This window comes from Eutrigla gurnardus (genome assembly GCF_963514095.1).
Source record: "Eutrigla gurnardus genome assembly, chromosome: 17".
Taxonomy (NCBI): domain Eukaryota; kingdom Metazoa; phylum Chordata; class Actinopteri; order Perciformes; family Triglidae; genus Eutrigla; species Eutrigla gurnardus.
Window position 1 is genome coordinate 17,673,270 of NC_139928.1, and position 284,051 is coordinate 17,957,320.

The window sequence follows — 284,051 nt, forward strand, 5'->3', positions numbered from 1 at the left end:
CCATGGCTCAGAAAAGCAGCGCTCTAAGATTATTCGCAGGTCTGACCTCAGATCACCTGACCTGTGGGCCGACGTCAGCTGTTCTCACACGTCAACCTCAAATCAATCCTTCCTGAAAATGAAAACATCATATAATAAACCCACGAGACAGTTCATTCATCTTTGACCCAGAGGACACACACACACACACACACACACACACGGGGTGAACAGTGTCCACTAGGGGGAGACACTCCATCACACAGACGCTCTCGGATCAGACTTCCACCTGCTGTTGTTTCGGTGTGTGGACACCAGGGGGCAGCAGTGTGCACACCGGCAGCTTTTTTTTTTCTTTTTCTCTAATTCGCTTTGGCTCAATCCTTTAAATGTCAGACATGCACGTATATCCCCTAAACATATCTATAGCATGGTGTAACGTACTGTGAGGAGATACACTGTTTTTTTCCCATCAGCTGCTGTTTTCCTTTTTTCTGTTCACCATCCATGACCTTACATGAAAGATCAAAAGGTGACCTTTCTCTTCACTGTAGTGCATCGCTACACAAATGCATCCAATTCACACATGTCCCTGTGTGTTACACAGCTTTAACCAACTTTAACCTACTGTTGAAATCAGGATGTAAACCAACAACATTCAGACTTCAGTCAAGAAAGTGCAGCAGAACACAGACTTGTATGTAAGAATCATTTCCAGGGTTGACCGTGAAGACAATTTTTTTTGGGTTGTTTTTATGCGCTAAATTATTCCTGATCTGAGATCAGGAAATGGGATGATTAACACGGGAAAAAAATAATTATATCCGTTTTTATCCTTCAGACTTTCTTCTAATCTTTGCTTTATTTTTTTGGCAACAAATAGGAAATCTAACTTTTTTGTTGATCTTAGTAATACATGGCTTTGTTTGAAGGGGTCACAAATTAAAGCCTTTTAAGGGCAGTCCTCTTTTTCCTCCTCTTTCCCCTTTACAGACTCTTTTTAGAGAAAGAAAGAACAGAATCCAGAATAAATATCTGTGACATCTCCCTCACATTGTGACGCTGCCCCTCTGTGAACCACTTTTAATTCCCCTCAAGTTTTGTTAAAGTTGGGGAAAGCTTCCTCTTCCTCACCGCCTGACGGTATATAACATTTATAGTGTGTACCAGATCGTTCCAGCTCTTCACTGAAGCCATAACGTCGACTCTGAGAGGAAACTTTCAGCGTGTTATATTTGATATATTTGGAAACTTTGGGTTGTTGTTGAGAATTTGAAATATAGCTGACTAAAAAACAACATTTACCCGAAAAACAGTGTGTTTTGAACTTACATTTCACCAGGTGAGCACTGATTGTTAATATAATATAGAAGTTAATGTGATTACTTCCTTTTAAACGACTAACATTGACAGCTTTAATGTTGAACAACAAAATAACTGGCTGGTTTTGACCCAGTTTGGATGAATAAAACCAAGAATAATATATGTATAATAACTATAACCCATCAGGTTAACGTGTCTCCTCATTTCTACCTTCATTATCAGCCCAACTAAACGCCCTTTGCCTGAATTCACCCCATCTCCGCCCTGCAATCTTTGCTTTTTGGCACAATCGCGTCTGTGTAAAGCTTTAATTCCTCCCGCTGTCAGATTCACGGTTTCATCCTCCTGTCCTCTTCAGACTCAGACTCCTCGGGACACATTCGGAGGTCTGCGGTCTTGTGTTTGGATGCCCTTGACATGAAAAAGTTCGGGACACCCTGCTGAAAGCCCCGGCTCTGGCTGTTGTGCGCAGCTTTTTGAGCACAGATATACATATATACCCTATCATGCTCTCCCTCTCCCCCGTCTTGCCTCTGCCTGATGTAGTGTGACAGTGTGTTCGCCCGCAGCACTCTGCTGGCGTGGAAACAATCAGCTTTGACAGAAAGGGGGTCGGCGGTGGGGAGGGGAGAGGGGAGGTAGAGGAGTAGGGAGGGATGAAGGCAGCGGGGAGGGGATGGAGGGGGGAGGAGGGGGGAGGAGGGGGGAGGCTGCGGCCCCGAGGCCTGTGTATGATGAACTGGATAGAAAGACCTGTCGTCAGAGGAGAAACAACACAACAAATAGATAGATAGATAGATAGATAGATAGATAGATAGATAGATAGATAGATAGATAGATAGATAGATAGATAGATAGATAGATAGATAGATAGATAGATAGATAGATAGATAGATAGATAGATAGATAGATAGATAGATAGATAGACGACAGCTGAAAATGATCAAAATTTAATATAATGTCAAAAATGTTTCTGAAAAAAAGGCTGTAGTGCATTTAAAATCAACAAACTTTCTTTAAATGAACTATAACCGCCTGACATCAGTCACTCCCATTTAATTAAAAGCCAATTTAAGGTTAAAGGCATTTTAATCTTTGAGCGAAAATGAAAATTGTGTGTTTATGATGGTCTGCTTAATGTTTTGTCTTTTTTTATTAATGTCAAAAAACAAATAAAACTCACACTAGTTAATTAAATTGATTTAAAAAGGGCAGGCATTTTATTGCTGGACATGCTGGTGTTTTAATGCATATAAATAGTATTTTCTTTAATGATGTGATTTTTGGTAAATGTTGCTTCTGTGTTCGTTTGAATACGATAATAATAATAATAAAGTTGGTATTGTGGCTAAAACTCTCCCCAAAAAGACAGTTTGATCTTGAGAGACCAGAAAAAAAAATGTGTTGAGCATAATTCAAAGAGAAAGGAGACGGTTCCCATATGAATTACACTGAAGGGAAATGTAACCGTTTAATTATTATTTTGTATCAGTTCATCGTCCCTGTAGAGTCCACTTATTGAATTTAAATAACGTACAGTCAAAGAAAATGGAATTGTTCTCGTGCTCTCAATTGGTTGAAATTTAAAAACTGAGCACTTAACACGGTCAAAACTTTAATTGACACAAAAAAGGGGACAAAAACGGGTCAAATCCTCATTGAAAATGGTGAAATTTCTACCAACCATAACATCTAATAATGTGTTGTAACAACCTGTTGACTGAAACAGAGAAGCGCCGCTCTGAAGGCCTCGCTGACCTCGGTGTCAGTCACACACTTGACTCTCTTCATTCAAAGCAATCAGGTCCATTATAGGGGGCCCCTTTCAACGCAGCATCCAGTCACTGTTTGATTCCAGGACTCCAGTGTGTGTGTGTGTGTGTGTGTGTGTGTGTGTGTGTGTGTGTGTGTGTGTGTGTGTGTGTGTGTGTGTGTGTGCGTGTGTGTGCTGATGGTTCAGCTGCCTCGTCTGCTTTAACCAGCTAATAAATATGAAAACAGCAGGTTAAAACTTTTTTATTTGTGCCGTGCCTGAAAGGATTATACCCTTCTATAGAGTCCCGTGAAGAATTCCCCAGACCTCATAATGCCCAATGTTGTCCCATAAAACCGTGTTGGACAAAAGACGGAGAAAGGGGGCTTTTTCACGCATAAGGGGTTTTCTCAAGAGCACATTGAGGGGAGCCCCGGCCCCCGGACCCGCCCATAGATTATCTGGCTGTCGGTGAAAGCGCGGCTGGGAGCGGCAGGTGCGTGTGCCAGGCATGGGGGGTCGCGGGGTGGGATGGGGGGGGGGCCTCGGTGACCATGCAGAGGGTGGTGCTATAACTATGGAGAATGCTACCGCAGCTGCCGGCAGGAATGTTTGCAGATTGTCACTTCCATTTAACTTGCTCTTTTTCTTTTCTCTCCCCTGCCCCACCCCCGCTCCCCCCCCCCCCACCCAGACCGACACATGGAGATGGAGCTGGTCCCCCCCCCCCCCCCCCCCCCCAACCCTCCCACCTCTCAAGCCGAGTAGATAGGACTAAACGGTGACACCCTGTCCACAAAAGCGACAAGCGGGGCCGGGTCGACACCGCCTCGGCACCGTGAAATCCCGGATTAAACTGATAAGCAGCGAGGATTTTTTTTTTTTTTTTAGGTTTTTATGGGGCCGAGTGAATGCCAAGTAACTCATAAGGCAGGGTTAACACACTCTTTAACTCCGTCTCACTACGGTCCCCAGAGGCGTCTTTCATACAGGTTATTGGATTTCAGGTTTTTGAAGCGCTCACATCAACATATGGCGGCCTTAAGTGAAGCTGAAGCTGTTTAATAATGCAACTCATGAATTTATCTCCGCAACTATGCCACAAATTAATCAAATAACACGAAGAATTGCCAATTATCTACGCTTTTGTCGTTCCTCTTATGGAAGAATCACCTCTTATCTTAATTTTCATGCATTGGGAATGAAAATGTGTAGCAGAGTTATCTATAGGAGATGCACGGTGATGACCCGGCTGAGTCTTTGCCTGGAAATGGCCTCTTTGCACCGTACCTTGGTCTCTAATCTCTGTCGTCCAAACTGTGTCCCCTTTTTCCAAACTGTGGCCTAAGGCGACGTGTGGGTCCGCAACATAATCCCCCTCAAAAACTCCGCGCTCCCCCGTTATTCCACTGGGGTTTGGCAAAAGTGCAGCACGACGCGGCTTTTTCACACCATCTTCTCTCAAAAAAGGATTAATGTTGCCACCATTATGAATAATGAGAATGAATAACAAACAGCCGTCTGTTTATCCCCAACGATTAAATAAAGGAAAGAGTGTCCTTGTGCTTTTTTTTTTTTTAAACACTCTTCAGGGTGTTTGTGGAGCTGACAGAATGGGATGAAATCGGTGAGTTAAGTCACCATCTGATGCTTTAAGCCAAAGTATTGGCACTGAATTCATCTCTTAATTAATGTCTAAACAGAGAAATTGAGCTTCTTTATGTTTTTTTTATGCAAAGAAGGCAACAAAAGATTAGATTTATTCCACACAAAAAAATACAAATAATGGTGAGGTCATTCTGTTTATTTTTTTTTATGATTGATTTAGGTTTTGTGAATTTGGACAATTAAATGTGACTACTTTTAGCATGCAGTTTTGATTAATTCATAATGCTTTCAAACACTATTTAAACCTTTAAACCCTTTTCCAACACATGGATTAAAACTCAAACAGGTATGTAGCATCATGACAACGATCATTGCTCTAAGCAGAAAAGATTCATGGTAAATGTGAGTAAATCAACATATAAAGGTGAGAAACTAAAGATATTCTTGGTCGTAGCACAACAAAGCTACTGTAGGAACAATTTATGAGACGATGGATTTCGGAGCAACATTGCTTTTTACAAAAAAATGGAATATATGGAAAATCTTTGGTCATAAAGAAGCGATTAAAAACTCAGTTTGGCCCCAAATGTTGACAAAAGTATCTTCTTTGTTTCACAGCCTTAACATTTCTCTCCTTGTTCAGGGTTTTTTCAACGTTGATCAACTCCACAGCTGCCAAAATGGACAATTCACCCAGCAACAAGAGTGGCCTCGTGGGATAATGTCCGTGAACACCGTTCCTCTGAGTGACTAATGTGACCAAATCAACCTTAAAATCAAACAAGAAATAGAAACATGTTTGGTCCAAAGTGTTGACATAATGTCCCTTTGGCATCTTGTTTAAATGTCTTGATTTGTATCATTCGTATTTCCCAACATGCACCAGCCGAAACTCATACAGTAGAGAGTCTAAGAGTCGACCAAACCCACGTCTCCTTAAAGCATCATGACCATAACGTGTCTCCTCCTCACATCTCCTTTTTAAAGCTCAGCATCTCCCGGACTCCTTATTCACAGCTGCCAGAACGGACAATGCAGCCGGCGAACGAGGATATGAAAATGAAATATGAAACAGTGGTGTGATAAACTGGTAGATAATCATCTTTTCATTAAACTTTCATCCCCAGTGACTTTAATATTCAAGAGCCCAATTACAGAGCTCTCTCTCTCTCTCTCCCTCGCTCCCTCTCTCGCTTTTCTTAACAAGAGCAGTCAGGGGAGAGAGAGGAAGAGAGAGAGAGAGGGAGAGAGAGAGAGGAGGGTGAGTGGCTTAAGGGGTGAGTGAGAGCATCATTATGAGGCGGTCACACGTGGGGGGAGAGAAAGATGACCCGTCGTCCGTCATGGAGGACAGGGAGCGGCAGGCCTGACGCCAGGCCTGTCCAAATACACGGGGGTTAAGGGGAAGAGGATCCGGAGCCGCGGAGAGACAGACAGGCGGGCGGACAGACAGATGTGCAGCCACGCAGGTCTGACGGACGGATGGAGGGATGCTGGGAGACAGAAGACAAGAGACGGGAGGCAGACAGACGAGCTGAGAGCGCTATAGATTTTCCAGGCAGATAGTGGAAAGATGTGTGCATCCTGATGAGTGCCACAAACAGGGCGCATGACTCTCTCTCTTGTCTGCCTGTTTCTCTGTGTGTGTGTGTGTGTGTGTGTGTGTGTGTGTGTGTGTGTGTGTGTGTGTGTGTGTGTGTGTGTGTGTGTGTGTGTGTAAGTGTGTGTGTAAGTGTGTGTGTCAGTGTGTAAGTGTGTGTCAGTGTATTAGCAGTCAGAGCACTGAAGCCCACGGGCGATTCCTGTGTGTGCTTGCGATAAAGGGAAAAAAGGGAGGAAGTATAACGTGGGGGAAGCGGGGCGTGGAGGAGGGGGTGAGAGGAGAGATGAGGAAGTTGGTTTGGGGGGTGGGGGGGGTGGAGAGGGGGGAGGTAGGGGGGTGAGAGGGGGGGTAGTATATGCAGAGAGTGAGAAAGAGAAAGAGAAAGAGAGAGGGAGAGGGAAAAAAAGGAGAGGAAAGAGCATCCAGCAGAGCAGGGAGCTTCCTCTGTGCTGTCAAAGCCTCTGGATCGTGTCCCCATTGGTCTCTCTCTCTCTCTCTCACACACACACACACACACACACACACACACACACACACACACACACACACACACGTTCCCTCACCCAATTGCTCCCTTCTCCCTCCAACCAACCCCTCTCTCCTCCCTCCCTCTCATGAAAAGAGTGTCTTGGCAGGGTAATTAAGAATGGCCTCTAAACACAGGAGAATGGCAAGAACGCTCCAGATGAAAGTAAATGATTAAAATAATTACAGGCTGAGAGCTGACGAGCCGGAGTGTGGGGTGGCCGCCGGACATTTGTCGGTAATTAGATAATTAATCTGAATGCAAATGATGAGCCCTAACGAAGCAGTCAAGCTGAACCAGCGACAACTGCCGTGAGTGAAATGTGGGGAGAGAGAGAGGGAGAGAAGGAAAAAAAACACAAACCACATGAATATGAGTGTAAAATATCCAAACTCCCTTAAAAAATCAGCATGAACAGACTCAAAAGCAGAAGCAGCAGCAGCATTGTAAATCAATAACTGTTTCTGGCAGCTCAAAAAAAAAAAAACACTCCTCCTCTCTGTTTGCAACTTCCAGTCATAGTGACAAGAAGACATGAATACCTTGTTAAAAATATACAAAAAGGTAAGGCACCATGTGTTGTGCTCTGCTAAAATAAAAAAAAAAGAGAAAAGGTTAAAAGATGTCTCCTCTCCCAGGGAGCTGAAATGCCAAATGAACATGAAATGGCACCTGAGGAAGCAAACAGAGCGGCTCTGCACACCCCGAGATGCGTGAGCAAATTGTGGATTTACTCGCTCGCTGCTACACATTCATTATCCCTCTATGTCTCTCTGCCTCGCAAATACTATCAGCCCTGTGTACGTGCACTCGGCAGATGTAAATAACCGACTTCATCGTTTATTCAGAGATGCTTTTTTGTCTCCACGGTTGATATAACAGGTGAAGATACATACCTGTCAGCATCCTCTGCACCGACCGTGGATGACTTCTTTTTTAAGAATTTAAATAAAGATATTCGGTTTATTTATTCCTCCGAAAGTTAAATCGCAGTGACAGCTGTAGCAGCTCTCTCTGCTGTTAAAACAGAAAGTATTATATACTAATAACACGACGACTAACTTGACACCAGACAGCTGTGAAAATCCCCAAATTTAATCTATTGGTTGGAGATGGAAGATCAATTCTGTTGCCAGCAGAGCTCTGTTTTTTACAGTTGTATTACAGATATCAGAACTTTTTTTTTAACTTACTTAAATTTAAAAAAGAAGGCAAACAATAACTTTTTCCAGGGTAAATTTAAACAGTGGCAACCTTATATTAGAGAATACAGAATGGGAAAATCCTAGCATTTGCTACTTTTACAATAAAACCAAAGCAGCAGAGGTATAGACATATTTTGGTGAGAACCCTCCCAAAGGTTTGAGGTTCAATACTCAGTTAAAGAAATGCAAAAATAGACTAAATCAATACTGTTTGGATGACAATTTAACATTAAGAAAGACTAGAAATCAGATAAAAGCCTCAAAAAGGCTGCGATGATGACTGTATTCGTTAGAACCCCCCCATCCCCCTCTCCTCCTCGTTAGTACAAATTATGCAACACATCCACTTACACCTTTAAGAGACTCTAGAGGAAAGCGTTTTACCTGTCCACCACTCTCATTAAACCCAGACAGATCGCCTTGCTCACTCCTTCAGCCTGCCTCGTCACAATCACTGGAGACCGGTGTATGAGGATGTGTTGTTAGTCAGCACGCTTGGCTCGCACCATGTTGGGTCCCCGTGCAGGTTCACATGAAACCAGATCTCAGCTGATCACATCCAGCAGTCCCGTTTTACAGCCCAGAATAGGTTTGGATGATTATATGAGCAGATTGTTTCATGGCGTTAACTGTTGTGTGTCATGGCTTCAGCTCGGTTATTACGAGATTTTTGCTTAAATATTACAATGATTGGTATTGAGGTCAGATTTAGAGGATTTTATCTAATAATAATTTAAAAAAAAACATTATTACAAAGGGTGCGTGGAAAACTTTGTTTGGACTAAAACTATCACTGAAAATATTGATAAAATCTCAAAATATACTTTTTTTCCTGCAAAGTAGACAGGATTGTGACTGAATGACCATCTGTCTTCAGGCAATTATTGGTTGAATATTTATTCATATTTACATGCAAAAACAAGGTTGTTTTTATGTTTAATACAGCAGAGATGTACCAAAAAAATAATGGTCCAAGAACAATGACAGGTGACATTTTATACTGAAATGATATGCCAATTAAATGTGGATGCCAAACATTATTAAAGACCTCTGAATTGTGGTGTTTCTGTGACTTTCCAGTGATCCAAATAGACATACACACCAATTCAGTCTACTCATTGTTTCTCCTGACTTATAGAAAATGTTCCTTTGTAACTCTCAGATCATACTACTGCAAATAATGTTTCAAAATGTACAAACAACAGCTTCCGCTTGTGAGAACGATCCATATTAAACTGTTAAAATATTCCCCTTTCTATGCATAATGTACCCACTGAACCAGTTTGGGACTGAAAAGTCAATTTAAAAACTTACAAAATACACTTTGGTTTTCCAAGTTGGACTTTTTAACCTGACAAATATATGTAATCACAGTAAACAAAACCTGTATGTTTCCATAATAACCAAAACAAAGAACATGCTTCTGGTTATATAGGCAACTTGTCATTATGTACTGATCATTGGAGCACAAACTAATGTCCTAAACAACAACATTAAGAGCCAAAAATAAAAAATGTACAAAATCTAGAGCAGGAAATATACAAAAAACGTGTATGAAGCACGCAGATGAGTGTCCAGCATGTAAGAACAAAACTTAACACGCTGTCAAAGAGTCTTTCTGTCACATTATTTACTCCACAAACAACTGAAAGTCTTCTGCCTCCTCAAACTCCGCGTTCATCTGGGCAGCCAGGGCGTCCAGCTCCGTGCTGCCGATCTGCTGGACCTTCTTCCTCCTGGTCCTCTTCTCCTTCACCACGGTCACCCCGGGGATGTGTGGGTCCTGCGCGGGGAAAGCCGAACCACTTCTCAGGTCTTCCGCCTCGAGCAGCGACGTGAATGAGTTCAGAGCACACAACGAAGAGACCTCCAGACCCGTCTTGGATCGCTCGACTCTGCGGGTCACCTCGGGGGTTTTCAGCTGCCCGAAGCCGAACATGTTCTCCCGGGAGTCGGGGCTGTTGAAGGACTTCTCGCTGAGCCTGCTGTAGGAGCGGCGGACTTTATTCGACCACACCGCGTCCTCCGGGTCCACTGGCGGCTGCTGGGGCTGAGAAGGGGCCGGTGGTGTGGAGGGGAGGATCGGTGAGAGCACAGCGGCCTCCTTCTTCTTCTTCTTGGCCGAGGAGGAGCCCCTACGGCCCGGGACAGGACCCGGGGTGGAGATCTTCGGGTTCTTCTGCTGGCCGCCCACTGACGCCGACCTTTTCGGCGTGTTCTCCTTGTTGTGCTCCGTGGGCGCGACCGTTTTCCTGGGTGCTATTTTCCTCACAGTGATGGAGCGTTTAACACCAACCGAGGGCAGCGCCATTTTGTTGTCAGTTTTAACATTAGCCAGAGGAGAAGCCCACCGCGGCGACCGTCTTCTCTGTGAGCCGTTGAGATTACTGAAGTCCGACATCTTGTTTTGCGGCGTCTCTTCGTTAATACCGATCATTTTCCCCGTTAAAATAACCGAATATCCTGGGATTTATTGGACAATGTGTCGCGTAGTAGCGCCACACGGGTGACAACAGCAGCCCGTTCAAATCTCAAATTGCCCGCCCATGTCTCGTAGACATGACGACACGCCGTTTTCCCCGATGACGACAACACTCTGCGCCCGTCTATCGCAAACTTTTGCTGTGTAATCTGCACAGCCCGGCTCCAAGAGACGTGTGCTATCTCCGATTTTCGTAGAAATATCTCGGCTCATATCAGTCATACAGCATGGAATATTTAATTGGGATACAGGGACCCGACTTCGTCCTCGTCGCCGCTGATAATGTCGCAGCCAACAGCATCATTCAGATGAAACACGGTATGACAACGCGTTAGCTTAGCTTTAGCCACTGAGCCGGTTGGGTTAGCTAAACGTGCTAACAACACCTGCTTTTTATAGTTATGGTTCGTCAAACCCAACGTGTTACTTATAAATAGTGCTTAAATAGTGTCTGTCATTGTGGTGTATTGATGTGTAACGTGCATAGTATCACAATGTACCCTCATATTCGTAATGTCACTAGGGCTAGCAAAGCTAACGGTAATGTCAGCTACATGTTAGCTTTAAATTAAAGTCGCTGATTCATCCAGTTTTTCAACGTTTGGTTACTTTACTAACTATTGACAAAAGTGTGTGTGCGGAATAACGTTCACGTTCTGCTCTGAGTTAGCTAAATTGTCTGTTTTATAAAATAAAACTAAAGTTAGCAAGGTTAGCATGAGCTGGCTAAACAGACTCCTGGGAGTGAAAGTGAAAGAGATTACTGATTTAACGTCGCTAGCCGTGACAGTCAGGGAATGGTCACTGACGTAATTTACGCACACAATGACGAAAAGTTCTTCCTTGTTTTTTCAGACTACGACAAGATGTTCAAACTGAGTGAGAAGATCTTGCTGCTGTGTGTTGGAGAAGCTGGTGACACAGCGCAGTTTGCAGAGTACATCCAGAAAAACGTTCAGCTCTACAAGATGAGGAACGGTAAGGATCTTTTTAGGATGATCGACGATCCAGTTCAATTCCAAAATGTGCACTTATTGACAATGATGTCTTATTGTAAGGCAAACTGTATAATATGAAGATGCACACACTTATATCTTTCTTTTTTTTAGGTTATGAACTCAGTCCTTCAGCAGCAGCAAACTTCACACGAAAGAATCTCGCAGACTACCTTCGAAGCAGGGTAACTATAATAACACACAAATTCTTTTACATCACAATCAACACAGTCTATAACAGAATGGACCAGTGTTCCATGCCAGCAAACTTAAAACCCTCCAGTTGTTTGTGTTCACACAAACTGTATTTGGCTTTCTTGCTTTGGGGACCCTACACTAATATTATCTTATTTTAACTTTTGTTATTTCACACTTCCTTTAAAAATATGTCCACTTTTTTTTCCTATTTGTTTTAAATAATCTTTTCTCTCGGCATTGGACTAAATATGTTTTTGTTTTTACCTTCGGCCTGTTAAACAGCCATCAGTTTCCCATAAAGCAGTGAAATGTTTCCTCCTGCCCTGGAAAGATTTGGACTGTTTTAGTGAACGGTTTAGAATTAAAGCATTGTAATTAAGAAGTGAGAACGAGTAGCTCAGAATTCCCACTTGCCAAAATAGCTGTTAAATAGAGGGAGAGCACTATTCTGATGAAACATGTAAACTTAGCCAAATTTAATTCATCTTAAAGTCGAGCTGAAATGAAAAATGCACTTTTTAACCCTTTTAGACCACATCCCCGGTCATATTGTTCACCTGTTGAAGAATATGTGCCAAGAAACATTATATCAAAATCCAATATTTTTTTCTTCCTTAAAAAAAAAATATGATGCATGCTTACATCAGCTAATACCAAGCTATATTATGACATCCATGCATAAGCCAATCTGTAACTTCAGCTCTGCACAGAGCTAGAGGCGGTCATGAGCTAATCCTTTCAACCATCAAATCACATTCCTCCCAACGTAATGTCCCGCTTGCCTATCCTAGATACTCCTGAAATGTCGTTTCAGCTCGACTTTAACTAAAACTAGCGGATGTGTGAAATTGTAAAATTCTCTTGAATATAAGACTACACATTGTTATCAACGGAAGCCACAAATGTAATTTCAACTTGCCCCATCTGCTGCATTTTGTGTTGCCACATATTCTTACGCCTGCTTTAATGCTTCTAGTGTCCATTTGTTTTCCCTGCATGTTTAAACAAACCCTTAAAACCACTGAAGAGACTTGAAACACCTGTATATTCGTATATTTCCACAAAACGGTAGCGAATGAATCCCCTGTGACAGTGGTCATCCTCTGAATTAGGCATTGCGGCGTAATGAGTGGACGTGCCTTTAAATATTAATTTGTATTTTAACTTAATTACATTCCTCTGTTAGCATTAACAATCTCATTTAGCTATAGGGAAAGAGTGATAGAATCACCAATTAATTCCTATAAATTAAAGTAATACTCGCTTTAAATGGTGGGGACGGTAACCATATGTGGTAGGTTTACTCATCCACATCAGAAATGTTTTAATTTTTGCTTGACATTATTACTATTTTATATATATTTATAATACAAATAATGTTATTTGGCATAAACAGAGAAGTAAAGCACAATAGAGGCTTCGCTCGTCTTGATGACGTGACACTGCTGTGATGTAGATGTTCTAGTGGGAATTAACTCCCAGTTGCAGTTACACCGATGTTTGTGTGCTTATCAGCTTGAGCCATCTGAACTGAACCAGCAGATGCATTTTGACAGAGCCGACTACATTTGTCAGCTTGTTGTGAGTGGTGACGGAGGTTTCCCCCCCTTTGAGAATTTGTCACAACACCTGAGCCTGCGGCACCATCTCCCACCCCGACTGCACGGTTGCTCTGGGTATCTTGTCAAAATACCACAGGTTTGACCTTCAACACTTCAATAGCGAAATCTGGCCCCAAAAAAAGCGTGTAAAGGTGGAGAATATTCCCTCATTCCTTAACGCAAGCACGGCTTTACAACCAGCTAATTTATTTGTCTGCATGTTTGCGAGCTGGCTTGTTTATTTATGCCAAACACGTCTTGAAAAGCGCAGTGCTTTTTGAAATTATTCTGTGTGTCCTTAAGGCCTTGCAGAGACCCGAGAGCCCCGCAGAAGCAAAATAGACTTTTCTAGCAGGCAGTACAGTGGAAGGCACACAAGCAAGAACTTGATTTATGTGCATATAAACTGTAAAACAAGCATGGTGACTTACTCTCTGAATTAAGTTCTTGTTAAGGTATTTTTTTTTATTAAACTGTGCTTACTCTAGTTTTTAAAGGTCAGCGAAGTTTCACTTACACTCAAATGCAAGACAGAGCGTTTGGAACATATTCAATATGTAGCAATCATTGTGTGTCAGTTTGGTAACTTAGTTTAGGGGCAAAGTCAATTTTTATTTATACAGCCTAAACAAAAGTTTTGACTTGAACAAAATTGCCAAACAGCTGATTTAAAACAGGAAATATCTGATCAAAGTGTAAGTAAACGCATGTAGGAATCTGACCAACTTCAGATGCTTGACACTTTTCAGAACTCCATTCTCAAAAAGTAATTAAGTTTGGTACCAAGCCCTAATAATACACGTCATGCAGACTCTCTGCCCCGCCACCCCCAAATCTGAGCATCTGCAGAATAAGCACATGCCATTGTGTGCTTTTAAAAGCATTAAGGATACAGAGAGCAACTATTTTTATTATCATCTGACAATATTTTTCTGTATTAATCAAGTGTTTGGTTGAGAAAACGGTGAAACAGTTGCTTATCATAATTTCCCACCATCCAAGGTAACTTCCAAAGACATTCAGTTTGTCACATAGGACTGAAAAAGGAGTAAATCCTCACATTTGAGAAGCTTAAAACAGATCGTGTTTAACATCATTGCTTAAATATAACTTCAAAATAGTTTCCTGCTAATTTTCTCTTGACTAACTAAACAACCAACGGACTAATTGATTGTTGACCTTGGTGGCATACGTGGTTTTACACGTAGGAACGCACTTCTGCTTCTTGGATCCGCGCCGCGTGTCCCTTGCACTAATTTGTTAAGAGTAGTGCAGCCGCTGCCTGTCACAATAGCAGAAGGGTGAAAATAATTACAAAAAACAATTAGTGTGGCAGAGAAGGGAATGTGGGACACATCGAACGGGGGATAGGGCTAGAGCAGGAGGAGGAGGAGGAGGAGGTGTGGCGGTCCCAGGGGGAAACAACCAGGCCCAGTAGACAACACACCAGAGTGTGAGAACGAGTAGGAGTCAACAACACAGCACATAGATACCAGACACACAGGAGGGACCTATAGGAGCGGGATCGTTTTTATTCTGTCAAGGTTGTGCATGTTGCGGAGGATAACATTTATATTCATGTCTTGCCATAAGCTGGGAGTGTATCGTTATTTTTCGTGCCTCACGGTGATGAATTTGGTTTTATGAGTGCAGGATTTACTAATGGTGCGTTCTCAGGAGTGCTCAGAAACTGAAGCAATAGCAGTTTTCTCCTCTGCATCCCACACCTTCCTCCAGCTATGCTCTTCTCACATTCATCAACCTCCAGAGTACATGGACATTTGCAAATTATGTTGTATAAACAGGTTTTTTTTTTTTTTTAATGCTACCCTCCCCTAGAACATCTTGAGTATGTAGAATATGTAATGCGTGTTGTCCGTTTGAAAGTCTTGAATCGTTTAATATCAAGTAGAAGTAACGTTTCTTTCACAAACACAGGAGATCGAACCTGACATGTTTTTGTGTCTTTATTTGGGCTGATAATGATCTCTTTGAATTGTCTCAAAGTGTGAGCCTTACTCAATCAATTAGTACAATTGATTTATCACAACTGGTTCATTATTGATCAATCTACATTCGAATGTACATTAATAGACGAATCGTTTTTTAACATGGCCATTAAAATTTCACAAAGCCCAAGGCAACTTTTAAAAAGTTTTTGTTGTGTTTGAACCCATCTCATACGCCAGAAATATTAAATTAACAGCATGAGGTCCTCACATTTCAAAATATGGCTTCAAAAAATTGTGAATTAATAGCTATAAATTGTAAAGACTAATCCTTTAATCTCTACACGACTTGCACGTATTTTACTGAACACTTCTACTGCCTTTTCACATAAAATTAAATCAGATATTTTAGTAACGCAGTATGCTATGACAACAAAGAAAGAAAAAAAAAATGATAACAGATAAGCGATTGTGAAGTTGTTAGGTTTCACAGCTCTTGGAAGCAAAACATTTCCAACAGCATATACCAAGTATAAACAGATGAAACCATTTAATCTGGTGAAACAGAGGTGAACGGGTCGTCCTTCAACCTCAAGGTAGGCGGTTCGATCCCCGGCTCTCACTGTCCGCATGTCGAGGTGTCCTTGAGTGAGATACTGAACCCCCAAGTTGCTCCTCGGGCGCTTTACAGCAACTCACTGCTCCTGATGCCTTGGACGGGTTACATGCAGGTCACGTTTAATGTGTGTACCCGTATGTATGTATATATGCCGAATGCTTTAAAATTTAAAATTTAGATGACTAAATCTCCATTTATTGTTTATAGATGTAGGAAGATGATAAAGGCCTCTAGTCCAAGACTATGCTCAGTTGTTGTCTGGGGAACCGCATGCATATGTTAGAATGTATTTTAATTAATCTGATTAAATCACAGCAGATTCAAGTGTAGCCCAGACAGACAGAAAGGAAAGATAATGATCTGCTTTTGTATGTCAAATCTTTGATTTGGTACCATCCTTAAATCGTCTTATGACCAATCCCCGCCCCCCAAAAAATCATCCAGACCCTGGTTGAAGGCCTGAGGTTAAAAACCACTGGCTGATAAATCAATCAGTGGTATATTGTTAATTCTGCTGGCCTTATTCCTGCAGGATAAATTTCAGATGAGTCCTTTAGTCTGATAGACGTCGTACCCCCGGTGGCTGCAGACCTCCGGGAGGTGTAGTTAGCTAAAGTCAGCAGAGCGCATCGGCTCGGAGTGAGCGAAACCCCCGTCCGTTCACATACGACCATGTGCTCACTGGACTCGCTGTCCAGAAAAAACAACTGCGCTAACCTCTGGAGTAGTGCATTCACTCAAGCTTTAGAGAGGAGACAAAGAAGGGGGGGAAAGCATAATCACCTGAGGCCTCGACTCTGCTGCACGCATATCAGTAATGATACGCATGAAATTCACCACAGAGCAAAACAACAACTGCAAAGTTTTAGGGACATAGAAACTCAGCATCTGCTCTGCCTCTGTTTGTTTTAGCTTCTCGTCTGTAATATTTGCAAAAAAACAAATGCGTGGAATACAAATACAGGTTAAGTTGGCATCGAAGTGACAGGTGTAGTTAGGTGCAGGAGACGCGAGGTTAAATAGATACAGCACAACTCAGGGGAGGCAGATGGTTTATAAATATCATATTTGATTTTGTTTTGGAGATTATGTGGAAGCGTAAAAGCCTTCCAGTCATCAGTTGTTGGATATATGTAGATGTTTGCTCTGCAGTGTGCTGGAGAAGTCACGTTTATGTCTGTGTTAAGTTGGAGCTGTTTGTTTTTTAGTTTTCGATAAGGTTGCAGCAACAGTTAGCCTCTGTGCGGTGGTGATATACAGCTGGCCCCATATGGGTTTGTAAAATATTTTGTAGCACGGGCACACAATGGGTACAAATAATTACTGGCGCCATATTGCACGCGGCTCCCCTGCTCCTGCACAGATGAACAATTAATACAGCAGATTGAGGAGAAATGCCAATAAAGAGAACATGCCCCGGGGCAGGGGTGCAAAAAAAAAGGGGGAGAGGAGAGAGGGAGGAAGGAAGGGGGGAGTGTTGGAACGTGCACGAAGAGAGTTTGGGATGATTTTTAGCAGCCCGACCTTAATTTATATCACAACTAAAGCTGTTTTCCCTCCAAATCTCTGCCTTAAAGGTTATACTTTTTAATTTTCTTGTAGAGAAATGAAAAGAGTGATGCCACTCATGTCTGTCAGACTAAATATGAAGCCACAGCTAAAAGCCACTTAGCTTAGCACAAACACTGGAATCAGGGGGAAACTGCTAGCCTGGCTCTGTGCATTAATGAAACCTGCCTACCACCACCGATTTAATCGTTTGGCCGGAAATTAATCAGCAATTGTTTTGATTATTAATCTGATTGATGGCGACAGATTCTTAAATATGAGAATTTATTGGGTTTTTTTTACTCTTAAAATAATAGTACATTGAATACTTGTGTTTTGGACAGATTTTCGTACAAAATAAGACATTTAATATCACTCTTTGAGGTGTAAAAAAATGTTATGACATTCTTCACAGTTTTCTCATAGTGAAAATGATTGTCGTACTTGATTGGTTTAATCCATTTAAAAAGCTACATGTTGCGGTTTTACAGGGGGTTTGTGTTCCAGATCATCTCTTGGCCACTATTTCTAATCTTCGGACACCGATAGACCAGTTTCCCCGTTTCCAGAATTAAAAGTTAAGCAGCCGTTGGCTCCGGCTAAGTTTCTTTTAAATCTAACTCTTGGTAAGAATGCAATTAAATGTATTTTCCATAATGTCAAACTGTTCCATCGGGGAATAACACCCCAAAAAACAGTTGGAGCGGGTTCGTGTCTGCTGAAAGCGATGGCAGCGACGCACAGGTGAAGCTTTTGTTTGGTGGAACAACGGTGGCCTTGTTTGGCTGAGAGCATACGACGCAGCAGGGGAGGGCTGAAACATATGATGTGTATTGTTTGCATGTGAACATGGGTGTGAGTTCAGGTGGCTGGGTTAACAAGGTGCCTCCTTCCCTCCGAGGTGACATGGGAAGGTTATTTTGATGCCAAGTCCATATTATTGTTACATTGTAACCAGCGAGACAGGTGTGTGTGTGTGTGTGTGGAGGGGGTGATGCCACAGGGGCGTTCGCAAGCTCACGGAGGAGTTAAAACACACACACACACACACTAAGATATGCATCCTGAGATTCACGCCTGTTGTGCACAAACACACTTTCTCACGTGTGTGTGTGTGCGTGCGTTCAAAGCCATCGTTAACACAGACTAAAGCGTACTCCACAGGGAGCATAACGATCATCATTGCCCTTGTGGCACACACGGCGCTAACGCACAAGTCACAGAAATAAGCAGGTTGGCTCAGAGATAAATTGAAATGAGAGGGCAGGTGTGCAGATCACAACTCGCCTGGCGTCGTATGAATCACGTTTGCCTCACCGCACGACGGTGCCGGCGCGATATAATATTTTTCTTGTTGCGTTTTCTTGTTCTTGCAATTTGTTTGTCGCGAAAAAAAACACTGCACTGCTTCTACCCCCGTCAAGAATTTAGGCCAAAAGTTGTTTTGAAATCCTCCCCCCCCAACCCCACCTAAAAAATGTCTAGCTTTAAAGGGATTTTTAAAAATAAGGAACAGTAGCTTGCAACAACGAAGAGAGAAAATTAGTGTTTTGGAGGACGAGAAGGGGGAAGAGGCTGGAAGCGTAAAAGATGTAATTTAAAAAGAGAAGAGGGGGGAGGGGGAGGAAGAGCCAAGAGAAACGACTTTAGAAGTTTTTAATGAGCCCTGGCGTTACTCCAGGGCACAGGGTGAAGGCGGGGGGGAGGGAGGGAGGTAGAGAAGGGATGAAGAGGGAGGGAACAACCGGGGTGCTGACTCCCAGCAGATGTCACACTGCGGATGACACCCTGATTCCCCCTCACACACACACACACACACACTCACCTCTTCTGTCCTGTGACGCCCTTTCACCTTTCCTCTCCCTCCCAGCTTCCTCTCCCGTGATCGCTCTCTCTCTCTCTCTCTCTGTTTCTCTCTCTCTCTCTCTCTCTCTCTCTCTCTCTCTCTCTGTTTCTCTCTCTCTCTCTCTCTCTCTCTCTCTCTCTCTCTCTCTCTCTCTCTCTTTCTGTTTCTGCTTCGATAGAACGTCAAAGTCAATAATTAGCTAATAATCACAACCGATACAGTCAGTGATGTCATTGTAGCCGTCCATATGCTGATTGTAACATTGGCAGCCCTAATTGGAGAGAAGTAAGCCGTTAAAGGGCGGGTCCATTATTTATGTATTTATTTATTAAGGTTTTTGTATCATTCTGTAGCTTCCCAGTGGGGTTCCTTATGTATCCATATCAGAATATTCACATTTTCGTACAAGTACGCATGTTTTAGACTCGGTCGGCAATTTTTTTTTGCAAAATTTCTGGAGCAACTTTGCAACAGTAGTGATGAATTCATTAGTCGATCTCAAAGATCTGCTATTAAACCTCCACTCTCACCCTCCCTCCCTTTTGTCTCCAGACTCCCTATCATGTGAACCTGCTGCTGGCGGGCTACGATGACACGGACGGACCCGGGCTTTACTACATGGACTACCTGTCTTCTCTGGCCAAGGCCCCCTTCGCTGCCCACGGCTACGGAGCCTTCCTCACTCTCTCCATCCTTGACCAGCACTACAGACCAGGTCAGTGCTGAGAAATGCCCTCTTGCGTGTGTTTTTTTTTTTTTTTAGCCCCGTGAAGCTGACGGGAAAGACACGAGAGAGAAATAAAGAATATGATGAAAGGTCATGGAGATGATTCACACTTTGCTCATAACACAGACCTATGGCACTGCAAGGCCTAAATATAATAATTTCACCTAATGGCAAATGATTAGTGTAGTTTGAATGTTCCATGGCAGCTTGTAGTGAAAATATTCCCGATAAATCTGACAAACTAGAATCAACTGTCAGAAATATACTTGTTATTCTTCTTGGTCCCCAGTTTCTCCGCTTAATTTTTCAGTTTGTTTTCCTCTTTCCTCCAAATGTATGTATCCGTCATTCCCCCTTCAGCCTTCTCAGTTTCTTCTGGTTCTTTTTGTTGGTTCTAGATCTGACCCAGGATGAGGCTGTGGAGCTGTTGAAGAAGTGCATCCAGGAAGTGAGTTAAAGAAGTTTCACTCATTCTGTTGTTTTTAATTGTTTATTATGTTGCTCGGCCCCAGTGTACCCTCGGGAACTTTCGACAATACACTCTGATTTGGTTCACAAAGGATGTACTTTTATTACTGGGAATACACATCAAATGCGAGGTGCCCGTTCTCTCTGCACTGACCTTCGATCCGACCTTAGTTTGGCCGCGAGGAGCTGAGGGGATGACTGTCGGTCTTCACCACGCTGAAATTTACTGGAACAGAAATAGTTGTTCACGTCGGCTCCACGGGAAGAACTCATCATTGTTTTAATCTCTTTTTAAAGTGAAACCAGTGAGCTTATAAACACACTGCCAGCTTTGATCAATCAGTACAGATGCTCTTACCCAGTTAACTACATATAAACAGCAGGAGATTTGTGTGATTTTTAAACAGCTGTTTGAGGAGATTACGCTTCACTAAGCACAGCAACTAAAAAATAGACTTGTGTCCTGTGGAGTCTCACGGTCATTGTGGATTGATGCATTTGATAAAAGAGAAGCGTATCCGCTTAGAGAGTCAGGTGATTGACGGGCGTCAAAAAACGATTTCTATGCTTCTCGGCCATCAGCCGAATCCCACATAACTTTTCATCGCTTATTTTTTTATTTGTCTGCTTTTTCGTGCCTCCATCTTAACATTTCTTGTCTGTATTCTCTTCCCTCCAGTTGAACAAACGCTTCATCCTGAACCTCCCCTCCTTCACCGTCCGTGTGATTGACAAGGAGGGCATCCATGACCTGGAGACGCTCACCTCCGGCACAAAGTGACCCCTCACTGCTTAACTACCAACCCTCACGCCCTCGTTTCTTTCCTGCTTTTTTTTTTTTTTTTTACCGTTGACCTCCTTGCTCTTTCTGTTCCAATAAAAAGTGACACACAGTTGAGATACAAGCTCTCTGTCCCTGTGGTGCTTTCTCATTGCTCTCTAGTCTACTCATCTGCACATAGAAAGAGAACAGCCTTCTGGCTGTGTACTTTTGCACTTGTACTCAGTGAGTGTGCGTGTGGGTAATGTACACTTGCTCATGCTTTTACACGTGTAATAAAACACGCATGCACATGGTGTAACTTTGAGATGGGAAAAGTAGTTCTTATAGAAACTGTGTTCCCCGAATGATCCACCTACCTACAAAATCGTGTTTAGTTTAAATGGACGAATTCTTTTATTAATTATTATCCGTTTTCAAGCAGTACGAAGCAAAAGAAGGCATACATTATGAAACCCTGTAAGGGGAATTCAAGCTGTGTGATTCATCTATTTAATTTAGCATTTGACTCAGTAGATGCCAGCTACTCTGAATTCAAACCAAGGCAGTTGTTCTTCACTTTAACAATGAACCCTGAAGTTAATCATTACATCCGTCAATTCAAACACCTGAAAATATGGTCTGAAATACATTAGCATTGAGCTGTCACAGCAACTCTGTCAGTAAATTAACAAAAATAAACTGCACAAAGGCATCAACTGCAGAACCGTGAATCTGGTTACACATTACAGGTGTTCTGATAGTCAGTGATTGCAGGTTATTCAGGTTTTTATATCATCAATACATGCTTGGATTTTAACTAACTGAACAGTTTCTTCAGGCTTGATTGATAGATATAATTGAGTATCATCTGCGTGACAATGAATATATAAGTTAAAAAAATAATTGGTCCAAGCACAGAACCTTGTGGAACACCGTGACTAACGTCAGTGCGCATGGAGGATTTTTCATTAACGTGCTCAACGGAGATTGATTGTATGAATAGAAGTTAAACCTGCTTAATGCGGTTCCTTCGATGCCAATTACGTTTTCCAGTCTTCGTATTAGGATGTCGTGGTTAATGGTGTTGAACGTAGCACTAAGATCTAGCAGGACAAGTACAGGAACCAATCCTTTCTCACAAGCAATTAAGGTAATGTCTCTGCTATGATGCAATCGTGACTGAGAAAGTCTTACAGCTTATTGGCGACTACTTTCTCAAGGATCTTAGAGAGAAAAGGAAGATTTGATATTGGTCTCAAACCCCTGCATTAAGAGTAGGCTTTTAAAGAAGAGGTTTAATTACAGCTACTTTAAAGGACTGTGGCATATAGCCTGTTAATAGAGAAACATTGATCCGATCTAATAAGGACGTGCTTACTAATGGTAAAATTTAGTTGGTATAGGGTCAAATATATATGTATCAGGGTGCAATTGTGTCAAAAATAAAGCAAATCTTTAATGTATATGTTGTTTAATTGTCCTGGTGGGTGTGAACATGAAATAATACAAAAGAAAGCATTTGGATTCCTCCACACTTTCTCCACTACGATGACTGAAAATGCCACGTTTTCATTCAAGACCATTGTCAGCCATCAAATTCACAACGCTTTATTTCAAATGTATTTGTTACCGTAGTTGGTTTTGAGAGGTTTGCAGAAGGATCAACGTCAATGGCGTTAAAAAATAAATACAATTTAAAAAACGGGAGCTGCTGAAATAGATGGATTTTGACTGTATACAGGGAGTGTCACAGTAAACGAGCATGCTTTTTATACAGCTGTAAATGGGAAAAACCAGGCCAAGTTAGTAACATCACAGCTGAACGTGTGTGTGTGTGTGTGTGTGTGAGAGAGAGAGAGACAGCCCCTGTGTACAAGAGTGTGTGTGTGTGTGGCTCTATCATCGTCTCCACCACAGACAGGTGATTAATAAACATTAAACAATCCCTCCTCTCTCAAACACACCGGAATCTGACGGGAAGAGCAGCATATGTTTGCCTGGAGGCACAGAGAGAGATGGAGAGCGGCCCCGCTGAGTGTCAGATACAGGGAGAGAATAGGAGGAGGGGGGGGGGGAGTTAGGTTACAGAGTGGGAGATGAAGGGATGGTGGGGGAGGAGGGGGGTGACACAGGAGGGTAATGAGATGGGAGGAGAGAGAAAGGGAGATATAGGCAGGTAGAAATGTACGAGCAGACGACACGTGTACGTGTTCGGTCCCTGGAAAGCAGTAATTGCGTTGAGTATCTCATCCCGGTTAAATAAAGTGAAGGACTGAGCCGCCGAGGTGAGAGGTGGTTGATGGGAGAAATGTGGAACAGATGGGTTGAGGGAGGGGGGGGGAGCGGGTGGCTTGTTTGGGCGCTGGGGGTCGCACCGCTGCCTCCGCTCTCTCCCAGGTACAGCGTTCAGGGCTGCAGCTGTGATGCCGCCGTCTCCCCGGGCCCCTGCCGGAGTGCAAAGAGGGGCCCTGACTTTTTTTTTTTTTTTTTTTTTTTTTTCAGTGTTTGAGTGGCCCCTTGGGGTGCGCACGGAAAATTTGTCCTCAGCATATGATACGTGTATGGCCACTAATTTAGCCTCTTGTGTTGGCAAGCTTCAGCCCTGCTGCCACAATTAGACAATTCATTGCTGAGTTGATTAACAGAAATCATTAATCAAGTTTAGTCTACAGCAAAAATCCGTGAGGCTGTATTTTTAGGCTTTGTGCTAAATGCTAACATCAGCATGCTAGTATGCTAACAACGGCAATAACGTACTCATAATTAGCAGGTTAACCGTCTTAGTTTAGCATGTTAGCATGCTAACATTTGTACAGCTGAGTTTTTGGAGATTTTTGTAAAGTTTGAACTGAAGATGAAAAGTTACTGCAATTAATTCCACATATACTACATTTAATGGCAATCTGTTCAAAACTGATGGAGACATTTCTCCCAGCTATCAGAATGTGATTTGAAAAGGGATGATGAGGGTACATCATCAGGGGGAGCATGAATATCTTTTCTTTGCTTTTAGACGATGTTGAGAAATTTCACTGGATAGGTCAAAGTGTTGACCTGCTGATGCTAGAAGGAAAGTGAGAGGATTACCGAAGTCAGTAGGAATCATCCTCTGGGGAACATGAATGTCTTATGGTTCATGTAGTAGTTGTTGGTTGCCATCCCTGAAAATAAAATGACAAACATTTACTGGTTTTACCTGTTTTTTTTTCTGTTTAAAATTAAATTAAATGTATGTTTTGGTTTTGGACTGTTGGTCAGATAACACAATTGCATTCTGGGAATGATTTCAGTATTTCCCGACATTTTATAGACAAAGCATTAACTTAAAAAAAATCGAGACATCAATCAATAGCGGAATTAAGTGATAGTTGCAGCCCTGCCTATGACCTTCCTGTTGAAACCACAATAGACTTTTGCCTACAGGGATCAATAAAAAATATCATTATTGTGACAAATGGAAAGAGGAAGCATTTACAATAAAGGCACAATAAAAGCCCATCGTCACCCCTGGATTTAAGAGTAAGTTGAAGTGGGCGGTTGCATTTAAAGGTACCTGAAGGCACCATTACTTTTTATTGTTCCGCGATCCCAGATGAGAAGATAAAAACACAGTCATGAAACTAAACCGATCAGACCTTAATTCTTTAATAATATATTACATTTATGCCGTAATACAATAATAATAATAATAATAACGGTAATAACATTAAGAATAAACATACACAGAAAGTACAAAATGATTTGTGTTTTTTTTTCCTTAAGTTACCAACACATAGTACTTCAAAATAAAATAAAAACCAAATCTCCTTTAGCTGCCTTTGACTCCTCCTCACCCCGCTGTTAGAGAACTCAATTTCCCATGACCACCCACTAAGAACTACATATGGAAGCTGTGTCCAATCAGGTGGAGTTTAAAAGTCTCCCAAAAGTTCAAGAGGAGCAAAGAGCAGGTTGTTGTCTCAGATATGGCTTTACGACACTTCCCAGATGAGTTCAGTCCGCCCCCCAAAAAAGAAATAGTACAAGTGTATTTGTGTGTGTGAGAGAGACTGATGAAGCCAGGGGTTTCTAGAACACAGATAAAGGTGACATGGTTTTCAAAATAAAAAAGGAGGAGGGGTAAATACAGCCATATGTAGGAACTCATCCCGTTTGTAGACTCCATCATGACACAAACCAGCTACTGAGAAGAGAGGTCCATGCGTCATGTTGAGTGAGGTGGTTGTGGACACACATTACAGTACAGATATCATCGTGACCCCCGCCCTCCTGGCTTCGAGAGGGGCCGCGGAGGTTATTCTGGGAGGTAAAAGTCTCAGTTTGTGTCCTGAGGGCGAAGGTAAAGACGCAGAGGGGCACCGTTCAGTTTTTTTCCTTCCCTCTTTTTCCTCTTCCTCTCAGCCTCTCCGTCCGTCCGTCCTTCAACGCATCGTCACTGTCCTCCCCTCTTATTTGCGGTGCTTCATCTCCTTGTCGTGGTGGCTCTTCCCTCCGCCCTCTCCTTTGTCCAGCATTTTGACCGCCTCCATCAGGTAGCTCTGGAAGGCGGAGAGCGCGGCGCAGATGGCGGGAGTGCCGAAGCCGTGGGTGAGCAGGCTGAAGTGGGTGAGGCTTCCCTGGACGCCGGGCTCCAGGCAGGGGGTGGGTCGACTGCCGCCCAGCGGAGAGCGGTCCTGGGACATCATGTCCACAAACTCCTTACAGATCTCCCTGAGAAGAAGAAAGACACAGTTAGTCTGATACAAACTACATTCAGATTCAGATGAATTATTGTTTGACAGCTCTGAGCTTTTAAATCCTTTCCTGATCCCAACCCCACAGTTTTGGGCCTTTTACCTTGATTACAATAACCTTAATTCTATACCAAAATGTAGTTGTTATAATTGTATTAGCATTTGGGATGGATCTGTTAGTACTAGTACTGTTAGTATTAGTACTGTTAGTACCATCATTCAGCATCCTCGTGTGTGCGTAGGATAGTATGCGTTTTTTAATTACCACGTCACCTCCTGAGTGCCTGAGGACCACGTAACCATGGTAACCCCTTGCTGACCTCATCTTCTACTTAGAGTGAAGTGTTGCAGAGATGCACGCCATTTTCTCTTATGAATCGTCATCGCCGTATTGCATTGTGGGACATTGATGCCAGCCATAGTGCCCAGTGATACTCTACTATTCCACTCCTTAATGGGGTTAAAGCTCCAGCAACTCTGGATCCTACACTTCCCATAATGCAGCTTAATAGCAACTTAGGTCAGACCCTATACTGGTGAACTCTAATGTCTTTCAAATAGAGTTATACAGCCATAGAGGCTGGAATGACTCAGGTGATGTGACATGTGACGGTAAAATCAGTGTGTGCTCTTTTAAAAGGTGCACCGGGAGGTGATGAGGCACTCACTTGGTGGCGAGCAGCATGCTGCGCCGTGTTGGGAGCTGGTCCGGCTCGCTCTGCCTGCACAGATACTCCGCTGTGGCTCTGGCTGGAAACTCTGTCTCACACACATAACCGAAGTCCCTCGCCAGATGGACGGCCTCACCTGGAGGAGGGGGGGGGAGGAGGAGGAGGAGGAGGAGGAGGAGGAGGAGGAGGAGGGAGGAGAGTGAGTCCAGATAAACTGAGTCTAACTAGAACAAAAAGGGAAAGTCTCCTTCATCCATCCACCTAAAAGGTCAGTGCTTCAGTTTAGTTTTCACGTCAGATGATTAACCAGAGACGTGCTTTCAAGCGATACACATTTTTAAAAGACTGCTGCGACGGCTCGGGTCGGGTCGGGTCGAGAGGAAAAAAAACAAAAAAAACTCTGCAGCCATTTTTCTCACTTTCACAACTCAAACAGTTCAGTGCTCTTTGGCTTTGTGTGGCAGCTTTTTCAAATGACACCATCCACGCATGCAGCCACCCGTGCCGTGACTTGTTTATTCACGTCTGCTCATGCGAGGAGATTTCTATGTGCATATGTGTCTCTATCTGTCAGGATGTATGCAGGTCACTGTATGTGTGTGTATTAATGTGTGTGTGTGTGTTTTTATCCTTACCCTCCACTAGAGACGTTAGCAGAGTGACGTTGGCTGCCTTGCGTCGCCCGGCGGGCAGGTTGAGACCAATCTTCTCCAGACGCTCTCTCAGACAGCGGCCACCATTCTTTGACTTCGCCCTGAGGGGGGGCAGGGAGACAGAGAGAGCAGTTTTTAGGAGATGGTCCGTGTGTGTGTGTGTGTGTGTGTGTGTGTGTGTGTGTGTGTGTGTGTGTGTGTGTGTGCGTTTATGTAAGTGAATGTGAAGCTTAAATCCCCCTACAGTATGTTCCCTGTCAACACTGATAGTGTCTTGCATTTTGTTCCTTTGCATATTCTCACCCCTTCCTTTCCTCTTAAATACCTTTGTTCATATCAGTATTTATACTAGTGTTAAAGGACATTTAAATATGTATTTATTTTTACTGAGATATTAGCAGTGACAGGATGTTTAGATATGTTCTGCATTAATTGGAGTTAAAAAAACAGACATTAATCAAAGAAAATTGTACTTTGATTTTCAAATGTAAAAGCACTCAGAGTGTTATATTGTTATATATATATGGCTACTGATGTAATTTAACTACTTTATATACGGTTTGGTGATTTATCTATAATAATGCAGTGTTTTTGTTTGTTAAATCATGATTTTTAAAGTAAATTGAGTAAAAAACGACAATAAATGTTTCACTAAAATCCGGTTAAACAGATAAAAAACAGATAAACAGGTAAAAAGTGAAATAGAAAATACTTCAAGTACTTCAAATTGAAGTGATGTGTTATCAGTGGGGTCGCTGTGTCTCTTTGCTGAGGAGGGTTTTTCGATATTTACTACCCTTTAGATCTTTTAATTATGTTCTCTTAAAGAATTTCTGCCTGAAACCGGAATCATAAAGTTGTTCTCTCGCTCCGAGGCTGTGGTTCATTAAACCACATTGCCTCTCTTGTGATTTAGTCCCATGACCCATTTTGGGTCCTCAGCTCTGGCCCTATAGTGAAGTTAAAGCGCTCTTACTCTGAAAAGCTTCAGGAAAGCAGTTGACAGCAAATAACTTTCACACCGAGAGGTCAGAGGTCTACAAACTACAGCAACAACATATTAAACTATTTTTTAATTAGTAAAATTGTGGTTTTGTCTCATCACAGATACCTTTTACAGTGTGAATATCTCCCATTTTCCCTCTTATATGATGATTTCTTCCTTTACTGTCGTGATCACGCTGTAGATTAACTTCTGGTTTTGCAAGATTGTTAAATAAAAGGCATTAAATATTTAAATTTGAGATCCAGACATATGTTCAGCCAGCTTTCATAAGAGATAACGAAGTATGCTAGATGGTGCTGATTGCATGTTTCATAGTGACAGATTTTCTCTCCTCACTGTTGCTTTGTAACATTTTTAGGCGTTTAACGAGGTGAAACATCTCAGTATGAATGGAATAATTCATTTAAGGTGTATGTTTGTCTTTCAGTGTCGTCTTAAAGGAATTCCCCGTCTCCCTCTCACCTGCGGAGGACGCCGCCCAGCAGAGAGGCGTTGAGGCACTCGGGCGGGGAGAGGCGTCGCTGCACCTCCCCGACCGTCACCTTGTACTTGGAGGTGGAGCTGAGCAGCGAGAGGCGACCCGGGACCGAACAGAAGACCTCGGCCGGGTTGGACACGGATCCCACGCCCAGACCGTCCTTCCCGAGGGACAGGACGGACAGGGACGACCCGTTCAGCTTGGACGGGATGGGAACTGAAGGGAAATGAGAACATTCAGGTTTATTTGCATACAATGCAACAACAAAAAAAGTTTACAGCAACAAAAAACTGGATGCAAAGGGGTGAATAAAGATCACCCATGTAAGACATATGTCTCCGCCAGCGACAGCAGTGTTGTGTGAATGATCCTGATGAATGTATTCAGTGTAATGTTCTCCCCCGCGTCGACAGCTCTAAATCTGGAGCGCCGCTTGTGGACTCTGCTGTTTAAACGGCACGCGGTTACATTTTAACTGTACATTCTCAAATAGCTTGGATTCACACCTCCAACGGCTCCATTCTCACTTTCCTGCACGGCGGTAAACGGTGAAAAAGAGGGGAGGGTTGTTCACCATCTTTGTCGTGTCATCTTTTAAGGAGTTAATTGGTGTTGATGAAATTATCTCTGGAGTCTTAAATCCTAAAATCCACTGAATCTGCAGCTGTGTGGGCAGAAACCCTCCGAATTGAGGGGATTGAAAGGAGTCAGCCCCCCTTTGTGTGTTGGAGCGTGTGATCCACTTCTATACGCCATTCTCTCTCGCAGGGATACAAAGATAAAGTAGAGCTCAACCCCTTGTGGCGGATGCGTCTGGTTTGATGAGCCCGGGGTTTGACATTCCCATGTCTGGAAGTTCTGCCTCCACCTCAGGACAACGGAGGTGAACGCTTTTTTGTTTGTGGTGCTCACAAAATGGACAAATTACATCTTTTTTTATTCATAAAAAAGCTTTCTAACAATCCACAATTTGAGGAAATAGCTCTAATAATGATGGATTTGATAGAAATGTGTTTCTGTGAGCACCAAAATAATAAAAACCACCCCATTGACTTGCATTGTTCTGGTGTGGAGGCAAAACATCTGGATAACCTGGACATCAAAGGGCCAAAGATGGGAAATAATTTCATGTTTTATGATTCGACAGCAGAGTAAATACTGGAATCAAATCATTCCAAACATGTTTGCTTTGTGTTTTTTTTTATCTTTTCATTCGGGAGAACCAGCTGAAAAATGAATGAAGCCAATAAAGGTGTTTCTTCAGAGTGCAACACGTTTCTGTTGTCTCTCCAGTCCTGAGGGATCTGAGGGCCTCTCTCTCTCTTTCTCTCTCTGTCTTTTTTTTTTAAAACGACTGTATATTATCTGTACTACTGTGCAGTGGGACGCCGACTCTCCCTCTGTGGGTGGTGGGTGGCCTCTCTCTACGACGCCCTGCTGTGCAGCGCAGACTTTAAAAATAAAATCTGAAAATCCTCTCATTCACAAGCAGGCGATCATCCAGCCGGCGAGGCCACAGAGCAGCAGAGCTCTCTCTCTCTCTTTGTCGTCTCCCTGCCCCTCCCTCCCTCCCTCTCTCTCTTATCATCTTCTGACTCTTTCTTGTGCCTCCCACTCTTCATCTTCCTATACCCTGTCTCGTTCCTCTCGTCTCCCTATTGGATTTTCTTATTCATGAGGGCTTTAGGTTTGCTATCTGCTCTATAAGTGCTTGCCGGGGAAAGACTCTCGCTGTGGTAATTGATCAATTCGAAAGCGTTTGGCAAACAAGTAGAATCGCTGTCACTTCATCAAATCGCTGCTCGGGTTCGCAAGCGGTTTGAATGGAGCTGGAAGTTCACAGCCTCCTCCTCCTCCTCCTCCTCCTCCTCTTCTTCGGGGACTTGATTTTGGAGAATTAAATGCTGGTTTTTGCTGGGAGACGTCATGGCACGGGGGGGGATTTTTACATTATGAGGCCAGAATATATTGAAAATGTGGAATCTACAGGGGATTTCATTGAAGACACAAAGCGTCCACTTTGTTTAATTTTGGATTTGCTGCCTGTCATTTTATCTCCACCTTGTTTCAGAGCAAACCTCCCTCCCTCTCTGCTGCAGTACTACACACCCAAACAGGCCCGTCTATCACGTCAGGCTCTCTCTTTATTTTGTCTGAAGATATATATATATATATATTTTACAGTATCACGCTCCACCAGCAACAAATCCAACTTGAGTTTTCTAATCGTGCCCCTGTGTCTCCTTGCAACTCAGAGTCGGTAATATTAGAGTGATCACACTCTGCAAATTTCCCCACAACTCCTCTTTTTTTTATCATGTTCCCCTCCCTTTTCTTCCTTGCCCCACTTCTCCTCTTCACTCTAATCCCTCTCTCTCCCTCTCTCTCTCTCTCTCTCTCTCTCTCTCTCTCTCTCTCTCTCTCTCTCTCTCTCTCTCTCTCTCTCTCTCTCTCTCTCATATGACCATGAACAGTTCATTAAGAATGTGTGCCTTTGGGGTGAAGTCTGCAGCTGAGTATTAGAGGACTTCTTGACTTCAAATGAAATAGCAAAACAGAATTATTTATAGTGTGTGTGTTTGTGTGTGTGTGTGTGTGTGTGTGTGTGTGTGTGTGTGTGTGTGTGTGTGTGTGTGTGTGTGTGTGTGTGAGACTGGTGTTGGAGTGCCCCTAAACACAAAATCCCCTTCAGCATGTATAGCACAATTATATAGGTGCACACTTAGACACAAATGTGCACATACACACTCAATCTTTCTCTTCTCTCTGTCACACTCTCTCTCTCTCTCTCTCTCTCTCTCTCTCTCTCTCTCTCTCTCTCTCTCTCTCTCTCTCTCTCTCTCTCTCACACACACACACACACACATACACAGAGCTCTCTCCACCTCTTACCTTTTTTAATGACAGAGTGGTCGAGGATGCCCAGGGCTGATCCTTCCTCCATTCCCTGTGTCAGACAGACAGACAGTCACTATCATTTATCCACCGGCCTCACATCCAAACACACACACACACACACACACACACACACACACACACACACACACACACACACACACACACACACACACACACACACACACACACACAGCCTTTCTCTCTCAGGCCAAAGCAAGATGGACGGTCCAGGTTTCTCCCCCCACACATATGAACAACTATCCGTATCAGAGCAAATAACAACAATCTGTTACTCTCATCCGATTTAATTTCTTCGTGCAGAATTGATGGTGATGATGGAAGTTATGACAGATTATTTAAACAGTCCACTCGTAAATTCTGCACAGCTTGATACAGAATTACTTGAATGTTTTCAATTTGTAGAATCACATGAATGTTCATTTAAAAAAATGCTATTAATGAGTTAAATGTTTGGCTAATAAATCAGAAAAGTTGCTTTTAATTTTTCACGAGTGCAAATCTACTTATTGACTAAAAAATACAATTAAATGAAAGGAATGCTGTCATCATTTACACTGTTTAAAATAAGGAAGGAGCAGTTTATTTTTTGCGCACAATTGTAGTATTTCCAATATGTAAAGATCACAACATTTTTTTTTACTTTTGTTTTTCACTGCAGCCATATTTATTTAAAAAAGCCGTTTGATTCAATAATATTAATAATAATAAAAAACCGAGGTTGGAAGAATAAAATGAAAGTCCTCGCAGATTATTTGATCTTTCTATTCAGTGAGGATGGAATTGTCTTGATTCTCGGATGTCTCCTTTGTGGTGAATTTATAAGAGGATTCAAACGCGAAGGATATAATCCATTAATCAAATAAAGGTCCTTGTCAAGTGGGAGCGTTTAACAGTAACATGCCCGGGTTGACTCCTTGCCTGCGTGGCGCTCCTCTCAAACGTTTCTTCTCTATTAATGACCGTGCTCATCAATTGGTCTCGGTGTGTGTGCGTGCGTGTGTGTGTGTGTGTTTTTTCTGCGGGGAGGCAACAAACAGCGTCTGCAGCTGCACCTGCTGCAGGGAAGCTGACTGCTCAATAAACCATAGCAACTATTCTTCTCCCCCCAAAAAACCTGCAGGAGGCAAGAGGCTGCAGAAGCACTTTGTCTTTGTGCGAGACGTCGACTGCGTGAATGAGACGTGCAACTGTCAGCCGGATAAAACCAAACTAAACACAAACGTGAAGCTAAATAGACCAAAAACATTCATATAGTCAATATAAATTTGATCACCTCTACTGTATATATATAATATGAAAATGTCATAATGAAATACGGCTATTGAGATCAACTTTACCGTAAAATGTATGATAGACTCGAAACACAACTCTGCCTCAAAAATAAAAAAATAATAATTTTAGAAAGAAAAAACTATTCAATAGTTAATTTAAAATCTAATACATTATTATTTTTTATTTGTGAACAAATTTAAAGAGACAATATAATTATTTTTTTTGCATAAATCGTTGCAGAATGTATATTTCAGACCTGACATCTCACTCCAAGCGTTTCATTTTTTAGTCCGTTTTATTTCTCATTTTCATTCCACTCATCAAAAACTGCTCGTGTGAATTTTTGTGCGAAATTCAGAGAAAAGAAGCAAAAAGGCCCCTAGGAGTTTTTGTTGTTGTTGTTGTTTTTGTTTTAAAGAATAAGATAAATAAGAATAAAAGGTTAAACATTCAAAATGAATGAAAATGATGATTAATATGTGGTGGTCTTTAATTAAAAGTGTTTACTTAAAAATCAATTTGATTAATGTGAGCTATTCACGATTTGTTTTGTTTTGAAAGAAACGGAAGATAAATTGCCTTAAGGCTCCCTTTAATTATGGGGGATATTTTTTTCCTCACTTTCCCCAGTATATCAAGTTATTATAACGGTATTGTAGTAGAGAAAAATAAAGCATCAAAGTGCCCCACATATTTAGCTCATATTTGTGCGCATTGATTAGAGACTTTTACGCACAGATTAGGGATTTTACGCACGATGGAAAGCCAAAAGTGTTGAAATGAAATAGTCACCTGAAGATCGTCGAGGCCGTGATGTCCCATGTGCATCCCGAGAGGACCGTCCCCGAGGGCGGCGGCGCCTTCACCCAGACCGTGCAGCAGCCGGGGGACAGCTGCATACTCCCGCCGGTGGTCGAGGCTCAGAGCCCGGTGCGACTGTGAAAGGAGTCCCCCGTCGTCGGAGCGCGACCTCTGCGAGTGCCACGCCACTTGCTGGTGCTGATGGATGGAGTTGATGGAGGTGTAGGGGTCTGACAGGTGTGAATATGAGTCCTGGCTCTGGGAGTACGGCAGGGAGGACTGGGGGTAAGGGGGAGGGAAGTACGGCGGCTGGAAGTCAGAGGCCGGAGTGTGGCAGAGCGGGGGAGCCGAGGAGTAGGCGGCCTGGTTCAGGGAGGAGAGCTGGGAGAGGCGGCCGCTCGGCGAGGAGCCGCTTAGTCCGTCTGCGCGGTCCTGCAGGAAATCACAAAAGTTTGCTTCATGGCAGCAGCGGCAGTGGCAAAGGTATTATTACATCAAATGTCTCCAAAAGTTATGAAATTTATTTATTTTAATAACTTAATATAAATATAAGGACTGATCCAATGCGACAGAAAAGCACTTTAACACAGAAATGAATGTGTTTTCCAGTCTGAGGTGATGCGCGGTGGCAGAAGGAGCCTTTGGCGTCGTCGGTGTCAGAAAGGTCACGGCCACCAAGACGCGGCGGCATAGGACAGGTAAAGCACAGCGCTGCTCCGGGAGGGGGGGGAGGGAGGGGAGGAGGGACTCCCGTCTGTAAACAATCTGTCACCGTGTCAACAAAAACCCCTCTGACCCCCCAACACCGAACAGCAAAGAGGTTGGAACGGGATTCCAGTCTGACTTAGTCCACTAGCCTACATATCCGCTCACACTCATCCTGGTCAGATTCGATTTTTCTTCATTTTTTTTTTTTTAAAGCTGGGTCAGAGAAGATCAATGCTGTTGTGCAACAATGTCCATTATGTGTCAGGGCAGAGAGGCCCCTTAAAAGCGGACACATATGTGACACACGCCGTGCGCGCTCCTTCTATTTAGATTTCTGTACTAAATAAACGTTTTAACGCTCCGCGGGAGAGATGGACTACACATGTCCCGGCATGTCACAGCTTTTTTTTACTGTCAGTCGGTCTCACTTGCTGTGACACCGCGCAGACAAAGAGCGGACAGATGCGCGGAGACGGCGCTAAACTCCGCGTCACAACGGCTCACCGGGGAGAACGGACACTCGGACTCTTCTCCCGGAGAGACACCCGATCAGAAAATGGATTTAACCATCCTCACGGGCCTTTTACACTCCGCTGGCTCACGCGTCATAATTAAGTCTTTATCTGGACTCACATTTATCTGAAATTGCTTGTTTTAAGTGATGATAAAACATCACGTCCTTCCACACACAAATTTCCTCAAATTGATTTAATCAGCAGTCAATAAAAGCTTTAAAATTAAAATGCTTCCATCAAACTCACCATAGCCGAATAGGTGTGGATTAACATCTGGGCCACTCTGGGTTTCCCCCCAAATGTTAATATTCAACAGGATGCGCGGGGCTTCCAACGACTGGAAGATGTCACCAAAATGCTCCCGAGATGTAAATCCAGGCAGCTCTCACCGGTCCATTCAACTCAAAACGCGTTATTTTACTTTTCCTCCCGTGTCTTTGCGCTCCACGGAGCTCTTTACGCACAGATGAAGCGCTGCTGTCAGATACGCACACGCGCGCACAACACACACAGAGAGTCCTACAGGCTTCTCCATTGAGCGCACTACTTATAGGTTTTGTGCGCGCACCCGGCAGAATGAGGGGAGGGGTCGACAGGGTCCACTTCTCTTAAAGAGATATTTTCATTCAATTAGCCCTCCGTTAATTCAAACGCACGCGCCGCACTTTTACATGTATTGTTTGTTTGTTTTTTAAATGCCACCGAATCATATTTAGGATTTTACGCACCAGAACTATAAAACATAATTTCGTACGTTTGTTTAAGGAGAATCTTAACAAAATCAAGTTAAAGGAAGAAAATCACATTCTGACATTTTCAGCTAAATTCAGACGCTTTTACGCACGAGTATCCGGGGCCCTCAAGTCAGAAATCCTGGATCTTATATTCAATAAAGCAATTTCCTTCAAACATTTTCACACGTTACATAACCGACAAGTGCATTTTTTTTTCTGTTTTTCCTTATAAACCAAACCAAAAGGGCCTCCACGTGCAGCCGTTTGGCACAACGGTAATGGACTTCTAGACTTAAAGCAGCCGAACGATCGGATGAGAGAAAAACAACTCGCTGAGGTGTTTCTTTTACCTGCAGAAGGTCAGTCTTGGTTCGGGATTTCCAGAGCATGGTGGTGGCTCTCAGTGTGGCTGTCACGCTGCAGCTGAGGGGTTAATGTGACGCGGCGGATGGAGAGGAGACGGGCTGAAGGTACAGAGAGGAGTGAGTTAGTTTGAGAGATGATGCAGGAGTTTGTATGGATGGATGTTGGGGAGGAGGAGGGGGGGAGGAGGGGGTTCGCGGGTACAAAGGAAAAGAGGGCGGGAGGTGACAGGAGTCGTGGAGGGGAGGGGGGACTGAAAACTTTCTTTCCACGCTGTGTGTAATGGATACGAGATGATGGATGATGGAGAGGTGAATTATCAAAAGGCTTCCATCCAAACACCATCACGTTTTTATTCAAGTTAAAATGTATCTAAATATTTGCAGAACAATACATATGAACTAAACTTCAATATTGTTGTCATTGCTTTTAAACGAGATCACTATATTAATAATTTAAATGTCATACTGGACCATTTGCTTTGCTTTTTTGGTTCCTTTATCATCCATTTCCCTTTAACATTCCACTGAATAAAATTACCTGACATTTCCTAAAGTTGAACCAGGAAACAGAATTAGGGAGGGGGGGGGGGGGGTCTCTTTACATTCACACCTCTGTGCAAATATCCAGACATACAGATGGAGGCAGAGCGTGAAGAACTTCAAGGCACATTAGAGCCAAGCAAGTCTAAGTGCGCCATCTTGTGGTGGTTCATATAAAAGAAGTGTATCATAAAAGAACAGTTGTGCACCTTTAGAGAAGCATGCTGAGAAGTCCGGGTTTGTAGGATTTAAACACGTTGTCTTCAGGCCGGAGGAGCAGACTTCTTACTTGGATCCAGTCAGACATTATTGTCAATGACTCAGCTTATCTGAGACTTACACATAAAAAATAATAAATACTGCAAACAGTTATTCTTTCTTCTCAATACATCTGGACTTCTTCTGAATCAGTTTGTTGGTATGAGATGTGAAAAAAAAAACTTGATGCATGCATCGAAAAGTTGTTCATTGCTCAAAAAAAAGATGTATGAAAAGTAGGTTTTCTAACAAAATAGTTCTTTATTAAAGGCATCAACATTTCACAATGGACATGTAGGAAACCGTCTTTTCAGAGACCAGCTGTCTCAACATTTGCATGACATGACACTGAAAATATGTTCAGAAAGTTGAGCGCTCTCTTTTCAATGCAAGCTTATTTGAAAAGCAGCACCATTTTTCCCTGCTGTATAGTTCGGGGCAGCAGGGGGCGCTCCCGGTTACCCCGAACTTTACCGCAACTTTATCCATATCAGATTGGTGAAATATACACACAAGTTTGGTTTCATAACGGCCCTACTTTATTTTTAAATATACTCCATGTTGGTTTCACTTCACTCCCACCGACTTCTTCAGCTTCCTCATGCACATCAAAGCTCCTTTATTTTTTCTCATCATGTCTCCGATCTCCACCTTACACGCCGGGCACTGCTCCGCCATGGCGCACAGGGCTTCCTCTAGCGCCTCCTGTGTGTGCTGGTCAGGTAGTGCGCTACACTGACCCAGCATGGCGAGTGTGTGTTTGAGCCAACCTTCCTCCCTGACCAGGCTGGCGATCCAGGACTGAGAGCGGACGCAGCCCCCCAGAGCCTGCAGACACAACCTCCAGAGCTCCGCCGCCTCGTCCCAACTCTCCTCCCAGCCGAGGCTCACCTTCACCGGACCGGGGCTGGAGCCGGGGTCCAGGGCGCCGCGGAGGAACCGGAGAGCTGCGGAGAAGAGCCGCTTTTGGCCGGCTTCAACCGAGCCTGGAAAATAAAAACAAATGTGTGTCAACACTAGAGTCTTATATATGTGATTTTTCTGCCGTGAAAAAGGCTTCTTTGCAAGCACAGGAACTAGAACATGTGTTCGAAAACAAAATTCTTAGTAGCCTTAAAATGTATTTGTAATTATATCACTGGACACAACTGGAAAACAAACAACAATTTTCACCTGAAGGAGCCGCTTTGAGTCTGCCCATCATCAGGCCCAGCGTGCAGTAATTTGCTGCGAGGACCAGCAGGTGGGGTTTATGCACCAAAACTGGAAGTGCTTCACTCAGAAGGGCCTCCAGTGTTCTGAAACAGGGGTCCTTCCTGGAGAGCAGAAAAAAGACGTTTACATTCACACCTTCATAAACTGTTACGGCCGGATGGATGTAAACAAAACAACTCAAATGTTACCTGACTCTCTCTGGCTCGGTGACGGTGAAGTTGAGGAGGGCCGAGCAGGCGGTCTCCATGCTGGGATCTCTGGCTGACGCCACGCCACTTTTCCCCTTGAGGGAAGTCCAGCACTGAGACAGAAAGTCCACCAGCAGAGCCGGGGTGTCGAGGGTGAGCAGCACCTTCCTGGGACCCTCCTCTGCCGACAGGTGGCACAGAGCTGGGAGGAGATACCTGGAGAGACGGAGGAGGATGTAAGGGAAGTCTGATAACTGCAGAATCTATGGAATGAACGACTGATTCCCTCTGCCATGTACTGTCATGTTTACCTCAGAGCTTCTCTGCCCGTCCACGGCCCCTTCCCTTCTCTGACGGACATCTCGGCCATCCAGCCGGAGAGGCCCTGCTCTGGACTCTCACCCTGCATGTGGCTCCGGGCGTAGCCGATAAGGAACGGCAACAGTCCGGTCACTTCCTCCTTCAGGCAGGAAGTCTCCTCTGCCAGCCATGAGCACAGAGCGCGGAATGTGGCGAAAATAAAAGGGTCACCATAGCGACTTGGATCCACCTACGAAAACAGGAAGAGAGTGTTTTGGATAAGTGATAAATTCAGTTTCCTATTGAGCAGGGCAAACAAAATCAGTGCAGTGAAATGCCGTCCTCTCACCTGCTGCAGGTGGTACATCAGAGCGGAGAAGGCCTCCTCCAGCACCCCGAGGACCTGCCTGCTCTGCTGCAGACTGATTGAAGGGATGGAGCTCTGAGGGGGACCGGTGGTCTGGGACACTCCCAGGCAGCAGGCCTGCTCGATGGCAGCCTCCATGATTCGGTAACAGCCTGCGGACAAAAAGACCAGGTTTGAAGTAACGAAGGAGGTTAATCATTAGAAAAATGTTTACTGTAGAAACATAAACTCCCAGATAATTAAAATCAATAAGCACGTTACCTGTAAGTGTGTGCTGCAGCTCTGGGCTCAGTTCGTTACCAGGCGGTTCCTCCAAACCCATTCTGACTTCCACGCAGGCCCGGTTCACCAGTAAGCAGCAGAACTTTGTCGGCCCCGCCAGCTCCCACCCATGCAAGTCCAGGAGACAAGCACAGAGGACCAGGATGGGCCCGAGCTGTCTCGGCGTCAACTTGGCCTGCAACATGGGTCTCAATGGCCCCCATAAACGGGCCACGACTCCCTTTAGCTCCTCGCTCTCTGCGGACACTCCGAGTGGGGGGAGAAACTGCACCAACACGGAGCACATATCCAGCTGGGTGTGGTCTTTGGCATTGCAGAAGTCTATGGAGAGCCTAACCAACAGAGTGAGGAGCTCTGCATGATGTTTACTCCACGCTTTGTCTTTGGTTTTCCCTGAGATGAGGCAACCAAGCAGGGCGAGTCCCCTCTCGTGGGTTAGAGTCTGGTTTTGTTCCACTGCCCGGCACAGAGCAGGAATGGCACCCCTGCTCAGCAGCTGGTCGGCACCTCTGGGTAAGGCACACACGGCCGTGAGGACCTGGTAACAGTCAGCAGCCATGGCTTTGTCTAGCTTGGAGGAGGGGGAGGTTTCCTGCTGATTTTCCACATTTGCACGATCGCTTTCTGTGTCTGAACTCTCCGCCGACTCGACTTTACAATCTGGATTCCGTCCCAGCGCTCCATCTCGGTTCTGTTCCTGGGCTTCGGGTTTCAGCGGGTTCGCGGGACCGTTTGCCAAAATGCCCAGCAGCAGCGGGACGGTGGACAGCAGCTGGGGGTGGCAGGCCATCTCCGGGTCTGTGCTCAGGGCAGACAACAGAGCCGTGCCCAGCGAAAGGAGTTCCTGCGGGGGGAGGCCGGAGCTCTCGCACCCTTTGACCGCCGTCACCAAAAGGCGAGCCGGAAGGTTCAGGCCGACGGCCTCGAAGATGCGCCTCAAGGTGGGTTTGTCCAGCTGGTTTGCTGGGCACAAGCGAGTTACCTGAAAACAGAAAACACCCACCTGTCAGTGATCAAGTATTTGGTCTCCATACATACATTCCAGAGTTCCTACCAGTCCCCAGCCATTTTTGTAGTCTTTAGCTGCATTTGTGCAAATATCGAGAAGGTATCCTACGCAGATATGTTAGATGCCAGTGTGTTGGCATTCGTTGGTATTCGTTATATCAATGCTAGGGATGAATGAAATAGTGACTACAGTGTATTCGTATTTCAGCAGAGAGAGACACACTTACCAGCAGAAGAGCAGCCAATGTGTGGCTGTCATTTTGAGCCTGCTTGAGTGCTTGGAGACATTTCTCCAACACCTCTCTCTGGCCATCAGTCAAACCAGCTTCTCCATCTCCATCCGAGCCTCCTCCGCCTTCTTCTCCTCCTCCATGCTCCTCTTTTACAGGAGGCTGGCAGCTCACAACGGCGAGCCCGTCAGCCATTATGACCTTAGCAACTGTGTAACCAAGAGAGGAATAAAAAAAAGGTAAGCAAAGTAATACAAAGTCAAACTGAAAATGGCTTTCCCTTAGCTCCAAACCGTTGATGGCGACAAGAGCAGTCTAATATAATGATCCCCGGTTGATTCGCTGAATCATTATAACGGTTGGAAACAATTGTACGGTTAGATTTGAAGTTGTAAACGTTTATAAAATAACTTACTTCGTTGACAGCCCTGCTACGCGCGGCAAACGCTCGTGAGCACTATCCGGAAGTAAATTGTCAAAACAGAGGTTCAAGAAACCAATCAAAACGGTCCAAGAATGCCAGAGAACCAATCACGGGGAGGATAGCTGGAAGGCGGAGACGCCATTTTGGGTCCGCGTTGCAAGAGGAGCGAAGCCGCGTTCTTTATTTAAGGTCACAGAAGACATTTTTAAACATATTTATTTTATGTTTTAGCAGTTTATTTATCAGGAAAATCACCGGGTTAACGGTTTTTGTCGTGTGTGAACGTGTTCGCCATTGACAGCTGCTCGTTCACAGACAGAGCTCGCCGGCAGGTGGCGCGCGACGGAAGCAGTTGGATTAACGTCAAGCGCCTTCAGATTAAGATGCAGCAGCTCGGGCAAAACTAGCAACGGGGAAGGTGTGTGTGTAATATAATTCGGCTTTCCTAATTATATTCACTGCATATTCCTTCGCGGAACTATCGTTGACTTGAAACACTGCGCCTCTATCGACGTTAAACCCTCCAACGGCTGTCTTTTATTTCGAAAATCCTTCAATCGGAAGTGTTATTCATTTAACGCTCACACTGGGGGTTGACAGTGGGATACACGGGCACATCAGCTGTACATGCGAGAGGAACACTGACCTAATTAATTGTACACAGGACGACGACGACACAGCACACACCGCGGGGAAGTGAAAGCCCCTTTTTCACCGTGACCGTGAGTCCGCGTCTACTTTCTCTGTCTGTCATGGTGTCGTGCCAGTTGTTGCCGTATAAAAACGCTCAGAGGGGAATCCGTGTTCTTACACGGTGTGTATCGATAAGAGATGCCGTCAGCTGTTAGTCTCAAGGTGCCTTAAACCGAGGTTATCCCGGATTATACAGGTGAAATACCTTTTATGGTGTACGCTCTCACACGTCGGTGTTGGTCGTTGAAACGAAACGACTGCGAGCAACGAAGTGTCATATTATTGACTCAAGCGTGTCTCGTTTGTAATTGTGTGGACTACGCATGTAGTTCTCCGATTTTATTACATTATCTGACATCTAGAGATATATATTTTTTTTATTATCCCGACTAATCCCCCGACTGTTGTTTCTGGGCTTGTAAAAATACATAATGCAACGAGCCCACCATTTTGGATGAAAAGTCTCAGAGATGTTATCTCAGCAGTGAGGTTTACTCACGCATGTCTCCTGACTGACAGACCTCCATCCATGCAGTCAATCAGGCACTTGTTTGCCCTTTTAATCAGTCAGTTAGTGCCCCACTCTGCAAGAATCAATCATTCTTATAGAGTAGAGCTTAAATAACAATTATTGGCATATTGTGATTTTTTTCTTTGTGTTATATTGTACACGTTTTAGATCCGCAGGGCCTGAAAAAATATTATTTATTTAAAAAAAGAAAACTGTTTTGTCCCATTGAGGCTTTAACAAGTAGATGTGTGGTTGCAATGAATTGTTTTTATGTTGTTTATTGGTCCGGAAATCAATATGTTGTCAGTTTATGTTGTTCTTGCTTGCAGCATGATAAATCAGACTCATGAAATAAACAATAATAATAATAATAAACAATGAATTAGAGAAACTCACATACAATAGCAAAAAAATAAGTGATGGAAACAACAAAAAGGAACGGGTAAAACAAAAATAATTTAAAAAGCAGTATTGCCAACAGTTCATACTGTTATTGCTGATCCTGCAAGTCAAAATAAATACAGTGAATCAGAAAAAGAGACTCGAATGAATAAGATTATTCTGCAAAAAACGCCTTAACTAAGGGGAAAATCTATAAGAAGTATATTGTAAGGTTAACCTACTGGCTAAATGTGTCTTTTAACCTCCTATCAGTATTATCATTATTATTGTTGTATTATATATGGGGTCCATCTGGGAGAGGAATAAAGACAACTTAATTTCCCTTCCCTGCAGCAGCCAGAAGACAGTGTGCGTGGACTTGGAGTTATTACAGAGAAAGCTCCCCCAACCTGTCAGCCCAGGAGAGCCGGCCAACACGGAGCTAACAAGCGTGCTATTGACTGCCGCGGCTCAGAGAGAGGAAGAGGAGGGAGCACCAGCCAAGGAGAGGGATAGAATATAAGAGGGTTGTTGGTCACAGAGATCATTGTTTTTCTTCTCAAGGGAAAAGCAGCTATTGAAATGTCTACAATGGCTGAGCCGTCATCAGCCCAGGTGACCAAGTGCACCTGAGCATTGCTGGCGCTGCACACACACTCGGCTCACCACTTGCTGCGCAGTAAAAAGAAGAAGAAGCAAGTCTACAGTGTTGTTGATATAGAAGGCAAAACATCACCAAACCCCTCACATTTTTACCCCCTGGATTATTTTTACCTGGAGCTTTTTTTCTGATTTGGAGGCAAGAAAAGTGCAGGAGGACTAATGACCGTTTTCTGGATTTGGGATCTACTGAGCTGTTGATTATTACACACAAGGAGACTGCTGGGGATCCAGCATCCATGTGCTGGAATGCAGATTCGCATATGGAGGCCGACCGTACAGGTTTGTGTCAACAGTGTGTGAGAGCTTGTGATCTGTGCCCGCTGAGTCCTTTTTAAAACAGCATCTTTATAAACTAAATGCTAGCAACATTCTAGTTTTAATAGATATGATACAGCTGTAACGGATGTGTGTTTTAAACAAAAATGATCTGGAAATAATCATCTTCGCTGTTTCTTGAATTCTTGACTACAAAGGAGGAAAAGTATTGCCATCTGCACGTCCTTAAATCCTGAATAATAGAGATGGAGTAATATTATTTGCAACCGTATGGATGCATAGTGTCTAGCTAACATCTACAGACTGTCTGCACAGCAGATGCTTGTGAAAGCTGCGTGATTCATTGCTGTGTTGCCCCATGGTATTCTCCTGGTGGGACGTTGTGGTGGAAGAGGCTCGCTCACATCTTGAACAAAGTGTCCCAGGACTTGAACCTCCCCCTTTTTTTTAGCCCTTTCTGCTGGAATAACTTGCATGATAGTTTGGGAGGGGGGAAAAGTAGTGTATGGCTCTTTTAGTCCGACCAACTCCATGCATTCCTCACCAAATCATAAGTCTGCCTTCCTGAAGAGATACTTTAAAAGAATAGCATTTTTTTCTTCTTATATGCAGAAGAACATAATGTTGACAGGAGTGCTTTACAACAACCTTGCACCTCTTTTTGTGTGTGACTCATTCAGCAAGGTAATTATTCTCCAGCATGACTTCATTATCACCACCCGTTACTTTGAAATGAGAAGCTTCCTCATCACACTTCCTGGGGGGAAAGGACCTTAAGCGTTCGGAAGTTACCTCAGGGGTTTTGTGACGGCCTGCAACTCTTTCTTGAGCATAATTTAACATATGTTACATTCTCTTCAGTGCAGATGACGTAACCTTGCATGCTGTGATGACACTTATTTCCCTGTAAATGAAGGGGGTTCACATTCAACACATGTCTCCTGCGTTGTGGTATTTTTTAACCCAGAGTGACGTAGAAGTGCTCTAAGAACTCACAGAATAGCACAGAGGACCAGTGAGGGATGCTATTGTGTGATAAACAGCTGTGTAGAGTAATGGTTGTGATGTTTGCACAAGAGCTTAGGAGAGAGGTTGTTTAGATTTTTGCATACAGCAATTCTTCAAAGTGTCGTATGCCCACATATTAACCACTACTCACTTTTGGTTATGAACATATAAAACCACATGGCGAGGACAGAGATTGCACAGTTAGGAAGTTAAGATTTTTGCATAACGTGTTGAGATATGCCTTTGGCTGAGACAGAGGCACTCTGCACCTGTCATAGAAGTATGTAAATTTATGTCTCACTTTCATTTCCTAAAACACGTCCACATCCGTTTTGCTAATAGTTAAATGGAGGGAGAACACAGGATTTTCATGTTATAGAGAAAAAACCTGAATAGTTCTTATCAGGTTGGGTAATATGGCTGAAATATGGCTGGAAGCTCTTCTCACGTGTAAAACAAAAACTATTTATAACTAATTTTGTTCATTTGTTATAATCTTTTATATGGAATCTATTTGGACAATATGATTTAGTAAAATTATCTCAATCCAATTCCAATAAAAGTCAACATACAGTTATGAGTCATCGCTCGGCCTCATGTGGCATAGTTTGTTCATGCTGATGTGAATGATGGTGATTTAATGAGCCACTTGTTAACTAATTTTCTCACTTTTTTCCTCACACCCTGCGGTGTAGTGTTTGAGCAGCTGAGCTTGTGAAGGCCCCCGGAGGCGGCCATGTTGGATCTCTTCCTCGGAGATCTGGTGTTGACCCGTCTTCACCCGTCACCTCACAGCACCTGGCTGCCGACCTAACTCCCCGTCTCCCCGTCTTTCTCTTCGTCGCCTGGTTCTGCATGGTAAATATAAGGCTGCAGCCGATTAGCTTAGCTTAGCATAACGACAGGAAACAGGGGGGAAAGACTAGCCTGGTTCTGTCCAAAGCTAGCAAAATCCAACTACCAGCACTTCTAAAGATTATTAATTAACAAGATAGATTCTGTTACCTTTGATTACACTTTGTGGAATGTTAAGTAATTTGCTGCTATAGAGGGAATATTAAAGGACACTAACTTCATGATGTTTCCTTTTTCTAGGTCCTTGGTTCCTGTGTAAAATGTCCTATGCACACCACAAGCTGCTCACCTGGAGCTTACCGCACCTCCTCCTCCTCCCGCTGACCTACCTCTTGCTGCTGGCGTGTCCCACAGGTAAAACCAACCGCCACCTACAAACGCAACTGGCAAAGCCACATTTGTTGACTGAGAACTGATAAGAGAACTGGAAACATCTGTGCCTCATCCCAGCGCTCATCCGCACAGCAAATACACACACCTTTGATTACTCAGGGTGGGTCTTCATCCTTCTAAGACGCTTCAGATATTTGGTGGGTGTTTACTGTCCTTCTGACCTGAAGGGGGAGAGACGGAGGCCTGTTGCCCCCCCCCTGCTGTGTGGGTATGATGCCACTCCGCTCAGTGGGTTACAATGGGAAACGGCACAATAGGGGCTCTGTGTGTGTGGACATTGTGTGTGTGTGTTGATGGGTGGGGGACAGAAGAAGACTGGACAAGGGATGGGATTACTAATCAAAAGGCCTAAGGGTCCTTTCTCAAACAAACTATAGTGCTTGTGTGTGTGTGTGTGTGTGTGTGTGTGTGTGTGTGTGTGTGTGTGTGTGTGTGTGTGTGTGTGTGTGTGTGTGTGGTGTGTGGTGTGTGGTGTGTGGTGTGTGGTGTGTGGTGTGTGGTGTGTGGTGTGTGCGGTGCGTGTGGTGCGTGTGCGTGTGTGTGGTGTGTGTGTGTGCGTGTCAAGACCTGTGTTTTTCCAGACACTGATGTCCCGTAAAGTCAACCACTTGTTGCCATGGTAGCAATGGTTACGGGTCCAGCGCTGTCTGAGGCCGTCTGAGTGTGTTTTTCAGTTTTCACTTTTGCTTTTTCGAGGCCACCGTTAACGTTGGCGGCCTTGCCATCAGCAGAACAATCTCTCAACTGACTAACCTTGCACTCGGCTCAACCGCATCTTAAAAGAAACCGAGAAATAGTGTTGCTGCCTGTGTTTACAGAACACCAGCGTCACAAATGCTTTATATATATATATATGTAGAGGTTGAAATCACAACACAGTTGCTCAGAGAATGATGGAAGAAGGCCTGTTATTGACTGACGTCTTTAAGAACGCTGTAAACAGATGCACCAGTGTCTCCTCTGTTGTAGTTTGGACAAAGACCTACTTTAGAAGCGGCGTCTGGGACAACACAAATAGGATTTAGAGTCAGGATTATCATTTTAAAGAATGTTTTCAGGGTCTATTGGATTGTATTTGATGGAACCACCTTCTGATGTGTTCAGAGGCAGCTACTTATAAATGACACAAGGGATCAAGACTAATATTTGCAGTATATGATTGTCAAGTTTTTCTTATGTATGCGTGTACAAACTATAGATGTGATCTACCTCTTTGTGTCGAACCATTCAGAGCTGCCAGACCGAAATAAATCGAGTTCCTTTTCATGGTGACGGCAGTTTTCTAAATTCACTCTGCAGTTTTCCCTCATTATTCACGGCTCGTTGGGCTTCTGCGTGGACTTTCATTTACGTAACGGTGAAATATAACCTCCCGTTTCTCCCTGTTGTCGCTTTAACAGCCTGTGCTGTTGAATTGTACCCGACTCCACAATGACTTTCTTGTGTGGGACGGTCGTTGGTTTGTAAAAGCTTTGAATGAGAGTCGTTTTTATCACCCAGTGCAATGCTCTTGGAGAGTAACACGCACACGGGGGCAGCTAACTGTGCCAGCTCACTGCACTGCTGATATGAGCCTGATATGGCCTGGCTCAGAGGGTGGAGCTGTGTGTGTGCTGCGTACTGTGCTTTGGGTTTTAATCAGCGTCTTGTTTTGTCAGGGAAAACCCTCACTTCCTCTCCCTGCTGATGACTTGGCTGACTGCTCTCGCTGCGGCTGCATGTCCGCCTTTCTGAGAAAAATGTTCAGTCAGAGCCTAATCTGTGAAAAGTCTCACTGTGGGTTTCACTTTGCCCCGTTGCCTTCGACAATGCCAAGAGGACCAAACAATGCCCTGATTGATGCAAACAAGGGAAATCCTGAAAAGCCTGGGAAGCGCGGGTCCATTTGATCAAACCACATGCTCCTTCTGGAATGTCTCTCCCAGGAAACCAGTTCATAACCTTTAGCTGTTATCCTCCATTTAACCTGTATTTCATGACCCACTTCCATCCGTTCCATTTATCTATGATTATTGCAAAAGGTATCGCTCTCTCACAGTTGTAGTTCTGAACATCGGTGATTGTTTGTCCAGGTACGTCAGCAAATCTCTGTCGGGTGAGCGGCGGGGTGCTGTGGATCCACTGGAGCAGCGCCATCGGCCTGGGTTGGCACTCGCTGGCCAAAGGGAGCGGCGGGGCGACGTGTTGGGAGTCCTGCTGCTTGAATCCCAGCTGCGATGCCGTGTGGAGCCGCGGCAGTCAATGTGTGCTCCTCAGCTGCACGCGGAACACGGGCTGCCCCGTCATCTCCCTGCCCCAGCCCCACAAGGAGTCCCTCGGCGTCCTCCAGCTGCTCTCAAAGGTAGACACTGATCATTTATTCAGAAGTATTGACGAGAACGTGAGTGTATTGTTCCAGATTTGAAGCTAAGGATGCACAGAGTCGACACTCTATTAAACGCAGTCAGTGTCGTCATAAAAAATCAGGGTTTCTGCTTTCTATTACCTGCATTAAGTCACAGTGAGCTACCATTTCTTTGTTTTTTGTAATGAGATGCACCAAAATTTACATTTTGGTAAAAACAAAGCACTGGAATTGGATTGAGGATTTCAATCGAGGTGTGTGTTAATTTAGCAATTAATAAAACCTTCTTTCTGTCTGTTACTTTACTTTTAAGAGTCCCGTCGTCACAACAAGACGTAGGAGAGCTCGGCAAGCAGGAAGCCACACACTGCACCCAGGACACCTAACCAGCACGGTAACATCACACAGTACTTTCTTAGGAACTGTTAATGAGTCAGTCTTCTGTGGCAGCGCTGAAATGTCAGCCAATATTCCTCCTCTTTCAACGTCATTCTATCTTAAATACTTCCCACCCTCACTCTTGCAATCACATTCAGCAGATATGAGTGTAATGGTTGAATCCAGGCGTTTGCAAATACATTAACCTGGAAATATGAATAATATATGCTCTTTGCTATTCTGAGTTCGCCCTTCAAACCTGCGATCCTTACCTGTTCTTACAGGATAGCTCCAAGCTGGAAACGGCTCACCCAAGTCCAGCAGCACCCAGCACCGTCGCCCTTCTTCAAACACCCCAAAAGAACCATAGCCAGTCAGCCAACGGGAGTGCAGACGTCGCTCCGGCTCCACCGCAGCAGAACGCAACGGACGCCGTCGACGCTGCCTCGTCTTCCAATACCAGTGATGTCATCTCACCGACGACGACTGCGGCGGCAATCATCACAACTCCAACACAGGCCGGTGAGGAAGCTCTCCCGTCTGCAGCAGCATGATAATCACCTATTTTGAGCTTGTTCAGTAATACGTCTTGTCTTCATGTATTAATTATGAACTACTGAATAATGTAGTATCACTGTGGTTTTGAAGCCTTACAGGAAGATTTTCACACAAACCCTCAGGTCCTCTCCTTATTAATATTGGCTCAATACATCTTTGTCCTTTTTCTTCCCCCCCCACACTCCAAATGTGTAAAAAGATCCTTCTGTGCCGTCGCTTCAGCTGATGTTTGTTATAGTGAGAGTGTTCTTTGCCCACTCATTTTATGGCAGACTGCACAGATGTTATTTTTCCAGATGAAAGCAACACGTGCCGTGTGTTGAGAAGCCGAATGGGTGCAAAGCATTAGGAATGTGCTGAGACACGCTTGTCTACTCCAAACGGGAATAACTCGTACGATCTGTATTGCCACCTGAACGTGATCCTAGTATGACAGCAGACAGTTCAAATAAATGTATTGACATTTGATGTTCCAACGATACTGTTAGAATGGGAAACAATAACCAGATGAGCTTGTGTAAATGGAGGAGCTTAGAACCCGTGATCCTGAAGCGTCTCGCATTCACGGTTTGTTTGAAAGGGAAACCAATTGAAATATCACATGACATATCAGTTTAGCAGTCATGTGGAGGAGTACAGTTCTAATATTAACCCTGACTACGCAATTAGGGTTATTTTTTCTTCTTATTTTGTCGGTTAGGGCTTGGATACTGGAACATTTTCATTGGAAAGTCTTACAAATAAGGCTGTGGAATGGATGCCATCCTGTTGCTGTTTACAAGGCCGGGTGTAATGAATAAAAACTTGCATTATGTAAATTAGTAGGGTCTACAAATTTGGGATAATTCCAGCCAAACAATCCCCCTCATCCACTTACTCCCCATTCCGATAATAACAATAATTTCATTTTAATCATTTCATTTGCAAACTGACACCAGGCTGTGTGACCATACGCCGCTCTCTGACCAGTTCCCTGTCTCTCGGTTGTATTTTTGGCAGCATCTCTGACCCTTTGTTGTTTTCCACGACAGTGAGGGAGCTGGTGGTGTCGGCAGGAGAGAGTGTGGAGGTCACGTTGCCCAGCAACGAGGTCGAACTCAATGCCTACGTGGTGTCAACGCCCCCACAAGGTAAAACCATGGAAAAATGGGGTAAACTATGGGAAGTTTGTTACCTGACTATTGCAAACTGTTGTTTAATCATGGTCAGTACTGCAAATTGATCCTGAGAAATGAATGGGAACCCTGTGGTTGTATTCTGATCGTCGGCAGAGAATTTAAAATCCAGAATGGGAAACGGGAAGATTATACAGCTCAGAAGAAGGATGCACGTCATCATGTTGTTAATCCCTTGATCCCTCTTCGACATGCTCCGATGTTCCCGAAAAAATCTCATCTGGAAATGATCCGTATCTGATTGGATTTGAATTAAAAGCATGAGCAGTTGTGTTTAATGTTGCCACTCCTTTACAGGGACAAACTATGCATTTGACTGGCGTCTGATAACTCATCCCAAAGACTACAGCGGGGAGATGGAAGGGAAGCACAGCACGACACTTAAACTCAGCAAGGTACAGACAGACATGAAGCACAGCTGGAGCTCCATGCATTGTGTAAACGTAGACCGTCTCAAAAAAGAGCTCTTCCTCTTCCTGCTTGCCTAACTCCCCCATTTTCTCTCTCTCCCTCCCCCTCTGTCAGCTGACTGTGGGCCTTTATGAGTTTGAGGTGACGGTGGACGGGGAGGGAGCTCACGGAGAAGGTTACGTCAATGTCACAGTCAAGCCAGGTAAAATCTCATTCTCATATACTTGTCTTCCCTGTCTGTCTGCCTGCTGCCTCAGCCACAAACCGCTGACGCACGGCTCCAGTACAGTGAATTAATTTCTTGTTTTCCACCTGACAGAGCCGCGGGTAAACAAGCATCCTGTTGCCGTAGTTTCCCCAAAGTACCAGGAGATCTCCTTGCCAACCAGCTCTACGGTCATCGACGGCAGCCGTGAGTGTCCCACATGGAGCACAAAAAACATATTGTACACCAGCGTTCTATTAAAAGTATTTAACTGCCCTCCTCCTCCCTTTTCTCTTTGTGAACAGAAAGCACAGACGATGACAAGGTGGTGGTGTGGCACTGGGAAGAGGTCAAAGGTCCCCTGAGGGAGGAGAAGGTCTCTGCCGACACCCCCGTCCTCACCCTCACCGGCCTGGTGCCTGGGAACTACACATTCAGGTGCAGATGGTCTTCAGGCCTGACTTTGTTTGTAACGTCCAGAGGTCCAAAGGTCCCACATTTATTTTTAGATCCCTGTTCAAAACGTCCCACTCACGTTTTTAGTCAGATAAATAAATCTAAATGATTGCTAATGTTGTCATGATCTGGAATACTGGGCCCCTTTCTCTTTATATGTCTGTCATAAGTATAGTTATAATTATTACTATATGTAAATCAAAATTCAGATTTTATATCTAAGTCAAAGTGTGTATTCAACCTGGTGCATGTCCTTTCTCAGTTTGACAGTGACGGACTCAGACGGAGCCACAAACTCGACACAGGCCACCCTCTTGGTCAACAAAGCCAAGGACTACCGGCCTGTGGCCAACGCCGGCCCCAACCAGGTCAGAGGTGTTTTCTATCGCCCTGGTTCTTTAATGCATACAGTTAAAATGTAGTCGTATTAACCAGTAGCTGGTCTTTCCTCTTACTTCGTCCAGGTCATCCAGTTGCCACGCAACGCCATCACTCTGTACGGCAACCAAAGCACCGACGACCACGATTCCTTGTCGTACGAGTGGTCCCTCAGCCCTGAGAGCAAAGACAAGGTGGTGGAGATGCAGGTGAGCACCGTCGGTATCATTCATCCTCATGTTTCAGAGACTAGTGGCCAACAGTGACACCGTTCTGTGCTCTTTCAGGGCGTACGGACACCCATCTTGCAACTGTCCGCAATGCAGGAGGGAGACTACACCTTCCAGCTGACTGTGACGGACTCGGCTGGACAGCAGGAAACCGCGCAGGTCACCGTCATCGTGCAGCCAGGTAAACGGCTGGATTAAGAACAGTTCTTTACAACTGTGTGTCTTTTCTTACTTAAATAGTCATTGAGTTATTTGTTAAGCCTATTTATTCAGCCGTGTGCACTTACGCAGCACTTAAAAACAGACTGGAATTAAACTGCTTATCTCCTCATTTCCTCCCACTCTGTACTCAATATGCCCCGCCATGTCACTCCTTGTTTGCTCTCTGCCACGCATACACATGAAGTGTGAAGAGCATACTATAAAAACAGCTCATCATTTATTGCCCATCTTTGGCCCATACGATGTGTGAAGCTGATGCCGCTACTTCAGCTGCTGTAAGGCAATTCTATTAGCCTAACCTTTGGTTAACAGCATTTTGCCTCGGTGAAGTGGAGGTTTATGTGGAAATCATGTGCACGTTTGACCTGATAAGCACCTGGTGTAAACTGGAGACTGCAAACACACACTCTTGTTGAGTTTGAACAGGAGCTGTTATGTGAATAAACCTGCAAGGTCAGACTGGAAACTTCATAAATAGCAGTGTGTTGTGGGTCAGAGACACTTTGACCTTTATGTTCTGTATCAGGTTGGCCTATAATTTATGTTGAAATGGGTTTTTTGAGGGATGTTATTTGTTAGTAATTGTTTTTTTCTGGGTATTATTCATTAAGAAGATTGTTTCATTCAAGTCTTTTCTTTCACATATTAGATAGAAATATTGATGGAGGCTTTTAAGGGTCATTGCTGGTTCAAATAAATAAAACAGAGGAGGGGCGATAAAAAGAAAAATGAGAGAGAAACGTAGATATTCTCTGAGATTAAAGGAGTTTATTTCTAGAAAAAAAAAAGCACTATCAAGGATCCATATCCTTGGATAAACCTCACAACAGCACAGACTGACTTTAGAATCTCAGAGAATATTCACTGTCTCTTCTCTAATGGCAGAGAATATTCAGAATATTTTATATATATATATATATATATAGTTATTCTATATATATATATATATATATATATATATATATATATAATATATATAGTTTTTTTTCTTATAAATCCAAATATTTCTCCCCTCCCCCGGCTCCAAATTATTATTATTATTTTTAGCCTACAATGAACCCCAATATGCTGTCAAACCATTGAATTGTTGGACATTGATCTGATTTGGATAAAAGGAGGAGAGATGATGCATATAGATCTGATTAAAGTGCAGGATTTTCTCGTTTGAAAGGGCTTTAATGCTGCACTATTGTTGAAGGCTTGTAATGCTTTGTTCGGTTGTTTTGCTCTTGGCTGGAATGCAATTTGGTTTTCATATAATCTCAGAGGACAACCAGACACTTTAATCTCACTTACTGCTGTATATTCCATGGGTTGTACGATGGAGATGTGCTTTTAGTTTAATCTCTCTGTCCATCTTCCAGAAAACAATAAGCCACCAATAGCGGATGCAGGACCGGAGAAAGAGCTGACGCTGCCTGTCGATCGGACCACACTGGACGGCAGTAAGAGCCGCGATGACCAGAAGATAGCCACCTACCACTGGATACAAACCAAGTGAGCAGAACAAAGGCTTAAGTAGGCTGCAGACTTGATGTAATAACTAACACACTGTCCGATAAAAGCTTGATTGGCAAATCACAGTTTCATTTAAATGTACAAAAAGTGACTGATTTGTTCCGTCTGTCCCTCCGTCAGGGGGCCCGATGGCGTGAAGATTGAGAATGCGGACGGCGCCGTTGCCACGGTGACGGGTCTCGAGGTCGGCACGTACGAGTTCACCCTGACCGTAACTGATGAGAGGAAGCTGCAGAGTATCGACACCGTGACGGTCATCGTCAGAGAAGGTCAGTTGGGAACACACACCTGTATATATTTATTCTAATGCACACTCACTGACAATACAAAGCATTGTGACAGCAGCAATAAGGACAGTTATGCATTATATTCTTCATAATCACATTGTTGTGTCTGAGTTCTTGCCTGTTTTTGTTTTTTTTTCCCACCAGAAGTGGACCAGCCACCACTGGCTCGTGTTGTGTCGAGTCCAGCCATCGTTCTGCCCGTCAGGACCGCCACTCTGGACGGATCACACACCACCGATGACAAAGGTGGCGTCAGCTACCTGTGGGCCAGAGATGATAGCAGCCCTGCTGCCGGGGTGAGGCTGGCCTTTGACTGAAAATTACAAGCGATTGTTGTTTGCTCTGATCTACTTTACACTTTATAGTGGACGGAATATAAAATGAAAGAAAATATTCTAACATGGTGTTTTTGTTTTTTTCTTCAATTAGGATGTACTCAACAACTCTGACCACCAGGCGGTGCTGTTTCTGGGAAACTTAGTGGAGGGGAAATACACCTTCACCCTGACTGTAACAGACAGTAAGGGGCAGACCAGCAGGGACAAGGGCACAGTGGAGGTCAAACCAGGTGAAACTGTTGTTTCATTACTATTGCTTATCATCATTATTACTTATTACATAAACATTATATATTGTCATGTGTGCTTTATCCACCGCCACAGACTGAACATTTCCTCCGAAGGTTCATTTTTATCAATTTTTATCACGTAAATCATATTAGGATGAGTTTATTTTTGCATTTAAACAAGTCCATGCATGCAAGTGTTTTCCACGCAGTAAGAGACGACCAACAGCAGAAGGTTGAGCGGGTCAGCGTGCAGCATACGGTGCAGAGACACGAACGCAGCCAGAAACTAATCCGTCTCTTTCTGCTCTGGCCTCCCTCCCAGACTGTCAGATGGCTCCTGCAATCAGTGTCATGTTTTTCTCCCTTTTTCTTTCTCGTCTCCTCCGTGCTTTAATCTCCTGTCTCGCCTTCCTTTTTCTGTCTCTCTCTGTCTATCAGACATATGGGAGCGTGACCTCGTGGAGCTGGTGCTGGAGGTCACCGTGTCCCAGGTGACCCACCGTCAGCGCGACATGCTGCTGCGCCAGGTCGGGGTCTTACTGGGCGTGATCGACACCGACATCATTGTGCGAGAGATCAGTGCGTTTAATGAGCACAGGTGAGTCGTATTGCACTTTGTTTAGCTTTATTTCTGGTCCGGAAATAGATCTGCTGTATGTTTTACTCACTCATAGTTTTTTTAATATAACCACAACTTGATTTTTCAAAACCTGATAATGAAGCGCATCACCATTTAAAGGCTGGAATGATAAGTAAGCATTTTCCCCTTCTGCCTCCCTCCTCAGCACTCGGTTGGTCTTCCTGGTGTCGGGTAGTCCAGGGCGCCCTCCTCTGTCAGGCCACAGCATTGCACTAAGTCTACGCAACAAACTGCGCAAACAGAAGAATGACTTTCTCATCTTTAAGGCCCGACGAGTGGATACAGTCAGTGAGTATCTGACAAAGATATATTTTTAAGAGACACACAGCAAGTGGTACTTTTGTTGGGCATGAATTTAAGATTGGATTATACAGTACATTTGTTTACAACACAGGTTTTGCAGTTAGAATCATGTAATATTTGTCTTTTTAGAATTCATTTGCACAATTAAATGTTAACTTTGAGCCAGATGCCACAGGCAGATCATAGGAACAGAGGTGCTTTGACTTTTTGACCTCTATGACCCAAGATCAGATATTGGTCAGATAATGACAGGTATTGATAGGCCTCAAGGGTCAAATCTCTAAGATTTATGTCTTGTTGTCTGTAAGTTATGTCTTATACCAGTTGAATATTCTTCCTTTGCCTCCGTGAGGAAACTTGTACTCTGTCGTCTTCTTCAATGCAACTGGTTTATGTTCTATGACATGCACGTGCTCCTGTAAGATAATTGTTCGCTGGGGGATATTACGGTTCTAGTTTCATCGCTCTTCATCGCTCTTCTTCCTCAGTCTGCCAGCTGAACTGCTCGAGTCACGGCGACTGTGACTCGTTCACGCGGCGTTGTGTCTGCCACCCTTTCTGGATGGAGAACTTCATCAGAGCTCAGTTTGGAGACGCAGAGAGCAACTGTGGTGAGATGAATCTTAAATCGGGTATTATAGTCGGTTCAAGCAGCAAATGTTATGTGGAGATTTTTATGGCTTTAATGTCCCTGCATATTAATGTTCAGAATGTTTCATTTTTTAACTTCATTTTAATAATATATTTTTCTTTTGTGTCTCAAATATTTTGTTTTCAGAGTGGAGCGTCCTCTATGTGACGATAGCATCCTTCATGATTGTGGTTGCTATAGCAACAGTTGTCTGGGGGATGGTGTGTTGCTGCAAAAGGTGATTATTACTAAATGTCTTTTAGACAACATACAGTATTTGTATAATGTCTGCTGAACTCTTGAGACTGTTTTTACTCACTTCCTGTAACACACTTATTATTTAAAAAAGAAATTAAGTACAAATATTGATTAATTTAAAAAAAAAAAATAAATGTAGAGGGAAAGGGGTGAAGAAGGACTTCAATGCTTGTTGTTGATGTGATTTGGGGATTTTTTAAATTTTTGTTTTGTATATTAAGTAGATTACTTACTGGTATGTGTATAAACTTTAAGGCTGGGTTGCACCAACAAAGAAGTAATTATTATTAAACAAAATTAATTCATACAGTAACTTTAAATCATGTTGCAGCACTTTAAAACCAGCTTAATAAAAATATTTAATTAAACCTAGATTTAATTGATTCTGTTGCACCAAAACTTTGAACTAGAACTTAAAGGGTATTAACCTTAAACGTTTAAAGCGACTGTGAATAACAAAGTTAAGGAGCAGAATAAACCCAACTACGGATGCTAAGATGCTGCTGCTGCTGAATTTCTCTCAAGATACCGGCTCAGGAAGGAAACTGTTCTGGAGCTGAACAGGAAGATTAGACCAACAGGCTCTTTTTTTTAAATTAACTCTACTTTAATTTTGTTTTAAACTTATATTTACAAACAGAGATTAGTTTTATTTGTGCAACAGAGCGCTGCTCAATTTTTAAACCTGGATTTACTAATTTTAATCCGAGTTTTGCTAAACTCTGAGTAAAACTAATCTTAGATTGAATTAATCCCTAACGGTTCAACCCAGCTCTTTAAAGAAAGAGCTAAGACCTTAAAAGTGTTTACTTCTGCCTTCTCCTTTTTGAACATGTGATATTTATGTTGTTTTATTTTGAAAGGTTACTATTCATTTTATTGTTATTCTAGTTTATCTGATCTTTGATCTCTGATTTGGTGTGTTTTTCCTCCTGAAAGGCGTAAGAGTAAAGTGCGCCGAAGTAAAAGCAGGTATAAAATGCTGGAAGCTGATGAGCAAGATAGTCTGGAGCTACAACCACCCAGAGCTGGTAAGTAACACACAAACACACATCACCACTGATGTAGCTCACCGTTTTAGTAATCTACCAGCTTCTGTTTTCATGGCATCAGTAAGTTGCAGTGATGTGTATTTCGTAGTAAGTACTTTAAATACAGGCCTTATATTGTACTTAGTTCAGGTTTGACATCCTACCATTTCTATCCTCCTCCTCCTCCACTACCTGCCTCCCACCAGCCCGCATGAAGCCGGTGCCCGCTCCCACCTCCTCCGCCCTGATGCACTCAGACTCTGACCTGGACAGTGACGAGGGGCACGGCGGGGTCCCATGGACGGAGCAGGAGCGCGGGCATCTCCTGCGGCCCCCGAACGGCTCCCTGAGGAACGGCCAGGGTCCGGTCAGGGGCAAAAAGCAAAGAGAAGAGCTGCTATAGCAAGAGAGGTGGGGGGGGAGCTCGCCGCCGCCCTCACACGCCTCATCCAGCCGCCGCACCCCCACCGTTCCTCACGCTTCCGGTTTCTCTCTTGTTGTTGTTCAACACGGAAACCTCACACCTCTCATCCACGAAGACGGACCGTGTGATGCCTGGACGAAGGAAGGGAAAGAGAGGAGAATCATGTTGTCCCACTGTAACAGGAAAAAAAACACCACTGTACTGAAATTCCCCTGCTCCCACACTGAGCCACTATGGAGGTAAAACAAGTACTGTGTTGCTGAGAGATAAGGGGTGAGCGCTGTGTTTCGAATGGTGTAAAAATATGACATAGACCCCTGTTATTTAAAACAGAGACATAAAGAATGTACTGTCACCTGTTTTACTGAAGGCCTGAGTGACACTTGACTTTCTGGATCAAAAAAAAAATGCTTCAATGACACGAAAACCAGCCACTTGACCCGCTCACAGCTTGCCTCTTGTAGACACGCATGTACGCACACAAAGACTTCCTAACCACACTGTTCCAGGACCTGATGCTACCAAACTGCCATGTCAAAGCCAATGGAGGATGTTTGTTCGTGGCCAACATGGTGACTCGTCGGAAAAAGAAAGATACAACCAAAACAAGAGCCACCAACAGCAATGAACCCTCCTCCAAATACTAAAAAAAACATGCATGACGAGTGCCAGATTGCGGTTCTGGTACAATTTGATATCGGAATGATCGCCTGCATGTTTGTGTTGGTTGTATGTGTGGATTTATTCTGGCTGCTGCGTCAAAACATGTTGTCTTCAGAGCAGTTTGTGTGTTTTTATTCCTGTTGTTAACCAACAGAAGGGTCTCAAAACAAAACAAAAGCCACTCCGTGCTTTTATTCTGAAGGTTTCTGTGTGAATGAAGCCGCTGGGACAAACACTGGAATACACAACGTTTATGATTTTGGATTTTTTTTATGACATATGGGACTGCTCACTCACCTCAATATTAATTAACGTAACGAATGCTTGAACCATGAAGACCACTTAGGTTTTTTTTGTATCTTCTTTTTTTAAATTTGTTTTATTTTGAAAGCAAAAAACCTTAAGGCTGTGATTAGATGTCGATGCACTTTGATTTCATGTCCGTCAGCTTCGTCTTATTTTTTGTTTTGTTGGTTGAAAAGGGAGATCTGTGATGGTTAAAGTCGTAACGATTCAGCCATAATTTAAAATGCGTTGTGTCCAGAATGACCTGAAACTGTGTTAAAAACAAATTATGACTGACTTCCCACAAATAAGATCAGAGAAGAAGGTTAATCTAAGGGGGGGGGGACAGGACACAAAGGAAGAAGATCTGTCTATTGCTTCTGTACATCACTGGTGGTGACGGCTGTTTCTGCACTGAGCGAAAACTTTAACCAAATGGCTCTTTCCTTGCATGTGAAACTGGCCTGCAGGTCCACATATTGAGTCACTTGTTTTCCTGTCGATTGTTAAAAGGTGTACGATTGATTCACTTCATTATGTACTCTGTGAAATAAGCAATCATTTAGATTTATTTGCAAGAAAACTGTCTATTTTGTACTGTAGTCATATCATGTGATTGCACTAGTTTGGTGCACAACAGGGGAAGGAGATAACAAGAAAAGAAAAGGTTTGCTGAATTTAGCTGGTTTTCTTTTGCCAACGTGTGTGAGGCAAACTCAAACCACCAAGTGCACCCAAGTGCCAACTCTCTAAAATGTCATCACTTTTAAAATAATGACATATTCTCCTCCTCCTCCTCCCTTTTTTTTTGCACATTATAGGAAATGGCTTTTGGAGTAATTGCCAATGTTTTACGCTGATTCCAAGTTTATTCTATACCTATTTGACAACACAAAATTCAGCTGAAAGATTCCACTGTGAAGGCACACGGAGAAAAATGGGGGGATGAGCTGTTAAAACGAAGGGAGTTTAATTTAAGATGTTTTATGTACGCTTTAAGTGAAGGTTTACCATCTTCTTTCCTTCTGTGTGACCGGACCTGATGCAACTGGATAATCTGTAAATTCAAATAAATTCTTTCAGTTTGTTCCTGAGTTTTTGGACAGAACAAATGGTTTCTTCCTTCTTGGGCTCTGGGATCTGACATTTTTAAACAAATAAACAATTTACTTGATTAATAGCAGAATTAATTTACAGTCTACTTGATTATAATAACAGTTTAGTGCAGAATAAATGTATTGCTTGCAGATTTGCACTATTAAATGCCTATTTTCATGTGAAACTGAGTGTTTAAACACTACATGCATGTAAAAATGTACTGAAACTACTCAGTGTTCCTCACAACTGAGTCCAGGACAGCCCAGCAAACATGTTCAAACATGACAGTTAACAAGAGGCATGCAACACTGAGATTATGCAAACTGTACATGTATATTATGTACAGTATACATGTGCAGTGGATACAGTATCTGTGTGTGTTTTATCTTTTAGAGGATTTTCTTTAAAGGAAAATGAACACTAAAATGACAAATGTCTGCTGCTTAGCATTTATACAAGGAGGAAGGAAAGTAGTAGTTTCTTCTTTCTTCTTCTCCCCATATACAGCTGCTGTCTGCCTCTCACACTCCTTATATGGGAAAGGAATTATTTGCGCGAGCAAAGGGCGGAAACGCGGCGCGGTGACAGCTGGGTAAAATTCACCGACATACAGGAAGAAAAGCGACGAAGCCCTGTCGTCTAGCTCTGCAAGCTCTGCAACACCTCCGCGGCGAAATAAAGGACCGAATCACTGCTTGACCCGTTTAGCAGGTAAGCGACGCGCAGTGTGAGGGTTTTTTGTTGCGCATTTAACGGTTCAAAGCGAGGCTAGACAACGGCGCGGCGCCGCTTCCTTCTTGGCGCTGCATCGAATCACTCAGAAAACACTTATTGAAATCGGTGTGATGCTAACACACCCGGTTAGCCGAGGCTGCTACGCTAGCCGGTAAATCTGACGGTTTAACGTTGACTTGCGCACACATTTATCTACGTGTTTTCAACCTCCAGTCAACTTATATCGCTGCTAAGAGAGACGTTGGCTCGCTGAAACGTGGAAACGTGTGTTTTTTATGCAGACGAGGCAACATTAGCTAACACAGGGAGGGGTGTGTGAGCAAAAAAAAGAGAAAAAAATCCAGGAAATGCCGAAACAACACAGTAGGCACTCCGCGGCAGAGGGACGGAGTGTTTAAATAGAAATAACAGACATACGTCTATCTATCTATGTAAATAACTTACTGTTTTTGTCTTACATTAACGTTTTATCGAGGTGGAAACGTTAGCTAGCTTTCTCGTTGTCGCCCCTGGTGTTGTGACACATTTTGTAAGCCCCGCAGACTGCTTCCTCATCGTTGAAGAAACCTTCTAGAACAATGTGTCGTTATTAAGGGGGGACGTATGTTGAATAACAGCTGTAAAAAAAAACCCTCATGTTTTAATCTAGGCTTTATCTGTAGCTAGGTAACGGGTTTGTCGGATAAGGGGGGGGGGGGCTACACTTGCTGGGGACACGGTATTCCGCACAACACCCACTGGGCTCTTGCTAGCTCGCTAACTTTAGCCGAGCTAACCATCTGATTGAAAACCCCTGTGATCGCATTAACATCAGCGGCTTTGAACTTGATTTTTATGGCCCTGAGCCCACCGAAAGAGGGCCGTTTAGGGAGGTTAGCGCTCACCGTCTTTGCTTTGGCCTACTTCTCTGCGACAAAGGATAGACGATGTATGTGAATTGGGTTTTTTTTTTAGCCTGCACCTCTCACAGAAAAGGCTACACACTCCCTTCTTTTATGTCTGAACGTCTGGCCTAGGCAGAGAAACCCTCACACAGGCCTAACCTACTTCCTGCCCCTGCATGCTGCTGGTGCTTTATATGGGACATTCTGCCATATCTGCAGGGTTTGACATGTTGGAGGAAGATCAACAAGAGCTATAATGTTGAATAAGTGAATGAAAATGCATCTTCGGGCTCTTGATGTCCTGAGAGGATACATTCACTCTTTTTTCTGCCCCTTTTATTTAAAATAAGGCTTACTAATTTCCTGCAGCTCTGGGAACTGTAATTTATAGCAAACGTGACTTAAAACTGGAGTAACTGGTAACAGATTATTAACAAGATGAGTTTTCTCACCAGATGTTTACTTTTTTTTTAACTATATAGGCCCATTTTGTCACGTTCGTCCTCCTCTGAAGTTGCTGTTAAGACACAGTTGTGCCTTTTTATGGTGCTTGAATCTAAGGGAAATGTTATGAAAGGCATGGTTCCCTCGCCTGAGTCATTGCTTAATCTGCCTTCGCGTCTCTGTCTCTGGAAAGTTGTTTCTACTTTCTTGACAGTGGAGTTTCCTCGGTGGTCAGCACTTTGCTTGAACATATGCAGTCATGTTACTCTAGTGCACTTTAAAAAAAAATGTGTTCCAGTATAGAAACTGATGGAGCCAAACCGGATAAGGTTTGTTAGTATCATTATAAACAGTTCAACATCACATCTGCAATACTTTTAAAGCATCTCAAACATCTCAATGCCTGTTTTTACTTGCACATAGCCTACACCTTTTAGGGGCAACTCCCTTCCTGTATGTTTGTGAGTCAGCTCTCAGCTGACACCAGGAAATATAACCCTGGTACCTGCAGGTATACCGTAAAAGCAGTGGTCGCCCTGAACATGAAGGCATTTAGGTCAAGGGTAGTAATGTCGTGTGTCCTCCCTATGATCTAATTTTATCTCCATGCGTCGTGGAGAAATTAATGTACAACTATGTCTGAGTGAATGAGGCAGAAAAAGGGGAAGTTGAGACCTTTTGAAATGGGACTTCTGCTGTAAAAGAAGTAATTTGTTGGACATCATGAGTGATTTTGTCCTTCAGTTTTAAATGTGACGGAGCACCTCTCATGCAGTAGGTACAATGTGTTGATATGACTTCACTTAGCAGCCTTAGGACGGCATAATCTATAACCTGCCTCACCCAGTGATGTTTTAAGGCTCCATTATACTGCTTGCAACAACAACATGATTAATATTGGCTGGCATCATTAGAACATTTGAGTCATATGATAACTTGATGCTCGTTTGCAACCTGCCATAAATATAAAATGGAGCACAAACTTGAATGAAGCCCTACTTTCCTCTATTATTATCCAATTAATTCATACATATGTTACAAACTCCTTTCCCTCCTATATTAAAATGGCATTCAAATGTGCATTCATCCATCAAAGCCAAAAATGTCATGGTCATTAGATATCTAAAGATTTAGTTCAGTCGCTCGCTGTGTCGTGAAAGTGACACTTGATGTATCTCATTAGTGAGAGTGGTCGGCGTGCGTCTATTCACCGTCCGCCAGGTTAAATACGTGAGGCACTCTCAGTCACACAGGTGAAGGCAGCGTCGGGTTACAGACGTCTTATGTAATGTTAGCTTTTCTCATTAGGGGCGTGTGTAACACAAGGATTATGCTACACTTGGATTGAAGTTGGTTAATCATGTACCTAACGGGGTAAATCAGGATAATCAGTTGGACGTTGGCACATACCGGTAGTCCTACCGTCTTGTTTGTCACAATGAGGGCCATCGTTTTTTCCCGCTCTATAAGTTTAGACCGTTGCTGCTGGCTTTTAAAGTTTTAAATTGTTCTATTGTAAAAGCATTTGCAAATGGCATAGCTGGAATAACAGGCGAGGTCCGATCGCTGCAGAGCTAAGTGACTTGTACTGAGCTACATACCGTAGCAAGTCCTGACCTGCTTCCCAACACACTCTTCTTTTTCGTTACTCAACCACTTTAAAGGTGGAATTCAGTGACTCTCGGTACACAACCAAAATGTCTTTCTTAGCATTTTAGCCTGTCAGTGTAGAAAGTGCTGATTAGAGTACTAATAGTACTAATATTTTTAGTTATTTCTGCAAAAATTGGCACACATTCCCTGGTTCCTGCATCTCAAATTAAGGATTTGCTGTTTAGTTATTCATGATGGTAAAAGGAATATTGGATTTTAGACCAGTGGGGGAACAAAACAAGACGATATACGAGATCACCTTGGATGTAGCAAATGTATAAAAGACTATTTTCTAAAAATTAGACGATACTATAAGTTTAATTGATAAATCGAGACAATAATCAGCAAGTCAATCGATAAGGAAATTGTTGCTGTAATAACTTTGTCGCATCAGAGTAAGCAAAGAATGTAAACTGTAACGCTGTGATGCAAATCGACAGAGAAAAAGCTCAGATGTCTTAGCAGTGCAGTGTTCTGTCACATCTAAATATTTATCTGGGACAGCCTGACATCTGATTGCAGTGAGTTACTCATGCTTCCACCAAGCCTCTTAGGACTAAATCAACCAAAGGAAAACATTTCCCCAGGATGCAGAGCACAGCCGCTTGTTATCTGACCAACGTAGATACTGAAGCTCAGTTTTAATTGCGGTAATTACCTTCACTTTGTGTCCCACGAGTAATTCAATCCCCAATTAGAATACTTCCAGAGAAAGTACCACAGTGTGTTTATGATTACAATATGAACTGTGGAACAAACACAAAACAGGATGAGGTTTTGAAGTGAAGAAGCTTCTGGAGTTGCAGATAACAATGCAGCTATTGCACAAAAAACGGCTTTATGGTGTGACAATTTCTCCGATCTCTCCTTCACAGTTATGGCTGAGTTGGCGAGTCTGGTGCAGCGGCTGGAAGTGGCGGTGGGTCGCCTGGAGTCCATGTCGGGAGCTGGAAGCAGCGGTGGAGAATCTGCTGGTGGAGGTAAATGATCAAGTATCATTGGATTAGTTCCACCTAATTACTCCTAGATGAAGTTATTTTAAGTGTTGATGGAGCAGCTACAGTTTTAGAATAGCCATTTGATTAGCCGGCATATCTGGGACTTGCTGGGGAGATGGACTTCTGGACTGACCTCCAAAGGCTGCTGCCCGGTCCCAGATAATCAGAGAAGGATGGATAGACGGACTCCTCATCAATTAGTTTAACAAGACCACTGCTTCTTTTGCACATAAATAATTTTTATATTGGTCCTGCTGTGTTGACTGCAGGTCACTTTAATCGCCTTGTCTTTCTTCTCTGTAGCTGTATCGGCGTACGTGACGGCCTTTGACGGGATCATCAGCGGTCCCTTGGCTGAGTACTTGTCCCTCAGCAAGAAGATCGGGGGCGACGTCCAGAAACATGTATGTGACAGTTTAGATCTGAAAGTCCTTAACATGCAACTTGATTCGATCACAAGTGGGCAGATCTAACTAAACAAAAAAAAAAGGCGAAATCATGCAGAGACCCCAGTATGATAGTTTCATTTCTGTTAAGACATTGCTCTCTTCTCTTCTAGGCAGACATGATGACGAAGGCTTTCTCCAGTCAGAGACAACTCCTCGTAACTGCCTCCTCCTCCCAGAAGCCCTCTGATGTGAGTTAAACACACTTCCTCATGATGTCTTTCAACACTGCAACACTCTTTTGTCTGTCACGGTGTTTCTCCTCGTTTCCTGCCCCATTGTATTTATTATGTTTATGTTACTGCATAATTTAAAATCTGCTGACTTACTGGTTAATATCCCAGCTTTATTTATGCAAAGAGTTAACAATGCATGTAGTGTCTTGTAGAACGTCAGGCGGTGTCATGCTTTAATCATGTTTTCCACAAAGATCTGTATTTATATTACAACTTTAAATTCAGCTTTAGCCGATGTGCAATGCTGAATATGCAAGAACCTGAATAATTGTCATAGTTGAGTTTTCTCTTTTTTTAACTGAAACTTTGTTGTCCGTTTCCTGTCCAGGCAGTCTTGACCACTCTCCTGCAGCCGGTGTCCACTGTGATCCAGCAGGTGCAGGCCTTCCGCGAGCAGAACCGCCGCTCGCCACAGTTCAACCACCTTTCTGCTGTCAGCGAGAGCGTGCCCGCCCTCGGATGGGTTGCCATGGTGAGAGCTAGGATGGGAGTGGTTAACAGGAAGGGAAGCTTTTTGGAGACTGTTGTTTGTGTGTTACAGAGAGTGACTCTCTGTGTGTATGTGTGTGTGTGTGTGGGGGGGGGGGGGGTGGTGGCAGATAAATGAGTGTAAATGGCCGGAAACAAGCAGCTCTTTGATTCTGTCATCACTGTCTGGTGAGCGACAGTTTCTTGGCGGACACACGGCTGCCAGCAACAGAGCTTCACTGTTACGGTTTAAACGATTAACTCTTTGTTTCTTGTTTTTCATTCTTGTGAATAATACAACAGTTCTCAAATACACATAATGGATGCATTCATTCTTTGTTCGCTCTTACATATTGGATATCTCCTCACACTCTTGGCAAACTGTGAACTGAATTTATTCAAAGCTACTCATCTCACTCTGAAGAAAGCAAAGAAGTGTTTCATTTTAATGTAATCTCATTTTAGACGAATGCATTTTATGTTTACCTTTTTTTTTTTTCTGTCTTTGTGTCTCAGGCTCCTAAACCATGCCCGTATGTTAAAGAGATGCAGGATGCCGCCACGTTCTACACCAACCGTGTGCTCAAGGACTTCAAGGAAAAGTAAGTAACGATTCATTATATTCCAGCAGTAAAGCTGTACACGTTCGATTGAAATTTTACCCAACAATCTAGTGGGCCTCCTTTTTTTTATTTTATTTTATTTTTTTATTTGTTCTTGTGGGTTTTTTTTTAATTGCATCATTTGTTTTTGAAATGTTGCAATGTCTCGATAACTAAAAGGATGAACTTATGCCCCCAAGTGGCTCGCTCAACCCATCTGTCTTCCATCTTCCTTCCCCCGGCTCTTTTTTTTTTTTTTCTTCCTCCTCACTTTTCCTGAGTCAGCACTGCCACGCGACACACTGTCATGCTACTGCTAGACTTCCTGCATTAGACCTGAAATCACAGCTTTTGTTTCAATGAGCAGAGTTCAGCTGATTTATTATTATCTTTCTATAATGCTAACATTACTTTGGCTGTTTAAGATGAGAAGTTTCACAAAAACACAGCCTTTATTTAATCAGAGAGCTCCTGGCAAAGTTGAACGCTGAATACAAATGCAAGTCTTTAGTTTATACAGAGTGAGATCTCAACTTGGCGGTTAATGTGGGTTAGAAAATGCTCTATTATAAGCAGTACATCTCTAGTTTTGCTTGTGTGTGTGGAGGTTCTCATGCATCGTCTGTTTCCCTTCGTCACAGGGACAAGACACACGTGGACTGGGTGAAGGCCTACATCTCCATCTGGACTGAGCTGCAAAACTACATCAAACAGCACCACACCACCGGGCTGGCCTGGAGCAAGAGCGTGAGTCTCAATAATCCTCAAGAGCCAACATTAAAAAACGTTCGATAAATAAAACCATATTTGTCAATCCACTTACAGTCAAGTGTAAGAGTCACCTTCTTGAGAGCAGCTCTTATGTGATTAATCATTTGAGCACTTATGTTCTTAGCAAAAAGATAAGTGATAAGTCCCGCCCCTTTTCACTCCGCTTTCCAATGACGGAGCAAAATTAGACAAATAAATAAAACTAGTAGAGGAGCTTAATCGGAGAAATCATCTGAGAAGTATCACATGGACAAAAAGTGATGCAAATGTTCAGACCAATCACAAATAATAAGTAACTAGCATATTATTCAATGAGAATAATATGATGTATTATCATTCCAGAATATTTTAGGTTTTACAGCAAATATCCAGGATCTACTTGTCTATTTAACAATATGACATAAAAACACTCTTAGATAGTAAACAGTAGGAGGAGGAAACTTATACTTTATTTAACAGACATCTGTTTAGAATTCATGCTGCTTGTAATTTTATAGCATTAATGTTCAACAAATGTGCCGTTAGATGGCCTAATATCAGCACTTCTGGCGTTCTGTCCACCTCAGGGTCCCGTGGCTTCGGCCTCTGCAGCTCCCCCCAAGGCTCCTGCTGGTGGATGTCCTCCCCCACCTCCCCCCGGACCACCACCTCCTCCCGCCGTAGAAGTGAGCAAATCTGGCGGTGAAGATTCTGGAGAAGACCGTAACGCTTTGTTCGCCGCCATCAACCAGGGGTCAGACATCACCAGGGGTAAGTGCTTTTTATTCTTTATGCTTTAATAATTCCCATCATGTTTCCTACGTTTATTGTTCTTTATGGTAATTAGTAATACCGTATACATGTTGTAGTGCAGATTAAGAAATATATTTGCATCTTACGTTTAGTGATGTAAAGGTATAAATAGTACAAGTAGTGCAGTACTTTGAAAATGTACTTAATTACTCTTCATGAATGTAGATCCTCTGTTATTAATTGATCTCTTTCCTAGCCAGAGGCATGCTATACTCTAGGACTTACAACGTGTTTCCCTCTTTCCTTGACCCGTCCAGCCCTGAAGCATGTGAGCGACGACCAGAAGACCCACAAGAATCCTAACCTGAGGACTACTCAAGTACGCACTGGACCGAAACCTTTCGCTTCCACCACTTGCAAAGCTGCTGCGCCGGCACCCCAGACCCGTGTGCTGCCCCCCGTGTTCGAGCTGGACGGGAAGAAGTGGAAAGTGGTAAGAAAAACATTAAAAACATGTACCTAAAATGTTAGAAATTACAGTTTTAATTGTCAGACTACCAGAATGTGTTTTTATGAAAACATTTTAATAGCTAGCCTTTTTCCAGAAACTCCATCTCGTTCTCTCATTTTTCTTCTTCTCCTGTTGCCGTCTGCAGGAGAACCAAGAGGGAGCGCAGAACCTGGTGATTGAGGAAACTCAGCTGAAACAAGTGGTTTATGCTTACAAGTGTAACAACAGCACCTTGCAGGTCAAGAACAAGATCAACTCCATCACTATAGGTAACGTACGTCACACTGTGATATTTCCAGGTTAATGTCTGCAATATGTGTGTTCTAGACGTGTTGCCTTCTCCAGTGGTGCAACTTTCATCACTTACTTATTTACTTAGTCAGCCGCAGAGTGACTTGTAGGGCTGGCCCTCTTCGATCCAGCCAATAAAGCAGCTAAGGAATCCTAAGAAAAGACGTAACTTGTATCTTCAGAACTTGCTTGAAAGTGACAATAACAATAGTCCCAAAATGAAATGCACAAAGGTAAATACAGGCCAGCTTGATGACGGGTAGAACAGGTCATGTTTATTTACGTCTTCCTCTAAATATGTGTTTCTCTCTCAGACAACTGTAAGAAAACGGGCCTGGTGTTCGATGATGTTGTGGGCATCGTAGAGCTCATCAACTGCAGGGATGTCAAAATCCAGGTGTGTGGTTTTTAATATTTGTTACCTTTTACGGACACAAGGAATCCTCTGTGGCACGCTTTGAGCCCTGCCTGCTTGCTTTATGCGATATGAAATGCACAATCATTTCTGCTGACCACTCTCCAGTAGTTTGTTTTTACCATTGATGCATTTTTCATGAATGTCCTGCTTTATATTCATGTAGTTGCACTGCAAGCTGCTGTGATTTTGGCCACAGAGCCGTGCAGATAAATCTGTGTCCCATCATATACTCCAGATATAAATCTTTTCTTACCAACGTGCCCTTAATCTACGGCTATTACATGTATTTTTGCCACCTTTTTGTATCCAGGTCTTGGGTAAGGTCCCCACTATCTCCATCAACAAGACGGACGGTTGCCAGGTCTACCTGAGCAACGACTCGCTGAGCTGCGAGATCGTCAGCGCCAAGAGCTCCGAGATGAACATCCTGGTACCCAACAAAGACGGAGAATTTGTGAGTCCTTGAGGGGAATTGGAACAATGTGTTTATTGTCAATAAATCAAATGAAAAGACCAAAGCCGACAATAATTTGATCAATTTATGGCTTTGTATCCAAAGCCTGATGTACAGGATCTTATTCCTCTATGCTATAGAGATCCATTTGTCCAAAAACTATTTAAAAACACAACAATGAGCCACCTTGTTGCACCAGGTGACACCTACCTTCAACATAGGCACTAATGTTTAACTTCAGTCAATCCCACATTCAAGCCTAGATCTCAACTTGACTTCTCTCTCCTCTCTCAGACGGAGCGTCCCGTTCCTGAGCAGTTCAAGACCATCTGGGACGGCCAGAAGCTCGTTACCACAGCAACGGAGATCGCCGGATAGACGGGGGCAGCGTGTGAAATGGCCGCCCCTCCTCAACACCATCCCCCCCCACCCCCCACCCCTTTTTTTGCAAACGCCTTCCTGACTGATCGACCAACCCACCAGCTAACTCTCACACTGTACACTTGAGATTTGGACCTCGTGTGTTGTATCTCCTTCCCTTCTCCCTTTTTTTATCAGCCAATCACAGCTCAAGCTGTCCCTTCCATCAGCCAATGAGAGGACTGCTCACTTTTATCTGGAGCAAAGTCCTCCAGCCAATCAGCAGGGAGCGGCTTGTCATTCAAATCGGTTTTCCCTGTGAGCCGGTGAGCACTTTTCAAAAGCATTCATGAGTTTTGCCGGTAGCTGGGATGCCCTGTATGATATTAAGTGTCCCTCTGGATGATGCTAAGCTAAATTTTAACGTGTAGAATACATGCCAACATGGGAACAGAGATCTTGATTCCTCTGCAGCCAATCAGGCGCTACTATCGGGATGCTCCAGGCTACGGTTTCTCCTCTTCCTGGTTAGGAGGGGCTGGTAGATTTCTGTTCAGTTATATGCAACTCACTGGTGAAGCACTTGTCAAACAGAGAGGATAATGGCATCCATATCACCTCCGCTGACTATATTAACATTCATAGTGGATAATAATATAAACAACAAAAAAGGAGTCAGCACTCTCAGAGCACAAATAAGAGTAAAAACAAGTTGTGTGCACATCATGAAACTCCATCTAGATGATGATCAAAAAGTTAAAAATAGCAGTTAAAATGACCATTCCATGTGCTTTCCCTTAAACCTGCACATACCACATTCCCGAGTATTAAAGAAGAAAAACATTCCATGTAAAGGAGGCATGTAAGAAGATGTTTGCGGTAAAGAGCAAAGAGCTGTTGATACAAAGTGAAGGCGAAGGACTGAAGGACATAATCACTGATCAAGCTTCACCTCAGTCTGTAGATCTGGAAACGCTGTAATCATCTGTATAGATATTAATAATTACTGAATAGTCCGACCATCTACGTCTCTCCACTCGCGCATGTCTGCACTCTTTGGTTATCTCCAGCTCTGGAAGCTCCTTGCTGAATTTTCTTTTATGCTGTCTCTTCTTTTCTTTTTACCTCTTTTTATTGTTTTGGTCCAAAAATCTGAATTCTGCTCATTAGTACTGGAGACATCATTAAAAAAATGTTGCAATTAAAGTCTTTTTGTTTGTCTTTATTGGATTAAACAGTGAACTGTTACAGCAGAAGAAATTATTTTATAAAAAAATTAAACATTTCTGACCATAATTTGACCTCATAACTGTGTTAGCCATGCATAGACTGACACAAATTAGCTGCTAAAATCACATAATAAAACATGATACGACTGATCAGTGCAAAAGGAAGGAATTGCGTGCTTCCTGCATTCCTGCCAAAGTTAAGCTTTTATCGTTGACTTCTATTGCTCTTCAAACAGAATACTGATATATTAAGTTTGAGACGGGAAGTGTTTCAGTGTAAATAAGGCAGCAGATTCACGGTGAACCACTCTCTGGTGAACTGCAAGTGGTCTCCCTCGGACGCCAGAAAAAACAGCTTCCCAGCTTTGTCCATCGCTGCCAGGCCCAGACGGTCCTGCAATATTACACATTAATGCATCAAATCTATTATTCTAAATCAGTCTGCATAATGAGTATTTCTCCTTCAATAAAATGTATTCGTAATCCTCAAACTCAGCTGTAATTCCTGGTGAGACAATCAACACTTCACCTCTTTGTAGAGAACGCTCTCCTGCAGAGTCTCCGTCTCTTTGGCCTGGCCGGTTTTCAGGAACCCGAACCACTGCAGCACAAATCAGGATCGGGGTTATGATGCATCGTTATTGATATTCAGTGAAACACTCACATAGTTTGTTATTTAGAGCGAGTGTTCGGTACCTCTGTGTCGACGGGATCCACCACAGAGTCCTGCAGGAACTTGACCATGACGAACTTGTCCAGCAACTGAAGATTCTTCCTGTACGTCTCATTTATAGCCTTTAAAAGCAGAAAAAAACATTCCAAAACATATTGAGAAAAGTCATTACGGCCAACTAAACATACAAATATGTGAATGCAGCAACGTTTACAAGGAGTTTGCACAACTTGCATCACATTCCAAAAGCCAAAAAGTGGACGGTCACATGAACATTTCAAGAATACACTATTTCCTACAACATCAAATGCTTACACACTAGTCTCACATTACTATTTATACAGAATTTTGCATGAATTAAATCTTTGCATTTGCCCTGAAGTGCAGTAGCCACATACTGACCCTCTCCTGGTTGATGTCGGCCAGGAAGCGGCTGTGCTTCTTGTAAAGGTCGTCCTTTAAAGGGTCGTGCCAGTACTGGGCCTGCACCAGGCTGATAACACAACATCCAGTCAGCTACTAAACACATCACTACCAAACACAAACAATCACTGAGGGAAGGAGGGAGGGAGGAAACGTACTGTTTTTGAACCAAGTCGCTGTAAGCCTCATTGTTCAGAGCTTTGCGTATCATGTCACAGATGTGGGAGCTCTCTCCGGGACACCGAGGCAGCCCGTACACTCCTGATGGATTCAGAAACAGGCAGCAGCTTGTCAGACAGTTTGTGATAAATAAAAAGGTAATCTACAAATCAATGACAATGTGCAATTGTACAAATTCAACTTAAATGTAACCTTAGAATCTAAAAGAGGAAACTCGTTCGGTCAAGGCTGCAAAAACACAAAAGCGTTCATAAGGTCAGATCATGTGCTATGATGTCACCTTGGTGCTGTCCGCCGATGGAGATCAGGGTTTTCATTGGTGGAGAGGGACAGCGCTGAGCCACAGCTCTTCTGTGAAGAGAGGAACCAGGAAGAATCAACGCGAGCTTCCTCATTCTTGTCTGGAGACACTTTGAACGGACAACATGCTCAGACAGAAGGATGCAACCTGAGAATGAAGAGCTCAAGCCCTGAAACCACACCATTCTCTCCGATAGTGGTATTTTTTTTTCAGTATTTCATTCACTCTGCAGGAGAATCAAGCAAGAAGGGAAACCACACGAGCACAGGATTTGTAGAAATGTCTACCACATAGAAACAGTAGTTACGTACAGAAATTGTGCCCCCTGGGAGAAGCCCATGGCATTGTACCCTCCCTTCAACTCCGGGTCCTGAGCCAGCTGACTGCACACCATGGACACTTGCTCATTCACATCCATGAAAAACCCATTTTCTGTGTCCTGCAAGAGGAGAAACATGAAAAGCTCAAAGCGTGACGGGCAGATTAAAAAGAAGAAAACGAGGCCCGTCCGCGAGGAGAAAAAGTCACGGTGTGGCGACGGATCAAAGCAGAGTCACGCTGGTTGGCTATGAATAATAACACTGAAAAATGACATAGTGGAGTTGTAAAATAGCTACTCTGCTGATGTAACTTTTGCCACCGGGGCTGCAAAATATCACAGAATAGGAATCCTTCCACGTCATTTGATGTATCAATCATACATTCTTGGGTCAACGTGTTGTGTTTTTTTTGCATCAGAATATATAAAAATGTGCTCTGTACCTCATATATAATGGATCTAATTCAGAGGTGGCTGCTGTGTATTGTTGGTGTTGAAGCTGTGTTTATTCACACAACATAAAATAGAGGTTGTGTCTTATTTCCACTGGCTAGAAAACATATTCGGCTCTCTCGTGTAAAAGCACCTGAACGACGTTCTTTCCGATCATCAGCGAGCGCACGTAAATGCCAGGGACGTCCTGCTCAACCATCTTCTTTATCGACCCCATGCTGAGCGGGTTGCAGCAGCTGTCGCCTGGCGGATACATAAACATTTACTTTATTATCACTTCAAATATTCATGTGTCGCTCTATCGGAGTGTCAAAAAATACACCCAACATACAAAATGAGCCATGTTGTACACAGACTTTTCATTGCTGTTGTTTATTCGTTATCACAGGAGGATGTGCACAAACACGAGCTCTTCTTGAGAAATGTGAGGCTTGAATTAAAGTCTGATGCTGGTTGGTGCACAGCTCAAGCTTCTGCTGTTAAAACAGGAAGGAGCTTCAGTGGAGTCATTACAGCTTACGTAACTTAACCTCAGAAGCACCTGAGCCATTGTTGTTGAAGGGGAAGAGAAAGCGTTTTTTTGTTTTTTCACTTCACCTATCCGGATTTCCCCAAACCAGTTCGCAAACCAAAAGGAGACGCCTGAAACTGCACACCACGCCTCTCTCACATTACAGATCTGGTTTGTATTCTCACTAAGCAACTGTTAAATTTATAGAATTGGTTCAATAAAGAGCTGGAACGAACAAATACTAAATATATACTGTCAAATGTACTGTCAAACATATTAAATATGATTCGTACAGAGAATAAAAGAGGGAGACTGGATGCTAAAGGGTTAAATATGTAGTTCTTCTTTCTTTGGCACAGTCACTCACCCATCCCATGCCACAGCACCAGTGGTACGGTCCCATTGTCGGCGTTATGAACTGGGCTGCCGGCAACCAGCAGCACTGGAGCAGCCAGGAGGAAACACAGGAGTGCTGCCGTCATCCTGGACCCTGAAACAAAGACACGAGATGTCAACGTGTGCGCTTCCCCTTCTTCACTTCACTATTTCATCAAGACTCTGCAAGTTATTAAATTCAACATCACATTATAAACAATTTCTTCCTTGTTCAATTTAAACATTTATACAGATTGTCATCTTACTTCTAGTATATATATCTCTATATTTCACCTTATACTATAGCTCATATTCCATATGTTATCATAATTTGCCAGATTATATTATGTTGTTCCTGAATGTTGCATCATGTTGTTATGAATATAATCCAATGTCAATACATTTATTTATTTTCTATTATTATATATCTCTTTTTTTTTTGTTTATTAATCTGTATTGCCGTCTTCAACTCTGAGGATCCATAAAAGTGTATTTGATCCTATCAATAAAAGATCATTTCAGTCTCTCATCTCAGCCTTGAGAATTCACTGCGACCTAGTACACATTATTTGTATCTGTTTAAAGCGTTATACTTGTTTTTATAACGCATTAACGCAGTCTTTGTCAGACTTGTTACTTGTGTTGTTCTCTGTTTGTCCTGTTTATGCACATCAATAAAGTTAAACGGATAAAATAACAATGGTAGACAGAATGCTGCTGCAGTGAGAAACAGAAACTAAAATTAAAGCATTTCCTCGTGCATGTAATGCTTTCAGCTAATTCTCACAGCCATGTCTCAGATATATCAGCAGAACAACAAAGATAAACAGTGAATTAACGCAGAAATACAGAAGCTACAGATACAATCAACGCAGTCAGTTAGCTTCAACAAGCTAACTAATCAAGGAAGTTTACGTGGAATTAATCAATAACTAAATACGTTTTGAAACATGCACTGGTAGATTAATTATTTCAGGAATGTTAAAATCACCCTGACATCCAAATAAAAAAAGGAAACAGATCATACTCAGCATAACCGGTAAACGTCCAAAAACACTACTCACTGTTTTCGTCCTCTTCCTGCTTCTGTGTCGTTAGCCTGCACACGTGACTATGTTTAGAGCGAACAGCCAATCAGATTCAAGGGGCGGACGCGTCTAACTTGTGACTAGCCTTTTTTTTTCTTCTTCTTGAGTTGTCCTGTCTGTTTTCTAGTACGAGTTAATCAAATGTCTTCCGGTTTTATGGTTATTAAACCTCTCGGCGACTTTTATCTTTAAAGTCCGTGCGGATTCCTCGCGGTCTGACGTAGCGTCATCACATTACAGCCGGGGAAGCTAATTAGCTTGCCATGCTAGCTCGTCGTGAAAATCAACTACATTCCTCTCGGGATTATTTAGCTACTTAGATAAAGAAAGTAAAAAAACAACAACAACAACACCCGAGCGGCTTTCAAGGAGTGGGAGAGACGACAGGCCTGCTGGTGACGTGCAGTATGTCTATCCAGTATGAGGACCCTGCGTTAACGGGGAGTTACGATGTCGTGGGCTCGTTTCCTAAAAGTTTTGGCTACGGGCCGGAGGAGCCAGACATGGAGAGCTCCACATCCGCGGACAAGCCGAGGATACTGCTGATGGGGCTGAGGCGGAGCGGCAAGTCCTCTATTCAGAAGGTATGGATGACCTAAACACACCCTTAAAGTTACAGCAGCTGTTTACTAGGCCTGTCTAAAGACACCAGCCCTGCAAATAATCCCTTATATGTGTCATGTTGATGTTATTTCATGGTCAGGACATGGTTCTGTTGAGAAACATATGGAATGTGTGCAATGTGTCTGTTATATGAGCAACATCATAACATGCAGGTAATTAAATGTCATTGTCCTCATATTTAATTCATATAAATGTGATTTAGACAATGACAATAAACACCTGTGAAACAGAACATCATATCCTTCACAAAGTCAGGATTTTTTGCAGCCATGTTTGTTTTCATTTTGCTGTATTTGATAAACTGGCAAACTCTCTGTAATTATGACCAAGCGGTGTTTCTTCATCATGACATCTGTTTATTCTAATGCCGTAACATGATGGTTCAACATTATGTTGAAATACGTCGGCCATTGTTGACTAACCACAGCCAGATCGACACTAGCTTTACACATCTCTGTCCTTTCAAAAAGTCCCTTGTAATAATTGTTCATAAAATGTTGACGTAAGTAAAATAAAGTCTGTGAATCGAGGGACGGCATTGGACCGAGACGGTAATCCTCCTGCTCCTCTGACCAGGTCGTGTTCCACAAGATGTCGCCCAATGAGACGCTGTTCCTCGAGAGCACCAACAAAATCTACAAGGACGACATCTCCAGCACCTCCTTCGTCAACTTCCAGATCTGGGACTTCCCCGGCCAGGTGGACTTCTTCGACCCGTCGTTTGACAGCGAGATGATCTTCAACGGGACCGGCGCTTTGATCTTCGTCATTGACGCTCAGGTAGGACGACGTGTAAACTGAAGAGGGAACATTGTAGGTGTCAAAGGCTTCCTGTGTGAGCTTTTTTCTCTGTCGTTTTAGGATGACTACGTGGAGGCTCTCGGGCGGTTACATCTCACCGTGTCCAGAGCCTACAAAGTGAATCCAGACATCAACTTTGAGGTGTTCATCCATAAAGTAGACGGTCTGTCAGACGATCACAAGATAGAAACGCAAAGAGACATTCATCAGAGGGCCAACGATGATCTGGCAGATGCCAGCCTGGAGAAGCTTCACCTCAGGTTAGACACTTTAACTGCACATCACTCGGAAACATTGGTAGCTTTTATGATTGTAGTTTTAAAGGATGGAAAACGTCATCGGGTCTTATGGAGTCTTAACTCTCCTACTTCCCCTCCTCAGCTTCTACCTGACCAGTATCTACGACCACTCCATATTCGAGGCCTTCAGTAAAGTCGTCCAGAAGCTCATTCCTCAGTTGCCGACGTTGGAGAACCTTTTGAACATTTTCATATCTGTACGTTCATTTTTGTTGCGTTTAATTCCAGAAATGAAAAGTCTCTTCCTTCGTCCCTTAATCGCGTCGTTCATGTTTTACAGCATTCGGGGATCGAGAAAGCCTTCCTGTTTGATGTCGTTAGCAAGATTTACATCGCCACGGACAGCTCTCCGGTGGACATGCAGTCCTACGAGCTCTGCTGTGATATGATAGACGTCGTCATCGACGTCTCCTGCATTTACGGGTGAGAAGAATGATATGTTTTTTAAAGTGCCGGCTGTTATCCCGCCGTTTCTTTTAAACAACTCCGTCTGCTCCTTCCTGGCAGGCTGACGGAGGACGGCAGCGGCTGTGCCTACGACAAGGAGTCTTTGGCTATCATCAAGCTCAACAACACGACGGTGCTTTATTTGAAAGAGGTCACGAAGTTCCTCGCTCTCGTCTGCATCCTCAGAGAGGAGAGCTTCGAGAGGAAAGGTGAGGAGTCTTAGATTTTATAAACCACTGTCTACTAATGCCGTCCTAAGATACATTAATTAAGTCTGTCTGTCTGTCTAAACACTTAAGTTGGCATACGTAGACAGAGGTTTGATTATACAGGATATACAGGTTTGGATGAAGCTGCCAACTTAAAAGTGTCTAAAGTTAAAGATTAGGGTTTGATTCTGAGCTAGCGGATGTTCCTGTCTATCTGCATATCTCTTTCAAACAAAAGGCCCAAAAAGTAATCTTAAAAATGTTTCATATTTGGTGAAATTCTCTTTATATCTTGACAAGAATAAATAAATCACATGCTCTCTAATCTCTGTTAATGGAGTCAGAATGAGACTGGTATGGAGTTTTCAAGTTGAGTTGATGAAAAATGACTTTTTAACCCATCCAGAGTCGTATTGAGCACCTATTTAACAGTATATGCAACAACAAAAACAAAAAAATCACCTGTTTAACCATCGTCGTAATAGTGTTTCACCATTTTAAGTGTGGAGCAGATCAGGTCTTTCTCACAGTTTGTGTAGCGTTTTGGTTGCATTCTTAGGGTTAAATCACTAATTTGTTCTCTTTGCAGGTTTGATAGAGTACAACTTCCACTGTTTCCGCAAAGCCATCCACGAAGTGTTCGAAGTCGGCGCGCCGCCTCCGAACGTCCGCCCGTCCGGCAACAACCTGAAGTACGCCGCGCTGAACGGAAACGCGGTATGAAGCTGAAGACGGCGGCCCGGGATCCTCCCGTTTACCTGACGTGCAGTGAGGCTGCCGGATCACGTCCAAATCACGCTGCCTTCCTCTGAGCGAATGAATCAGTCACAGCTGATGAACTGAGCTTATGCCAAAGCAACTCGGTGGATCCTGCTTTCTTTTCTTTCAGCATTGAACTATCGGCTGTGTTTACCTTCTTGGCCAGTTACTTCCGAGCACGCCGCAGCAAAAAAACACTCCTGAAAGTCTTCCGGTTCCAGCACTCGTCGTCAGCGTGAAGCTCCAACCGTTTTTCCACCAACTAAACTTCACAGTCTAAACTTCTTTCACGTTCCTGCTCGTTTTCCTTTGAGATATTGAGTGCTCTAAGTGGATTTAATCCCCAGGATGAACAAAAAGAAAGCACAGTGTTTGTACTGTGTTTTCTGTTGATAATGACTCATGTGACCAGCAGCCTCTGCTCAGGATCCCCGCGGACCAGCACTGTGCCAGTTCCACCATTAGAGCCAGCATGTTGGTCTTAGTGGAGTCTGGAAATACCGGATGATGCTGTTCACTTAATGGACAAACCTGTAGCTCCTGATGAACGTTGTGACCTAATTTACTCCATAGATTCAGTTGGTTTTTGCTTTGAATTATTATATTTCACAGATTGTTCTTTTTTTATTATTGTACATAATTCTTTAATAAAATATATTTCATAATATAACTCATTTCTGCCACTAGGGGGAAGGGATTTTAGTATCGCACAATGTAAAAAAATATCAGTTTGAGATATATTTAATTGGTTGATGAGACATTTGCTAAATATTTACTTTTTAAATTCTGTATTTCTGTTTTAATTCTACAAATTATGAGATTAAATATGTATGAGAATGACAGAATTAGGAGAAACTTTCTCATTATAATGAGATATGAAATTTGTTAAATATGAGCGGATGTGTCTCATCATCTTGAGTTTTTGTATGTATGAGATATATGATATTTATGAGGCACTATCATAATAATTGTGAGAACCTTTCTTAAAAAATGATAGTTATTAGAAACAGTTTGGATTCTTATAAAAAAAAACACAGCATTTTCATTCTTTAGTAATTATTCCTCATTATGTGAAGCATTGTCTCATTAGTATGCTATACAAAGTTAATTGTTCCATCCTCTCATGATATGTACAATTATGCAATAATGGCATAATTATGACATATTATGAGCAACTCAAGTCCTAATATTCAGACATTACCTCAATTATTTGTTTAGTGTTTAAATTGAGTTGTAACTGGCAGGTTTCACCAGCAGGTGGCAGCATATTTACATGTAAATATGTTCTATTTCAGCAGGATGTGATTTCACCCTCACTCAAGTCTGAGTAATGATTCAAACAAGTCAGTATTTCAACAAATCCTCCACCAACAGACCAGCAACGTGGTCCTCCAATCTGCCTCCCACGTGAAGGAAAGGCCTCCATCACCTCATGTAATGTGTCCATCCTGACTGACGGAGGAGGAGGAGGAGGAGGAGGGACCACAGCTGAAGCCTCTAATCGTCCCCAGACCTCCTGCTCACCACGCTGGAAAATGGAGGTCAATACGAGAGAAAATGATATCTCTGTATTTATTTTTTCCTAGAGTTTGCTCCTGACCGCAGAAACTGTTACGTGGCCAAGAGACGTCAGACAACACAGAAAGTGTGGAGGGTTTAAAGCTGCTGCTCATCCGTGTGTGATGTTACTGCAGAGAAATGAAGCCAAAATGTACTTTAACCTCCCTTTTCTTTAGCCTCCATAAGCAGCAATTCATACATGAGTTATAACTGTTATACATTATGATGGAGTTGTAAGCACATAATATAAAACGTGAAGTTTATGTGTTTATAATAATAATCATTATACATTTTAAGCTGAGGTAGAAATCAATGGAACGTGTGTCTTCAGCATAAGAATGTTATTTAACCTGATAAACTATAAATGCTTTATGTTAATATATAATTTTTAATGTATATAAATAGTTAGTTATTCGTGTATAAACTTAATACGTGTATAATATACTATAATATGATCATGTGTCTTAGTAATTAACTGTTTATACACATATAGGCTTCATATGATAAGCTTATTTCCCCAACATGTGCTAACAACTACATTATATTGTATATTATATACTGTTATAAACCCTTTATTAAGTGTATTGCTTATAAATATCAAATTGGGGGATGAAGTAAAGTGAAGGAAATTCAGAACGATGAGCAAAACACTTAATAAACTGTATTATATGTTAATTATAGACCATTTCAAAGTCCCCGAATGCCTTTTATTGTGATATCTCGTGCGCGTAAAAGGCTGTAGGAAACATTAAACGGCTCCTTTATTTAGAGGAATAATGAAGTGAACCAGCAGCTGGAAGCAAAAAAGTCTACTTTCTATTCCAACAGTTCGGCTTCTTCATCCGACGGACGCTGCCTCCTCTCAGCTGGAGCTGCTGCCCTCAAGGTGAAAGGAAGGCGGAGGCCGCGCAGAGGAGAAAGGGGGCGGCGTCGTCGGAGGGAATGGTTTGCTGTTTCTTTCACGCACCAGATGCGTCGCTCAGTGGAAACCCTGTCAGTTTGGAGTTTTTAACGGAGGATTTAATTATCTGTCATTTCTCAGAGCCGAGCAGCGGGACGAGCGCAGCGCGGATCCTGCACAGACGAACCGGGAGCATCTCCAGAGGCTGCTGGTGCGCAAAGAGAGGTACGTTAAGAGACTTTATTTTAGTGTGTAAAGTGTGTCACGGTGAGTCTGCAAACTGTCCTGAAGCGCGTCTACAGATCCTCACCTGTCTTCACCTGCGCGTTCATGAACCATCAAATACATTCCGCATCTCTCCCCCCGCGTTAACGCGTTTATTAGTCTCTTAATGATGCAAATAATGTCGATGTTTATAGTTGAATTAATCGTTTATTTAATGCCATTAATGAGAAGAACCTGTGGGTTGCCAGGTTGGAAAAACTCACTTTCCACTCGTTAACATTAGACCTTTTTTTTTTTTTAAAGTGCTGCAGATAATCTACACGTATTAATCAGAAGTCAATGAGTTAAAATATTGCTTTATATTACCAACTACCTCTTTAACAAATCAAAACTGGCAACCACATATTCTCTCATGAATGACTTCTAATTGATCTGTAAAGCTTAGTAAATGATTTATTACCAGTTGAGTCATGATAGAGATCCAGGATGGAGCAGACAGGATGTTCTTCCTTCAGAGTGAAGAAGCAGTGATTCTTATTGGGGGGTTGGGGGTCTGAACGGGGCTGCGTCCCCCGTTTTCTTCCACATAGGATTTATGAGAAGAAGACCTCTGAGGAAACGATCCCTTTGCTTTGTAACGTAATCTTGAAAGCGTATGCAGCTCCTCGCTTTGATTCATTTGGATGTCATGTTAAACAGTCTTGTTGAGTTAGAGTGATGTCATGTCTCCTTCAGATTACACATTTTCTTCTGGAGACTATGCCCTCCTCCTCCTCCTCCTCCTCCTCCTCCTCCAGCACCGCTCATAGTTTCCATCACCGCACACCATCCCATACACACCGCCATCATGTTCCAATCCATTCGGGTGAAATTAATACATTCATTGAAACAATGCAGCTCTGGTTGCATGTGGATGTGTTTGAAAGGGGAGGGGGGAGGTGGGTGGCATTAATTTGTGTTTCCCACAAAAAGGAATTCCTGACTTTTGTCTTTTTTTAGAAAACAGAGGGCGGAAGAAAAAATGCTTTTCTTGTTTTGTTTTTCTTCTTCTAAGCCACAAGATTTTGCCACGTTTTGACCACAGTCACATTCCTTTGAGATTCTTGCGTTGGGCGAACGTTGTGCCTCCTTGTGTACAGACACACAATAAAACAGTCGAAGGGGAGATGATTTATTCTTTTTTTTTTGGGGCCTGATGAGTCTCATCCTGAGTCAGTCTCACTCACACCGCTGTCTTTTCCATTTCCTGTTTTCTGCTGCAGAGCCGGGTTAAACTTTAAACTTGGAAAATGTGTTGATTCGATGAAGGTACATCAGCAGTAAAGACTGGAAACATAAGGAAATGGATCACCTGTCTGTATTTTCTGCAGGTGTAAAAAAAAAGAAAAGAAAAAAGTTTGAAACCAATCCTTCCTGAAGTCAGCAGCAAACAGGAAGTAGAGACAGCCGGCCCCAGTCTCTCAGAAAACAAACGCTTGTTACCATTAACACCCAGGCCTTGAACCGTCTAACGCCAGCTGGCAGCTGTTGGGAAAAAATATGTTTACTTGTGTGTTTGTTTTGGATCATGGTTGTCGGTATTCAAAGATCAGGCCGGCTGTTTATTTGCAGCGGTCAGCGTTCGCCTGCAAGTAGAATCCAAGTGCAACAAACCGCGTTGCCAACGGCAACATCTCTGAAGGCACTTCATGCAAAGAGACTTCATGATTACGATCCTTTTATTTGATTCTTTCGTCATTCGTGGAAAGATTTCAGTCTGCGTGATGATGTCGCTCCACCACTTTGGTAGAGGCTGAAAAAGCCTGTGTTCACGTTCCCCAGAGGATGATCCGACAATCCTGGACTTCCCCTCCAAAATGTGTCCAATACTTTTGATTTATTAGACCTGCAAAACTGACGACACTCCCATCAGCCTCAGCTGTTCTTTGTGTAACCGTGTTAGGATTGTCATGGAGAGCATGTTAGCATGCTAACATTAGCATTTAGCTGAGCTGTTGGCTTGAATGTAGAGACTCGTAGTGTCCTTAAGGTCAGTGACCTTTTTTTGCTTGCAACCACAAGTACTGTTTACTTTTGTCACAGGTCTGTAATTACTGAATCATCTTCTAGAAAATTCCTGGAGGAAATTATGTAATTTGGTCCGAATTATTAGGGTTAACGGGACAGTTCCAGTAAATCAATTGCAGTTTTAGTCTCAGCTGCAGAAAATGGGGTTTCTGACTTCTGGCAAGCGAACAGATCAACAAATACGGAGAAACAAATTGAGCGTGAAAGTTTCCTCCTGAAACTCGGAAACAGAAGTTCTAAAAAGAATAATCAAGGAGTCGACTTTCTAGCTCTTAACCACATCGCACCGTCGTCCAAGCTTTAGATGTGGCGGCTGGAAGATCAATCGCGACCAAATTCGCTCGTGAACTCTACGGTTGTTTATGTTTTAGTTAAACGAAATTCATATTTTGTTCCAACCCAAATTACATGTTTATTACCAAAGAGATTTTCAAGAGCCATAAAATAAAGCACTTCAGAGGTCAGAGGAAGTAAAACTACACAGTATTTAAAATAAAAGTGCGTGATGGAGTTGTGACCCCGCTGACCCGAGGTCAGGTCACTGTGTGGTGAAGTCTTGGCGTGGTGGCGACTTGTTGACTTGTTGTCGGACTGAGATCTGTTTGTCCGTCCCGTCGACAGCAGCTGAGGTGAAACTGCAGCTGCGGGCCGACATTGTTTCACTGTACAAACAAGCAGCCAGCTGGAGACTCATAAAACCCAACCAGACGCACATTCTGTCTTTAAAGGTGTCCTCTAATGTTATGGGCTTAATGTCACTGGCTAGGTGTCATTAATGTGCACTGATTATGTTATGGTTTTAGTGAAATTGGCAGAATACGCAGAATAATTAACAGATCTGTATCTCAGTGAGATCTTCAGTCCGAGATGAGGTTTAATATGATACGGATCGCGTAACTTTTTTCATTGTTTAAAACAGCAATTTTATCCCGTCGAGATCTCTAATCGCCGACAACAAAGCGCACAATGTGCATGTTGATTTGTGCGCGTCGTGCGGCTGAAATGAGCTTTGTGATCTGCAGGAAGCCGCTCCACATTGAGCGTCTTTGTGCTGGGGATGAAAGCCAGCGCCGGTCATCTGACTGCCATAAGAGACTAGCCTTGTTGTTGTTTTTTTTTATAGCTGCAACCATGAGAGTGTCACTTCCCTTCCTACCGCCGCAGGGCTCCTCTGTTACTGCCGCGTCTACACACTATTGTGCCGCTATCAATATTCTCATTCACATCCCCCCAAAATCCAGGTTACACAAGCCAGGGAGTCGCACAATATGAGGACTGTTTGGGAGCGTCGGAGGCCCTAAGAGTGGCCTAATCCATTTCAGGGTGGATAAACAGTAAAGTGGGGTGGTAATTAAAAACCCAACTTTGTAACATGCACTGTTGTTTTTACTGAAGGCACACACGGTTTGGGTAGTTTAATGAGTGTTACAGCAGAAGAGTAGATGGAAGGCTAAAGCATAAAGAAACAAGACTGTACTTGTCGTTTATGAGCAACCGATGGGGAGAAAACGTCAGCCTTGGAGTGGTAGGGTTAGGGTTAGCGGGTTAGGTTTAGGTTTAGGTTTAGGTTCAGAGTTAGGGGGGTTAGGTTTAGGTTTAGGTTCAGGGTTAGGGGGGTTAGGTTTAGGTTTAGGGGCCTTGTCCCTGGAGGGTTAGGATTGGGAGTTTGGGCTTTGGTGGGTTAGGATTAGGGGCCTGGGCCCTGGAGGGTTGTGGTTAGGGGATTAGGTTAGGGTTAGGGTTAGGGGGGTTAGGGTTAAGGGCCTGGGCCCTAGAGGGTTAGGGTTTGAGCCTCTGCGATGATATCTTACATTTTGTGAAAAGAACAACAGAAGTTTCAAGATTTATTTCAATCAGAGGACAGCCAAACTCATTTGGGATACATCGTCTGGGGACTATGAATACCTTTAAGTCCAATAGTATATATTTGTGTCTGGATTTAAGTTGCGGACAGACCAATCAATGACATCACCATTCATAAAGTTAGCACTTTGTTAGCTGTATTCCACTTTAACTTCGCAAAAAAGTGTCAAACTTGTAGAAGTGTTATAATTAAAGGAGACAACAGTGATTTTAAGTTTAATAATAATGAAAACAAAAAAGTCTCTTAAACAGACAGTCGGGTGTACCTGGAATGTAACCTCCCTCCAAAAACAGTCAAGGCTGTTTTATAAAGCGTGAATTAGTATTTTGTGGCTCTGACAGATTTAACGCTTACCTATATATTTTGTTCCACTGGATTTTATTACTCGTGACAGTGGTTTTCATCATGGAATAATCTGGTTTGTAAACCTCAGATGTGAAGTCTAAATTCCTCCACGGGGGGAAAATAAACACGAACACCCAGCAGCAGCAGCAGCTCCAGCAGCTCCCGGGGCCCAGCGGAGAGTTCCTGGCTCCGGTCGTAAGAAACTGTCCAGGTTGTCGAGGACTAAAAACAACAGCAACGAGCCATGAAGGGACATGAGACAGGACGCCCGATCCTGGGAGGACAGTTGCCATTTGGCCGCCGCTACAAAGCGCCGCCGTAAATCTCTCACCGGGGCCGTCGGTGTATCGGTGGATGAATCCAACGTGTCCTCTCGTCAAGGTGAAATGTGGGCTTAAATGGTTTCAGGAGAGCGAGAAAGAGAGTACTTAGACAGGATGGATGAGTGTTTGCTTTAATGTCTGGCTTTGAGGAGAAGGAGGAGGAGGAGGACGGGGGTGACAAGCCTTGTTGGGTGCGATCCAAGAGGACACCTGTCGAGTGAAGCAAGACGCTGATGTGATCCTTTCAGACTATTAGTGTCAGACGATGTGAAGATGAACAGATTCCCCCACAGATGTCCATTTGCCGCGTCTTGTGACCTTAAAGAGCGATAGTCGGTTTGGGATTTCATGGTATACACTCACCAGCCACTGTTTGAGGTACACCTGTTCAACCGCTCGAATCAGCCAATCACGTGGCGGCAACTCAACGCATTCAGGCAGGTAGAGTTGGAAGTTGAAGCGGAGCATCTGAATGAGGAAGACAGCTGGTGTAAGTGATTTTGAATGTGCCAGATGGGCGTGTTTGAGTATTTGATCAGCGTCTAGCTTCCATATGGTGAAATATTTGCCAAACAGGATTTTTGAGACATGTGAGTCTTGGCAGAGCTTTATGCTAAGCTAAGCTAATGGTGCCCTATATGCTTAATACTCAGTTCCTCAACCAGTATGAGTCTTGCCATATTTGCCTATTTCCTAGCTGACTATACAGTTATAACGGACCCTCCTTTAGGAACTATACAATATTGGTTTTCAACAATGATGGATTTTTAATTGGATGCTTTTGTGTTTTGGCATGAGTCCCATACGAACTCCCTATTGGACGCCTCGAACAGAACCTGATGACAGACAACAGCTGGAGACCACAGAACGTGTTCGCAGATGTTGTGGCTCAGGAAAAGAAACATAAAGCTCAGAACTGGGGGGGGGACTATGTCCGGAAGGAAAGCCATTGTTCTATCACTGCATTCATCGTGGACATGGACGGACGAGAATAGAAACCTGAGCCTCTTTAGACATTTTAGGAGGGAAGTTGGGGCTGATTTCCCCGTCCAGACAGCCATCAGACAGAAAACAGACATAGGATGTAATGTTTTTCTCTCAGTTCGCTTTGGTCCTCCTTGTTTTGTTGACCCAGCTCGATGCCCTGCAAGAGGAAGCGGTGCCGTTATCTGCGGGGAGGGATGCATGAGGGATGTCCTCAGTGTTGCGCTAACATGGCATTGGGAGGACAAAAAAAAAAAGCCTCTGAGCCGAGCTGTGGAGGAGCCGGAGTTTCTGCTCCTGGCACCGGCTGCAGGACGTGACCGAGAGCAGACTGTGTTTATCCTTTTTCTGTTTATCTGAAATTGCTGCATCATTGGTTATTAGAAACAAAATGTTTGATAGCAGTCAGACGTGAGGAATGTAAACTGCACTTTCACGACGACTCCTTCAGCGAGCCCAGATGCAAACGCTTGGAGGTTGCAGAGCGTGAAGCGTGGCACCTGTAAATGTGCGGAGCGGGAAACCTTCATCATCCGTACCAGTTTCAACAAGAAACACCAAAAAAAAAAATGTGTTTCTGAGAAAACAAGTGGCCTTCATTAGTTTGCGCCGAGCTCTGGGTCCTCTCATGGTTTAGGCCGAGCCGGTGACGTCTTCCAGGGTGGGAGGGGGGGTCTAGGCTCATTCCTCGATCCCACGGGGGGATTTCAAAGCCACACGGTTTTTCGGCTGTACTTTGTTGAAGCCACCTCCTCTTTTCTGACATTATAAAAACATGTCAAAGCCACTCTGTGACCAAAAAAGGGGGGAAAAAAATTATAAACAATTACTGTTTCCAAGTGAAATATTTAAGTGTCTGCCTTTGTAAATATTCCAGACGTTGCAAACCTGAGCATGAACATATACCCAAAGAGACCTTTCCTTATCCATAATCTTCATCCACACTGTATATATCTTTCCGAGCTATGCCTGCTCTGTCTTAAAGGCTCCACGGGACAGTTTTTCAACCTCCCGCACTTAATTTCCTTACTCATTTCCCTTTACTGCTGCAGAGCATCGGTTCACATGCCTCGCGGTGTTCAGTAATAACGGCGGGATGAGCTCCTAATCAAGTCATTTATGTAAATCTAGTAAAGAGGCTACTTCTTCAGGTAAATTGACCCTCAAGTTTTTCCAACAGCATTACAATATTCCAGTGTAAAGCAGGGCTTAACAACACATTGTTATATAGTATAGACAAACTTTACAAACGTAACTCGTGTTAACATATTTTGATCTACAAATTACGATAAAACCGATAAGTATCTTCATTTTGGACCCTCTTGTTTTCTTGCCAGAAAACCTTCTGCAAAAACATACAAAAGCATCACCTTTGAGTCACTATTATGATTGTGATTATGGTGACGATGATTAAGTTGTGCTCTGTGGACAAAAGGTCTAAACTAGATAAAAGAGAGGTATGGCCCTTTAAACGCGGGCAGAACAAAGATGAAAAAGCCCTCGAGGGAGCCTTTGAAACAGAGAGCACTGTTGCAGTTCAGATCCCAACAATTAATATTGTTTGGTTGTTCTTTCTCAATGCCAAACCGCCGCAGGGGGTTTAGTCCAAAAATGAGGGGGAGGGAGAGCCAGAGCCTCATGAGCTTCACTGTTTAGTGAGTAATGATGAAACAGGAGAGGCCGGCCTGATTTGAAATAAATCATGTCTGAGTTAAAGTGTTCATTCAGCCCTTTCTCTGCTTCTAGGAAAATGCTTTCCGGTAGTGGAACATTTTCAAATGTTTAACTGTTAACCGCAGAATGATGTCTTTGGCTAAACCATCCATTTCTTGCATGTTGAAGATGAATCTGAATAAGATCACCAACAACCTCTTCCTCCTCTCAGACTCTGGCCATCTCTATATTTCTATCCTCCTCAACCCTACTTCTGCTTTTGTCACCATCAACTACACCATTCTTCCTCTAGAAGTTTACTTAACCCTGAGGGAAATTGTTGTGTGAGTGCAAATATACAGTAGAATATCAATAAAAAGATATCCAATATCCAAAATATACAATTCCTCAATCACCACTTCTTTAGGCGTCCCCCAGGGTTCAATGCTTGGTCCTCTCCCGGTCATAATACAAGCCAACTCTTGCAAACCAAACTGATTTTCAATAGCAGATCCTTTTCTTTGAACACCACACTAATCCACTTAACCAAAACAGCATTTTTAGACTTCAAATGGAGTTTTACTTCACCCATCACTGAAACTTTGATCCATGCTTTCATCACATTCACTCAACTACTACAATAGCAGTATTAATAGTCGTAGATACGCTTCAGTACATTCAAAATGGTCTTTGTTCTAGACTCGAACTCACCTTTTTACTGTACATCTGCTTTTAATGTTAGAAATAATGTCTTGTACTATTAATTGGTTCATCTTTTTAACCTGTCGTTTAATAGTGCTTTGAAATGTTTGTTTTTTTTACTCCCACTTGTGTCTCTCCTCTTTATTTCCCAGCTGTATATCCAAAAAAATGTCTGCATTCCTTCTTCCTGCTTTCTCTCTGTCTTACTAATCGTACTCCTCCTCCTCTCCCTTCCTGCGCTGTCTTCTTGCTGATAGCGAATACTAATCTGTGCCTGTGAATTCTCTCCGTCAGAAGAAATACATCATGAGTGACCGTTTTGACTGCAAGAACTGCAGCGAGACGCTGTGCGGACGCAAATACATCCAGGTGGAGGACGAGCCTCATTGCATCCCCTGCTACGACCGTTTGTATGCCAACACCTGCCAGGAGTGTAAAGAAATCATCGGCCATAATGCCAAGGTAAGCTCTACCTGCACTTTTTTCCTTCTATATTATACTGTACTTTACATACAGAGGGAAATATTGTACTTTGTATTCCATTAAATGGAGGATTTTAGATTATTTTATAATTGCAATTAATTTATTTCCCCATTAATTTGATAATCATTTTCTTAATTCATCAATTAATAATTTTTTTCTGTTACATTTTTTTGTATAAAAATTTCAGATTTGAGTTACTTTATTAAACCTCTAAAATAGTGAAAAATGCCGTCACAGGTCCCCAGAGTCAAAGGATGACGTCTTCAAAGGGTTTTGTACAACCAGCAGTCCAACAATGGAAATGGATTAATTTAACATTTAAATGCGTCACAACTAATAACGGTTTGAGTACATTACCAGGGGACAACTATTTTACTTTTGATACCGATACTTTTAAATAAGTCTTCCTCTACATAAATTGTACCTGTCTGACTACATTATAGTTTTTTTTAACTTCTTTTACAAACCAGCTGCCGTTCCTGGAAAACTCTCCTTCCAGAACACCAAATTGTTTAAAAGTTGCTCAAAGCCTTAGTTAGTGAAAACCAAAAAGTGTCCTGAAGGAAACACCCACATGCACCATGAGGCCACCAGTGTCCTGTGAATTATGTACTCCCTTTGAGGGAATAGCAGTAAATCACGCTCCCGCTTGCTTTGGCCGTCCCTCCGTCCCTCCTCTGCACAAAAACATGAATCCGTCGTCATGCTCCGTCTCTGCTTTAGTTGTTGTTTTTACTGTGAAACTCCACGCCTCCAAAATAAGTTTTTCGCCCACCTTTCAATGAGGCCGTTTATCACGGAGCTCATCTGAACTACAGCTGAACTGGAACAGCAAAAAAAAAAATAATAATTTTAGATTTTTTTTTATAAAAAAAGAAGAAAACAAAAACCTCCTCTCATGCTCAACTCTTCTGTTTGGACGACAGCGGGACGTCGTGGAAAAGTAGGAAACGGGTTGACTGAGAGTCCCATGTGGGCAAACATCCAAAACACAGGGAACTGAGTCCTGTAGCCGACCATGACCTCTGACCTCCACGCAGATGGGGGGGCAGCGGATAGAGAATCTCCCTGTGAGGAACAATAACATATACCGTAGATGACCAAATAATCGCCCGCGTGCAAATACGCGCCTGTGCTCTAATAGCCGCCGGGGGTCCGACCTCATTTGGCATAATAAACGCCGGTTCAATTAAACGCCCGGGCGATTAAGTGTTTACCATAGTCTTGCACAGAAAACAAAAGTTTTTTTTTAACAGCACTTCACCGGCTCTCACCTCTTCTGTCAGTCAGCCCCTCCTCTCGCGCTCTCTCTCTCTCTCGCATGCAGGCGCGCGCACACACACACACACACACAGACACACAAACACAGGCGCGCTAGACTGAGGGATATAGGGATATAGATAAATGCGCTAATGTACAGTGTTGAAATTACCGCGATCGACCCCCCCTTCCGTTATCATTCATAACACTGCTCTGATCAGCTCCCTGTGTCGCGGTAACACAGACAAACTGTCTTTGTATTTATTGTCTGATGTCAATAAAGATGCGTCGGGGGGAAAAAGTAGTTTTGTTCCAGTGGTGCTATGGTGAGTTCCTTGTTCTTTGCATGATGGTCTGGTGCTGCTCATTGCAAAAATAAATTGTAGCCTGTTGCAAATACGCGCCTGGTTCTTATAAACGCCTGGGCTCCAAGTCGATTTAGCATATTAAACGCCCGGGCTACTAAATGGTCATCTACGGTAAAGTGGTTTTATTAACTTACAGTTTAGGGTAAAATGTTTGAGTTTCATGTTTTTCACCGTTTTAAATCGTTCTTTTATATTTGTCTTATTATCAACAAACCCTGTATTAAAACTGACAATGCATTATAATATCTGACTCTGAAGAATGAGTTTTAGTGCTTGCGTGAATTTGAGTTGTGTCCCTTTAAATGTTTAAATCACATTCGAAGCCATCAACATGACAGATTTAATTTTAAAAACACATCATTTTATTTTATCTTAGTTTATTTTCCTCACGTATCCACATTATATTCTTATTAGTGCATGAATCTTACTAATGTCCTCATTTGGAAAACAAGGTATTGACTGTGAGGTATAAATACAATTTTAAGGATTTCTTTTAATAATGTCAAGTTTTATTGGATTTTATCATATTAATATTCACAAAAGGAAAAATGAAAGAGATAAAAACCCCATAAAATAACAAATAAAAGCAGGCAGGTAACCAAACATAGATATTGTGACTCATTGAGGTCAGAGCCTTCATTAGTGCTGAGTGTGTGCAGGTGTTGGAGGCTGATTGCCCCTGATAGCAATCAGGTGTGTGGAGCTTATATATAGGTCTTGGTTCCCTGTCTAGCACTCATTATGTCTTTGTCGGAGGTGGTGACAACGTCTCCTTTTGGGTCTCTTATTTGGTTTGCCAGCTGCTCAGCAGTGGTGTTCTGGTTTGCTGTTTCTGCTCTCACTGTTGGGAGTTTGATTGCCTTTATTGTGTTTGCCCCGCTGGTCAACTTTAAGATCCTGCCCCCCTTCCCATTACAGATATAGGAAAGATAATTAGTCTGTATGACAGAAATAATATAATAAAAAAAATGCACTAAACCATCAGATTCTTGCACAGATATCTCCACTAAAGCTGTCCCAATGTTCTTTAACCAACGCTGATTTTGAAGTTCAGCATCTTTTCACATCATTTTCATTATTCCTTCCATCCAAATGTTCCTTGTATGAGTTTGAGGCTCTTTCAAACATCTAAGAACCAGTTGTTAGTGCTCTGAATGTAAATTAACAGTCCCCAAGAGCTCTTCATCTTATCTTGATGCTATAGAGGCAAATCAAGTTTCTCTTCCATAACATTCCTCCGAACCCACAGGACATTCCCATAGTGCGTGCATGTGCGTTTCCCGTTCTGTTTCACATTTCCAACATAAACGCTCTTTAATTAGTCCCATTTCCTTCAGACGTGTTGGGGTGTAATAATAGTATTTTTACAAGGCCATTTTTTAAAATCCTGACTGGTTTAACAATCTCTAATAGCTCCTCCTCCTCCTCCTCCTCTTCCTCCAGGAGCTCTTCTACGAGGACAGACATTACCACGCACACTGTTTCCGCTGTTTCCGATGCGACCGCTCTCTGGCGGACGAGCCCTTCACCAGCACCGAGGACGCCCTGGTGTGCAGCGACTGCTACTGCAACGAGTATTCCTCCAAGTGTGTCTCCTGCGACAAGATAGTCAAGCCAGGTAGTGACCTCCGCTTCTATTCAACGCTACGCTCAGCACGTTCCTCCAGGACGGATCACTGAGTAATCGCTCACACAGTCAGAAAAGTTCCCGCCCCGTCCTCGCAGGGATAACGAGGCTAACGAGCTTTTGTTATCTGGGGTGTGACAACTTAGATGTGACAGGATGATTGTTTCCTCGCTCGGCTGAAAATCTCTCCCAGCAGGGTTTTTAAATTTTTTTTTTAAAGCTCCGGCCGCTGTGACGGCACGAGTGCAGCGGTGGTGTCGGATGACTGAAAATTACCCCGAGCTGTGGGTAGTGTGGGATATCATAACTCACTCCCTTCTTTACTGAACTCCAAGCAGTCATTTTCTTCCAGTCTGTGCTCGGCCTGGAATGCCTTCAAAAGCCGCTGCCCTTCTCTTCTCCTTTCCCCCCGTTGTTTCTTAAAAGTGCAGCCAAGTTCAAGTTCGAGACGCCGTCATGCCTCTGCGTTGCAGCGCGGGTCCCGGCCCTCATAAAACGAGGCCGGTGATTAAAGGAAGTCAGAGGCATGACCGGCTCCTAACTCTTATAAACCTCTGCAGTGAAGCATGTGTTTCGTCGAAAAGAAAACAGCCACGTATAAAAATGGAAAATAAAAAGAGAGCATTGCTTTGTTGGAGCTTGTCAAGGTGTTTTGATGCAAGGTAGGCAGAAGTAATTGTTTGGAGCAGGCGGCCTGTGTGGAAACAGGTTTAGCCGTCACGCTGAATCGTCACTTTTGGTCTTCTTGGTGTTGACTGATCGGATTTCATTCCAGCCTGTAGTTACGGCTCAGTAGGGCAGAGATCACAGAGAGACACGGGGGTTTAGATATCAACAATCTTTTTTATTCTGGTGTTCTGTCCGACAGGATCGAGGATGTTGGAGTACGGCGGCTCCACGTGGCACGAGGACTGCTTCGTGTGTCACGGCTGCGAGAAGCCGATGGGCGCCGAGGCCTTCATCCCAGACAACAACAACTACTACTGTGTGCCGTGCTACGAGGGCCGGGTGGCTCCTCAGTGCAGCCACTGCAAAATGGTGAAGCAGGACCTCCATTAGTCCGTCCTGAACTCTAATACATCATTCAGTCAATCCATCACCGTTTCCCAGAGTCCATGAGGACATTACAGATGTCTTGACAACTATATTCCATTTATTATGATATAAAACATAGAAAAGCAGAAACCAGACAGGTGCTTTTACTTCTTACTTAATCAATTACGCTGATTGACTTGTGGAGTAATCAACTATTCAATTAGTAGCTAATAGTCAGCATCCACTACTTTCTTTTGTCTTTTATTTGTGCGTTTACAGACACAATTAAAAACTTTTTTTTTTGATAAAAAAGAGAAAATAAAGAAAATGCACGTCAGCTGAAAATAGTCATAAAGGTTGTTTAAAAAAATGCCCTTTAAACCCTTTTCGATCACATCTCTTGTCATATCGTGCGCCTATGCAAAAGAACACCAAAAATACATTTCTTTGAATATGGATATAAAAAATCCAATCACCTTTTTTTCACGTATAATAAAATATGACGTGCTTACAAATAATATCACAATAATTTCATGAGACGCTGTGAAATACATCACAGTACAGAAGTTAAAGACGCTCATTTCTATGCTATTTATTTCCCTTCTAAACTTTTGAAGCGTGAGCTCTTTTACAGTATTTTTTCATTTCCACTTATTCTGAGTTTTTGTGTTTTAGGCGTTTATTATAGTGAGCATGAGCAGTGATAGCTACATAAAAGAGCTATAAAGTTAAATTTCCACGTGTGTCCTGCAGGCTCTGACTAAAGGAGGGGTGACCTACAAGGACGAGGTGTGGCACAAAGAGTGTTTTCTCTGCACGGGCTGCAAAGCTCCGCTGGCCGGCCAACCCTTCACCTCGCAGGGGGAGAGTCCGTACTGCGTCAAGTGTTTCAGCAGCCTGTATGCCAAAAAGTGCGCCGGCTGCAACACGGCCATCACAGGTCAGTGGAGAGCACCACAACGTCCCTGTTGTCTATTTCTCTGTTTTTCCTGTCGGTCTCGACCATCTGCTGTCAGAAACCATCTTTAACAAACAGGTGTAGTCGGTCCGGTGAGTCAGCTGTTGAATCTCAGCTCTGATCCTCTCTTTGTGGATTGTGTGTTTGAGTTTATCCTCTCTTTGTATGTAGTAGTATGAGTAACGTCTTCCTATTGTCTCAAAGAAATTACTTCACAATAAAAGGTGTTGTCATTGTGAAATTGCAGCCGTAGAAAACGGTTATTAGTAATAAGTCATGTTGCGGTTTGGAGACCGTGTTACAAGTTTTCCTTTGACGATTTGACTTGAAAATACTACGTACTGTAGGGAGGAAATTACACAATGTATGTACATTGTGTACATGTTTGTGTAATTATGGGGGCATTGCCATTCTTTGAAAACAGCTGCCTGCTGTAGTGTGTGTGTGTGTGTGTGTGTGTGTGTGTGTGTGTGTGTGTGTGTGTGTGTGTGTGTGTGTGTGTGTGTGTGTGTGTGTGTGTGTGTGTGTGTTTTATCACATACAAACTCCACACATGGTGGCTTTAGTGAACGCGGAGGATCAAGACAGTTAAACTTTCTAATGAGCCTGCATGTGATACAGGAAGGGGAGCCAAATCTGATTGGTTTGTTGAATCACATGATCCAGTTAGCCCACACTAACTGACTGGATTGTCTTATTTCACGGTGTTGTGGGTTGGTATTCACTCCAGATACCCAAATTCGGCAATGCAGGTAGAACAACAGCATCCGTTGTCCTCTCCATCACCTCTTCTGGTTCTGGCAAAGAGACTTAATGAGTTAAATGAGAACTTTAATGAGATTCCTCCGACCACAGCTATGAACTAGAATAGCAGCAGGTCGACAGAACTGGCAGTGCTTTCTTATTGTTCCCGCCAACAACGGATGCTACCTTCAGTCCATTTATGTGATATTCACGCCGCTGCCAGCCTGTTGTTAAGTTTTCCACCTCTAGTAAAAACCTTCCCCTCATTAGCTGCTTGGTATTGGTGTTCCACAGGGTTCGGAGACGGGAAGTACGTGTCTTTCGAGGAGCGGCAGTGGCACCAGCCGTGTTTCAAGTGTTCGCGCTGCTCGGTGTCGCTGGTGGGCTCCGGCTTCTTCCCGGACCGCGAGCAGATTCTGTGCACAGACTGCAACAACGACGACTGACCGACTCTAAACCTGCACCTGCAACACCTGCTAGCAGATATGGAACACTGCTGACACCGACAGAAGTTACAAAAAAAACCCCCACAAAACTTCTAAACCTCAGCCTCGCACACGAACACTGCAATATCACTAATTCACTCACAGTGTGAAGCTGCAAAGTTCAGTCGTTACAAACTCTCGTCAGCCTTGTTGAAATGTTTGTATAAATTCTGCAGAAATGTCCCGTGATGTGTTGTTTTTATTTCTCATTTTATATGTTTTGCACACCAAAGATTAAATAAAATATACAAAAACATAAACTGTATGTTAACCTTTAAATTAAATTTTTTTCACGACAGCTAGATTTTGAATTTGAATGTTATGACCAACGCTTGGCAAATATATTTCTACGTTTTATTCTGATTTCTAAAGCTGCCCTTCTTCTCACTGCTTGCTGGATGTATCTCATGTGTCGAGAATGTACCGTATATTTCCTTTTCTTTTCAGCTTTAAGTAAACGTTCATGGCGTACATGCAACAGCAATAAATGTGATAAAATAAAACTTTAATTAATTAATGGTGTATTTGTCCCTTCATGAACAGTAAAATGCACAATGTGTCTCATAATGCAGTTTCTCACTTACTTCAGAATTGGTTCCCTGCTCCATAAAGTTGTGCTTATGATTATATTCTTATATTTATACACTCAGAAACTGTGTGAAAATGTAGCCTTTAGTTAAATTCTGCTTCAAAGGTTGATCTTTGTACAGAAATGTGATGGAAAGAAACAATGAAGCCACATAAAAGTCTAATTTCTCTTGAGAGGCATGTGAATATGAAATTAAATATTACTTTTGTTGATAAAAAAAAACATAAAATCTTAAACTGTCTTCATAGCCTCTTCTAAAAAGAATCAGGGAGAAGGTTTGGTTTCCCAAAGATGGATTTTGTGGGTAGTCCCATGCAGACCTTCCCTTATATTACTTATGTAATCGGCATAAATATTTACAGTTCAGAACCTCTGTGCTGATCTTCTCTGATTGTGTTTACACGGAGGCAGTGCCAGGCTGGTGTTCATGCTGGGAAGAGTTGAAGACAAACTGGTTGAAAAAGGACACATTTTTCCTTAAAAGCGGTTTTGGACGACGGTCCTTTCATTTCGAAAGAACTTGGACTCTTTCTAGACTTTGAGGTGTGCAGAAAATATGCTTATTGGCCAGAAATAAAGGAGCGGTTTGGATCATAAAGTTAATTTATGACAAAAATTGAAAAAAATCTAGTGGATTTTAGAGTTAACACCATCAAATCAAATAAAAAATGTGTACTATATATAGTAAATTTTATGTGTTTTTTTATATATACAGTTTATGTAATGTATATATATAGTTTATATATGATGTAAAATGTGTACTTTTTAAGTTTATATACATATAAAAACGTCTAAATATATGTATTTGGCCCTGACAGGTGCTAATGTGGAAATATGGCGGCTCCTCTCACTCCAGGCGCCGGCTTCTCCCTCATAAACTGAGAAATGTAGCCGTGGAGAAGTGATATACGCTCCTGTTACTTCCTGCTTTTGATCATCATTTATGACTGCGTGTAAAAGTGTTGACGTGCAGCAACAAGCCGGCTCTTTATCCGCCGTTAAAAGCCCATCACAAGATCAACTCCAGATGATGGATAAAAGCGCCATGCGGTGCTTTTATTTGTTCGAGCTTTTCCCATGACTCTTCCTGAAATATGTTTGACCTTGTTTGCGGGGATGTAGGCGAACGAGTCTTGTTTGGTCCCAAGAGGAGGAGGAGGAGGAGGAGGAGGATGGGGAGGAGGAGGAGGAGGATGGGGTTGAAGCTCCTTCGGTGAATATTTAAGATTTCACGTCATTGCGGCCGGAGGCTCGAGCTCAGCTGGATCCTGCTGGTGGAGGCTGTTAAAGTAATTAGACGACATTACTCTGAGTGGCTGACCGCAGAAGAAGGAAAGGGGGGCGACGCCTCTGCTCGAGACCCTGCACCTCCTTCGCTGTTTCTCCTGCATGTTTCCTTCAAGTCCTTAGATGACTGTGTGCAACATCAACAGGAATTCACTCAATGCATTCTGTGTTTCTGTGGAGTTTAAACCCATTTTTAAGAGCATCAGTGAACTGGTTGACCCCTTGTGATTGCTAGTTTTCTTTTCTACCTTTAGTCTTCTCTCTTTCTGCATCCATACCAATATAATGTGGAAACATGTGTTTCAGTCAATCAGTTTGGTAGAAGATAGGCCAATATGACAACTGATAACAGGTATGTCTATTATCATCTATATTCTTTTTTACTTTTTACACTTATTGATTCTTTGTTTTGACTCACAAAACTTTACAATATGATAAAATGTAATTTTGTATTTCACTTTATATAGTGAGTAATCAATAAATTCTGACCTTGAAAACTGCAGCTGGACTTCTTTCCAACAATATTGTAATCATTCATCAGGTATTTCATTCCCTGGATCCGAAAAAGCAGACATTTTTGTCTACATATCAATCGAGAAAACAATCAGTCTCACCAAGATCCATTCAGTACGCAGCTGTTTTAAAGATTTTATGTGATCTTCCTCAGGAGATGGCATCTTTCTATGGATGACAAGCATCAAGAAACACTTTACAAAAGACAAATAAAATCTAATACGTAAAATATATTTAAAAGAAATTAATAAAATATGATAAATACATTTAAAAAAAGATACCTACAATGGGCTAATCCATGCAATGATATTAAAGTGATGGATACCAGAATATTATTCATTTGAGGTTATAAAAAGTCTATTTAAAATCAGTTTTTAAGACTTCTCTGACTGGCCTTCATCAGCACAACAACACCTCAAGGAATGTGAAGAAACATGAACAAGAACAAGAAACAAATGTTTTTTTTTTTTCATAGTTCACTTGACTGAACACACATGTTGGTTTTCAACATCCCAACAAAATCATTAATTACAATCAAGGAGCTTCCCAGGAGACGCTGACGAGCCAAAATGAATTCAAGAGTGTTTGGCAGCGAACCGCATTCTTTTAAACCCTAGATTTAAGTTTGCACATCGTTGTAAAATAGCTAATCTGGACTCAAAAGTAGAAGAAACACCACAGAGCTGAGTCACTTTTAACAGCAGGAATCATGTTTGACTCCCAACAGCTCAGTTAAAAGTTTTTGCCTTATTGGTCGATTCTTTCCAGATAATTTCCCGTCCTTTATCCCCCCATGGAGCAGTCCACTGTTCCCAGTCTGACAATTAAAGTTCTATTAGATACAAAAAAAAACAGGAGAAGGTCTTCTTCTGCAGGGGTTGCAATACAATCAGTAAAGCACAGACCAACAAGGCAGTAGAGAAAGCCGTCTTCTTTGATGAGGAAAGACACTTATTACGTTGGAGTCATTGAGAATTGGGAAAGAGCATATCATTGGCGTGTGGAGTTTTTTTTATGACAGGAAAGTAAGAATATATATAAAGAATCCGGTGGAGAATGGTGCTCCACAAGGAAGGGTATATAGTCCCTTGTTATTTGCCATAACAAAGCATCTCCACAACATATATACTGCACACTCATGAGATCTGTTTATTGGTTTCATCTCAGCAGCAGAATCAAACCTCACCAAGTCAGAAGTACAAGCTCAGGTCCTGAGAGTCTCTAGTAGATCCTTCCAAACATCTCCAGTGTCAGCGATGCAGGTGGAAATGGAGGCATAGGACTCCATCACTTACAGTACAGACCACAGTTCCTCCCTGGTTGTTCTCCCATGGCCAAGTATAGACCTCCACGTACGGCACTGAAGGATGGGTCAGAGAACCTTCCAGCGTGACGCAGAGTCCACAACTATTTGGATCAGCATTTGTCAGACTCTGTTTATATTTACAGATGGCTCCAGATCCTGGTACGCGGTGTTCAGGTGCAGCAGGACATATCGCAGTAAGGGAGTCATATATTAAGAAAAAACTATCAGACCGTTTGTTGGAACACAGACTACTGTTTGCATTGCTGTGGATAGAGGAGAAGAAAGTAAATAACACCAAGTGAAGCCAAAGCTTAAGTGCTTTAAACTTGCATTCCCTCTACTGGCCATCAGGGGGCGACTCTGAATGCATGGAAGTCTATGAGAAAATGACCCTACTTCTCACTTAATTATTTTATGGTCTCAATTTGTAGTTTCAAGCCTTCTTCAATCCAGCATGATGTTCATTTAGTAAATGTTAGTCAAACAGACTATAAAGCAGGGTATGACTTTTTTTTAAAAGGTCATAGTATAGTACAATAAAACAGTTTGGAAGTGTTTCAACAGTAAATCTGTATAAAATGAAAAAGTGAGAGAGAAAAAGGCATACTATGTTATTAAAAAGGTGTCTATGAAAAGTCTGTATTTAAAAGCCCTTAGGCTGTAGTTTCATAATAAATACACATTTTGATATTCATACTGTTTGGAGCTGTAGGTCAGACATCAGGGCACTATTACTGTGAAATTGAACAAACCGCCGCTGTCCTGAAGTGAGAGGAAATGAAACATAGACTCAGGCAGTTAGGCGGTGAGACACACATTGAACATTCAAGCCTCATTACTCACACACCCCAAGGTTAAACGTGTGGAATGTATCCTGGTGTGAGTGTGAGTTTCCAGCCAGATTGCATTACGTAGCTGTTGAATGCGACTCGTGGGTGAGTCATGGGCTGACATGTGACCTGGTCTCAATCACGGCCTCCGCACTTACCGTCGGGTCGGGCGGCTGGAGTCGACGTGGAGACGAGAAAACGACACCGCCGGGAGAAGAATGCGCCGTATGTCTCCAAACCTGTGTAAACGCTCAATGCACTGTCATTAGCTATGACTCATCACGCCAGGTAAAGACGTGGAGGCCCCAGTGAAACCTCCTTGTGGGGGGAAAAGCATTCACATCTGTCTGTTTGAGCAATAATGTAGTGAAACGGCTAAAATACAGTAAAACAATCTCACACACATTAAGTGGTTGACCAATAAGAGCAGACTGGGCTTTTTGGGAGGGAGGGGCAGGCGATCAAACAGCGTAACAGAGGGGCTGAGAAGAGCTGCTGTAGTGAAGCCTGAAAATGCCTTGGAAAATAAAGTGTTTATGAGGGTTTTAAAGGTAAAAAGTCCACCAAGCAGCACCTCTAAAGATCAATTTGTTTCATGCTTTCATGCTAAATCAGAGGCCTGAAGGTGACTCATCTTTTCTAACTTACTTTTACCTAGAAAAGATTATTAATCACTAATTTGATGTCTTTGAAATGTCTCAAAACTTGTTTGAGAAGACCTTTGAGTTGCATCTTTCTCTATGAAATGTGCTGTCAAACCTGATCCTGGTCAAACCTAATCAAAACTGATGATCATTTTATCGTTTATACTGTTTTTTGTTTATATTTGTTATAGTTTTTATATCCAAATACATTTCTAAACAATCTTGACTGCAGCTAGAAATCTACAATATTAAAGTAATAAATGTGAACATGTTAAGTATAGAACTACCTTAGATATTTAGATTTATAGTCAACCAAGTTTTTTGGCACCACCTGGTGGAAAATTAGGATACTGCATGCATTCTGCATACATGTAGATTAAAGTTAAAAGTTGCAACTTTCAGAAACACTTGACTAGCGTAGTATAAAAGATAACTTTCACGTGTTTTATCACCCAGTTGTTAAAACAGCAGGCGATATTCAAATATGACAAAACACAGGAACCATATAAATAGCACGATGCTGTCATCAGCTTGTGCTCTGTTTACTTAAGTTACTATTTTCATAAAACAAACTGAGAACTGTCAGAAGAGAACGCACTGGCGACTCTCTGTGTTAGTTGGGTAAACACTGACTACATATTTAGACTAAAATATTCCATAATACAACTTATTATGGACTGTATGTGTGGGAACTCAAACTTCTGCCAGTGATCGACACAAAACAACATTTAGGGTGATTAAAACCAGCAAGGCCTCATCAGCCGCTTCACAACAACCTAATAATGGTTTAACTTTGATGCAAATCACTGCTTTTTAATAACCAACCAATATTCACATTACTGGTATTTTTTTTTATTTTGCAAAACATCCATGTAATAAAGGAATCAGGGGTATTCAAGGATTATACGAGTATGTGACGCTTAAAAAAACAAAAAACAATGGGAAATTAACTACATAATAAATACAATCTTTTTTTGAACACTATACAAAATGGTGTGTTACTGGAGGAGGGCCTCATCGGGCCTCAAGTAACATGCAACACCATATTTCTACATACTTGGTAGGTCAAAATCTTAACCTCGACCAAACGGTAGGTGGCAGGGGGAGGGAATGTTTCAAGCAATACACACAGTACAGGCCGAAAGGTGACAACCCAAAAAAATAAAAAAATAAACAAAAAAATAAAGGGGCATACAAAGTTCATAATGCCCAGAAATCTCATGTTCTCTACAGGGATCCTCCTCGTGTGTGTCCAGGTAATCCAGTGGTCTTTGTTAGGTCGAATAGTCCTGGAAGAGGATAGAGAACAAGAACAATTACTGAAATGAAGATCAGACCATTTTGATAACTGAATCATTGTTTGAGTGGTTTGTTGATTTTTCAGCAAAAATATTTGTGCAAGGCTTCCAATACTTTTCGACATGACAGCTTACTATTTTCTAGACACCAATTAATTGAGAAAATAAACCCCAGTTTAGTTTATAATGAATTGCATCAATAGATAAATCATTACATAAATAAAACAAACATTTCTTTACTTACAGCTCGTGGTTTCTTGTTAACCTTCATGTCAAATCTGCAACAAAAACAAAGAACCAGCAGAATTAGATATAGCTCATAAACCTTTTTTTGATGGGAATTATGGTAGGAAGCGGTACCACTACTGTGTCATGAAGAAGTCTTAAAAACAAGCCCATAACAAAAACACTAAATGTGTTTGTTCATGTTTGTGCACAGATCTGGATCCAAAACAGCATCTGACAAAACCAGCAATGATTTACTTCATTGCTGCAGTCGGGGGGAAGCACACTCTGGGTTAAGAAAGATATGAAAATACCCCCAGTAGCAAGCAAGACAATCTGATTTAAGTGTTGGATATGTATGCATTCAAATGATGGAAGAGTTGGACATGCAGTACGACTGAATAACTAGCAGGCTTGAACTCAAAGTCTAGTCAACAGAAGCAGACGGAGAGCAGAGAAAATGGAGGGAAAAGGTTGAGGATGGGGTTTTTTTTTTTTTTTACAGCAGGCGGGATGTACAGAGCAAATAAGCAGGAAGTAAAATTCAGACTTACTCAAAGTCATAATCAAACATGGCAGAAGGACTGGGGGGAGCAGCATTAGGGAAAGGAAGAGAGCAGCATCTGTTAGTTCACCAACCTGAGTCTACAGCCCTACGTCTACATAATACTGCAGTCCGGACTTTACAGAGTGAGACAACCACCCGCCACAGTGTGTTAGGTAGAGCACCTGCTGTGTTTATATGTGGTTAGAGCAGTGAAGCCTGAGTCAGGGAAAACAGGTTGACATTTAATTGTCGGGTAACACACAGCAGCATAACATTTCAGGTGTAAACAACAATCCTACTGAACAAACCAGTCAGTGCTGGCAATCTTCCTCCACTTTGTCCAGCTTCAAGCACTTTCTCCCAGTAACCTGGTGTCTTGTATTTATTTAAACATACTGATCAGCTATTAAAAGATGGTGCTTCTTAATATAAGAAATCCTGAAATCGGATGTCAATTAACAGCACAATTAGAAGGAAAAAGAAGCAGAGATTGAACGGCCTTCATGTTTCTTCTTGGTGTACCTGTGTCTGTTTTTGTTCTTCCTCTTCTTGTGGCTCCCGTGATGGCTGCCTGAGGAGGAAGAGGAGGCAGCTTTCTGAGGCTTTAGGTCTTGCAGCGTCGAGTCCACGTCTTCCGTGTCCTCCTGGCTCGGCTCGTTCTCTTGGTTCTGGAGATCTGGAGAGGCGTCGCTTTCCGTGCCGCTGCCTGCCTCACCTGAGGGGACCAAAAACCACAGCATTAACGTCAAGTGTCAGAAAGCACTAAAGACTTGTGAAAAACGATAAAAAAACAAAACTTACGTTTCTCATTCATGTGGTCTGGTATCCCGCCGAGTGCACATACTGCCTGCAAATCAAAGAAGGGAGTGTAGTCAGATTACTAGTTATTTTCCCATCATGCAGCAAAAGAGCAACTAGTATATTGTGTGAAAAAGAGAGAGAGACTTACTGCAACTGATGTGACGGATGACTTGCTGAATAGACGCTCTGCTTCCTTGAATTTCCTATTCCTTCTGTCAGTCTTACTATTGGAGTTCCTGTTAGAAAAACAAAAAGATCGTTATACTATTGGTTCACAGGCTTGAAAAGCAGCTACCACACACACACACACACACACACACACACACACACACACACACACACACACACACACACACACACACACACACACAGCCTGAGAGTAACGTATCTGACGTCTTACTTTTGGTTGGTGAGGTATCGGTCCCATCCTCTGATGATGTTGCCATACATCTGAGTGTCTTCAAGGTAGCTGCCTTCAAATGCATATATTTGTCTTTCCAAGTTCACCAGCGTCTCCTACGATATTGGGAACAAATAGATGAGAACTTGAGTTAATTGTGAGAAATGAGTAAGTCATCTGTGCACAGATGATCAGAGCATGTTGATCAGACTCTTGCTTTTGATTTGGAGGTTGTTTTTTTGTTTGGTCTAACCACTATAACTATTAGTTTACTGAAGCTGGTATCTTGTTTACATTATTTAAGTTAACACTGGGCAATTTTATCAGTGTAATGTTGAATGATCGCCAGCATAACCTAACCACCGCTGTATAATACGCCCATGAAGCCAACATATCGCGAGAACTTCCCAACCGGGCGGCGGCTAAATTGTGCCTATGCTAGCTAGCTAGCATATTCGCTGCAGCACAAAGGGTAACATGTTAAAATAAAAATGTATTTGGAAAGCCAGCAACACTCGAGGATAAGTAGCGCTAACGTTGCGACCAAAAGTCAACGTTTAATAGCCGGAATAGTTAATAACGCCACAATTTCTTCAGCATTGCCTTAATAGCAGATAGCTAGCCAAGTTAGCAGTAGCTACAAGCACTGCGGGAGCGAACCATTAAGTTTAGCCGCTAAGAGCTAGCACAACGTTAGCAGCTGCTAACGTTAGCTTACCACTTAGCAAGGCCTCGGCTAACCAAACGCTGAGATAAAAACGGACCCGTAGTTCTACGTGGTAAAAAAAACAAGCTCCCAATGGCGCTTTTCGTCCAGGACGAATTTGCGGGGTAACGCGGACTCACAGCGAGCTCTTGTTTCCTCTTCACCAGCTCGGCGAGCTCCCGGCGGGTGTCCGGGATCTGCGGCGGAGTCGCCTTCGCATGCATCGCCATGATGGATCGAGCTATCTGTGCAAACAAACTGGAGGCGGGTTGGTATGAAAACGCCCGATGGACGACCATGTTACCGAGAGATGGCGCCAAAGGAGCGCGTCAGAGTGCCACGTAAAAACCACGCTCTGCTTTCACGTCGCCATGGCAACAAGGTGAGGAGGCGCTTTCTCTTCCTACCGAGTTCAACTGATTAAACCATGGGCAACATGCATCAAAAATTTAATAAAAGTGATTCTAACTTTCATTTAATTCATTTTTATAATTATTAATAAATATAATAATAATAATAATAATATTTTTTTTAATTTTAAAGCAGATACGATTCAGGCCTATTCTGTTTTATCTTCAATACCGACCAAAATACCAACATTTTCTTATTTTTTTTTGTAAATACCAACAAACACAAGTGATGTCAGGATATTTCTAGTGTAGCTACAGAAAACCTTAAAGCACAATGGACAATAAACACCAGGTTGTGGTATCTATTCAGAGAAAAGGTTTTATTATAGGCTCATTATTATTCACAATTATATGTCCTATATACGCTGAGATACTGACTTCTGCAGTAAAGGGTGTTTTAGTGTGAAATGCCACACTTTTTATGCACTAATACGTGCGTTGTAGTCACATGCTTATTTGTGCAGCTTTAAATATTGGAATTAGTTGAGGTTTGCGATAAATTTGCATCCCAACTCTGGGAGCTGTAGACATTGAATGTGTGAACTGTTGGAACCGCTGACTTCAGTATGTAAATGAGGCACGGGAAGGAAAAGTAGGTGCACATAAAAATTTCATGACATTCCACAGTAACTCCTAGAAGCTGTCTGGGATTCTTCCTTTTAGCCTGAAGTCTCAGCATTTATCTTCATCAATAGTCTTGTGATCTCTCATAGATGTAACTCATTATACGGTACATTATGTTATACGGCTACAGTTGTGTCAAACTGACCATGGTTATAAAATAAGTTTGCCTGTGTTTATTGGTTACGATGCTTTTGTAACTAATTTACATTCTAGGTTATGACCTTTGACACCTGTAAAGGTTAGACTGGAGTTATTTATCGATGTGCTTTAGTGTCACCTGAAGCAAGAGAGAGGAGCAACTCCACTGCACCTGGTCGCTGTCCTGTTATATAAATGATTTTTTTCTTGTAAATTTGTGATTTTTCTTCTCGGAAATTTGCCACTAAATTTGAGAGCATATCATTTTATTTCCCCCTTTAATATATGACTCCAGTCTCGTAATTTCAGATTTTTTTTCTCTGAATATTAACACCTCCTGCGGCTTTGGAAGTATTATTATAATTGCCATTCTTATATTATAATGCTGTTAATATTATTTTTTGCCTTCTCCTTCTTTCCAGGCTGCTATGATCCACAGCTTTTGCCCAAGCAGTCCTTCAGAGTCTGGCTTCCTGTATGAAGCTTTCAAGGAAACCTGCATTGCAGATACATGTTTCCTCTATGCAAGGTATGTGTCTCCATGCGTAAACATGGGTTCTTGTATCACATTTCTTTTATGTCAGTTTTCTTAAGGAGTCTCTGTTTCTGTGTTTAAGTAGGTCGACGAGATATTTTGAAAGATGAATCATGTGCTTTATCCGTATGTTTTTATCCTCACCTTGATTTCCCGACTAATCTAATCGAGGGGGGCGACATAGAAGTAAGTGTTGCTGCAGTCGCCGACAGCTGCCGGTCCAGTCGGTACACCGCCATTCTAACAGCTGAGAGCTTCAGACGACACCCCTGTGCCAACTGCTCGAGGGCAGGCAGAGGGGTGGAGTGTGACTGTATGTGAGCAATGTGTGTGACTGGGCATGAGGCAGGGATGGTGTTTAACCCCACAGACAAGCGGACGCATCACTCATCAGCCGTTATCAGATGTTATATAGCTGGAACAGTGATAGAACACTTTTCTGAGCCCACAGTGAGTTGTAGCTCACTGTTTAGCTGTCGATCCCAAAACTTCACTGTATTGATTCACTCTCACTGTGTTTTTTTAGAGGAAAAAGCTCTAAAACGTATATTATAACGTGCTTTTTTAGGTACTCAAAGACAATATTAGATGCTGGACAAATACAGGAGACAAAAGTAGAAATAAAATCAGACACATGAGTGGAAAAGACAGAATAAAATACAAATAAAAGAGAGAAATTTAAGATAAAGACATCCTCTTCGGGAGATGGTGGAGACCAAAAACTGAGCTAAAGGTGTGAATAATCAAGTTGCTCCGTAACTGTTGGATGTGTAAATAATAAGTTGTTGAGTTAAGTCAATCACGTCATGCTGTAACTATTTTGCTACTTGATACAAAGGAAATCTCCCATGATTCTCCATTTGCCTCATTTTCATGATGAACTCGATACTTTTTCCATTTTTTTTCCTTCTTGCTGCTCTGTGTGGGAGGATCCTCTCCCCGTTCCGTTAACGATACTTTTCGGGTGTGAAGTTGTGTCACTCTTCTCATCTTACGCTCCGCCAGCTTTTCCAGAGAGAAAACATATTGAGAAATCCCCCAAAATGTTTCACACATTGACATTGGATTTTGTGTTCCTCTGACGCAGCTGTCGACAAGGAGGCGACTCTCATGGAGACGTATATCTGCTCTGAATTAAACATGGTGCCAAAGAATTGTTATTTATACCTCAAGTTTTTTTTCCCCCATCTGCAAAGACGGGGACATTTTGAACCCCAGTGTCATCTGCTCCCAATGAAACCAGTTGGAGATTTTTCTCCTCCAGCTCTGCACTCGATGGCCGCACCAACTGCAGACATGCTTAACTCCCACTCTGTAGCAGCTGTAGTTATATTCAGACTCTGACTTCAGCCGTGTGCTTTCCAAATATGTGTACTCGCCCTGTAAAACCCAAACCATTGTGCACTTTTTTTACATTTTATAACTCTTCCTAACCCTTGTCAAACGCACTGGGAGGATCCAGACGAATGTTTTAAGTGTAACTGCAGGCATTTTTAGGATCGTGGTTGCCTTTTGTGGTCGTGTGTAGGAGGGCCAATTAAGCACATGCCTCTATGGGTTTATGGGAGGCTCCCTGAAACTCCCCATCTCGCGTCGTCAGGTGCAGGCGAGTATGGACATGCACTCCCTCATAGGAAGTCTCATTGAGAAACCTCTTTGTTCTAGGAAAAGCTCGAGGATGTGTGTGGATCTAATCCTCATCGATCTTACCATATTCATGCATTAACAGGCTCTTACCAGCTATATTAGGTTAGATTTGGCTCCAAACGATACCAATAATAGTCTGAGAGAGCCAATAAAAACGAAACTTAGCTTAAGTGCATCAGGCATCTGCTGCTTGGCAGTACATCAGTGGATCGCAGGCACAATTCGTTCTGCAGTCATTTCGAGTCTTGCATAAAATGTTTATAGACACACGGTGTATTTATGGAATCCTTGAGCTTCAGAAATATGAAGGAAAACCACAGTAAAGCGTTCATTTTTGTCCAACGTGTTTGTTTTTTTAGTGGATGATGACGACGACGTGGATCCAAATATCTCAACAACTAACAGTTAAGATTTACATGAAAATTTGATATTCATGTTCCCCAGAGGAGTAATCTTCGAGGAGTAACTTTTCCTCTAGTGCCATCAACAGATTCATATTTGTGGGCTTTTCTTGACATGTTTAAACAACTAGAGGGATTGCAATGACATTTGATGCATGATATTCAAGGTGACGAAAATATGAATATTAATGATTCATCTTTTCGTCCATAACAATCAAAATATAATGTGTCCGCCTACTTTTGTTTATGGTAAAATACCTGCAAAACTCATTTCCACCACATTTCCATCAATTAGGCTAATTAGCAAATGTTAGCATGTTAGGATTAAGCATGACTAGACATTTTCTTAGATGTCCAAGTGTGACTTTTAACAGACTGTCGCTAGTGGAAGTCAGATGAGACCTGAGCTACGTGAAGGTTCAGCTTCATCGCTTCACTGCCATCTTTGTCTGAATCCCGTCACCGGGGCAACATGTGAGTCCCTCCACTGATCAAGATGCTCTCCTATAAATGAGGTCATTTATCGATTTAGAGGTTATAGCCTTGGACAAAAACAACAACATCATCCCCAAACACCCCCCCTCCCTCCCGTCTAACACATGACTTACAGTAGTGGAAAAACAACCCAAGTTTACAGTGTGACCGGCATCATCAAACGCCTCTCAGTCTCCATGATATCAGATTATTCTGGCAGACATGGAAACGCAGCAACAAACACTGTGTGTCTAAGGATGATGTCTGTGTCTGGAAGGAGATTTTCCTGCAGATGAAATAGATATATGAGGTTTATTGCCTTTCCTCTACCGCTGCATTGCATTTCCTGACCTTTTGCATTTCAAGAATCCCATTACTGCACAAATCATTTTTTTTTTTTAACCAGACTCCAGACTCAACAACAGAGCCGTTCACTCCCTCACAACCAATCAGATCCAACTCCATTAGCTCTAATGGAGCTGCTTCTCTAACCCCTGTCATGTGTTGCAGGGAGGCCCATAGATTGATCAGCAGTGCTCCAGCACGTCACGGGTTATCTGGAGCCTCCGTAACACGCTAAAAGGAATACTTTAAATACAGAAGAATCTATCTTCTGGTGAGCAATAAGTCACCTGAAGTTTGTTTTACAGAGACAGCTTCTGGTCATGTGAAGTTAGAGATCGGGCTGAACTAAAAAGGAAATAAGTCTCTAGCATCAGCCGCAATAACCAAAGAGTCCTGAGGTCTGTGAACTCCTCAGTGTCTTCACCAAGCTAAGTGGGTCATGCATATTTGATCTTTCTGGTAAAGCCCACATCATTTGGGCCCGTTAGCATTAAGCATACGTCATGTTGAATCCTGTAAAGATCCACAAAGTGAGCCTTTGGGGGATTTTTATTATGCTTTTGAATGTATATCTGTACTCTGTGCCATCCTTTATGTCCTGCAGATTCATGATGAACACAGATGACCTCATCTATAATTAATCTGAATTTTTTATTCAAATGACCAACAAAAAAAAAAGAGCATAGTGGGTGTGATTCAGACTATTTATAAAAGGTATCTTTTTAAAAATGAATGACCCTGCAGAAGTCACTTTTATCATCATTTATGAGAGAAGACGTCATGTCAGCAGCTCTTCTTGTTCCTCCTGGAGGACTCACCTCCTCGTCTCCTGCAGTGGCACCAAGGTCATGTCAACCGTTAATTACCTTGTACCAATATCATCAGCAGCATGCAGGCAGATAATGGCCAATCACCTTTTATACTGGATAGATAATTTAAGCATGTATGCAACATTTTAGTATGTATATAGTTTAGCACTAAATAAATCATGCTTTTTCCTACGATATAGGATTGTTTGTCATTTCATTGGTAGATGTGTAGACATATTTTTCTTAATATTTCAGTGAGATTTCTGCTACTTAAGGCCTGTTAAATGTATAACATAATATTTAGGCTAAATATTGTTATATATCTTGTCCATAAAGTAAATAATACCACTTCTAGAGGCCGTTAATTAACTGGTGTAATTACACATACAGGGTTGTACGTCGTTCCAGGCAGCAGAGCTGTTTTCAGCTGCTGGAAATCATCTGATGGGTCGAACCATTCGCGGGAATCAAGAGGGCACTTTCTGTCCCGCTACTGCGGCTAAACGAGATGAGACGTTCCTTACGGTAAATAAAATATATTGTTTCTCGTTTTAAATTCGTAATAATTTAGATTAGTTGCGTGGTTGTTTTGGTAAAGTAGTTTCGCCCCTTGCGAGACAGTTGGTACGGTCCACTTGTCCGGCATGCGGTTTTTCGTCGCGATCGGCGGCGTCAAGTTGGCACGAGGGTGGGAAACCGGAAATTAAGCAACGTTGACTTCAGAATAAAATATGTTTTTTTTTTTTAAAGGAGTGTGATAGCTGAAACATTTTATATAATTGTTCTAAATTTATTTTTTATTGTTAATTGTGTATACATGTGTCATTTCAACCATAGAGATACTATTACAAGCCTACATTTGGGACAACAGCTGTATTTTGAGCATTAAAAAAATGCAAAATTCATAATACTTTTGTATCATCTGTCCCTAATTTTCTGGTGCAATATACTCAAGGATAGCTTTTGTGTTTGATATCCTGCATAGCCTGTGATACAGAAAATATTTACCACATAAAATAATACAACAAAATCACCACACTTCAGAAATCTGTGAGCATCCTTTCAAGTTGTCTCCCAAGATTGTTACGTTAATTTATTCCAGCCTCCTGTTGGAAATATATACGTTTAAGTTTTTTATTACCAAACAGTGGCATAATAAGTTTACAGGTCAGTTTCCGAACCCATCGGCTATCGGTCTGACTACAGAGAGGATGTATAAAGAGAACTGGATACAGCGTTGGAGGCAGCATCCTGTTCATTCCTTAAAGTTACTCTGTGGTTCATGAAGCAAAAAAAGGTGAATTTTGAGTATGAATTTAATAGCATCCTGACTGGAAACATTACAACCTGGCATGGGATGTTCAAACACCATTGGTACCCAAGCATCAGCGATATTGGTGACAGGAGGTGCCTGCAAAGAGCTCAATAGCAAGAAAAGTATCAGCTGCCGTACCATCCAACCAACACCAAACAAAAGCTTCCGTCAGACTCCTTTATTGATCCTCAACCTTTCACCTTACAATGATTTTTGTGTATTGTTCTTATTTAGCACATGGGACTACAAACAATATGATGTGCATATAGTAGAATGACAGTAAATCAAACTTACTTTAAATTGAATTTGCAAAACAGGAAATGCAGTGACGAGCCAGTCAGTGGATGTCGAGTTCTTCTAGCTCCTTGAACCACATTAGCATTATTTTATTCTGAAAATTCTGACCGGACGTGTTTTTTTCAATCATTTGCTCTAACTTGACTCCGGTCCTGCGACTCACAGGACTCACTGGAGCTTTTTTTATTCCCTCACTGTAAATTTTCCACTAAAGCCTCGCTGGACTGGACCGGCTCGTCGTTTTGGACCCTGACGGCGGTTTAACTCAACGTCTCACATATTCCCGCTGTTCTCAGTCGGATCCGGGTTTTTTATTTAATTCCCACATTGTTTTCGGGTCACTTTTCCCCCTTCCACTCCGGCTGGATTTACTAAGGGCGTGTTTGGTGGGCGATTTGCGCCGGGAGTTTGATCTCCTGTACTGGTGCGACTCTGAGGAATGACAGCGACTGGGAATCGCTCCGCCTGAATGGAAACAATGGATTATAAAGAGCTCGGGCATCATTTCGAGGAGAAGCTGACACTAACAGACAAATGTGAGTATATGGTGTTGGTACTCTAAAATGTGTTTTTATCTTAATTCTAACAGTCATAATGAAAGTGCGTCGGTGTTTCCCCAGTTTATCAAACGTCGGTAGATTCAACAGCTGCAGCAAAGCAACGCGTCACATCCCTCCCACGTAAAAATCTGGAAAGATGACATGTCTGTCTGTCTGTCTGTCTGTGTGGCTGCATCTCCCCTAACCAGTAAAGAGATCCTGGAAACGCTGCACCGAGCTGTGGTCTCCATTACCGAACACGTCACTGGTGCACCAAAAAAATAAAAAAATATGTCCCACATATACATTCAGGCGAGCTTGATACACAACCACTCTGCACACACACACTCAATATTACTAAAACACACGCACGTCTTCCTTTTATACGTCAGCGTCTTGCTCGAGAGCACTTCGGCAGTGCAGGCTGACGCAGGAGCTGGTTTCTCACTCTTTTCATCTCACTGAAACCCTTTTATTATTCTGCATCCCTGTCATCTCGTGCTGTTCATGCTATAATCATGTCATATTTGCTGTATATGACGTGAACACAACCTTGAAATAATCTCCCAGCAGCCTGAAAAACAAGGATGTATGGATGAATCAATCAGGCTGAAAGTCACTCTAGGAAATGAGCAAAACAGTGAAGGTCCAAAGTGGTTCTTATTTTGGCTCATATGACTGCATCGTGTTGGATGCATGACACGATTATTATTAAAAATCAAAACAACCTCCATCACGTCTCCCCTTGGCCTGTGTGCTGGTGGAAGGTGACTTTCTGCTGGTTGGCAGCCCTCCCCCCACTATTCAAACCTGACGAGGATGAAGGGACGGACGTTCGCTGCAGCTCTTCATCCCTGCAGACGAAGAACCACAACCTGATGGATGATATCAATATTTGGGAGTCCCAGAGCAATAAATTGGCTCATAATTGTTTTTTTTTTTTTACATAAACACGTAACATAAACAGACAATCTTGATCCCCATCCCCTTGATTCGTTTTTTCTTTTATATGGGAGCAAGAAAACATACAGAGTTAGATGTTTTACAGGCGATAAATACATTTGACGCATCTCTGCTGTGCAATTTCACATAATTACAAATGTGCAATTATGTGGCTGATTTATTGTTCTAGCTCTGAAAATCACTCGACTTGTTTTGGTTTCAGTCTCGATCCTGGTTTCTTCTCAAAAAGGAAACAATAAAAAAATATTGAAAATATTAGTATTTTAAAATGGTAGATCTGTGATGCCTCGTGCTGCTTTGCCACCTCCGAGTGAGGATTTAACTGGATGCTGCTTGTTCAGTGTGTGTTTTGAGCATGGATGGGGGGGTCTATAAGGTGAAGATCCTCCGCTCGGAGCCGCAGCGAGGCTGCAGGGTTGTTCATGTGACGTTATCAGGAATGCTAGATGCCGAAAAAGGCAGCGGCGTTAGATAAACAGAAACATTCTTTCTCCGTGACTCCTCTCTGAGAGCTGCACGTCTCATTAAAAACAAGAAATATGGAAAAGATATAGACGCTAATTAGAGTTTGTTTTCTCTGCGGAACGGTGAGAAGGGGGATCGTATATATGCATGTAGACCATCCGAATCCCTGTCAGACAGATGCATATTCATCCCTCCTGACTCATGTATGTCCTGTCATCCCTCCCTGAGAGCAACCAGCAAACATTACGCCACTTAATCACAGTTGAGCCTGTTTATCTGTCTGCTGGAGGTTTCGTACCTCAAAGAAACACAAGTCTCTGGCTCACTAACTCGACCCGAGACTCTCCAAGACACGACATGTTCAAAGACTCTTTGTTCACAGAAGGAGTGGCACAGACAGAAAAAAAACCCCTGCACTCGTTTTTTTGTTAGAGTTGCACATGGTTGTTATCTGCAGTGAGGCCGTACACCAAGCTTTAGTCGTCTGGAGTGTGTGGAGTTAAAAGCGATTATGAGACGTGGACTCCCTTTGGCCTCCGCGAGCTTCCCGATGACGTGATGTCCTTGGCACGCGTTCAACATCACGGGCCGGGTTGGAAAGGAAGATTTTTGGCCTAGAAACCTTCCTTTCCACCCCGCGAGCCATCCTCCGCTGTTAAACCCCGAGAAGAAGGAGTTGGGCTTTCCACATGCAAAGTAGCATTAAATTACTGGCAGTTATTGTCTTACAATCGCTTGTTTCATCCACAAACATATTCAAGTTAACGATGATATAAAAGAGAATGCTCACATTTGAGCCGTTTGTCATTCTTGCTTGAAAAATGTTTAGACCGCTTGTGCGTTAGCTAAAGCTAAGCTAACAAGCTACGCTAGCAAGCTGTTCAATCGTAGTTTAACAGCCGAAATGATGCTGTAGTGAGAGTGATACTCAATAAATCAAAAGTTTAGAGGCTTTTTTTTGGGTTTAGCCTTTCCGACACTCAAAATACGAGAACAAACGTGAGGAATGGAATAAACGATCCGCTAATGTTAGCTTATGTGAGTGAAAAGAGAAAAACTAAAAGGGGGGGGGACAATCAGTGAATAAGTCATAAAAATAGTTATGTTTAATTACCTCTTAATCAACTCTGACTTATTGTTAAACTAGAGTTTGACTCAAGTTTCTGCATCACCACAGAGTTTTTTTTTTTGGAGGAAAATCTAAAACAAAGGTCCTCACAGTTCCAGTGGTTTCATGGATCTATGAAGAAGACCAGACCCCCCTCCCACTAGTCCTCCACGTCAACGCTCCCTGTGACCAGATGCTACAAAGCCCAGCACAGGAGAGGAAGGGATGAGGAAGGAGGAGGATGTCGCTTCCTGAGCGCTTATGTACAGATTACTCATGTTTCTCTTCCTATATCCGGTAAAAAGAAAAAAGAAGCAGAATTCATGAATGGATGTTGACATAATCCTGTTTGCAGCTTAATCCTGTTAGGGAACGGTGTGAGGCAGAGTTTAGTCATACAAGGACCTGTCATATCATATTTTATAGATTACAGTCATTGTAGCAACACCCGTTACTGTTTTAGAGCGAACGTGGAAGCAATTATTAGAGAAATCAGTGTGCCGATCTATTTAGGACTCAATAATAAATGTTTCATAGCTTATCCAGAATAACCTATTTTTAAATCAGGATATTTTCATAGTCCCTAATAGTCTTTTAGTGCTCTTCCTCTTTTTTTTTTTATTCCACACTAACCGCTGCTGCTTCAGGAAAAGCTAAACCCACCATCACTTCCTGTTTGAGCACCAGAGGATGTTTAGTATTGTCAAGTCGAAGCTGTAGGAGTGATTCAGAGTTAAATCACCATGGTTACCAATCTGAGACTCCAGACTTTAGCTGACAGAGAAATAATGACTTGTTGTCTCCGGAATAATAAGAACTTGGACACACAGGGACTATACATGGGTTCTTGTTGTGGAGGGATATCGGAGGAGTGATCGGGCTGTCAGTGCACTGCTTGAGAGGGTTCGGTGCCTTGCTCAAGGGCACCTCTCCAGCTGCCAATCCAAAAGCAATGAATAATGTTTTTAATAAAAAATACTGTATAATTTGGTCGATTAAAGCTGAAATAATCAGCAATTATTTTATATTCAAATTATTGTTAGTTATTGGAAGGTTTCACGTTGGATTCTGGGGAATGTTGATGCACATTTTTCACTCTTTTCTGACATTTTACAGACCAAACTATAATCAGCAGATAAACCGATGATGAAGATAATTGCTGATTGCACTATTTGGTGCTACAGCCGTAATTACTGGGAACGCTCACGTATACCGTGCTGCTCTGCACTTTCACGTAGCTTAAATATTAAATATGATGATTCACTTTGATGTATGATATGAGTATCGCTTGCGTCCTCAGGGCCTTTCTGACCCGGAGGCACTCCCCTCCCCCTCTCCTTTAAAAAACTCACTCTGATTTGACTTCCCTCAAGTTAAATTAAACAATCCATGCAGCTTAATTCATGCAAAGGAGCTCAAATGTCTTTCTCCGTATTATTTTAATAGCACGATGTTTGTCTGTGTCCGTTCGGTTGCTCTCCCACGTTGCCCATGATTGCTTGCCGTACGTCCTGGATGTTTTTGTTGATGTGGGACTCTAACCTCAGGGGAACCACTAACAGATGTTTGAAGTGTGTGTGTGTGCTCATGTGTGGAGATAACGGCCCTGACGTAGCCACGTTCACGTCCACCTAAACACACATCATGTCACAGTCACATGAACCCCGGGCTCTAATATTAGAGAGCAGATGATGGCTGACGCATGCTGCTAACAGGCTGCATGACTGCAACCTAATTTAATCCATGTCCAGGACAACAAAGCTCTCAATAACAAAACATAAACTCATTTATATGATCCTCTCTGATTCCTTTTATGCGCCCAAATGATCCTTGAAAAGCTCCTCTTTGGGATGGAAGATTTGCTTTTTCCTCAAGTCATTAAGACGATTCACAAACCCACTCATTCCTGTTGATTTTCTCTCCAAAACAATTGAGCGTCTGATTGTTTTCTAAGCGGACGGAGCGGATGCTGCAGCAGCCTCTTCCTGTTGATTTGAGTCAAAGGAGGCGTCGGCTTAAAGTTTCATTCATGTTTTATAGTTGCCTCATGAGGTCGAGGGGTCAGCCTGTCAATACTGCATCAAAACTATCAAGACTAATAACTGTTATTATCTTTGTCACATTATACAGAATTAAATACTATAAGCAGTATAATGTGACAAAGATAAAACAGATCGATTGCTTCTCCCTGGTGACCCGGATGTTGATACTGAATTTTTTGACGTTGAATTTTTTGAGATGTTGAATTTTTTGATGTTGAATTTTTTGATGTTGAATTTTTTGAGATGTTGAATTTTTTGAGACTGAATTTTTTTAAGTTGAATTTTTTGAGATGTTGAATTTTTTTAGACTTAATTTTTTGACATTTAATTTTTTTACACTGAATTTTTTTAAAATTCAGAGACAAAAAAAATATTCAGTCCTAGAAATTTGATGGTTTTTAAAATTCAAAGTCTGATTTTCATACTAAAAAAAGATTCAAACTCTGATGGCACAGATTTACTTCCATAGCGGTATATCATTCATAGTTTTAATTGAATTATTGATAATTTTGGCTAGAAAATGAGAGGAACTTTTTTGCACAATAACTTGATTTTCACAATCAAGACGTTATAATAATAGTATTTAAATGAATTGAATACATTTGATGAGTCGCCCGCCTCTAGCTACTTGTCAGTTTTACCATTAGCCGTTCTTCATGTACCAGGACAACTCCTTCCCCACCAATATTTATATGCATAAATGCTTTTCAGCTTACTATTAACAGGATTGTATTTTGCTAAATATCTCAGAAACTTTACGTAAGATTCAGCATGCAGAGAGAGCACCGTCTGAACTCTTGGTTGTTGTCGGTTTTATTCATTCTTTCCAGCTGTCTCGGTGTCATTTTCTGACCTGATGTGACGCAGCATTGAAACCAGACCTCAGCTGAGATTAAACTTAGTCTGCCATCACACCTCACCAGGCGGGCCGCCAGGTCAACGTTAGTCAGCCCGACACAGTTATGCCCTACATACGAGTCCAAAACAAGGGGGTTGCTGCGGCTGAGCTCCATGTAACTGCAGTTGGTTAAATAAGTGTTCCATCATGGCCGTTATGTTTGGCCAATAGGAGCACAGCATTATCTGCACTCTCAGCAACTATAGCAACAAAGCCCTCGCCTCTTTGATGTTTCCTCGAGGGATTATCGAGAGTCTCCACTCTTTGAGCTCCATCTTTGGTCTCCATCAACTCCTGAGGGGAAATCTCTGGCTCTTTAGCTGCTAAACGCTCCACGATGTTCACCGCTAACTTCATCTGTCTGCCGCTCGGTTCTAGATAATGTTCTGCGGTTTATAGAGCTTTGTTCTCTGAAAACATCTGCTCGAGTTGTGGCTGGAAACGGGGTCGATGTTCAAAACAGAACCAGAAAACTCAAAACGATGAACCGAAAGATGCTGAAACACTGGAATTATTGGAGAATTAAATGTCAAAATGCTGATTTAAATCTGGAAATATCAGACACTGAACGCTTGCTTAATACTTGACACATTTCGGGTCGTACCAATAAAGTATTATAGTTAAACATCCAGCCCAGAGCGCTGAACGTATGTCTGAATGGCTGAGTCGGCCCGTTGCTGCTTCTTGTTATTGCTTCCTTCTCTAAACCTTCAGCGTGAAGGCCTTGGTAACCTTGTGCTTACTTACGTCTGGCTCATTGTTGCTATGTCTCCGAGATGATGACCTCATGATGAGGTCATGACTAAAATAGTGAAACTCCTATGCTTCAGCCTCACAATAAGCCACGCCTGAGCTCTATTTTTCTCCCGGTCTCGAAGAAAAAGCTTTTCTCAGCACGCCGCCATTTAAGAAGCCTTCAGAAATCACCTTTGACTTTATGTTTTTAGTATCAAACCCCGAGCTGGAGATCAAGAGAAGGAGGAAGGAGTGAATAATGGATGATGCATGTATGATTCATGCTCGGCTCTCTTGGACGTCTTTGTGACTGGGTAACCCACTTCTTTGTGGTTAAGAGCATCTGGAGATCCCTCCTGTTTGCGGAGGAGTGACTTCCTGTCCGCCTACCCTTCGCCATTCTGACTGAATCAGTTCAAGCTCTCATGTCCATATACGCTCTGTTGTACTTGTATTTACTTAACTTGTTGTTTTTTTCTTGTGTTCAGAAACAGAGTCTCATAAAAATGGTCTTTGAAACTCAAGTTTGCTATTAAAACCTGCATCTCGTGTCCTGATCAGTCTAGTTGTTGTTGGAGGCAGAAAACATGTGAACTGAAAACACACTGAGAAAGGGTTAAAGTTGTGAGACGTCAAAAATGGACCACTCCCAGACCGGCCCTGTCAATCACAAGGTAGCCCCGCCCTGAAGCACACCCTGCTTTAGGGTCTATTTGTCTCTAAATGGGACCATAATTTACTAAATGAAGACTTTCAACTGGAGATTGAGACCATAAACTCATGTTTACAATGTTTACTGAGGTAATAAATCAAGTGAGAAGTAGGGTCATGCTGATTTATCTGTGTCTCAGTAAGCTGCTAACGTTAGCATGTACCGGCTAGCTAGCTCATCACATCATATCACGCACGTAGCAACGGTCGTCATGTAGAAATGAGAAGCCTTATTTTGTCATTCATTGTTTTTTATTATCGTTATTTTACTGTGATTTACTGTGACTCTTATATTCTTCAGCAGTTTGATGGAAAGCGCTTTATAAATACATTTATTATAATTATTATCATTTTGTCTTACTGAGAACAGAAGAAAAAAAACGTGTGGCGCCGCCACGGTAGCGTGATTTAGTCTTCCAGCCGGACTCCAAAGACGAAAACGCCACATTGTCTCTCCCAGCTGACGCGCCTGTAATTGAAGCTTTTAAAAATGAAGGTTTCTCTTCCATCGCTGACACAGAGAAGCTGTATTTCTTCATCTGTGACAGTGATTAGTAGCCGTGGCGTTTGTTTCGTGAGGCCTGGCGTTTTCCTGTTTCCCCTCTCGGAGGCCGTTGTGTTGTTGACATTTTGTTTGTGGGCTTTTTTATATGGTGCCGGCTTGACTCTGGACTCGGCGACCTCTTCGTATTCCTCGGTGCTTGTTGTCTTTATGAGATGGAGTATTTTCAGTTTAGTGCGATATTTATTCCAGCTGTTAGGGTAACTTACTTCATCCTTATATTATACACACACACTCTGCAGACATCTACACTGGAGGAGTGTGTGTCGGCTGTTGTTGGTGTCCCAGGAATGTTCTTCCTCTGCTTTTCCCTGGGGCGTGGAGGCCCGAGAGCCTTTCTGTTTTTCTTTCCCTATCCACAGAGGAAGAGGTGGTGGAGGCGTCCGCCGGGGCCACATGTGCTCTTTGACTATGTTAGCATTCAGAGGTGAGCTGGTGAAACGACAAGCTATACGGCTCAAAATGTCTTGTTTTCTTCATCTGAATTTGTGCATTTTGTGGAGGTGAAATCAATCCGATGTCGTCCTTTTTCTTCTTAATCTCTTCTTTTTTTTTTTGGAGGGTTTTAATCCGTTCTATGTCCTCGGCGTACGCCGAACACGCAGAAACAAAAGACACACATTTGCCGTATAAACACGTGCAAGGGGAATGTGGATGCCAGGGATTCCTGAGGTTGGCCTGACCCAGATCCGACATGTCCCACTCATCACAACGACACACACACACACACACACACACACATGTTCACATCCTGGCTCTCATGCACATAACTCCAAACAATAGAGTGACTGACCTGCTTCACACCACATGAGGCTCAGCTCCCCTTCTCTTAAAACAAAAAGACTAAAGAGATGCTTCACATTCAGGGTTTTTCATATTTCCTGGACTTCTAAATTGCATTTTCACAAAGTTCCTCGAAGTAAAAAATGTCCATACTGTAAGATAATGTGATGAATTATGAGATAATGTGGTTATAATTATTATTCTTTATTTTTGTAGTTTTTTCATCACTATTTTCAGGGAGTCTCTCATCAGGCACAGCTGTCGACACTTGTCGGAGGAGCCTTTCATCCAGAAGGAATTCTGGGAAATGCAGTGCACTAGAGCCAGAAGTATAAGCATCCAAAGGGTTAACAGGTTTTTCCTGCCCATCACAAATAAATATCAGTCAAGTTTGGCAGGTTAGCGACTCATATTTGTCCGTCCTCCTCTGCTTTATTCTGTTATCCGTCACAACAGTTTCTTGAAGCCAGATGGAGTCGGATCGCATCAATGTGGCCCAAACACAAACAAAATGAAGTGTCCCTGCCGTGCCTGTGTAGTAAATCCGGCGTGCCACATGCTGCAGTTTGTGATCGCTGTGCCGTCCCAAGGTGCCTCGACAGAAGCCAGCCCCTTTTATGGCCGACATTCTCAGTATGGTGCTTATGGCTATTTTTAAACCCCGGAGTCTGTCACGGTGGCACAGAAACCTGAGATGGCTGTGGAGGGACGAGGAGCTCCGAGGCAGGGAGGAGGGGAGGGAGCGACGGGTCAGCATCATGCTGAATCTGTGTTTCTGTGTTAAACGGAGCTCGTCACATGAACGGCTGATCATGTGCACGAAGATGACTTGATGCTCAACATTCTGCTGGATTGTTTTTTTGTCGCAGGGACTCCACTGAAAAACATGTGTTCATGTTAAATCTGCAGGTTTTTCACATTTTAGTTTTAGAAATTGTGATTTATAATGACCAGGGGTTTTCTTAAACAAGCATGGAAAAAAACGTATGCGTATTATTTGTGGTCTTTCTTATTTTGGGGCGTCGTCATTGTCTTACTTTTTGGAAACGCAGCTCCCATAATGCTTTGGGGCGATGTAAACGGGTATTATAATGATTCAGTGAGATAAACGCTGCAGAAACTTGAGCCCCGGTTGTTTGTTCTGTATTTAATAACCATTCATAGAATGCTGAATGAGCAGTTCCTGTTTGTGATGTCCTCATGGATTTACAGACAACTGTCACTGGATTACTTTTATCCTGAAAAAGACGTAAAAATGCATGAATTATGAGCGGATTTACGGACATTAACCGGCGATTTTTGACACAAATTGCGACAATCGGGTCCTTTCACCTCAACTGGCATCTTTGAAAACTACACTAATAACTGTAATCATAATATCTGGTAAAGATACAAGGATGTTCACTGCAGCTGTAATTATGAAGCCATTGAAATATTTTGGGACTCCTTTCTGTTACTTACAGTCAAACTATGCAGCTTTTTCTGAACAATGGTTACAGGAAATGCTAAATTTGAATATAAACATAGAAGTGAGTCATAAAAAACACTCAGTAATGTTAGTAACTCGGCAGTTTATCCGTCTAAAGTTGGCTAACATGAGGCTACTGGTCATACCAGACCATGTAAGACTGTGTGTTGAATTGAGCAGCACCCTGTTTTATTGATATTATTAATATTATTGTAGTCTTGCTCTGACACAACTCCTGCCATCACTCCTCTACAGTCAGGACCGTTTAGAAGACAACACACAACAGCCACACCCATGCCGTGCTTACGGTAATAACTATTTAGAGTCAAGCCTGCAGCGGAAACTACAGTTATAATAGAGATCTCCTCCTCTGCTCTGGTGCAGGTAATAAGAGCCATTTGACTATAATCCACAGCAATCAAGATGCAATAAACTTCATTTCCTATGTCTCCATTTGGCAATCATGCCCACAAAGGGAAACATATGAGCCGTAGAATAATATTTGGGCACAATTAATGAATGAGGAAATGAGAGACAGGAAACCATCCTGGTGAGAATCCTGAAAAAAACACCCGACAAAAACTGAGAAACAAATTAGGACAATCATTTGATTAAAATGACAGTGGAGTCATTTACAAAATCTCTGATTACGGCCGTTTATTAGTCACCACCACCACGCTCTTCTTTTAAAGGAGTCATCACCTGGTTTTATACGTATCCAGCCCCCCTTGGATCGCTTTGGATCAATTCGTAAAACTTATTAGAAAAAAAAAAAAAATTTTTAATCAAACATTGAGCTTGTTCTGACCCTTTTTCGTACCGCGATTTTATCACGCGAGATTACGCGCGAGGTTTTGACTGGTCCGGATGTGCATTGTATAATATGTAATGAGGCGCGCGTTGATTCGCCGCAGGAAGGACAGAGCCGGGGGGGCTTGCCTGCATGCAGACTCCAAAACATAATGGCGGCGCTTCGGCGATTTCAGGTAGCGGACGGGGCGGGGTTGGGTGGTGAAAGAGGGGTGGGCTTATGCAAGTAGCCGCCACGGTGACGTCACCGAAGGCGCAGAATCAAAATCTCGTGCTTTAGGAATGCACACCCTTGTGTGCTATTCCTGTTCGGGAAAAGAGCAGAAGCGAAAAAACGGCGCCACTTTCAAACTCCAGCCTTTCAGGCAAGTTTCAACTGAGGTCAAACACAGATATGCATGTTTTAACAAGAGAAATTGCGATTTCCAGGTGATGACTCCTTTAATATGTTTGACTTGTCTTGTCTGCCCTTTTCTCCCCTAGAATATTTTAAATTCTAAGAATTCAGGTGATGCTGATGGTTCCTCGCCGTGTCTCTCACAGCCATGTAAGGCTGCAAAACTGCTCAGATTTAAAAACTCAGCCTGAACAAATAATCTCCTCCAGTCAGGAGGAGCACTGCAATCCTCTTTTTGCCAAATCCCCTTTTTGTTAACATCAGGTAGAGGCAGTGCATCTTGCTGTCTTACCTAAACACCATCCTATCATTCCCCCATTAGTATTCCATAGTGCAGGCCGTGCATTTAAGCTGTGTGTTGAAGAGTACAGTGGGGGGGAGTTGGAGACCAGCCCAGTGTTAATCTGTGATTTATGTGGTTTGGTGAGTGTCTGGTTCGGCCCGAGGAGAGCGTCACGCTCCATCTGCCCGTTGTTGGCTGACTGGAGTGGAGATCTGGCCCGAAGCCTGCAGCCTCTCACCTTCCCGGCCGCTACCTCTGAGCTCCTGGCTCATTATTTCCACAGCTCCAAGCCCAAAACTCTCTTTATATCTCCTTCTTTTTCTTTTTTTTTCTTCTTCTTTTCAAACCCTACGGTTACTTTTTCCCATGCTGCACCATTTTTCCACTCTCTCATTGTCCTCCAGCTCTTATTTCTCTATAACTTGCTCTTCTTACTCTCAACACGTCTTTGTAGAAGAGAAGAAATTGTTTTTCTTCTGCTTCTTCTTCTTCTTCTCTCCCCCCTCTTCCTCCATGCGTCATTGCAGCTCTGCTCAGTTTGTCACCAACTCCTCCAGTGTGACAGCCAGAGAGGGATAAAGGGGGGAGGGAGGGGGAGGAGGGGGGAGTCGGACAGGCAGCAGAGCTCAGTGACGGGTACCAGCAGGAGTGTGAAAACAAAGTCAAGGCAGGGGATTAAAACAGGATGTGTTTTGTGGCTTTTTCGCTGCTTCTTTGTCGCCCTGCTCCGTAAGGGGTCAGAGGTCAGGAAGTCTTAGCGTCACGACCGGATCTGTGTCAATGGGGGCTCATGTCAGGAAGCCCGGAGGCCTTCGTGTTACACACAGCATCGTATTGAATGAAGAGCTGCAAGCTCTATTATTGATCAATCAGGTTCAGGCAGAACTTCATGTGTCAAAGTCAGTGTTCAAGTCATGCAGAGAACCACACATCCATGTAGCGTGCTGTTCTTTTTAGCTGCTGGGATATCGGAGGTTTGTAATGTGGGAGAAAAGCAACATCAAGATTTGAGGAGATGAAGTGTGGCATTTACTTTAAAGAGCACGTTGTGCCCCACAGTGACGTCAGGGGGTTTATAGATCAGTTTTGGTGGCTCTGTGGGGATAATTACACCAATCATCACAACGCTCTCCAGTGTTTTCTTCAGCCCCGACAGGAAAATGTGCATCTCAGCCTCTCCGTCTTTTTTTTTTTAATACTGTGAGATTCATTCCCTTGCTTGTCTCTCACCTACTGCTGCTGTGTTTAACGCTTTCCTGTAAAACCTCCGGGGACGGAGGGGGAAGTGCAGCATCTCTACTGCGGATCGACTCGCGGTGTGTGAATTGCGTGCGAAACAGATGCTTAATGATTTATTAGAGGCGAGAGTGTTGTGTTAATGAAGTCGCAAAGCGATTTCCAGGTTCATAGTGAAGGTGTGTCGACAGTGGATGCAGACAGAAAGCTAATGAGGCAACAAGACGTCACATGTTCGGGCCAAAATCATCAGTGACGGCGCAGAGAAAACGACACGCATCAGATAAATGACATGAGACGTCTGTGGCGTCCTGTTTATTAATGACTTTGTCTTTTTCCTGTTCCTGCAGCTCTTCCTCTGCAGACGGAGCCTCAGTCCATCCAGAATGGGGACAAGTCTTTGGGGAAGGACGTGCTGACTTCAGAAGACTCAGCCATCGCAGACCTCTCTCCGAAAACAGACTCCTCCAGCCCCATAACAGAGACCCCCACCAAGACAGATGCCTCCTGCAAGACAGACGTGGGGCCCTCGGACCCCGTCAGCAGCCCTCAGCCCAAGAAAGGTAGAGGGCCTCACATTAAACCATTCCACTTGTTTAAGGTCAAGCTGAAAATGCATTGATTAAGGCCTGATCGTAAGAAGTAAAGTCCGGCTCATCCTCTCATTTTATTTGAGAAAAAAGAGGAGACGTGATTTCATACTTTTGGCCAGATAGTGAAAACTTTTACAAACTTTTGTTCAAGCTCATTGTTTTCAGCAGCGATTTTGTTTATTTTTGAAAGCATAAGCAACTTTTCTTTGCCACGTTTAAGTCAAAATGAACTGCTGGAGTGTGCAGTATTGGCTCTCGGGTGCTCCGTTTGCAGGCAGATAGCAGCATGCTGGGATCAGATAGGATGCTGGGATTCAGGTACCAAGAAGGTAATTAAGGCAGAGAGATGCAGCAGGGAGATAATGATGCTCTTTCAAGTGGACAGAATGCAAGGTCGTAGTTGTCATAACTTGGTGTTATAACAGCAAATAAACAGATACATTTATGGCTGGAACTGGAAGCAAAATGCTTCATTTTTTACCCTCATTACTGTTACAAACTGGTTCACTTTACAGCCTGTTTTCCCCTCACAGTATGAGGTGTACAATGTGGAGTCAGCTTCTTCTACTGCTGCTGGCCATGTAACTGGGTCGGGCTGTGGGATCACTTGTTTTCCACTTTATCTAAACCTGCTTACGATTAACCTGGTAGTCATCAAACACTGCGGTGCCTTTTTCCCACATTCTGGGGAAAACAGTGGAACAAAAACACGTTCAAAGGGATTAAAAATCCAAATCGGTCGCTTATAAAAGCTAAAAGCAGCCATGCATGGTTTCCACATTCTGTCTGAATTAAATGATCAATGTTTACTGATTTATTCCCACCAGGCAGATTGTCTATTGCTATGGGGGAGTCGGGGTGTATCAGGATGGAGGGGGCGATGCATTAAGTGACGATCTCATCGGTGTCGAGGAGATTTATTTTTCTCCGCACTTCGTAGCGTGCTGCATATCAACCAGACAGAAGTGTGCAGCCGTGAAGGAAACTCTGTAAGGAAAGGTGGGGAGGAAATCCAGGTTGCCATGGAGACGGGGCTGAAATTTTTCTGCAGGGGCCCTCTGCGATTGGTTGAGGAGGCGCGGCACACGTCTTACATAGCACGGAGGAGAACGACGAAAAGGAGACGGGCACCCCAGGAGGTCCTGGATCCTCGGCCGCGGCTTTTCAAAGACTTTCAAGGCGCAGAGAGAGACGCACAAATCCTCGTGTTACACTGCTGGTTATCACAGCGGATGAGGAGCAAAAGCTGAAAAGCAGTTGTTAAGCAGCGTTACAGATGCTACACCAGAGAGACGGAGCTGCAATGACCTTGAAACCGAACACAATGAGTTAAAGGGGCATTTCAGCCAAATGGTATCATTTTCTCGGTAAAAATCTATCCATGCAAGTAATTTGGTTTATTGATTCCAGGCTTTTATATACGCTGTATGTCTCTGACATGGTGGAAGTCAATCAAATCTTGTTTGTGGTGCTCGACACGTCTTTCCAGAAACCTCGTCCCTGTTACTTGAGATAATCCAGGACATGCTTCCAGCTGTTTTCAACTGCTTCATCTCTCTGATACAAAGCAAACTGTTTGCGGGATTTTTGATGAATCAAAGTAACGGCGATATTGTTTCAGGAATGACGCATTTATGTATGAATTTTAATTTTCAATACTGCGACCACCACAAATCCGTAGCCCAGGCTGGCGCTCTTCTTCTCCAGCTAGTTCCTGCGGGATCCCAAGAGGTTCCCCGGGCCAGATGGGACATGTAATCCCCCCTCAGCATGTTCTGGGTCTGCCTGGGGTCTCCTCTCAGTCCTAATCAGATGCTCGAACCACCTCAACTGGCTGGCTTTGAACACAGTGGGGGATTTAGCGTGAGATAGAGGCAGACATTTCCCTCAGGAATCGGTGGAGACCAAAATCAGAGCTTAAAAGCTGTAGGGTTGGTGATTCGCAATCAGTTGATCGTGGTGAATTTCCACAGGAATTGTTGTGTAGCAAAAAACAGACAATGTTACTATTTTTTAAACATTATTTATCTTATTTATGAAGTGGGACCATATGATTTACTCTATTTAAGATTTGTTTTAGCTTGTTTTCACTGAAAAAGATGTCTTATCTGTGATACAATAAAACTATTAAATGTTAAATGTTCCAGTATGTTTGTGGAGCCAGGGTTTTATTTTTGGCCAGGATAATCGTAGCGTGAAATTTTCATATCGTGAATTATTTTATCATCTTTTCTGTTTCCCTGCAGATTCGATGAGCTCAGAGCAACGACAGAAACTTGCCAAGGAGCGGCGGGAGGAAAGAGCCAGATATATCAGTAAGAACTGACAAAACAAATCAAATAGATTGAGCTTTTTGAACTTTGAACAACCTGGATTTTCCCAAAGAAGAACTCCGCCGGTGATGCATGAAGCTGGAATTTGTCGTAACCAACTTGGTGCATGCACATCCTCTATTCTCAGTGTCGTATTAACTTTCCTCTCTCTGACTGACGGTTATTGTCATGTCTTATTTCTCCTCGCATGGCTTTCAGAACAGCAAACTGAGGTGCAAGGTAAGGGGGCTTCACTAAAACCGCCAGCGTCCGCAGCCGTCATGCCATTTGGGAATAATCAAAGTCATGATGGGAATCATATTCCTGCCCTTTTCTTCTTCCCTCCATCAACCATGTATTTTATTTGGGTTTTCTGTCTTTCATTGTGGCATAAATGTTTCCGCTCGTTTCAATTTATGTTCTGCATGTCCCAAACTTCACGGTTTTACTTATTGTTTGCAGGATGAAACATTCCTCTGCCCCTCCCCCCCCAAAAAACTATATCTAGTTTGCAAACACAGGGCTTCTCCCTGTGGATGAAGGCAGCCAATCAGAGCAGAGCTCGCCGGGCGTTTCCCTGCAGAGAGGTCCCACGGAGTCCATGGCGTGAAAAATGAACAGTCATTACCATAAACTGAGGCCAGGCCTCTCAGGCAGATTAGATTGAATTACTACTTTCATTAGCATCAATAGCGTGGTCATGCTGCAGCGCCGCTAAAGGGGAATTCTGCTGCCTTTTTATCGTAATATCTGAGGTTCGCTCGGCTTCAGTCGCTCCGAGATCAGTTTAGATCCCCGCTGTCTGCTTTCTGTCTGTAATTACACGGTACAGCGTTCAGCTTTTTTTCATGTAAATCACACAATTTGTTCAGAAGAGTGTGCAGATATTTTCGCAGACTTTACATGCATCCGTTAAACAACAAACTCTGCAAACTGCAAAAAAAAAAAGAGGAGAATGTGAAAAGAACGCTAGCATTAAACCGACACATTTTTCAATCCTTCTGCACGGAACGCAGACATAATTGGATTTATGGGGGAGTGAAGAAGGCTTTCTCGTGGGCGATGAGGCTCAGGCTTGTGTGCCTCATTAGTGAGGATGAGCTGCAGAATGCCGAACTACGCACAAAACACGCCTTTGCCTCACAACACGGGCACAACCCTGCAGAATTAAAATCACTAAACACTGCTTCTAATGGCGTCACAGCAATAATAGGTCATACTGAAACATGCTTTTAATTTGGTTGGATCCAGCATGTAACCCACCCTCATCCTCATCCTCAGCATCCACTGTTTTAAACAAAAAAATATGTTGTGTAAACGGGCTCATACCCAAGTGATAAGATCTAAATCTAAATCAGAGAGAGAGCTGTCATCCAGCATACTGAAAGTTTAATTTGGGAGGATTGATTGCCGTTTTTATTGTTCCTCCGTGAAATGAGCCCCAGCAGCGTACATGCAAAGAGAGACAGGCGTCTGCTGGAGGGTGCTGTAAAACCCAGCGGGGCGCTGCTGCTTACTTACTGTTATCAGGATTAAAGTGTGATGAGCACAGTGTCTCCCATCTGCCTCACCCATTCTGCTTGAGTGTTTAAGCGATTAAACAGTCGGATTTGAAGAATCAACTTTGGAATCATTTCTTTAAATTGCTGTTGAATTACACAGTATTTTACATAGAATAGTTTTTATGTTACTTGTTTTAATATTTTGACTATTAAGTGGATTGCCTTGAAATTTGGTCCAGATATTCATAGTCTCCAGAGGGTGTATCCTATGATTTGAGTGCTTCCCTGACTCTTCCCTGGGGCCAAAGTTTGGATTTATCTTGTGAGATATCTAAAAAAAATGACCAGATAGATTGGTGCAGGCATTCATTGTTCCCAGAGGATGAACCCAAATGACTTTGGTCAGCATAGGGTGTGCAGGTTCAAGTGAAATATCTCGACAACTATTGGCTGGATCACCATAAAAGTTGGTGCATACGTTCATGACCCCCATTAGGATGACCTTTGGGGATCCCCTAACTTTACATTTAGCGCCATCATCAGGTCAAACGTTGGTAAATGCTTTGGCTGATGACCAAATACCTGCAAAACTAACATCATTCCCATCGGCTGTACTTTGTGTTTAATGCTAATTAGCTCCTCTTAGCTGCCAAACATGATAAATATCACAATCTCAATGTGTTGATGTGGCTTCCTGCTGCCTCACAGAGCTGATTACAGACTCTGGTGCCATATAAAGTCATAAAAAAACAAACTGACAAAGCAATATTCAGATAACCACAAAATTGAAAGAAAATATACATGATATGTGATCCTCAGCAATCTTGTTTTCCTACTTTCTAACTCTCTCTCTCTCTCTCTCTCTCCGACTTTTCCATCTAAATGTTAACCCCTCCCTCTGTGGCGTCCCTGCAGCGGTGAAGAAGGCCCAGTGGCTGCAGAAGGAGGAGAAGGCCCGCCGTCTGAGGGACAGCCAGCTGGAGGATCGCAGGAGGAGGCTGGAGGAGCAGAGGCTGAAGGCGGAGAAACGCCGAGCTCTGCTGGAGGAGAAACAGAGACAGAAACTAGAAAAGAACAAGGTGAGAAAACGCAGGACGTAGGAGCTCAAAACCACCCGAGCAGGGATGCTTATGTTTAAGTATTGACGTTGAGCTAATATGGTGGTAATAAATGTTGTCTAACACGGACAGATTTTATTTTATAGCCAGAGACAGAAGAGTGCTCTGCGAGATCTTGCTAATTGGAGTCAGGGTGGAAAAGTCAACACTGTGCGAGTGTTTATGCAAACCTCATGCCAAGTACAGTTTGTTTTTATCCCATTTTGAGTATCAGTGGTGATGCCAAGTGTTGGCTGCAGATAGCGAATTCTCCAGCGATCCTAAGAGCAGATTTTTCATTGGCTGTCGATTTGAGTTGACAGTTATTGATCTCAGCAGTGGTTCCCAACCCTTTTAGCCCCTTTTTGACCTTTTGAAAACGAAACAGTGTCTTCTTGTGTCTCCTTGTCACATGTTTCATTATGCCTATGAGTCATCAGCATTTATACCAAAAAAATAGTTTCCTTTTTTACTGCAGGTTTATAAATGTAATGCATTTTTAAGGAATTATTGCTTTTTTTTGTCAAGAGTTACATAAAAAGATCAATACAATTCTCATATCTGGAGCTCCAGCTAGCAGCCTATTAGCCTAGCTTAGCATTGTAACAATATGGATCCCAGATTCAGATTCATTGCTTGCCAGTGGCGACAATCAACATGGCGTCTCAACATGTATGGCAAGAAGAACTAACTGTTGTTGCTAAAAGATAGTTATTTTTCATAACAAGTGAGCTTTAGAGGTCCTAATAAGCATTTTGGACAGAGCCAGGCTTCTGATCTTTATGCTAAGCTAAGCTAATCAACCAGATAGATACCATCATAAACCCAGGACATCTTACTTTGACACTTTTTGTTGGGTTAATTAGTGAGACGTTAAGATGCTGGTAGGTGAATTTTATTAGCTTTAGGCAGAGCCAGGCTAACGGTTTCCCCCTGTTTCCAGTCTTAATGCTAAGCTATGCTAAGCTAAGCCAACTGGCCGTTGGGTATATCTTCACATTTCCAGTGCTCTCCACAATAAAACAAACCAGCTGATTTCACAAAATGTTCTAACCACTCCTGTAAACTCTCAAAGGAAGTGTTTAGTGTGAACATGTGACTCACGTTTTTAACGGCGTGCTCCCTCCAGGAGAGATACGAAGCAGCCATCAAGAGGTCGAAGAAGAAGACGTGGGCCGAGATCCGCCAGCAGAGGTGGTCCTGGGCGGGCGGACTCAACCAGACCTCCCGCAGAGAAAGTGAGTTTCAAATGACCCGCAATCACACGGACACTCAAACGCAACACCGGGAATCACGTCCTTCGCTGTAACTCGAACCTCCGTGCACAGACTGTGACTCACTGGTCCAACTGATGCAATTCAGGGAAATAACGTCTGGAGGGGTACCAGAGGCTGGTTCTCAGTCGATGTCTCTGTTTATTAGGGCGAAAATCGACTTTTTTAAAAAGTGATCAAAGAGGCAGAGATGAGCAGCAAGGTAGCTGTCATGTACGTGTTTAATTAGATCTGTGGTGTGAACGGTGTTTTTCAGAGAGCTGTGAGCTTATTTACCTTTTACAGGCTGTTGACCACGTGACGGGCTGCCTTTTTTGGACCCTGAGGTCAAGACTAGTTTCTCTCCTTCAAAAATCCAGAGTGTGTGCGAGAGCGAGTGTGTGACGAGAGTGTTTTTTTTTTTTGCTGATTTCTTTCGGCAGAAAAAACAAAATGAATCGATGTGATTTCTTACTGTACCACTCCCTTCCCACGCTTCCCCCCCCCTAAAAAGTTCCTTCCCGTTCCCCTCTTCCAAGTCTGAATCCAGATTAATCTACTCCTTAATGAGAACCCCAGAGAGTGGTGAGTCTCTGATCTCCTCCAGATCCAGATCGAAGGGAGCCCCCTCGTCTCTTTATCGGTCCTCAGCCGGGTCCTGCACCCCGGCCGCCTTGTGAACAGTTGTTGTCTGTTGCGTTCTCTCCGGTGCAGGCAGATGCTCGGCCTCCACGGTCAACTTGCCGAGACAGGTGGACCCTGTCATTAACAACAGGCTGTCCAAGTCCTCTGCCACGCTCTGGAACTCCCCCAACAGAAGTAAGGACGACCCGGCGTCAATGTCCACCAGGCTTCCTCTTCCCTCCCCTCCTCCCTATTCATCCCCCCCTCCACCTCCCCCTTCCTCCTCTTACCCTAATCTGGTTTTTGGTTTTTCTTCTTTTGTTATTATTATAACTGTCGTCTCTGGTGGCCTGCCTGCCTGCCTGTGCTTGGTGACTGGTCATTTACCACCTACTCCCCTTGTCACGCTCTCGGTCTCGTATGCATCGTGGTTTTTTGATTTCAGTTGGTGGTTGTTATTAATTTGAGTCTCCTCTGCATTTTTGATCAGCCTCCCCTTTCACCTCGACATCACTGAGCCATATTTTGTGATTTGTGTGTTTTATTTTGTAGGTTTTTAAGTTCACATCTTTATTGGTTGTCCTCCCCCCCCCCTCCACTTTACTGTTGGTGGTCTGGTGTGGTGGTGGTGGTGTTGGTGGTGGATATTATAGTGTGACTGTTGCACATGAAAGCAGAGCAACTAAATGCACATGTATTGTATTATTTTTTGGTTATTTCATGTAGTTCATCTGTTTCCATGGAGATTAAAGCTCTCTTGCTTCGTTAGTTATTTACAGCAGCGTATCGCTGCCGCCAAGACGGGAACACGTTCACTCAGTTTCTCGTTATAACATGAAACGGTTTTCCTTGTTAAACACTCCTTTTGATGTTTTAACCAGCGATTTTTTTAATGCAAGATATTTTTTCGTTGAAGAAAACTTCTTGTTAAATCCCGAACTTTCCGTGATCACACAAACGCAACATATGGTGAAAACATTTCTCATTGGAATATAATAAGTTGGCATGTTGTTATAACAAAGTGTTCAGCCATGCTAATGGTTGCTAAGACACCGCTGAATGCTAACAACAGCATGCTAACATGCTCACAGTTAACAAAGCTTGACATGCTGATGTTAGGTTGGTATGATGTTCACCGTGTTCAACGTAATTACAGGACAATGTGATGCTTTTTGTCACTTATGAATTCAATAGTTTATCAGGTAGAGGAGATATTGTTTAATTTCTCCTTTCAAGAGCTACACAGTCACAGTTTCTTTACATTATAAACAAATGTACTTGTACTAACTTCAGGATGGAAGGATCATCAAAGTCAAGAGTTCATAAAATGATTAAAAAATATAAACCATCCACATTAATTTGGTAGGAACTCGGTAGACGGGGGGACGGAACGTCGAAGGTCACGATTAAATATCCGTCTGCTACTTCAGCACCAAGGACAGCGCCGTCGCTTTTGGTGGAATCGCAAACTGTGTCTGGAGTTGTCATGGTTACGACCGGTAGAGGCTAATGATATTTCAGAGCCTTTTTTTCCCCTAAAAACAAGGAAATATATAAATCATATTTATTTAATCTCATATATAAAACAATCTTGTTAAAACAACTGAGCAGACATCTTGTTTTTGGACACTGAAATGAACTTCATTTTCACACGTACATAAGCAGCGCTGTCATCATCTCCGACTCGTCACGCCTCATAACATGTGTTATTACAGATCGTATCAGTTCAGCTCCCAACTCCCCCCCTCCCTCCTCCCTCCCCCCTCCTCCGTCGCCACAATAGATTCAGATTTCCTGCTTGATAATCACTAATGAATCAGAGTTGCTGCCGTGAACATGAAAGGACAATCTGTCGTATTTAAGTCGATAACAGAGCTCGTGTTTCTGCCGTCGGGAGATGCTCGGTGCAGCGTTAACAGCGACCGGCGGTGACGTTGGTAGATCCGGGCATCGATCTCCCTCCAGGTGAACAGGCGATCACCAGGCAGCAGCTCAGCTCAGCCTCCTCTTGCCGCATTGGAGAAAAGAAGAGGGGGGGAGGAGGGGAAGCTGTTGCCTAGTAACGGGAGGTAGTCGAGTTAGTCATAAAACATGTGAGAATGATCCGGCGTACAGCAGAGGTGACCGTTTCATTAGAAAAGCCCGTCTGTGATTGTTTCTTTTAGTGTAAATGTAACATGAGTAAAAGGATTGCACTATTCTCATGCGTTTGTTGGCGTCATGCACACCAACAGAGTGATACTACGACGACTAGAAGCAGGACACACGCTCCAGTTGTCACTTAAAATACATCTTTGCACAGCGTGTTGTTGTTTTGAGCGACAGGAAACCATCTTTCTAGTTCTTCATCAGATCTCATGTTGAGATGGTGCATTCAGTGTCCATCTGTACGTTGCTGTCCGATGTGTTTTTTCGTTTCAACGGAGCAGGACGGTAAAAGAGAGCAAAACCTGCATGATGAAACAAACACGTACTATTACATGAAGGAATAGTTCAACATTTTTGGACCTACATCACTCGTGTGTCTGAACAGCAAACATGAAGCTACGTTCTGCAGCCGGTTAGCTGATATGAAATCACAAAATCAAGATACACTGTCTAATGTTTAAATGATGCAAACCAAAATCAAACATAAGTTTCTTTATTCCAGTTGCTAAAGAAGAAGTTTGAGCGTCGACTATATGGTATTCTATTTGAAGAGTCTCTAAAACTCCAAATCTCACGCTGCATCATTCATCTTCCCCCCTTTTGGGATTTTTTAGTATTTCATACTCAGGCGTCAACAGTTTCTAACAAGACTGATTTAATTCTGCCAGAATCAAAGATGACCTCCGACTAAAAGCAACTTTATTCTCCGGCGTTGAGTTTGCTTTTAACTCATGAGCGAATGGTTTATTTGTGTGTTTGTGTGTCCGCCTGTCATTACAATGCATTTGATGACACTGTTGATGGACATCAGGTGCTTCATTGACATCTCAACAACCGCTTCACACCATGAACGCCAGGACGGTGTTGAAGTCAGTAGTGTGTGTGACGCCAACGCTGAACATGATGTGTTGTTTGAGTCCTGGAAGTCAACGTGGGTTGTCTCCTCTGTGTGTTGCTGTCTGGTATTGTGTGTAACATGTGGGCTGTATGACGTCTCTGTTTCTTGGGTCTGAGCAAAAACGTATCTATCTATCTAAATGAAACTCAGTTGGCTCACTTTTAAACACATTTTGCTTCCTTGGCTCCACGTCCTGATGTCCAAATCACAAACCAAGATCTGTGTAATCTCATTTTCCATTTTAGTCCATTTTTGTCATAAAAACCCAAAGCACACGTGTTGCTTCTTGATGTGTTTTAAGAGTGAGGGTGTGTGTGGCTAAATAAACTCAGTGATAATGGAGTTTATTTAACACTTCTAAAAGTAAAGTTTAACCTTTTTTTTAATGTCATAACCAGGTAACATTTCCTTAGACGTTCGACTTCACCATAAACTTTGAATAGGTTTCCCAGCAACCCTTGAATGCAGCATGAAACTCCACTCTGCATCAGATGGAGACAGACTGTGTTCTGTGTGTGTGTGTGTGTGTGTGTGTGTGTGTGTGTGTGTGTGTGTGTGTGTGTGTGTGTGTGTGTGTGTGTGTGTGTGTGTGTGTGTGTGCTGCAGCGTCATCAGTGATACACCTCCTGCAGTGTGAGTGTGTTCACCTGTGCGGCTGTATGATCAGGAGATATGACACCGGGGTGTTTTTTTGTGGTGAGTAACTGACAGTAACCCGACACTGACGGCGCCCTCTTGTGTCAGCCCGCAGCCTGCGTCTGAGCCCGTGGGAGAGCCGGATCGTGGAGCGGCTCATGACCCCGACGCTGTCCTTCTTGGCCCGCAGTCGCAGCGCCGCCACCCTCCTCAACAACAGCGACTCCCGTGAGTGTGATGCCTCTGGATGGAGGAGTAACTCTGATTTATCACGTTTTACGTGAGGGAAAGAGTCGGTTTGACCCAAAACTGTTCTAAATAATCACTCTTTGTTTCAGTTCTTGTGTTTCCTCCTCTCTATCGTGCTTTTTCTCCCTTTCTCTCTATGTTGTTATATAAAAAAGTTTTTTTTAAAAACACAAGGACCTGTTACGGAGCTTTCAATCATACCACATGGCCTTCATCAGCTGATGGAGTTTGCCCTGTTATCATGAATTTGAATGTTAAAATGTCTGTTCTGTGGATACAGATTAGATTTATAATTTATCCTCTATAAATAATTAATTGATCATGAGTAAAGTCGTTGATTCCTGAGGGGATTTGGTGTCTTTGCTGCTGTAAAGACAATTAAAAAAGGTGATAAGCTTTTACAGTGAAATCAATAAGATTCAATCAGAAAACAGTAAAACTAGAGTTATGGTCTCAGCATGTTGTGCCGTCGCCGCGAGGCGTTACATTACCAGTCTGCATGCTGTTTGTGTGTCAGTATGTGCGTGTCTGCATCTCTCTGCATGTCTATGTGTTACTCAGACTGTCACCACTGCTCCCGTTCAGCCTCCGCCAGCCCGCTCAACGCCTCCTCCCATCACCACCCGCACCACAACGCCGAGCGCTGGAGGGTCTCCTCCGCCAGCACGCCGGACATCACCCAACGCCAGCGCCGGCGAAACTCCACACCGGTAGGCTGCCGCGATGACTTTTTGAATTTGGTCTTTAAACTTGTTTTTAATGAGCAATGTGTCATATGAGCATTGTGTGAAAGTCACCTGACATCTCAGCATCAGCAGTGAACGTTACATGCTCAGCAGATAGACACAGTCTTTGAACATAGTGGAGCTTTTAGCAGCGAAAGAGACAGATATTCCCCTCAGCAGGTGGTGGGGACTAAAATCGGAGCTAAAAGAGAGTATATATTGGACTAGGCATGGGACTAAATTAAAATGTCATGTGACGAAAAGTTTTTATTTTTGATATTATCCTCATCATCATCAAAATATGATAAAAAAAAACTAACTAAAATTACATTTAACATCCTGGAATCATCATTTATTATAAATAGTCTCTGTTGCCAGGCCTGAATCGTGTTTTGGTTGTTTTATAATTTGATCTCGTAGGAGCATAATGACATTTAACAAAAGGCCATCATCTCATATTCCTGGTATTTATCAGCCTCAGCCTGAGGTGGTAACTGGTTATTTGTGTCACGTCTTCCTTGAAGGTGGACAAAAACAAGAAAGAGAAGAGGGACAAGGAGAGGGAGAATGAAAAAGAGAAGAGCGCTCTCTCAAAAGACAAAGTGCAGAAGAGGAGACAGACGACATCACCCAGCACCATGACCCAGAGATCCAGGCCAGAGACCAGGTATCATACCAGCTGCCTTGTGCCAGTCCTGGAGACCAATACATGCTCTATATTTAACTGAAAAATATCATTATTTCACTAAAGAGGAGAGTGTCAGAGCAGGTCAATGTGATAGTCCAAGGTGCTGCTGAAAGGGGTTTTCCTGTCTGATGCACAGGGGAATAAAAAGATGTCCCCCTGCCTCCCCTCCTCTCAGGTTACATCCCCCTTCAGCCAAAGAATCATGGAGTTTCATATCTTCCACATGACCTAATTATGAGCTTTATGCAGTGGGAACCTCATTACCTCCCCAATCACTGCTATGAAACCCCACTCTCTCTTTGACTCATATCTCACCTCCACCTCTTGTCTTCTCATCAGCACCCCGAAGCCCAGAAACAGACCTCCGTCGCCCGCCGCCCCCAAAAGTCGCCCCCTGTCCCCCCTGGTGGCGGCCCCCAAGACCCCCACGGGCAAGAAGACACCTCCTGGCACCAAGACCAGACCCAAACGAGCCCAGACGCCCGTCAGGGTGCAGCCGCAGACGGTCACCGCGGTGGCCGTGGAAACGGGCCTCGGACCCCAGCAGCCTGGCGCTACAGAGGAGAAAAATAGTGAGTGTGTGGTTGCCGTGGAGACCATATCCAAGCTTCAAGGTGACCTAGAGGTGCTGGCAGACCATATTCTTACACAGTATCAAGCCACATTTTTTATTTTGAGCAACCGGTTGTATAATAACTCCAGAACTCCCAAACATTTCACCTTTTTGGATGAATTATTATACACATTTAATACTAATCCTAATTTATTTTTTGGATCAATACCAGGATCACATTTATGTCACAATATGAGGATTTATTCCTGATAGTGAGGGATATTTTTTTGTTAATCAGTCAAATCTAACAGAATAAAAAAAGAGAAATAGAAACAAATACAACATTTTAAATTCCACTTACATTTTATGTCTATCACTACGGCGATGCCAGGTCAAACTGTGCACTATCACACACAGAAATGACTGTTGGATCTTCACCATGTCCAGAGCAGTCATCTGCTCTTGGCAGGATATTTGAACTGCTGTATTCATATTTGAAACTTTGCATGCAACAGAAAACAAAGAGCTTCCTCTGAGGGGAAAAAACTCTCCACAAGAGTTCCCAAACTGTCAGCGTGCCATGACGGGAAGAGCTAAAAGGAAAATCCCATGTTTAATCATAGCTCTGTAATAAATCATCTTAAAATCTGCATCATCTGGCAGTTTCTGGCCATTTCTTTCGTCTTCAGATGCTTTTAATAAGCATGTTCTCAGCAAACCAAATGTTTGCTCCCCTACTTTGTATTTTTAGAAACTCTCTTTGTCTCCTCTCTAATAGACTCCAGTAATGTCCCTGCCATCGTGGTTTCCTCTGCACTGGTTACATCTCCTTCCCTCCTCCCAGCAGCCTCCCCAGCTGCTCCCAACGTGGAGCCGGCTGCCTCGGCTGCTCCTCCTGCTGCAGCAGCCTCCACCGGTAATCCAGCTCCTTCTGCTGCACCCGCCGCTGCACCCGCCGTCGCCGCCAGCACCCCGGCTGCACCGGCCAGCAGGCCGTCGGCCGGCACCAACGACCCGGAGGAGGCGGCTCGCGTCCTGGCAGAGAAACGCAGGCAAGCCCGGGAGCAGCGGGAGAGAGAGGAGCAGGAGCGTCTGGAGCAGGAGCAAAAGAACAGGTCAGCTTAATGTCAACATGGATATCAGCCAACGCCTCGGTATCTTATTTAACATCTAGAAACAGTGTGGGAACACACCTTCTAAACTCACAGTGGAGGCTAGTAGTAACCTTTCTGCAAGGATTTTTATTTTCTGACGTAAAAAAATAGACTTCATTCTCCTTCATTTCCTAATCATTTCTCTGTAATTTGGCAGTGATTGCTGGAAAAATTTGGACCTTCCATGAAGTAAATGCTCCATTTAAAATGAAATAAAATGAATGATCATAATTCAGTATTTATTGGAAACTTTGTCATTGACATTTATTTTTCACTGCCTGGAGACAAATTCCCCTTCTTTTCAGCTGGAAAGTTACAAATGAGATGTTGTTGAGAATTATGAATGAATTATTTACACTTGTGCCATTTGAACACTGTTTTCATTTTAGTACCTAAAATACTCATTTCTGTAATAATGACCAAAGCAAATCTCTCTTCCCTGAAATCTTTTTACAAAATATTGGGAAATATTAGTTGGTGTCTGTGTTTTCTGTCACGGCGTGGGACGAGTGTGAGCTTGTTTAGCCTCAGGTAGAGAGGCTGCAGATATATGATGATCTACATACTATAATATATGTAATACACGTGGTTTCAGGGTCCTCCGGGAGGAGGCGATGGCCCGGGAGGTGGAGGAGAGGAAGCGCAGAGAGGAGGAGGCTCAGTTCATGGCCCAGCAGCAGCGTCTGATGGACGAAGCCCAGCAAGCTCAAGAGGAGAAGGAGGCGCAGGAGAAAGCCAAGGCCGAGCAGGAGGAGAACGAGAGGCTGCAGAAACAGGTCGGTGACCCCGGAAACACGTGATCTGCTGGGTGAGAGTCGTCAAAACAATTATAGTGGCTGTGTTACTTTGTTCCAGCCGGGGACACTTTTAGTCTGCGAGGCATCTGAGTTGTGACTCCATTTACTTGTGAATCGAACCAGTGTTTTCATGAGTGCAGGAGGCGAGAGGTTGATGGATTAGATCACAACAACGGGGCGGGTATTCTGATCTCAGCCGCTCCATCAGGGACTTGATTTATATGCACTGTAAGGTTGAAAAACTGCATCTCACAAGCACTTAGTTCCCAAACTAATCACCCATCTTAAAAAATAATAATGCATGAACCTCCGCCAGCCCTTAAGGGTATAATATACACAAATAATTGGTTCCTAAGTGGTTCTTTGGTATGGATTGCAGTGCATATAGCAGTTTAAGCCCTTGTATGGTTCTTTAGAGGTTCTCTACTGGTTGCTTTCCTTTGTGGATTAAACACATAGAACCATTTGACAAAGGTGACTAATCCTAAATCCACCTGTAATCCACTATTTAAACACGACTCTGAATTATTGATAAAGTTGCACCTTAACAGCTAGATGTGAAAATAATCAACTATTTGCAAACAACTTCACTACATCCACTTAAAAGATTACCATTTGTCAATGTTGGGTTTAACATTTGAATCTATCTTTTTACTATCTTTTTCCTCTACTTGACCTCACTAAACCCGATAACGAGATGGAATCAAACCTTCAACCCAAGCTCCTTCTTATTACCTTTAAACACACGCTGAATAAAACACTCTAATTCTCCATTAACCACCATGAATCCCTGTAAACCCCCCCCCATGCAGTAAGCCTGTTTACCATCTGGGCAGATTAATGCATACGAGGATGCCGGAGCTGTCGGGGGGTTTGATACCTAACGTGAGGCCAAACATCAAACTCACTCTGTCTCACTGACTGACTGACTGCCTGTCTGACTGACTGACTGTCTGGCATCTGGGCAGATTAAAGGAGGAGACTACGTGCTGCTGTCACGGAGGATCCGTGAGCCCTGGTAGCCAGGGGCCCCTCATGTGCCCGGGCAGATGCCAGCTGGTGACCTCTATAATGGTGATGAGCAGCAGCGAAGGGAGCCATTGTGATGGAGGAGATAGTGACGGGCCTGTGTTGCCTCCGTCTCATGCACTTGGCTCTGCACAGTCGGATCAGCAGCGTCAGTGTACGCCACGCCTGAAGCACTCGGCCACGCTCCACTCCCCTCTCCCCCCCTTCAATCGGACCATTGTTCCACTCTGACAGCTCCAGACGAGACGGGCCACATATTTGGTGGAGCTCAAGTGCTCTCTTCAGCCGAAACTGAAAACGTTGCTATCTCACATTTGTGTCCACAGGTTAATCTCGCAGGTCATTAAAAACAGCCGGTCTCAACAGATGTGATTTATGCACACATCATAATTCTTGTTTTCATTGCTGAATGCAACTCGTCCGTTCGGTCGGTGCTGATTCTGAATACCCGGTGAAGCATGTAATGGAGTTACACTCTGTATAATATCAACTCTGGCCTGAAGGCTGCAGAAAAGACTGAGTGTGTGCTGCCCCCCGGTGGCCAAGAGTTGTCCTGCATTACAGTACATTCACCCACGCCAGAAAAAGTGATGCTTAAATGATGATCAAGTTACATCTATACAACCACAGAAATAAAAACGTAATAAAAACTATAAAATATAGTTTTAGTTACTGAAATTATTACTTGCCGAAGGAAAAGTATGGGGACAAAAATGGGGCTTTTGGGTGCATTTTCACCCTGGTTTACTCTGAGCACGTTCTTTATATGTTCAGCTAAGATTCACTGGACTTTCTTGTATGTCACAGAACTTTTGCATCAAGTTAAACTTTTCTCAACTTTGTGTTTCAGAGGGAGGAGGCCGAAGCCAAAGCCCGCGAGGAGGCCGAGCGCCAGCGCCTGGAGAGGGAGAAACACTTCCAGAAAGAAGAGCAGGAGCGGCTGGAGAGGAAGAAGGTCAGGAGAAACATCAACAATAACCCTCACAGTTCAGACAGTTCACGCTGTACGGTACTCCTCCCTCTAAAGAACATCTAACTCACTGATCTCTCTGTCTGATCTGCACAGCGTCTTGAGGAGATCATGAAGAGGACCCGGAAGAGTGACGCAGGAGAAAAGGTTTGTGTGATTTCTTTCAACAAGCCCGAAGAATCTAAACTTCTTGACAGAATAAAAGTATTTTTTTTAATTCTTTATCATCACAGAAGGAAGTCAAAGCTTCTCCACAGGTCAACGGCAAGGACACGGAGCTCAGTAAGGGTAAGTGTCGCTATGCCGGAGAGCAACTCTGTTAATCTCAGTTATTTGTTCACTCATGAGTGCGATCTCCCCGCAGCAGCTGGAATCCCCCAGAGTGCATCAGTCCCCAGCCCGTCACAAACCGGGTCCGGGGCCGTGGTGAACGGCGTGCAGGCCGCCGCTCATCAGAACGGCGTCTCGGCCAACGGAGAGGCGGCCGACTTCGAGGAGATCATCCCGCTGAACAAGAGCGGAAACCCGGTGCCGCCTCAGAGCGCGCTGGTCGGCGAGCCCTTCCTGATGAAAACAGGCCCTATGAAGCCTCAGCATGTCGCAGGTACGCCGCTCACCTGAGGCTCCGTGAGGGGGGAGGGGATCAAGACTTCAGACTTCAGACTTATTGGATGTAAACAAGGTTTCATTTCTCTGAAATCAAGAGTTGGTTTTGCTTTTAACGTTTCCTTTAAAGGTTGAATCAACTAAATTGCAAGATGTGACTCGTTGTCTGAGTCCACATTTTCACCTTCGCCTCTCCTCTGTTTTTTCCCTGCAGAGGTCCTGTGAGTCCCCACACATCTCCATGGAGACGCGCCTTATGTCTCTGCTTGGAGCGGCTTCTAAAAAAAAGAAAAAAAAAGAAAAACGTGTGCCAAACCAACAACGAACTGCGCTGAATTCTCATTTTACAGTATATCTGTGTGTCGAGGACGAAGAGGAGGCCTCACCTGAAACATACATAACGTGCAACAACAAGTATCGTCTTTCTCCACCGCGTGTTCTGGTGCAGCGTCTGTCCAGTTTTATTGAAATGTCACATGCAGATTTTATGGTGCACCTTAAAGATGACTGACCGTGTAACAAATTTTAGAAAAAAATGCATAATATTTGACAATGGTTGTTATTATTACCGTCGCTACGATATTGTTATTGTTATCTTAAGTTGACCAGTGTGTGTGTGTGTGTGTGAGCGCGTGTGCGTGTGTGTGTGTGTGTGTGTTTGTTGTTTCTGTCTTGAATTATTGAGTTATTTAACATGGGGAGCATTGTACGGACTGGCCACAGACAGTGTATGTAAATGTATAATGAGCCTGGCTGCCTAGGCCTCCTGTTACAGGGGATCTGTGAAATAAAGCTTTATGAAAGGGACTGGCCTCCGTGTCCTTGTCAATCTACTTGTATTATTATTATTATTATTATTATTATTATTATTATTATTATTATTATTAGGAAACCTGCAGACATCCAGAAGCAACTAATCCTGTGTCATGTTAAAATCCTGATTTGTGTCACTGTCCTAACGGGGGATTTAATCAGTACAATATATAAACAAACTGTAAAGATGCTTTTGCCTCAAATGAGACAGTAGTACATTTACACAAGTGTGGTACTATTTTCTGCCACTTTATACTTCTACTCCACTTCTTCTTAGTTACAAGTTACTTTTCACCAAATGGACGTTTCCACCTCTAAACATCTTAGATGGTTTCATTTAAATCAGGTTGAAGAAGAAATTTTACAGCTAAATGTTATTCTTTCTTCTTTCCGACCCCGTTAATCATCTGGTTTCCCCCCAGATAGTAAACTTTACTATCCAACTGTATTCAAAGAAGTCCAAACTGAGTACATTTTGCTAATGGTAGATTTGTATTTAAGTATGATTTCAAATGCAGGACAATTTTTTGTAGTATTTGTACCAGTTATTATATTATTATAATATATATTGTGTTGAATTACAGAGTGACGTGTTCAGACCAGAAGGTGGCAGCACACATGAAATGCAAATGTCTGCCTGTGAGCAAACATTGTGGTGCATCTGTTGCTTTATGAATGGTTATAAAGGTGGAATATTTACATATAGGTAAAGTACAGTTTTGTTTATCCACATACAAACACCTTTTCTTTTTCTTTGTTTTAACCAAATCTATGCTGGGTGGACAGCCGAAACATCATCAGTTACTTAAAGAGGTTCTCGAAATTCAGTGTTGCACAAAAATCAGTGGAATTATGAGATTTAACACATTGAAATAAAATAATGATAAATGATACAAGTCACAGAGATATCCTGACTTTTATTACTAGAATGATCAAGCTTCAAAAACACTGGATTATACATTTCCCATAATGCAACTGCTTCATCAGGTCTGTTCATCAGACCCCCCATGGTCCTTGTCTTTCAAACTCACAGTTTTAAGGGAAGCTTTCTGTTATTTTCTCTGACTTTATGTTTACTTGACTTTACTCTCTTTTTATCAGGTGATTCCTGAAGAAGAGTTAATCTATCTAATTTGTAAAAATCGGAGCAGTTCTTCAGATTTAGATGATGAATACATGTTCCCAGAAGTAATGTGAACCAAAAAATAACATAATAATAAATAAATAAACATAATGGCACTCTAATATGAAGAGCAATTACAATACAATGCTCCTAAACAAAAGGCAAATATGAGAATGTTGTTTAAAAAGAAGGCTACTCCTGCAATATTTAGCACTTCTGGAGGTCTCAATTTGATGAATCACTAGATATGTGTGACCCTAATTTACCCTGATTTACACAACAGTCACAAACAGTCATTTTAGATGTTTAATGAGCCACATGTGACTCGTCGTTATTTGACAGTCGACAGTGTAGAGAGCCAGTAAGTGTCTCTGGGAAACCAGATTTTAATGTATGAAATAATAAGAGAGGAGCCGGGTTTCAACAGGGTGCCTCTGTTTTCAGTCTGTTTGGCCGAGGCTTTTGTTACACAGAGCAGAGAAGCGACCGCAGACAGCTCTGAGGTCTGAGTCCAGCCAAAGGATCAAAGGTGTGTGTGTGTGTGTGTGTGTGTGTGTGTGTGTGTGTGTGTGAGACTTTCTAAAACGGACTCTAGCAATCAAACATTAGAAGCCTTGTGGTCGCTCCTGTTCCCCTTCAGCTCCAGGTGTCCTCAAACAGCAGGTCAGGTTGGGTCACAGTGCATCTGCCAGCGTGTCGAACGTCTGACAGAACACAGCGGAGCGCGGTTCAAGGTGACCACGCTGCCATTCTAGCACATAGTCCTGATTTTGGACAGAAACCCTGCGGGGGAGGACGTGTTGTCTGTTTGTTTTGGATGCTGACTTTAACAAATGAGATCGCTTTCCTCACAATGCAGCGCTGCATACAGTCCACCCACATTTATTATTCTGCCTCTGCCTTTCAGGGCTCTATTATGTGAATGTTTACAAGGTACTCTGGTTTCACAGGTGCAGCAGGATGTCTTTATCTCCTGATGGCAACGCCTGTCGGTGGCTCGGTCCACCACTTTGGTCCAGACTGAAATATCTCAGCAACTATTGGATGGATTGTCATTAAATATCACACATTTGTGTTCCCCTGAGGATGAATCCGACTGCCTTTTGTGATCTTCTGGCTTTTCATCTACGTTACTTATAAGCATAACCGTTTTCCCTAAACCAACGTAGTGGTTTTGTTGCCTAAACCTAATGTATTTCTGTGAAATCACATCTGAGACCCTGACTTTGCCTCAAGCTCAACTATCAGGCCGACATTTGCGGTTGTGAGTGAAACATATATCGTTGGATTTTTTCAGGATTATAAGTGGCAATATTTGCATTGGTGGAGGAGCGATGGGTTGATCTGACACACAAGTAGCAGAGCAGCCCCCTCCGTGGATCTGGATCCATCTGGATCCTGGTGTGAAGCTGTTAACAAAGTTAGCTTCATAAATCAAGATCAACCTCACAGCTAAGTGTTAAAGTCATCTCAGTAGCTAACAGCATTGGTAGCGTTGTATCGAGGCGAGGTAGCCCCGCCCTAAAACATAACCTGTTTTATGGTATCTGACTCTAAATGGACCATAATTCACTAAATGGACATCATGCTGGATTAAGGAAGACATAGAAATAGAGATTGAGGCCATAAACTCATGTTTACAATGTTTACTGAGATAATACATCAAGTGAGAAGTTTTCTCATTGACTTCCATGCAATCAGACTTCTTTTTGCCACCAGAGGATTCCTGTTTTTCGTCACGTTCCTGAACAGTTTGCATATGACTGGTATGAAAAGTATTATGGTGTGTACATCCGCTTCAATCTGAGGTCATAAACATCCAGGTCTTTACCTTCTGTCTGGCTGCTGTCTCCGGTCCCACATGGACCCTGTTGGTTTATGACCCAATCAAGGTGGAAGCAGAGATAGCAACCTGCCTGAGGAGCTGCACTGTCTCTCTCTATAGCCTTCATTCAACCAGGAAGTCATATTGAGATTAAAACCTCCTTTAGTAATGAGACCGAGCAAACACGGGGGTCAAGTAGCAGCATCCGACACATAACAGGACCATCAGCAACAATAGACACAACACATTACATAACGAGGCAGCATTTTGGTCGTGTTTGCTGGTTGAATCTGACTTACAGTCGTCTTTCTTGCAACATTAGCTGTGTTTTATGGAACATAGTCGAATCTGGCAAGCTGACTAGAAAGTAACTAAAGATTTATGACATTTTGATGCTAATTCAAATGTTTCTCATCAGTTTTTCCACTGTTTTATCGCTAACATGAAATCCAATAACCTCCTTGATTGTAAAGGCTAGCTTTGCTTGTTAGCCGCTTACCAATCTTTTGATTTTGAACTAATGAAACTGAACACAGCCACAGTAAAGTAAGAGCCTCTGTTTGATTTGGTGGTTTCGCTATAGTGTTTGGGGGGTCACAAACGGAAAATCTTGTTCAGGGCCACCCAAATAAAAGGACCGGCCCTGCACATGACACACGGAATGAGATCATTATCGTATTAAATTCGTCTGTGTACTCATCAAATAAAAAGGGACCGTTTCACGTTTCCTCCTGGGAATCACCAGCAGGCCCTTCAGGCATCTTAACGTGTGGAAGCAAACACATGGTGTAACGCACAGATCATCACTTCAAACAATATATTTGGAGACGCTTCTCAGAGAGGGAACTATTTATAATTGAGATGCGATTTCAGCAAGTGGTTGTCAGACAGCGGTGGGTGCAAGTTATCAACAGGTTTCTTCTTCTTCTTCTTCTTCTATAAACGAGGAAGCAAAAAGACGTCTCGCTCTTCTCTCTTCACGGCACTTTCACTCTCCCCTGCAAGGTGAGCCTTTTATTTCCTCTCTCTTACTCGTTTACATGTTTTTATCCCTTAGAAATATTAAAGTGCTGAGTTTGTCAGTTTCAGTGTCTTACGTTCTATTTTTATTTAAATGTATAAATAAAATGCCAACACATTATCAACATAATCAAATAAAGCAATATGTGGTGGAATGTAACTGTACATTTATACAAGTGCTGTATTTATGTACAATTTTGAGGCACTTGAACTTTGTAACGAGTATGTCCATATTGTGGGAAACTTACGGTTACTAAAACACATTAAAATGCTCTTAAATGTAGTCATCATAGTGATAAAAACAGATTATTTTAATAACAGGATTCTGCATAATGAGTACTTTTATTTTTTATGCTTTTATTAAATTTTGAATTTCAGGACTCTTCCTCATAATGGAATATTTATGATTTGGGTATTTCTGCTTTTACTTAAGTAAAGGATTGGTGTACTTTTTCCAGCATTACACAGCTTTGTTATTAGTACAAGATTTAATGTTCTCTAAGTAAATTAATTGTGTTTAACTTTTGCGTCAAAAGGAGTAAAAGTTGGTGGTTGTACTTAGAAATAAATAAGTAAATATAGGCGTGTCATCACTAAATAAAATATACTTTTTTTGTTCTATTGCTATACTTTTATGTCTTGCTTGTTCCTTCTTTGCTCTATATTCAACGATGACACAAATGCTCCCCGAGTCTCATGTTGCAGCAACAATCCCTTTAATCTTACTGACCTATTTCACTTTCTGACCTCACCGGTCAGCGTTGTCCTCTGCCCCTTGGTATTCAAACCTCCAGCGAGGCCGTAAACAGCTCGTAACAGTGAGTGACGGACAAGGAGCCATGTCTGGTCTCACATTGTGGCCAAAGGAGAGATTGGCAGTGAGTTAATTTTAACTTTGGCACATCCGAGTGTCCGGCACCTGTGCTGCAGAGGAAGATGACGGTCAATAGGAACTGTTTGCATACCTCAGCCAAAGGTCAACGAGGAGTTACTCGATCACGTCGTGCCGTGTGGAGTTGTAAAAATTCAAAAGAGGTCTTTGATGCAGACTCAGGACCGGACGGCTTGTTATTATTATGAAGAATGAATGGCAGACAGTTTGGGTTTCAGGCTCAGCTGCAGCTCCTGTCAGAGCCTGAACCGTGGCGGCAGCCTTCAGGGCTGTGGTGTACCCGTAAACTCCAGAGAGAGCTGCAGGAATGAGTCCAAAAAGCCAGAAATGAGTCACCATGTTTGCACGTTCGCAGTGAAATAACGTCCGTGGTTAACACAAGCTTCAGAGATTCAAGGATGTTTTGTTCTATGATATAAAATACATCAATAAATAGCTTTCTTGTGAATTTTGTAGCTTTTAAAGTTGAGCTAATACAACATTTTAAGAGTATCTGTCCTCCATATTTCGATGTATGGGACACTGTGAGGAAATTCATTTGATGTATTAGTAATATTTGATGACTGTGGTAAAGAAAGAGATTGTCACATTGCCTTAAGACCGTGGATATGAAATATTGCTGCACTATATGAATTAACTTACACTTCTACTGAACTACATGCATATTGACATATTAAGGCTATATAGCGTTTGGCAGGCTGAATGTCTACATGCACAGGAGAGACTGAAACTGGGAGCAAGTGTTTAAAAAACTGCCAAAATGATAAAGTGAAGGAAGATTGACTCGACACTGCAATCCGGTTGTTGAGGATTGATTTCCTTGTGGGATTATCAATTCCCCGAGGTGAACAGATGGCCGACAACTCAACAAGAAAACAGGCAGACAGGGAAGCCAGTTATTCAGTCAGTGCTCTTATTTAAAATGTCTTATTTTCTATATTTTCATTCAAGACATCACCAAAACTCGCCGTTTATTCATCCGCTTTGAATAGAGGTAGCATTCATCCCACGTAAAGTCCTGATTCTTACTCTTCTAGTGTGAAAGAAGTCTCTAAGGTAGATGTGTGATTCATAACTCTCCAACAGAAAACAAGTCGGAGAGATGAGAGAGGATATAACGTTAGCAACCAGCTGAGTGTACTTGTGTTTGTCCGAGGGCGACCGGTGTTCGGTGAGTGGTGTTCAGGCTGGAATCCGTCTCGGTGATAGGAGGCTTTACGTGGCTTTTAGTCTGATAAAAATAGAGAGCACTACAACGTCAAGCTGAAAGGCAGCTGTGTGTTTGAGGGGGAACATCTTCCACAACAATGAATACAAAAAGAAATGCCATTGTTAAACAAATACTCTTAAATAAAGTTTTCTTGTGGCTTTCAACTTGGCCCAAATGAATATGAAGACCCTTTATTTGTGAGTGACAGGTTATGTTTCTATTGATCCTCACAAATGTGCACCAGATATATGATTTAAGATTATTTTAGTTAAGTGCACAGCTACTTTCCACAGGATCCATGTCCTTTCACTTCATTTCTCTATTTACAGGGATAATCCTAAATTCTTTAATTTTCAAATGTTTGATTTGCTTTACTTATTTTACTTTGACTCCAAAAATAGTTTATTTTGGACCATAAATATTTCAGCTACAACATTGTAGTATTACTACTTTTAAATATCAGAGCGGTCTACTTCTTCCACCAAGGTAACATCACATATGGGCCCTCAGCTCACTTTTTCCCCAGGGGCCCCAGACACATTCATCAAGCTATGTAGCTGTGCTACAGGTGATACAGCAGGAAAAAAACACAACCCTGAATAATAAGCTCCACTGGTGAATGCATAAAGACAACAAAAACACCGCCTCATTAACTTTACACCCTCAGAGGAAAGTTGACCCTTCCTCCTCCCGGGCGTCCACACTTCACGTCCAGCAAAGTCTCGCGTGATTTGAGCGTAGCGAGGGATAGCATCCTGAGCTAACTGTGTCCATCGATCGTTAAAGCTCGATGCCGCTAAAACACACACATTTAGCACAATTGACAAACGCGCAGAGGCATGTTTGGGTATATCTAATGGCGACGGACACATCAGTCCGAGCGCCTGGTATCTTCTAAAAGGAGCGGCGCGTCTGTTTTGCTGGCCGTAGCTATTTAACGTTTCCGCTGCTAACAGGCTAGGTTGCTAACATCCGCCTAACGCTCGTACGGTAAAAACCAAGGAGTTCAACCAGGAAGGAGGTACTGAAGAGCAGCTTGGCCTCAGAGGTTATCTACTCTACTCCTGCAAACGTTTGTTCATAAAAACGTCCAGTCTTGTGAAACGGAAAAAAGGGTAATTGAAACTTCCTTTTGTACCGAAGCTGATAGTTGAAGTCGGTTAGCTTTAACTGCTTTTGCTAGTAACGTTAAGCATGTCGGTAATTTCAGTGGCGATCGATTTAGTCGGTTTTATTGGACTTTAGCATTGATTACAGTGCTGTTTGTTAAGTAAAGCTAGCTTAACGCTGTTTTTACACCATTTTGTGTGTGGGGGTAGCAGCGGGGGACAGGTAACGTAACCGTACGTTACATTGCACGTCGCCTTACATAGTGATTGTTAACACAGTTAACTAGCTTACCGGTATACAACCAGAATTACCTAGTTAACTATTACACTGAGTGGATTGTGTCGGTGACGTGTATATCCGGTGGTGGAAGAAGTATTCAGATATTTAACCTGAGTAAAAATAGCATTACTACAGTGTAAATACTCAGATATAAATAACGTTACATGTCCTGCATTCTCTAATACATATACAGAAAATAAATTAAAAGTATTCTTTGTGCAGTGGCCTATTTCATAACATATTCAAGGGTTATAATTATTGATGTATAAATATACATTACTTAAATGTTGCAGCTGGTAGAGAAGAGGCTATTGTTTAATATACGGCTGTGTAGCTTAATGCATTATAATACATCAGAATGTATTCGTTTATTTACTATTTGGATTAATACACTCTACATCTACAGTAGATGGAGTCAAAGGTACAACGTTGGCTTCCAAAATGTAGTGGAGTAGAAGTAGTACAAGGAAATGCAAATATTTGTGCAAAATATCTGTACCTCGACATCGTACTCAAATACAGATGTATTTTGCGATATATTCACCACTGGTAATACATCTACAATAGTTATTATTGTATTATAGTTAGTTATTAAACAGATATATGATGCTGGATTTTCAAATATAACCCATGGGGATCAATATTGAAATACTACATTGTATGCACTTTCAAGAGCTTGACCCTAACTAAAACCAAACGCCCACAAGTAATGTCTTCTTGTGGCTTTTAGCTTTCAACATGGCCCAAATTAATAAAGAGACCTTTTTTAGTCTAACTTTAGGGAATCACATTGTTATATAAACACCAGACTTTTTTGTCTGAGCCCAGTGTTGGGTTTTTCAGGATTGTGAGTTTCACAGGTATTTCTTCCAGTTACAACGTGTCTTGTGAGTTTGTTTGGATAGTGCATTACCCCTCTTTAAACATCAACCCCCCAGAACCAGTCTAGCAACTTTTCAGGGTAGAACTGAACCAGTAAAGTATCAGTAACGACATCATTCAGAGCAAACATGTGATAAAGGACGAAAGTGTTACATATTTAAATGTAACTAGGTGTGAATGTCTATTTAAATAGAGATGTTTTTCAGGAAGTACAGCTGTAGAGAATTTCAAAGATCTTTGCCAGTGATGAAATGGAATAATCTGAAATACTGATTCTTACTTTTGCTCCAATTTTGTCTTTTGATGTCGAGGGGAGAGCTGGGCTTTTGTAGCATGCAGGAGATAATGTGGTGAAAGTCAACTCACTGATGCGTCTCCCAGTAATTATTATTCAGGGCGCCATACATGAAGTCTGCAGGCAAGCACATTCAGAGATGATGCCATGAATTCTAAAAACTCTTAAAATACCTAATTGTTGCCCAATAATGGAATAAAAGCAGGCTTGCTTGATGAGACAGATGTTTCCCTTGCATAACGTGGTACTAAAATGGTTGAGATACCTCATCAACAAAACAGGAGGGCAAAGGCATGCAAAGAGGTACCTTTTTATTATGGGCATTCAAAGTTCAAGGCACATCAGAAGAGCAACAAGAGCCTTTTGTGGTCAATAAAACACTTAAGTGGTCTGCTTTAGATTTGGACAGGCAGGGGGAGCCCTGTATGAGTAGGTAGCAACCATTGTTTGACACATAGCAACCGTTGTCCCATCAACAGCCATTCCACAACATTTGCTGAAAAAGACACTATTATGCATTTTATTGAGATCTCAAAGGGAATTATGAATAAGTACTCTGACCTCCATTTTGTAGAAGAGATGCATAAAGAATAAAGCATTTTTTGGGGGGGTATATCTTTGCAACAACAAAAAAGCAGCAAGAGAGACCAATGCTGCTAAATTGGTGTTGCTAATTTTATATTTATATTTTGCCCCCAGGCAGAAATGGCATAAAGATAAAGAAAATTACTTTTCTCTTTCTGAAGAGCTGGGATGAAATAAGTGATGCCATGTTGCACATGCAGATGTTTATTTTTCAGTTAGTGTTGATTCAGTAGTTTGCTTGGGGGTCAGTGTCATTTAACTGAGGCACTGTTTGTTTAGTAAGTTAGGGCTGGGCGTTCAATTGAAGCTATGATACTTTTTTGTAGTTACTTAACAAAAAAGATCGTAATCGTACTTTATATGAATACTGTATTGTACTGTATAGGAAATTTACAGTATCACAATGTTCCCATGATCGCATAACTTCATAGCACCTACCCACAGAGCTGATTGTGCAGCTTAAACTAGACTCATTGTTTGATTAATTTTATTGTAAAGACGTCAAATTTACAGAATCTGATTCCTGTCCTCGACTGTATCCTGTTAAATTATGGGTTATATTTTTGGATTGCAGCACTATTTATGTTGGTTGACGTTGAGCCAGCCCTCACTCCTCTTCAGCAGCAGCCTTCACATCTCGCTGCACAGAAGTCCAACCTGTCTCACGTTGCTGCCGGCTCATGTGCTCGTGTTTACATGCTGCTCCAGCTGTCTGCTCCAGTGTTAATGCTAACCTGTTGGTCTCCGTGTATTACCACTGTATTGGTTTTGACATTTCAAGGTCATGTGGGGCTTTAGGGGCAGCTGATGGCAGGCTTCAAAGCAGCTACGTGTGGAGGTCTTGGTGTTGAGGGGGGGGGCTAGGTGTCATGTACGCTGTGCAGTCCCAGCCGCTCTACACATTATGTACAATCCTGATGAACATGGAGGATTTGTTTAAATTTTTTCGCCATGAACGTCAAGTAAAACCTATTCAACTCACTTGTTTTCTCCTCATGTTTTTTAGGAAATAAATATTTGCACTGCCCCCTAAGTGCAAAGATGTCAAAGGCTCCGGATTCCCCAGCTCGGTCCCGCTCCAGATCGAGGTCCAGATCTTACTCCAGATCTCACTCTAGAGGCCGTTCCCGCTCAAGATCCAGGAAACGTCGCTATAGGTAAATCCAGCTTGCTGTTTCTGACATTAATCTACATCTTTACCTTTTTTTTTGTTACTCATGCGGTGAATATTTTTTAAAGGCTATCTTGTGCATGGACAGCTACAAATACAAATTTGTTATATGATTAAGGTCATTAATTACTTAGTATATTTGTGAAAGTGGTGGCTATATAGTCTCTGCTTTAACAGCCTATTTTTTTCTGTATACATTCTATCACAAATGTCAATTGAAGACTTCAAGTTTGAAAATGGAAATAATCTGGAGGTGTTAGAAAAAAGTGAGATTACCCGAGGCTCAAGACCACATAATCAAATGATTAAATCTGGTAGGGTTTTGATTAGTGATAAAAAGATGCCAGTTATGTAGTTGATGTGTTATTGATATTAACTCTAGGTAAATTAACATTTAATGTTAACCAACAATAAAGAAAATATGACGTTATCTCCTTATTGTTCTTCGTTTCCTCTTAATTTGCATAAATGCTTGGAGAAACATTTGCATCCGCTCACCTTTTTTCTAGTTAACAATCTCCAGTCACCTGTATTTGTGACACATGTTACAGTTTCAACCAATATATCCAATATAATGTTTTTATTTATTTAATGTCTAAGGTAGGGAGTGCTTCCCATGCTTGCTGCCTTGTTGTTATCAGTCCATGTGTGTGTTCAGAGGCTCAGAGTTAAACAGTGAGTTGTTGGAGTGGATCTTTTTCCTTGAGAAGAAAATGCTACACTGCAGGTCAATGATTGAATTGAAAAAGGAGTAGAGAGCGAGTACTCTTGGCCTTGTCGTGTCTTCCTCCCCCTTTACTGCCTCCTCCCTCTGGATTAGAGCAGGTTGTGTCCTGGGTTTGCCCTCTGTCCAACGTGTAAATTAAAGCCACACAGACTGTCTTGCTCGTGGGAATATACACTGGCTTTTGCTCCGAGTCCGATGGAAAGGTACAAGCGCTCTGTAGTTGGCATGTAATTGTAACACAGGTCACAAGGACAGCTGCAGTGTTAACTTTGTGTTTAAAGTCACATTTCTTTACATTTCTTGAGAATAGGAAGATTGCTTTTGGATGTCTTTTTTTGTAGTCCTTCTTAGGTGAAGCTACATTTTGCAGTTTTGTAGTTTTCGTATTTGCAGATATAATTTAATAAGTTTGCTGTCAAATCATGTATTTTGTCTTCTAGTCGAAATCACACTGAGCTCTGTTGCATCGTTCTCACTTCAGAGTTATTTCAGTGTAGCTGCTTGCTGAAAGCTGCTAGAAATTGTTGGAGATGTGGTGCTCAGTGCTCAGCTCAAATACTTCCTACTCCTCACTGAGCTTACATCGCCCCCTGTTGACGGTGGGCAGTAGTGGGTCTCTGTTTCCTTTCAAGGCAACCCAAATTAGGGGTTTGAGGCCCAAAGGGGACACTGTGTATACCTGGGGGTCCACAATAAAAGAGGTTTTGAGAAGTTGTCATAGGCTTCATCTGCTAATCAGATAACTGAATAATCAGAAATGCAAAGTATAACCACCAGGTGACGCTACAGGATCTCTAGAAGGAAGAAAAAATTAGAAGAGACCAGAGTAAGAAAACATAACAATTTATAGCAACTGCAGCAGACTACATGCATCAGAGAAAATACAAAAACTAGATCAGTTTCAAGAGAGCCCCTACACCAATGGATAATTTAGTGGTTTGATCCTCGCCCCCCGAGATGCATTATTACGTTTTATGTAGGAGACGTGAGACGACAGATGTAGTTTTCTGGCTTCAGTCTTGTTGCTCTTGATTTCCAAAATAGTGTGAGGTTATGACCGATGCTTTGCACTCGGTAACATAATCTTTCATCTTGTGTCTTTTCTCTCTCCTCTCTCATCCAGCTCCCGCTCTCGTTCCCGCTCTCGCTCTCACTCTCCGTCCTACAGAAACTATCCCAGCAGGGACTACCAGAACAACAGAGGTGGGTTCAGAGGCTACAACCGAGGCTACCGGAGGCCCTTCCACTACCGTGGCAGAAACAGAGGCTATCATGCACGTGGCCATTACCAGAACAGGGGAGGAGGCTATGGCTATAAGGCCAATTGGCAGGGTGGTGGTGGTGGTGGTGGCGGCGGCGGCGGCGGTGGTGGAGGCGGCGGCGGAGGATGGCACGATCGCCACCATGACCAGGACCACCACTCTCACAGCCCTAGGAGGGGGCGCTCCCGCTCCCGCTCCCGCACACCCAAGAAGCGCTCAGGCAGCCGGAGTCGCTCCCACTACTCTGACCGCTCGTCTTCGCGGGGGTCTCGTCGCTCCAGGCGCTCCAGCTACTCCTCACGATCCGGCTCCTCATCACCACGTCGTCGCAGCAGCAAGAGCAAGCCGGCCACCAAGGATGTAAAGGACAAGCCAGAAAGTCGAGGAGAGAAATCGGGTCAGGGAGCAGACGGCACGTCCATCGAGAAGGCATCAGGAGGCAAATGGATTGACTATGACACCAGCCCTAAACGAATCAGCCCAGAGATGGAAAAAGAGGGCACCTCCACTGATCCTGACGGCAAAGTGCCAGAGAGTGGTGGTCCTATGTGGAAAACCATCGGCACCGTGTCCCCTCCAGGAAAGAGCCCTTCAAAGTCCGGACAAACGGCCTCCTTCAGTGGCTTTGGTTTCTTCTCAAAGGACGATGCCAAGTGTGGAGACAAGACTGCGATCTCTGCAGCCTTCAAAAAGTAAGTCTGTTACATTTGTACTCATTTAAATTTAATCACATGGGTTTTTCTTTTTAATCTTTCTAACAGATTATAAACTGTATTGTTCTTTCAAACATGTTTAGCCTTTTTCAAAGATCCCCGGAGGAATACAGGTTAAAAAGGAAAACATAAGACTCCAGATTTTAAGTGCAATGAGAATGTAGCCGGCTATTGAGGAAGTTGTATGAAACCCCACTTACTTAGGACGGTTGTGGTTACGTGAGTATGATTATTACACGTGAGTCCTGATCTGTACCTTTTGCTTTTTTTAAATTTGAATTGTCTTATTTCATATAACTGATGAAAATTAAAGCCTGCAGCTTTCTAGCAGTCACATTGTAGCTGCTGCAGCTACTCTCTGGTGCATTTAGGATTATCTTTTGTTCAGGAACTGCTGTGTTTATATTTAAGAATAATTTGACTGATACTGAAAAGCCGGCACGGTACATTAATACTGAAAATTACCTTGTTGCCATTAAAAAACAGCTTTTCTGATCCTAGCATTTTAAGGCAAAGATAAGGATTTAAGAGTTATTTAAAAATACAGAGCAATAATTCTCTTTTACACACATGAACATTTTTGGCACAGTCCAACTGGCAACATGTAATTAGTTCTTGGGGACTAAGACTATATAAGTCATTCTCTCAACAGCTTTTCCTTGCATTATAACAGTGTAACAGAAACATACATGTGCGTTAGCACCTTGTCAGTTTGGTGCAAGGAAGCCAAAGAGATAAGACCTACAAGAGCAGGAAACAAGTTAACAATCAGATAAACAACAGTCTAAATGCAGTTTCACCATTGGTTTGTAAGCTTGCCCATCCTCAGTGTGTATTACATTTTCCTTTTTGTGAGAATATGTTGTCTTATTTCCTCTTTCATTGTTCATCTCAGTCTGAAGGGTTATTAAAATAAGCATATTAGTTGTGTGTATGGCATTGCAGGTACTAAAGCTAAGTTTGGTTCCCGTTTAAGGTTCTTGGCTGAGAACAAAAACAAGAATTCTGCTGAAAAGGAGAACGGTCGTGATAAAGAGCCGAGCAGCTCAGACAGAGAACAAGAGAAAGGAAGGAAAACCGGAGACTCTTTCAACATGTCATCGTCTTCTTTAAGTGACTCCAAAGAAGACAAGACCCTGCCTTTCTTTGACGCTGGAGAAGAGGAGTTCCTCAAGTCTCACGGGCTGAAAGAGGGGGACATAGAGGAGGACGAGGACTTCAAGAGTGCCCTCACAGCTCGGGATATATTCGGGAAATGGGGGGATGAGCCAAGCTATTCAACGTCCTACCCATCGGCTAAAGAGAAAATCCGTAGAGGCGCTGAAGAGGCAGAGCCCGTGGATCACATGGAGGAGGAGATGTACCGAAGCCGCAAGCACACCTCCAAGAAAGAGGAGAAGGCCAAGAAGAAGGAGAAGAAAGAAAAGGAGAAGTCCAGAAGGAGTCCGTCCCCTCCCGCAACTTCCAGAGAGAAGGAGCGGCCGTTGTTTCCCGGAGCTTTCCCTCATCGCGAGGAGTCACCTGTACGACACATGTCTGCTTCAAGGGATGACTTTGAACACAAAATCCCTTCTGTAGATGAAGTGCCCAGGTATGTGTGTTCATAACTGATCATATGCATGACACTGCAATATTATCGTACTGGATTCCTGACCTCTTCTGTCCCCCCAGCTCCTCCGTGTCCAAAGAGCGCCTCATGCCCCGAGAACTGCTGAATCCCACTAAGAAAGATCCAGAGTTCCGTTCCATTTTCCAGCACGTTCAGTCGGCACAGCTCCGCCGCAGCCCCTCTGAGCTGTTCGCTCAGCACATAGTCTCAATCGTGCACTACATCAAAGGTAAAGTATGATGTGTGCTGGTGATGTCCGGCCTCCACAGACTGGAGATAACAAGACAACAGGAGTTTGGACAGTTGACGACATCCACCGGACATTTCATTACATATTCGTTACCACGGCTGGTGCCACTGTGTGTGGAATAATAGTCTGTTGCTCTTTATTTGCAGCTCAACACTTCCAATCCTCAGACATGTCTTTAAGTGAGCGGTTTGCCATGTACCAAAGAAAAGCTGCGGAGGTAGAAATGATGAAACCAAGGAAGAGCCCAGAAATCCACAGGTATCGACAACGTCTAATCCTCTGATCTGGAGTGATCTCACCTTAAATAATGACCTGTTATTGACATCAGGGCGTTTTCCCTCCCGTCTTAGGAGAATCGATGTTTCCCCCAGTGCATTTAAGAGGCACTCTCACCTGTTTGAGGATATGGAGGAGACGAGCTACAAGGTGACCCGCCATTTTGAAATTTGACGTGTTTGGAACAAGCAAATTTGAGACGATCCAAAGCAGCAGTGTTCAGCTTTGTGCTTTTCTTTCAAAGGATGCATATTTCTAAATCAAAAGAGCCCAATTGTGTTTTGTAAGTGCCGAGCGAGCCCCCCAGCCTATGAGATATGGTTATTGATTGGGTATGTACGAACCCAAGCAAAGGCTAAAAGGAAGTGAATTAAGATCCTGAGTCCGAGCCTCTCAAGGGACGCTTATCAGTGCCTTTACCTTGTAAGTATTTTTCTTAAAAAGAAAAAAATCAAGCTACCAAAAAACTGTGAAATTTAATTTATTTGAATATGATACATGCATGCTGCTGGTTTCCACACATACTTTTATATTAAATAGTGAATTTAGTCATTTATTTTAAATAATATTCTGTATTAATCTGTATTTTTTTATGCATTAGTACCCATCACAGTCATGTCATGTGTAATGTAAGAATTGTCAGTATTCACATTTTGTCTTAACCACTAGAGGGATCACAATACTTAATATATGCGGTGCATCTTTGTTTGTTTTCATTTGTTTTTTCACGTTTACCAAATAATTTATAGCATTTATGAATCTGTCCATCACTGTTTCAAACAGCTGGGTTAGTGGTCAATAATTTATATTTCTGCAGGATCCAAGTAAAAAGTTCAAAGGCGACGTGATGGACCTTCGTCTGGATATTGAAAGACGTAAGAGGTTTGCCGGGAAGGAGTTCAAGCGTGAAGGAGGCAGGAGCCCGGGAGGCTCCCGAGGGCCGAGCAGAGAGAAGTCCTCTGAGAAATCTGGGAAACACCACAAGAAATCCAAGTACGTTCAAGCGGTTTCCCTCTAGAGAGGTTGTTACAATTCCGTCTACAAATCAGCAACAAGGCAATAGGGAACACGATGTTTGGAAGAGCGGTTTCTCTTGTTACTATGATTCCATGTTGGAATGTTAACAGCAGCAGAGTGAGCTACACAACCACCACCTCCCCCAGCACAGTTGGCTTTGTGCCCATTGATTTCTACAGTTGATTGCTTTGCTAGACTAAATGTATTGAAAGATAACAGTGAGGCGATAGGATGGATGAGAAATATCTTTGTGTTTCCTGTAACCACTTGAAAATGTATGTGTTCTTGTGGTTCAGTGATGGAAAACGTAGAAAATCTGAATCAGCAGTCGGTCTATTGTCAAGTAGGTTTTTACATATGAGGAATTAGTATTGGTGGTTTGGTGCAGCAGTCACAATAAACATGATGGATGTGTGTTTTAAAATAAAAGGAGCTGTATAGTGTTTAGAGTCAGGGATGTGCATAATGTTTTTTTCTTATCTTTGGCTGCTTATTTTAAGATTCAAGCACAGGTTGAATATTGGTGAAGGAGCTTGTGCAAAAAAAAAAATGACATGAGAAAATACATCCATATTTCATGTATAAGACAGCACTTATTTTCATGAAACTTCAAGATGACCTTTTCTCTTCTTCCCATTCCTTTAGTGTGTTATATAGTTTTTTTTGTGCATGAAAAATGTCTTCTCGTCCAAAGGGAGTTGCCCTCCCTCACACAAACACTGCTCCTGAACTGTTTCAACCGCCTCAATTGAAATCTTGTTTCTTCTGCAAAGTGGTGATGTCACCAAGTAAACCCTTTTGTAAATAACTGTCCAGCCGCTAGTTAGTCACGCTCTCAATCAAAGCTAGTAAGAGAACATGGAGTCGCTACGTTGAGAAGATTTCTGCTGTGGAAGTCATGATGCTGCTGCAGCTCAGCCTGATGGCAAAATAAAGCACTTTTGGAGCATGCTCTAGCCGTAGCCTGAAAAACAAGTATGCTCCAGAAAACTAGCATAGCTCCCCTTTAAGGGCATTGGTTTTATATATACATAAACCTTCCACAACCTGCGCATTATACATTCAAACTGTTTTGACACAATTTTTGCCTGCATTGTTTTCTGCCACTCACATCCAACCTTGATGTTTGTGCTCACAGGAAGGGTAAGAAGAAACGGGATCGCTCTCCGTCCTCCTCTTCCTCCTCATCCTCTCCGTCCCCGTGTCCTCCTCCTTTCAGAGGGAAAGAGTTCATGGGAGGAGAGGGGATGGAGCAATCGGAGGAGGGCTACAGTCACTCACGTTACCCTCCACGAGACTACAGTGGGCCCGGAGAAAGGGGCCCCTATGAGGGCCACAACGCAGAGAGAGGCCGAGGCCGGGGTGGCTTTGTAAGTGCTCGTCCGTTCTTTGTTTATCTCTTCTGCTGAATTGGGTTTGTTTGTTTTTTGTCACTGAGCTACTGACATCTCATCTTCTTGCAATTCTTTGTCCTAATGGCATCACCATAGACTGCGCTTCTCTGCTCTGTTCCTTCCTCCTAATGCTAAGGAACATAATGTGGATGATGATGATGATGATGATGATGATAATGATGATGACACTATCATACATATTCCATGCACTACCTGATTTTTATGAAGGTAATGTAGCGTAAATGAGTGGACCCTCACCTCATCACTTAACAAATGCCTGATTTCCATCAGAATGGCTTTTTCTCTGTGTGTTCTGTCGGTCTTATCGCCCCCTGGGTCAAATTGTGTTTACTTTACTCTGGCTTGGACCCCAAAAAGTACAGATAATGATAAATATTGTTCCATTATATCTTAGAAAATGTGTTTTGTTCCCTTGACTGCGAGTTTAAATCCACCGTTGTTGTTTTAATTTCAGTTCCCCAGAGTCAGAGGGAGAGGGTGGAACAGGGGAAATTACCCAGGCAACAGCAGCAATGGAAACCCTGCCAATGTGAATCCTGCAGTGCGCCCTCCAGAGGAGGAGTGGGACCCTGAATACACTCCCAAGAGCAGGAAGTACTACCTGGTGAGCCTCTGGAGCTACTGATTCATTTAATGGCACACATAACATTTTGACAGTAGGATAATATCATTATATATGAAGATGATTGTTTTAAACTAATCTAAAAACTGTTGTATTTATTCAACATTTTAAGCCTTTTTTCCCCTTTTTCAATACATATAAAGAAGTTTTAAGTCAGTCCAGAGGTGAGTTTTTAGGGGGCAGCACTCAACTTAATGTTGTGTGAAAGACTTCTGAGTCTCACCTTTAACGTTGCCTTTCAGCATGATGATCGTGATGGCGAGAAAACCTGGGTAGACAACCGTGGGAGAGGTCGGGGTTCCTTCCTGCCTCGCCGGGGTCGCTTCGTCTACCGTAAGGGGGGCAGCAGCCCGAAGTGGACCCACGACATGTTCCAGGGAGGACAGGAGGGGGAGATGGGAGACGACAACACAGAAGTAGACCGCAAAGAAACCAAGAATACTGGAGACGCCCCCACCCAGAAGCAGTAGAACCAACCCACCACCATCGTCATCATCTACGTGTTCACGAGTCGTTAGTGTCCCAGCGGCTACAGCGTTGAGGGGTTCGTGTTTGTTTTCCCCTCCACATCATCTCATTAGTTAACAGTTAAAAAATCAGTTCAATGTGTTTGAGCCTTCTCACAGTTAAAGTGAAGAAAGAACGGCCTTGAAGGAAGAGCAGCACTCTTTACTTTTTCTACATGACGTTAGCTTCATTTCAGAGCGTTTTTTTTTTTTTATGTAAAGGTGACTTTGTTTCTGCAGCTGGTCGACTACATTGTATCGTTTTAAGGGAGAAAATAATGAGGCAACAAAGATGAATAGAATCTGAAAATGTGACTACGAAATGCATTTGTGCCTTAGAAAATACATAGAAATAATAATACACGTGTAATCCGTTTTGAAGGTACAGCCTGGCTATGAGAGGTACAACTGGGCCTGTTTCAGTGCTAGAAGGCATACGATGATTTCAATCTTCTTGTTTTTCTTTCTTCGTTTTCCGGGCTGTGATGAATCTCTGATGTTGCTGCATGAAGCGTTCGATTCATCCCTCGCTCCTCGGGACCAATCGGTAGTGGCCTCAGGGCTCAAGATCGTCAAATAGTCACATAAAAAAGTCACTATTTTGTGATGAACCCCCCCCCCCCCAAACAGTTGATGTTGTCACTTTATATTACTTTTTCATAGTGCCACTTCGTGTGTGTGTGTGTGTGTGTGTGTGTGTGTGTGTGTGTGTGTGTGTGTGTGTGTGTGTGTGTGTGTGTGTGTGTGTGTGTGTGTGTGTGTGTGTGTGTGTGTGTGTGTGTGTGTGTGTGTGTGTAAAAGAAGTGTAACGTAAAGAATTTGGCACCAAGGTTTTCTGCCTCTATTAATTAGGTAAGTGGCTCCCTTTTGTTTAGACTTTTAATTAAAAAAAAGTAGTTATTACAAAAAGGTAATACACGTATAGGATTATAAGACATAAATTATTGTGATCTTAACATCTTGGGGGAGGGAAAAAGTAAAAATGGTTCCTTTTTAATACAAAAGTTGAGAGTTCAGACAATCTGAACGGGAAGAGAAACCCTAAAATTTGAGACGTTTGTTTAAACAAACGTGTAATTTTTAAGAGAATTTGACGCCAACTAGCGGAACTAGTTCTGGGAATCTCACTGTGCTGCTTCATCCCACTTTTGACTGTACATACTGCATGTTTGAAACAAAACTGTAGGACTTTTTGTTTTTGTCTCATCTGAAGCTGAAACTTTTGTACTGTTCTTTAGAGCTTTGGAGTACTTTGTCTTTTAATTTTCAATAAATCTTTTCTTTGATTTCAGGGCAATTCTGTGAGCTATTGTTGAGGTCTTGACAGAAACGTTAGGTGGTTCACTGTGTTGACTCGTTTGGGCTCAATTGCAGTAAAAATTGATGATCGCATAATCAAACATCTTTTAAAAAAATGTCTCACATTATCACCCAATATGAAAATAGCGAAGATGTAACTTTTAGCCACAAACTGTGACAGATTAACCATAAGGCATTTTAGGGCTGCAACTTTTGATTACTTTCGTTAGCAATTCATTTGTCTATTGTGTTTCATTATTTGTTTATAAAATATCAAAGTAGTAAAAAAAAAAAAAAAGTAACAGATACTGTATATTTCTTTGTCTGTGAACAATGTTGGAAAATGTGTGGATGTTGTGGTATTTCTACTTGAGTGGTAGGACGATGTGACATATGTTGTTGAGCTGTTAAAGAGGGCCCAGGACCACAAACAAGTGTTAATAAACAGTTTGTCCCAGAATGAGCGCACACACACCATCAGGTCATGAGTATCTCATTTTGGTCGGTGTCAAAGGTTGTTTTCTCTTAAAATCGCACAACAATCTGCATTCAGAGCCACTTAACGGACACGAAATTCTACCGCGGTGAGCCTTTTCACATAGGAGGAGGGATATTTTCCACAAAAAGTAGTGCGTCTCCTGAGACGAGCTCATGCTTCTCCAGCGCGGCGGACGTGAAAGGCTCTTTCATAGCGGAGGGAGCTGCGGTGTAGTAGCAGAGACCGGGAGGGACGCTACTGGGAACTATGGAAACAGGAAGTGATGGGGTCAGAGACACGAGCCAAGTTAAAGGCTGGGAAAAAGACTGGAGGGTTTCTTTGGGAAGCTAAGATTAGCCCACCATGAAGCTGCTCCTGTGGGAGCCACGGCTGAAACTAATCACTAGTCCCCCTTTAGAAAAATCAATTAAAAAAGCTCATCACAGTTATCTAGAGCTAGGATGTTATTAGTAAACGATTAGTGTATTATTCAAATATTTGGTTCAAGTTTATAAATTGTGAGGAATTTTGAAAAAGAACACCTGATGATTGTATAAATATAAACGGTACAATTAGTACAGTCCTGAACACAAAACATTCACTTCACTATCGTAGAAGACGAAGAAATCGGCTAACATTCACACAGCGAGAAGCTAACTCACAATTGTTTGGGGCGGGACTATTTATTGGGCGGGACCGGTATATTCCTCCCCGGGTTGCCTGGCAACATCACGGCCAACGTCACACCAGCACCACCACCACCAGTTGAAGGCGCCTTTCTACATCATGAGGTTTTGCTATCGACCGGTAGGTGGGTTTTGATTCCATTAAGACAAAACCAGGCTAGCAGTTTCTACCCGTTTCCATTGCTTGTGCTAAGCTAACCTTAGCTAGGCTAAGCTAAACTAGGCCCTCAGCTCAATAAAGCTACTAGCTTAGCACAGACAGAAGAGTGGTATCAGTTTTTTCGTCTTAATTATCGCCAAGATTGATTGAAAAAAGTGGTTAAACTTTTAATGATTCACATTGCAAAGTTATGGTAAAATACAGATTAAGGAAGCGACATTATGCTGCATATAAAATCTGCTTTGTGTCAATATAATAAAGCTGTGGAGGCCTAAGGCGTATACGATTTAATTAATGTAGAAGGCTTAGCATAATCAAATACTGACAAATATGTATTATGCTGAAATAATTCAACATATTTTTAAAAAACACAGCTCATTCTATTTTTTATTTTCCTGAAAGTTTATTGATGGACATGTATTTTATTTCAATATGTTTTGCTATTTTCCCCTAAAGACTGATAATGCAACTTTTTAATCAGGGCAAGCAAGGTTTTCTTGATCAATTTAAATTAAATACATTTAACATGAGTTGTACAACTATTGGATTTAAGAAATCCCATGAATATATTGCCTATTGTGTGTTTTTATTTATTATTAGTTTTAGTTATTAAGTTAAGGGAAAGAAGGCATCAGAAAAGGGGGAGGTATTTTTTCTTTTACCATATGCAGAGGACAACAGTTATTTCAGTGTTTTCTTAATGTGTACATTGGTGCACGGTAGAAGTTCAGTTCATATTTTAATTTTCAATTTGGGGTACAGGATTAAACTAATTGGACATTGAGGATCCATAAGATCCACAACACCCTAATCATTTTCATACAGTCCCTTGTTTTAGCATTGGACACTTTGAAAAATGTCCTGCCCTTTGCAGTCCGTGAGGTGGATCTTTTTAGGCTGCTGTCCAAGTGTCTGTTAGTGGTAATGCACTCGTCCAATAGTCCCGGTCCCTGTGACCAGAATGTCCGGCTGTCCGTTCCTCCAGATCTCCCTGACGATTCGTTCCCTCTCCTCCAGGCGACGCGCCTTCTCCAGCTCATCAGCAGACGCAAAAACGTCCACGCTCCTGAGAGTCCCGTTAGACTGGCTGCTGCGATCACTCATGGGCCCCATCGTCACTTTAGGGATCTCTACCTCCTCTCCATCCTCCTCCTCCCCAATGCCCTCCTCATCCTCATCCTCCTCTTCCTCGCTGGACTCCTTCAGCTGTCTCCTCTCAGGCGAAGGGGGAGGTCTGCTGTGGCGGCGAGTCCTGCAGGCGATGCCGGCCACCAGGAGGCACAGCGCCATGAGGAGGCCGAAACAGACGCCCATCATGAAGTAGAGGGCGAAGGTCTCTGGATTGGCTGCGAGGGCGGAGAAGCAACAGTTGACGACCTCAGCAAAAGAAGGTTAGCCTACATTTACTTACATGGAGGCACTTGCACATTGTTTGAGTGATACATTTTATGCTACTTCTACTCCACTTCATCGGGACATACTTACTGTACTTTTTACTTTATTTTTCAGGTTAACGACAGGTGATAAAATCAAACAACCAGCTTCTCTAAAACTCTACAATTAACACATTATGTCTTGATAGATTAATCTGTACCAAAACCAAAGTGAACAAATAACAGCTTCTGGTCTTGTTGTTACTGCGAGGTTGCCATGCAAGTATTGGAAATCCCAGTTCCTGCTCCAAGTAATAGTCTGGCCCCTGTAAAGCCAGTGGGATAGATGACAGATGCTATTTCCTGCGTGGGTGCGAGCTGCTGGGAACGAGGTGTTGCAAATATTGCACCATCTCTCGTGTCCACAGCGCGGCGCTAGAGAACACACTTTTTATCGAGTGGTTGAGAACCACGCTGAGGTGTGTACCTTTGATGTGAGCGTAGGTCGCCATGCTGTTACTGAGCAGCTCCATGTCTCTGTTAACAGGCTCCATCCTGGTTGACAGTGGGTTCAAACAGCTAGCATCTCCAGGACGACGGATCCTGTTACAAAAAGACAGACAGTTAGTTCATGTTCCAATCTGATGGTGTCGCTTTTTTAAACCCCGAGGTCTGAGCTCACCCTGAAGATGCCCAACGCCTGACGAAATGTGTTCCCTACCCATCATTCCTCTGATCTAAACTGGTGTCAGAGGTCACCAGACAAGGACATTGTGTTCCTTGTAAGCGTTTCTCAGGCCTCTAACACGAACAGCAACGCGAGGCCCGCTGGGTCTGATGGGGATGTTTATATTTATGACATCAGTGCCCGAGGAGGCTCCTTTCCGCTGTCGCACAGATGTTTTTTTTCTTCTCTTCCCACAGAAAAACAAATCACATGGCAGAATTCATGTTCCTTGGAAACGGCAGCTTTACACAAAAAGTGTTTGTTGATTTTGGTTTATTTTGAGACATCTTTCTCAGAGTTGTGGCACTTTTATAATTGTAACTAATGGCTTCATGAATGGTCTATTATATGCTCTACATATCGGTTATAATCCCTTCATTCAGAACCATTTATGCCAGATTGGGATAATCTTCTTCATATCATTTCTATTTGGTAAAAATGCAGTTTTACATCTTGGAAATCCATTGAGTTTACATGGCATCTATATAAACATCAGAGACATTAGTAAAATGGAATTAATATAAAGTTTGTACATCTGGAGTTTTAAATCTTTATCACAATGTTAATGGGTGATGGTGATGGAAGCAAAGTTTTATGCTCTTAATAACCTCCAAAAGTCAACTTGCTATATCTCAGAGCCGCATTAATAGGTCTTTCCGGTTTCCTCTTGATGGTGTCCGGGCCTCAGTGGAACCACTTTCTACGGGAAAACCTCCTTTTAAATGTTTTTCTTTGTAATTTGTGTGACCCGATCCTTTAGAAGAGTGAGAGCCTGAGGCCTGAGTCAAGTTTGGTGTAAACACGATGACCATCACATTCCCTGTCATTACAGCAACAAGTGTGCGTGGGAGCCTGAACTGTTTTCCTTTCCGGTGCTTTCTCTCCAGGGAGAAACCCAAATCATGCCCCGCTCCAATCGCCAACATTCGGAGGGGCTCCAGTCGCTCTCCCGCCCTGATCTTTATCCTGGTGAGTCTTGGCTGTTCACTCTCAAAGGATCTCCTTTTTTTGTTTTTTTTTGTTTTAAAGGGGGGCAATTACAGTGGTCGTCTCTATAGTGGCCACCGACTCATGGGAACCGGTGGGTCTCGGCCGGCGCTGCCTTCTGTTCGCCATTTAACTCTCAGACAGAAGAGGCATGACTCCATCTGCACCCTCAATTTGCGGCCCCCAGACCTCAACAACATAAGTGGGCAATTTAGTTTCCGCTTCAGCTCGCGCAAAGTCAAACAGTGTTTGTTTTAATTAAAGGCCGGTCTGTACACCCAGCACTTCGGCGTGCCCACCGATGAGACTGTTGATTTAACTGGAAGCATTTATCACCCGGCAGATACGACCTTCTTATCAATCAATCGTGTCATTTGTCATTTGGGTCCTCGGGGGACATTTTTGGATATATATTCACTTTCTTTACTGAGAGTTAGAAGAGAAGGCTTATACCACTCATTAAGCTACAGCCAGTTAGCTTAGCTTAGCATATACACGGGTCACGAAGCTCCTGGCCAAAATAATTGCGATTCAGGATCGTTAATCATCAAAATTGGGCTTAAAACTCACATTACATTCTGTTCAGAAAAATTATCATTTTTTGTGCGGTGTGTCGTATTGTGCGTTATATCTTGTTTTTAAAAACAACAGCCGAAATATTTCTGGCAGCAGTTGCTCCTGCATGACAAAGAAATAATTTGACTTTTGTACAGTACAATGTTGGACAGAGCCAGGCTAGCCGTTTCCCCCTGTTTGCAGTCTTTATGCTAAGCTAAGCTAATCAGCTGCTGGCTGTAGCTTCACATTTAGAGAAATGTATCGATCTTCCATCCAACTGGCGGTAATAAAACACGAGCATCATTTTCTTAAAAGAAGTGAATCTTTTGTTTAAATTCATCTTAATTCTTTTCACTTTTGGGAATATTTTGTAGTTGATTTCTGTAAAAAAACGTTAAATGATCTTCTCATTTTAAGAAAATAAGAGTTTTAGTACTTAATTCTAGAAAGATAAGATGGAGACTTTTATTTTGCCACAGTCGACTCCTTGTACAAACAACATTACTGTGTCGACCAGAAACTCACTCTCTGCTTCTGTTGCCTCACTTGCAGATAAACACTAAAAGACATATACTTTTATTCAGAGCTCCACAGAACTTTACGACGGTCCCGGGGCGAGCAGTTTGTGGTAAAGTTTGCCCGAGATGGAAGCACAAGAGAAATCCCCGGAGGAGACAAATGTCCATTTTATACAGCCACAGTCTCGGGCAGACAGATTTAACACCTAACATTTCCAGACAAGTCCAATAACTTCTCGACTTAACTATACACATTCAAAGCCCGGCAGCTGTAGCTCTTTATGTAACCCCGTAAAACCCACTCCCGTTCAAACCCTCCCCACACTTCCTGCTGAGATAATCCTATTTAAATCAGAAGATGAAACCTGAAACCATTGAAAGAAACTTCTTATTCTACAGTAGTCCACCAAATCCGTCTCTCAGACTGGACAAAATCTTTTATCCAGGACACTCGAAAGTGAATAAAAGTGGGCTCCATTAATGCCTAAAAAATAAATGAAACAAGCTGAAAAACAAGGGTTTTCTCCTTGAATTTATATTCAAAGTGTTGATGATTTGGAGCACATTGTAGCTACTGCACCTATAAAGGATTTTATGGCCTGCGGTATTGTAAAGAACATAGTGCAGGCCCTGCTAATAAACTAGTTTGTCGCCCTGCTTATTGGCTGACAGCGGAGTAAGTGCGGTAAATGTGAACATGTAGAAATGTTTTGACAGGAAAAGCCCCTTTTACTATGCAAAACACACTGGATTTACATGAAATATGTGAAAATAAAAGGATGTGAAGTTGTCACTCACCTTGGTTGTGGATAAGAGCTGCAAAGCTCGACCAACACAAAGTTTCCACTGAAGGAAAAAAACAAAGCATTTACATCCAAATTTGGATCTGCTCTGTCAACCAACACTAAGATAAGATCCCATTATTTGGATGGAGGAGCAGCAAGGGGCTGTTGAGCACTCGGAGGAGCTGATGTAGCTGCCGGAGAGGGAGCAGCCTCCACTATGATCCCTGTCATCCTTTAGAGGAGGAGGACCGGCCAGAAACGGTCCTCACGTGTGTCGAGAAAGGAGGTGTTTCCTTTTCCTGAGAGATAAGCCAAACTCGCGTGTGCAACCACTGGCATCTGACTCCAAAATAAGAGCCCTAAAAATGCAGGGGGAACCACTTGATGGAGTCCTCCGCTTCTATAGGAATCACCTTTTACTGGGAGGTGTTCTGCCGTGTGTGCAGATGTGAGCTGCAGAGCTACTGGCCAGAGGGAGGTGATCTCTCCTCGCCACAGTGAGGTCTGTTCACTGTTAAGGCAGGAGGGTGGGACAGGAAATAGCTAGTCGGCTGCCATGGGCACAGGGCTGTGGTGCCTTTGGGGGCTTGTGGATTAATTGAGCTCTTTGTATTTTAATCCCAGCGTTGAGGGTGGGGGTGGGGGGAGACCTCCACAGTACAGTTTGCGTCTCTTACCGATTTTATTAAGCAAACAGTGGAGCCAGCAGGTGCTGCTGTTTGGAGGTTGAAAGTAATTAAGTACATTTACTCCTGTAATTGAGTACATTTTACTAATGTATATTTCTACTCCACTACGTTCTGTGGCAGAAGAAGTACTTTTATAGTACTCTGTTACAAGTTACAAGTCCTGCACTGAAAATTCTACCTCAGTAAAAGTACAAAAGTATTGGCATCAAAATATACTTAAGTACTAAAAGTAATGGTCCATCTCAGAATCATCAAGCAATTAATCATTAATGTTAATTAATATTTAATGTTGCAGCTGTGGTCCTAGTTAATATACAATCTTAATATACAATTATTAATAATATTACAGTATTGATATATAATATTTATTGTTAATCTCATTTTGTATTATTAATATGAATTTGCAAAATTATGTAGTGGATTAAAAATGACAATATTATCATTACAAATGTAGTTGAGTAGAAGTACGCAAACCTTAGAATTGTACTTATGTGAACCATTTGAGCACATTTATTTTGAATGCTTTCAGTACATATTTTGGATAACACGTCTGTACTTATACATAAAGAAAATAAAAGCAGGACTTCTATTACTGTAGAGTATTTTTTACATTATTGTGTGAGTGTACTTCTATGACCACAGGTGGAGTCCGCGACACTGATCCAGGCCGCGTTGCGTCTTGTAAAAGAACTGTTTATGCGGTTGAGCCTCTGTAAAGTGCTATTCTGAGTTTAGTGAGTGTTGATGTGGCGCTCCGTCGTGTTTTTTAGCAAAGCAGTAAGCAGTGATTATGTGGGCTGCTGTCATTCAGATGCTCTGTGTTGGTTTCGAAGCAGTCAAGAGCAAAAATATGTCCCTAAAAAAAAAAAAACACGAGGCCACAGCCAAAACAATGAGCCAACCACAGAGGGACATTCCTGTGTGCATATTCCTTAATTTAATGTAGTTAAGATGACACGACTGCTGAATGCACTCCCGTCTATCTCCCAGCCAGCGTTTATCTGCACCAGCTGCCTCCGCCTGTGTTATGTCAGGCCTGTCCTCTTCCTGACACGCTGTAGGAATAACATGCCCCTTTGCAAATTCCTCAAATTCCCAATCGTATTTGTGTATCGGGAGAACACTGGGACGGCAGTTTCCAAGCGAAACACTCTCTTCCTTTCACCCGGCTCTGCTCGTTCCCCATTGGCCGAACCTGCCGGGATGCCACACCACCAATCACGGGAGAGAGTGACAGCTCGCTGCAGCGGAGATGTTTGTGAGGTTGAAGCTGTGGAAACAGAGCTGCTTGTTTTTCCCTCCACCAGACTGCCATCGATCGTGACTAATGTTTTCCTGCACACGGGCAGTTATTAACTTTCTTCAGACAGACAGATGGGCTTTGTGGTGCTCAAGAGCAAATACACTGACACTCTGGGCTGCACCAGCACTCACCATTAATTATAGTGTGTTGCATTTCATTTTGACAAAGCCATCGTGCTTACAGAGCATGCTAACAGACACTTTTGAGAGGATGGTTTAATTGGACGCATCTTTATTCGTATTTCCTGCATGTATTTAAAAAAGAAATCTCACTTCTTCTTCGTGTCAATTACTAACTTCAAACCCAAATACCAGAACACAAAGATACGGTGTTCAACTCATTAACTCGTCAAACATGTTTGAAGAAAATGCAAGTATTTTGATATTCAATTGTTTCAATCGTTTAAGCAAAAAACAGCAAAAATATTCTGTTCAAAGCTTCACAAATGTTAGTATTTGCTGTGTTTCTCTGTTTGTTATCACTGTAAATTCAATATCTTTGTGTTTTTGTCAGATATAACTAGATATTATCAGATATCATCGACAAAAGATTCTTCAATTAATCTAGAAATCAATCCACAGATGTATCATAGTGAAAACAATTGTAAGCTTCCGCCCTAGAAAACAATCCAGAATAGGTCAGGCTATCGCCAACCTTTCATCGACCCGGCATCGTCACAGGTCATGGTCTTGGTGTGCACAAGTTGTGAGCAATTCAAAAGGGATTCTTTCCCCTTCTAAGATATTTAATTTGAAGGATTTTTAGGGGCCTGTAGAGGTGAAAGTATCCAGTAAGTATGTCAAAATAATGTATTTGATGTATTTTTTCTTTTCTCATCCTTTAAATCATAGTGTGACCCTTCAGGTTGGAAACCTGCTGATCGACTGTGATGCGTTTCATCAAATCTGTGAAAAAAAGAAATATTGCACATTGTCGGCAAGTATTTTTGGACCAGTCTTGCACAAGCAGTATTCAACCGAGTTTTGAATCCTCCTATGAAAAAGAAAAAACATTTCATTTTGTTTTCTTGGCGTATTCTTTTCTGCCTCCTCCATGACTAGCGAAGTTGCGGACGCGGTGGATCTTGGCCAGCTGGCTCTGCATGGTCTTCATTATGTCCATGTGGTCTGGGATGTGGACGTAGCGGATGTTCCTGCCCGTGATAAACATGTCCTGCAGCTGGGCGAGCTTTCCCCGTCCGTCCCGGTACACCACGTTCTCCAGACGTATGTTCATGAAGGCGTCCACGTTGACCACGCGACCCCGCGCCGTGCTCTCGTTCCTCATGTCCACCGTGGTCACCTCTCCCTGCAGACCCTGCAGCAGCACCACCATGCTGTTCTCTGCGATGGTACGCTCCCGCATGGAGTTGAAGACGTCAGCTACGGGCGCCGGTCCCGTCGACCGGGACTCGGGTCCCTGTGAGTCCATGGACACTGATGAAGAGGATCTCCAGAGGTCAGGGATGCCTGCAGACAAGCAGAAGGTCAGATCCTGCTACACAGTTCATAAACAAACGTGTGATGCTGTCACTGTGAACTAATGTTACCGTAATGCACTGAAACCTTATATACTTATACATTACCTTGATCTGCCTTTAATGCATTAAATGCATTTAATAAAGCACTAATTAAGAGTTCAGGAAAGGGGGGAAAAAAGGTAAGATTTTGCTCTGACACAATATATATCTTGTAATTAAAATAATGATCAAATAATATAAGGTTTCAAAACAGAAACACGTGCAGTGTCATAATTGATAAACGTATTGATATGGCCTAAAAATCCCGATCAGTCATAACCATGTTTACTCCTAATATTTGTGGTTGTGGTCCTGGGGTTAATTCAGCAGTCTAAAACACAGTTTCTGTCTTATTTATGAGTATAATCAACCTGAAGCTGCTTCACCTCAAAATGACCTCTCCTATTTTATCCTATAGAAATTGAATTAGCAAGCTCGAACTGTTACCGTTAGCTTTAGCAGCGAGAACCAAGACCTCCAGCGCCTCCAGAGAGCAGATATTACACATTAATACACATTATAATGTTTAGATGTTGCGAGCCGGACTTACCTGGATTAGTTAAATCCTGATTCCATGTTAAATCCCGGCGTTTAATCGTTCAAATATGTCAACAAGTTGGTTTTCCCGCAACAAGTCCAAACCAGGTAGCGCACTGTGATGACGTCTGAGTCTGCGTAACAGGTTTGCGTCAACGTAGCACAACACTGCCCTCTTCAGGCCGCTTCTGAAACCACTAATAAACAGTAAACTTCGTTTTCCTCTGTTTTCCTCAATGTTTAAAATAATATAGATGCGCATATTAATTTTTTAATTACAAATAAACTAGGTCAAGGAGAATCACTTCTATAGTGAATTTCAATTCATATTAAATAAATACAAGAGAAATACGATCACCAATGTGTTCTACAACATATTTAATTGTATTATGATGATATCCTTTAGGGAATTTGTTATGCATGCAACATACTTCCTTAAATCTTCAGATCGTAAGCCAATTTGATGAATAAATTAAAAATCGAATACATCTTTTAAAATAATAAATCATTTCTGACTCTCCTCTCTCTATGACTGCACTGGAACTAGTTCAGTCTTACATCGTGTTAAAAAAATCTGAACACAAAGAATATCAATAAATACTTTATTGAAAACATATAATTATTATATAGAAAATGCATCATCAAGTATAGCAGGTATTTCAACAATTTGCACTGCATTCATGTTGTAAATATAGATAAATAATACGTTTTGATAGTTATTTTACTCATATCCAGGTTTTTTATGATTGTATTATTATTATTGCATATTCTACAGGTTAGACTGGAGCTCCCCGTGACAGATGATGTCATAAATCAGTACAAAAAGCAGTACAGTTGAGACAATAAATTAAACTTGTTGTAACACCAGTGTCAGAGGTCGTCCATCATGGCCAGCAGGTCGTCTCCTTTGCTGCTGCTGAGGCTTTCAGGCTGCTTTTCTCCTTCGCTAAACTCTCCGGCGATTTGAGCCAGCTGAGTCGCAGCCTGTTCATCCTGAATTAAACAAAATAACCAACATATAATTAACAAACCACTGATGTAGCCAACATTAAGAAGAGTGTATTCACTGTTTCACCGCAGTCTATAAGCAAGGCAAGGCCATTTTATTTATATAGCACCTTTCAACAACAAGGAAATTCAAAGTGCTTTGAAGTGAGAATCATATTCTCAAATATCATATTTAATCAGTGGTGGAATGTAACTAAATTAATTGAATCACATGTATAATTCTATTATACATAAGATAATTTCTTATAATAATTCCTCTTATTATTCTTATTTTAGTTTTGTTTGAAGGTATTATTATAATCACTTATATAAGTAAATATATGTATTATATTATCTATAATATATAATAAAATACTATTTATTATTATACTTATTTTCTTCTTATGCAATTCTACAATATTAAAATCACCCTACCTGCATCGCTTGGATATTTATCACACCAAATAAGGACTGCTCAGCTCCACCTGAAGCTCCCCTGTCGATCAAAATAAATCATATTTGCGGTAATCAATGTTAATTTAATATCAGAGAATGAGTGAAGAGAAAGAGGAGCACTCACGCCTCCTCCTCCTCTTGGTCTGTAGTAAACAGGTTGATCTGAAAGCCAGCTTCAGTTTGGGGCGAGTTCTCGGCCTTCATGCTGCCCATCAGACGAGCCAGCAGGTTCAGCTCCTCTTTGGCCAGCAGGTTGGGAGTGTCATCCGTCTGCAGGAGGATGGTGGAGGTGTGCAGGTTTAATTACACCTGTGTTTTTTCCCCCTGCTATGAATGTGTCAGAAATAAGGCTGTTACCTTGACAGAGGGAGCCGTGGATGTGTGCGTCTCCTCTGGGTGGTTCACAGTGTACCTTCATTCATGAAGCACAAAACACAGCAGTGTCCTCTTGTAAATCCACGTACTTCTAATCGTCCCTAAAAGATAGCGTACCTGTGGTACGGATGCTGTTCATACGTACATGTTCATGCCCAGTCTGATGACTCTGTCCCCATGCAGTTCAAAGCAGCCCTGCCTGATGGGGCTGGTGTAACTTCCTCCTGTGGGGAACTCACTCCGTCTCACTTCTCTGCCCTTTCCGTCAAACATCCTGTGGAAACGGGAAGCGGATGACGACACTCTGGAATACTGAGATATTTCTTATGAGCAGGCTGAGACAAGAATATTTAACATTATGACGTATCGGCTTGTTGCATCGTAAGCGATGCCACATCAGGTGCCACTAACGGAGGTTAAGGGCTAAATTAGCTGAGTGTAAATGATGTCCGACAACCAGGCTAGGAAAAAAAAAAGGTGACTTATATTCAGTAGATAACATTTAAAAAGAACAGAAATGAAATAATACGTTATCCAGCTAAAGAAGAACCAAAAAATTCTGCCTATTTTCTATGCTTAATGTGTTTTTAAATGTATCATTAACACAATACATTACAGCCACAGTGCTGCTTTGAGCCAAATGCTGAACGTTAGCATGCTAACAGATAACCTCTAGCCCAGTGACAACTAAATACCGCAAAGTCTGTGAGGGTTTAGGCCCTAAACCTTGGGGCTGTCCCTCCGCCAAATCATCGAGTGATTGAGGGCTCCCTTACTGACATTTTGAACCCCTCATGCACACTTTCCGTATGTCAGCATTTCTGCAGACTTTGCCTGAGCGATTTTCCCCACAAATCAAAGCATTATGACGTTAAGCACGGGGTAACCAAGGGGAAGCCCTGAGGTGCAAAAGAAAATGGTAAACTACGAGGACGGCACACAGGTGTTCAGCCTGGAATATTAGATTTACACGGAAACATGAAGGATTTAAGATCTTCCATAAAATCTGTGCAACGCAAGCCGAACATATGTCACACACCTAATCGATTCATCAACCAGTTTTCTTTTCAATTCAAATGTTGCCTTAGAAGCTGTTTTGACAAAAACAACAGATTATTTGACAATTATCTCTCCTTGTAAAGCTACAGCCTGGAAGGCGTTCAAATCGGGCAGTAAAATATAGATAACACGTTTTGGTGTCATGCAGGAAAAGTGAAATGTCGCCTCAAAGTACTTTCCCATTCATAGTCATCGTTTCAACCATGTCTAAGGCCTTTGTTACACAAGATGTTGGAATAGATGCTAGAAACTACACATCAACAGATTTTCTTGCTCATTTACTGCCGTGTTTGTCAGGTGCCTACCTAATAAGCCCTGGGACATCTATCCCATGAGGCACCGGGCCCGATGTCGACAGGGCAAAACGCCCGTTGGGATTCTGGACTTTGTTTTTGAGGAAAAGTGACACCTATGAGGAGGGAATACATTTTATTTTTATTAAAAACGCACTTTATTTTCATTTCACTAGTATGGAGGGACAAAAAAAAAGCAGAGGACTCACGCGAATGTGCATGTCTTGAAAGAATATGAGCAGTGTTTGTCTAAGAAGCTGGAATTCACCTTCTGGTAATGATGAGTACACCTGGAGTAGACGAAGAAGAATAAAAACAGGTCAGTCATCAGCTGGATTCCAGACAGGATGCACTAACTTATAGTACAGACTGTACAGACATAGGTAATAGGTCTTTAAAGCAATCTACAACATACGATAATTACAGGTTGGTTTTAATATCTGCTCTCAATATACCTCAATGAGCTTCCTTTGTGTCTGGTCCACTTGGTTCATGACCACAGGAGTGTCTTTAACAAATTCCCTGATGGTGTCTACATGATTGTAAGTGATTAGCAGCAAGTCTTTGGGCCGTGGACAAAGAAAGACCTGATACTTGAACGCCATGACCATCAGCTCGTATAACTATAGAGAAAGAAAAAAGAAAGTTATACATTTTAAGGACATGCCACCTCTGCAATCAAACAACTTGTTTTTCTCCAAAACTGACAAATCTTTAAAACATCAAAGCCTCAATATTTGAATAAACTGTTGAAATATTCTGGAATTGATCTTCTTATCTTCTTAGAAATGTAATAAAAACAAAAAACCCGCTTTTAGCACAACTTTAAAAGAAATGTGATATCATGACGTATAACTTAACTTGAGCTAAAGATCTCTTTATTATCTTATACATACCCTGTCCATGCTGGCCGGGTTCAGCCTCATGATGGAGGCGTGCGCTAACCGAGTTAGCACTGTTTTCAGTGTCCTATGAGAATACAGCTGCTGGGGTTTGAGAAGTTCATCCATAAAGTCTTTACTAAACATGGTGCCAACAATGTCATTCATTACTACGAGCGGGAGAAAGAAACAGAAACAGAGAGGCGGTTCATTCCGGTTAAAATTAATATTCACGATATGGGATTCGATCGTAAATGAAGCTACACTTACATACATTTAACGTGGTACCTAGCTTAATCCCGCCAAATCACATTAAATCCACGTGAGTCACAAGATGAGACGACCGTTACGGCTAATGTGCTAAACTAGTTAGCGATGACTTTAGCTCTGTTTCTCCATATTGGCTGAATTAGTTACTGCCTCATTTATGTGGAACAAAACAAAGGCCCAAAATGTTTTATTTCTATACAGTATTACAATTACAGTAACATCTATAAATCTATGGACAAATTTACTTGTAGCTTTAGCTAGGTGTGGCTAGGTGTGGCTCGCTAGCTCACGTTATGATATGGTTTAGTCGTCTAGTTTTTGTCTCTCTCTGGCTAATTTACATGCTGTTTTACATGTATATGGAAACATTTATATGATAAAAGATATGCCACACTCATGTTTGACCAAAGATTACTGTTTTGGTTTAGGGCAGTGTGTTGTAGAGGCTGTATCTCACACTTAGTTTGTTACAGCTAATGGTAGACACACACACACACACACACTACATGGCAGTGGTGGAAAGTAACCAACATAATTATAAGTAAGTAAGTAAGTATTTTGTGCTCTGCGTTACTGCTAAAGATGTGAGTACTTCTTCCACCACTACCACAGGACCACAAGGAGCTGACTAAACAATACTATTCTGAAGTATGGCGTGGATACCTCTTTTTCTGTCATTTTCCGACCACATGCCTTCATCCGTTAGGTTTCCCAAAAAAGGAAAGAAGGAAAATAGACTTGTATGAGAAATTTGAGCTGCGCATATTCAGTTTTGAAGCCGACATCTGACAGCTAGAGTACAGTTTGTCAGCGGGAGGGAGGACACATGCACACACCCACCAAGCCTGCGGGTTCTCTAGCCACCTCTACCTTTCTCTGAGTTGTCCTCAGACGTGTTGAGAGCCTGCAGGCGTTGGTCCAGTATGTAAAGCATCTCTCCACCAAGATTAATGAAAACCAGGGGGAGAGTTCTCACAGACATCCTGCAAAGACAAAGAAGGGATTAACCCAGAGGGAAAAGCTGCTGCAGAAGTAGGCGTTCGAAGCAAGTTGAGGCCCTTTCAGATCAAAAGCACTGGTTATTAAATAGCCATTGTCTGATTGTCCCTGTTGTGAATGGCCACTGTTAACACATTGTCCATGTTAAAGCTTATCTGATCCTGCCTCTTCAGATAACATGCCCCACTTAGATGCAACAGGTGGTGAGGATGAGGATCAGCAGACACCAGACTCAATCTTATTGGCCAGGATAAGGATGACGTGGCGGCACAGCACAACCAACTGCAGAAGGTACATGGCCACGTGTGCATGTTCAATATCTGTATTAAGAGAGTTTGGGCATCATAGGCTACAGGCTGATGCACACATGAAAGTAAAGCACAAGAAACCAAATAATTACATTTATATTGCATTTAACATCACATGGGGCAAAAGAGTGAGGTAATGTGTATGTGATTCTATAATATCATTGTATGGAATTGAAAGGAATAGTTCAACATTTTGGGAAGTACACTTATTTTCTTATTTACTGCGAGTAAGATGATCAACAGCCCATTCATACCTATACAACTAATATGAATTTTGGCCATATAATGTAGCTGCCTATATGGATATCGCATACTGATTTTTGTTCCAATACAAGCAATATAATACTGTAACCATACTAATAATTTATTTTAATTCTACATGCAGTGTATGTAAAGGATATCTACTGTAGCTAAACTGACTCTTGCCTGAGGTCTCATTTTACTGACAGTTACGATATGAACTGTTCACCAGTTTTACAATGCCCACACGTACCTGCAATTCCAAATAAAGGATTAGTAGAAACATGCAAATGAACGATTATCTTTATGCTCACTGTTACGGCCGCTCACTCACAAGGGAGACAATTGCCTGTTTTGTCATCGTCATGTCTACAGGTGAAAGCTTTTCTTGCGAAACATTTTCTTTCTATGATTGATGGGTGAGACAAAAATGTAAACTTCTGGGAAAGACTCTACTATAGCGTCTAAAGCAAACAAAGCAATTATGTGGATCCATCTTCATCTCTGGCTTCTGGCTATGTAAGTCAAACCTTATATTGGTAATTGTATAGTGCTGTAATTCTACCATCTACATGTTCTGCTTAAAATGAAGTGCTTCATCACATCACTTATGGTTCACTAACATATTCTGCACATATTTGTTTAACATTTTCAAAAGTTTTCTTGTTGTTTTTCCTGTTGTCAAAGAACTATTTAAGCTGCTGTTGAAATATTCTTATAAGAACATATTATGTCTTCCCTACCACCAGAATATCCTCCTGCTCCGGTTCAGGTTCTTTGTCAGGTTTCAATGACGACTCAACCTTAGATCCAGAATCTTATAACCTGAACTGGATGAAGTCTATACCGGATAAGACTCCAATATCTGCCATTTCCATTCCTGGAACAGAGGGAAGCTTGTCATTGCATGGAGGACCACTTGCTAAATGTCAGGTTTGGACCTTAAAAGACCAACTTAATGTGGGAATACGGTATTTTGATGTGCATGCTGGGATTTGGATTCCCAAACAAAAACATATTTATATATGGGACAGTCACTGGACGTTTTGGCAACAAATTAAATTCCATGAAGTCCTACGGATCATTTTAGATTTCTTAACGGACCACAGTAGTGAGACGGTGCTGATGAAGGTGACATTACATGGGTTTTTCGAGACGAGCGGTGAGTTACTGATGAACCAATGGATTGAAAAGTTCAAAAATAAAATATGGACTAAGTTGTCCGCACCAAACATGGAACAAGCAAGGGGTAAAATTGTTTTTCTCCAGAGTAACATACTCGGGGCTGGAACAGAAAACCATGGATCATTTTTCTTTGAAGAAAAAATGCAATACAATGTTGGGAATGAAGGGAAAATAAAAAGAATCAAGTCACACCTTTGTGAGCATCACATTGTAGTGACAGATACTGCAGTACCATGGCATAAAAGTCCTAAAACGTGGGCTAAAAAAGTTAACAAGCAGCTTTTTCACTTGGTGGTGCTGCATGAGAAAATTCCCTTAAACCAAGGTTGCTTAGGTGTCTTAAGCATGTACTTCCCCAGCGCTGAGCTTATTAAATCCATCACTAAACTCAAACCATGCAATTGTGATAAAGATGCAGAAAAGGGACCTAGACACAATGGACAGATGCCTCAAATGACAATCAAATCACCAACCGTTTCAGAACCAACGCCCCAACCACTAACAACAGAATCATCTGAGTATGTTACAGAGCCAACACCCGAACCACCTACAACAGAATCACCCACATCTGAGTATGTTACAGAGCCAACACCCGAACCATCTACAACAGAATCACCCACATCTGAGTATGTTACAGAGCCAACACCCGAACCACCTACAACAGAATCACCCACATCTGAGTATGTTACAGAGCCAACATCACAATCAGTATCTACAACAGAAACACCAACATCTTGGCATGTTTCAGAAACAACATCAGAACCAGCAACTACAGCAGAATCAACAACATCTTGGCATGTTTCAGAACCAACATCAGAATCAGCACCTACAGCAGAATCAACAACATCTTGGCATGTTTCAGAACCAATATCAGAATCAGCACCTACAGCAGAATCAACAACATCTTGGCATGTTTCAGAACCAACATCAGAATCAGCACCTACAGCAGAATCAACAACATCTTGGCATGTTTCAGAACCAACATCAGAATCAGCACCTACAGCAGAATCAACAACATCTTGGCATGTTTCAGAACCAACATCAGAATCAGCACCTACAGCAGAATCAACAACATCTTGGCATGTTTCAGAACCAACATCAGAATCAGCACCTACAGCAGAATCAACAACATCTGGGCCTGTTTCAGAAACAACATCAGAACCAGCACCTACAGCAGAATCAACAACACCTTGGCATGTTTCAGAACCAACATCAGAATCAGCACCTACAGCAGAATCAACAACATCTTGGCATGTTTCAGAACCAACATCAGAATCAGCACCTACAGCAGAATCAACAACATCTGGGCCTGTTTCAGAAACAACATCAGAAACAGCACCTACAGCAGAATCAACAACATCTTGGCATGTTTCAGAACCAACATCAGAATCAGCACCTACAGCAGAATCAACAACATCTTGGCATGTTTCAGAACCAACATCAGAATCAGCACCTACAGCAGAATCAACAACATCTTGGCATGTTCCAGAACCAACATCAGAATTAGCACCTACAGCAGAATCAACAACATCTGGGCCTGTTTCAGAAACAACATCAGAACCAGCACCTACAGCAGAATCAACAACATCTTGGCATTTTTCAGAACCAACATCAGAATCAGCACATAAAGCAGAATCAACAACATCTTGGCATGTTTCAGAACCAACATCAGAATCAGCAACTACAGCAGAATCAACAACATCTGGGCATGTTTCAGAACCAACATCAGAACCAGCACCTACAGCAGAATCAACAACATCTTGGCATGTTTCAGAACCAACATCAGAATCACCACCTACAGCAGAATCAAGAACATCTGGGCTTGTTTCAGAAACAACATCAGAACCAGCACCTACAGCAGAATCAACAACATCTTGGCATGTTTCAGAACCAACATCAGAATCAGCACCTACAGCAAAATCAACAACATCTTGGCATGTTTCAGAACCAACATCAGAACCAGCACCTACAGCAGAATCACCAACATCTTGGCACGTTTCAGAAACAACATCAGAATCAGCACCTACAGCAGAATCAACAACATCTGGGCCTGTTTCAGAAACAACATCAGAACCAGCACCTACAGCAGAATCATCAACATCTTGGCATGTTTCAGAACCAACATCAGAACCAGCACCTACAGCAGAATCACCAACATCTGGGCATGTTCCAGAACCAACATCAGAACCAGCACCTACAGCAGAATCACCAACATCTTGGCATGTTCCAGAACCAACATCAGAATCAGCACCTACAGCAGAATCAACAACAGCTTGGCATGTTTCAGAACCAACATCAGAATCAGCACCTACAGCAGAATCAACAACATCTTGGCATGTTTCAGAACCAACATCAGAATCAGCACTTACAGCAGAATCAACAACATCTTGGCCTGTTTCAGAAACAACATCAGAATCAGCACCTACAGCAGAATCAACAACATCTTGGCATGTTTCAGAACCAACATCAGAATCAGCACCTACAGCAGAATCAACAACATCTTGGCATGTTTCAGAACCAACATCAGAATCAGCACCTACAGCAGAATCAACAACATCTTGGCATGTTTCAGAACCAACATCAGAACCAGCACCTACAGCAGAATCACCAACATCTTGGCATGTTCCAGAACCAACATCAGAATCAGCACCTACAGCAGAATCAACAACATCTGGGCCTGTTTCAGAAACAACATCAGAACCAGCACCTACAGCAGAATCAACAACATCTTGGCATGTTTCAGAACCAACATCAGAATCAGCACCTACAGCAGAATCAACAACATCTGGGCCTGTTTCAGAAACAACATCAGAACCAGCACCTACAGCAGAATCAACAACATCTTGGCATGTTTCAGAACCAACATCAGAATCAGCACCTACAGCAGAATCAACAACATCTGGGCCTGTTTCAGAAACAACATCAGAACCAGCACCTACAGCAGAATCAACAACATCTTGGCATGTTTCAGAACCAACATCAGAATCAGCACCTACAGCAGAATCAACAACATCTGGGCCTGTTTCAGAAACAACATCAGAACCAGCACCTACAGCAGAATCATCAACATCTTGGCATGTTTCAGAACCAACATCAGAATCAGCACCTACAGCAGAATCAACAACATCTTGGCATGTTTCAGAACCAACATCAGAACCAGCACCTACAGCAGAATCACCAACATCTGGGCATGTTCCAGAACCAACATCAGAATCAGCACCTACAGCAGAATCACCAACATCTTGGCACGTTTCAGAAACAACATCAGAACCAGCACCTACAGCAGAATCACCAACATCTTGGCATGTTCCAGAACCAACATCAGAATCAGCACCTACAGCAGAATCAACAACAGCTTGGCATGTTTCAGAACCAACATCAGAATCAGCACCTACAGCAGAATCAACAACATCTTGGCATGTTTCAGAACCAACATCAGAATCAGCACTTACAGCAGAATCAACAACATCTTTGCCTGTTTCAGAAACAACATCAGAATCAGCACCTACAGCAGAATCAACAACATCTTGGCATGTTTCAGAACCAACATCAGAATCAGCACCTACAGCAGAATCAACAACATCTTGGCATGTTTCAGAACCAACATCAGAATCAGCACCTACAGCAGAATCAACAACATCTTGGCATGTTTCAGAACCAACATCAGAACCAGCACCTACAGCAGAATCACCAACATCTTGGCATGTTCCAGAACCAACATCAGAATCAGCACCTACAGCAGAATCAACAACATCTGGGCCTGTTTCAGAAACAACATCAGAACCAGCACCTACAGCAGAATCAACAACATCTTGGCATGTTTCAGAACCAACATCAGAATCAGCACCTACAGCAGAATCAACAACATCTGGGCCTGTTTCAGAAACAACATCAGAACCAGCACCTACAGCAGAATCAACAACATCTTGGCATGTTTCAGAACCAACATCAGAATCAGCACCTACAGCAGAATCAACAACATCTGGGCCTGTTTCAGAAACAACATCAGAACCAGCACCTACAGCAGAATCAACAACATCTTGGCATGTTTCAGAACCAACATCAGAATCAGCACCTACAGCAGAATCAACAACATCTGGGCCTGTTTCAGAAACAACATCAGAACCAGCACCTACAGCAGAATCATCAACATCTTGGCATGTTTCAGAACCAACATCAGAATCAGCACCTACAGCAGAATCAACAACATCTTGGCATGTTTCAGAACCAACATCAGAACCAGCACCTACAGCAGAATCACCAACATCTGGGCATGTTCCAGAACCAACATCAGAATCAGCACCTACAGCAGAATCAACAACATCTGGGCCTGTTTCAGAAACAACATCAGAATCAGCACCTACAGCAGAATCAACAACATCTTGGCATGTTTCAGAACCAACATCAGAATCAGCACCTACAGCAGAATCAACAACATCTTGGCATGTTTCAGAACCAATATCAGAATCAGCACCTACAGCAGAATCAACAACATCTTGGCATGTTTCAGAACCAACATCAGAATCAGCACCTACAGCAGAATCAACAACATCTTGGCATGTTTCAGAACCAACATCAGAATCAGCACCTACAGCAGAATCAACAACATCTGGGCATGTTCCAGAACCAACATCAGAATCAGCACCTACAGCAGAATCAACAACATCTGGGCCTGTTTCAGAAACAACATCAGAACCAGCACCTACAGCAGAATCAACAACATCTGTGCATGACATCAAAGTAACACCTGCGTCATACCCAGCTGTGCTTCCTCACATCCCACTTAAAATAGAGCACCAGCTAGAACCACAGTGGAGAAGTCGCAACTGTCATAGAGGATGAATCAAGTATGAAATTTAATTACAAAGTAAAATGATATTGTCTTAAAGTCTGGATAATAAAACGTACTAGAATAAAGTACAAGAATTTCGTTTGTCACCTGAGCACTCCTGTACAGTGACCATGATGATGTCATAATATGTTCATTGTCATATGAGAACATTCCTCAGTGACAACAGTTTTTCCAGTGTGGGTCATAGGACTCAAGTGATGCCTCATTTGAATGAGTTTGATGATGCTTGGTATTTTTCTAAGCACTATATGAACATAGACTTTATTATGTGTAGCAAACGGTGGAGAAACAATGTAGGTACGAGATGACTTAAATTAGACTTTTCAGTGTACAGTCATATACATTTCATTCTCAAGACTAAAATCAATCGCATTCATCTGAATACTTTTTCAACATTTTCCACAGTTACGTTTCTTATTGACTTATAAACTTCATACAGTGTGTTGAACAGAGTGATTTATAACACAATTAAATAAGAGCGTGTGCCACATACTGATCATACGACTGTAAAATTCCTGACAGGAACTTAGCTGAACCTTGACAGCATGAAGCCTGACATTGTCATACAAACTGTAAATCAACTGAGCCTCATTAGATAACAGACTAAAACTATATAATTTTATTTTTTAGCAACCAACTTGGTTGTATATTTATTCAACCAACAAATCATTTATGATGTGTTATTTTTATGGATCCCCAGGACAAATGGAAAAGTTTCAAAGCTTCCAAGCAAGCTCCACCTTGATTTCCACTTAAATGCATCATCGATTTACTCAGAAACTTTACTTAATTAAAAGTAAAAATACCACAGTCTAATTTTTTTTCCAAAATGTTTATCAATAATTATTACATGTAAGAGTAGTTTAATGTTTGTCAATGTGGAGTCAATTTTAAGATAGTTTGTATACCACTAGGTGGGTTAGTAATAAAGCACTGCATCATATATTATGTGCAAAATGTAGAAATACAAAGTTCCGCAAAATGGAGTGAAAAAAGTACCTCAAAATTGTACCTGAGTATACAGTACTTTAGTAATATAACATATAACATAACATAACATCTATAATTATTGTCCAATAATATATTAATGTATCCATCCTGCATAATTTTGGTATATTTCAATGTTATGCTACTTTATACAGTGCTTATACTCCATACAGTTTGGACGCCAATATTGTACTTTTCACATCACTAAATGTATCTGAGATTTTTTCATCAATTATTCATTGGGATTATGAGTAATACATCAACCAATACATGATATAGCATGATGGATTAAGATACCTGGCATTATACAATTAGTTATTTTACTTTAACTTTTGACAATAGTTACTTTTACTCAGGTGTAATCGGTCGTGTGCACGTGGGCCCCACCTGTGTGTTTTATTAGTCGTGCTCATGACATAGACAGCACATGTGACTCGGCCAAGCCTCCACGTCGGTCGCCCGGTTGCTGCGCCGTTTTCTGATGTCAAGAAAGAGGAAAAACCCAACTTCCTTGTTACCGGCTCTAAAGAGAAGACGCGTCCCGTCGCCGCATTTCAGCAGCAGCAGCGACAGACTTCACATGGAAATATCCGCGGAGAGACGCGTATAAAGCTCGTCTGCGGTTTCTCACGGTAGGTTTACGTCTCTTGTGTTTTGTTACGTTTAAACTTCAGGCGGAAACAGAAGCAGCGAGCCAGTTAAATGATTTATATGTTGGGTAGCTTGTTAATTCACCAATGCAGTAGCCAGTCCACCTATACAAACCTATAATAATTGTAATCATTATAATAACAGTCATTATAATACAACACAGGCTAATGCATTTTTTGTTCATATTAAGTAATATGAATCAAATTCTTGCAGTGGAGTTAAAACGTTGAATATTTCAGTAGAAAATGGGAAAACACGTAAAGTGCTTAAGTGCAGTAATTAAGTAATGTTCCCTACTAAGTTACTTTCCACCAATGAGTTTCACTTTTATTTCATTCATTTAAAAAAGTGAGAGGATGAGATAAGTATGTTTTCTTAGTTCTTATGTCACATTAAACTTTCTTCAGATGGGATCATGATAATGAGTGAACAGAGAAGAAAAGATTGTGCTCATGACTGACAGATTTAGTAGATTTATTGATTATTGATTAGCAATCCGTGAATCCTTCCAGATATTAATCATGCATATGTTCACTGTCTTCAGCCTCTTAAATGTGAGGATGTGCTGCCTTTGACTATTTTAAATTGTCGTTAAAGTTTTTTTTTCCTCTTATATACTACCAGTAGCTTAATCCATAATGATGTATCAGAATAAATTCATTGATTTTTACTTTGTGTTAATAATCTGAATCTGAAAAGTAACTGATTAATCAAAAAAAGTATGTTATTTGTTTCCAGAGTGGAGTCAAAGTATAACGTGTGATGATATGGAAATACTGAAGTACAAGTACCTCAAAGCTGTACTCAATATGTGCGTACGTGTGTTTTTCCAAACAGGTGGAAACTGAAGAGATGAATGCTGATGTTGCCCTCGTTCACCCGTGGAGTAAAATCCCCAGCACCACGCAGCCGAACCTTCCAGACTCCGACACTCCTTCATGGATCTTCCCCTCGCTGCTCTCGGCTCCGAGCTCCTCCCGTCCGTCCTGTGAGAGAATGTACCCCGGAGACCCCGACCCCTCCCTGAGCGACCAGCACCCCGAGGCCCAGCTGGACTTCTTCCACAAGCTTGGGTACTCCACGGCTCAGGTTCTGGCCGTGCAGCAGACTTTTGGCCCCAACATGGACACGGATAAACTTCTGGGGGAGCTGGTGAGAATCGGGGCCATTCGGGGGTCCGAGCAGGGGCCGGTGACCACGATGTCGGCGCTGGTGCCCAGAGGTGACCTCCAGGGCCCCACGATGCAGCTGCCTCTTATGGTGCCGTCTCCTAAGAGCAGAGAGGAGAGCGGTGAGGATGACGACGCTCTGAGACCCGTTGTGATAGATGGCAGCAACGTGGCCATGAGGTGAGAAACTGCAGCTGAAGTGATCAAACAACAGCTTCTTCATTGATATATAAATGCCCCAAATTCACTGATTATAGCTTCTCAAATGAGACATATTGATCTTTTTTACATGATTAACTGCAGGAACAATTATTATAAATAAATGAACCAGTTGATTGACAGAAAATGAAAAACAAAAAAAACATTTCAGTGGTCACAGTGACAGCAAAGTCTCTTCTACATAAGAGCCGATATGAAGAAGTAGTTACCCGATGATTCACACTTAGTGGTTTGTTTGTTTGAAGATAAACTCTGAAAGCAGATTATCTGATGGCAGCGAGGGCCCTTCCAACTGCCCACGCACATATATAAATATTAATAGTGCAAAAAGATACACACACACACATAATGATCATTGTGGGGACTTAAAGAAGGGATCGATTTAGTTTTAAACAGCGTCAGAATGTACACCTGAATAAATGTGTAAATAATTTGTTCATGTTATTAGCAATATCTACTATTACAAGCACTACTACTACTATTGTTAGTACAACTACGACTACTAATAATTACAATAAGGTAAAACCGATAAAAATCTACAATCTCCAATACTTTGAGCTAAATGCAAATGTAAGCTTGCTAGCATCAACTTGCAAATGTACTCTCACTAAATTTTGCTAGCATAAGCTTGCTCGCGTAATCTTGCTAGTGTAAGATTGCAAACATAAGGTTGTTCACGTCAGCTTGCTCTAATGTAAGCTTGCTAATATAGGCTTGCTAACATAAGCTTGCTAACATGCTCACAATAACCATGCTTATGTCCACAATCCTTGTTTAGAACATTAGCATGCTAACAGTTAGCACAGCTGCGTCTGATTCTGGTGTATTTGGTGGTAATTCAAACAAACTTTGAAGCAAACTTTGGTCCGATGGTGGCACTAGATGAAGAACAAGGTGATCACCAAAGCTATCACGGTTCATCTTAATGGTATTTCACTCAGAACCACCAAAGTGAACCTCATGTTGCCTCTTGCACAAATATAATAATACAATAAATCTATTCGCACCACTGCAAAATGAGCTCCTGACTAGTTGAGGAGGGCCTTACGTTCTTAGCTGCTGTCTCTGTATGTGCATTGCGTGTCGCCCGAGGAATTGATCAACACTAATTTAACTGTGGTTAAATTATACACACAGACAATTACAGCTTCACTCTCTATTTGTTTTTCGTGTGGTCATCATGCACGCATGTGGCCTCTCCTGTTCTCTTTTAAAGCAATGGGTAAGATTTTCCCTCAGGCATTAAAAAGCAGGAAGTGTTGTTTTATCGCCATGTAAGGGAGGTTTACCTCTGGGTACACACAGTGTTTTCCCTCATTTCACCCTCTCACACCTGGACATGCACACAGTGTTGAGGATTGGCAGGGAAATAGGTGAGCGAGTGCAGTCGAACACAACGGAGAATATTGTCTGCCATGTCAGAGTAAACACACCCCAATGTCCTTTTGCGTTTCAAAGCCAGGCACACCCGTTCAGGCACGTCAAGACAGACTGCTCAAGTATGCAAATCAGAGCATATATGAGTGCGTCCTTGTTTCCTTAAAGACCAGCACTGCCTACAGAGAAAGACCTCGTTTCAACAGGAACAGGTCCGACAGCATTTCAAAGCCCAGCTCTCCTATAAGCTCTCCATGTTGTCTCGTTTGACACGTCCGAAAACTCCCCCGAGGGCTCCGAACATCACAGCTGCTTTGTTTTCACAGCAACAGTAAATATGTAACTATTCCTCAGGTTAAATGGGTTGTTATCACAGTTTCTCTGGTTTTTTTAATGCTTTGATTGTGAAATAGTGGACAATGTTAAACATTCTAGGCCTTAAAAACACTGATCGTTGAGATGCTCAATATATGCACCCTGTAATTTGGGGGAAATTCAGTTATTTGCTTTCTGCCGAGTTCACTGGCAACCTCACCATGATGACAACACTCAAGGAAGTGACTGTTTCCAGCCAAGATTTTATTCAACACACAACTTCCTGTAAAGCCGCAACTTATTGCTTTAACACTTCAGTTCCTGCGCAAATTCAACAAAATCAGTGATCAACCACGCTAGCTGTTCCCAGTCTTTGTGCTAACCTTAGCTATGCAGGAGTTCAATAAAGCAAATATGTATGTTTCCTAAAAAAAAGTCTAACAAGTGAGTTAAACCATGGGGAAATTGTTGACCAGCAGTTGCAGAATAAATAATTCCTACTTTTTTCTGCAACTGCAACAATTTCCAAATGCAAACATAAAATATCAATTATGGCAAAACAGGTAAGAATCATATCTGAATATAAAAAAACTGAAACACATTAAGGTTATTTTGTATTTTTGCTTTGATTTTCTTCTGTTTGACATCACATTTTCCAATTCTCTGTCTTCTCTGTGAGGAATTCAGGGTTTCTGGCTTCTTATATGTTGAATGTATTCTTTATAATGGCATCCTACATGTTGAATTCTTTCTTCTTCATGCATTTTTAAGACATCATGTTGGACTTTATGAGCTTTTTCCCAACGTGTTTATAGGCCAATAAATGAATCAAATAGATGAATCAATAACTCAAATAGTGTTTTAGCAGGTACAATGTCCATGAGACTAATGTATAGCAGATAAAGTGTATTCATGGAGCAACAGGGTGGGCATTTTAAAGGACTCCTCCGTCTTTGCTCTGAACCGGTTTCGAGGAGCTTGTGAACTTGTTAGCTTGTGAATGCTGTCTCATGTCTCATCCCTTTTTTCTGTGGTTTCCTTGCTCAGCCACGGGAACAAGGAAGTGTTCTCCTGTCTGGGAATCCAGCTGGCTGTGGACTTCTTTGTAGACAGAGGCCACACTGAAATCACCGTGTTTGTTCCCTCATGGAGGAAGGAGCAGCCCCGGCCTGATGTGCCCATCACAGGTGAGACGACAGGTGTTCATTTGAATGTTTTTCTACTTCCTTCTTTGCCTGGCACCGTGGCTCACCAAACACTGGCCTCATTACCAGCCACCACAGCATTGGTTTCACCCTCACCGTCATGGCAAAGTGCTGCCTCACGACACCCAAGCCAGGTGTTTCTCCCCGTCTGTTGACAGTGTTGTCAACACAATGTTGTAATAACCATGTAAGATGCAATCATGAAACTCGAAGGCTGGGTTCGAAGATGGGTGTGGTCCAAGTAAGGATGCCAAAACAGGAGGGTGGGAAAGGGGCCAATTGGCATTGGGGCATTGTCTTTTGGAGCATGTTAGCATGGTGACGATAGCATGTAGCTCAAAGTACTGCTGTGCGTTCGTCACAGAGCCATCAGAGTCACCGTAGACTCTCATTTGAAAATGATCAGCAATGCTAAAATCGTGCTCAAATATTATAATCTAAAAGAAACTATTTGGCAGAATAATAAAAAACAATTAATAATATTTACTTGCAGCCTCATTTCAAATGCTCGACTTCAACACAGCAGGAGAGCAGGACATGATTTCTGCTCTGATCCAACATGAACTCTCATGCTCAAAAAGAGGAAATCCCCATGTGGGTTGTTTTCCCCAAATGCTAAGTAAATGAGCGTTATCTGCTACCTCGCAGTTATAACTCAAGAGATAAATATGCAGGGTTTTTCCGATGATTTGTGATATTTGAAGATAAACCTTTGAGGTGCCTGTGTGATTCGAAACACTTATGGTTGACCTACATCTGAAAGTGGTGATGACACCGTGCTGCTTGATTGCTCTATGTAGATGAACTGATTCCTCATGCTGATAAGTTGTTTGTTGCAGGATGTGCTTCTGGGGCCCTTCGTTAATATTTAACCCGGTTACATCTGTGTGCTGGGAAATAACCCGAAATAATGACTGTAAATGTCGTGTAGTGATTAACGTGAGGCGGCTATAATCAATGTTTAAATGATGAAAGTGTGAAAGCAACGAGGCAGCTCAACTCTGTGTTATGGAGCTTTATAGTTTAGAGTTTCAGCTCATTATTTATTTTTAAAGACTGTAAACTTACTTTTTTCATGTTGATTTCAGTGAAAAAGATCTAAAAACTGTATCTCAGCAGCAAACAGCAAACAGTGTTCGATTAGCATTAGCAGCTGAAGAGCCAGATGTTTTAGACACTGGTAGAGACCAAAAATGGAGCTAAAAGAGAGATAGTATAGTACTTAAACTCATCAGGTGGCCAGAAAGACAAATCAATGGTTATGTGACTCTGTTAGTCCTGGATGTGTAAAAAAAAAAAAAGAAGATAAATCAAGTTCTTCTTGACTTAAAAGGTTGATGTTTTTTTTCTGCCCCCTAGTGGCCAGAAAACCAGTTGATACCGGTTTAAGCACAAGTTCATGTTTGCTTAACAGATCAGCACATTCTGCGAGACCTGGAGAGGAGTAAGATCCTGGTGTTCACGCCGTCGAGGCGCGTCGCAGGCAAACGGGTGGTCTGTAACGACGACTGCTTCATCGTCAAGCTGGGCTACGAGTCTGACGGCATCATCGTGTCCAACGACATGTACCGGGACCTTCAGGGGGAGAAGCCGGAGTGGAAACGCTTCATCGAGGAGCGGCTGCTCATGTATTCCTTCGTTAATAACAAGTGAGTTCTTGACTTCTTGAAGTTCCTTCAACTTGCATTCTCTCTACTGGCCATCAGGGGGCGACTCCCCTGGTGGCTAAAAGAAGACTATGAGAAAATGACCCTACTTCTCACTTGATTTATTACCTCATTAAACATTGTAAACATGAGTTAGTCTCAATCTCTTGTTTCATGTCTTCTTCAATACAACTTGATATTAATTTAGTAAATTATGATCCACTTCGAGTTGAACAGACCATAAAGCAGGGGATGCTTTAGGGCGGGGCTATCTTGTGATTGACAGGTAGCTACCATGGCGTTGTTCAGTCCGGGAGTAGTCCGTGTTTTCCTCTTTAACTAATATCACCGGGACTATGTCCACCTCTTGTACACAGTCTGTTGTTGTACTTTTTGACTAAAAATTTACCCCAACTCAGGTTTATGCCCCCCGATGATCCTCTGGGCCGCCACGGACCGACCCTGGAGAACTTCCTGCGGAGGTATCCAAAGGCTCCGAAAAAACAGCCATGCCCTTATGGTGAGAGAACTTCTATAAAACTTTATTGGTCCTGTATTGTGTTTGGAGGAGAAGTGACACAAGTGATGGCTAATGTATTACTAGTGGCGTGACAAAGTCCACCACTTTGATCCAAACTGAAATATCTCAACAAATTTCGATGCGTTTCAATAAAACATTAATGGTTCCCACAGAATTAAACTTGATGATCTCTTGAAATATCTCAACAACTGTTGAATGGACTTCCATAGTATTTGGTAGAATCATTCATGTTCCCCTCAGGATGAACTTTAGTGATCCCTTTATGTAAAGTAAGTTAGTTGTGTTTCAAAATGATCAGCACTGCTAATGTCTTGCGTTTTTGTTCTCCTTTCAGGAAAAAAATGTACTTATGGCATCAAATGTAAATTCCACCATCCTGAGCGAGCCAAACAGTCCAACCGCTCGGTTGCCGATGAGCTTCGGGAGAACGCCAAGCACCCGTCCAGCGCACCGAAACAATCCTCAGCTCGCTCCAGTCCGGTGCCCGGCCAGAGCCTCTTGCTGGTGGAGGATATGGCAAAGAAGCTGACTCTGGGACACGAGAGTAGCTCCTTGAAGAAAGATCCTAAAAACGAACAGCTGAAGGCGAGCCACCGCTCCAGCAAGAGGGCGACGTCAAGGAAGGAGAAGAGCGGCCAGCACTCGTCTTCTGACCACGGCTCGGGGCGGCACGGTGGCTCCCAGGAGCAGCTGGACTCTGGTTTAGGCTCCATAGACAGTCAGCTGATGGACGCTCCTTGGAGTGCGTGTGATCACCATTACGGGGGGACGTACGGGAGCTCGAAGCACAGCCACGGTGTGAGACAACAGTACCGTCCTCCCTGCAGCTGCTGCTCACATGGTCCTGCCTCTACGGCAGCGTTCCAGCACCACAGCCAGCACTACAGCGTCGGGTTTGTCAGCAGCCACGGCTCTGATATGATTCCCTACCCGCCTCATTACGCCGGCTACAGCACATACCCGCTCAGCACGCCTGCGTACAGTCAGCCGACAGACTTACAGCACGGCAGAGTGCACGGCCGCCAGCAGCAGCACTGGTCCGACCCGTTCGGGGCTCATCCCCCGGCGGTCCGCAGCCTGCCGGGGGAGCGCTCCCAATGGGAGCCTCGTCGGGGGACGAGTCCCGGCAGGGAGGAGAGGGAGGTTGTCCGGAAGAAGCTCCTCGCTATCTTCAGCGCCCAGCTGGTAGACACGGCCATGGACATGTTTCCTCAGCAGATAGATCCACAGATGCTGGTTGCCGAGATCCTGAAGCTCCAGAGTCAGAACAGGTCGCTGAGATGAGATGAAGTCCGGCGGCGATCTGAAACCACGTCTGTAGACTGTAAAGATAAACATGAGTTTGTGTGTGTATATGTATTGTGGTATCCACCGTGTTGTATTTAAATGCCTTTTTTAACTATGTGACGTTATAAATTGCTTCAGTGGTCTAGGTGAAATAAGAGGCAGTATGCAGTTGATACAAATTGTATCTTTATTTAAATATATGAAAGGAAAATATAGATTTTAATGCCACCAAATAATCCACTATTGTGTACACGTGTACAATCTAATGCATTCCAATGTAGCTGCCATAACATGGACTTTTATTATGTCTTTAATGTCTTTTTGTGTCATATTGGCACTGTGCATATTTATGCCAATTATTGCAGAGGGTTAAAAGTGTTATGATGAAAAGAAATAATAGTGTTAATGTGATGCACAGTTATTAAGGGCAACGCGGTAACAACAGAAATAATAATGTATCTCAGAAAATTCGATTTAAACCTGAAAATTGGTTTAATAAACGTTTTATTCTCAATTTTGTTTATTTTATGAATATTTTGCATTTGTCCAAATTGCCCCATCAAAACACTTACTTGCTGTAAATGTTTTGTTTATGGAATATTAGATGCATTTTTTTGTAACGACAGTTTTGTAACCGTTTTGGCATCAAGATGAAATAACAAAGCCGTGTGTCAGTGTTTAATTTATAGTTTCGTTTTGTTTAATATCAACACGTCAAGGCTGATTGATCAGCAGTCAATTGAGCATTACAGGCATGGAATGTTGAGCAATAAAAAGGTCATGTTGATTTAGAGCACACCCAGCCTATTTATTAACTGTGTGTGTGTGTGTGTGTGTGTGTGTGTGGAGCTTGCCTACACAGGTAAATCCTCTTCATCACACCCATCACAACTTTAATCTACTTGAAAATATGTTTCCGAGGCAGAAGCTTATTTTGTGCTGCAGCTAACAATTATTTCCTGATTTATCAATTCAATGATTGGTCTATAAACTGTCAGATAATAGTGACGAACGCCCTCAATAATGCCATAACTCCCATGGGGACGTCTTCAAATTGTTTCCTTGATCAACTAATCGAAAAAAAAATCCAAGATATTGAATTTATAAAGATGTAAAAGAGTCATTAAAGTAGACAAGATCAAAATGTGTTCAAAATACTACTTTGTGAATGAGATATTTGTAGTATCAATGTAGTCATCAATGACTCAAATATTTTGCTGATGGCAACACCAGGTGTGCCTTTCAGATAACCAGTACACTCGCTTTACCCCACTGCCCTCTACAGCAACAAAAAAAGGGTTGTTCAATCCATAACAATGCACCATTTATAAGACCATTATATGAAAAATCTGACCACAGCTCTATCAATAAATATAAAGAGTTAAACGTCCAAATATCCTTCAGAGTAGAAGTGGTTTAAAATGGAAATACTTAAAGGACAGTGTGTAAGATTCAGTGGTATCCAGCTCACCCCTCCCTTTCCAAGTGTGTCAGAGAATCTACGGTGGCCTTGAGGTAACAAAAAATGCAAAAGGCCCTCTCTAGAGCCAGTGTTGTGGGCTACTGTAGAACACGGTGGTGCAACATGGCGACTCCGTGAAGAAAACCAACCTACAGGTGGTAACTTAGCGATCTACTGTGCGTGTGAATGGAACCAGAGCTACTGCTACGCATGCAGTATTTGCATTTTAAGCACAGTGAGTAAACATACTTGAGGAGGACTGTATATACAAACAACAGGTTTGTTGTCGGTGACACAACTCTTCTATGCAGCTTAAACATAAAGACAGAGCATCATCAGCGGTGCACGTTAAAACAAACATGAGGAATGTCGAGCTGTCAAAACTTGTTCCCCAACACAAAACCATATTGTTTTACAAGGTGTTCCAATTAAAATAGGGCTGTTCGCAGGAAGAGCAGATAATGATCTGACTCATTTGGATGAAATAACGTGGAAAAAAATCATTCACAGTCACTACATACAGCGTTTTCATGAGGCCCGCCTTGATTATAATGAAGTGATGGCTTCATGTATTGTTACACAGCGAGGGTGTTTAGTCTGGAAACGAAACTGTTTTCCATTAATGTGTAATCTTACTGTACTTTCCCTCCTCATGTTGTAATTTGATATTGACCAAAAGCATATTAACACAGTCACGAGCTGCACGCGTATGATGTGGAACAAGGAAATGTTCTAATTTAAGCACATTGCACTGAGTAAAAAAAAAAAAAAACACCACTCATCATAAATTAAGCCACTTAAGCAACAAGCACTAACACTGGGAATAAACGTGTTATTAATGAGAATATTTTATGGTCACATAAACATGTGAAATAAAGATGTATGAGTTCATATTATAAGCTTTTTGCACCACTGCATTTCCCTTTGTGGGTAAGCCACACAGGAGCTACGGCCGCCGCCTCACGTCGCCGGTCACGTGTCGCCCTGCTGCTCTGCTGGCACAGACTGGCTTCATCCTGATTGGATGCATCCTGCCCCACTTACTCCTCCCAACCTACCCGGGCATGTAGGTACTGCCCCTCCTTCAGGAAGAGGGCACTAGACACTGGGAGGGCCAAACCAGGGAATCCCCGGGACTCAGTATTTGCATAATGTCTCTGTTGAGTTTAATTATGAAGCTCGTGTGTCTACACCTGTTGTGTAGACAATGTGCTATATCAATAAACTTGACTTGACTTGCAGCTTAGTAAGAGGAGCCTGGGTTTGAATCAGAGTCCAGGTTAGCCTTTGTGGAGTTTGCATGAGTTAGCGTGGCTTCCTCCCACAGTCCAGTTATTCAGGTTAGGTTCATGTATGACTCTTAGTTACCAGTATGTGTTAATGTGAGCATGAATGATTCATTATCATGTGTGTCTCTATGTGTCAGCGCCTGTGATAGGCTGGCGACCTTCACCCAATGTCTATCTATAACCTTTATTTAACCAGATAAAAAACCCATTGAGATCAAGACCTCTTTCACAAGGGTGACCTGGCCAAGAAAGGCAGCAGCACACGTCATGACAATCAGGACAGACAGACAACAACAAACAAGCAGCAAAAAACAAACATGAAAACATTAAAATATTCAGTACTAAAGTGCGAGTTAATAAGCAAATACTAAAGTGCAAGTCGATAGGCAAATAAAGTGCAGAAGATATATTTACAGTAACAAATTAAGAACATAGGCACTGTTCAAAAGTTTTCCTTTGACGTTTTCTTAAAATAGAGCGGAATGTTTCCAATGAAACAATGTCAGCTGGGATCGGCTCTAGCACCCCCGTGACCCCCAAACAGGATAAGACGGATGGATGCATTTATTTTATAGCTATAGTTTAAAAATGAAAATGTGAAAATTAACTAGATCTCAGCAACCACCGGTTCTGGAAAATGCTCCTTCGACTTGCATTCTCCCTACTGGCCATCAGGGGGCGACTCATTTTACAAAATATATTCCGATTGCATTGAAGTCTACAAGAAAAATGACCCTAATTCTCACTTGATTTATTATCTCAAATTATGGTCCAGAGTTGCAAATTCAGATGATTATTCTTAATTGAATATATTATACATTCATAACTGATTTGAAAGGAATAATGCGAAAATCCAACAGAGAAAAGACACCTTTCAGTTATCTGGGCTGGACTCAAATACTTTGGCTAGACATTCTGTTCTATTTACACAAGCTTAAAATGCCATCTCTGAAAAATGACTCATGTTCCCGCTGCGCCTTCACATAATATGCAAATACAGAGCCTGATGATCGTGGAAGCAGACAATCCACTGCAACCGCGCGCAAGTTGAAACCTGACGAGCCGTTTACTAGAGTTCAGAAGAGGATTGAGAGAGAATGACGGGGTGACATCAACCTGAAATCACAGTATTTATATTAACTCATATTTCTTGTGATGTATTCGTCAATGTAATGAAGGTCTATCCCTTACTATACTTCATCATGAGTTCTGTTAACTTGGAAAGGGTGTATAAAATGGACAAAACATCAAATCTGACATCCACAGCTAGCTTTCTGCTCTGCTGGTAAAGTTACTCAGAACTCCACTTAAGTATAATTTTGACATATGTGTACTTTATTTAAATGTCTGCTACTTCTCCACCACTGGAAACACTTCAAAGCCTCATTTAAAGGCAGTTTAAGTTCAGGGAGTGAAACAAACAAAAAAAAAAGTGGCAGTTTCCTGTGTGACCTCACACAGTGCCGACCTGATGAGGAGGGCATTCTTGGTTACTGTAACAAGTGAAAAATCTGTAATAAACTCATGTGCTGTGAAGTGAATACATGAAAACATCAGCTGGATGACAGATGTGTTGCTTCAAAACAATCCACCGGAGGTGACAGACGTTTGATGATGACTCCTCCTGCTGGACTTATGAATAAATGCAATTGTGCTTTCATACATTGAAGTCAAGCTGAAATTAAAACAGTCTCTGGTCATATTATGCAAAAACAATACATGCTAATGAAATTATACAAATGTTTTTCATGTTAACTTAGAGTATCTTTTTCTTCCTGTAAAAACAAAATATGACGCATGCTTACATCAGTTAGTACCAACCAGTTTCAAACAATAATATCGTTAATCATTGTTGTATGTATGACTTGTTTTAACGCTGAAATAATACTCACACATCTACTTACATCTATGGTATGGTCTGATTTTTTTTTATTAAAAAAAACATTAATTAATTAATTAAAAACAATAATAAGTCAGCCTGCTCAAAACAGTACAATTAATTATTTTATGTATCTGTGTGTAGAGAAGATAATACGCATACAGTTAAAACGACAATGGATTGCAATAAACTTCACTACCCACAAGTCAAACGGAACGTGCGCATGCGCGGCTCGATCGGTCTCAGGCATGACGCTGATTTTGTTGTTTCGACCCACTTACTGTACAGCAGCTACTGCTGTGTGTCAGCCCCCGATAACAAGCGACATGTTGCTGCTATGTAATGCACAGAAGAAGGGCTTCACTCCCGCTGTGACCAGCTAAAGCTAGCTAATGCTCATTCTTTCGAACTACAGCGGCTCTGTTTACGTATGTTAGCTAGCGTGAACTAACTTAGCTAGCCAGACGCTAGCAAACAAGCTGGCGTGATATGTGCTAACGTCTCGCCTCTTAACTCCGCAGCCAGGCGGCTAACCGAGCTAGCTAGCTACGCATTTAGTCGTGTGGCGTGAAGCAGAAAATTAAAAAAAAACACCGCAGCCATCTCCTTATGCTGTCGTCGCTCTCAAGTGTCCGGCTAAGATGTGGCAAAGCGTCGGTCTCACACTGCTGGTCATCGTGGCCACGCTGGTCTGTGCGCTGCTCTTCATGCTGTTCGGTGAGTGTAAAGAAGAAAAGAAATTACCCTTTATGACGTTGTTTACATGTAAAAACGAGCTGGTTTAACTTCAGCCGCTGTCATCGATTGATGTAAGTTAGTTTTTGGCTGCACACGCGTTGCCAGGTGACAGATTAGCTGATGGAGTTGGCCTGAACTCATACAGGAATGTTGTTTTTTTTAACCTAAATGTTTAAACTGTTCCTTGTATGACAGGGTTCAGTGTATTGAATGTCTTTGACCGGCGAGTTTCGAGCTCCTATTTTTATCCTGCGCAGAGGAGGAGTTTGGAGTCTGCGCATAAACATGGCTGCTCCTCTGACGCCTTCAGCTCTGTTTGTTTTCAATCTCCCTCCCTCCTCCTCCTCCTCCTCCTCCTCCTCTCACTGCGTCTGGTAGCTCTAACTGGGCCCAGGATCCAGATTACCTGGTGTAGGGGGAGCAGGGAAGTGTGGGGGGCTCTCATGGTAGTACTGGTACCAGGATCAGGGCTAAGCATGTTTATATTTGTCTTAACATTCTTATTAAAGTATTTCCAGAATCCTTAAATACTATTTTCCAGTGCTTGAAGAAGTATTCAATTGATTTTACTACTTTATAAATATCAATACCACACTCTCATAAGTTCTGACTTCAAAATGTGTAAGAATTACAAGAGTGAAGAATTACTACACAGATTGTCCCCTGTTGTTATGTTATTTGATCATTATCATTGATTGATTCATTTTTATGTCAGCAGTAGTTGATTGAGGTGGAATTAACACATTTTCTAAATCTATTTCCTGTCCACGTAGCCATTAATGTCACATCTCTCCTTAACGCACAATTTTGTATGAAAAAAATCAATAAATAACATCAAAATCCAGAAATATTGCATACTTTCTGCTCAACATTGTACAAATTGTGTAAGGAGGTGTCTTGTGGTTGCCATCTTTGTTATATTGATATATATTTTTTAAAGTAGAGGAGTATTTTAGAGCTCTTGTAATACCTTCACAACAGTGGGATGTGTTAAACAACATTTTTGGATTTATTAGTGTTTGGAGGACATTTACTTGCTGAAAAACTCCTACCTCTGTGACTCAAATGCAGTGTAACTACGCGGTTTAACTGTGGGTTTTAGGAGCGTCATTACTGTGCCTGTAAATAACTCTTTTCCCGTCTTTGCCCCCTCAGGTTGGTATGTAGTCTGGCAGCTCTTCCTGTCCAAGTTCAAGTTCCTGCGCGAACTTCTCGGGGATGCCAGCACCCCGCAGGCTGAACCGCAGCCGTCCGAAACCAAGAGCGAGCGCGCAGCGAACGCCCCGACACGAAATCGGCCCAGGACCGCACGCCAAAGAGTCGCCTTTCCAGAAAGTACTTCATAGAGGACCTACGATGGATCCCTCCGAGACCCCGACGTCATGCGTGATCATCAGAGGTATTTCTCACTGACCCTGCGCTCAACACTACATAAGGACCTTGTGGACACTCAGTAGTCAGCCCTCCTCTTCACCAAGACACTTTAAACTGACCAGGCAGATCTCCTGGTTTCAAAGGGAAAAGCCATTACTGTCCATGTCTTTATGTCGCCTGTTCATGTGTTCGTTATGTACCGAGCTGAGAGTCTGGGGCTCGACTCCCGGTCCTCCTGTTAGCCTGCAATATCCACGGTCGGCTTTCATGAGCGGGCCACGCTGCTTCCTGCCACCTGGAGTATGAAGACGCTCCGTCACACAAAGAGATATGTTAATTCTCTAAATGTACATGTTTTCATCATGTGTTTAGAATGAAGTCCTACTTTGAACAAAATAGGCAGACATTATTATTATTTTTTTTTTTATGAGCGTCTGCATCATTTCAACAAGAACAACTGAAGATGAACTGAAACAGTGATTTGTACAACTGACAATTTTCTTTTCTTTGACAAAGGGAAAGGAATGTTTACGCGGTCATTTTGTTGTTTCTTGCACAGTGAACTCATATTACTGACGACCATCGGTGAGGTGGAAACTGTCTCACCCAGTACATAATCCCCAAAAGCTGAAGATGACACATAACGTCATTCCAGATGTGTAAAATGTGATCTTTTTCTTGCATTTTCTTTTAAAAACAAACAAAAAAAGGTTTATACTTGAAGGATCAGGAGAAATGTTGGTGTCCAGAAGCAGTTGCACACGATCAGCTCTCAAGCAGCAAAGAGACAGACTTCCTGCTGAGCGCCGTGCCTCCGTCTGCACCAGTGCCTGTCTAGACGGCCTCCTTTTTTTTTACAGCCGACCGTAGCTTGGTTTCCATGACAGGGCGCATCAAAGCTGACCTTATTAATGTTGATGTAATATTCTCCCTCCAAGTAAAACTCATGTAACTGTTGCACCTTTTCTTTTCTTTTTTAGCAGTGATTTATTTTATTCTTCAGTGGAGCTGTCGCTTCAAATAAATAACGCCATAAATAATGATTGCTGACCTGTTTGGAAATGTGATGGATGTTTAAAATACTACTACAAAATATTGGCTATAAATTCCCTGTGTAATAAACATACAAAGATACACAATAAACTGTGTCATTCTGCATATTTTTTTACATTTTGTTTTGTTGCAGCCTTTTACTAAAGTGGTTTATTTCTTCACCCATCGACTCCAAAGTAACCACGAATGCCAAAACAATAACACGATTAGAAGTTTTGGCACATTACTTAAAAAGATGCGACACTTGAACTTCAGCTCTGGTGCCTTGACCATGTGATCATGTTTCTACATCCTTGATTGGAGTCCACCTGGGCTCATTTCTGTTGATTGGGCAATTACTTTTAAAGGCCCACACCTGTTGATACGAAGGTGTCGCAGCAGACCGTCCTGATCAGAGCAGACCTGAACCACGAGGTGAAGAGGGGACCACCTGCAGAGCTCAGAGACAGCTGAAGGTTCTTCCTTTATTACGTAATGGGAGAAGTTTGGACCGACAAGGACTTTACCCAGAGCTTCGTGAGGAGAGAGGAGGTCAAAAACCTGAAGGTTGCTCTGGCTGAGCTCCAGGGAACCGAAACGAGAGAAACTTTTAGGACTCAGAACAAAGACTATAATGGAACAAAGAACTGGTTGTTTCTTACTGTTTGTCCCTGACAACATTGGACTACAACCCAACCTGGACTACAACCCAGCCTGGAGAGATCTGAAAATGGCCGTCGACTGCTGTTCCACTCCAACATGACGGCCCTGGAGAGGATTTGCAGAAAAAAAGACTGGAAGATCCCTAAATGAAGGTGTGCAAAACATTATGGCGACATAACCAAGAAGAAGTACTGAGTTAAAGAAATGTGTGGAAAAATTTCAGTTTTCTTTATTATGAAATTGCAAGAAATTTCAAATCCTGCTTCCTCTTTTGTGATGAGGTAGTGAGCATAGCTGGAGGAGGGGAAAGGTCAAGTGAAACTCCTGTTATTTCTGCACGAGGCAGCAGTGAAAAGTCCTGCTCAGCATGTTTGTATCTGCTACACAACACAAAGATGTCAACACACTCTTCACATTCTGTTGGGCTCCACTGGCCAGTAGTATGAGCATAAAAGTGACTACTAACTGGTTAGTTGTTACAAGAACAATGTTTTTCACCAGCAATGACTAAAGCAAAGCTAACAAATGATGTCATCAATACCAAACAGACTGCTGTGGGCTGAGTATTTCCTATTAAGACACAGCAGCTTGCGACTGATTTAGTAGTTTTATTTGTGAGGTTTTGTATTGCTAATATGAATATGGGAAATTATTAAAGTTATCAACAATAAAAAAATAAATTAAAAAAATGCAGTGGATTGAAGGATATAATATCTCCCTCTGAAGAGTAGAAGAATTAAGTGTCAGAAACTGGAAATGTACTAAGAACCTCCAGAATTCAGGAGGCACAAGTGCGCCTAGCACTCCCAGAGAGAAACAATATAATAATAATAATAATAATAATGATCTCAGTCGATGCCATTGTTGGCTCATCCAATCATCCATTTGTGATTCATGCACACGTGACATCCAAGAGACATAACTATATCAGACGTGCTTCTCCAGGCAGATAAAGTTCTTCATCCGGAATCACTTCCAGTTTGGTGAAGCCTCTACCAGCATTCTCAGTAGTACTGAGTTTAAACACAAGGTGGCGGTATTGCGCCCATAGAAAACGGCCCACTAACCAACGAGACTGCTTAAAGGGAAAAGGGCTTTACATCTGAGCAAGATGGTACATGTTTAAACACTGGTGTGTAGCATTTAATATTCAGTAATGCAGAATGAATCCATGTGGATGAAGAATAAAATCCTTTCACCTGGATCTTTTTTTATTTGACTCTGTTGCTAGACTGAAATAAAAGTTGATTTTGACACCTTAAAAATGTAACTAATTAAAACTAATAGTCTTTTATAAGTCTCCATTAATGAATTTATTCATGAAGTTTCTTTCATACACTCATATTAGCACTACTCTCATATAAGTACTCATAGTATTAGTACTCACAGTGCAGCTGTTTGGTTATTGAGTGGAATTTGACGAGCTGTGTAGGCTTTAAGCTCTGCCGGCTGATCGCTACCACAAATGACTCCCCCAGAAGTCAGATAATTAATCTGCTGTATATATAATGTAATTTGAGCCCGTCTAGCTTTAAAAGACCATTTTAGTCTCTGACCAGAGTTAATCCATTTCAGCCCCAAGAGTCGTTATCTCATTGCTAAAGCGCTCGCACTCAATGCAACACAAGACTGTGCCAGCAAACAGCACAGTGAGGCCGACGGGATTAAATTGACTTTCATTATCCATAAGGACACTTTTTTTTTTTTTTTTTTAAAGTTGAAAGGTACTGAATCCCCCCAGAGCTTTCTTTCTTTATTTTCTAAACGCCATTTTCTGTCCGTCAGCTCTTTTGCAACTCATTTTCATTTCACTCACAACAAAGCTCATCCTCTATCTGCAGTTACAAGTTTAAATTTGCAGTTAAAGAACCAAAAAAACACAGCAAAGGAAAATCATTTCCTCGAGTACTGTACCATTTTAGTACATTTCTGATGTACTTGTACTGTGGTGATCACCACAATACAGAGGGACATATTGTAGTTTCACTTAGTTATATTTAGATTTTAATAATGTTAACCGTGTGTGTGTGTGTGTGTGTGAGTGTGAGAGTGAGTGAGACGTATGAATGCATCAACAACAATCCAATAATACCAGTATGTCATTCTGATTGCCAGTCCTCAGGATGAGTACTTTTCATTTGTGGTACTTAGAGTATACTTTTTGGAGTATCTCTACACTGTGAAGTACTTCATCTCCCACTGCAGCAGCATAACATCTAATTACACGCAAAGACAAGAAATGCATCTTCATCATTTGAAGTGCAGTAATCGATACACTTCACTGTGGTATGACTCAAACCAGATCGTCCACATCTCATGGAAACACATGCAGAAAGTAAAAAGGCCAACCTTTGCTGGTTGTTTTATTCATACTAATGATGCCACCTCTCCCTGTGTGTTGCTGACTGCAGCTGGGGCAGATTTTTCAGAAGCATTTAAAAAAAAAAAAAAGAGGCCCTGCTGAGCTACGAAGCTGTAATTTCAGAGCCTGCAAATACTTTACAGGAAATGATTGTGGTAAACCAAGGAAATGACATCGCCTCTCCAGTGCTGCTGTAACTCTCTCCTCTCTGTAGCGACAGTGAAGCTCTGCTCCTGTTGGCGGCTGCAGGTATTGCACGTTACCTCTCCGGTGACCTTTCCTTGTTTGTTCACTCGGCAGACAGGTGAGCAGCTGACTTCTACATCGCTTGCTGCTCTCGCACATCACTGCTACCCCCCCCCCTCCCTCCCTCCCCACACCTGTTGGCCGTCTCTCGGCCGCCGACGAGACGGTATCTCATCGGGGAGCGTTGGAGACAACTGCTCCAGGGGATTCAGCAAAGTGCAGCTTCAGCTCTCTCTCCGTCTCTGCTGTTACTTCGCACAGTTGTGCAATTGTGGTTAACCGAAAAAGACAGCGATTTATGAGCTGCGTGGCACGCTGCCGCTGGTGACAAAACACACACAGAAGCCCAGGACTGTGTGTTCTGGGCCGAGGGGGAACTGCAAGAGCTGCTGGGACTATAAATAAGTCTCTGATCTATAACCAGGTCTCGAGGATTAATCAGCCAAAAGCTATTTTTCTCACTTGTTCAGAACCACAATGTGTCTTTAGATGCATTGGTTGGGAGAAGTACTCGGGACTTGTTTATTAGAAAAGCATGCAAAAGAAGAAATACAAATGTCAAGATCTTACAAAAGTACAAAAGGTATTAGCCTAGAAATGAACAGGAAGTAGCGAAATGATCCTCCTCTCCCTGAAACCCTCTGCTTCTGTAGCTTCTGCTCTCTCTCAGGGCAGATTAGCAGAGAAAATGTCTAAAAACAGACTCGTAAAAATGGACTTGACATCTCCTGATTTACCGTGTCTGTCTGGCAGTTTGTGTTAAATGGGAAGACGTTTTTTTTTTCTTTTCTTTTAAAGTCATTGCAAATTCCTTTCTTTCTCATCTCCCCGGAGAGCTGAGAGTGGGATGCGGTGAATAATAAAAACAGTCGGACTGCTTGTAAGTGCCACCCTGTGAGGAATGTGGAAGTTTTTTTTTTTTTAATGAGGTTTTTTTTGTGATTGGGGAGCTGAAGCCTCATTGTGGTCCTCTCTCTTCACACATCAGTGTGTCTACGAGGCGGATTCTTCTTCTCCACGGGGGAAAGTCGATCTTATATAATGAAAGAGGGGCCTCTGAAGACAAAAGGCTGTTTTTTAAGTTGCATGCTACAGCTACAGTCTCTGTGGCCGCACACACCCAGGCCTCCAGATTTATCTTCCCAAGAGGCGGATTGTGTACATTCAAACAATTCACTACACTTCGAAACCACAGCAAGTGTTGTTGCAGCTGATCGGGTCACTCTGAGAAACATGTTTCTCACGGTCCGGAGAACACACAGCGGCGTCCTCTCCTTGCCCCTCATTATGCTTCATGTGTCATATCTAATGTTCTGAAGGCAAAGTGAAGAATTATTTGGCACGGGCACTTTATCCAGCAGCACACCTTCCCCTGATCCGCTTAAGATCAGAGATCAGGAAATCAAAGTCATCCCGCAGGCGTCCACCGGGGACAGCAGCGAGTCGGACGAGTCATCGTAAAACCCTCATTTATTACCTGCTGAGTCATACTTTAGATAGAGCATTAATGTTAATTCTTGCACCTTTCGAAATAATTTTTTGACCAAAAAATCCACGTTTTTCTTCAACAAAGGCTCCTGGCTTTATCAAACTCACTCCGGCTCTCCTGGGAAAATGATCTTTTAACTCAAACAAATCTGTTCTGTCCAGAGAAATCAAAAGGACACGGTCACGTGGTTAACAACAATCCTTTACTTTGTGCAGAGCCCCACACACACAGACTGTAAATGGACATTAACATGATTTACAGGGAGGTTTACTGTCACACCAGCAGTAAGACTCGATGACTCTACAGGCGGAACGGAAACACACGGGACATCTCATAAGGTGCTTCGTAATATGCGACAGGAATGTTATGAAAAACGTCTACATAATCCTACAGAGACACCGACACTGCATCTACATATACCATAATATAAAACAATCTACACAAAAATAGAGCAAATATTTACAGAACGGAGAGTATTTACAACATTCAGGACTTAAAGAACAATATATATATACTGTAAATATATATTTATGCAAGATTAATGTACACACGGTCGGACTACTGGTTGAAAATCACAAGTTGGTGAGGTGCAGCAACTGTTCTTTGAACTGCTGAGCGTGATGGGAGAGGTCGGTGACCCTGTCCACCATCTCCTGGATGGCCGCCGTGTTGGGGTAGTTCAGCGCGGCCGTTTTGGTGGCGGACACCACCGTCTTTAACAAGTCACACAGCACGTTGCTGGAGTTCATCACCCGGTTGGCCACCTCCGGGGCCGAGGCCTGCCGGGACAGCGTGTCCCCGATGAAGACCAGTTTGTGGGCGCTGAGGATGACGAACTTGCTGTGCGCCACGAAGATGCGGGGGGGCTGCCCGGTGCCCACGCAGCCGAAGAAGGCGTCCACGGCGCTGAGGAGCGTGGCGAAGTGCTGGTCGCACTGCTCCGAGTAGAAGCCGAGCAGCTGGCGGTCCCGGGCGCACACGTGGGTGGAGGGGGAGGCGGTGGTGGAGGGGGGGTCCGGGGGGGACGCCGGGCTCACCGGCGAGTGTGAGATCCACTGTGTGACGTCGTTCTCCACCGGTTTGCTCACGTCCTGCTCCAGCTTCTTGAACTGGTTGATCTGTGAGCGACGACACATCGGTTTGTTAGTTTGGACTTCAATAGAAGTAGCAATGCCACAGTGTAGAAGTACTGTGTTACAAAGTACTGCATTCAAAACGTAACTACAGTACTTTAAGTACCCAAAGGATGCTGAATTTCACAATAATGAATCTTCTATTTTATTGACTGACTTTAATGTTGCATGCAGCTGGTAATGTGGACCTCATATGAATTAGCTTATATACTGATGGTTCGTTTGATCATATTTAATCATAATAGGACATAATATATATTTATTTGTTGGTTTTTATTTCTATCAATAATGATACAAATATAGCAAAGTAAAAAGCCCAAAATAGCATGAAATGGAAATACTCAGGTGTAATAAAAGTAAATAAAAGTTCAACTTTTTACGCGAAACTGTCACATTTGCTGTTTCCAGCTTCTCAAATGTTGCTTGTATTTATATTATATGATGGTAAATTTATGTTTTTTTTTACATTTGATACACCAATTCAGAAAATGAGTCATAGATGAATCACTAATGAATATAAACATTAGTTGCTTATGACTTAAGAAGCAACAATCAACGTCTATGAGTTGCTGTAAAAGTTTGTTTTCTTCCCCGTTTGGTCCAAAGAAAGTCTCCCTGAGACCCTGAAGGTGGACAGCTGTGTGATCCGACGTTGTGAATAAATATAAACATGTATGATTGATAATCTGGTGCAACAAAGTCTCACCTGATCCTGACCCAGCTGGACTTGACTCTGCTTGATGATGTTCTCTTTGTCCAACAGCTCCTTCTGCTGCCGCTCAAAGTCCTCTTTGCCCTGCGGAGGAAGAGGAGTCATGAGACGAGGCTTTCACAGGTACTCACACAGCCTGTTGGACCTGAGATGCATGCTTTTGTAATTTAGACGTCAGAAAATAAATGAATAAGACGTGAAGGGTTGAAGACTGAAGGGCGTTTCACAGAAACGACACTCCTTAGATCCCTAATATGTGGGATTTAAACACATTCTGGTCTACACGAAAGCCCCGAATGGACCAGACCCTTTGAGACCTGCTGGGCTACAGGTCTACACACAACAGTGGGTTTACCTGCAGGTGTACGTAGTCGTAGTCCTCCATCCAGCTTTTCACGCACTTCTCGCTGTTGTTCATGTTGTCTTTGTCCTGGCTGGAGGGCACGGGGAAGGGCTTGGTCTGGCCCCCGTAGTTGTCGTTGTCGGAGGAGGGGGAGGTGAGCTGGTGGATCACGTTCTCCTCGGGGGTGCTCCCGATGGAGAAGGACCCGTCCGGGTGCGTCCGCCGGAACAGCAGCTCGGCACTGCCGCCTATCGTGGAGGCCAGCTGCTTGGCGTCGTCGGGCACCGTCCTGGAGACCATGACGAAGCGGTCCAGGTCGTCGGTCTTGTTGTGGTGCTTGGCGGAGGACGCCAGGACGCTCAGGGCCCAGCTGCAGTTCTCCAGGACCTGGTAGATCTGCAGCAGGATCTGCTGCGAGTCCTCCAGGCGTCCCAGCTGCCGTCTCAGCTTGCTGTGCAGGCTGGAGTCCGACAGAGCCGTGGCGTTCGCCGCCGCCCCTCTACCGAACACGACGAAGTCTCCCAGAGCCGCCCGGACCCTGTCCAGCACGGTGCGGACGTCGTTGCCGTGGCGCTCCATGAAGGGAATAGTCCTCCAGTGAGGGGAAGCCGCCATTGAGTGCAAAGCCCCGACCGAGGCGTCCACGGCCTGCTGCAGGCGGCACAGCCGCTGCACGGCGGCGTCCACGTCCAGAGCCAGGCGGCCCTCGGAGGGGGAGCCCGTGGAGGACGAGGACGTGGACATGCTGCTGCGCGTGCTGCCGGTGCTGGAGAACGACAGGCGGTTCACGCCGTCCGTCACGTCTGCGACCGCCCGGGCGTCCTGCGCGGGGATGTCGTAGACGCCTTTGCTCCCGTCTCTGTCGGTGGGCGACGTCCTGTGCTGGGGGGGCGGCATCCCCCGGGGGAAGTCGTACACGTCCCGCTGAGACCCCGCGGCCGAAGGCAGGGCGGGCGGAGGGACGTCGTAGATGCCTTCGTTGCCGTTGGCGTTGGCGTGCTGGTGATGAGCGGGAGGCTCCACGGCGGGCGGGAAGTCGTAATGCGACTGGGGGCTCGCCGCCGGTTTGGTGATGGCGGGCGGCGGCACGTCGTAGATGCCTTCCTGCTTGTGTTTGAGAGGCTGCGGGAAGTCGTAGTTTCCCTCCTGGAGGGCCGGGTTGGTCCTGCAGGGCGGCACCGAGTAGACCTGCAGGAGAGGACCGGCATTAGTGGAGCACAATCACTGTGTTGATGATGGTATTAAATGTGTCGTATTAATACATAAGGGGTTATGTTCCTGTTAACAGTCATATCCAAAAACTTTGTAGTTTCAACATGTGATCCAAAGATCCTTTATCACAGTGTTTCATGTGGATTTAAAAAAGGGACTGATAATAAATATGTGAGAAACATTTGAGAACATAATTTGGTGGTTGTTGATAGACATAGATGTTGGTTTCATAATTAACTAATACAGGTTATAAAATGAACTATAATTTCAATTTACATGATAAACAGTTTTATATATAGTAGCTAAATGAGCAGCAGTCACTCTTAGAAACATAGTTGTTCTACTAATTAGGCTGTGAGGTTTTTAAAGTAGCGTGTTCTTGATGTTTTTAGCCTCCTCGGCCACTTTCAAACTTTGTTTTTAGACTTTTTACGTGACGACCCCTCCTCCTTTCATCCAGTCTCTCTGCTGTGACTTTCCCCGCCTGCACACTTGTTAGAAACCCAGTTAAAAGACCTCTGCGTTCCAGTGAACGTGACATTTTTAGAAGTCGGCTTACTGGAACTGTAAACACGCTGAATGTCAGTGGCTTTTCACCGGATACAGTTCTTACAGCAGCAGTGCAGTTGGAAGATTGAGGAAGTGAGAGGCCTTCTGAACTATATTTGAATGTTGCGTTTTGATTCCTTCCTCTCACGCCGAGTACACAAAGTGTTAACGCGCTCAAACCAGCTTGACGTGCGCGGCAGAGAGCATGATGGGAGCGTGAAGTGATTTCCATCAGCCTTGAAATGCGCTCTGTGCAGCAGAGACAAGCCTGCACCAAAACTGTAATTAAGAACGACGCAAATAACAGGTCCACGGCATATTTCAGGTTATTACAAACAAACTGATGGCTCTGGGCCCGGTCGGGTCTGGAAATCTGCTGAAACCTTAGAGGGTCTGGAACCAGAGGAGTTACGTCCTTGACTTCTTCTTGGAGTTCAGACAGAGAACCACTCGGTTAAAACGCCGCTGGCAGGCAAGGCTTTCATTTAGCGCCGCCCGCAGGAATGCCTTAATATGACATTTGACGTATTATTCATTTATGGGAGACAATTAAGAGAAATACTAGCAACTGTATCAACAAATAACTTGAGCGGCTTCCACTTCCTCGAGTCAAGCTTCGTTTGACGGCAATGAGCGGAGATCCGCCCGTTGTGGAAATGTTCTCTTACCCCTTGTGGCGAGGGAGGGATGTCGTAGACGCCCTGCGTCCTGATGTCCATTTGGGACGGAGGGACATCGTAGACGCCCTGGTTTCTGGCAGCAGGGAACATCTGACCGGGTGGAATATCGTACACCTGGAACACGAACGGAAAATAAATGCATGAGATCACGAGAATAAGTCTTTTTTTTCCAATTAGGGTGAATTATAGCCTTTTATTTAATAGAAGCTCCTCTTGCTTCAGATAATGCATGTCATAAATGTCTTCAGTGAGCTGCAGGTTTATCGTCTGCAGACCAGATAACAGGACAAAGTGTTACTGTCAAGGTCCCTTCAGAGAAAACAAGGTCAGTGCAGAATAACAGGATGTGTGGTAGATAAAAAAAAAGCTGTTCTTCTGACAAATACACACCATTTATCTCAATTATTAAGAGAGACGTATATTTTATTTTTCTATAGTGCAACTTTAATGTACACTGTGGAAAAAATATGGATATTAATGAGAAGCTGTGGATGCCTTTAAATGAAGGAAACCTGCATTTAAATGTTTAAAACATACACATAGTTGGGTGTCAGATGTTTAGAAAATCATGCAAACTCACTTGAATGATCCATACAAGTTAAGAAAAATGCAGAAAAGTCTATAATAGTTTATAGTTATTAAAATAGTGACTTTTTAGTTTGAGTCCTTTTTAGGATTTCAGCCACTTTGACCCTTTTTTAAATGTATACGGTTGTTTTTCCCATTCTTAGACTTATTAATAGCTTTGGAAGCAGGTGGTGCTGGTGAACTGTAGATGCCGTGAGAACCCGAGACCATCACTCACCCCCTGTGATCTACTGGGTGGGACATCATAGAGGTCCTGCTGGTTGTGCTGGCCCGGGCTGAAGGTGTAGGTCTGTCCCACTCGGGTCGGGGTCACCACCTGTCAGATCACAGCGGACACAAACAATCAGGGCTGCTGTCCGAGGAAACGACAGCTCTTTACTTTTATAATAAAGTCAGAAATACACAAAGAACATACTTGAACAGGGCTGTCATTGATAATTATTCTCATTATCCATGAGAATGTGTTTAAATATTTATTTTACAACAACATAAAGCACGATATGGAGCAAGAGTTCATCGTGAATACAGAACTAAAAACTAACAATTCAGCCAAGTTCTCTGCTGGAAAACAAAAACAAGAATATCACAACGCTGCAGTAATGAAAACTAAAATGTGAGCGATTAAAATGAGCAGAAGTCAAAGTTCAGCAGCGGTTAAGGACGTAGAAACCTTAAGGAATGCTTAATGATTAAACGGGTTTATGTGAGAGGGCTTTTAAAACCCGGTGATGTCATCGTGGAGTCGTGATGAACAACCCTCTTGTGCTCGATTTAACACACCTTTTAAAGAATGTGGTGCAGACAGCCTACAAAATAAAAGCCTTGGCAAAAACAGAATTGCCAGTGACATTTTTGCCCCAGTTAATGTTTTTTTCCCCGTCAGTGCTAATCAGTCTCTCCACACCTCCTGATCCCAGTCTTTCCACCCCCCTCCCCCAACGACGTCGTCACCCTGAAAAAGCAGGCCTCCTTGCTGCGTCAGACAAACACAGGAATGCTGGGAATGTCCTTCCCTGAGCCCAGTGCTCCTCTCCTGCCCCCCCGATCCGCCATCGCCACACCGGGCTCATTAACAGGCCTGGAAAATAGGAACCATGCGTTTCCTGGCAGACGGGAGAGTCTCCGGGGAGGTATGAGGCTTAAATGACTGGAGTTGATATCCGAGTACGATCTCTCTACGTTTATCTGAGCGTGAGCAGCAGGAGCTGGAACCTCAGCCAACTCACAACGGGATTAATGTTTCTGAGGGAGGGACGATGGGGGGGGTTTGTAGAAGAGATTTATGAAAAAAAAAGGAGGTGGAAAGTGAGAGGAACGGAAAATGAGAGCACGTCGCCTAGTATGGAAAGGAATGCCATTCATCTGACTGAGCAGTAGTCCACATGGTTCTCATAAGTCCGATCAGAACGAGCCCCGTGGTGATTTAAGGTGTTCATTGTTGGCATTCCTGTCCGTGCGTACATCATCCCAACGGGCCCCGGCGGGGTCAGAGCCCAAACGCACACGAGGGCTTTAAAACGCGTCCCAAATAAAACCAGCGGAGGAATAAATAGCTTCGCTGCTTTCGGGATCTTCTCACGTAGCGTCGCTGGCACGCCTCGGGCTGCTTTTAGAACCACATCACTGGAGTAAAACGGAGCAGCAGAAATATGGGGAAACTGATTTACAAAACAGCACCGACCTCTGACCTTTATTACAAAAAATATTAGGGTTCTACTTCTATACAGTATTGTCTTGCACTGATTTGGATGATAATCAAACCCTTGTGTGTCTGGATTTTTTGTTTTTTCTGATGAATGTAAAAAACTTTGTAACTCATGTTAAATATATACTTATTATTATTTGAATCCCATATTTTGAGGGCTTTAGGGGACGTCAACAGGAAGTACAACGGGAGTCTTTTCATTCTAGCAATTTGTCACCATTTAAAAGTATGCCGAATTATCCGTTAGCACTTCCTGTTTGCAATACAGCCATGTATGTACGGACGACTATCCCTGGAATACTTTGATACTGAAGAAAAGTCAAAAACGTGAACATTTACAGGCAAGTTCTTTATAAGAATGTCTTTTCTTTCTTTGATTTCTAAGCTGATTGATGGACGTTTACTTGATACTTAAACTGTGATATTTTTAGGAAGTTTAAGTGACAAATTGAAATCTAAAATATTATATATATTTCGACTGGCTTATGCACATTTTTATGCAAATGCCACATAGTAATGGTTGTTTCTAACTGCCTCCATGTCGGTACCATCAGTATAACATATTAACTTTTTACTGTTTATTATTAAAAGGCTGTTAAAACATATAAAAGACACAAAGTGCTGCTTGGTAAAAGGTGACCCGGCTGCTGGGCCGATAAGGGGGGCGGGTCTGGACTCAGAGGTCACATGCAGTCTGGACTCAGAGGTCACATGCAGTCTGGACTCAGAGGTCACATGCAGTCTGGGCTCGGAGGTCACATGCAGGCGGCAGCGAGGTGTCGGTCAAAGACCTTTTTTCCACAGGTACGTGTCATCACTCTGAGAGGGATGAGCGCTCCTCGGCCGCCGCCAGATGCACCCCGCTCGTTTATTTCCCATCTCCGCCCTCTGTTTACCCAGCAGGCTGTTGCTCCGCGGTCGCTCGGCGCTGCTATAATTGCTGCTGGGTAAATATTTACCACGTCCGATGAGCTCGGCGCTTTGCGAGGCGGCGGCGGTCCCTTTTCAAAGGGCGATGACATCATGAAGCAGACATTTGTTCCCACTCAGGTGATGGGCTCTTAGGATTCCTTCATGGAGGAGAATGAAGGGGGATCGGGTTTAAAGCAGAGCCCCCGAGGAGCCAAATAGATGCCTTGTTAACGCTCCTACGCCGCTACGGTGAGTGAGTCATGGCTCTTTCAGCCACGCCGTGTTTGCTTAGCATCCCGGGCCGTCTCGGGTTTTTGGCACGTAGGACTTTTACGCTTTACTTAAGTGTCATTTGAGAGGCGTCGTCATAACGTCAACAACTACCTCACGAGTTTATTATATGAGCTCTTAGACTTTAACTACTGATGGGCAAGTGGAGGCTTCCTGTGTGTCGGATAACTGATGTTAAAATACTTTTATTGGTTAATAAAAGGGACAAAGTCCATTTTCTGATGTGATGAAGTTAATGCCGTTTTGTTTTATGCATCGTTGTTGAAACATATAAATATACCACTATAGTCCTGCTGTAATTCCAATTTAAGACAGTTATGAAGACAGAAGTCTAATGAAATGCAGAGCAGTGGATACATAGTTTTGAGTTTTATTTATTTTCTTATATTTTTCTGTATCAAACGGAACTGCAGACTAAAATTTTGCGTGGTTCAACCCTGCATGATGGAGGAGATTTACGGCGTGTGTGTGTGTTTAACAGGAAATCATCATTTCACACCTTTTCATTGGTTACGCACACACAGGCGACCATTCCCCCCCCTCCTCTCTCTAATGGCCCACTGACACAAATCAACAACACTAACGAGGTTTTTCCACTAAAGCTTATAAAAGACGGTGACATCGTTGACATCCATCCATCTCCTTCTCCACACCTCCTTTCTCGTACTCGCATCCGTCCCTCCGTCTCCACCTCCAGCTCTGTCAGCACAGGTTCACCTTTCTAAGGAACGCCACCCGAGGGCACCGATCTCACCGTGTCATCACTCGCATATTACATAAAAGTGTGTGTGTGTGTGTGTGTGTGTGTGTGTGTGAGTGTGTGTGTGTGTGTGTGTGTGCGTCTCCTGAATGCGGGGAGTGTTTTCTGCTCTGTAGTAACCTGCCCGCTGAATCACATCACGCAGACGTCTCTGTTGTGGGCCAAACCGGCTCCGATCCGTCCCCCCCTCCGTCACTCGGAGCGGCACCGGCCTATTAAAGTGCCAAACTAATTAATGCAGGTAATTAACTCTCCAGTCCTGCGAGGCTTTCTTTCAGCCGTCTCTCCGTAGCGCGTCCAAGCGGCTAAACCCAAACAGACAGCGGGGCTTAATGAGGAGCGTTGAAAAGAGAACACACTGATTTTTAGCATTAATAAGGATCATCCTCTCTGATCAAAGCGCCGTCTTAATCCGGCGGCGCGATTATCTGGAGGGAAGTAATGACAGGCGACGTCTCCGGTGTTTACTTCCTTTAGAAATCTATATCATGAGACGGCCTGGAGGAAAATAAGAGGATGATGTGAAATGAGAAGTCAGACAGCAGCTCTGAGACAAAATGTGCTTCTGCTTCTAAATATTTCCTTGTTTCTGAACCTGAATCTCTTTGTTTTTCACATAAAAAAAGGCAATTTCATCGTAAAACATAGAGGATGTAGTCGATTCTCAGAACTGGACGTTGCTGTCCGTTTCCACCTCGACAGCTAAAAAAAAAAAACCGAAGTCTCAGCAGAGCTCCTACTTTGCTACTTCATCACGTTCCTCTGCTCTCGAACTTCCAAGGGGAGAGAGTCCTCTCAGTATGCGCACGCCGCCGAGCAGATTACTTTTGGTGCCACTGATTTACGACCTCGCCCCCGCCGGTCAGGCCTCATGGGCCGGCGATTCATCACCACCGCGACAATGGCTAGCAGACGGGGCGTCCGAAGGAGCGGGCTCGCTCCAGGAAGAAATAACTCACTTATCTGGTGCTGAGATTGTCATGTGCATGATTAGGCCCAGAAAATATGTCCCGGGCAAACAAACAAGGCATTCATTTCACACAACCTTTTTCTCAAGGTAGAAAGGCACGCACCCTTTACGGCCATCGCAGCCACTTCCTTCACTTGTGTGGGAGTTAATCAATCCTTTTGTTGCGGTCCTACCTCTTTTATGGCACCAGATTGGATCTGTGGGTATGGCACGGTGAATGGAGGAAATGCCCGTACAAGGAGCAGACCCCATGAAGTCAGGAAGTGAGGAATGAAAAGGCCGTCTGGTGGGCGTAGATAAGAAGCTCTGGCGGAGATCTTTTGAACCCTGAACCCGGCCCATCTTTGAACAACCATGTGACCTCATTGCTTGAGTGAGAGGAAACGGAGGGGGGACATCGAACGGCGTGGAAAACAAAACGCACCTTTCAGAAGCAGGAGGAAATCAAGAGGATGAGATGAAAAAAGCTCTGAGAGCAGAGACGATAAAAGGAGGTGCGAGGCTTCTCCGTGTGAGGAGGCTCTTTGTGTGGCTGAGAGCTCCAGGCTTCTGTCCCACCCAGAGGGGAGGGGGGGTCAACCCAGGACAAGGCTGCAGCATCACATCAAACAGCCACCGAGGAAGAGAGCCCCAAAACCTCAGTGTCTTTATATACCAGAGCCCCACGACCACATGAAGAGGGAGCAACTGATCTGGATTTGCACTGCGGGGTTGGCGGGCAAAACCCGAGGAGATGCATGCATGCATGACTCTCTACACAACACACGGCGGAGGAACCGTTCGCTGCGGGGGGGCTTTAGAGTAATACGAGAGGGGATTAGCCGTGGAGGAAGCCTGCATCAGTCTGCATAATCACTCTGGAAAGCGAGCGAGTGTCGCTCGACAGCAAGTTAAAATGGCTGTTTTCCTTTCGGCTCCGTCGGCTCTTGGCACATTCGCACCGCATGCCGGGTGAGTCAACGCGCCGCAGCCTGTCATCAATACAGCTGCACAAAGAGGCGAGCGGTAGTAAACAAGGGCTCCAGTTGGGTTGTTTGTTGAAGAGCAAAAGGTCGCGGCTTGGATTTCAACGTCAACAACAAACTGATCTCCGCGAATACTACGAGGCGGGCAGTGCTGAGTTTCAAAGTGGACTCGAATACTACGAGTTTATACTGTGGCCATCGGCCAGACTTACAACTAAATAGTGTCACCGTTGCCATGGAGACGAAGCAACAAATTACAAAAAGCTTTGTCATTGCAAAACTAAACTCCACCAAAATGAAATAAGTAGCACGACTCATCACATGGAATGTTTTATGTCCCGGATGTTTTTTTTGTTCCCCTTTTTTTTTTAAATTAACTTTAATTCATCGAAGGTTGTGATGAGGTCGACGGAAATCTGGAGAGTAACATTTGAAAGAGTCAACCGTCTTAAACATTCATGAGTTAAAAGCTTATTTAATTTAACAGTAAACTGACTAATCAGGATAAAGTCTCATGATTTCTATGCCCCCTTTTTTTTATTCAACCAAAAAGCCAAATTAAAACCCAGAGTATCTTTTTGTCCCGATGATTCATCCCGTTTCATGTCCCTCCAAGCCTTGGTCGACAAAACTAAACATTGTCTAAAAAAAGGGGACTTTTTAAAACCCCGTATACCCAAAATAACTGAACTTCCCCTCTGCAAACCTCTGACTACATATAGAGACGTTTGGCTTTCGCAGGAGCGACTGTGGCCACAGAGGTTACTGCTTCTGTCCAACGGGCCGATACGTCACTGGAAAACAACACCGCCATGTACGAACTCTTCCGATACGCTGACGCCGTCAAAACGTCTCTTTTAATAGACGCCGAATATTGCACCGCTTTCATAATCGCAGATTGGAGGGAAAGTTAAAGACTCCATTTATTCTCTCCAAGAAAATGATTACGGCACAATATGCCCTCTCAATAGAGGCACATTTAATTTCCCAGGTTATCACCAAATCCTTTTTTTAATACCGTTGGCGGTGGAAGCCTGGAGGCTCGTTATTGGTTGCCGGTTGATTGACAGCTCACTCACTGACTCTGACTTTATCACACAGTCAATCACGCAGAGTCCTCCCGGCCTATTTACCCACGGAGAATGCACAGAGCAGCTCATTTCTGCGATGGCTGCAGCCGATTCGTTAGGAAAAGAAACACCCTTGGGATTTCAAGAGCTCATCCGGCATGTAATTACGATCCGTCTCCTGGAGGGATGATCTGGTCGGAGGTGCTAAAACTAGTTAAGCGGTTGAATAAACAGGGAAATTCTTCTCCTCCTGTTTGAGCGCACACCTGCCAACTTCCTCTGGAATAAAGGAGTGCTGGTCTCACATTGTAGCTTCAAATTGCTAACTCCGTTAGCATCACACTGGTTCCCGCCACAAAAAGCCAATGGGATTTATTTATTTTGGATTATTGCAGAAAACAAAAAAAGCAAGTAAAAATCTTACGTGGCTTTAAATGAAAGTCACATGAGACAACATTCACAACGAGGCTGTGGATGCAGACTAGTTTCTGTGATGTTTTATAGTCTAAATACTTAAAAGAATCACGAGGTTAAAATGTCTTAATCTCTTGATAACCACACATTATTTCAGACATCGCAACCAAAACCATGTGAATAAACGCAGACTTCCAGAGGGTTGGGGGGGGTTGTAACACCACAACCACCCTATGGTGTCTTTAATGCACAGGCCAGTGTTTTAAAGGTCAAAAGGTCAGAATGTTGGAAACGATTGTATCTAATCAATAAACTTTGACTTTTGGAGTTTGGAAATCAGAAACAACCCTTCACAGCCGCCACTGGAATGTATTTTTCTGTATTCGTTGCTGTCTTTGACGGGGCGTGCTGAATTAATGTTGCCGTGGCAACGACGTCGCTAGGTCCGAAACCACTGGTAAGGCTGGCTTTACTGTAACCTGTGACTTAGCTGGCTGTTTGTATGGTGGTGTTGCTCTGTGTGTGTGTGTGAGAACCATCACATTTTTTTGTACGTATATAGACGACTATGGAACGATCCTGCCGGCGCCACCGTGACAGGCTGTACTTTGCAGGACAGCATGAGATGTACACGCTTTAAATGATACACCATCCAGCCAGTAAAACAACAAATAGACACAATGGAGGCACTGCTCCGAGGATTAGCTACTGTCGAGGACCGTGCCAGGTGTAATGGGTTCGCTGGCCACTTCTGTGTGCAGGATTTAAATACAAAAACCTACTTTCAGGCAGCTGTGCTCCACCAAGATCCAAAAAAACAGCTTTGTGCTGTTTGCTTTTCCACAAGTTCCCGTTTTCACTGCCCATCTGTGGCTTAGACGGGCTCTGCTACACGCCGTGTGCCAATATACATAGAAACCCAATGGGAGCCCTGCACAAAAACACTACCCTGCTCTGTGGTGAGCACCAGGCCGGCACACCCTGTCCACATCCCCCCCCCCCCCCTCCTCCGGGTGTGTGTGAGAGAGTCGTGGCAGCCTGGCAGGATAACGGTGTAAATGCCATGTCCCATCACATCTAATACCCCGACACTCACCACACCCACCAGAGTTTGTGTTTTAAATCCAATCTGATCCCCAAGAAACGTCTCCAGAGGTCAGCGAACACACCAGACTCTCTCTCTCTAAACCCATTCCTTCATTTGGGGTGATTAAAAATCTGACAATGAAAATCTAAATCGCATAAAAGATGGAAGCAGAAACCCTTTTGAGGACTCAAATTCTCAAGGCAGAATTTCCAGCTTTGCAAATGTGATGATTTGCTGCTTTTTCCAATTTGATATCATTGTTGATTTAATATTTTTAGTTTTCGAGATGCTGCTTCCACTTCAGCATTTTATTTAGCAGAAAATCGTCCAGGTGTCCCTCCCCTCTAATGTAAGGAAGGTTAATCCGTGCAATCAGCGGATCCGTAATGCAAGATTGGAGTAAATAATTAAGGGAGAACCTTAATTGACAGATTCATTGATGAGGAGAATACTCATTAACTGCAGCCCTGGGAAAAAGTAATCCAGCTCTTTCTGTCTCACCTTGCTGGGGGTGCCGTCGGCAGCTAGAGTACTCCTTGGGGGGACCTGGTAGACGTCTTGTGCAGGAGGAACCTGGTAGATGCTCTGCTGGCTCTGTGGACTCTGGAGGGACGGGGGCACCTGGTAGATCCCCTGAGCTCCCGCCGAGCCGGCCTTCTGCTGATAGGGCGAGCCCTGCGTCGGGGACTGGGCAGCGGCGGCCGGCGACTGCGCCTCGAACATGGGCCCGATCAGCAGCTTGAGGCGGTTGCCGGGGGCGATGCCCTGGCGGCCGTGCAGGGAGCAGAGCCACCAGCCCTCCAGGCCTCCCGTGTTCTGCTCGATGACGGTCAGGATGTCCCCTTTACGGAAGGCCAGCTCCTCGGGGGACTCGGGCATGTTGTCGTACAGCGCTTTGGCCATCAGGTTCTGCAGAGAGAATAACATTCGTTAGGCGTTTGCGTAGCTAGCTCATGTAAGCATGCGTCATATTTCCTTTTCCAGGAAGAAAAGACGACTGGATTTTTTCAAAATATGTTGCACAACATGAAAGCATTTAAAAGGCATTTTTAATTTCCGCTCAAGCTAAAGCTAATTAGCTCATCATGAAGACTGGGAACAGGTGGAAACGGGTAGCCTGGCTCCACCCGGCCCTTTTTTTGTATAATTTGTACAAATATTGTGAAAAAAAAAAGTCAAATTCTTGTTTAAAGAAAAAGCGTTTAAGTGAACGACATGCTGGTGAACTTTTCCCTTCTAATTAGCATGCAGGATCCCATTAGGGCCCCGCTCCACGCCAGATGTCTTTCAAACCGATCTGAACTCGATGGGCTTTCTCAGCTTGCTCTCTGCCCCGGGGCACAGTTATCTAAAGGACCAGAAAGGGCTGTGGGATAATGACTCCAAACCACAGATTTTGGAGATAGGAAAACCCCCCAGAGTGTGCCACTTCAGTGTCTGAGAGGGGCATTTAGAGACTAATTGCCTCGGTAAATGCATCAGTCTTTATCCTCCCGCCTTTATTCATCCATGGAAGAAGTTAAGTGAGTATGAACGCTCCTTTTCAGCCGCTTCTTACTCACATAATAACAAAGTTTAAACTCCTGGGAGCTGCCCGGCACAACAACACTCCTGTACTTTATGTGTGAGCTCCAGAAACACAATTAGGGATTAAGCGCCTTGCTCAAGGGCACCTTATCGTTAGATACCGAGGGCGAGGAGAGTTTTCCCAGCTCGTCCGTTTCATGCGAGCGACTTCATTCCTTTTTGCAGCGCCGCTACTCAATCAGATGGACCTCGTAAACAGTAAAAGAAGCAGAAACAGATCTTTTGTTGACATTTAATTGCTTCTGCTTTGGCAATAAAATGACTCAAAAAGTGTCTTGTAGTGAAACTGAAGCTCCAGAGGGACGGAGGACTTTAAATCTTCATAAACTTGGATTCAATAAGTTGATGGTGGTGAATTAACGGGGTATTTGAAAATATCATTAGAGAAAAATTTGGCATTTTTTATTTATTTCTCCTTTCTTCAGCAGGGAGGGTTTATGATTGATCCTCATCTTATTTCAGATTATGTGATTGATTTTTCACAAAACGTCTCTTATCTGTGATGCAATTAAAATATTAATTTTTTAACAAAATATAAAGTGACACCAGTATTTGGATAATTGATTATCTGGATAATATGGTGATTATTTTGGCCAGGATGATGAAGATGACACTGCATTTCGATATCGTGCCATTCTTGGATTAAACTCACTCACATCAGATGAAATGAGTTGAGCAGAGGATGACATTCCTAATCCGGACTATGAATCAGGCGCGGCGCTACTATTGGGCCTGGTGGGCCTGGGCCCACCCATTTTAGGCCTGGGCCCGCCCATTTTGACTCATGCCTACTGATTAGTGAGTGATTTTCTTTCTAGCTGTTCATCCAATAAGCAGCCTGAGGAAAGCTTTGAGTGAAAGCTTCTCAGCCAATCAGCGGCTTCTACCCCGTGTGGACTACTAAGCCCGCCCACAGGCTGCATCGTCACCAGCAAGTGATCCAATAAAATGAATGACTTTGGCGCGCAAGCTTTGAGATGAGAAATCAGACAGAACAGACAGACCATGATCCATGAGATAGACACAGACGGTAGCTATTAGCTTATATGAAACTTAGCATGGCGAAGCAAAGCAGCTTGTTTTCATTTCAATTTTCCAAGAAACGCTCCGAGGAGCAGGAGAAGAAAACTACCATTTTAAGTAACGTTAGTGATCAATTACCATCCAGCTCAGCCGGCCTCTCCACGTCAAGTCCTCCCCTAGCCACTCCCTCAAACCAGCAAGGCAAGTAACGGTTAGGCTAACGTTAACGTTATAGTTTAACGTTAACGTTATACCCCGTTTTTTTTTTTTTTTTTTTGGCTTATTTTAATTGGCCCATCCACTTTTCTTGTGGCCCACCCACAATCAAAATCCTGGCGCCGCTAGTGCTATGAATACATGCACATTTGGATCAAAAAGAAATGTTTGAAGATTATCAGAAACACGTGAACAAGAGAGACTTTTTAAGCAAACGGCAGCGGAAAGGTATCGTGGAGTTTCACTTATCATTCTTTTTTTGTCATTAACGCCTTCAGTGGCTCGCTGTGGGAATCAGGAAGCCCTTTTTGCGGCTTTCTTGAACCCTCGCTGGCCTTCCTCTTTCCTCCGCGGGCTGAATCAGGCGGTTCCCATGTGAAACTCTCTCTGCTCCTAACATCGTTATCTCTCAGCGCCGGCCTGGCCTCCCTGGCTTTTGTCTAAGCGTACTGTCAGGGCCATTAGCCAGCAACACCTGTCGCACAATTACACCCTCACAATCGCCCCCGCCACCAGCTCCCGCAGTGACCCGCGGAGGTCGGCGTCGCCCAATGGGAGCGGACCTGCATGTTTGCTCGCGGCGATAATTTGATCAGGGCTGGCAGAGGCATCCACGAGGAAAGCGAGCGCTGATTACTGTGATTACAAGTGCAGCAATTAGAGCTTGAATACATTTGAGACTTTCATATTCTTATAAACTCCTCCAGTGAGATTTGTTTGTAGGAGTTGGATTCACCAAACTTTTGAATCAAAACTTTATTAAACGGAGAATCAAAAACGTCCACATGAGGCCTTCATTCACAGGAACGTTACCAAAGAGTAAAACAAAAATAACTTCATAGCTTCAACTCCTGCAAACAAAAGGCTGTTAAAAAGTTTAGCAGCGTCACTAGTGGTGTTAAGGGACGCGTAATGAGAGTTAAGCACTAAAAAACAGTAAGTGAAGGAAGTGTGAGGATAATACTGGACAGAAAGATAATTATCCTGTAAAACCGTGTTGAAATGTGCCCAAAAAACAAGATTTCAGATACTTCAGTGTACCGATTCTTGAATTAAACACACATACGACATGTCTGGACCGCGTACCTGAAAATGAGCTAATGCTTAAATCAGCTGTGCAACCCTGTTAGTACGCATGCTTCTTCTCTGAGACTCCTGGCCAGCTGTGGTCGACTGCTTTCTGTTTGATGCTCACATGAGAAATGAAATCACCTCGCAGACACCACAACGGCACGTATCGCGCTCCTTTTGTCTCCGCTAATTACAGCCATCGCTTCAACCAGCTGCCGAATCAAGAATGCCTCACATTAACATTCACACACACTAACACACACAGATATAATGCGGACACTGTGACCTCACATCTGTCCTTTAAAACAAAACTGCATACTCGCAGTTTTAAAAGCCTGGCAGCAAATATTAGACTCAACGTCACATTGTTTTATCGCCTCCATACTTCGTGACTTTCCCAAATTCTATTGTTTAAATTGTTGACAGCATAAATTCATGTTTACTGAGCTAATAAATCAGGTAAGTAGGATCATTTTCTCATAGACTTCCATGCAATCAGACGTTTAGTAAGCAGAGGAGTCGCCCCCTGATGGCCAGCAGAGAGAATGCAAGTTTAAGAATCACTTTTTGTTTGTTTGTGTTTAAAAAAAAAAAAAAAGCTGCATCAGTCACGACCACATGCAGTCACATCCATTGCGGTGAGTCTGGCGACCACAAAGGTCCCGGAAGGGAAAAAGACTTCTTCTTCGTTCTCACTGCGGTGTGTAGTTATATCAGGGCAGAGCTGGTGGGGAAGTAAACATAACACATCATGATGGCACTGCCTCCGATTAAAGAGTGAGTCACACGTGGAGCAGGGGAAGATTTCAGACCCGGCTGATGTGAAGCAGACGCTGTTAGCTGGAGCGGCTGGCGGCTCCACGCCGACCCTTTCATGAAGCGATGCTCCCGTTTTTGTTTGTTTGTTTTTTTGTCCGCTGCATGACTGTAATCGCAGCAGGTGAAACTGACTATTAAAGCGGGCGTCAGATCTCTGGTATAAACACTGGTTAGTCACAACACGGTGACTCCACCAGCCGCCATTGATCCTCCTATAAACACATGTGTTTGCCATTTGTCAGTGGGCAGGCAGGCAGGCAGGCCGGGCCCCATCTGCTCCACCCGCAGACGAGCTTCCAGGAAGTTATCTGTTAGGCCTTCTGCTGCTTCCTGATGTAAATACGAAGCCTTCCTGACCTTCAAACCGTAATGAAATAACACAGATGTGCAGAGCGGGTTGCCGGTAGAAATGAGATCGTATCTCTCGGTGATGCGTAAGGTCTTCCATTGGCTTTGCTCTTCATAAGAGGCTGTGTGTCGCTTCAAACAAGCTATTACTGAACATATTTCAGAATATAAGGCTCTGTATCCTTTACATTTATTTATTAAATATACTTATATCGGATGCTTATTATGATTTTACTTCTATTATTCTAATTCACTGGATTTTTTTTCATCTTATTTCTTCGTAACCGAGCTCAAGTTCTAGTGTGCGGTTATTTAGAGCCACAACGATGTGCTCATTAATCAATTATTCATTTAAAATAGCCACAGATGTATTTCTTTGTCAAACATGGTTTAATCATTCATTATTTTTCAAGCCAAAACTCCAAATATTCTCTGATAGAAAATGAAATGTCAAACAATAATGAAAGAATGTGTCATAAAGGAGATGTGTCTCATACGGGTCCCTGTTGGTACTTGGAGCCGGATATAGACCGAAGACCCAGCTGTCCCTCCCGTCTCTGACTCACACACCTCCACACCAACGAGCCACTTTTCCCACCAGAGTCTCGCCCGTACACAATCAGCATGGAAAGCCTGAGCTGTCCCTCCAAAAATAAAAGGCCTTATGTAACTTCGCCGCCCGCTGAAAAGGCCCCACCTTTGCTTTCAGTAAGAGCTCTCTGGGTGGTTTTGGCTTCTGCCTCTCTGGGGTACACATCAATCTAATAATAATGAAGGTGGCTTTGGCTAAACAAGCGCACAAATACTCAAATTCCCCGGCTGCCGCGGCCAAACACACAACCGCACCACAGAGCAGAAACACTGCGTCCCCACGGCAACGGGAGCGGCCCTACTTTTCAAAGAGACCAGGATGTTTTTCAACCCAAACAAACGCAAACCTGCTCCCAAAAAGAAGTGGTACGCTCCGACTGTGAGATCCCTGCGTATCAGTGTGAAACATTCGGGCCGTACCAACTGTAATGCATCTCGGGGTGGTTTGCAGAGGAGAAAAAAAAAAGGGGCAAACCAGCACACTCATTTGGCCTCATTTCACATGGTTAAATATAGAAAATAATTATAGTAATGACGGTAATGAGGACCTGATGACTTTTTATGAGCCGTTCCTCAGAGTGCGGGTGAGAGCCAGTTCAAATAAATGGGCCGTGTGAAGGGCTCTGGGTAGGAGAGGCTCATGGGAAGCGGTTCAGAGCTCGGAGCACATGGTAATTTCTTCATTTGGACAGTTTGCAGGAAGGTTGACCCTCTGATTACAGCCTAGGACAGCGGGCTGCATATTAACATAATTACACAGCAGGCTCGGTGAAAATTCACCTCCGCTATTTCTGAAAACGTCTTGTGGAAAAATGTCACAAGTTATTGGAGCTTATATTTTAAGTCGGGGGGGGGAAATGTGATCCGGCCCCGGCAACGCTGCCACAATGACCGATTCTATATCTCACGCAAGCAGCTGTAAATCAATAGTTTTGACACAGTTAGAGCCGCACAAATAGAGTTGGAACTATAGCTGTCAACCAATCAATAGCGCATTTCAGCCTCGTGGTCATCAGCCATTGATTAGTGGACAGAAATCACGTCATGGCCTCCATCACTTCTTTCCAAAAAAAAGCCCAATAGCATCATTTTTGTTTCGTGTCCGTTTGACCCCGAAGCTCCTCAGGGCTCATAGAAGGGGCTCTGTTCATTCTGCATAAAAGACTATTGTAGTGTAAATATGACACCCACCACCTTCCCTCTCCTCCCGTTGGTGATTCACTGCTGCTGATGAAATCTCCACAGCCCCTAAAACATCTCCACAGTGTGGCGAGCGTCCCTTCGACAGGATATGATGCTAACCACACTGCAAGCTGCGACAAACCACCGACGCACAGAACATCTCGGTTTCAGGGCAGAAATGTCTGTGTAGTCGTGGATGTCACACTTCATCTTACTGCCGGAGTTTCCCTGCAAACCAAACCGGTAAACATATGTAAATGTACCTTGTATGGCTGCTTGTGTTGAGATGCTGTCATGGATATCGTCTACATTAAAGGCCGTGTCGCACCGGAAACCATAACGATAATTGATTCATCATTTCAGTTATTTTTCAAGTAAGAGAGCACTTCAAATGCTATTCTTTTTACGTCATGTTAGTCCAAAACTCAAAGATATTTAGTGTACTCATGGTCATGTAACAGCGTCAATTATAAAGGAATATTATGCACAATAATATATTTGTAATATGCAATTATAATTACACAAAATCTGAATAATCTGGGAAATTATGGTGATACTTTTTTCATTTTTATCCTCCATTGCATTTCACAGACAAAACTATCATTGATAAATGGGTAATATGACTGTGTGATGACTTTATAATTAAAATAATTATTAGTTGCCTAATAGCTCTGTGGTGTCAGCAGTAAGTGTGATGATGCAATACCACGTGCCTACCTATCAATCGAGTCACAGGATGTGATTTGAGTGACTCCTGGGTCTAAATGCTCTCCGCCTCACTCCGCCCGTTCGTCATCGCCCTTTTATGTTTTTACTGTCACATAAACTGCCAGGTAACGGGGCGTGACGCCCTCCTCCGTCGCCTGCAGCACTTCCTGTCTCCCGCATGCCCCCAAACACACCCAGACTTCCCCTGACCCCCGTCTCATCACATCTCGGACTCCCTCGCTCCGGCCCCGAACTCAGAGTACAACCTATAATTAGACGCGAGAGCCACACTGGAGGTATTCTCTCCAAGCGTGTATGGAGTTCTGTGACCCGGGGGACGGTTGCCGGGGGAAACGCGTTGTGCAACGTCGCCGCTCTGGTTCTGCCAAGTCATCCCGGGACCGCGTGAACGTCGTAAAGCGGGAAGAGAAACCGTCCTTCGATCAGAGGAGCCGTTGGCCGGCGTCCACGCTGTTTAAGTGTCTCTGAGCAAAGAGCTATGGATCTCTGCCAGCTCTGTTTGGTGGCCGACGCTGACCTTTGACCTACAACAGACGATTCACTGCACCTACAGGGGTCGAAAACACATGAGCAACACAAAAAAACAACAGTATGGATGGTATTCCGGGGGCCCAGAGCCAAGAGGCGCTCCGCGTTGGCAGAGCAGGGAGGTGGATTGTTTCCAAGCTTCGGGACCGATGCCAGACGGGGGTACACCAGTGCATCGTGGTAACCCCCGGAGACGAGAGCTAATCCCTCCGGGGGGCATGAGCCGAGATGTGAAATATGTTTCATGGTATCTCCGCGGGGCTTTTTACATATAGGAATAGCCAATGGGATGCAGATTCACCCCAGTGTCTTCCTGATTTCACGCTACGCGAAGATCTCAAAGCCTCGAGAAGACAAACAACGGAGGCTGCCAACATGAAGGGCATCTCAGATAAAAGGAGAATCTTTTGTTTGTTATTCACCATTTTTAACACTGAAGTTCCTTTTGAAAGCATGTAGATAAATAAGCTTTACCCGGAGAATATTTGGAATATTATCTTCTGCTTTCAGGAATGCTGGAAATCACACACTATAGTGAAAGTAAGAAAGTGGGGACACGAGAAAGTATACTTTATAATTTTCCATGATGGAGGATTTTTGCCTCATAATATAATTTGTTTAGTCAATCCTAAATTGCATAATAAGAATTGTGCAAAGGAAGGAGTAAAACAAATGCACATTATAATTTAAGCACTTTAATGTGCTTGTTTTATCCAACCAAAGTCAAAAATCCAATTATATATATATAATATATGATATAAATAAAGAAAAAAGCTGCATTTGAGAAGCTGGAACCAGAGAAAATGGCTTAAACAACGAATGGATTTCCACATTTTCTGCCATGTTGAAATCCTCCGAACACAATCGAGCATCCAGCCTGTAAACGTGGTATCGAGCCTTCTTTCCGGCTGTCTCGCCTCCTCTCATCTGCCACGAGGACGGCGGGGTCGAACCGAGCTGACTAGACTCGCTACATCTTGAGAGATGACCCTGCAAAATAGTTGGCATTCCTCGGGGGGGGATGATTTCCTCCAAAGGTCAAGCATGGAAATGATTATATTGTTGCTGATGTTGGGTCGCCTCTTCTGTCTCCGTCTTTCTGGCTGAAACGAACACACAATGTTGTCTGTCTCCCCGCTTTTTCAAATGTTAATGGCAGGATCACAGTGCGGGGGGGGGGGGTATTTGGAGGGAGGCTATTCATTCTGGCTGGGGGAGAAGCTCTTCACGCTCACGGAAAATCCTGCACAGGAGCAAACTTGAAGTCACTCTGCACTCAAGTGTATCGCAGCGTGATAATGGCGTGACTTTTTTCTAACTGGCAGCGGTTTTGGGGGGGGAAACGGCCTGAATTCAATCCCATAATAAGACAGAACTCGTGTGGAAAAGCATGGAAAAGCTATTCCGCTGCTCGGAAACGTGTGCGTAAAAACTTAGCGGAGGTTTCTCCAAAGGGAATAAATAGTTTTGCCTGTTTTTTTCTTCGGAGGCGGATCCCGACGTCTCGTCCTGCAGACTCATTAACAATGTAAAGAGGCACCTTGAAACAATCAAGTGCATCTTCCAAACAACCTTCCCACACACCATCGCCTGGAATGCTCTCATTCTCACGGGGCGCTTGTCCACCTCCCATCCCCCCACCACCATCACCACCCAATACATCCAACTCTGTTTGCCCTCTCGTCTGTTTGCCCCTCCACCCCCCACGACTTCCTCTTTCTTTCATATTCTGCAGCCCTTTCAGCATCGCAGATCCTCCTCCTCCCTCTCAGAACAATGTCTGCTCAGCTCTCCTCCAGCACTCTCTGCTTTTGGACCAGCGCCTGGAGCCTGAACCCATAAAAAAAGAGAAACACTAAAGACACACACACACACACACACACACTGGCCAGTATGTGGGTTCACCTAATCACTCCTCACTGTGGTTGTGAAGCTATTTCTGCAACAGTTACGTCAGCTACGAAGGAATGAATTCAAAAGCGCTGGGTGAGAATGTATGCAGGTTTTTTTTAATACTTAATTTGTCTCAGAAAGCTGTGTTGTCGAAGCACAGCTGAAATGACAAATGCCTTTAGATCCCCGGTTATGTTATGAAAAAAACAAAACAAATGAATTTATTTTAATTTTTTTTCTTCCTGGAAAACAAAGTATAACATGTGCTCACATCAGATACTACCAACCAATCATATCACATCCATCCTTCAATCTGCAACGTTGCAGGCGGCAACCTCCGGTTCTGAGAAGTAAAGCCAATGCTGAAGTGCCTTAAACTTGCTTTCTCTGTACTGGCCATCAGGGGGTGACTCCCCTGGTGGCAACAACAAGTCTGATTGCATGGAAGTCTATGAGAAAATGACCCTATTCTCACTCGATTTATTACCTCAGTAAACATTGTAAACATGAGTTTATGGCCTCAATGTCGAGTTTCAAGTTGTCTTCGGTACAGTAGGATGTTTATTTAGTAAATGATGGTCAATTTAGAGTCAAATAGACCATAAAGTAGGATATTGTTATTGAAAGGTCAAATAAATATAGATAAAGCTACATCCTCCTGTTCCCAGTCTTTACGCTAAGCTAAGTGACCTGACTGACCTGAGAGTGACATCAATCTCCTCCCCTGGGGGGGGTTCCTTACCTTCCCTCATGTAACTGGGCGCCAACCGCCTCGTTAAGCTCCTGTTGAAACACTACCCACCGCTCTGTGAGGCAAAGAGCGCTTAATATAGCTGAGAATAATTCATGCATGGCGGCGGAGATCAAGAGCGGAGATCCGGTAAACTCCGACACTGTTCAACAGATTCAGGCGAGGACCTGTGACGCGCTGACCCTGCAAGAACTGTGACGCAGACGGTGTCATCAGATTACCCAGCTCTCTCTCTCTTCCCCCCGCCACGCTGCTTTACCTCTGGCCGTGTTGCGTAAATGCAGATATGATTATCATAAGCAAAGAGAGCCTCTGCATGATTTCTATGCTCTTCTTATCTGGCAAACAAAGAGGCCTTTTTACGCTGTTCACACCTACCGACTGGTCGACGCTGCTGGACGGCGTAGCCTACGTAACCCCGGGCGATGACTCAGTTCGGACTATGACACCCTCCAATCACAGCGACGCCCTGCCGAAGAGTGACACAAGGCTCCAACTCAGAGCGTCAGAGTCGGGAGTCTGAGCCAAAACAGGGCGACTTCACGCTTCAGAAAAAACGGCCAAAAGCCAAACACTTGGCACAGTCTTGGCCTCCTAATATGGTGGAGCAGACTCCAGACTAAACTTAACTGCAGCAGGTCAAGGCTCGGTGTTACGTGAGCCTTTCACACAAAGCAACTCGTCCAGCTCGATTGGGACATGTCAACTTTCCAAATGGTCCATCACACGCTAAACCACCATGACCCACAGAGCCTCTGATTGGCTGCGAGCACACGTTGAGAGGAGATCTCATCGGGACATGATTCATTCTTTTTTTCTTTTTTTAATGACATGATTAATTCTTAAGAGAAAGCGCCCACTGATCTCAGTTTGGTAGTTTTCTCTAACACACACACACACACACACACACACACACACACACACACACACACACACACACACACACGAATTGAGTTTAAAGAACATGTAATTCATCACCATATAAGTAGATCTAGATCAGATAGAAGCTACTATTTTAACAATTCCCCTCTTCCGTTTTGAGGATTTGCTGCTTTTCTTTGCCTCACGTGACCAAAAGAGTTGGATATATTCTGTTTTTTGACATTTTAATAAGTTCACATGACCAACCCCTGAACACTGACTGTCATTACTAGCCTCATCAAAAAAACAGAATCAATAAAGTTATACAACAACTGAAGTAGACATGCCTGACACTGGTGTGTAGTTCTACTAGGGGGAAACTTGACTTTGTGAAGTGTTTGTACAACATGTTGACAGTCTGTGTGAGCAGCAGGGACGCTGCTTATTTCTACTTTTTAAAGCTGAGGAGGACAAGCAGGGTGGTGCGTGTTTTACTCCCTTTACGCCCCTGTAATACACGTAGCCTCGGGAAATAGATGATTGATACACGCTAAACGATGATGCAGCTTCAGAATCACACACACACGCACACACTAACCAGCCGCTCACAAGTTTCCTTTTTTATACCCATGATCGATTTCTTTCTATATAAAAACTGGATGTAAATAGATTCAAATTACCGCCATGAACAGTGTAGAAGTTTCACAATCAAAGCGCACCAAGATTCATTATGACGAGAGAAAAAAAAAAAGCAGCGACCGAATCACTTACTTTGTATTTCATCTTGCGCCTCTTCTCTCCGCGACTCCGCCGAACGTGAGTGAAATATCCGCTTTATCGCGTCAGAAAGGCGCGCATCAGAGTTTTCGGTTTGTTGTATTTCGGTGCGGTTAACCGGCCATCCAGAGCTCCGTGGACGGAGAAACGCGCACGTAGGAATCGGTCTGAATCCGCTCCGCTTCTGACCGGGCGTCCGCTCCTCTACGCCAGACTGCTCCTCAACACGTTGACGGTCCGAGCAGCTCGTTTGCATGAAACGCCGCTGAGTGGTCGGATGGGGAACTCTTAGTCCCGCCCCCTCCTCCCACCGAGCTGCTGTTACCAACCTGACGTCATCAAGTCCACAATACCCTGTTATCCGGAACAATAGATAGTTCTCTGGGGGATAACAGGGCTGTACGTTTTTAAACTATTACACTGGCACCATTAAAATCATGCCGAATTAGCTATTGGCTGTTCCTGTTTGTAATGAATCCAATGATGTAATGACAACTCTCACTGGATAACTTTAACGCTGAAGAAAACTTTAAAATTTTGTTATTCTTAGGCAGGTTCTGCAGTTATAATGTAAAACGTTCTTTTCCCCCCACATTTCCAAGTGGATGTATGCACTATATTATCAATTATATCTCCATACATTGTAAATCACACTGAATCTTTAAAGATGTGTTGGATTTGACTGAGTCATGGCCGAGAAGGTTTAGACCTACAAAGTTTGTTTTGGGTTGTGTTTGATTCTTTGTATGCTGTTCCCTCAACTTTTAAAAGTTGTTTTTAAAGTTTTCCACCAGATGACATTCAAATTTTCACTCCTATCAACATTTGTTTTTTCTTTTCTTTTTTTTTTTACGATGGCATTGTTTATAATGATTTCATTATTGGAAAATGTGAAAAATGGCAATTATCATGCTTGAGGCAACTGAACCACCTGCTGAGAAAACCCCCCCTGAGTTTTTCATGGCATTGTAAAAACCAGAAATAAGTCTGTAAACTTCTTCAGCAAGACATTATAAGTTAACCTCTATTAGTTTGTCAGAAATATTTGTTGTGCTAGGGATTTGGTTATTACCTCATGTGTTTTTCATGAATGAAAATGTACAAGTGCAAAGCTCAACAATTCCTAAAGTCAAGCTGAAATGAAATCTATATGGTGAACTTATGTAACCCCTATAGGTTCTTTCTTTTGTCATATTCGTACACCTGCCATATTTATAAACACAAGTTGTATTGTTGGTTACTTCATAAGAATTATGTATTTACCTTGTATCCCAAATATACTTAAGCTTCTGTATTTATAAAAAAACCTTTTCACTGATTGCATATCAGGAAGTTCTTTAAGCCCTAGCGTCTTGGGTGTTTTTCTAAGAAACAGTGAAACCCTGAGCGTGAAGGAAGTGTGATTGTGTAGCATTTTCTTCTGCAAGGAAATGTATCTTGGTTCAGAAGAAAATTACAACACCCACCGACACAACCACCCTGACAAATCCGGTTTCCTCCTGCAGCCGATCCTGGGCACTTATACCCAAACCTCGGGTGGCTGCATTATCTTTTTAAAAGACTATATTGTGGCTGCACTGCTGTGCCGCCGTAGGAGATGCTCTTCAGAATAAATTTAAGAAATCTAAATTGGCATGTCCTTGACGAATCCTGCTTTGAAAGTTACTCACAAAATACCTCGGAGAAGATTTCTACAATCTGAAAGTGACAACATCTGTTTGTCGAATATAACTGCACAATGCAAAAGACAATTCCCAACAACAATCCTGAGCAAAACTTGACTCATTTAACAGCGATTGACAGGTTATCTTTACATTACTCACCCCGACTTGAGTGAAGACGGCACGGACGACAGCAGAGATGTCACCTCGGCACAATCAGCTCAGTATCTACTCGAGGTGACAAAAACAACACCCGAGCTGACAAACCTTCGTTTCTGTGCATCACCCTGCTCACACCTCCTCGGCGTGCTCGTCTCTGCAAAAGCGAGAGCTATTGTTGGACACGTGGTTCCTGTAACGTCTTGCCTGGCGTGAGCCGGTCTGTTTGTTATAGAGAGTGTTTTCTCTAAACCTCCTGTAATTAGCTTTCCTCTCATGTGTTTCCGAACGCTCTAATTTGTGGCAGCTCATTTATCACGATCACAGGGACCCCGTCGGCTCTCATTGTCCCCCCTCTGAACAGTCATATCCTCAGATGAATACCTCTGGTAAGGGCACTCATACCCTTGTTTGTGTAATATACACCATGCCCAGCTGGAGCCCATTCTCTGGGCCACAAGTGGGTACTGGGGGGCTATTCTTCTCCACGTATGGCATGTGATTATGTGCATGTGAGCACCTGTTTCCTATGACAAACAGCTCATTTTGCCATCTGTTTATATGAGCGCTTTGGAAGAAAACAGCCTGAAATAAGCCCCCCCTCGTCCCTGACAAAAAAAAAAAGATTGTTATCCCCCGTTCACAACATTTGGCTGGTTTGAATGAGTCCATTAGTCTTCAATCTCTAGTTGCGTGTCATTTTGGCTGGTTTCAGCTCGAGCCTGACAACCATTATCAGCTTGTCAGTGGCAGGAATGAGAGATTTAGAAAGCCTCTTGCGAGCTTGAGTTACAGCCTCAAAATCCTCCTTTTGAATCTCAGCGGAGAAGTCAAACAGTTCGCCGGGCCAGGGGGAGATTTGTATTGGCATCTGAGCGGGGCGAGCCCCGGTTGCCGTGACAACAGCCACCATGGCCGCGCCATTTGTGGTCTCACACCTACTGTATTACACAGAGCAAGAAAAAGGCCTCCAGAGGGCTTTTCAGCGGTATTATGGTGCGTTTCAGCACGGAAATGGCGCGAGTGAAAAATGAGCCGCCCCCCTTTCATCTCCGCCAGGTGTCTGTGATGTTTTGGGTTACATAAGCGCCCCTGCAGATCTGACCCCCAGGTTTAACAGTGGGCTGGAGCCGCCATACATCTTCCATAAGTGGAGATCACAGGGCTGCGCTGCCCGAGGCGAGGATGTTTCGGTGGATGGACAGAAGCAGGAGGTCCGACAACAGCTCCCTTGTTGCAGGCCGGGGCGAAGGTGGCCCCTCACTGCTGCCTGTGAAACGCTGGCTCTCAAACTCTCGCAAACCAGCTCAGGCAGTTTATGGGCCCACCACCCTAAACTCCAGAGCCTGAGCTCTGACAGACGAGGGCCCCCCACCCGTCCTCAGTGTCTCCGTCTTTGTGCCCTGTGACCTCGGCAGCCTTGTGGCCGGGCAGCAGCAGAGAGGAATGCACAAAACACACAAAGGGAAGACGAAGAGTGGAAAAATATGAGTCCGACACACGGTTGGGGTCATGATGTTTTTCTGCCCTAAACGTTGAGAAGTTATGCCTTTTTTAAAGACTATCTCTGTAGATAGTTTGATTTGTTTTCAGAAATGCTTCACTCAGATTTTCTGCCAACGGCCCCAAAACAATGGAAACTGAAAAGTAAGAGCGAGCAGCATCTGATCATCCACAGACCTCAACAGTTTTCATTTTTACTGCAACCATAACCAATGGAAACATTATGTTTAATGACATTAGGTCCTGGTTATGACAAAGTAACTGTGGTATGGTTAAAGTTAGGCATTTGTGGTTATGGATGGTAAAAGGTTCTCTACACGACATTCAGAGCAACATAGCAACAAACAGTTTGCTCTGTAAAGATATTTAGTGGAGTAATGTTTACCTGAGCAGAGAATGAAGTCGCTCTGTGTGTGTTGTAATCCGACCTCCATTGTGTTTTGTTGACATAGCCGTGCTGGCTGCACATTGCCTTTTGGTGCATGTTAGTGCAAGTGCCCCACTGGTTCGCTTAAAGCTTATAACGCCATCCTGACTGACGGCGGCAGCGTTGAAGCGTAGCGCCCACGCTTCGGTTTTCTCTCTGGTAAACACCGTTAACTGTGTTGGCACCGTTTCTGTTGTTTTCGCTGTTAGCACTGTTGGCTTCTAGCTGCCGGCTCAGCCGTCGCCATGTTGAGAGCCGTGTGGATTTAATAGATATACTTTTATACTTTCGTTAAAAGTTTCAGATTGATTTGATGGATGAATTTCATGATATTCTTGGTTGATGTTGGTTGGTTAAACACACCTCATATTTTGTTTCCCAGGAAGAAAAAGGAAATACATTTTTTTGTATTTTTCTATATAGCTGCACAATATGACTGGTAATGTGATCCTAAAGGGTTAAAAAGGCGTTTTTTTTTTCTTCATTTGAGCGCGAGCTTTAATGACACACATTCTAATAGAAAATAATGTTTTGGGGTGAACCAACCCTTTAGTTGGGGGGGGGGAACAAGGAAACATAAAACTGTGGGCACATTCTCCTCTATGTACCTGAGGCAGAAAAGAGAACATGTGGCTACGTTACGCAACTGCGACCTCATACTGTTTACTTTTCCTCCTCATAAATTCTGAGCAATTCTGACAAAACACTGCGTCTGAAACTGCAGGCTTGCGTCAGGTGTAACTTTTCATTTATGTTTTTGCCTTGTTGTTTGGAGAAGAATGATCGAGTGGGGCAGCTCAAACAGTAAAACTGAGCTGGGCTGGATCTGACTGTAGGCTACAGTAGTTAAAGTTACACTTAAACTGCCACTCACTTCTCGGGTTAAAAGGTCAATAAAAGATTGTGAAAGCCACAGAAACAAACGTGATGCAATAACTATCGCAGTTAAAACTGATAACAGTCTGTAAAGTCAGAGCCAGAGAGAGAGAGGTTTTCTTGGTGCCTCGGAACCAAGAAATTAATCATGACACAATTAGCCTAGCTTAGCATTAAGACAGGTAGCAGCTAGCTTTACTTGCTTAAAAATGCCTACCCACACCTTTTAAAGCTTACTTATTAACATGTTTTATTTTAGTCCATTTATTGTGTAACTCGATCTTCTCATCTAAGTCAGATAAAGTGAATAAGTGCATTTAACTTTTCCCTTGAACGGCAACAAACAAACCATTGTGCATAATCAGTGACTGTAAATCTTTGCACTGGGCTGGATGAAGCGATTTAAATGATGGGATGATTTCCACGGCTCCCTCTCTGCTTACATTACAGTGCTCCGCTTAATGTCCTCGGTCACACTGCTCAAACATTACAGTGGATTGATTCCCTTCTGCATCATTAGCTGAGTCCACCACACATCGGAGGCAACAGTCACACCACTATAAGCCCCCGTAGCCTGTAGCAACCCCGCTCCGAGGCTCCAGTTTGACCAACCTCACTTACATGAAGGGTTTCATTTACGTCTGATTGTCACAGTTGTATTTCAAATGACCTGAATAGCTCCTTGTGCGCGGTTAAAAGCTTTGCTTTATTTGGCCTTCAGCTTGGCAGTGATATAAGTGATCTACACTCGTAGCAAAACAAGGCCATAAAAGCCTGAATTAGACTTAGATTGGGCTGCACACGTAAACGCTCGCTGCAAACGTGAATTACTCTCAACTGGATGCCAAGGCCATCTCCCCAAATCCAAGAGTTCAATGTTCACTTTTCTTTTCTCTTTATCCCTCGCTCACTTGTTCATTCTCTGTACATTGCCCGGGCACACCTTCCCCAGTGAGTAATTTGCCTCTGGATTGGTCTTGCATTCTGCTGCAGAGGCAACTGTTCATCATCCTGTCACCAGCTCCTGCAGGATAATGCTTCAGTGTCAAGAGCAGTTTTAAAATTCAGACGACATACAGATCCCCGCACACAGCAGAGCTTTATTAGTGGAAACAAGGGAGGTGAAAAATACTCTTTTTTTTTTCTGTCCACTTTAAAATGCGAAGGACACCGAGGTCACCCATGTGATATCGACACGGCGTAGGCTCAGGTCTTGCTCCCAATCATCCACTCCACTGAACAAAAAGCCGGCATATGTGCCACTCAATCCTCAGTAGCTCTAAGTTGGTGTACAGCCGGGGAAATCTTCAGTCAGGGATATGTATGTAACCCACGTAATCGTGAGCCAGGACAGGTGTCTTATGAATGCTGACAAAGTCCGGACTTTCACTCAGGAGACCGCTGTTCATGTCCCTTGTGAAAGTTGGCTTCCACACTGGTCACTCATACATAAAAAATGACAATAACTTTTTGTAAGACATCATACAAACCGTTGTATAAGTAGGATATGTTGCACACAGTCCCATGTAGTGTAGTCTGGGTCCACCTTGATCCTTCTGGTCTTCACCATGGGACCTTAATGTGGGTCGGTAGTCAACAGTAGGAGACAAATACTGATGTTTGTCAATTTAAAAAGATAATTTTTAAAGTCCAGAAAGATTCAGTTTGTTGTCGGTTTCTAATTTTCATATGATTAACATCCAGAAAAAAAACCCTTTTCAAATCGACACACTTGAACATGACGGCCTGTGTGGATGAAGGTACTGGAGCTGATCTGTAAGGGGCTGGGGCGTCAGACAGTCTTGGTTCGGGACTCACTGGTGTCGGATTTAGACTCTGGGTTGTGATTTGAGTGTGATGATGCCTGATAACGTGTTGACACTCACATTTCTGCTGTGAGGTGTTCCTCCGCCTGGTTGGATGCACGATAAGACCTCCGGTTGGCAAGGTGACAGACTGAGAGTATTGACCCCCTCTGCTCTGTCTGATTGGAGGGCTGTTTGTGTGTGTGTGTGTGTGTTTGTGTGTAGAGTATGTGGTGTCTTACAGGGATGTGTGAGCACACGCAGCTTTAATCAGGCCACTAATCCCAGAGCTCTTTCAAGCTGCAGCATTGTGGGATTGAAATGAGACACTTTAGGCCGAGCATATAAGACAACGAGGCTGCTGTTCTTCTCCGTCTTTGTCTTTGATTATTTCTGAGTCAGTTATTTTTCTGAATTGTCAATTAAATGTTTTGTCTATTTTAATGAGAACAGGTTGGAGAAAATTAAAAAGACAATCAGGTGGCTTGTTTAGGTAGTTAATCTTTGATTGCAGAAGTAAGTAGAGAAGCTTAAAACGGTATTTATTGGGGATCTTCTTTGCGAAGCTGATGAGAGCCGTGAGAGTGAACCAAAACAGTCCAATTGTGGGCTGTAAAACCAAAACAATGAACTGAAAGGCGCTAAAACAGCTGATAATAGTAATTATTGAACCCAAACCAATGAAACTAAACCAAAGAATGAAACTATCCAGATCAAAGTTATAGTACTAATGTTTTCAGGTAGAAAAACACGACTAAAGAAAACATCTAAATAATACATTTTGATACAAAATAATAAAAAGTAACAACAAAAAAGTATATAAAACAGACAAAAGCTGAAGATCCTCTGAGAAGTTGGAACAAAACACAAGAAAAAATATTGTTTAAATTGATTTTGATGGAGTCGTCCTCTAATCATTTCATCACTGATTCAAAGTGATGGTTCAGATGACTCGGCTCCTTTCTTGTCAAACGCATCAAACCCTCCATGACAAATTACATCAACACATCTTCTGTGTTTAGAATCTCATGTGCAGACAAGTCAGTCTAATCTGCTCATATTACATTTCAGATCATGGTTATTTTTTTTTCTTCCCTCCTCCATCTCCAAAACTCTTTGCTTTTATTTTTCCCTTTGTTCCAATGTGTGCCAAAGATTTATCTGGCCGTGTGATGGATCCAGCACATTTGGACAGCTACTTTGTGGAGTGAGCCGTCCGGGGGCTTTGAAACAAAGCATGGAGAGAAAAACATAGTGGTTTTGGCTTTGCTCTGCTGGTTATTTATGGAGAGGATCCATCCATCCTTTTTGTGCTCTGCGGGCAGGGGGCGATGCGGGTGGGAATTCTGGGAAGTGAAGGCTCTAAACGGGGTACCAAAAAAAAAAATACCCCTCAAACAATCTGTGGATGGCGAGGGCCGCCGGTGCCTCCGGCCTTTTAAAAATACGGCGCTCCAGAGTGCGCTCACGTTCAAATATGCATAAAAACAAACCGCCATTTTAAGAGGGAATCCTGACCTTTTGACTCCACCTCCGGTCCTTTCTTACTTACCTTTTTGTTGCAAGACAAAACGGCTCTCCACCAACTGACCTACTTCTAGCTTCTTCTGAATTCACCCTCCACATTAACCTTTTCTGCCTCCTGCTTTATTTAGCCAGCACGTCTCGTGTTCACTGTGGCTTCGCTCCTCTGTTTTCATACCTGCATGGAAGTGTTTTTCTTCACTCAATGCCACCAAAACACAAAAGCACAATCACACCAGCAAAATATGCGAACACGCAGGAAGGAAAGTCGGTGATACAATGCAAGCCATCCGTGCTGGGGTCTTTGTGTAAGAGTGTGTGTGTGCCTCTGGTATGGCTGGCGGTGCATTGGAAATAGGGTTCTGGTTTCCTGCATACCCTGGGTGACGGAGATGAATGGGTGTAGTGTGGGTAGTTTCTTAATGAACTCATAGCAGGGTGTAGTCTGCGCTGGCGGATTGCTCAACACCAAGTCTGGAGCTCTACAAATCTAATTGTGGCTGTTGAGAACAGCGTCTGATTGCTCCCCCGGTTGCTGCTGTCAGAACACGAAGATCTTTTCCCCCACAAGATCCGAAAACAGTGAAGCGAGCGCTCGGCTTACATCTGGATTTGGTGTCGGTCCCGCGGGTGGAGGAGACGTGATGGGGCATCTCTGGTGTTGACGCTGCTGTGTTCGTTCAATGTGAAATGGAAACAAACAGATTACATCAGCGGGCTGTATTTGAAAGCATGTCTGGCACCACCCCGGAGGTCACACGATGACGGCCGTCTGTTAAATGGAAAAAGAAAACGTCTTCAGAAAGCACGATTAAGAGTCCACGGCAATCAGTGGCTGCATGTTACTAAATATGGTCGTTCAAGTGCTGCACTTAAGCATAATTTTGAGGCGCTGGCGCTCGATTTTTCCATTTTCTGTGACTTTATACATCTACTTAACTTCATGGGGGGAAACATATATTTCACTCCACTTCATTTATTTTAATCAACATATTAATTAGTGATGTTTATTTATTTATTAAGGATCCCTTAATTAATCCGCGGGGTAAATTCAGAACCTCGACAGTAGAAATTTAAATGAGTTCAACCTTTTACAACTGCAACATTAAAGTGATAAACACATGAATGCACCATGATTTATAATCTCAAAGGCTTTAAGTGATTCTAAAAAGGGGCATTGCATAATGAGTACTTTTACTTTCTACTTTAAGTATGCTTATACTTTTACACTTATAATACTTATGTAAAAAAATGGAATGCAGGACTTTTATCAGACTGAACGAGAGGATTTGACAGTGTTTACCATATAAGGAAGGACCAGATCCACCCGTCGCTCCTCCGCAGTCCAAATATGGTCACTTTGGTTCACTGGTTGCAAAAATCCAAGATGGCGACACCTAAAATGGTGAACTCAAGGCTTCAAAATCGTAGTCCACAAACCCATACTGTATTGTTCATGATGCCTACATCCACATCTTAACTCCCCGTATCTCTTACTTTTAATTTTCCTGTCTGTTCGTCGGCTGTCAAATAATGTTTGTCTGCACTAACATTAAAACCTAGCAAAACACACGTTTGAATTTGTTTGAAGCCGACGAACTGGATATCCAGCATCTATTTTGCTGAAGGGAGATATTTCATGCATGCTCCCTCTCTGACCCCCTCTCTGTTTTTGTGCAAGCGACTGCCATGAAAACATTCAGCTACAAGCCACGAGCACATTAGCTAGCATACAAAACAGATGTTTACAACAAGGCAGTGATTGTTAGCACACAATAATCAATCTGATGTTCCAGCGGAGGAAAACCTCAGTATCTGTACCGATACAAAACATTTACTCTTTTCTGGACGACTGAGTTTAACATTTAGAAAGTCAATCAGCGGAGCCTCCGATTCGACGACCGCCACCTGAAAGTGCTCTCGTGTCTCTTTCTCTCTGTCTGACTCATACACAGCCAAACTTGTGGTCAGAGATCTGATCCAGCTTCTGCTCTCGGGCCATCCGGAGTGGTTTCGTCTCAATGCCACTTCCCCCCCTCGCAGTCAGAGTCAATCTAAATGACGGCAGCCACACACACAGAAGTTACACACAGGCCTCCAAACCGACTGTTACGATAAAGGTAAGCAGCCGTGTGTGTTGGCAGTTACCTGTAAGCAAATTCAAACTCTCTTCCCTGCACTGTGGGGGGTCAGCTATGCACTCAGCTGTGTTATCACGCACCAGCCGGGGGGGTCGGGTAAGAGTAGTGAGTGAGGAACCAGCCGGCAGTCAGTGGAAGTATAAAACAATATAAGATGTTTTGAGAGTAAGGCCAACAATAAGTTGTCCCTGAGCACGCAGACATAACTGGCCCTCCAAAATGTTGTCGTTTGCTGCAGCAGAATATGAGATAAACCGTGGACAGACACAGAGATGCACACCGAATCAGTTACGGACACGCATACACAGGGATGCACACACTCTCCTGTGGAGATAGTAACGAGTGATTGTCAGCCTGTAAATAATGTTGCTTGTCTTTAATGGATTCCATATTGTTTCATCCTTTATTTGAAATTCTGAGTTGATGCATATTTTATATTTATTCCTTAACTGTGTCATTTTATGGATGCATTTCATCAACTACGGATGTGTCTGGTGTTTGTGGGATATAAAGATATTTCATATTGTGAAGGTTTGTAGCAGAAATGTTGCTTTTTAAAAAAAAGCTTCCAAAATGTTTAACTTTTGAATCTCATCGTCATTTTTAGAATAAGTCACCACAGTTACATTTTTCAAATAATTTCTTTCCCTTAAGAAATTCCACACTATCCATTCAGAGGAGGAATGGCTGTCAGGTTTCTGCACCCTCACACGGAACGAGAACATTTCCAGAAACTCTTACCACCTCAGATTAATGCTGCGTTCACATTTCCACGCGACAGATGCTGAAGAAGAGACGAAGCAGGCAGATGAGAAACCCATTTGGTGAAAGAATGTGCAGAGAGGCCCGGGTCCCTGATTCAACCAGCCATTTGTTTTCGCTATTGAGTTCATCTGGGCTGCAGGGAACTTTAAGTGATGTTTATATTTGTATTCCTCTGGCTCGGCGGAGTTTTAATGTGGGTGAGAAATGTGCCTCGCTGTAAATCATTTAATATTCCAGAGTCGTGAAGGAAACAACTGGAGCTTTGAGTCAGAGACGTGATGTGTGGTGATCCTGGGAAATAGGGGTTTTGTTGTGCGTGAAATATAATACGTGGACATTTTAAATCATGTGCCATTTGGTTCGCGTTTTTTTTTAGCCAAAGCTCATTTTTCGGCTCAAATGCTATAAAATATACAAACAGTTACAGTTTGTGTGATGGAAAAACGCTGCATGAAAAGGAACAAACAGCCAAGCTTTTGTCTGAGCCGCACATGTCTGGTTTCCACCACAGATGGTGATGTTATTGCACTGAACAGCGGTACTGATTTCCCCATTTAGCTGAAAATATGGATTCCTCATCCACCGCTACCTGGGGCTGAACCAATTCCTCCAGAGCCGTTCCCCGAGCGCACGTCTGGAATGGATACCGACTCCGCCGCTGGGCTGCAGGGGATCCAGCTCCAATCCTGACCTGAACTAACCTGCCTGCATGAAGTCCCCCGAGGCTTCCCTGCTGCTGAACTGAGCCCCGGCATCCCGGCTTCAACCGCTTACCCAGAACGCATCTCATCTCGTTATCCACACGAACCACGAGGAGGCCACGTTGCGCTTTAAGCGAGGATGTTTGTTTGCGAGCGAGAGGAGTCGCCTCCAGAGGATTGTGTGAGATGTTTAGATTCTAAGGACCACAATCAATATTTACTGTATGTGTTTTTATTGATTGTATAAGGCCATACAGTAGCTTTCTAATAATAGACTGCCTTTAAGAATGCCAAGACCGCATGGGATTTTTAGTGCACTGCTGTCATACGGTTACATCCGATAACGCTGTCCCAACCGACTCAAACCCCCATCTAGTGACTTGTATGCTCGTTATGTCGCCATGACAACAATGGCAAATGTTCTGAAAACTTCGAAGACAGATTTAATAGAACAACTTCTCTACGATTAAGCGTGATCTGAGAATTGACATTTCACCAATATCCTCGAGCGTTGCCTTTTTATCGTTTACATGACACCACGCAAATCTGGAAGCTGTTGATTTCTGTGGTGCGCCCTCTAGAGGAAATATGAGAAACCTGTGTACATATACAAGTATGTGAATATTTACGCTCACAATGCAGCCGGTTGTCTCCTCGTACATGTGTTCAAACGCAGGTATGTCGGACCCTTTACGCTACATGTTAGCTTTCTGTATCTGGCCATTACATTTTTGAGCCACTCATTAGAACAGAGTAAAGGCCATTTCTTGTGGTGGCTAATGTTCTTACAAGCTACTGCCCTTGTACTTCCGTTGTCATCATTGTTTCCCAACTGTAAAAGCGTCCATACATTTAGAAAGATTTAGGCTGAGTAGATAAAATGACTTGACTGAACAATTACACTCACTGCTGTACAAACGCTGGGTCCTATTAGGCTAAATGCTAGTTGGCAGCAGTTCCCCGCTGTAAGCAGGAATCAGCACATGGTTTGAGTTTTTTAAAAGCAAAGGCCCAAATGATCTGAGTCAACCTGCAGATACTTTGATAGTTTGGCCAAAACAACCTGTAAACTGTTTTAATATGCCAACGGAAACACCTGTATGTTGACTTATGCTAGCTCATAATGAATTCCTTTTTTATGTTTCTTTTGCATTCTGCGGTTCATTTTCGGGGAGGGTGAGGGGGGAGGGAACCGTTATCGTTATCCGATTATGAAGCATGAATGAAGCAGCAATCAGCAGCTTATTCTTCGGCTGCTTGGCCTCAAGATGAGTTGTATAGCATCCAATCAGAGCCTTTTCCACCAGTCTGTCTGTTTGATATCAACATCCAGTGTCCTCTGACATCCATTTAGCTTCATTGTGTGATGATATGCAGAAAAGAAAACATGAATTTTCTGTCACACAGCACCTTGCTGCATCCAACCCAAGAAGCCCAGCGTTGTTGTTTGGACCAGCTGGGCGGACGAGCCCATGCTATGTTTATGTTTTTGGTCTGCTTGGCACTTTGGAACAATAGACAGTTTATCAGCAGAATTTCCTATTCTCATATTATGCAATCCTGCAGCTTGTGGCTACGTCCTGTTACAGCCTGCAGGGGCGTCGACGGTAAATCTGTCACGCTGAAATCATCGCCCGTCATCTGGGATGCAACATTCCCATTAGGAAACCACCTGATATCGTTCACGATATGATGTAAACTTGTCGACCACAGGCAACATTATTCATGTGGTGTTTTTGGGGCCAAACAACAAAGGCCTTTATTTTCAGGCTGGTTCCTATCAGCCTCCCCGGTGCTCCCGTCTCCTCTTTCTCTTGGTTTTTGTGGGAGTTGTATTTCATTCTGACAGCTCTGTGGAGGTGCAGTACAGTAACACCCCGCCCTGCAGTGAGCTCCGTCCTGCCCAACAAAAGACGTTGTTGAGAGATTATACTGTACAGGATGTAGTTGACTCCAAACAACAGGGTTAGCCTTTCACTCCTGTTTGTTTGCCGTATCTCCGGTGAATGAAGCAACTTGAGCCTTTTTATTTGTTCTCCGCTGGAATTGCTGAGCGTTTAAGTGGATCTCAAAGATATTCTGTGTGTGTTGGGGTGGCATATGCAGAAAACCAGCGCTGTTTGCAGAAATATTATAAAAACATAAAGACGTCACACAGCGGTGTGACGTCAAAGTCGAACAATGGTTTGCTTCAATTGTTTAGAGCCTGGCAGAATTTTAGAGGAAACGCATGAAAAAAAAAAGCTTCTGCTGTTTCCATTAAAGCCACAGTGGTTTTTACTGGATAATTGTCTGTGATTGGTTTCAAATGTCACTCGACTGGTCCTGTTTCTCCTTCGCACCGTCTCGAGAAAGCAGGAGGTTCACTGGATCCGTAGGAGACATTTTGCAAGAATTTCTGTTAAATGACGTAATCAGTCTGCACCAGGAGTTTAATTGTATTCACGCAGGTGTGTGTGTGTGAACCAACGTCTTGACTTTAATCATGGCTTCCAACAAGTTAAGCTAATTGCAAACAGACGTTTCAACTTGCTGAACGCACTTTCAAGCTTAATTTGTTGGGTTTTTTTAACTTTAAACAATATTTGCTTTGTTTTTAAGGCGCGATATCCTATTTTTTATTTTATACATATGAGCTCAGCACCAACGTCACTCCCAATGCATCAAATACCGGTGCTTGGTCAGCGCTCCTCGGCATCTGTCAGTAAAACCTTTAGCATCTCTATGGAAACTCTAATGTAAAGATAGGGCGTCCCTTGCTACACGTTTAAAGCAACTGATTTAGTTTAGACAGCAAGATTGCCCACACTATCACAGGGCGGGTGGAGGTGAAGGTGGAGGGGTCAAACAAAGGTTCTCAGGTCTAGTCACATGATCAAACAGAGACTTGACATTGGAGAACATTACATATTTGTATATGACAAAAATAGCAAGAAAATATTCCTTTAATTAACAGCTTTTCTCTTCATTTTTCTATAGTTTCTATAAAATAAGCATACTTTTGCTTTTCATCCAAAAAGTGAAGCCATGATGGAGATATGTTCATACTTTGTATTAAAAATCTGAATATGCAAAGTAACTAAAACAATCAAAATGTAAGTATGTAGTAATGTTGTGTAAAAAGTACAACATTTGCCTCCAAAATGAAGTATAAAGTATAAGATATGATGGAAATACTCAGGTAGCTACCTGGAAAAAGTAGAAGACAGTTGACAGTACGTCGATCAGACTCCACTGCCCTTCATGTGCAACTGAGCTCCAACCTGTAAGAGATCCTAAAAGATAAAACACACTAAAGCCCGGATCTGGGGACGAGCTTCACGCCGAGCAGAGAACTGGGTCACGGCAGCTGTTTCCTAACCAGACGGCAGCGCTCAGCCAGACTGCAGAGTCCCACCGGCACGGCAACCAACTCGAGCCTTCTCTACATTTGGGTTAGAGCTCTGAGGAGGTGATGCCTTTGAAACCCATTCTCTGCCTTGTCACGAAAATCAATGAAATATTGGTCAGATGTTGAACAGGAGAGCTGAGCGGGAGCGCGGAGGCCCTCTGGGATTCATACCTGCTCCCCTGCTGTTTTCACATCCGTCTCTGCAGAGGAACAGATGCAGCTTTGTTTTTTTACCGAGCATCAAAATTTCAAGGTTTCTTCTTCACTCGTTGACTATATTCTACTACGTTTAGTTTACAGTCCTCCCAATCGGTTGCCGTTAGAGATAAGCGGGTATTTTCTTGTATTATCATATTCCTCATAATTTCTTGTGCGAGTCAAACCAAGCTCGAAATGAACTTCTTGTTCTGGCAAAACAAAGACACCCGAATGTTCATCACATATTCATTTTCTTTGTGTGGGCGTCGGTTGATTGACGGCAAACAGAGCGAAACACAATGAAGTGATACGACAATGCAACGTTGACACAATGAAACGAGGCGATGAAGGCAAGAGAAAAGAAAATGATTGTCGCGTGAGGAAATGTTTATTTTTCCCAACTGAACAAAAAATAATGGTGTCTGCACCTTTTATTCTCAATATCAACTGATCTGCTGATTGTTTGGTCGCAGCTGACGTCTTCAAGTGTCTTTTTTTGTCTGGAAAACAGGCAAAAGCACAAAGATGTGTTTGTGTTTTTTGAAAATTTAAAATGAATAAAATCTTCAAACATAACCTCGCTGAATATACATCTATGTATGAATATATGAGTGTATGCATGTAATCATAAGCATGAAACAGCACTTCATGTAAAGTAGCACCATTCATTATTTATCCCAGCACTCCTTGCTCTTTATTTACAGTTTGTTTATAGAAAAACCAATGCATCATATATAGCCTAGTTTCAGTGTCAGCTGTGTCGTTTTTTTAGCTCTTTCTATCTTCCTGTATATTTTTGTGTGTGTAAGTGGAGATTTCCTATAATCTAAACAAATATTCCTTTTCTGTAACCCTGCTAATGAGTTAATAGGCTGTTTCTCTCCTGTAAATGTTAAAATCTCCCCCACTGGAAAGCACACAGAGGGTTTTTGGCACAAACTTAAATCAGAATTATTGGTAAATTTGGCTGAAAATACCAGTTTTCACCCAACTCGACCCATGTTGGATCTGGTTTCCCTCCATCTCACCCGTTCTGCTTGGACACGTGGCCAGTAGACATAATATATGTGTTTGTGAAGTCAAAGGGATCACGCTGTTGTTTATACGCTGGGAGATCCCTGCAGCATCGGGCCTCGGGCTGAGGTCAGTCTCTATCCCAGACGACATGAGCACCCGAGGGAGAACGGGGGGAGAACTGAGGTCAACAAAGACATTTTCACTGTCAACAAACTGGCCGAAGGGTGACGGCTTCATAGTATCTACTTGACACAACAGCTGATTCAAAGTCCATTCAATCTACATGGCATTAAATATGTGCCCTCTTCTTCTGGATTATAATAAATCCCCTGTCCATTAAGCGCTATTTCAAGGTTACACGTGTACACAAGAGCCTGTTTCCTCGTCCCTGTGCTGCGTCTGCAACCCGTGCATGTTATTTAGGAAACATCCCAAAGCTTGTTTCAGTGTAAACTGAACCGCCAGACCGCGTTTCTGTCCTGCATCATCCAGATCTGACCTTGGCCTTCTAGATCTGATAAAGTCAAGAGAGTGGATTTGTTTATGTTAAGTCGGTTGTGTCGAACCTGAATGTCACAGAGAAATCAGCGGAGATTTAGCCAAAACAGACACTTGTTTTAATAAACACTTTCACTGAAATCACATTTAGTCATTTTGCTAGTCTAACAGAATGTTCTCTGAAAGATAGGAGACAAAAAGCAGCATCTCATTTCTAGAAACCTTCAATCATGATCGTCCAGTTCTATTAATACGTTATTTTAAGTGTTGTTCAGAAAACAAACATTTTAAAAGTGATGTGTTGATTTGATCTCTCGGACAGACCGAACAAACCATGACTTTGGACTAATTTGTCGTCAACTTACTTCAGCATCCTGCAATTAAATAAAAACAAAATGGCTCATTTTGGGCTCATACCACTGTAGTAAACCAGCAGATGTGTGTCTTGCTGCAGTGAATACAGCTCAATTCAATTCACCGTGCACCTTTTGGGTGATGTTATGAACCCAGAGAGGACGGCGTTTGGTTTCCTGGCATATCTGGGACTTTCAAAGCATGTAGAAAGCAGCAATAGTGGTTATTTCAGCCATGATTGATGAAAGCTAGCATGCGGGATGTGAATAATGAAATCTGAATGAACACATGAATCCACAGACGTCCCAGTTTAGTTTCTTATATCATCCTGAGCTTTAACTAACATACGTCTCCTGTTTTCACTGAGTGATGTGTTTCATTGGTTGGTTTTTACTGAATAACAAATCGAGGAAAAAGCCAGTCGTTTTTTTGTTTTCGCCCCCTTTTGTCTGTGTAAGAGAATCCCATAGAAATCCTGCTATAGGTTGGATTAACAAGCTTGCTTCCCATGTAGTCCGCAGCCCTCCCAGCAGCCCCCATCAGCAGCAACAAGACACACTTAAAGAGGGAAACCAGGAATCCTTATGTCCATCCAGAATGAGTTCATGCTGGAAACCAGTTTGTAGCCTCTGAGGTACGATAGTAATCCATGGCACGGCTTCGTGCCCGGTGGTGGGACTGTGTGGTATCGTTGTTTTCCTAGGAGGGCGGACTCATGCTGCAGCGCCCTGCTGGGTAATTGCAGCCTCCAAGCTTTTGATTTGTAGGTTTAAGATTTAGATGAAAACGTATTGAACTAATGTTTATTTTCAAATTGTCCTCAAAATGAACTGATCTGATTCTGCTCAATCAAAAGAATGTTCTTGTGGTCTCGACATAAAAATTATGAACCACTGATTTGTTTCTTCTAGAATTCAGCAATATCGGACACACTTTGTAACAACATATAATAGATAGAAGGGCCATGATACAAGACTACTACCACTTCCTCGTGCTGCTTGTTTGTTCTATTTGATTGCTTGTTTTATAGTTTATATATTCTTAGCATGCAAACATAGTAGCATAGGTAGTATAATAAATAGTCGTAAATTTGGACAAATTCCAACTCAAATTTTGAGGACCAGATGATGGTGATAGAGGGAAACTCAGAGGAACACCAAAGTTAATACGATTCATCCGAAGGGGATCATGAATATCTTTTTCCAATTTCATGCTAATCCATCATGAAAATATTTTGCTCAAAACCCCAAAGGTGAATTTCATGGTGGCGCTAGAGGAAAAGTCAGAGGGTCACTTAAGTATGTAGGATTCATCCTCTGGGAAACATGAACGCCTGCACAATATTTAATCGCAATCCATCATATAGTTGTGAAAATACTCAAAACCACAAATTCGAAATCTCATGGTGGCGCTAGAGGGAAAAGTCCGTCGGATTCATCCTCTGGGAAACATGAATATCTGCATAAAATGTCACGTCATCTATCAAATAGCTGTTTAGATATCGGAGTCTGGACCAGAGAGGCGGATCACTCAGGCCATTACTGCTGTCTGCACAGCCATCCATCGAGCACGACTACTTATCCGGTGTCTCACAGTTGATGTGTTTCGGTAATGAGTTACCCAACAGACCCGACCAGCAGGACAGTGTCCATTCAACCCTCTCTTCTCTGATCCGTGGCAGTAAATCACAGAGCTGCTGCTCACCAAGTTGCATGGTGGTGTTAAATATTCACTTCCTTGCTGCCGGTCTGGTCTCTGGTGCGTACATTCACCTTTTTGAATGTATGCATGAACACACACACACACACACACGCTCCTCGATGTGTAAGCATCTCCACCGGAAAATAAAAAATCCCAGTTGTGCTGAAGCACAAGATTCCTGCTTTATTTCAAGAACCAGACATTTGGAGCGCTGCCAGCGGGGCGTTGGGTCTGAAAAAATAGCAGAACGGAGGTTGTAAATCCATTCCATGCAATGTCAGCATTGATGCTGTGGGAAATGGAAAAAAAAGGTGGTTAAATTATTAGCAGCACAGTTCTAATCACAAGACAAAGCATCCAAAGTCCCTCCTATTTCCAGAGTATGTTTGCTTATTGTTTGACATAAATGAACTCAAATCCCGGTGACATGTTGTAGTCTAGAAAGGCAGGTACACTAAGTTAACTTTGGTTTTTCCGATGCTAAAACCCTGGATATAGGTTAATGTGTCACAAATCCTCTCTTAGCACTTATTTATTGTCTTTTGTAGCCTTAACCTAACTTCCTGTGAAGTTTAAAAGGACACTATGCAGGAAACGACGCTAGACGGGTAGCTTGATTTTGGTCTTACGGAAGTGGCTTCATCTCTCGGCACTTTCCTCACATTATTTGCATTTTACACGTTAATCACTAGATTGTATGTTTTTACTGTAGTGAAGTAGAAGAAGGCTTATAAGGGAGAATACGTTGGACTTAAAAGTGCTAAATTCATCTCCATTGCCTCCACATGGCTCTCAACATGGCAACAGCTGAGCTAGCAGCTCCCTGCTAATGATGCTAAAATCACTAGCAGTACGAACAATGACGTAGCTAACGTAACCATGTTTACTTTGGAAGCAACTGGACGATGGCGCCGTCCCGTTGTGACCTCCGTATGACGGCCGTGCAGAGCGGCGGCTGTGAGCTAGCTGCTGGTGCACGCTCACGTGCACTTAAAGGCGCGTGGCCACCTCGGCTACATAAACTAAGCAGAGAGAAGCTCGGATTGCAACACACACAGAGGGAGGCTGAAGCTGAGTTTGGAGAGTGGGTGAGAGGCAGCGGCGTGTTGAGACGGTCTGATGATAAAAACACCTGTTTAACTGAGCTGAAGACCAGCTGTGTGTCAGACGAGGAACTCTGAGTGTCTTTTGTTGTATGTGGTTGTCTCCAAATACTAAACAATCTCATTTAAAAAGCTATATTTTACATTGTGAATTATTGATGATCAGATATTTACACCTTTTATGCTTGAGTGGTGCATGTTAACTCACAAAGTGTCAGTAGTTCTGGAAGTTTTGACTGTAAACTGTAAACAAATGTAAAATCACAAAACACTGCATTGCAATTTTGCCCAAGACTCAATGTAAATAAATACTTCTTGGTTGAATACAGGTTAAAAATAATATAATTAAAACAAAAATAAAAAACATGACGACAAGAACATTTTTAATTTATTAATAAAAATGACAAAATACAGTATATACAAGTAAATAGACAGCAAGATGATTTATTTGTTTGTAATTTTTTATCATAATCATAATTTAACAGCCAGGAAAAGTTTATTGTGGATGTTTGATTTAATTTACCACAACCATCATATTTCATGTTCCAACATCAGATCACATTTGAGGCATAATTTCCCTACAAATGTCTGTATTAAGTAAAAAACTCAGTATTGGCTTTCGAATAGCGACTTCGGCTTGAAAAAACCCAGCTGTGACCTAGTTTTACTGCCGGTTCAAGAGCTCATCTTGGTATTTAATATGGTGGGGATTAATAAATATTAATTGCACTTTTCCGCTGGATCCCTGCTTTAATTATCAGGATGACGTTGCGAGATGAAGTTAGAATCATGGATTAAACCCCCCGGAGGTGCGAATGCTGCAGCTACAGCAGAGCAGTGACAGACCTGAACCCGGCGTGGCCCTCGCAGGTAAACTCAGACGTGGGAGCTGAAACCTGATCGGCCTGCGTGCTCCGATCTCTTCATTGAGGAGTGTCTGGTTTCCAATGTTTCATGCAGGACTGGACTGTGGGAACGAGCCTCAGCCCCGCTGGAGAGTGAAACCTTAGAGTTAAACACTTAAAGCACAAGAGAGATCAGGTATTCCCCAACCTTGTTAAAAGAAGTCCTCGGGGACGGTGGAGGGACATATGTCACCGTAGGACTCAATGAGGTGTTGAGTCATGAGGCTAAAAGAGAGAAAAAAGGAGTAACACAGTGTTTATGAGTCATTTACACACAGTTATAACTATGAAAGGTGGGCAGCATTAATGCCATTATGATCACAGGTGAGATTAGCCCCTCCCCCCCAGGCTTCACCTGCAAAATGTCGCTGAAAGAGATGAAGAATGACAACAAAGACGGCAAATGACCACATAAAGCCTCAAAGAGACACAAAGAGAGCATTGAGGGAGGCCAAACGGCGACAAAGAGACAACAAGAAAGCAAAATGAAGACAAAGACACACAAAACGACCACAAAGAGACACAAAACGAATACAAAAAGATGCAAAAGAAATGCAAAGTGATAATCAATGGAAACGATAAAAAAAAACAATACAGAATGATGCAAAAATGGTCACCAAAAGATGTAAAACCAACACAAAAAGATGAGAAACATGATGCAACAGCAACATAAGATAGAACAAATATAAAAAGATGTAAAAAGAATGAAAATAAGTGCAACACAATTCTGGCCTCATTCAGTCTTGCTTATTGTCCATGAATTGAACAGCTTGACCTCAAACAGCCGTCTGCGAGGCAGTGCTGGTATGTAGTTTAAGTTTGAACCCCCCCGTCCCGACCCCTGACCTTTGCACTCGTCACGTATCTCACACTCATCTGCTCTTCCGGGGCGATCCCCGGGGGATTCGTCCAGACAGACTGACAGCACAACGTGTTCTCCGAGCTGCTGAGGGACGGCGAGCTGACGGGAGTGTTTTTCTTCAGGGAGCGCCTCCTGTTAAAGAGAAGGAGCAGAATCACACCACCCTGCTCCTTCCGCCGCCTCGGGAGAGTTCACTCCATCTTTGTGAACACGCTCGCAGCCAGACACTCGACGGCGAACCCTTCTGCTGCGGCGTCACTCAGACGTAAAATCTAGCACGGCCGCGTTGATGATAAATGGAGCGCCCGGTTTGTTTACTCATGCGGTTTTTGTTTTTCCAGCTTTTTCACTGAAGCGAGGTTTGAAGCTTTGTTTTTCGTGAGTCACGCTGAGAAGTTCAGCAGGGGGGATTTCACAGTAGCAAGAGGAACTGATTGACAGAATGATGCTCGTTTAAAGGTTGACTTATCTGCAGCTAGTTTCAAGTTTTCGTCTCGACACTTCGATATCGGCTTTAAAAGGCAACTGCTTGAGAAATGGCTTTTAATACCAAAAACTCCTGTTAAATTGCATGTTGCAATGCTTTAAGTTGGGGATATTCTTGCTTTTATGGGGATAGTTGAGATAAAACATTTGCTTTCTTTCCATTAGCTAAATGAATCAGGTTGTGATTAGCCTAGCTTAGCATAAAGACGAGAAGCAGCTCTCTCTCTCAAAAGGTAAAAATTCTGTCTTCTGACTCTCAAGCTCACTAATAAACATGTTATTTCTGTTACTAATTTGTGTTTAAACATTCAGTAACAGTTGTGGTTTAAGATGGAATTATGTCCTATAACTATCTTTACCATAAATCCTCGTTTTTTTGTACCTTGATGCAAGATATGCAAGATGCAAAGTGACTTCTAGAAGATGCAAGGACCACAAACCGATGCTAAAAGACCTCAAAGAGAGGCAAAATGATCATGACTAATAAAGGACCACAAATAAATCACATATGATTACAAAGAGAACCAAAACAACCACAAAGACATTAGAAAATGATCACAACACGCCAAAGGACCACAAAAGACCTCAAATGAATAATGGAAGTAAATGTATCTAAATTAAAGAGCATCTAAATGGAACATTTTAAAAGGGAAAAAGACAAAAATAGCAACAGAAAATCCCAGAAGCGTTGATGGGATCAATGCATCCGCACATCTTTGTAAGTCAAATTATAGAAATAACAGCAATGAATCTGCTTTTCTACTTCTACTGACTATAAAACTGTTGTATTCTCTTCATAAAAAACGGTGTTGGTAGCTTGAAGCAAGCGAGACAGTAACCTCTACAAACTCTACACTACCTTGATTATACAGCTCCTACACTGTTAACCACAGTCTTATCTTAGTGTTAAAATAGAGAGAATAATTGCAGCAGAAGTTTCAGCTCATCGGCTCGTCGCCGTCGCCGCTCTCCTTTCCAACAATAACTGTGCAGACAAGCGTTACCTCATCATGCAGCTCAGCGCTCACACACTGCCACTTACTCCAGGAGACATTACACGGCTGCAGTTTATCATTTGACATCAGGCTAGCCAACGTGTCACTCGGAGATTTACCAAGTCTAGGTCTTTAAGTCATCGGGGATTCGACATGGAGCAGGATGAGCACGCAAACAGCAGCTCTGTGATGGAAATATTCACTGCTGGCAGATGGTCAGGAGATGAAATATTATTATTGAGAGGCTTTTTAAAAAGAATCTTTGTTGTGGTCCAGCCAATAAAAAGCATTTGAAATACTAGCACAGTGCCGGCCCTGATCTCCCTGGGGCCCGAAACAAAATCCTGCTCTGGGGCCCTCCTACCCGAGCCATGTAAACCATTTCCACACAGTAACACCATACTTTTCAAATGGAAAATACTTTTTATACTATGACTTGCCTGAATACTTGCCAGTATGCCTGGCATACAAACGAAAATAAAAGTTAAATACACATAAAAAACATTATTAAACACACATAATGTAAGAATGGAAGAAGAACATGTGAAGCCAACACCTGCATGGATTTTAAGCAGACAAGGAGAATATGTTGATACTGTTAAGCTCCACTGGGAACGCCGACGCAGGACAGGAAGCAGCGGCGGGCGCAGGAGACCGCCGTCTCCCGCTGACTCCAGCGACTGTCTGTGGTTCCACCTGAAAAAGCAAAAGTTAGCCATCAGCTTTACTGCCGGCCTCTCCGACAGCAGGCCTGTCTAAACACGGACGGAGGTTCATCTCTGTCATCGGCCGGGCGTTCGCTTCACCCATGCAGTTTCAGAGGTGAGACGTGAGTGACATCTGTGATAAACAACTGAAACAACGCCTATGAACTAAAGTCATGCGGTTCGTTCTCTATCTCTAACTTCAGCATTAATATCATCCTTACAGATGATTATAGCTTGTTGCTTCATTGCTTTAAAAGTATTTTAAACTTTAAATTAAAGATAATACATAATAATGTGATACAAATTGAAAGCCATTTAAACTATGCAGGTGAGCCTCTGTAAGTCTTTATGAATATAACTGTGTTATATCACCATGCATCACTATCTGTTGCTGTTCATACGTTTACGTTACGAATACGTTTTTTGACATTTAACCTAAAAGTAAAAATAGCACTACAGCGTGTAGAAATAATATTTTTATGATTGTTTCATGGTTAGATTCTACAGCTCCTTAGAAACCTGCTGGAAGGTGCCGGATGTTGAATGAATGAAACGAAATCATCCTGCTGTGGCCTGTCTGCTCTCTCTGACTCTGCTTGATCACTCACTCAAACTTATTTATCCCAGTTTTTCAAAGTAACATAATCAGGTTTTCGTGAAAATATATTTTTTTTTATTTTTTCTAGCTCAGTGGTCTCCTGTGATCATATCACGTGTGTTTACATTTGTCACTTTCAGATGTATTATATCCTACATAGTGACTTAAATAAAAAAGGAAAAATCCTATAAACTTTGCATCTTGCTACTGTAACGACATACTTTTTTTTAATTGGGAAACTTTCCTCATTTCTCATCCATGTTGTTTTAAAACTTTAAATCTCTCTAAAATGACTCCGCGACAAGCCCCCATATGCATCTCTGATTTATTTGTGATTTTAGTGACTGTGATGCCGACATCTGTTTCGGCTCGACAGCATTCAGTCTGGAGGAAACGTTAACTCTCACACCAATCTGTTAAAAAACACTCTTGTGACTCACATGGTTTACTTTGACGACGGCAGGATAGTGACTAGTTAATGAGCTTTCCTCTTTCGGTAAACACTTAATCTCCGAGAGAAAAGCACCAAAATGGAATAAAAGAAGAAAAATGAAGAACCAGAGAGAACATGTGGGTGAATAAAAAAATAAATGCTCCATCTTATTTTTTCGGGATGATGCCATTAGCAATGCAAACAGAGCTGAATTGTCGCTGTGCAGCCAAGTGGTAATTATTTCCACAATTTGCATTTCAAATTCAATTCCCCCCCATGGAAGACGGTGGGATAATAACATGCAAATGAGTTCATCAGAGTGAGAGAAGAAAAAAAAAACCTGATGAGGAACAGATAGCTGAAATTTTCCTCTTGGCACTGCAGATAATTTGGAAGACTGATGAGTTTATTTTACTACGACGGACAGAAACAAAGGAAGAGTTCTCGTGCAAGTTGTTGGATATCTTCAGTTTGGGAATACGCATGTAAATAATTAGTAAATGCACAATTTGTTTTTATTCTCCAATGAATTTGTCAAAACTACATTCACAAAAGTATGTCTGCTTTGTGAGATAAGGTCAAATGAATAAAAAATTCAACTTCTGCTTCCATTGTTAATTATAATTATAATCATATGAAATACTGGGGATCTGTGGAAAGAATGTTAGTTACGCATTGTAACTCCAGATTCTATGAGCCTATAGTCGTAGCCCATGAAGATTTTTCACGCCCTTATGCACTTGTGATATAATGTACTGTATAATAGCCGATAGTGATTTAAACCAAAGCGCTTCTGCCTCATTCTGATGAGGCGGAAGTGAGAAACGATTCTCGACCAAAAGACTTTCAGGTGTGAATGACAGATTTGACTGTAATTTACTTTTGTCCTCCCTAATAAGGCAGGAAAACTCATGGGCCTGTTTGCATTGTGCTTGCCGGTAAATAAACATTAAGTTGAATCGACTGCTCCTTTAAAATATTTTCACCAAAACCTCAATATCATAACCTTTATGGAAGTAAAATATACTTTGTTTTATTAAACTGCATCCATGGTTACTAAGTGAGAGTGGATATTCCCTCGCTATAAACATTTAAAAATAGATTTTGATTAAATTGTGAAAAAAAGTTTAAATGTGCTTTTGGCGGCTCCTTCAAACTACCCATTAATCCCCTTTAAAGTGTCCAGTGCTGGTGGACATGATGCACATGTCCTTCAAGACCTCTAGTGGCTTTACAATAAACTGAGCTGACACACACACACACACACACACACACACACACACACACACACACACACACACACACACACACACACACACACACACACACACACTGGCACCGCGGGACAGCTCATTGATGATGTCGGCCGGTGACGGATTAAAAACAGGAACTCGAGCACTAATGATTGGCCTTTAATTGGCCAACAAGCAGGGGCACACTCAGGTTAGAGGCTGGATGACGTACGAACACATGACCCACTTCGCTGTAACACAGGTCACCTGCTCGTCGTAGCCTGAAATAGCTCCGGCAGGCAGACATGGCCGGATAATTAGGCCTGTTTTTAATAAACAGTCATTGAGGATGTCACTGCTGCCTGGCCTGCTCTACATGGATAAATGTCCTTTTCCATCTTCTGTGAAACTCTGTGGGACTCGCCGATGCTTCCAGGAAGAGTATGTGCCCCCCTCCCCCCCCATACTACTGATTAAAAACCCCACTGCCTGCCTCTTGTCACATCACAACTGGGCACTGAGTGAACCGGTTTGAGGCTTTGCTGTGTGTTTATCCAATCATATTCCCCTGCCATGACCACAAAGCTGGGCTTCCTCGCCGTGTCCAGTTTAATTTTTCCATGGGGCCTCACTGGTGAATGTTCTGTGGCTTGGGGTTCAGCAGTGTGATGGAGTTAAGATGTGTTGCCTGGCTGGTGAGCCATGAGGGTGGATCCTTCTCTGAATGGGAGGGAGGGGGAGGGGGGGATTTATGATGGGAACCCTGTTATTATGGGCATCTGGGTACATAGTTACTATACTGGTGCTGTGTTAAACATGTCACTGGTGAAAACCTCCGAGGTTCAAAGCTTATGTGCGCATTTTTTTACTTTGTTTTCAATAGCTGTGTTTCCATTCAGCTGTCAAGCCAATTTGTTGCAAAAAAAGAAACGTGAATTAGGCGCGTTTCCATCAACTGGTTTGGAGCGAATAGACTCAGCTACAGTGTAGTTTGGTCAGAAGTTGGCGCTGTATGCTAGCCATGGCTGTAATAGAAGAAGTACATACTGTTGCATGCAGCCAGTATGCATTCAATTAGGACAAAGGTCTTCCTCATAACACGGCACCTTGAACTTTGACCCTATGGCACATATATCTGTTGCACAAAGGATTGTCAGGATAGCCAGAGAAGCGTTGTTATGAGGCTTGCATCCTGCAAAATGTGACCGGACATCCTGGTATTTGTGGCATTCAACATACTATGTATTGGCTCCTCTGGTTTCTAAAAGAAGTCTAATTGGATGGAAGTCTATGAGAAAGTGACCCTACTTCTCACTTGATTTATTATCCCAGTAAACTCTGTAAACATGAGTTTATGGTCTCATTCTCTAGTTTCAAGACTTCTTCAATCCAGCATGATGTTCATTTAGTACATTATGGTTCATTTTCAGTCAAATAGACCATAAAGCAGGGGATGATTTACTCATCATTGAAGGCTGAAAAAGCTTAATTGGCAACATGATAGCTGTGGTTGTTTCTCCTTGCTCACCAAAGGCCGAGGCTCCAGAAAAGTCCCCTCAGAAACCTGCACAATGGGACCTGACAGGTGCTCTATGCAGGTTTTACTGCTGTCTATGAAATCGTAAGAAGCAACGGATTCATCATCGGCTAATACGATTCCTCTGAACACACATCCAGTTCTCTCCTGGCAGCCGTTCCTCTTGAAGGACCTGTTTTTAAACATCTGGTCCTCTAAATGTGCAGGAAAAAAAGATGACCAGCTTAGCGGCTTCAAGAAAAGATTTTGGATTGTGTCCCATCAGCTGATGTCTCGCTTTGTGACGACGTGTAATATCCAAATACCTCATTCTTAAGAACCTGACTCACCCCATAATGTCCAGCTCTGGTCTGAATGACTCAGACGAGCAGGACGAAGACAAACAAGAAGACACACACACACACACACATGGATGCATGCGAGCTCACTTGAGTCAGTCACTCGACTCTGCTGCGTTTTATGTGTGGTGACCCCGGGATCAGGCCTGCATGCCTTCCCCTTTAGCTCAGCCCAGATCAAGAAAATACTCGGCATTCTGGGGGCAACTCTGCTCAACATATCAGATGGTGAAGCGGGACGTTTCAAGCCGAGGAATGTCTCTATTCTCACACTTACACGCACAAAGGAAAGCTATTTTCCAACCCCGTTTCAGGCCCTGGTATGTTGCCTCCTGTCCAAACCCAATCAAAAAGCCTGTGGGTTTCTATTACTCTCTAAGGGAGGCAGTAAAACCCCAGTATGCTGTGTCCTTTGTGTGTGATCCCATTAAGTTCAGGCTGGAGGTTTCCGTGGGTACTTTTTGCTCTTTGCTGATGAAAGACACCGATGGTCTGGAAGCGGGAGAGCAGCCACCAGAGACACAGGTAATGCAGATGGAAGAAGCAGCCATCCTTGCCAGGCCTCCCTTTCCTCCTCATTTGAAGCTCCACCGGTGAACTGTGACCCATCAAGCCGCTCAGCCAAGATGCATAATGACCCCCAAACCTCGGCTCCCGCCACATGCATACAAATAAACGGTGAAGTGAGAAGGGGCCTATCTGTTGTTCATGCAAACCCTTGTTAGATGTATGAAGCAAAAAGACAAAGACAAGAAAACTTGAATTCAATAAGATCCTTTCCCCTCCAAAGACAGTTATGTTGACTGACAGTGAATGTGTGGTTGACTGTTACGCAGCTTAAGACAGCAGATAGCCAATGTTTTCTAAACGCTGGATTAAGTTGGATCATCTGTATCAGATACGGAAAAGCTGTTAATCCTTTTATCCTCTAAAGTCATTTATGGGACACATCCAACATATTCAACCTTTCTTACAACAAGCTAAATGTTCAACCTGATCTCATGGGAAGGCATATATATACAACACCATTTCTACATGTCAATAGTACGCATTTTTGGCTTTTTCACGTAAATAACAGAACTTTGGGTTTGTTTGATATGCCTACTTTCCCACCATCCATCATAAGCAATCACTCAGATTTCATACTCCGTTAAATAATCCGATTCTAATTTTATTGGCAATCATAGAATCATACTGCTGCTTGACTGGCAAAGACGTGCAAAAATCAAGAAAGGCCTTCTTATTGCATACTAAATGAGGGCGGGCTGAAATGTTGTGGTAGGAAACCGCGTTTGCGAGGGAGCCGTGGCCAAAACATCAAAAAGATCCGACAGAGGCCAAGAAAACAAAACTAAAAACAGATAATGATAGTAAAATATGTTTATGAGCGGTGTATGACCAAGTGAGAAACTGGAACTAAACTTACTCCAGATGAATTTGAAAAAATACCAAAGTCATGTTGTAGCTCAGGAAACACATATCTCTGTCACCATGTTAACACTCAACAACAGCTGTTTATTACTTTCCGTGTGTTATGAAATGCTCAGACTGCTAATCATAGCACGTGGGTGTCATTACAACTAAAAATAGCATTTTTGCTATTAACTGTTGGGGCTTTTTAAACCTGTGAAACATGGACGTAGTATGTTATTTGATTTAGATTCAATGCAACTTTTAATAATAATGTGAATTTTAGGAAAGAAAGTAATCTGGCGGTGGATCCATTGTCTATTGTTTGTCCCTGCGTATCCATGCTAACCATGTTTTTTATTGGCGATGCCCTGTAATTACCACTCTGTGCCCAATGACATCAGCTCTCTGGGCACGAAACCCCAAAGAAGAATATGTTTAACAATGAGCAGTCGCTCATTCAGCGCCACAAAGACGAGTATAACAAAAGATTGACTGTATTAAACATGTTCCTACTTCGTGACAGCAGGTATTGGGCAACTCTGGGATGAACTGTGTTGAACAGTGAAGCTTGTATAGCAGCCTTATATGGGGGTAAAACTGTGGGGGTGTTTGTCCGGTTAGTACAAGCCTCTCAGGGCCTAAAAACACTGGTGAGCTGAGGTTTTTTGGCAACAAACAGCCAACTGTAGTGCGATTTTTAAAGTTTATTATCTCTAAATAAGCCCTCAAGTCTCATAAAACCCAGGTAAAAGTGTAACCTGATCTCAGAAGTAGACACCTTACTCAGAAACAACAAACACAGTTTTTAGTGGTTCATAAATTGTCCTCTCCATCTCAGGTTTCTTCTTCTCAGCATCAATGACACTTTTGTGTGAATCAACATAGTCTTTGTCCTCTTTATTTGATTTTTTTAAAAGCAGCATGAATTAGTCTTTATTCTTGAATCTGCTGTTTTGACACATATTTATCACATCTGTAATAAATCTTCACCCACATACAGAACTTACCGCTCGTTTCTGCCGTCTTGGATTGTCTTTAATAATTAATAGCATTGGTTTCCTCCGTCGTGCTCGAACAAATCCTCGTCTCACCTGGAATGAGACGCTCCCCTTTTGATTAAACTGGCCAGGCATGAGACACAAACATGATCTGTAAAGGAAGCTAAATAATTCAGAGTGGTATTTCACTGCCAAGGCAGCTGTTTCGATACGATTCCGAAAGTAAATACTCGTCTGTTTCCGAGGAATAGATGTTTGTCCCGAGACGCAGGATTTCTGTAATGACCTGTATGAGTACGTACTTGCCACAATTCTAGTAACTCCGGGGCTTAAATTACTCAACACAAACAAAAGCAGTGTCTCATTTCTCGGCTGTAGCTAGCTATCATACTAATGCTAACGGTAAAATCGGTTACTAGTAGCAGTAATAGTAGTAGTAGTAGTAGTAGTAGCAGAAGGAGTAGTAGTAGGAGGAGAAGCAGTAATAGTAGTAGCAGATTAAGCAGTAGTAATAGTAGTAGCAGTAGTAGTAGCAGCAGTATTCATAAAAGCAGTACTAGTAGTAGTCGTAGCAGTGGTAGTAGTAGTAGTCGTAGCAGAAGCAGTAGTAGTTGTAGTAGTAGTAGTAGTAATATCAGCAGCAGTAGTAGTATCAGCAGCAGTAGTAGTAGCAAAATTCAGAGTGGTATTTCACTGCCAAGGCAGGTGTTTCGATATGATTCTGAAAGTAAATACTCGTCTGTTTCCGAGGAATAGATGTTTGTCCCGAGGCGCAAGATTTCTGTAATGACCTGTATGAGTACATACTTGCCACAATTCTAGTAACTCCGGGGCTTAAATCACTCAACACAAACAAAAGCAGTGTCTCATTTCTCGGCTGTAGCTAGCTATCATACTAATGCTAACGGTGAAATGGGTTACTAGTGGTAGTAGAAGCAGCAGCAGTAATAGTAGCAGCAGTAGTAGAAGCAGGAGTAGAAGCAGTAGTAGTAGTAGCAGTAGTAATAGTAGTAGTAGTAGCAGTAGTAGTACTAGTAGAAGAAGAAGCAGTACTAGTAATAGCAGTAGTAATAGTAGTAGTAGCAGTATTAGTAGTAGCAGTGGCAGTAGTAGTAGTAGCAGAAGCAGTAGTAGTAGTAGCATAAGTAGGCCTAATAGTAGTAGCAGTAGTAGTAGCAGAAGCAGTAGTAGTAGTAACAGTAGTAATAGTAGTTGTATTAGTAGTAGCAACAACCCCCTTCCAAACAATGTAAGGGGTGTGGAGAATTTGTTAGCCTTGCATGCTAACATGTGCAGCTTAAGTTAGAGTAGTAAACATACAGTTTTATCAATTCCTTCTAGTTTTGCACTTGTATTTTTACTTTTTAAAAAAGTAAAAGTTACTACCGTCCAAACTCTTTACCATTTCAGTCCTTGACAGGCCAGTTATGGTTGCTACGCTATGATTGGTCAATCACTGTTGGGGGGGGTGAGGTTTGTGTAACTGGGGGATTGTGTCAACTGGGATTCAGTTGGATTTTATGGCAATAAAAGGCAAGAAATGTTCAGGTAAGGATGTTGATTGTATCCATATGTTTTGGCAACGAATGGAGCAGAGAGTAAGAAACAAATAGTTCAGGGGGATCCAGGCCTCAACCAATGACATCACAGCTCTGAGGAATTACATAAATTTTGTTTAGTCTCACCACTGTCGGCTTTAAGGATGACTCATTCAAGGCAGTAAAGTATAAATATTTGCATGGAGTCATACATTATACTACTCTGACTGGATGAGCTAAACACAGTATCATAGTAAGAAACACTCTCCTCTTAGGTAGACAGGAAGTTAGGTGATGGAGGTTTTCTCGCTGTGAGGATAGACAGGCTTATCAGTGAAGATGGCATCTCTGAGACGGAGACGAGTGTCTTTCACACAAGATAAACATACTGGCTGACTGGGTGCTTGGAGGTTTTTTTTTTTACAACTTAACATTGAATTTAAAAAGATAAAACGGTATCTTACCAAAGTGCTGACAACACATACAAATACATGTAGTACTTTACATTTAATCACCTCAAGCCAGGAGAAAAAAACATGTTTATCAGTGTACGTGTGAGTAAATATAGAAGTGTTTCAGGAAGACTATGCTGGATTTCGATCATAATAGTTCATAACATCAACCTTAGGTGCTTGTATTCACTGTATTGTACATTGGCTGGTTTACTACAGTGGTATGAACCTAAAATAAACTATTTTGTTGTGATTTAATTGCAACAAACAGAAAAAAGGGATGCAGATGTAACTACATAATGATGCTGATTTGTAAAAACTTCAAAGTCATGGTTTGTTGGGTCTGTCCACAAGACGATGAGCAAACAACTTTTAAAATGCTTGTTTTTTTAATGGAGTTCAGGTAGATAGGACATACTCGCCCTGTGTGAATCTTTTCATAGACTTTGTATGTAATAAATTAAAGTTTAATTAATTCATGTCAGGAGCCTCTACAAGGTAGAAAACCTGGAGCAGTGCAAGGTCGGAAAATTCATTAAAAAAGTCGCCGTCTAGACTTCTTTGTGATAAAGTAATTCTGAGTACCTTTGTTTTTCTAGTGTCCTTTGGGTCTACCGTGTCGATAAAATGCTGACACATTCTGAGCTGGTGATACGGATTTCCCGTCTAAATCATTGTCATCTTCTCTCCTAAAGTCCTACAACAAAAACATGAGGGCTCTTATCTCAGTGAAGGTCTTTGCTGGTGACTCAAAAGCTTTTTGTCACAAACCGTAGACGTCTAATCTGCAGAAACCATAAATGCCTCATTTGTTGAGCATTGTTGGTGTTAAAACCGACACAGACCGTCGCATTTCAGAGCTCACCTGGACTGTGAAGGAACAGGCCACTGTCCTGAGTGTAATCTACACAGCAGTTTTTTATGGGTCATTGAGTCCCCCCCGCCTACAGAAGGATCTGGAAGGCCAGATCCCAGACGTTGATAGTCCTGTTGGGACTGGATGGTTTTTCTCCTGCTTGACTGACTCAAAACTAGCCGGAAATATTTCTGCTTCTGGAAAGTTTGGCGTTACGCTTTTCTGCATCACCCACATACTGATGGCATCCACCTCACCCCCACCCTTTCTCCAGACAAGGTATCGTGACTCTGGGATGGATATAGGCCCCGAGGGGAGACTTAAGCTAGAATAAGCGAAGTTTCAGACTTTGGCTGCTTCCTTGCAGGAATACACTGACTACACTGCAGTTTAAAGGGCTCACTACTATGCCTTTGTCGTATCAATTTCTTTTAATTCTTCTTTTCTTTGCATTTTCTTACCATCTTATTTGAAATGTTCACTTTTTCTGTCAGTCCATGACTTTGGTCCGGACTAAAATATCTCAACTTCTATCGAATTGCTATAACATTTTGTTGATACATTAATAGTCCCAAGAGGAAGATTCACACTGGCTTAAAATAGCATGCTATCATGCAAAACTAAGATGGTTAACATGGTAAATATTGTACCTGCTAAATATCAGAATGTTAGCATTGTTATTGTTAGCATGCTGATGTTAGCCTTTAGCTGAAAGCTGATGCCTACAGTACTATGCAGCCTAGCTGCTAGCATGTTTGCCCACCCTTTATAATTTTGTTTTCATATATTATTGTAACATGCATTAAGACACCTGTCAATATACACTATGAATACATTCACTTACTTACTCGTTAACTTATTATTAAAATGTTCAGTTTTTGGGCTCCAGCCAAAGTAATTTCATCTGTTTTTAACTTGTGTCTCAAACACTGATCTCCTTTTTGCCATCACATTGTGGTGTTGTTGTTCCTCAGCAATAAAAACCCATCCAAGTAAGAAAAGTTATCGATGACGACAAGTAAATTGCACCACTCCAGACATGATTAACTTCCTGTTTTGACATTGACCAAAACAGAAAATCTGTGCCCCGAGGGAAAGTTTCTCTCAATGAAAGAGCAGATCCACCCACGTGCAGAAACATGAAGCAGCATGTCCTCTCCGTAGTGACTCATCCACACTGCTCCAGTCTTGAACCGTAGCGAAATATTTCGAAGCCGTTTGTTGCCTTTCATTGGAGTTCCATTGCCTGAAGCAATATGGATCTCGCTTCGGGTTTCCCACAGTTGAAAAGCGGCATCAGTGGTCACTCAGCACTTGTTTTGATGTAACCCTTCAAAGAGACGAGATCCCTCAAAGTACATAATACCCGCGTTTTACCACTCGCTGCAATACTTTACCAACGCATAGCTGTTTGTCATGTCTGTCATCGTGTTGTCATTCCCCAGGACACAAAATGAATTACAACAAAAAATCTATGAAAGTGTGGTGGTGCTAAAAGCAGCACAGAAATGTACAAGATGTTGGGAGTTTTCAGGAAGATAAAGGTGGATGTGAAAGGATCGAGACCTTCTCGGGGTAGATTTTGTCAGCTGCAGGTGGAGCCGTTGGTTGTGGTCAAGCGCCCGGGTCTCTCAGGTGCAGCTTTTTTTTTTTCATGGAGAACCAAAGAGAGATCAAACAGTCATTTGCTCCGTCGGTTTAACTCGTCCCACATCAAACACGCTCGTCTTTTAAATTGTGATTGTGAACACCTGTCTTTAGTGAACCATCAAAGGTGGGCTACAAAAACCCGGCCTGTAGAGTCTCTGGGAACTCCTTGTTCTAACTACAAAAGGGAATCTGAGTGCCTGCCCTTGTGAACTCTGTTTGACTTTGGATTTGTGTACGACTGCACCCAGGGGCGCAACAACCCAGTGTCAGGGGGGTATGCAGCAACAATTTTGCCCCCCCTGGTGCGGCGCCACCGACTGCATCACACAATAGAGTTCTAGAGTTATTCTTAAACTGTTGTTAGGCATACAGTTGGTACTGCTGCTGCCAGTGTTGCTATGTCTCCTTTCAGTCAGCCAGATCGGTTAAATGGAACCATAATGGTGATCCAAATCTAAAGAACTTATGATTTCCCCTAAACACTTCAACAGTCTTCCAACATTTCTTTCTATGGAGGTGTGTTGAAATTATCCAGACCTATGAATACTGGTGAACTGTGTTTGATGACAGACAGAGATTTAGTGGAAATACAGATGTGATTGTGGAAAAAATAGACTCGGCAACGCCTCTACTTTCTATGTGAATTAAACTCCTTTTGAATAATGTAGATAAGCGTGACAACATTTACTAACCCTTTCAGGGGAAATATTTTGGCTTTTCCATTTGGTTTCCATCCCATTGAGAAAATGCTCCCTCAGCTCTAAAAGGATCCCATTAAAGGTTCTAAATTTGATATTTAGGATATTAATAAAACAGCAAACATATTTGTTATGTAAAGATATAATACTTGCCCTTAACAACAGGGAGTCGCCCCCTGATGGCCAGTAGAGAGAATGCACGTTTAAAACACTTCAGCATTTGCTTCACTTTTTAGAACCGGAGCAAATGTTCTTACCTCAAAATTGGCCTTTGAGAGATATAATCTAACTTATTTCTGGTCCTCAAAATAAGAAAACAGGCACAGCTGGAAGGTGGTTTGCATGTCTTTGTGTAACGGTACAGCAGCAGTACCTTGAGTCATCACACAGCCGGTTGGTTCCAGTTAATGTGCGCACTGGGACAAGGATGTTAACCAGAGGGGGCTTTGCTGGTGACTCACCTGAGTCAAGGCCATCTGCCCGAGGGGGGCAGAGACAAAAAAACATGACTAAAAGAGAGAGAGACCACATCACCCGCAGATGAAAAGATATCTCACCTTGCAGATTCAGTTACACTGAGGCAAAAATGAGCACAATAGGCTCAATATATACGTGAGATAAAAAAAAAAACCCTTCAGATAATAGGTTCGCGATGCTGCAGGTCCATACAGAACCTCAGGCTGACTCTGTCGGCCAGCACAATGCCAGCATGACGCTGTCTGGGATACAGTGACGTCTCATGTTGCCCCCCCAAAAAATCCCCATTTTAGACAAAAAAACATTTGTCAAAGCCCCTTCATGGGAAAGGGGGATTTGCAGATTCTCAAAAAGCAGGGGCGAACAGTTCAAAAGTATGCAGTGACAGATGTGGTGAAGACTTTTGCTTGGTGACACACACAGGGATAATGACAGTGAGTCAAATTTCAGCATTTTGTCATAAAGCCAAGCTGAAATGAGTCGTATTTTCTTATTTTAATAACCTGCTAACAGTTTGCTAAACGTGGACATGATTGTTGTAATCAAAAATCCAGCTCTGTTATGGAAAACTACAGAGAGGAGGCCTTAGAAAGTTGTGGAAGGATCCCACCTACTGGCCAACCGAAGGAATCGTCTAATTGATCAAAAAGTAAGCAGTCTCCCAATTGGGATTTTTAATCCGCAAGGATCATTAGTTATGTTTTGACCTGATTCTTATTTGACCTTCATTTTAGTATTCAGCCAAGGATTCATTAAAATCGACACAACACAGGCTCCATTTGATATGTTAATAACTTTATTATTCCATGTGCTGATTATCCCCTCGTTTAATAAACAAAGCTGGAATCTCTTGGGGATAAGGGGAGAATGATCTTTCACAGCTTGTATCGGTGGTTATTAGCTGACTAAAGTAAAAGTAAATACACCTTTTGTTCTCAGATGAATGCATGAGATCAATTCAAAGATGCAGCAAAGCAGTGGGGGAGTCAAAGGACTCTTTCATCCCGCTGTCATGACCATTGATGTGTCTGCTCCTTCATCTCCCCCACAAACGAGCTCCGCCTCCCTCACCACGGTTCACGTTACCCCGCCGACCCACCACATCACAACTTCAACAATAAGATACACTGACAATTCATTGTAGCCCCTTTGGTGTGTGAATGCAAAATGAATACACCAGGAAGGCTGCAACGGTTTTGGCTTGTGATGCAGATTTTTCTTTTTTTATAGCAAACCACATAAAACCCATAAGACAAAAAGAGTAAGAGTAATAAACAGGAAGTAGCAAGAAACAGAGATAAATCAGTGTAAACAAGTTTACAATGTAAACATAGTTGTTGTTCTGAGCTTTGCAGAAAACATTCAACACCAACAAGGACCATTTCTTTTGCACAATGAAATATAAGCTGTAAATGTACACACTTACAACAAATATAAATAATTAAATTAGAATAACAATTAAGAAAAGCATGTTTGCATTAAAACAAAACTCACAAAGCTTGATGATAAAAGTTTACATTTATTAAATAAATAACTATCCTATAAATTTGAAATTCAACTAACAGGCCATTCTTTGTTTGTACATCTACGTTTCCATGACAACGGAGCATGAATTACCTTTGAAACTCAAGAAGTAGTTTTAGTTTCCGTTACTGTCCACCACTAATATTTTTGTTTTGCTAGGCAAAGATTTTGAATATTTTTGTTCCAATGACGTCTTTTGTTTTAACATTTTTTATCAAATGTTGTTTTTGTGGACTGATGCATCTTGTAAAGGAAGGAAGCACTGATCTTATGTCGTCTTGCTCAAATTAAACTCTCTGGTTTAACTGTTTTGCTGTAAATTATCACATTAAAAATAGGCTTTCTAAAGAATTTCATGGTGGTCAATTGTGTGTGCAGTGAATTGGTGCCAGATTCTGTTTGAAAAGTGAAGCCGCTAGGAAACAAAGGTTGACATTTGCTTTGCAAAACAAACATTGCAACACGTCGTTTGCTGTCTTGTCTGCTGGTTCCCTGCAGACCGACTGTCAGTGAGCTACAGAGTGAGCTAGCACGACCTTTTGTTGGGCTTCACTGAGAAAAGCCTGTGTAAATCCATGCCGGAACTCTAAAATAAAAAGCAGGAATTACAGCATAATGCTCCATTTTCCATTTAGTGTTGAATATGTGGTGGTGATTATGAATTTAATTACAATATGCAAGTGAAGGTTTATGATTCAGGACTTGGAGATGATGACACACGGAGAGATGCTTACAACACAGTTTGTCTCAATGCTCAAGTCTTCTTCCTTAGACAACTTGCCTGAACTTTTTTCTCAGACTACTCTACTCTCTTTTGAGCCCTGAGGAGAGAGAGTGATGCAAGAGGATACTGCAAAAAGGATGTGATAAAACAGGATGTTCTTCAACTGTTTACAACAAATTCAACTCGCCGTATATCACAGTTAACCATCATTTTAATTATCCAGAAGTTTAAATGCATCTTCTACATTAACACTCATGTGTTGTTGTTCATTGCTTGAGAAAATGTGTTCTTAAATGTGTATTTAAGAATAAGAATTGCCTTTGTTTTTTGCCTAACTGTTCATATACAGACGGAAATTGATTGGAAGATGAAGGTATGAAAATATAGATTTTGTAATTAAGGAGTAAAAACTCACTGTTGTCTTTGTTGAACAATACCTTTCTGCTTACTGATACCTCACTTTGTCTAGATATGTTATTGCCTCGGTAGCTAAACATATAGTGAGGTGTGAGTGTGCATGAATTCTCAGATGATCCAGCAGCCTATTAAAAACCCACTCTGCTAACCTGTGCATCAAAAGATGACTCATGAGATGTCAAATGTCAGACGTTTCCCTCGCCCTCATACCTCTGAACTGGGACACTTCTTAAAATACTGCACTCCTCAGAGAAATGTTCCAGAACATTCGGTGTCTACATAACATCCCTTTCTTTTTCTTTCTGTCATTCAGTGTCAGGTGAGGAAAAAGATGTTGGACAAGTGTCAAGCTTCACACTATTTAAAATAGCTTTCACCTGTTCACAGATTCTGCCTTAATCCTACTGGGACTGACGGAGCAATTCAGTTCTCACCGTTTGTCTTGAGGTCTATTTTCACGTCCACCTCAGCTTTAAAAGCATGGATATATATGTGTGTGTGTGTGTGTGTGTGTGTGTTTGCACCATATGGATTTATTTAAACATATATATATATATACATATGTGTGTGTGTGTGTGTGTGTGTGTGTGTGTGTGTGTGTGTGTGTGTGTGTGTGTGTGTGTATAGATATATATTCATTTGTGCTTTGCTCACATCATCCTTTCATATTATTTATTATTATATCAGGCGTTTTGGGGTGAGCCAATCAGCACCATGGACAGCTCCAGCATCTCACCGTCGTCATGGGCAACGCCCCGGTAGTAGCTGTCACTGCACGTCATCAGGTTTGGATGTGCATTTTTTTTTTTAAACTCAATAAACGTCACATACATTACATATTAGAGGTGTGTGTACAAATATATATATATATACATATATCTATTAAAAAAATTATCCATTCGTGGTCCTTAGCTGTGATTGGTTGAGTCACGCTGGGTGTGCCGTTGTAAAAGCTTGAGCAAATAAGCTAGCAGCCGGTTCTTGTCTGTCGCCTAGCAACCGCATTGTTTGACTGGTCAACTGCTAGCTAATGGTTGCCGGTAAAACAATACAATTAATTCATTTTTCACAACCAGGACTGTCTGAAATCACTCTCTACTCCCTATATAGTGTATTAAATAATGAATTAATGAGGATAATTTTGATTTACAGCTAATGACGTGATTTAACCTTTTTTATTTATTATTACTTTAATTCTAATAGCCACTACACACTTTTTTATGTGCAGACGCCACTGTCCGCTCTTTTGTTCCCCCTTCATTGCCAGCAACGCGCGGATGCAATGTACACGGTACCCCCCCCCCCCCCCCCCCCCCCCCCCACCCCTACTCCGCCGCCGCCCCCCCCTCCACAACGCAGGCGGCTGGCCCTTTAAGGGTTATGCAGCCGGGCTAGCCGATGTAGGACGACCGTACGTCTGCCTGCCTGCCTGCGCTCCCGCTGCCATCCCCATCATGGCCTCCGCACAGCCTCCACCGACACCGCCGAGGATGAACCGACCAGCCAGCGGCCCTTCCCTTCCCGGAGCGGAGACGGACGTCAAACCGAAGCAGAGGCACCGGTAGAGGCGAGCCGCCACCGGGGAGAGCCGCCTCACATCCCCCATGCCACCCCGGTCTCCTCCATGCCTTCGTCTAAAGCCAAGTACAGCTATTCGATAAAGAGGGGTGCGAACCCGGGCGGCGGCGGCGGCAGAACCATGACAACGAACCGGGATTATTCCGTCAATCTGTCGGTGCAGCAAGTGCTCAGCCTTTGGGTGCAAGGCACGACGCTGCAGCACTTCACAGGTATGCGGAATGAAAAGGTGCCGTTATTCTGTGTTCACGTATCCAGCCGCACAAAGTCGGTCAGCATGCATGCGCGTGTGTGTGTGTGTGTGTGTGTGTGTGTGTGTGTGTGTGTGTGGTCGTGTCGCCTCTGCAGCGGTCCGTCATGAAGGCGAATAAACCCTGCATGTGTGATATTTCATCTCGCGTGTTCAGTGAGCAGAAAAGGGCAGAGTAGTTCCCGTGAAAAGGGGGGGCATCTGTACCACTAATACCCCCCCACACACACAGCTGGTGAATGGGCCACAATAAAAAATAAATGCCACTCCTGCGTGAGGAGTCGGTGGATGTCATGAAAGTAATCACAACATGTGGCTAATTAATCTTTCTGCTGCGTGAATGCGCCTTGCCTGTGTAGTAAATGAAGTGCCCCCCCCTTCCCCCCCTTTGTCTTGCAGTCCAGTAATCAAGAGGCAATTAGAGGCAGCATCCTCATCTCTTTGGGCATCTTGTCTCCATAGTGAGGTCCACGCGTTTCTCACTTAACACAGGCACTAAAGGGTTTTTTTCATAACTTTAATATGGCTTGTTATTGAAATGGATGGACATCTGTCTTTTTATCTGATTATTTGAATTATTGCTTTATCACATAGATAACAATAGTTTATTTTTACTAGTACAGCCGGTACTTGAAAACCAACACATCCAACGAGGTGTTATTGCTTTGAACGTGTGAAGAGAAGCACACAAACCAGAGATTACCAAAGAACAAGATATACTATATATTGTAATATAACCTTTCTTTATCATTCTACGTATAAATTATTCATTTTTTATTGGCTGAATTGGAAAAATCAAAGATTATATATCAGTGATGAGAATTTATTATGGGCATATTAATGGTCCGGCCGTACCCAATCTGCTCCTATTCTACCCTTATCTGGCCTAGATCTGATCCTTTTTACCCGATCTGGTCCTGATTTTATCCTATACTCAATCTGGTCCTCTTCTACCCTAATCTGGTCTAGATTGGGTACTATTCTCCCCGATCTGATGCTATGCTATCCCATCAGGTCCTATTCTACCTGATCTCGTCCTATGCTTGATGATCTGGTCCTGTTCTACCTGATCTGGACCTAATCTACCAGATCTGGTCCTTTTCTACACAATCTGGTTCTCCTCTATCTGATATGGTCTCATTGTATGCAATAACTGTCTGTTGTGTCCAAATGGTGACATTCTGACCATTTTGGAGAAGTCTTTCACTATTTTCCACATTGTGGAAGATCCAAACATCCCCAAAAAAAGTACACAACCATCTATTTAAAAAAATAGATGTATTAAAGTTATGAAAACATTCACATTCTTTGTGCTACCTATGGTTGGACCATCTTAGAAACTCGAGTCTTTTGGGGGGATTTGTTCCTCTACTGAAGGTGATTGTTGGTGATAAGAGCTTAATGTATGGGTATTTATAAGCTGGAGCATCATGATGGGCTGATAGCTGGAGGTTAGATACAGATGAGTTCTTCCTTTAGAGTCGCTGTCAAAAAGTATGCACACGGAAAAAATGCCTGCAGGCGGATTTTCATGCTGCCTGTGCTGAGAGGTGTTCCCTGTCAGGTAAAGATGATGATGCACACCTTTTTGTTGAGGATCTTTGTTAAGCCGCTTCAAGGGAGACAATATGGCGTCTAAATAAAATAAGTATATAAATAAAACAAGAAAGTAGGAACAAGAAAAGCAATGTTTGGGCATTTTATCTCTTCCTCTACTGGCAGGCTGAACTTCCTCAGCAAGAACGAAACAGCTGGCCATCTGTTCGAAGACCTTTCCCTCGTTTCCCATATCTACGAAGGGTAAAAAGAGGATTGATGTATACAGGAACAACAGAACTGCTCTGTCACATAAACACAAGATTATGGACATGAATTCCTCCCTGCAGAAGGAGAGTGAAGCCCAGGCGGACATGTGGTCACGGCCCGAGTTGGCTCAGACCCATCTTATGAAATGCAGCCGACATCCTGTGTTGAGAAACGCATCATGCAAAGAAAAGAGGGTAGTTAATGATGCTGACTCGGCGGGAAGCTGCATATAGAAGTGTTGGGCTTCTGCGGCGAGTAAAGTCGAGCTTAAGTGAGCAAAGGGTGTACGAAGCTGCCATCGGATTCCCCTTCAACCCCGCGGTTCACTAACCGGGTGAAAAACGACCTCCTGACACATGAGATGAGGTCAGAGAGAGCGTGAACAACCACAGCCCTACAGTCCAGCAGCAGATACAAGCTTTTAAATACGTCGACCGCTCTGCCCTTTCTTGACGGCCCCGCGGAGTCGCTTAAAAACATGGATTTCCTGTTTATGATTTGCGTGCTCGCAGCAGTTTCACTTCAACAAACCATAAAAGGAACATGCGTTGCTTTATGGATTGCAAATTTGAATATTGTGTAAACAGACTGTTAGCTGCAAGCTTTATGTTTTTGTAGGGACAACTTTAAAGGGTTGGTTCACCAAACTTATGAAATCAATATCTGCAACATGAAGATATTTAATGTTCACAAAAGTAGCTTAAAGCAAAATTGAGGCCTCCAAGTGGTTTTCAACATGGTGACGGCTGAGCCGGCAGCTAGCAACAGTGCTGACAGAGCTAGCAGTGTTAAGTTAGAGGGAAAACTTGTAGCGTACGTGTAGGGGGTGATGATTGGTCTTTGTGGTATTTATCCACCCCAAAAAATAAAAAAATGGCGGTTGTGGTGGTTGCTTGCCATCCCCTGCTAATGGCTTGTCAGTAGCACAGTATTGCTGTTATTGCGTCAGTACTACTTTTTTTTAAAAGAACACACATCGTACACCGTTAACCCCAATAATTATGTTTTCTCCTAATTGCCGTGAACACTGTTGACAGCTTGTCTGAAAACTGGGATGAGAATAATCAATCTCAACGCCAGCACTTCAACAAATTGGGTTTATCGTACAGCCCGATTTAGAAACAGCTTTATAGTTATAATAATAATAAACCGCATTATATAGCACTGACAAAGTGCTTTACATAGACAGAAAAAATCAATAAAAGCCAGCAAATTAGTACAGAGAATGAAATTAAGCACAAATAAAACATACACCACAGCGGAAATGGAAAGATGAAACATTGGGCTAACATTAAGGCCTCAGATCTTGGAGCTGGGAGGTCTGAGACTGAGGGACTTGGCTTTGAGCGAGACAAGACAGTAACGGCTTCATCGCCACCAGCCGACCACATCCCACCCCTCTCCGTCTCCCTCTATATCGGGACGAATCCATCATTGCTCCACACTCTGCAGAGCCCCTGCAGGCTGCCACTTTGACTCGTTCCTGTCCTTTTTAACGCTTCACTGTTGACAGGCGAGCTCTAAAGCCGCCGTGCTGACACGGACCTCGTCCTGTAGTTGCGGATTAGCGGCGGCTAATGCCGTGCTTTTGTATATCTCTGAACATGACACAGCACTCGAGTCGAGCGCATCTCTCACCCCGTAGGTGCTGCCTCTGAGCCGTGAACACCTGCACTGCTGTCCGCCGAAATTAAACGCTCGGCTCGGCTTCCGGCGTTCGCTAAACTGGAAAAAGAATAATGACCTGCCAAGAGCGGTTTCTACCAGCCAGAGTGAATAACAAGCCGTGTATTTTCACTGAATCATTTCACCCTGTTCATTTGAAATCTACATCACATTACGTCTAGTTTGTAATTCATTAAGAAGCCAGTTCATGTAAATGCTGGTTTAAATGCTATGAGTGTTCCTGGTGATCCACCGAAGACAGATTTTTCTGACATTTGGTTCTCAGTGGGCCTCGGTGTCGGACCCCGCCCTTCACTGTGCTCAGCAAAGGTGGATGAAATATTTAGAGCTGTCATTTAAAGGGCCAGTGCGTAGCATATCAGGGGATGTATTTGGCAGAAATGGAATATAATATTCATCAGCGTATTACCTGAAAGAAAATGTTGTTTTTTTTAGTTTTTCGTCTGCCATATTTCTACAGTAGCCCAGGATGGACAAACCAGAGAGGACCTTTTACGCTACCTGGAGGCCAACATGTGTGAAACTGCGGTAATGTGAGCCGTCTGACTTCAGTTGCTCCTAAAATAGTCTTTCTATGATCAGGATGGCCTCTAAGCAAGCGAGCGTCGCTAGTGCCGCTAAGTTTAGAGAGGAAATCTCTCATTGGAGGAACTACAATCTGAAATATGACAATGTTTCTGGCCTGTATAGGCGTCACAATCAAAAAAAACTTTGGGAAACACTGGTTTAATCTCTAACCATATCAGTGTTTTTATGGGAACGTTTAATTAGAAAAGTAGTCAAGTAAAGGGGTATCTAATGAAAGTGGAGCTGGTTTTCATGACACAGCGGTGGTGGGGTTTGTGGGACGCGTCCTCCTGTGGCCCGACATGCTCCCGTGTTGAGCGTTGCTCTAATCCGGTCAGGCTTATGTTGGGCGACAGATGCCCGGCCTGTGGACTCGATGAGGGATCCTAATGGGGCAGGGTGGGATGTCGCTGGGTGCTTTCCATCGGGGCTAACGTGACCCGGTGTTACATATTTGTAGCAGGTTGTATACAAGTGAAACCAGATACAAGCAAACTATTTATAGCTTCTTCTTAGATGTATTAGTGGGAATACTGGGAACAGTTTGATGCACTTCTAGAGCTGAATTAAGAGACAGCTATACATAATGTGCTCTTATAAACATGTGTATAGATAGGAAACACCCACAAAGCAGGAAAACGAGACCGGCTTCATGTTTCAAGACTCCTCAGACGCAGCTAAACGACTTGATGATGTTGGACCTGGATGGATTTCCAGGTCACAGGACAGAAGAGCGAGGACGGGAGGAGGCGTAATTAGCAGAATCCCTCTCTCTCTGACCCTCACCCCCCGTCCCGTCACAGACATCTCCCTCCTCTCGTGCTGGACGGGCCACGCTGGTTGTAGAAAGACAGCAGTGATGCAGCAGCGAGACAAAGAGTCATGCAGGACAAAGAGCCGTTGTGATGTCTCTCTCCGCCCAGCTCGCCAGCTGATTGCCCGGATCAATAAGTAGATGCAGGCGCTCCGTCGACTGTGGAAGTACCGGGTTGGATGGATGTGCCAAAGAGCTCCCGCATGGCTTGAGAACAACTTTGCAATAGAATTGAGTCTTCAGATGTTTACGCCACACAACAATGTCACATTTCCTGTTGATGTCCCTTCATCCAAACAAAACGGGCTCCGGCTTTTTTACACAAAATTCATTCTTCTTCCTCGGGCGTCGCCTTTTCTTCTAGAATAATCTGCTGGCCAGCTGGCCTCTCCTCGCTCCCACGGTGCCAGGGGTTCAAAGCAAGGCCCCTCGCTGGCAACAGGGTGGGAGCTCTTTATTGAACAAAAGAGAGAGAGAGAGAAGGAAAACGAAAAAGAAGATTTGAATAAATAGTTTTCTTTTATTAGAAAAGCAGTGACTAAGTGATATGTTTCGCATGCGTAATTAGATAAATGTTGGCAAAGTGGGAATTGAACAAATGCAGAATTTTTAGTCGAGACTAAATGAGCAGCGCAAATGTTGAATTGTTCGTCTGCAGCCCAGATGAGGCGATTATGAGCCGTCGTTTCAGACGAGATTTTTCCATTAATGCTTAATGTGGAGCTCGCTGCCGCTCGTGTGAAATCTCACCGAGAGCGGTTTCATACATCTCGACCTCGGCTCCATTACCACGGTCGGCTGCCTCCTCGATGAGCCCCGACTCAGACTGTGGCGGCTGTAGATTGAAATCCTCCCTCACAGACGTGTGCAGCGCCAACCGGGTCTTTGTGTCCTGATCCGCAGAAGGCCATCAAACAAGGTCTGCTATGTGTAAATCTGGAAAATGGCATCAGGAAATCTTCCTTCTGAGCAAACAAACCTCTGCATTTGCATGATAAGGACATTTTATCTTTCTCTATCCGCAGGCAGGAATATTTATCTTATTCTTCACAGTGATGGAAATCCTGAGGGATCAATCATTTTCACTGCAGTGATTTAGCATTGCAATTACAGTAAAGGTAGAGGACTCGTGAGAGAGAGATTAAATAATGAAAGGACTAAATCTATGTTACGGGTGTTATTGGTAGTTTAATGAAAAATGATAACTAAACTAATTTACATAGTTTAGTTCAGTCTCTACACATGTGAGGTTCTAGCTTAGAGCTCTGGGAGACCACAGACCGCTACAAAATGTTTTGTCTCCATTTCTGATTCAGTGACGACAGGATGATAATGTCAACGTTTTGTTTCATTTTTCATATTGAAATATTTCATTTTTATTTTCATTTCGTGTCTATTTGCATCTTTGCAGTGACTGTATGCAAAAGGAAAAAAATCACTTTACACTTTGAACTCGTTAAGCACTGTTTGCACTGTTAGCTGCATACCGCCGGCTCAGCCGCTGCTATGTTGAGAGCCCTGTGGAAGCAAAAGATTTGCTCTAAATTTCAAATCTCGCTGTCATTGCGTGTTATCTGACGTGTTTTGTCTCCCCCCCCTGTCAGAGATGTGGTACTGGGTGTTCCTGTGGTGTCTCTTCTCCTCGCTCTTTGTCCACGGGGCCGTCGGGCTGCTCATGTTGGTCATGTTGCAGCGCCACAAGAGGGGCCGCCTCATCACCCTGGTGCTGGTCAGCGTGGGTTTCCTGGCCACCCTCTCCGGAGGCGTCATCACCAGTAAGTCCACCTCATACCATCCACTTTTTGTTTCTTTTCTTTTTTTTTTTTTTGGTGCTTTTTATAGCCTGACCTTAACGGCGTTCAGCATCCAGTCAGCCAGAAGAAGACGGGAGGTGACAGGGAGGGAAAGGGAGCGGGACGGAGGGAGTTTGTGTGTCAACTCCTGTCAAACAGAGGAGGACGCGACCTGACAGAGAGATTTCAGGAGCCTGTTTTCTTGTTTACCTTCATTTTTTTGTTGTCGCAGCACTTTAACAGTGTCTGGATGATGTTAAGAAAAACAAATATCTTTTTGTTTCTTGCTATGGAGAATGTGAGGATCATTTAGGGTGGTTAGTGGTGCATTTAAAAGGTATGTACAACCACCAAAGATGATGAGGGTGTCACAACATTACATTAGGGCTGGTAGAATGCTTAGATACTAACATGACACCTCCACAACTGGGCCCAGTCCCAGACCCCTAGAGGCCCGGCGAGTTTGTTTGCAGTAATTTCATTACTTTCTGTTATTGCACCACTCCATCACAGCATAAACGGAAATGACAGAGGGCTTAAAGCAGTGTTTGACAACAAGATGACATCGAGTTGCATTGTGGGATTTGTAGGGTTCGGCTTTTATGGATTTGGAACTAAACAAGGGAGTAGAAGTCAGAATATTTGACCATTCTTTTCTAAATATGTGATCACAGGGCACGTGTAAATAGACCCAAATATATCTGAGCTCACCTGAATGAATCAGTCTCCATCATAGACGCAAGCTGGGCCCCAAAATATAAAGACACTTTAGGATTAACGCGCAGCAGTCAGGGAGAGCAGACTGTTGACCGTGGACTCGGTCTCGCCCTCCATGTGTCCACCAGTCTGGCTGAAAGTCAAAGTGTGGCAGAGCAAAAATGCAGCCAAGCAGAAGAGAAGCAAAGGTCATGTGGTGTCAGAGAGAAAAACACCAACCTTGTAAAGCCCCCGAAGACTTGGTTTCAAATGATAAAGGGGAAACATTCCGGCTGAATTTGGTAAATATTGTAACCAGTGACAATTCTCCAGGAGACACGTTACAAAATCATGATCAATGCATTCAGGGGGCGACTCTTCCATCTTTTAATAAATATTCAAACCCAAAGAATGACATTTGTGCAGAGCTCTTGACTCCCGACGTGAAGCTGAAAAGACGAGGACGGATGTGTTGGTCCTCATTGTGAGTGGACAGTCTGCAGTTATGGAGATAGCCGGCTGTGTTTGTGCATCTGCCCGTTTGTTTACCCACCGTGTGTGTGTGTGCATGTTTGTTTGTGTGTGTTAACGCTGGCGTTTGTTTCCCCCCCTCAGGCGCGGCGGTGGCGGGCGTGTACCGTGTGGCAGGGAAGGACATGGCACCGCTGGAAGCTCTGGTGTTGGGCGTGGGCCAGACCACCCTCTCCGTCGTCATATCCTTCTCACGCGTCCTCGCCACTCTGTGAGGCTGAACCCCTTCGCCGAGCTGAAGCAGAGACGAGAGCGAGACTTTTAGGAGGCAGGAATGCTCTGGACCTTTTATGGGAGATGGCGCCCCCATGTGTCTCTGCTCTGTCACTGCCACAATCACACACCGCCACTCAGTGGGGACTCGATGCAGGCCGGTGGATCCCCGTGTCAGAGAGCAGCACCGGGCGGAGACGGCGGCGCCATCCTCAGCTTCTGGACTTGAAAGCCATGTTTCCGGGTGTTTCCAGAGTTACATCACTTCTTTGTGCCAACAGCCTTCTCTGGGAAATCCAGATGCCTTTCACATGGCCACTGACTCTTGAAGGCTTTCTGTTGCACTTGTGGGGGGAATTAAAAAAAAAAGAAAAAGAAGAGCGACGACCTGTAACGATGATCTGCAGAGGGTGGCGTTTGAGCAGCGACGAACCAACATTTGTTCATCAGCAAGAACGCAGTTCTGTTTCAGTGTCAAACATCACCCTCACTCAACGTTCATTCCCTTTTGCACTTTGTAAATGTTTGAGACTCTCTTTGCCTAAGAAGGTGTGAAATCATTGGACGTGGAGGAGAAAACCAGCACCGGCGTTACGTTGGGTTCCATATTGATTCATCAACGAGAACTCCAGTTGGAGTTAAAGGAACATTTCAACACAGTAATTCACTTTTTTGCTGATGATTGGACGAGACGTCACTCTCATGTCTGTATGATCAATATGAAGCTAGAGCCAGGAGGCAGTTAGCTTAGCATAAAGACTGGAAACAGGGTTGATTTAATGTGGACCAGGTCGGTGGTACCGACATAATTAAGTCAGTCCAATTTTAGCTGAAAGCCCAGTTTCCAGTCTTAGCTTAGCATAGCTAACTGACTGCTGTTTCAAGTCTTAGCTTAGCGTCGCTAACTGACTGCTGTTTCCAGTCTTAGCTTAGCGTCGCTAACTGACTGCTGTTTCCAGTCTTAGCTTAGCGTAACTAACTGACTGCTGTTTCCAGTCTTAGCTTAGCGTCGCTAACTGACTGCTGTTTCCAGTCTTAGCTTAGCATCGCTAACTGACTGCTGTTTCAAGTCTTAGCTTAGCGTCGCTAACTGACTGCTGTTTCAAGTCTTAGCTTAGCGTCACTAACTGACTACTGTTTCCAGTCTTAGCTTAGCGTCACTAACTGACTACTGTTTCCAGTCTTAGCTTAGCATAACTAACTGACTGCTGTTTCCAGTCTTAGCTTAGCGTCACTAACTGACTACTGTTTCCAGTCTTAGCTTAGCGTAACTAACTGACTGCTGTTTCCAGTCTTAGCTTAGCGTCGCTAACTGACTGCTGTTTCCAGTCTTAGCTTAGCGTCACTAACTGACTACTGTTTCCAGTCTTAGCTTAGCGTCGCAAACTGACTGCTGCTTCCAGCTTCATATTCACTGTACAGACATGACAGAGGTGTCAGAAAGAAAGAGTTGTAATATTCCTTTAAGACGGACGCAGACGGAAAGGCCTGGAACAAGCCCTCAGAAGTGTTTGCACTGAGCAAGTTTGTTGCAGGTCTGGTTAGCGTAAGATCAGGATCAGGTTCCTCTCATTCAGGGTTTTGAGGAAGATGGGGGGTTGTTTTGCTGCTTCACACAAACTCTTCTGGTGTAACGTTGGAAACCTGCTGCGGCACAAACTCCCCCGTGGAAA

General features: G+C 42.9%; 19 protein-coding genes across 36 annotated transcripts; 10 read left to right on the top strand and 9 right to left on the bottom strand.

The window, feature by feature from the left end:
* Window positions 1-8,322: 8,322 nt before the first annotated feature.
* On the bottom strand, window positions 8,323-10,537 carry cdca5 (cell division cycle associated 5). Its single transcript, XM_084032673.1, has one exon. It carries the CDS (start codon window positions 10,432-10,434, stop codon window positions 9,628-9,630), a length of 807 nt encoding a protein of 268 aa, XP_083888799.1. The 5' UTR covers window positions 10,435-10,537; the 3' UTR covers window positions 8,323-9,627.
* A 62-nt stretch (window positions 10,538-10,599) lies between these two features.
* psmb2 (proteasome 20S subunit beta 2) lies at window positions 10,600-21,335 on the top strand. The gene is made up of 6 exons (XM_084032680.1): window positions 10,600-10,797; window positions 11,335-11,457; window positions 11,589-11,659; window positions 19,788-19,950; window positions 20,361-20,410; window positions 21,110-21,335. Exons 1-6 carry the CDS (start codon window positions 10,707-10,709, stop codon window positions 21,209-21,211), a joined length of 600 nt encoding a protein of 199 aa, XP_083888806.1. The 5' UTR covers window positions 10,600-10,706; the 3' UTR covers window positions 21,212-21,335.
* meaf6 (MYST/Esa1-associated factor 6) lies at window positions 17,017-105,425 on the bottom strand. Of its 4 annotated transcripts, none has more exons than XM_084032676.1 (8): window positions 105,268-105,425; window positions 104,422-104,537; window positions 104,170-104,257; window positions 104,022-104,067; window positions 103,743-103,935; window positions 103,228-103,257; window positions 102,689-102,726; window positions 17,017-17,034 (listed from the first exon to the last, which is right to left on the bottom strand). In XM_084032676.1, exons 1-8 carry the CDS (start codon window positions 105,355-105,357, stop codon window positions 17,024-17,026), a joined length of 612 nt encoding a protein of 203 aa, XP_083888802.1. In that variant the 5' UTR covers window positions 105,358-105,425; the 3' UTR covers window positions 17,017-17,023. The 4 variants fall into 4 exon arrangements, with proteins under 4 accessions (XP_083888802.1, XP_083888804.1, XP_083888801.1 ...); XM_084032675.1 differs by lacking the exon at window positions 17,017-17,034 and adding an exon at window positions 101,981-102,439 and having other exon boundaries at window positions 102,693-102,726; XM_084032678.1 differs by lacking the exon at window positions 103,228-103,257.
* On the bottom strand, window positions 24,823-36,140 carry tfap2e (transcription factor AP-2 epsilon). 2 transcript variants are annotated; one of them, XM_084032659.1, is made up of 7 exons: window positions 36,034-36,140; window positions 33,718-34,158; window positions 31,627-31,681; window positions 28,719-28,950; window positions 27,233-27,351; window positions 26,595-26,733; window positions 24,823-25,903 (listed from the first exon to the last, which is right to left on the bottom strand). In XM_084032659.1, exons 1-7 carry the CDS (start codon window positions 36,070-36,072, stop codon window positions 25,642-25,644), a joined length of 1,287 nt encoding a protein of 428 aa, XP_083888785.1. In that variant the 5' UTR covers window positions 36,073-36,140; the 3' UTR covers window positions 24,823-25,641. The 2 variants fall into 2 exon arrangements, with proteins under 2 accessions (XP_083888785.1, XP_083888786.1); XM_084032660.1 differs by lacking the exon at window positions 36,034-36,140 and adding an exon at window positions 35,196-35,444 and having other exon boundaries at window positions 24,829-25,903.
* On the bottom strand, window positions 37,090-40,894 carry ncdn (neurochondrin). The gene is made up of 8 exons (XM_084032650.1): window positions 40,852-40,894; window positions 40,434-40,645; window positions 39,178-40,180; window positions 38,899-39,068; window positions 38,561-38,799; window positions 38,250-38,465; window positions 38,020-38,162; window positions 37,090-37,832 (listed from the first exon to the last, which is right to left on the bottom strand). The coding sequence occupies exons 2-8, from the start codon at window positions 40,629-40,631 to the stop codon at window positions 37,414-37,416; spliced, it is 2,388 nt and encodes a 795-aa protein (XP_083888776.1). The 5' UTR covers window positions 40,632-40,645; window positions 40,852-40,894; the 3' UTR covers window positions 37,090-37,413.
* kiaa0319l (KIAA0319-like) lies at window positions 41,445-59,699 on the top strand. 2 transcript variants are annotated; one of them, XM_084032642.1, is made up of 25 exons: window positions 41,445-41,582; window positions 42,800-43,387; window positions 45,088-45,250; window positions 45,488-45,601; window positions 47,713-47,981; window positions 48,298-48,378; window positions 48,647-48,884; window positions 49,952-50,050; window positions 50,393-50,490; window positions 50,621-50,708; window positions 50,826-50,918; window positions 51,017-51,149; window positions 51,430-51,535; window positions 51,632-51,754; window positions 51,833-51,956; window positions 53,362-53,494; window positions 53,636-53,784; window positions 53,947-54,098; window positions 54,232-54,370; window positions 54,809-54,968; window positions 55,156-55,298; window positions 55,802-55,924; window positions 56,092-56,182; window positions 57,142-57,233; window positions 57,440-59,699. In XM_084032642.1, exons 4-25 carry the CDS (start codon window positions 45,508-45,510, stop codon window positions 57,634-57,636), a joined length of 2,925 nt encoding a protein of 974 aa, XP_083888768.1. In that variant the 5' UTR covers window positions 41,445-41,582; window positions 42,800-43,387; window positions 45,088-45,250; window positions 45,488-45,507; the 3' UTR covers window positions 57,637-59,699. The 2 variants fall into 2 exon arrangements, with proteins under 2 accessions (XP_083888768.1, XP_083888769.1); XM_084032643.1 differs by having other exon boundaries at window positions 41,463-41,556; window positions 42,775-43,387.
* Window positions 60,276-70,367, top strand: cap1 (CAP, adenylate cyclase-associated protein 1 (yeast)). Its single transcript, XM_084032658.1, has 13 exons — window positions 60,276-60,414; window positions 64,295-64,399; window positions 64,721-64,821; window positions 64,977-65,054; window positions 65,428-65,571; window positions 66,084-66,169; window positions 66,811-66,916; window positions 67,507-67,690; window positions 67,990-68,165; window positions 68,329-68,452; window positions 68,789-68,871; window positions 69,203-69,346; window positions 69,641-70,367. The coding sequence occupies exons 2-13, from the start codon at window positions 64,297-64,299 to the stop codon at window positions 69,722-69,724; spliced, it is 1,413 nt and encodes a 470-aa protein (XP_083888784.1). The 5' UTR covers window positions 60,276-60,414; window positions 64,295-64,296; the 3' UTR covers window positions 69,725-70,367.
* Window positions 70,913-75,262, bottom strand: ppt1 (palmitoyl-protein thioesterase 1 (ceroid-lipofuscinosis, neuronal 1, infantile)). 3 transcript variants are annotated; one of them, XM_084032669.1, is made up of 10 exons: window positions 75,235-75,262; window positions 74,163-74,285; window positions 73,418-73,527; window positions 72,824-72,951; window positions 72,492-72,562; window positions 72,190-72,292; window positions 72,011-72,101; window positions 71,632-71,730; window positions 71,465-71,536; window positions 70,913-71,329 (listed from the first exon to the last, which is right to left on the bottom strand). In XM_084032669.1, exons 2-10 carry the CDS (start codon window positions 74,275-74,277, stop codon window positions 71,207-71,209), a joined length of 912 nt encoding a protein of 303 aa, XP_083888795.1. In that variant the 5' UTR covers window positions 74,278-74,285; window positions 75,235-75,262; the 3' UTR covers window positions 70,913-71,206. The 3 variants fall into 3 exon arrangements, with proteins under 3 accessions (XP_083888795.1, XP_083888794.1, XP_083888793.1); XM_084032668.1 differs by lacking the exon at window positions 75,235-75,262 and adding an exon at window positions 75,198-75,225; XM_084032667.1 differs by lacking the exon at window positions 75,235-75,262 and adding an exon at window positions 75,189-75,221.
* Window positions 75,620-79,067, top strand: LOC311028245 (ras-related GTP-binding protein C-like). Its single transcript, XM_084032666.1, has 7 exons — window positions 75,620-75,842; window positions 76,459-76,662; window positions 76,744-76,943; window positions 77,065-77,179; window positions 77,263-77,405; window positions 77,490-77,638; window positions 78,228-79,067. The coding sequence occupies exons 1-7, from the start codon at window positions 75,666-75,668 to the stop codon at window positions 78,359-78,361; spliced, it is 1,122 nt and encodes a 373-aa protein (XP_083888792.1). The 5' UTR covers window positions 75,620-75,665; the 3' UTR covers window positions 78,362-79,067.
* On the top strand, window positions 80,933-96,498 carry LOC311028247 (four and a half LIM domains protein 3-like). Of its 2 annotated transcripts, none has more exons than XM_084032670.1 (6): window positions 80,933-81,087; window positions 89,316-89,483; window positions 92,576-92,750; window positions 93,628-93,797; window positions 94,548-94,734; window positions 95,791-96,498. In XM_084032670.1, the coding sequence occupies exons 2-6, from the start codon at window positions 89,328-89,330 to the stop codon at window positions 95,940-95,942; spliced, it is 840 nt and encodes a 279-aa protein (XP_083888796.1). In that variant the 5' UTR covers window positions 80,933-81,087; window positions 89,316-89,327; the 3' UTR covers window positions 95,943-96,498. The 2 variants fall into 2 exon arrangements, with proteins under 2 accessions (XP_083888796.1, XP_083888797.1); XM_084032671.1 differs by having other exon boundaries at window positions 80,934-81,083.
* Window positions 105,426-112,286: 6,861 nt separating the features above from the next.
* LOC311028240 (uncharacterized protein) lies at window positions 112,287-143,763 on the top strand. Of its 7 annotated transcripts, none has more exons than XM_084032652.1 (18): window positions 112,287-112,658; window positions 125,473-125,685; window positions 127,962-128,030; window positions 128,247-128,267; window positions 130,445-130,608; window positions 131,756-131,864; window positions 132,594-132,698; window positions 136,294-136,413; window positions 136,996-137,144; window positions 137,684-137,826; window positions 138,187-138,419; window positions 139,179-139,515; window positions 140,150-140,330; window positions 142,231-142,335; window positions 142,447-142,497; window positions 142,584-142,638; window positions 142,718-142,954; window positions 143,171-143,763. In XM_084032652.1, the coding sequence occupies exons 1-18, from the start codon at window positions 112,592-112,594 to the stop codon at window positions 143,179-143,181; spliced, it is 2,370 nt and encodes a 789-aa protein (XP_083888778.1). In that variant the 5' UTR covers window positions 112,287-112,591; the 3' UTR covers window positions 143,182-143,763. The 7 variants fall into 7 exon arrangements, with proteins under 7 accessions (XP_083888778.1, XP_083888781.1, XP_083888777.1 ...); XM_084032651.1 differs by having other exon boundaries at window positions 112,288-112,658; window positions 142,715-142,954; XM_084032654.1 differs by having other exon boundaries at window positions 112,289-112,658; window positions 137,020-137,144; window positions 142,715-142,954.
* A 3,827-nt stretch (window positions 143,764-147,590) lies between these two features.
* On the top strand, window positions 147,591-163,844 carry thrap3b (thyroid hormone receptor associated protein 3b). Of its 3 annotated transcripts, none has more exons than XM_084031775.1 (11): window positions 147,591-147,722; window positions 153,997-154,147; window positions 156,012-156,842; window positions 157,840-158,454; window positions 158,535-158,701; window positions 158,869-158,980; window positions 159,073-159,148; window positions 159,816-159,991; window positions 161,154-161,385; window positions 161,885-162,034; window positions 162,295-163,844. In XM_084031775.1, exons 2-11 carry the CDS (start codon window positions 154,032-154,034, stop codon window positions 162,520-162,522), a joined length of 2,703 nt encoding a protein of 900 aa, XP_083887901.1. In that variant the 5' UTR covers window positions 147,591-147,722; window positions 153,997-154,031; the 3' UTR covers window positions 162,523-163,844. The 3 variants fall into 3 exon arrangements, 2 of the variants coding, with proteins under 2 accessions (XP_083887901.1, XP_083887900.1); XR_014598619.1 differs by lacking the exons at window positions 147,591-147,722; window positions 162,295-163,844 and adding exons at window positions 150,580-150,954; window positions 161,506-161,637 and having other exon boundaries at window positions 161,885-162,023; XM_084031774.1 differs by lacking the exon at window positions 147,591-147,722 and adding an exon at window positions 150,582-150,954.
* Window positions 163,845-165,327: 1,483 nt separating this feature from the next.
* On the bottom strand, window positions 165,328-170,579 carry eva1bb (eva-1 homolog Bb (C. elegans)). The gene is made up of 3 exons (XM_084031786.1): window positions 170,143-170,579; window positions 167,042-167,157; window positions 165,328-166,527 (listed from the first exon to the last, which is right to left on the bottom strand). The coding sequence occupies exons 2-3, from the start codon at window positions 167,106-167,108 to the stop codon at window positions 166,097-166,099; spliced, it is 498 nt and encodes a 165-aa protein (XP_083887912.1). The 5' UTR covers window positions 167,109-167,157; window positions 170,143-170,579; the 3' UTR covers window positions 165,328-166,096.
* A 2,395-nt stretch (window positions 170,580-172,974) lies between these two features.
* Window positions 172,975-174,315, bottom strand: lsm10 (LSM10, U7 small nuclear RNA associated). Its single transcript, XM_084031957.1, has 2 exons — window positions 174,191-174,315; window positions 172,975-173,590 (listed from the first exon to the last, which is right to left on the bottom strand). Exon 2 carries the CDS (start codon window positions 173,550-173,552, stop codon window positions 173,136-173,138), a length of 417 nt encoding a protein of 138 aa, XP_083888083.1. The 5' UTR covers window positions 173,553-173,590; window positions 174,191-174,315; the 3' UTR covers window positions 172,975-173,135.
* Window positions 174,316-174,818: 503 nt separating this feature from the next.
* Window positions 174,819-179,707, bottom strand: oscp1a (organic solute carrier partner 1a). Its single transcript, XM_084031956.1, has 11 exons — window positions 179,369-179,707; window positions 179,162-179,191; window positions 178,244-178,398; window positions 177,803-177,970; window positions 177,557-177,637; window positions 177,360-177,463; window positions 176,141-176,269; window positions 175,978-176,032; window positions 175,745-175,890; window positions 175,600-175,660; window positions 174,819-175,170 (listed from the first exon to the last, which is right to left on the bottom strand). Exons 1-11 carry the CDS (start codon window positions 179,478-179,480, stop codon window positions 175,048-175,050), a joined length of 1,164 nt encoding a protein of 387 aa, XP_083888082.1. The 5' UTR covers window positions 179,481-179,707; the 3' UTR covers window positions 174,819-175,047.
* Window positions 179,708-187,545: 7,838 nt separating this feature from the next.
* zc3h12ab (zinc finger CCCH-type containing 12Ab) lies at window positions 187,546-196,229 on the top strand. Its single transcript, XM_084032416.1, has 6 exons — window positions 187,546-187,701; window positions 188,558-189,069; window positions 191,848-191,987; window positions 193,420-193,654; window positions 194,071-194,171; window positions 194,527-196,229. Exons 2-6 carry the CDS (start codon window positions 188,573-188,575, stop codon window positions 195,474-195,476), a joined length of 1,923 nt encoding a protein of 640 aa, XP_083888542.1. The 5' UTR covers window positions 187,546-187,701; window positions 188,558-188,572; the 3' UTR covers window positions 195,477-196,229.
* A 4,141-nt stretch (window positions 196,230-200,370) lies between these two features.
* On the top strand, window positions 200,371-203,376 carry smim13 (small integral membrane protein 13). The gene is made up of 2 exons (XM_084031869.1): window positions 200,371-200,826; window positions 202,003-203,376. The coding sequence occupies exons 1-2, from the start codon at window positions 200,751-200,753 to the stop codon at window positions 202,191-202,193; spliced, it is 267 nt and encodes an 88-aa protein (XP_083887995.1). The 5' UTR covers window positions 200,371-200,750; the 3' UTR covers window positions 202,194-203,376.
* A 4,820-nt stretch (window positions 203,377-208,196) lies between these two features.
* Window positions 208,197-235,716, bottom strand: nedd9 (neural precursor cell expressed, developmentally down-regulated 9). 2 transcript variants are annotated; one of them, XM_084032247.1, is made up of 7 exons: window positions 235,604-235,716; window positions 221,906-222,313; window positions 213,448-213,546; window positions 212,631-212,756; window positions 210,214-211,389; window positions 209,853-209,942; window positions 208,197-209,131 (listed from the first exon to the last, which is right to left on the bottom strand). In XM_084032247.1, exons 2-7 carry the CDS (start codon window positions 222,305-222,307, stop codon window positions 208,586-208,588), a joined length of 2,439 nt encoding a protein of 812 aa, XP_083888373.1. In that variant the 5' UTR covers window positions 222,308-222,313; window positions 235,604-235,716; the 3' UTR covers window positions 208,197-208,585. The 2 variants fall into 2 exon arrangements, with proteins under 2 accessions (XP_083888373.1, XP_083888372.1); XM_084032246.1 differs by lacking the exon at window positions 235,604-235,716 and adding an exon at window positions 233,775-234,009.
* A 38,086-nt stretch (window positions 235,717-273,802) lies between these two features.
* Window positions 273,803-283,561, top strand: tmem170b (transmembrane protein 170B). Its single transcript, XM_084031787.1, has 3 exons — window positions 273,803-274,234; window positions 280,750-280,920; window positions 282,250-283,561. The coding sequence occupies exons 1-3, from the start codon at window positions 274,069-274,071 to the stop codon at window positions 282,378-282,380; spliced, it is 468 nt and encodes a 155-aa protein (XP_083887913.1). The 5' UTR covers window positions 273,803-274,068; the 3' UTR covers window positions 282,381-283,561.
* Window positions 283,562-284,051: the final 490 nt, after the last annotated feature.

Bases quoted from the DNA above. Each gene is read 5' to 3' on its own strand.
- cdca5 (XM_084032673.1), bottom strand. From the start codon at position 10,434: ATGATCGGTATTAACGAAGAGACGCCGCAAAACAAGATGTCGGACTTC.
- psmb2 (XM_084032680.1), top strand. From the start codon at position 10,707: ATGGAATATTTAATTGGGATACAGGGACCCGACTTCGTCCTCGTCGCC. The intron at 11,660-19,787 runs GTAACTATAATA...TTTTGTCTCCAG, and splicing joins CAGACTACCTTCGAAGCAGG to ACTCCCTATCATGTGAACCT. The intron at 19,951-20,360 runs GTCAGTGCTGAG...TGTTGGTTCTAG, and splicing joins TGACCAGCACTACAGACCAG to ATCTGACCCAGGATGAGGCT.
- tfap2e (XM_084032659.1), bottom strand. From the start codon at position 36,072: ATGCTCTGGAAATCCCGAACCAAGACTGACCTTCTGCAG. The intron at 28,951-31,626 runs GTAAGAGGTGGA...ATTTCCCTTCAG, and splicing joins CCACTCTGTCATTAAAAAAG to TTCCCATCCCGTCCAAGCTG. The intron at 26,734-27,232 runs GTAAGGATAAAA...CCCCTCCTCCAG, and splicing joins GCTAACGTCTCTAGTGGAGG to GTGAGGCCGTCCATCTGGCG.
- ncdn (XM_084032650.1), bottom strand. From the start codon at position 40,631: ATGGCTGACGGGCTCGCCGTTGTGAGCTGCCAGCCTCCTGTAAAAGAG. The intron at 38,466-38,560 runs GTAAACATGACA...CCGTCTCTCCAG, and splicing joins ACGGGCAGAGAAGCTCTGAG to GTATCTCCTCCCAGCTCTGT. The intron at 38,163-38,249 runs GTAACATTTGAG...TCTGCTCTCCAG, and splicing joins ACCGAGCCAGAGAGAGTCAG to GAAGGACCCCTGTTTCAGAA.
- kiaa0319l (XM_084032642.1), top strand. From the start codon at position 45,508: ATGTCCTATGCACACCACAAGCTGCTCACCTGGAGCTTACCGCACCTC. The intron at 51,957-53,361 runs GTAAACGGCTGG...TCCATCTTCCAG, and splicing joins CACCGTCATCGTGCAGCCAG to AAAACAATAAGCCACCAATA. The intron at 53,785-53,946 runs GTCAGTTGGGAA...TTTTCCCACCAG, and splicing joins GACGGTCATCGTCAGAGAAG to AAGTGGACCAGCCACCACTG.
- cap1 (XM_084032658.1), top strand. From the start codon at position 64,297: ATGGCTGAGTTGGCGAGTCTGGTGCAGCGGCTGGAAGTGGCGGTGGGT. The intron at 64,400-64,720 runs GTAAATGATCAA...TCTTCTCTGTAG, and splicing joins TGGAGAATCTGCTGGTGGAG to CTGTATCGGCGTACGTGACG. The intron at 65,572-66,083 runs GTGAGAGCTAGG...TTTGTGTCTCAG, and splicing joins CCCTCGGATGGGTTGCCATG to GCTCCTAAACCATGCCCGTA.
- ppt1 (XM_084032667.1), bottom strand. The intron at 73,528-74,162 runs GTGAGTGACTGT...TGTATCCGCCAG, and splicing joins GGTGCTGTGGCATGGGATGG to GCGACAGCTGCTGCAACCCG. The intron at 71,537-71,631 runs GTACCGAACACT...TTTGTGCTGCAG, and splicing joins TGGATCCCGTCGACACAGAG to TGGTTCGGGTTCCTGAAAAC.
- LOC311028245 (XM_084032666.1), top strand. From the start codon at position 75,666: ATGTCTATCCAGTATGAGGACCCTGCGTTAACGGGGAGTTACGATGTC. The intron at 77,406-77,489 runs GTGAGAAGAATG...CCTTCCTGGCAG, and splicing joins GACGTCTCCTGCATTTACGG to GCTGACGGAGGACGGCAGCG. The intron at 77,639-78,227 runs GTGAGGAGTCTT...TTCTCTTTGCAG, and splicing joins GGAGAGCTTCGAGAGGAAAG to GTTTGATAGAGTACAACTTC.
- LOC311028247 (XM_084032670.1), top strand. From the start codon at position 89,328: ATGAGTGACCGTTTTGACTGCAAGAACTGCAGCGAGACGCTGTGCGGA. The intron at 89,484-92,575 runs GTAAGCTCTACC...CTCTTCCTCCAG, and splicing joins TCATCGGCCATAATGCCAAG to GAGCTCTTCTACGAGGACAG. The intron at 94,735-95,790 runs GTCAGTGGAGAG...GGTGTTCCACAG, and splicing joins CTGCAACACGGCCATCACAG to GGTTCGGAGACGGGAAGTAC.
- meaf6 (XM_084032676.1), bottom strand. From the start codon at position 105,357: ATGGCGATGCATGCGAAGGCGACTCCGCCGCAGATCCCGGACACCCGC. The intron at 104,258-104,421 runs GTAAGACGTCAG...TTTTTCTAACAG, and splicing joins CGATACCTCACCAACCAAAA to GAACTCCAATAGTAAGACTG. The intron at 103,258-103,742 runs GTACACCAAGAA...TGCTCCCCCCAG, and splicing joins AAGAACAAAAACAGACACAG to TCCTTCTGCCATGTTTGATT.
- LOC311028240 (XM_084032651.1), top strand. From the start codon at position 112,592: ATGGAAACAATGGATTATAAAGAGCTCGGGCATCATTTCGAGGAGAAG. The intron at 128,268-130,444 runs GTAAGGGGGCTT...GCGTCCCTGCAG, and splicing joins ACAGCAAACTGAGGTGCAAG to CGGTGAAGAAGGCCCAGTGG. The intron at 142,639-142,714 runs GTAAGTGTCGCT...ATCTCCCCGCAG, and splicing joins GGACACGGAGCTCAGTAAGG to CAGCTGGAATCCCCCAGAGT.
- thrap3b (XM_084031775.1), top strand. From the start codon at position 154,032: ATGTCAAAGGCTCCGGATTCCCCAGCTCGGTCCCGCTCCAGATCGAGG. The intron at 158,981-159,072 runs GTATCGACAACG...CTCCCGTCTTAG, and splicing joins AAGAGCCCAGAAATCCACAG to GAGAATCGATGTTTCCCCCA. The intron at 159,149-159,815 runs GTGACCCGCCAT...ATATTTCTGCAG, and splicing joins TGGAGGAGACGAGCTACAAG to GATCCAAGTAAAAAGTTCAA.
- eva1bb (XM_084031786.1), bottom strand. From the start codon at position 167,108: ATGGAGCCTGTTAACAGAGACATGGAGCTGCTCAGTAACAGCATGGCG. The intron at 166,528-167,041 runs GTACACACCTCA...CCGCCCTCGCAG, and splicing joins GACCTACGCTCACATCAAAG to CCAATCCAGAGACCTTCGCC.
- lsm10 (XM_084031957.1), bottom strand. From the start codon at position 173,552: ATGGACTCACAGGGACCCGAGTCCCGGTCGACGGGACCGGCGCCCGTA.
- oscp1a (XM_084031956.1), bottom strand. From the start codon at position 179,480: ATGTCTGTGAGAACTCTCCCCCTGGTTTTCATTAATCTTGGTGGAGAG. The intron at 179,192-179,368 runs GTAGAGGTGGCT...TAACGGATGAAG, and splicing joins TGAGGACAACTCAGAGAAAG to GCATGTGGTCGGAAAATGAC. The intron at 177,638-177,802 runs GTATATTGAGAG...CGTCTACTCCAG, and splicing joins CACAAAGGAAGCTCATTGAG to GTGTACTCATCATTACCAGA.
- zc3h12ab (XM_084032416.1), top strand. From the start codon at position 188,573: ATGAATGCTGATGTTGCCCTCGTTCACCCGTGGAGTAAAATCCCCAGC. The intron at 191,988-193,419 runs GTGAGACGACAG...TTTGCTTAACAG, and splicing joins GCCTGATGTGCCCATCACAG to ATCAGCACATTCTGCGAGAC. The intron at 194,172-194,526 runs GTGAGAGAACTT...TTCTCCTTTCAG, and splicing joins AAAACAGCCATGCCCTTATG to GAAAAAAATGTACTTATGGC.
- smim13 (XM_084031869.1), top strand. From the start codon at position 200,751: ATGTGGCAAAGCGTCGGTCTCACACTGCTGGTCATCGTGGCCACGCTG. The intron at 200,827-202,002 runs GTGAGTGTAAAG...TTGCCCCCTCAG, and splicing joins GCTGCTCTTCATGCTGTTCG to GTTGGTATGTAGTCTGGCAG.
- nedd9 (XM_084032246.1), bottom strand. The intron at 212,757-213,447 runs GTGAGTGATGGT...TTCGTGTTCCAG, and splicing joins CACCCAGTAGATCACAGGGG to GTGTACGATATTCCACCCGG. The intron at 211,390-212,630 runs GTAAGAGAACAT...CCTCTCCTGCAG, and splicing joins TCCCTCCCTCGCCACAAGGG to GTCTACTCGGTGCCGCCCTG.
- tmem170b (XM_084031787.1), top strand. From the start codon at position 274,069: ATGCCTTCGTCTAAAGCCAAGTACAGCTATTCGATAAAGAGGGGTGCG. The intron at 274,235-280,749 runs GTATGCGGAATG...CCCCCCTGTCAG, and splicing joins GACGCTGCAGCACTTCACAG to AGATGTGGTACTGGGTGTTC. The intron at 280,921-282,249 runs GTAAGTCCACCT...TCCCCCCCTCAG, and splicing joins CTCCGGAGGCGTCATCACCA to GCGCGGCGGTGGCGGGCGTG.